The sequence below is a fragment of the Megascapheus bottae genome, unplaced genomic scaffold (assembly GCF_031878675.1).
Source record: "Megascapheus bottae isolate mThoBot1 unplaced genomic scaffold, mThoBot2.hap1 HAP1_SCAFFOLD_40, whole genome shotgun sequence".
In the NCBI taxonomy this organism is placed as follows: Eukaryota; Metazoa; Chordata; class Mammalia; order Rodentia; family Geomyidae; genus Megascapheus; species Megascapheus bottae.
Window position 1 is genome coordinate 6281076 of NW_028327715.1, and position 258210 is coordinate 6539285.

The 258210-nt window shown below is 41.2% G+C and overlaps 3 pseudogenes; all 3 read right to left on the reverse strand.

Annotated features, from left to right (window-relative positions):
- Positions 1-75702: 75702 nt before the first annotated feature.
- LOC150039447 (RWD domain-containing protein 3-like) lies at positions 75703-76650 on the reverse strand (annotated as a pseudogene).
- An 11191-nt stretch (positions 76651-87841) lies between these two features.
- Positions 87842-89502, reverse strand: LOC150039448 (proteasomal ubiquitin receptor ADRM1 pseudogene; annotated as a pseudogene).
- A 24423-nt stretch (positions 89503-113925) lies between these two features.
- LOC150039449 (piezo-type mechanosensitive ion channel component 2-like) lies at positions 113926-232178 on the reverse strand (annotated as a pseudogene).
- Between the last annotated feature and the right edge of the window lie 26032 nt (positions 232179-258210).

Below are 258210 nucleotides of genomic sequence, written 5' to 3' on the forward strand. Positions count from 1 at the left end.
CATTATCCCTAAGCTCCTTTTTGCTCAAAGCTAGCACTTGAGCCACAGTGCCTCTTCCGACCTTATCTGACTACGTGGTACTGAGGAATAGAATTCATTCATGCTAAGCAAGCACTATACCACTAAGTCACATTCTCAGCCCCCCACAACTAGTATCTTTTGACAATAGAAGAAACTCTTACATCCACTGGCTTTGAGCAGCAAGTCTAGCTCCTAGCATTTTGCGTCCTCAAACACACCAATTTTGTGTCTGTTCTTACACTCGGGCAGTTTGTTTTCCACTAAATGTCCTCTCTGTCTCTCTCTTTCTTTCGGTACTGGGGCTTGAACTCAGGGCCTTGAGTTTTCCCTTAGCATTTTTGCTCAAGTCTGGCAATCTACCACTTGAGCCACATCTCCATTTTTTGCTTATTTTTTTCCTGGTTAACAGATGAGTCTCCTGGATTTGTCTGCTGGCTTTGAGTTGGAATCCTCAGATGGCAGCCTTCTGTGTAATTAGGATTATAGGTATGAACCACTGGTTCATTGCTTAGATTTTGGGTTCCCCCTCACATAATAACTGTTCTCAGGAACAAGAACCCCTCCTCGATAAGATATAGCTGGATAAGTGAAAGGATCTAATCAGGCATAAGGGATCCCCTCTATGAATTCAATATATTGTCAGTGGAGCTTATCTTCTAGGTGGGGAGGGGTGACCCTACAGGAAGCCTCGATTAAGTGTGTATGAGAAAGGAAGAAAAGAGCGACAGGTGCAGATGCTCAAGTGTCACTTGTGACAGCAGGACACTAAGAGGACAAGAGGGAAGGAAGAGTCCTGCTGTCTCAGGCAGGTGCACCCAGAGCACACTGTCTTCTCGTGCCAGGATACAGGTGGAAAAGCTTTCTGACATTCCTAGCTGTCTGTCACCTGGCAGTTTGTTTCAGGTTGAGTGTTGCTTTGGAAGCGGAGGAGCTGAGCATTGCAGACTGTCTGGGGAAGGAAAGGTGGAGTCTCTGTAGCCTGTCTGGATTGCAGGAAATTGAGGTGAAATGAGGAGCGAGCTGAGAAGAGGAGGACAGACACAGGAAACCCAGGTGCCCATGTCTGCAGCAATGCTGGCTTGTGCTGCCCTCCTTCTGCAGCAAAGCTTTGGCACTTTGCAGAAGAACCACAGGAAGTACACAGGAAACGGGGTATGGGAGGGTTTTCCCACAGTCAGGTTTCACATATTTCCTGTTCTTCATTGTAAAGCAACACATGTTTGTTATGGAAAATAATGAACTACAGATAAAAAAATCAAACTCATGTACCTATAAACCCACCATTCAGAAGTAAACACAGCAATTGATGACTTTTGTCTTTTTCTCTTTCTGTCTAGGTACTTTCATGCTATGGCTATAAATTTTGACTTAATTATTATCCTTAGTATTACTGGATTAATTAAGTTATCAAGCTGGACCTGGAGTTTGAAACTCAGAGCCTGGGCACTTTCTTTGAACATTTTTGCTCAAGGCTAGTGCTCTACCACTTGAACCACAGCTCCACTTTCAGGGTTTTATGATTTGTTTTTTATGGTTTTCTTTTTGCAGATTAATTGGAGATAAGAATCTCAGATTTGTCTGCTAGAATTGGCTTTGAACCTTGATCCCCAGATTTCAGCCTCCTGGGAAGCTAGGATTATTAGCAAGAACCACTGGTGCCTAGCTGTCAGGACCTTTGTCAACTTAAAGTTATGGGATACCCCAAGGGTTTATTTTGGCTATGTAGCTTGTATCAAATCAATTATATCAGTTAGGAGTTAGAAGTGAGAAATTGCAATGCATTTTTTATTAATTGGTTCAAACAACAGATCCACACATTAGTTATAAATATGAAAATATGCAAAAATAATTGCATTTGTAATGAACACTTGGCAAGAAGGGTGGCACTTTGGTATGTCATTGTAACTTTTTTTAATATCCGGCTTGGCAGAAGATGGCTGGGTCCTCATTTCCAAGTACAATCAATAGAATAAAGTTTGAATGTCCAACAACCATTTTCAGGGGCCTCATTTGATCTGTTGTGGTAACCCTGTCAGGTTGCCTCTGGAAAAGCCTACCATATGGTCATGCAGGAAAGGGAGCAAATACCCCACTTACTGTGTATTATTATGAAAATAGTTTTGGCATCACAGACACCCCTGAAAGGGCCATAGGGACCTGCATGAGTCCTATCTCTGATCTACACTTTGGCACTTTGCCTGAAATGCTGGCATCCAGATGCTATTTTTCCCCCCAGATGAATCTTTGCAGTTTGTTTTAGCCTTTGCCTTGGCCTCTGCACAATGGCAGACCTGCTGTTATAGTGCCTGGCCTTATTGGATCCATAGGCTCTTGTATTCTGGTGATCTGCTGCTCACCCTGCCAGTTGGGAAATAGGAAAGGAAGAAGAAGGGATTGTGAATGGTGAATTAAAAGCCGAGTTTGAATCCTAAATTCATGTGGATTTTTGTGTTCATGGCAAACCCACTTCCCTTCAAGAGATCATTCTTGTCCTTGTTTGGAGTAGGGCTTTTGGGCCCAGTTTGCTTTGAAAGATGATAACAAAATTTAAAAAAGTGATGATCCTAAGCCTCATGTATTCTTCTATGTAGTCTTTCCCCTATGGGATCTCTCTTTGTTTCTCTCTCTCTCTCTCTCTCTCTCTCTCTCTCTCTCTCTCTCTCTCTCTCTCTCTCTCTCTCTCTCTCTCTGCCTCTCTGTCTCTCTCTCTTTATCTCTCTCTGTGTCTCTCTGTGTCTCCCTGTCTCTCTGTCTCTCTCTCTGTGTGTCTCTCTGTCTCTCTGTCTCTGTCTCTGTCTCTGTCTCTTTCTCTCTCTTTTGGTGTCAGTCCTGGGGCTTGAACTCAGGGCCTGGCTGCTATCCCTGCACTTATTTGCTCAAAGATAGAGCTCTGCCATTTGAGCCACAGCTCCACTGTTGGCTGTTTTGATGGTAGATTTTTCTGCCAGGGCTGGCTTTGAACGTTGATCCTCAGATCTCAGGCTCTTGAGTAGGTAGGATTATGGAGATGAGCCACTAGTGCCTGGTTTGTCCCATGGGACTTTTTGAAAGGTGTTCCCCCATGGAAGAACATGACTATCACAGTCACTCCCCACAGTGAGTGAGTAGCTTCCAAATTCTACCGTTCACCTGCTTCATGTAAAGCAACTTACACTTGCATTAAAAAGCTAACATAAAGTCATTAAAATAGAAACATAAAGAAAACCAAAAATCATCCAAGTACATATTATGGTCTTTACCGCTGGGGATTATCCCTGATGACATTAGAATGATGATCACTTTGTCCTATGCATCTAGTTCACGATTTATCATTGCCACATACTTTCTTCTTTTTAAAACACGTTTATTTAAGTAGTTGCGCAAAGGAGTTTCAATTGGAGATGCCAATCTGGGAGTACAATGCATCTTGATATTGTTTTCCTCCCATTGTTCTTTATCATCTCTCTCAACCCTACCCATCTCCTTAATTCACATGGCTCAGTTTTACATAAATGAACTATTATGACTGCATTCTCCCACCTTTTCTCTCTTTGTTCATCTGACTTTAAAAAATGTCCTAGCTTCATTATGCTAATCTGTAAGTTAGTTATTCTAAAGAGTTACACCATTGAAAGCCTCCACTGTGTGGGCCATACGTCAGTGAACACATTTGTGTGTCTATGCATGTGATCCTGTATGTGTTTTCACATATATTTAGATTTAGATGTTACTACCACAGATGAGAGAAAATACATGTCCTGACCCTCTCTAACGTTTTCTTCTTAAATATCATCTTATTATGTGACTCCTTATTACTGGGTACAGTTTGGTCCCTTTATTCTGGCATTTAAGACTATTTCCAGATGGTCTTTGGTTTTTGACAATCCCCTCATTTGTCCTTTCTCATATTGCCTCTCCCTAAGCAAACCATGAGCATTATTTCCCTGGATATTCAACCTGCACATTGAATATATTTTGTGGGGATGGGAAATTAGCACTTACTTTATAATATTCAGAATGTATGTGAAAATGGAACCACACAACTGCAGGGGCTGGATGGGATTAGGAGAGATGAGAGTGAACTATGGAAGGGATGTTTAGGTCAGCGTGCATTGTACTCATCAACTGACGTGTTAAATTCAAATATCTTTGTACGATTGCAGATAATAAAAAAACGTTTTAAAGAAATTAGGACTTATATGTTCCCACTTAACTGATTACTATATAATCATTATGATTCTGACCCACAGTCACTTCTGAATCCTTACCCTATTCCTGAGATGTTTGTGTATCCCTCTGTCCTGTGGTTTCACAGACATCACCCAGACTATAGATAGTGCTTTGATCACTGCCTTCCATCTGCATGCTCCTTATTAACTGCCTTCAGAAGGTCCCCATCTATTGCACACTGACTTGGTTGAGACTGGGCATGTCAGGTCAGATGCTGTGTGTTTTCTGCATCCTTCAGTATGCGCACATTGTTGGTTATCTGAGTGTCTTATAGATTGCGTACCACTAAGGTGTGGGTGATGCAGGACTAATTAATCCCACTTGTGTATCTGGCAGGGCTAGTTCTGCTCTGGCCTGTGATACTTGGGTCAGACAGGATTCTAGACCACAAGATGTCAGTGTTGTCTCAGCTACAAAGGATGTGACTAGACTTCACTCCTACATCCAGCCTTGCTTCATGCTGGCAAAGAAGGGCTGGGTGCTTCCAGAAATGTTGAGTTAGACATATACTCTCCTTGCTGCTGTTGGATCCAGAAAGAATTGAAGTGTAGGGGGGAAGATAGAATTCCATCAAGAAGAAGAAAGCACCCAGATAGGGGTGAGCCAAGTGAGAGCTCCCAGGCACCTTCCATGTGGGAACTGGGTTAGTAAAGTTGGAAGCTACTTATTATCCTGCTACATGTCCCGTTAAAGTGCTCTGTAGGGTCATAAAAAGGCAGTTCAGTGGGTTGGGCCAAGCCAGATTTTTTTTTTAATGTGATGCTTGTGTATGTGTATCACCTTTTGTCCTAACTTCAAGTCCAGCAGCCAGCAGAGAATTCAGCCCACTGAATCTGATTCTGGTCATGATTTTCCATAGGAGAAAGAAGCAGTTTATCTTTCTTTGTTGCCTTCCCTTCTTTTTTCTTTCCCTCTTCCCTTCGTTCCTTCATTCCTTCCTTCCCTCCCCTCTTTTTTCTTTCCCTCCCTCCCTCATTTCCTTCCTTCCTTTCTTTCTTTCCTTCCCTCCTTCCTTTCCTTCTTTTTCTCTTTCCTTCCCTCCCTCCCTTCCTTCTTTCCTCCCTTCTTTTCTTTTTTCGTTCTTATGCCAATATTAGCTTTTTTAAAAAAATTAATTTTAACGACAAGGTGATATATAGAATGGTTACAGTTACATACATAAGGTAGTAACTACATTTTGTATTGAATATTGTTGCCACCTCCCTTGCTTTTTCTCCCATTTTCCCTCCTTCCCTTCAAAGATCTTTTCCAACATATTGACTTGTGAGCATTGTGGTTGCATTGGTTATTATTCAAGGATGGTGTTCTGTTTCTTGAACCATGCCTCTACTTTTGACTTTTCCCAGATTTATTGGAGATAAGGACCTCCCAGGCTTTTCTGTGTAGGCTGGCTTCCAACTCTGATCCTCACATCTCTGCATCCTGAGAAGTTAGGATTGCAAGTGTGTATCACCAACATCAGGCAACAACATGCTTTCTTCAGGATGCACATGGACCATTATCCTTAGCTGTGACTTCCATTTGAATGGAGTGCCAGCCTGCAAATCTGTGGATTTCCTGTTTCTGAATGCCAGAGCTTTGGAATTTTTACCCTTCAGCAAGGAATATCAGAATGGGTCAGGAAACCATTTAGCCTTTGCTTCTGTCCTGGCTCAGCCCTGTAACAGCTTGTAAGCTCATGTGGGCCACATGTTTCTTTTGGTCTTGAAGCCTTTGAGTATCCTTCCCTCCTTCCAGTCTCCCCGCCCTTCCCTCCCTCCCTGCCCTCCCCGCCCAACTGGTTCTCTCAATTAGCAATGAGCTACCTGCTTTGGAAAGGGAAACCTTGTATCAGCTTCCATGATCTGTGATTACAAAGCTGCTCACACAAACTATCAGTAACTATTTTAATGGCAAAAAGTAGCTTAAGGGTTTTCATTGCTGTTTTTTTTTCTATTTATTAACTAGTAGGTAAAATTGGGTTTACTCTCCAAAACTCCAAAAACTAATTTTCTTGAATGCCAAAATGATCCCAGCATATCTGTTTGTTTTCCTCGAATTTATTCTTAGCAAAGATTTTTCTGGCTTGCATGTTCTCTGTGAGTCCTTCTGACTCTTATGAATTCTAGAGTGTGTGTTTTCCAGAAAGCTTAGCACTTAGAGGTCTCACAAATCCTGTAATTTTGTACAGGCACTTCTAGAAATACCATCTTTGTAATAAAATCCAAGTTGATTATATTATTTAACATTTTCTAAACACATCACAGATGACTTGTTTTTTTAAAATTAAAATTGAGAAGAGAAAGAAATCCATGTGCTTTTTTTTTCTTTTTGTTTTTGTTTTAATTGAGAAGATGTTAGGCTCTGGGAGCTTCCTAAGTAAGTGTCTCATTTGAAAATGTTGAAAAACATCAATGCAAAAATCAATGCAATGTGACAGTAATGAAAAGATGAATAGTGATTTGAAACAGCCCTTTACCTCCGAGTCTGTGTTTCACTGATACATAGAAAGCATCCACAGCTTTGCCTAGCCATCAAGTTCAGGTTGGGAATGGAAATGGACAGCAGCCACATGTGAGATTGCCACTGTCACGTGGGATTTCCAGTTGTTCACCAAGTGTTTCAAATGTGTGCTACTACCAAAGTCCTATCCATTTATTCAGGTTCCCATCACTCTGAGTGGGCCTAGCTGACTCTAGAAAGAGGTAAATGCAAGGAACTTGCATGAGGATTGAGTAAAGACCATAGCTCATCACAGTTACATGTCCCTTGATTCCTTACAAGAGCTCCAGTTGTTTCAACCCATCTCTTCCCCTATCAGTTATGAAGGACAAGTTATATGTAATCGTTTGCATTTTACAGAAGGAGACACTGGGACCCCAGAGACATCCAGGGGGTTGCTCATATTCACATAGGTGACAAGAATAGTAAGCAGACGATCCAGGATTTGCACCTAGTACAGGCTCTAGAGGCCATGGACTGACAACTCTGCTGAGTACTATGACTTGATGGTGTCTGAAGAAAGAATCCCCCACTGCTTCCTACACTTGGATTCTATGCTTGGCCTCTGAGGAGTAGAGACTTCTCAGAAGCAGGGAAACAGATGGATTTCTGTTTGTTTTATTTCTATGTTGGTGGAGGAGCTGTGTTATGCCCATCACTGGTCAAAGATGTCTGTCTAAGCATTTGTTTATGGCTGGTGGGCCTGCCCTTGTTGCATTTTCCTCTAACCTATTTTTCCTCCCTTGGTTAATCTTACAGAACACAGAAGGAAAGCTATATTTTAGAGTGGTGTGTGTGTATGTCTGTCTGTGTGCTTGTGTTGGAGTGTATCAGGAAAGGCCACAAAATGAGATGACATTTAGTTTAACCTACAGGGATGAACTTGAGAAAAAATATGTCTGGATTAGAGGGTAGGGTTGATAAGGGACATGTTGTACTACCAAATGGAGCAAATATTACAGAGCTAGGAGAGAGCGAAATGGTTACATAAGTATTAGTAATTCAGTGTCAAACATGGTATCCAAAAATATATACTGAGCATGTGTCAAAGATTGATGTAACACATTGAAGAAGGGGAACAAGCTTAAAGGCAAAACTGATTGCAGGGAGGAAATAAGAGCCTGAAATCTACTTTCAAGGAGAGAAGGAATGCAGAAAGGTAATTATGTTAGAGATTAAGATCGTATCTAACAATAAAACTATAACGTTTGCTTATCTTTTGGATTGTACAAATTCATTCTACCAAATACAAACCATTTGCAATTTATCAGTATTCTAAAGTTAACATTTATTTAGACAAAACCATAGTATTACTGAATAGTAAATAGTGAATTAAAATTCCCTTGGAACATAAGGAGGGCTTGTTAGAGAGTATGAGAGTGTGAGATTGAGAGGCATTAGAAGACCTTTTCCTTGTTTCTACTACCGACCTACATTTTTCTAAATATCAAAAGGCTGGAACTAGGGATAAGTAGGTAGACATGGATGGCTTTCTCTGCTATGGTAAGAAATGTAAATTTAATCCTGGTGTAAATTGCTGACTGTATTGACCAAGGAAGTGACACCATTCATCTATGCATCCATCCATCCATCCATCCATCTATCCATCCACCCATACATACACCCAACCCTCTATCATCCATCCACCTATCCATTAACATATCTATAAGTCATGTTTCTACCTCTCAACTCATTTACACACCCATCTACATACTCACACATTTTCCTTCCTTTCTCCTTCTTCCTCTTCATCCACTCACCTGCCCACCTGCCTACTTATGATGCACTTATGTTCTCATTCATCCACCTACCTATCCAATGCATTGGGTTTTTGCCAGTCCTGGGCTTTAGCTCAGGGCCTGAGCACTGTCCTTGGACTTTCTCAAGACTAGAGCTCTGTGGCTAACCTGTTGGAAGTTCTGTTGTGTGGGACCTGGATTAGAATTCAGGAAAGAAGTAAGGAGAAAGACTGCCACACCTCTTTCTAGAGGTGATGATGGAGTTAAACCACAGGGCTCACATGACTGTAGCAATGGTTCTCATTTTCAAAGTGTCACCTTGGCAGCTGACATGGAAACCTGGAGAAGAGAAGGGGCTAGAACTAAGGGAATACTGATAAGTTAGGAAAGAAGTTGAATGATGTGTGGAAGTTAAAGTAATTTAGATGTTGCTCCTAAACAAGGCATTTGTTATCAGGGAGAGGCATCATCTCACAGAGTTCACCCACAGACAGGAACATTCAACTCTCAGCAAGGCCCCTGGAGGGCGCTCCAGGGAGGTTGGGTCAGTTTCATACATGAGGCTATGGGTTGTTCTAGGTTTCTCCTGCATCAGTCAAACGTTAATCTCAATTTGATAGGGATGCCTCTTGTGATGGTTCTACAAAAGGTGATAGTGGTTCCTAAATGTGTTGAATAACTTGGGGATGATTTTAAGAGGAGAAAAGTAATCAGCTATTTTCAAATACACTCCTTTACAGAGCTGAGATTCCCATTGCCAATAAAAAGTAGAATACTTATTTTCACTTAATCCTGTTTGGAGGGCAAAAGCCTACAGGGCTCATTCATGCAGCTTCTCAGGAAACTCCAAGCTTCCAGCTTTCTTTGTGGTTGGTATTTTCTCCAACACTGCTCTTATGTGAGGAAACAGCATTTTTCCATTCCAGGCTCAAAACGGTATGCAGTCATGAGCTTACTGACTTAGTATTTATGCAGGAATAAAAATGCTAGGACTTGGAGAACGTAGAAGAGCCAGATGAGGTCTCATTAACTCTAATATGTAACAAGGAAAATGTGATTGTATTTCCAAGTTCTATTCTCTCTGGGTAATTATGCACAGTGTTATATTTTTGAAGATCAAAGGGTGACTCTGGATCTGCTTTGCAAATGAGTTAGTGCACTTTGCAAGTCAACTCCCGCAGTCTCTGCTGTATGAGATGGGGCAGGTGTGCTGGGTTATCACCCAGCAAACATACTGAGATGGCCAGGACAGACTTAAAGCAAATCAGTACGGCATGTTAGAAAACAGGAACGAGGGATATAACCATTGAGATTTTTCAGGAAATTTTAGTTTGGAAGCTGTTCTCTTCCATGAAGTTAGGGCTGTCAACAACCCTAATCCTCTACCCTGATGTTGCAGCCAAGAGAAGAAGGTGTTCTGTCACATAGATACTCGCAGAATTATTTGGAAGGAAGTGTTGGTCCCGAAATCCCAATAATTGCTTGCATCTGTCACTAACAAATGGAAAATGGAAATAGCTCAAGAAATAGACTTAAACTTGCTGAAGTTACTGCTTGCAAGGCTAAACCCAAAGTAATTTTAGACACAGAATATGAAGATTCTTTGCAATATCGACCTGGCTAGAGAAGAGAGACCAATTCACCATAAATTAGTGAGAAGTGTCTATGGGCTATATGTATATGCGTGGAGGGGGGTGCATGTGAAAGTGTATTTCTTGTGGTTTAAGCTTGCCAGATACATTTCAAAGACAGGTATTATTATGTTTATTCGATCAATAAGGAATCTGATACTCAAAGAAATTAACCAAATAAAGCAAAAGACTAAGAACACAAGCAAAGCAGGAATATTTCTTGGTTTCTCCTGCCATATACCATTGTGGACATCAGCATTTACCAGTGTTTATTTTTTCTTGAACTGTGCTTTTAAATGTGTTACTTAATTTGTGGTATTCCACGAGATGTTATCAAGTGTCTTGCAAAGTCATCTTCTGTGTGCAAAGAAATTGTTTAAACATGATTTTTCAGCCAGGTGCTTCTGGCTTATGTCTCTCTTCCTAAATACTCAGGAGGCAGAGATCTAAGAATTGTTAGTTGAAGCTAGTCAGAGAAGGAAAGTCTGATAATCAAACTCTTTTTCTCCAAGTAACCAGCAAAACACCATTGGAAGGGTCACCGTGGCTCAATGTTAGCCTTGAGTTAAGTGTTCGAGTTTAAGCGCCAGTACCAGAACATACAAAACAAACTATCCTTCAATATAGAACCTTAGAAACCCTTTAAAAGGCTCATATGTGTGCTAAACAAAAGACAGTTTTACCTATGTCCTCAATGTATTTGTTTTTGCTATCCCATTTTGTAGTGAAAGACTCTCAGCTCTCTGTTGACTGTTCTCTCCATAGATTGTTTCCCTTCTTCTAGGGACCTGTATATGCAGTTTCTTCTTGAACACATCTTTTGCAGGACTCTCTACATGTTTGTCATTCAGAACATGGTTGGCAGTGCATGCTGAGTGGATTGTAAGAGGGCAGAGATGATGAGCCTGGCAGCTGCTACAAGGGAAGAGGATGTGCAATCTGAACAAAGGATAGGGCTTCCGAGAGAAAATGATGAGCTAGGGAGAGATCCAGGTAAAGAGGCCTTCAGAGGCCCACTGGGAAACAGAAAACTTGCAGTATAGTCTTGGAAACATGCGAGTGAGTGGAGCTGACACTGGTAGGTCAAGACTGTGCTTTGTCTTTCAGGTATCATTTTCTAAGTTCTTTGAGGAAACTCCATAGTGGTTGCACTAATTTTCACTCCTCCTAGCAATGTGCAAGTGCACTTTCCTCCACATCCTCACTAGCATTTGTTGTGGTTGTTTTCTTGATGATTGCCATTCTGACTGGGATGGAATGGGGTTTGAGTATAGTTTTGATTTGTACTTCCTTTCTAGCTAAGTATGTTAAACATGTCAACGCTTTTCCAACAAGTTGTGCTTTTGAGAACTGCTTTGGAGCTATAACTATTGCCATGATGTTCATTTCACTAATCCATAAACATGGGAACTCTTTCCATCTTCTGTTATCTCCTTCAGTTCCCCTTTCCAAGGCTTCTTAGGTTTTATTGTAGAGGTCTTTCAACTCTTTGGTTAAATTCATCCTTGGTTATTTATTTTTTGGGGGAGGGGCAACAGTGAATGGATTTTTTGCCAGTCTTGGGGCTTGAACTCAAGGACTGGGCACTGTCCTGGGACACTTTTTTGCTCAAGGCTAGTCCTCTGCCACTTGAGCCACAGCACCACTTCCAGCTTTTTCTGAGTACCGAGGAATCAAACCCAGGGCTTTGTGCATGGTAGGCTAGCACTCTACCACTAGGCTAAGCTCCTGGCCCTGGAATTTTTTTTATTGGTTTATTTCTCAGTCTGTTCATTGTTTATATACAAAAGCAATTAATTTTGTTAGTTCATTTTCTATCTTGCTATGTTGCCAAAAGTTGAGATGTAGGTACTTTTTGGTAGAATATTTATACATCTCTCAATCTACTCCTTGGCATGTATTTGAAGAAATATATGTCCAATATATATGATAAATGAGCCAACATAGCCCTTATTTATTGTAGGCCTATTCAAAATAGCTAAATTTTCAAAACAACCTAAGTTCCCAACAGCTGATGAATGGCCAAAGAAACTATCTCTCTCTCCCTCCCTCTCTCTCTCTCTCTCTCTCTCTCTCTCTCTCTCTCTCTCTCTCTCACACACACACACACACACACACACACACACACACACTCAAAGAATTTTCTTTGTCATAAAGAAAATGGATGGAACTGAGGATTTTAATGTTGAAAGAGATAAGCCAAGTTTGAAATGCCAAATATTACATGTTTTTGTTCATTTGTGGAATATAGCCCCAAAACAATGGTGATAGTATCATCACCATCAACGACAACATTAAGATAATAATAACAATGTATGAGACTGTAAAAGGGAGATTTCTTGGGGAGGATCAGAAGGGTTAGGGAAAGAAAAATACTGAAGGATAGAGAGAATTGAAGTGCCCGTTCTATTATATCAATATCATCTATGTAGTTATACATATATATCTTATAACAAAACATAGTTGGGAAAGTGAGAGAGGAGAGAAAGGAGAATGGAATTGGAAAGAAGGGCTTGAAATTACTCAAACCTCTCTGTAGTCATGTATGGAAACATGATGATGAAACCTTGTTAAAAACAATTCGTAATATAATGAAACCTGTTATTAATGTATGTTAATTCAAAATAAAAATGGAATGGTTTGAGGCAGCTGTAAATCTGTCAGTAGGAAGTGAGGTTTAAGTTTTGTAATGTAGAAATATTTTTTTTGCCAGTTTTGGGTCTTGAACTCAGGACCTAGACACTGTCCTTGGGCTTTCTCAAGGCTAATGCTCTACCACTTGAGCCACAGCACCACCTCCAGCTTTTTCTGTATACGTGATACTGATTAAACAAACCCAGGGTTTCATGCATGCTAGGCAAGCACTCTACCATTAGGCCATGCTACCAGCCCAAGGTAAAAACAATTCCGAAAATTAGTTATACAATAATGTGAATGTAATCAACACTACTGAAGTATATGTTTAAAAATTATTAGAATAGTAACTGGAAAGTTTTATGTGTATTTTGCCAAAATGGAAAACATAAAGAGCACCTGTGAGCCCCTGCTGGTCCTTCCACACTAGTGAATGCCTAGCAAAAGTACAGATAAATCAGCTGGGGATTTGCAGGCAAGTACCATGATGTGTGTTCAAATCCTGGTTCAGGTCTTTGCTCAGGTCTTTGCTCAGAACCATTGAGAGGGTTAAGTGATTAAATTCAGGTAAGCCCATCATGTTTCCCTGGCCATTGAGGGACGCAAAGCACATCCCTAAGCATTGCTTCCTTAGTATGAAGCTTGCCAACACTTTCATCTACCAGAGACTCTGCTCTGCCCCCTTGGCTCTATTCCTTCCGTGTCTCCCAGCTCATTTCCTTCCCCACTTACTTCCTTTCTCATTTTGTGCTCTAGGCTTGGGAAACCTTGTTTCCTCTTAATTGGGGCTTGCTGTTCTGATAAATAATTGTTGTCTGGAGGTGGAATCTAAGTTCAGAAGATGGTTGTCCAAGGCAGTTATGCCTTTGGAATTTACTGTTTGCAGGTCCCACACTCTAGTTAACATGTTTATGTATGCATGCATATGACTCTTTATATATTTACCGATAGACTCATAATTTAGATCTAACTTCAACATATCGGAGAAAAATGTGTCATTTGCCTTTCCCAGACTGATTTACTTTACTTAACATAATTTTTTTCAGGTCCAATTATGTCCCTGCCCCAACTATTTTTAAGGTCCAACTATTTCCTGATGGATGAGTAATCCATTGTGTGTGTATGTGTGTTTATAGTCATATATATATGTGAACATAAGTGTGCAAATACATATGTACGTATCATCATAAATGTGCAAATGTCTTTATCCTGATGTGTAATCTTTTGGATAAATGTCCATGAATGATATCACTGAAATAAATACTAAAGGGCTAGAACACAAATTGTGTATAGGGATGAGATGAAGGGTATGGTATAAAATGAATAGACAGAAGGAAGGTGGACGTACGCTTTCCATGATATTTAATGTACATATGGGAAAGTAGAACTAGGGAGATTGAGATAATGGGTGTGGTTGGGAGAAGAATGACAAAAGGGTGACATCGATCAAGATATATTACACTCAGAAACTCACATGTTGAATTGAAATCCCTTTGCACAGCTACTTAAGAATAAATAAATAAAGATGGAATAGAATGATGGATGAAAAGAGCAGCTTCCTGTGCCGAAGGGCACAGTCTCCTGGTGGTTTTCTCACCAAGGGTTGAAGAGCAACCTAAAGTACCCCTAAGGTACTTTAGAGACGAGCGGCTGAGAACTGGGGAATGGTGGCTATGTATCCTGGTAGAACTATTTTGTTTTATAGCAGTCAATTTTGCTAAACATACTTCAGGAGGAATTGTAACTCCAGTATAATAAAACTATAGGTAGCATTACATTAGGGAATTATTTTTTTAAGTGTGTGTGTGTGTGTGTGTGTGTGTGTGTGCATTTGCCATTTAAATTATTGTAAATCTATTGTCTTTCAAAATGTTTATTAAAATTGTTATGTATTTCTTTTTTTTTTAATTGCCATTACCTTGCTTCATGTTCTCTGCCTGCTACAATCGGACAAGAGAGCAAGCTGAAAGTATAAAATGGCTGTTAGCTTTAGAATTCTAGACAGATGATTTTAATATATCTGAATGAACACTGGGTTATTTAAGAACACTGCTATGGTAGTATCCTTGGAGAATACTGTGCTTTAAAAGAACAGAATGACTGAATTTTGAAGATTTATTATTTTCCTTCTGATTCATAAGTGTAATAGATGTTCATTTTAAAAGTAGAAATACAGAGAACAGCTATCGAAATTAAACTATGGCATAGTTTCTAAGTCAGTCTTTTTCTCTCTCGTTCTCATAAACCAACAAGTCATTAGACAATAAACGTGAGTTGTCCACTGAACATTCTGTTTTGAAGGATGTCTTACCTCATCCCATAATATTCCATTTATAATTTTAGTAGTTATTTCATCCACATAGGTTTACAATAGATTGTAGAATCAAATCCTTATGGACGTGTACTCCTGAAGCTGATTCTTTAGGTTGCTGGTAAGTGTCTGTGTGTCAGAAGTAGGGCATGAACTCAGTACCTGAGAACTAATCACTTGTTTTTCTCTCGATGTTGGTGCTCTATCACTTGAGTCTCATCTCCACTTACGGTTTAGAGTTTCATGAATTTTCCTTTCCAGGCTGGCTTCTACCTGTTATCCTAAGATGGCAGCTTTCTTAGGTGTGAGCCATCAGTGCCTGGCTTGATAATTATTTTCGAAGTTATAAATAACACTGTGATAAGAATCGTTGTAGAAATGTCTCCATGCATGCCTCTTAATTATTTCTTCAGAATCATTTCCTAATGAGCATGCAAAGAACATGATCTAAAGAATGAGTGCTGAAGGTCTTTTACTATCCTTTGGGTGTATTTTTAGGTTTATAGGCATATTATAACGATTGCAATGGAAGGAAACCATGCGACCTATGTTTCTCTGGCTCTGGATTATTTCACTTAATATGTTGTTGGGTTTTTTTTGCAAGTCTTTCCATTTCCTTACAAATGGGGCAGCAGCATCACCTTTTTGATGGAAGAATACAATCCCATTACAGATGTATACTACCTTTTCTTGATCCTTTTGGCCGCTGAATGACAAAAATTATACTTAATGTGATAAACAGGACTCTACACAGTGAATGGAGGATATTCTTAGGAAAGGATCACAATAGCTCAATAGCAATGTGCGTATGACAATACAGAATGATGCTTATTGAAATGCATTCCAAGCAATGGAAATGAAGGATTTTTATTTTACTTTTTGTGCTGTTTTTCTTTTTTCTGTTTTTCTCCTTTTGTCACTGTTTTTGATTTCTGCACCTTTTGTCTTTTATGTAAGTTTATCTGATTTTGGAAGGGAAGAGGAAGCACAGAAATCATGGGCCAATGGGCGAATTAATTCAGCAGTGAGAGACTATACAACTTGAGTAGAGGAGGATGGAGAGTGAAAAACAAAAACTGTGAGAAAATGAGGGAGAGGTTGACACTGTTCAAAAAAGAAATGTACTCAATACCTGACATAGGTAACTATAAGCCATTTGTACATATTTTCAATAAAAATTAAAAATAAAGAGTGCCGAATGAATCTAGGGTTCTGCATGCTTCTGCAGATTGACAGCTCCTGTTTGCCTTTCTCATCTGGCCCTTCTTCTGTGCTTCACTAACCTGGATCCCAAACAAAGAGAAGCAAAGCAAAAGCCGGCAAATGAACTTGGCCCATTTGATGGGTGTATTGCTATCTCATTATTGTCTTATGCTTTATTTCTTTGATTTCACATGAACATAACTCTATTATGTAGTGTTTATTTTCCACTAATTTCTTATTTTTAACTTGGCTTATCTATTCCATGTTTACATATCAACTTTATTGTCCAGAAAGATGTAGCCAAGTCTCTCTCTCATTTGATGTAAAATTAACTTATATTTTTCTTTTTTTTAATTGTCTTCATTTTTGTTCATGGTGCTTTTAGATGTCCAGAAGTTTAAAAATCTGGAGTAGTAAAAGTGACTTCTTATTTTCGATTTGTTTTCCCCTTTGTTTTTATGATTACAAAGATCTTTTCTCTCTTGAGATCTAATAGCTAATCAATTAGATGACTAGAAAGCAGAATGTTGGGCACATATAGTCCTAAAACTCAATGTATATATGACAATGTATGTGACAGTAAAGCCAGGAACTGAGGGAATCGGCACAATTGGGAAAGATGGAGAATGATAGAAGTGATGACACTGATCACGATGCATTTATTCATAAGTCAACACATTACCTTGAAACCTCTTTGTATTTAAAGCAAATAAAAATGAATTTAATAAAAAAGTCACTTATTTCATTTTCATCGCTGGTAGGTTAGCTTCTTAGTTTATCTCATTAATTGTTTGGAGTTTATTTTAGTTTATAGTATGAAATGAGGACCTGATTTGTTAATTTTAAATGTTTAAACAATGACTTCACTATTATTTATTAAATAAAATTCATATTTTTCTCTGCTTTCAAATGACTTTCTTCTCTTCTTAATAGTATGCTCTATGGCATACGATTAATTCTTTAGTAATGCCTTTGCTAGACAGATTAGTTATGATAGTTTAAAAATTACTTTCTTCTTTGTTACAAAAATATATTTTGTAAGCTCCTCAGGAATCACATTAAATTTTCGATTAGTATTTTATCAAAATACAAAATAATTGCATGTCTTTATGACCCCTTATTAACTTTCTGTTGTTTATCCTTTTATTTTTCAAAGAAGAATAATTTTCTTCACATACTTGATTAATTGAATATTATAGGTTTATTCATTGTTGCCATCATGTATAAAATTTCATCCACATTGAATTATTTTTTTCTTGTGTAAATCACTTATTTATCTTGTAATTAATTATCCAGCTTATTGATGCTCTCTTGCTCATTCTATATATTTTTTATTTTCTTAAATAATGAATTTTATAAATATATTCATATTTATATGTTATGTATAGCATCTATCTATGATACTTTTGTTTTTTCTTATTTTGTTGATTAGAAATTCCCAAATAACATCCTAATAAACTCAACCTTGACAGGCATTATTTCATTGCTCCCAAATTTAATGGAAATGCTTCTAAAATTAATTATGAGGAAAATGTCTAGAATTGGCTTGAGACATATGATTCTTGACACATCAAAGGCAGGCTTTAAACTTTGGTATTATTAAGGAGGTTTTCCTCTTCCTCATGAATAGGTGAAGATTTAATCAGATGTTTTTATCTACTCTGTGGAAATGGTAATGAAATACATGTTTTTCCTCCAAGTTCTGAAGAACTCTAAACTGGAAAGTAACTGGTGGTTGGCCATGTTTAATTGTTATGATATTTAATCCAAATGCATTTACATATGCAACTTGTTTTGTTTTGAATTTTCTCTCCCTTCCCTCCCTGTTTCTCCCCCTTTTCTTTCTCATCTGAAAGTAAGAGGTTGCAGTTTTGTCAATTCTATGATATTCAGTTCAAGTGCAGTAATACATGTAACTTGTTTTAAAATTTCATTTCTTCCTCCTCTCCCCCTTTCCCTCTTCTCCTCTTTGTTCTTTTCCTCTTTCATCCTTTTTCTTTTTCTTCATTTAATACTATGGTTTAAACTCAGGGCCTTAAGTTTTGTGGGTCAGGCACTGTACCACTTGAGCCATGGCCCCAGACATTGCTCATTTTTTTATGACAGTTATTGAAGCCCCACAATTTTATGAAACAGAGAGACTGTATTCATAGCTTTACAGCTTAGACATAAGCTGTAGATCCTGGGTAATTTTGATCACCTGTCACATGGAGTTTCCTGTGAAATCCCATTTGTGAAATTCAGGTAAGGAAATATACTAACATAGTTGATGCCAGAAGGGTCTTTGAGGCAGAATCTTTTCATTCTGGGAAGGAGAGTGATGGCTAGTATTTCACGGATGAGTTAGTTAATCTTATAGCAAAATGTTTCAAAGATTTGTCAAACTTGTAGATAAGTAAAACACATTTTTTTCTCCTTCACAAAGATAAGCAATCCAAATTTGATATTTTCTTCTTCCTCTTCCAAGCAGACATTTTCCAAGACACAAACACACTTAATCTGTCCCTGGAAGGAAAGGTAATATTTGAACAATAAGTGAGAATCTGCTTTTTGATGGAAATATGTGCTCAGAAAAGAACATTTTGAAAATAGATGTCTGAAATGTGTCAATCCTACATGATTTTACTATTGAAAATAATACATATCACCTATAATATTTTCATGCGTGCATACCCAAAGCCCCTGGAATAAAAAAGTCTAATTTATCTTAAAACTGTTCAGAGAACTTTGTTGATTTTGAGCTTATTTCGTTAAACAAATCAGAACACTTATTTGTCATAAGTAACTGACAGCTGGGATGCAGTAGATTTACTAACAGAACTGCAGCAAACACCCACGACTTTTTGCATATTGGGTTCGGAACATGCAGCTAGGAATGCAGCTCTTCAGGCTTTTGTAAGTAGCATGTTGGTTCTGGAATCCATTGAAACTACATATTGACAGACACTGAACACAGATCCTGAGTCTTGGAATGGTTTCACGGACATTTTTAAATTGGGATGTATTTAGCCCATTGCCTTCTCAAGGTGATTTTCTTCCAATGCAAGACCTCAGAAGACACTGATAAATCCTGTTATCTTTTCAACACCTGTCAGCCATTACCAGAGCCACCCTTGAAACACAGCCAGAGAACCACTCACTTACACTAATTTATAGCTTTATGTATTTCATTTATTGTCATTTTTTGGTGGGGGGTGGTCATAGAGCTTGAACTCTGGCCTGGGCGCTGTCCCGAGCTCTTTAGCTTAAGGCTACTGCCCTACCCCTGGGCCAGCATGCTGTCCCTGGGCTCTTCAGCTCAAGGCTACCACCCTACTCTAGAGCCACAGCCCCACTTCCCATTTTCTAGTGATTAATTGGAGATAAGAGTCTCTCAGCTTTGTATTGTCCAGGCTGGCTTTGAACTGTGATCCTCAGATCTCAGCCTCCTGAGTAGCTAGGATTATAGGTGTGAACCACCAGGCCCAGTTCATTTGTTGTCTTTTAAAGGCTAGGGACAGTAAAGATTTAATATAAGGTAATATATACACTATATAGGGTTTTTATTTTTGTCCAGGCCAGTTTGTTGTACAATACTCCCATTTCTACTTCCTACCATAGCTTGTGTGACACGTGTGTCCCTTTATAGCCAACTTTTCCTGTTGAGATGGGGAATCCCATGATCCATTTCCTTAAGCTGGTCTGGAACTATTGTCTTTCCAATCTCAGCCTTCAATATAGCTAGGATGAAAGGCACATATTACAGTGTCCAGCTACTGGTTGAGAAGAGGACTGAGTATCTCATAATATTTTTTTGCCCAAGTTGGTTCAAACTGCAACCCTTTTGAGTAGATAGAATTCCAGGCATTTGTCCCTGGCATCTGGCTATCGTGGCTGTATTTAAGCCTGCTGATTTTGCTTGATTACAGTTATTTGTTATGTTACATAGTTGACAAGCTCTTTTCTTTGACTGTTAGAATATCTTTATAGACAACATCTTTACCAAAGTAATCTTATTTGGGGTAAATTTTCTCAAAACACATTATATGCATGCATAAAAAGATCACACTGAAAACCTTTGTGCAGTTTATATGTGCTAATAAAAAGAAAGAAATCCCTTCTGCTCAGTTTAATGATTTTGGTTGGCTTGGAGTCTACGACAGAGGCATTATATTTGAACAAACATCCTGTCTCTATTTTTACTGACTATTTTGCCTTTGTTTAATATGTGTGTTTTTTTTTAAATTGTCTCTGTGTTATACCTTGTTTTTATTCTTAGAGCTTGTAGTTGCATTTCTTCTTTGTTTGGTCTTTATTTTAATAAATTAACTGAGTTATACTTATTATTAATTGTCTTTTCAGTATCAGTTTTTCATCTTTTCTTTTTTGCTTTGCCAAATCCTCAGTCTTCTGAGACCTCTCTCTTCCTTACTGACTTTATCTTATGCATTATATTCAAATATTCACTGCTACAAGTTCATATTTTACAGTCAGGTATTGGTGACTCCTGCCTGTTATACTAGCTACGGGGAAGCTGAGTTTGAGATGGAGAGAACTGAGGTTAGAGGCTAGCTAAGGGTTGAGAGAGCTGAATGTAGTAGCAAGCAAAACTAACATAGTTTCATCACACACAACTGTGTGCCCCGACAACAAGAAAGATCCCTAACTCAAAAATAATTAGCAACTGTGTGTACTGGCTCATGCCTACCATCCTAGCTATTTAGGAGACTGAGATTTGAGGGCTGAGGTTTTGAAACCATCCTGGGCAGATGAATGCAGGAGATTATCTCCAATTAACCAGCAAAAAGTCAGAAGTGGAGATGTAAGTCAAATGGTAGAGTACCAATCTTGAATGAAAAAGTAAGCAAGATCTTGGCATGAAGCCCAAAGTTTAAATCTCAATACTGGTACAAACGAAGTAAAACAAGAGAGAGAGAAAAAAAAGATAGGACTGGAGATGTGGCTCAGTGGTAATAATACTTGCTAACAAATTGAGGATTATTTTTCAGACCTTAGTACTGTTCTTCCCAAGTTTATTATTAGTTGTGTGAACTTTTCTTGTCATTTACATAATAAAATTTGGCATTTCTTTGGTCCCTATTTACACCAATCATTCAGGCAAGTCTTTACATGGAGAATCTCATTGTTAACGCCATTAAAAAAAATCTCAGTTCATTTACTTCTGAATTTCTTTGTTTCATTTCTATTTAGATTAGTCCCAATATATTTAAAACCATCCTTCTGTCAAACATATATCAATCATCTGGCAGTGTTTGAAGGAAAAATCTGAGTCTAGCTTGATATTTTATTCATTTCAAACACAATCAGCTTTCCTGTTTTCATGTTGATGTAATTCCTTCTCTATCTTTGGAATTTTGAAAGTCACCAGGGCATAGTTAGGTATCATTCCTTGTCATTAATTACATTTGATTCTTGGAGAGCAATGTTACTCCAAGATACCAGAAGAGGTTGCTTCTGTCTAGAAATATTTTCTTTTATTATGGCTCTGATATACGTCTTCTCCCAGTGTCTTATGACTCCTGTCAGGTACATTGCTTAGGTCTATGCGGTTCCTCATTCCACGACATCTATAATTTTCATCTTTTTGTTTCTTTTGTTCTCTTCAGGAAAGGAAAGGCTTCGGAGACCGATCTCTTCTTTATTGGCCTTCCTTTTTGTATTAAATAAAATATAGCCAGGTTCCCGTAGCTCATGTCTGTAATCTTAGATACTCAGGAGGCTGAGATCTTGAGGATGATGGTTAAAAGCCAACTCGAGCAGGAAAGCCCTGGAAACTCATCTCCAAAAACCTACTAAAGCAACATAAAAGCCAGAAGGATGGCTTTGGCTCAAGTTGTAGAGTGTTAACCTTGAGCAAAAGCAGCTCAGGGACAGCACCTAGACCCTGAGTTCAAGTCCCAGGACTGTCACAGACACAAAACCATTTGTCAACCTTTCTTTATTTTCCCCCTTAACCAGATTCCTATTCCTTTTATCTCTTGATTTACAGATCCATGCTTATTTTAACTGAAAAACTAAAATCTGTTTTCAAAAGGTATTTTTCTAGAGTGCTGACACATTTCCTTTTCTGAACTCTGGAAGCTGTGTGCTCTTATTTTGATGGGGTGCTTGTATTATTTGTCATTCTCTCCGTGGTCTAGGGAATGGTCTTGTTGGAGATCTTAGTTCCCTTCTCAAAAAAAAAAAAAAAGAAGAAGACAATCCGCTAGTCTTAGATGAGTCCCTTGGGAAGACAGAACATGGTTAATCAGATGGAATTCTCAGGGCTTTTGAAACTAAAGCCAGTGATGCTAAGACCTGAGCCAGCAGAGGATGGATGCTCTGTATCGGTCAAGGGTGGTTCCCTGGAGTGAAAGCAAAGATGTGGGGTGGAAGAGAGGCTTCCTGCATGTCCCACAAGGGGCAGGGGCAATGCTGTATCATACTTCCACCTCTGGGGTGTGCTGCACCTGGACTCATCCTATGTGGGGACTTCATGTATCTCATGATGCCTCGTCCCTTCATTCCTGGCTCACTTCTCTAGTCTTTCTTTCAACTCTGGGATTTCAGGTCAATATATTTTCACTTAAATGGAATCAATTTCTCTAGCATTATGTAAATAAGACTCTATCGGATACATCCTACATTCTACTCTTTTGATATCTAGGTTTAGGAATTTTTGGTTCCTTTCTAGCCCTATCTTCCATCCACCTGCTAAGTCTAAATTCCAACTTTTGCTTAAGACAATCACAATCCTTTATATTCGGTGCACCAAGACCCCTGATCATTAGCACATATTTTTGTATCATCTTCAATGCTTTCTTGTTTAGAAAAGGAGTGGTCTGTTCAGGTCTGATGTTTTCTCTTTAGCCAGCGAGTCAATGTCCTTTGATTAATTTGCCTTGATTGATTGTGCTGTTATTAAAATCATCTCAGATTTTAACCTATCGGATGGCCAATAGTCACAGTCTTTAGCCATATTGTTGGGGTTTACAAATCAAGCATTACATGCAGATATGATGGAAGAAAAAAAAAGATCATTTTTATTTATTTGGTCTTTATGATCAAATTATCAAATTGTAATCAAATGATCTCTGTTTGATTGCAAACAAGGTCCTCCTGACCAAGAATATGAATAACAATTTAGATTGGCATATGGAAAAATAGGAATGAAAAAGGAGGGTGCAATGGAGGTTGGGCAGGCAGAGCCATTCTTCATCTTCTGTGAGGTAGTAGCCAATTTTCTACACATCTGGACGATATTTATCTAAATCACAACTTCAATTTCTGTCAAAATTTTATAAATGCATTTATATTGTATATTTGTAGGAATAGTTAATATAAAGGTAGAAGAGAGCATTAAATGTCTCAAGCTTTCTATTGGCACAATCTGTTCATTGCTGAGAGAAAATGTAAGCACAGGGAAAGCCTGCTACTTCTAGCACTGAAAAACAGCTTATAACACTGTCTTATAGCAGAGTATGAAAGCTTTTATTAGCGAGGCACTGACAGGTGGAAAAATAAAATTGCATCTCTACCTTACTCTTTATACCCAAATAAAAAATCCCAGATACATTGAATACTAAAACTTAAACAATAGAAATAAAGAAAAGTCCTCAAAGGAAATACAAAAGGAAACTTTTAGAGTCTTAAAATAGGAAAAATAATTGAAAGGACTTCACAAAGTTTAGAAATCTTAAGGGAAAAGATGATAAATGTGACTTATAAAATTGAATCATTCCTGATAATAAAAGCACTTCTAAACATGGCTAGGAAACAAATGGAAAACTAAAAAGAAAAATTACAACACAAATGACAGAAGTCCCATCCAACAGAATATGAAGACACCTTATAAATACATAATATGGATATTACTTCTCCAGTGGGCAAAGGACATGAAAGATAGCTTATAAACATGTAAAAATGTAGGAAATATTGCTCCACTTATTATAACAAATATAAATTAAAGCAATGAATTGTCCACTTGTGTAGTCACAAGATACAATAGTATTTGAATTAATACTGAAGTTTATTTATTTATTAATAATTTGTTTTTGCTGGTACTGGGGTTTGAACTCGGGGCCTGAGTCACACTTCCATTTTAATTTTTGGTGGTTAATTGGAATAAGAGGGTCACCGACTTTTCTGCCCAACTGGCTTTGTATCTTTATCCTCAAGTCCGAGCATGCTGATCTGAGTAGCTAGGATTGTAGATATGAACCACTAGTTTCTACTTTTAAGTTGTTTATTTTTCTCAAAGTATTGAGACAAGCAATAATCACTGTATTGTAGTTTCATCTCAGAAGATGATGTAACTTTACTCCCTCACCCGTGGGGCACACAGAGACCCTGGGGACAAGCATTAGGGCATCTATGGGTTACTGTAGTACTCTTTTAGGCTCTTGTATTCAAGGTAGCCTAAGAACTTCATGACAAGTTTCCAGTTTCCCCAGACCTGGAGTATTCCCACTCTGTTGCCAAAATGGCACAGTATTCTACATTCCACATTTATATCTCTACTTTCTGAAAAAACTGGGGCTGTCAAATCCTGGCTTAGCCCAGGTCTGAGGCTAGCCCTTTTCTTCCCAAAAGTGTCATCAATGGGCAAAGGGCCAAAATCACCACAGGGCGGTGTGTGGGAGGGGAGAGTCTGCCACAGAGGTGTCTCACTTACACATTATCGATGACACTACATGTGCATCCACAAGCATCTAAGGAAATCGGGTCTGCTAAGGCAAGTGAAGAAATTACCAGATAGACATTTTAAAATGAGAGTACGTCAATACCCAGAGATTGGAACAGTCTCAGAACTCTATTATGTAGGGGAAAAAAAACAAAAAAGAAATATTGTGCAACAATGGGAGAAGGGAATACATATGGCTGGTCAGCATGTGTTGGCATAACTTGTTTCTGAGAATATTACTAAGAATATAATAACCCTGTTTAGTTATATTTTGTGCTTACTTGGGCCATGATCCTTCCAATTTCTGCCTTTGAATTGCACTGACATACTACTTTAGTGGGAGAATGGGAAGTAGAAAAAGATTCACCTTTTAATTTATGATTCTCCATACAGTATTGGTAGATTTTTTGAAGTTATGTGTATATATTAAGTATTTAAAGAATAAAACATAATAAATATATACACTGGGGAAACAGTCATGGGTTTAGAGTTATTACAGCTGTCTAGGAAAAAAAATCTCAGTTTTTCTTTGAAAGAAATAAAATATTTAACTTATTTAAAACAGAAAGAGGAATCGTAAAACTTTTTTGTCAAAAAATATAGAATAATTTGGCTTCCATCAAATTGAATTATCATGAAGATATTGGACACCAGAATTATACAATGGAAACACTACTGCTTGATTATTTTTAATGGATTTAAATGTGAAGTCAATAGACATTTTCCCAGTTCCTTTCCTCAATACACATTTTCTATAGTACACATTACTACCTGGCCAGGAGTTCTGGAATACTATTGAGTCCATTACTCCATAATATGGTGTAGTTTGATCCCTTGGCCATGTGCGGGTATGGGGGGAAGGGGGACGGAGACTGTTACCAAATATAGAATTTCTTTTCCTTAACCTGGTCTTGTTCCTTGGTTTTTCACCATTTCAGAATGTCCTACCTCATTAATTCTGTATCCTCTGCCTGACCTTTTGATTTTTGCCTTGTAAACATCTCTGGCAACTTTTCACTTCTCTTTAATGCAATTTCTTTAAGATCTGTCTCTACCATTCTGTATCTTTTCTTTGTCATCCATTTCCTGTACTTCATTAAAATAGGCTTTGGAAGCCCTTCCCTCCCTCTGACCCCCTATATCACTGTGGATTAGAAACATTAGGTAATTCCTTTGAAGATAATGTCTAGCCCCCATGTGAGGTTGAAGAGATTTCATACTCTTTTCCTTAGCTTCATTTCATCCTCCCTCAACACATACACCTTGCTACTTTTAACCTTTTGGTTACAGGTGAAACAATCTAGAGGTGCCATGCTGTAGTCAGGATGGAGTTTGATTGGAGGGTTCATTGCATTTCTTTGACACTTCCTCAGTCAGATACATCACATTTCTCTATCCTCAGTAGGTTTCCAATACAGGCTCCAGAAACTGGGCATGTGTAAATTACTTCAGACTGAAACAACAAACTTGCAAAGCCCATTCTGACACTTTCATCCCCTCTTGCCACTGTCACTCAGAACCCTACCTAAGTCCCTTCACCCCTGCCCCCAGCATGGCATGCCTCATCTTCTGACTCCCCTTATGTCACCATGTTGCCCTTCTTTAACTTTTCATTAAAGTTGATCTGTTTTGTTAAGGTTGTTTTCTGCTCTTTCTGTATTCTAATACCCTCAGGACTCAGTTTCCTAACATCCCTGGCAATGTTGGTCCCATTTTGTCTTGATAGTGCTGAGGAAGGAAGTACAACCCCAGGGAAGAGTGCTTGGGCTGCATCCCTGGGCTGCAGGTGGTCAGAACCCTCACCCCACCATCTCACCCTATGCTTTCCCACACAACATTCCCCCCACTATGGACTTGAAACCAGAGTGTGTTTCCCCAGGCTCAATTCCAGTGGTTCCATGTGTCAGATCCAGGTACAAACCCTAATATATCAAACAAAGAAATGAGTGGTGGTGAAGGACAGAGAAAGGAAGTTTATTAAGAGGCCTATACACAGTGTGGGAAGAAACACAGTAAACAATTTGGCTCAGCTTTGAGGTGTAGGCATGAGTTTTAGCTTTAAATAGAGAAAGCATTGTGGCAGAGGGTGACAGCTATACACATTTAAGCAGTTCTAGTCCCAATGTGTCTTGATTCGTGTTCATTATCTTTTTTTTTACCACTTCTATCTATCATGTAAAGGGAATAGTAGGTCAGGTTAAACAAGGTCTTATTGCCTGTTAGAGGGTCAGTCCCAAGGAGGCTCTGCTACCTTTCCCTTGGGCATAGTTTTGAAATAAGGATGTTGGTTCTAGCCAGTGCCAGCTTGGCCACATGGTAGATAGGGAATTGGATTTAACTGGTGCCATCTTGTTTTCATGGTGGAGAAAGGGGAAAGTCCCACCTCCCAATTAATGGACATGCCTGAATTAAAGTAATGGCAGGAACTTAAACAATAGGTTACTGGACCTGTTAGTGTTGTGTCTGGAGCTTGAGAGACTTAAATTTCCTGTGACCCTGCCCCCTGATTCTGACAAGCTCAGACACCATTAAGCCATGCCTATGTCAATGTCTCCTGTCTGCTGTCCCCTGGCTCTCTTCTGGTCACCATGGCTTCCCACTTCAGCGCTCGAGTGGAGTTGATCTGGTATTGTTTATTCTGCTCTCTCAGTTTTCTAAAAGTGTTCAGTGTATTAGAGGGGCTGCAGAACTTTTAGACAGGAGTCTACCTGCAGATGCCAGCTTTCTAATGAAGATTCCCAATCTGACCTCTCAAAATGTGGCTTCTCTGATTCTCATGATTAAAATTTACCTTACAACAGTTTCCTATCATTCTTGCAAAGATGGTATCTCATTATAAGGATGTCTTTGGAGAACTTCTGCCCTCTCTGGCTACCAAGGTAGTTGCAAAGTAACTCCAAGAGGAAAGTAGGTAGCTATAAAGTGGAGGCAGAAATGGCAAGCTTTTATTTTGCTTTTACTCAATTCATGGGCTCAAGTAAAAGGACTCAGAGCTTTCATTATTTTTTTTGGCAGCAAAAGCAATTTCTAAATACATATAACAGTCCCCCCCTTTTTTTGCTTTAATGAAGTCTTCTAAATAACTCTTTACCCAAATACACATAAATATGGGGAGTGCCTATTTTCCAAATAATTGGTACATGTCATTATTTACACTTACCTCTGTCTTACCGAAAACATTAGTTGACAAGTCTATCTGAACTAATGAAATACTTCTGGTATTTCTATGTTTTCTACTTTGCTCTGTTACCATATAATGCAGAAGAGAAAGGATCAGAAGAGAAAGGAAGAAAATCTACTCCCCCATTCCTATCCTCCACCCAGAATATTATCTGCAGGCCTCACCTTCTTATTGTCCCCTTGGTTCTAAGGGTAAACTTACTTGGTACTTTTGAGGCTGGAGGCAGATTTGACCCACTGGGGACCTCTGATATCTAATCCCTATGTGCTGAGGACAATCAACACTCCCAGCTCAGAGGACCTGAAGTAGGAGAGGTAGCGACAAGCATGCTTGCAAAGGAGCAAGATCCTCCTGGGAGGTGCTGAGCGCCCCAGAAGCTTTCAGAGCTGCTCCAGAATTCCCTTCATCGAGAACTGATATCTATCAAAGTCACATTCAGCTGCAATGAATTAGGCTTTAGAGAGAAGCATTTTCCCCTCATCCTTCATGGAAATGATTTAAAGATGAAAGTGCAGGCAGTTTAGGTATTGCCTTTGTGTGACCGTCCTGCAACCATGGTCATCAAGGCTCCTCCCGGAGGCAAAAATCTTTCCTAGAATGGGTTCTCTGAAGTTGTGTGGAATTTAGGTACTTATGTGTCCTAAGGCCTCAGGCACCCCGTTGTCATTAAAATTATCACACGTGGGAGGCTGAGGATGATGACAGAAATGGGACTGTAAACACACACCCAGTTGTTGTCCTAAGCAGCAGATCCTGCTGGAGAGAGCTGAGGGACTGAGTGATATTGTCTTCTACAATGGCTCATGGATTCCAGAGAGGTTGGAATGGAAGAGTAGGTGGCACTGGTAATGAGCACTGACCCAAGTAGTTGGGTAGAACCAAAGGATGTTGGGTCAGTGAGGATCACAGTAGGTATGGAGGCCAGGCCCTAGGAATAGCAAGTTCAAGTCTCAGTGCTTCTCTGTCCTCCCAGCATGCTCTTTGCTCATATCTGGTCTGCCTTTTGTGTGCTTATCTTCCACTGATGGGCAAAAATTCCCAGGGCAGAACTTTGAAAGTTCACTGGGGCTCTGACTGTGGACTCTGGCCTTTTAGTTTGGGCTCAAAACAATGGCCCAATGACTGACACTCAGAATTCTTTTAGTACAGGTTAAACAACTGAAAGTGGTCACAGCAATGGTCCACCCACCAACTTTCTTGGTGCTGCCATTGTACCCAAGGCCTAGGCCAGAGTCCCAGGGGGCATTGCTTCCACGCCCCTATTCTTTTCTACATTGAATTTGTCACTAGCTTCAGTTGTCCTAAAATATATCTATGGAAGCCATTACAGCCCCAGCTCAAGTTCTCCTAGTTTAGACTCACGGACAGCTCTACCAGCACCCTAGTGATGCTACCTCCCTAAGAACTCATCCTCTGAAAGCCCAAAGAACTAATTCTAAAAAGTGATACTAGAATTTGAGCCAAAGCCCTGGTTCCAGAAGTCTCAGCACAACAGGGCCTTTCCTGGAAAGCCCAGCAATGATCTAAAGGTGCTGAAGGGGTGAAAATAATTCAGTTCACAAGGTGAACACATTGGGCAGAACAGGGGCTGAAAGACCTGAAGATGAGATTTTTTTAAAGTGCATACAACAGTCTTGATGTTATGTAGTAAGGAGAAACAAAGGGCTGAATTAGGGGGTTCCTTGGTAGTAGTCCAGCTCACCCTGATCAGATTACTGGTTGGGTAGATTATTGCATACAGGATAGGATCACAAGAATTCCCCGCCCCCAAGGCAAGATTTTGTTGATATGAAGGAGGTCTTTCTGGGGATGGGGGTGAGATTTAATCTTTTATGTTAAGATGTTCATCAGTCACACTTGTTGCTCTCAGGATCAAGATGACCTCGAAGAGTAAAGATCCAGGGGAAACCAGAAGTAGCAAAGCAAAATGAGATGGCATCAGAAACAAAGTGGTCCAGGTACAGATGTCTCATGCCTATAATCCAAGCTACTCAGGAGGCTGAAATCTGAGAATCATGCTTTGAAATTAGCTTATGCAGATAAGTCTGAGAGGTTTATCTTCATGGTTGTTGTTTATAATGTACTATGTGAAGTTATTTCTTTTCTCTTTTGCTCCCCTTATGGTTTATCTCATGTTGTCACTGCATCTAACTTGGGTACCTGGTATATTGTATCTACATTTATTTGTTCATTTGAAATAGGGAAGGAAAAACAAGATGATTGGGAGGGGGTGATGGGAGGGAATGTAGAAGAAAAACATGGGAAAGGGTGTCAATGTCCAAGAAGTAATGTATCCACTACCTGATGAATGTAACTGTCACTCTTCTATACATCACCACAGCAATAAAATAAAATTAGAAAAAATAAATTCTTATCTAATTAACCAGTCAAAAGCCCAGAAATGTATATGCGGCTCAGTTGATAGAGCACCAGCTTTGAGCAACAACAACAAATAAGACAATTTAGAAGAAAATCCTGATTTCAAACCCCAGTACAACCCGATCTCTGTCCTCCTCACACACACACAAAGAAAAAAATGGAGTCAGGTCAGTGACTCAGCCTGCCTTCCAAACTCAAGTCTCTGTTTGGACTCAAACAGAGTCCAAACTCTGTTTCTAAAAATCGCTGTGCTGTTTCAACATCTCACTGGGTGGTGAGGATTGAAGTGGCTAAACCTATCCATGTCTGGGTAAGGAATATTTTCTGAGTGTCAATGCTTCTCTGGACTTCACTGGACCTCAGTGAGAGGCACACATGTGTGTCCCATGCTTGGGCATGGTGTACTTGAATCTCAGAAGAATCATTGAGCTGTTTGAATCTGAGAAAGTCCAGATCGATGTAAATGGGTTTTATGTCTGTGCAGCACGTGTCTCTGAAAATGGCTATGTTAGATTTGTGTGTACTAAGGTGTGTTCACTCCTGGGTGCTTGTGTGTGAGTTTGTGCTTTTGTGTGTAGGTGTGTTGATGTCCATGGGTGATCCTGTGGATTCTCTATCCTTTGTTGTTTCTCTGATCTTTTTCTCTCTGGGAGGGTGAGTGATTTCTGTCGGTAGAGAATGTTCCAATAAGGAACACTGTGAAAGAAATCATTTCACACTCCCCATAATGCAGATCATGTGCTCTGTTCTTGGCAAGTGAGTGGTTGCTGAGTTACTGCAAGTCAGCTCCTTTCTTCTCCTGCGATGATGCATCGACTGCTTGCTGGATGTTTTTTTTTCCCCCTCCTTTAAATACAAGCGAGTTTCTTTTCCTTTTTGTGCATCCTCCTCTAAGCTTGGGAGCACAGCACTGGACAGGGCACCATCTTTCTCTGAGATTTACTATATCTGGCAGAACTTGGGGAGGGCAGCCAAGATGGGGAGGGCTGAGTGTACCCTAGCTCTCTAAGGAGAGATGAGGCATTCTCTAGAATTTGGAGGCAGAGAGCAGCTCTTCTTTATTGCTATGGCTCTTCTGGCTTTAAGACCATTTGTAACAGAGCAGAAAGCTTTATAGGGAAGTATTTATTTGGAAAGAACTGGCTGAGAGGAAGTAAGGAGGGAATGAGTTCAAGCCAGATAAGTCTGGACTCTGAGAAATAGCTAGTTAAGAGAACCAGGGCCAGCAGATCAGAGCCTCATTCTCAGGTCTGTAGTTTTCTTGAGCGACTCCTCACCCTGGAGTCATCCTTAGAGGAGAAGAGCAGAACTTGTGTTCCATACCCTTTCTGTTCTCCTTCCTCACCACTCATTGTCTCTGGGCCTTTTTAATGGTCACTCTGAAAGCTCACTAGGAAAGCTCCTCACACATGCTATGTCAGGCAATGAAGCCCTGGGCACGGCTTTGCCCACCTGGCACTGTGGAAATGAGAAGGAAGCAAGACAGCATGTGGCTTTCCATTACACAGAATATCAGCCACAGAGCAGCGAATGTTAACTCTCAGTCTCCTGACACCCCAGCGAGTGTCCTTTCCATCACACAAAGGTCGTTTGGGATGACTTTTAGGTGTCAGATGACTTTTATTTAAAACCAGAAAATAACTTCCCCTTATGGGACCATACAGTGAAGTGGAAAGTCATGTAACGAGTCAGGAAAAGAGCCTAGCGACAGTGCAATAGAGGACTTTCATCTGGAAGGAATGTTTGTGCCTTTGAAGAGGCAGTTACAGGAAGGTTTGATGTGGGCCAGATATGGAGAGTTCTGAGAATGAACGGCACAGTGGCCAACTTAGATAGTCAGTTCAGTTCACTTCAACCATCGTTTACTCAAGACCCTTTGGAGGCCCAGGGCTGGGAAGGTGCCAGACATACAGAGAAGGAGAAGGCTGTGTCTTCAGGGAGCTCAAAAACAGATGGGGTGGGGGAGTCAGAAAACAACAAAAAAAATTACTCCTAATGAAATGTACAGTCATGTCCCAGCCATTTGGGCTGGAGATGTAACTCAGTAGTAGAGCATTGCACAAGGCCTCAAATTTGATGCTCAGTTGTATAAACAAGCAAACTCTCCCAACCCTGAAAAAAAGCTCAGATGTCAGTTTCTGAAGGTTGCTAAGGGAACAGAAAAGGAGATGTACTCCATCTGCTAGGACCCGAGCAATACACAGATGCAAGTGCAATGCACTGTGTACGACGAATTATATGGTTGGTCCAGGTAGAGCTATGCTTGCAAGATGGGTGGGCAGGTACAAGGATGAGAACAATTTTTTGAAATCCAGATGATATGAGCCCTTAAGCATTCTGGAAATGTTTAATGGGAATGAGATATGGATCAGATTTGTATTTGATATCTTCTTCTGGGACTATAAGCAGGAGAGAGTTCTGAAGAATAAATCAAAAGTAGAAGATCCATAGGGAGGTTGTGGAAATACAGGGAAGAGAGGCCAAGGGTTGTAAATGAGGTAGATGATGGAGAAAGAAAATGGACTAAATTATGTGTGTGTGTGTGTGTGTGTGTGTGCGCACAAACATGTGTGTGCACTGGTCCTGCAGATTGAACTTAGGGCCTGGGCAGTATCCTTGAGCTATTTTGCTTAGGGCTCTACCACTTAAGTCACAGCTCCCCTCTTAACTTTTTTGTTAAGTGGAGATCAGAGTGTCATAAACTTGTCTGCCCTGGTTGGCTTCAAATTGCAATCCTCAGATCTCAGCCTCCTGAATAGCTAGGGTTATAGGCACGAGCCACCAGCACTCTGTTTTAGAACTTCTTGATGAGCAGAGAAATAACCTAGAAGTGAAATGGTAAAAGTGAAGTGGGGTGGGAATGAGGACTAAGATGAGACAAATATGCTGATTTATAAAGTGTACTTCAACTAGACATCTATTACTCTGTCTAGGCAGCAGAGCCGTGAAGGGTACAGGAGGAAAAGGAGAGAGAGAGAGAGAGAGAGAGAGAGAGAGAGAGAGAGAGAGAGACAGAGAGACAGAGAGACAGAGAGACAGAGAGAGAGACAGAGAGAGACAGAGAGAGACAGAGAGAGAAGCATCTGAAAATTAAGAGGTAGATAGGTAGATGGTCGGGTCGGGAGGGGGGCATTGGGTTTTGGACAGGAAGAGGATGTTTGCAGGTTAAAGAAGCTAGATTTTGAGCGGGGTACCAATAACACACCTGTAACCCTAGCTACTTAGGAGGCTGAGATCTGAGGATCATGGTATGAAGCCAGTTGGGGCAGAAAGTCTGCGAGATACTTTATCTCTAACAAACTGCCAAAAAGCTAGAAGTAGATCTGTAGATCAGGTGGTAGAGGGCTAGCCTTGAGCTAAAGCTCAAAAGTACCAAGGCTTTGAGTTAAAGACAACAACAGCAACAGAAAGGCTAGATGTTAAGAAAAGTTACACGTCTAGTCACCATTTCTTAATGGAGAAGGAAACAAAGATTTATGCAAGGTATGGTCAGGGCTTAAATAAGCAAACGTGAGATTAATTAGAAAAATATGGATTAGAAATTAGTGAGAATGAATGGGGGCACTCACTACAGATAAGGGCTACCCAGCAGAGCCAAGAATCCAATGAGAATACTTAGGTTTAATTGGAAGTGATGGAATCTTTTCGGTGTTGCAAAGTTTTCTTTAGTAGTGTTCAATTTCCCAGTACAGGACTCTAGTAGATGCATTATTAGAATACTAAACAAAAATTGGGAGTGTGTGTGTATGTGTGTGTGTGTGTGTGTGTGTGTGTGTGTGTGTGAGAGAGAGAGAGAGACAGAGAGAGAGAGAGAGAGAGAGAGACAGAGAGAGAGAAAGAGAGAGACAGAGACAAAGAGAGACAGAGAGAGAGAGAGAGAGAGAGAGAGAGAGAGAGAGAGAGAGAGAGAGAGAGAGAGAGAGAGAGAGGAGACAAAACCGAGAGAGCCAATACTGAGTACCGAGGTTTGAACTCAGGGATTTACACTCTCATTTTGACTTTTTAGTTTGAACCCTTGAACTATGCCTCCAATCTAGCATTTTTTGCTGGTTAATTAGTTATAGATTCTGTTAGATTTTTCTGCCCTGGCTTAATTTGAATGGAAATTTTTAGGTCTCAACTTCCTGATGAGCTAGAATTACCGACATGAACCACCAGAGCCAGCTTTTAAACTGGGATTCTGATGGATAGTGATAATAACACTGATACATTTATAGAATGCATATTATAGGTAGGGTATATAGATCTGAACTGTTGATGTGTTTGATTTTGTTTGACATTCTTAGCTACTCTAGGAGGTTGGAATTAATACTAGAGTAACTTAACAGATAAGGAAACTAGGACCCAGGTGAGCAAAATTACATATATTATGTGTACTGCACATAGGGTTGTAAACCAAATCATTTCTCTAATTCCAGAGGAGGAAGATGGTTCAGGGAGTTAATGATGAGATTAATGTTGCATTGGGAGGAAAACAGGGCTACAGAATCCTGGTAAACTGGAAGAAAATTAAGGGTATCAGGGTCTCATAAGTTTCTGAGGTCAAATGTTTCACGGGTATGAAAAGGAAGGCTGGAAGAACGATTGGCTATGGAGGTCAGAGAGCAATACTGGAGTTGAGGAGGTCAAGAAATATAATGATAGTGTGCTGATGAAATGAAGATGTTGAACTATCTTAAAATGTTGGAAGTGAAAGGCAATAAATTAATAATGGGCATACAGGGGGCTGAGGTTAACTATGCTGGATCCTTGAATTATGAATTGGAAGTTATTTTTCAAGCATTGCTACTCTCCTGATTATTTCTACTTCTTAAAAGCCACCTACTTCACCTAGTCCAGTTTTTCCCAAGGTGCCATATCTATCTTCTTCCAAGGAGTCAGGGAAGGAATTATCAATGATCACCACCTTTTCCTCCTGGGCTTGGAGATCCAAAGAAGCCACAAACACATGTGACACAGGTTGGGTTCTGAATCATTACTACTTTACTGTTTTGAGCTGGTTGTTTCATAGATTTTCACTCAGGAAATTAAGAGAGAGAGAGAGAGAGAGAGAGAGAGAGAGAGAGAGAGAGAGAGAGAGAGAGAGAGAGAGAGAGAGAGAGAGAGAGTGTGTGTGTGTGTGTGTGTGTGTGCGCACATGCAGCACTGGGCTGGTTTTAAACTTCAGTCTTCTGCTCTCTGCCTCTTGAGCAGCAGACATGAGCCACAAGAGCTCAGATACATGTTTAGTTCTTAAATACATATCCTGGATTGTGTCAGTGGTGGAGATACAATGAGAGGCCTGGAGGTCTGTGTTTCCCTCTATATTGAGCTACAGAAGTGACCCTGAGAGGCAGAGAATCTCTGGGAACTACTACATGAAAGGCAAAGAGCTGGGCCTGTAAGTTACAGTAGAAAGATCACTGTGCCCACAAATGACCTGGAAATGGAAGGAAAGAAAGGCTTTGGGAAATCTTTGACAGTCCTCCTATCTCTGAGGGAAACTTTTAGATTGTTTTTTATGACTTTTGTAGAGCTACCATGCCTGTGATTTATTCCCAAGGCTGTGCTGAGGCTAAAAGAACACTGTGTATACAACCCAAAGTAATTTCAAACCAATTTACCTTCTGTGCTTGTCCCTCTGTAACCCAGGGAAGTGACAGCCTGCTCTTTGGTAATGCTTTTAAATTGTCCTTTTCTTCCCCCCCTCACATCGCCTCTTCTTTGCAACTGTTCCCCACAACTTTGTACTCAAAAGTTTCCTGAATGAGCCCACAACTTTCAGCTTCTTATCCCCAGTTTCTATCCTTTTCTTGTTCTTTCACCAACACATACGACTGTGTAACTGACCTTGGAGTCAGAGATACACCAAGTTTGCAAATTAGTCTTATAAGTTGCTCAGTGAACTGAGGGTGGGAACATATTCGTGCACATACAGATATGTTACTAATTTTACTCCATGACCTTCTACCAAAGCAGTATCATAGGACTATAGAGATGAATGGCATAGAAAGCCCTTTGCAGATTTTTGTTGCTTATATCATCATTGCCTATCCTTAGTGCTTGGCTGTCTTTGAGAATATTGGCACTTGGGGAACCTCTAGGTACCTAAGTTTGCTCACATTGAGGGGTCTTATAAACTCCTGAAACCATCCGCTTCCCTCCAAAACCAATCAGAATCCCAAAGAGAGCAGGAAAGGGATCCTGGTAATCTTATGCGAGTCCCTCTCCTTCTGACTGCCATGAACACACAGCTCCCAGTATCATCTCATGCCCACTGGCGGCAAGCCAGGGGACAAGTATACAGTGACTTTGGGGTTTTCTTTGAGGCCCTGTTTATCTCAGGAGAAGGAATGGAACAGACTGCGTTCTTCAGTCAGCACCAGTTGAGGACCAGCTGCCAGTCTTACCTGTTTGAGCTCTATTTCTTTGGTATCAAACTGAAGTTGTCTTATTTTTTGTACTTATTTATTTAAATTAACAAGTAATGATTATATATATATATAGGAGATAGAGTGATATTGATATAGACATATTTGTGATGATCCACTCAGAATATGTGACTTAGCAGTTATGGTAAACATTTATTGATCTTCAAATTGTTGTGCAAGGGGATTGTGGTTTAACATGTCCATTTGGGCATACAGTACACCATAATCTCAGTCACCCCTTCCATCATTCCCTCCCCCCCCTCAAGAAGGAAAACTTCATGGCAAAGAAGGTAGAAGATAAAGCAGAGATTGATGGTTTTAACTGTATTCTTTTTTGTTTGTTTTTCTCTTTTGGTACTGGATCAAACTCAGGAAGTTGCACTTATAAGTTCTGTTTTAGCAGGACTTAGGGCGACCAGCTGTGATTTATTTATTAATTCACAGTGGCCCCATTAGCTAGGAGAAAGTTTTTCCTTTCCTCTCCCTTTCCCTCCCTTTCCCCTTCTTTTCTCTCCCTTTCTTCTCCCTTCTCTTTCACCCCTCCTTTCTCTCTTCATTCCTTCCCCTTTCCTTTTCTTCTATCTCTCCCTTTCTTTCCCTTCCCTCTCTGGCCTCCTTCCCTCCCTCCAGACTTCCCTCTCTTTCTTCTTTCTTTCTTTGCTTAAGAGAAAGTCCTTAGTCCTTAGCTTTTCTTCCCATTAGAGCAAAGCCTCATACTTTGGGCATTTGTCAATACTGGCTTGGTGGACACTTGTAGGTGTCAGTCAGAGCTTAATAAGATCTGTAAACATGCACCTCCAGCAGCATCACACTTGGAAACTTCTTGCCTAAGTGAAAGCTAAACAGCTTTTAATTATATATCACCTCTCAAGGACCATTTAAGAACCCAGCCAGTGTTTACAAGCGGATTTGAAATTTTCTCAGTAAAGGAATTAATTCTGTTACTTCTCAGTGCCTGGAAAAGCAAACAAGAGAAAAGTAAGGCTGATTATTTGTTCAGTGATATGGGTATTGGGGGGGCCTCTGTCTCACGTCAGGCACCTTTAGAATTATATCCAGTTAGAAACACAAATGTTAGACTATATTTGATTGGAGTCTGACACCCAAAAGAAAAAAGAAAGTGTGTTTACATTGTGGAAGAGAGAAACAAGTTTCTCTACCTTTTTTGGTTCATCTGGATCTTCAGTTGATGGGATAATGTCCTTCCCCATTAGAAAGGCTCTTCCATACTCAGTCAAATAAACTACAAGCTAATATCCTCCAGAGATATTATCGTAGTCAGGCCCAAACAGTCCAACTATTCTAAATGAAGTGTCCAATTTTTGGCTTTACCTTTCAGCAGAAGAGCTGACTTAGAATCTACCTAAGAGCTGACTGAGAATCTTTAAACATTTGTGAATGTTTAAAGCCACTGTGGGGAATTAACAATATTCTACCTACTATATTAATTCAATTAACACTCAAAATTGACTATCACAATGAAATATTTTACCTGTTTTGTTCAATAGCAATCCTTTGGAATAGGATGTTTTGCTGTTTTAACACTTCTCAGTTCAGATGGGTGGCATCTACAGCATGCAGCCAACTTGTTAAAGATCATAACTGTAGACTAGCATTTCTAAATTCAAATCCTAGCTAGGGTCCTGTAAGTTACTTCATTTCTTTGGACTATAGCATGCCCAGATTATTATTGTTTTTTTATTGTTGAGATAATGTATAGAGGGATTACAGTTATATTCATCAGGTAGTAGGTACATTGCTTCTCACACATTGATATCCATCCCTTCTCATGTTTTTGTCCCCATTTCCCTCACCGCCTCCCAATCATCTTGTTTACCACATCCTTTTCCTATTTCAAATAAAGAAATAAATGTATATACAATATACAAGGTAACAAAATCAGATACAAGTAGCAATATGAGATTAAAGGGCAAAAAAAGAGAAGAGAAATAACATAGTACATTAAGAACAACAATCACACAATATAAAGCTCCTGTTTCCATATCCAAGAGATCCTTTCATTTAGTCTCATCCTATATGACCTCATGTACCTAGGTTTTGAGCTACTATAATCCTCTGCTAGGAGAGTCTTAAGTTTGTACTAATTATTACAAATGAGGGAAACCACTGAGCCTATGTTCCTTTAGGTCTGAGCATGCCCAGATTATTTAGCCAACTGTCTTTGGGAGTGTCTATGAGGGTGTTTCTGGGTGAAGTGAACATTACTTAAGGGTAAGCCTAAGGCAAACAGACTGCTGTGGGGAGAGAGTACAACATTATTCAAGCCATTGAAGGTCTGAAGAGAACACTTCACTGACAGAGTTCTCTATCATTGAGCAAGAACATGAGTCTTCTGTTGCTTGAGACTTAGATTCAGACGAGAACATAGGCATTCCTCTCTATTGCATCTTAGACCTTTCAATTCCAATTGAAGTTATAACATTGATTTTCCCAAATCTCCATCTTGCAGACTATAGATACTTGGACTTTTCGGTTGTGATCATTGTTTCAGCTTATTCCCTGGTGTGTGTGTGTGTGTGTGTGTGTGTGTGTGTGTGTGTGTGTGTGTGTGTATGTGTGTGTGTGTGTTTATTCCCCATAGACTGTGGTATTGATCACCAAATCTGTCATGGAAATACCAGTTGGTGGATGGTGGATTCCATCTCCATCCATAAACATACTGGAGGGGTGGCATTCTGGGTTCACTTTTTTTCGGGGGGGAGTGAATGATCCAAGTAATAAGGTGCCATCTAGGAGCCAGAAGCAAAAAGGACCCAGAAATCTAGAAACTTGGAAATGTCAGAAATAAATCTAAAAAACAGAAGGAAGTTATCTGCCTTGGAGAAGTTGAAAAAATTAATTTTGCAGCAAGCACCAGTGGCTCAGATCTTAATCCTTGTTACTTAAGAGGTGGAGATCCAGAGAATCATAGCTTGAAGCCAGTCTAGGCAGAAAAGTCTCTGAGACTTCATCTGTAATTAACTGGAAAAATGCTGGACTAGAGATATGGCTTAAATGGCCAGCCATGAACAAAAGTGCAAGACCCTGAGTTCAAGCCCTGGCAATGACACTCAAAACAAATTTATTTGTAAGACTGTGGCTGAGCTTTGTTGTTTTGCTAACCTGGATTAGCTTAAGGTATGTTCCCTGAAGTTATTAAGGAGGCTGCAATTTCAGTGGTGCTTTTGTTACTAAAGCTATGATTAATAGTTGGCTCCTGGATGCCTCCTACCTGGTTCCTTGTTTCCAGTCTTCCCTTTCTCTGCAGTGGGCTACACATAAGGAAAATCTGATTATGGATGTTAGCTCTTGGCTTATTATACATTTCATATATTTTGTGCTGTCCTGTTCCAGTTCCCAGAAATCCATTCAAGAACCTAATTTTTCTCTTTCGCTTATCTTCCTAGCCATCTCTCTCCATGTTCCAGATCTCTGTTACATTGTTACATATATGGCATTGTATATTTTCTGTACCAGTGTTCTTGCTTTCATATCTATATCTTTGTATATGGTGCTCTCTTGGCCTGCAAGTCGTGACCCAGCTCATTCCACCACTCAGTTCTACTCAGAATTTCTGTCATACTACTCATCTTCTTACACATTAATCGCTTGTTTAAATGTTTGTATCTTGGAAGTCTTTCTGTCTTCTAAGGACACATCAATGAGTTTAGTTGGGGATACGTTTCAGAAAAATTTTCTCCAATTCATTAGTTTACCTAGGTTCTATGAAGACTATCATAGAGACTTAGAGCCTAGGTGAAATCTGATGACTCTGAGCTTTCTATCTTGCTCAAATTGTGATATCCAACTGTCCCATGCTCAGTCAACTTAGGCTCCCCAACCCATTTGGGGAAAGCAATTTATTTGTGTGTATTCAGAGAAAGGCTGCTTGCTCAAAGATGTTCTCCAATAGAAGACACAATTAAATTGCAATGAATAAGTAAATTATAGCATGTCAGTGTGTTGGAATTTAAGCACTCTTAAAAACCATTATTACAATGACAGTGAAATGGCCTGAAAGAGGGAAGACTCAGCCCTTTTTATGAACCCCCAAAGCTAAAATCCACTTCCACAAACACTTTGCTTCTATTCATTCACTTAAAAATCATTTATCGAGTACTTACAATATACAAGGTCCTGGTAACGACCAGAGCAGGATGACTGAGTTTATCGCAAACATTTTTCAAGGGAAATGGAAGATAAGAGGAAATCATTCCTCACATGACATTTGATTTAGATAACCCTACTTACTAATCTTCCCTTAAAAAAATCCACTATTTCTTCCCTTAAAAAAATTACTCTTCAATGTTTTCTCGACCTTCTGACCTTCTTTTCTTTAATAGACTATTGTTGGGAGCCAGAGTGGAATCAAACTGTACCTTGATTTGCATCAGACAATGGCTTTATTGTCTTATTGTTTTCTGGCCTTATTCTGTTTAAATGACCTGAGATTTACCATATGAATGTAACACCTGGATGTTCCCTGGGTCTCAAGAAGGGAAGAGGCTGGAGTGGAAAATAAACGCGGCAGTCTTTACCTGGACTGCAGACATCCCGGACCCGGTGTGTCTGTCTCTCTTCTGTTTCTTCCTAGTCCTTGCCCCCTATTTCAGGAACCCCAATCTGTGAACCCTGGTTTGCTGCCGGCTGGCCCTGGCAGACTATTACTCTATTAATCAAATTTTCACTACTGTGACACAATACCAATCACTTTAGAGGAAGGAAAGTTTACTTTGGATCATGACTTCAGTTCATGCTGGGTCGTCATTGCTATGTTGGGCCTGTGGCCTCACAGTGCAGCTGGTGTGAGTGCATAGGGAAGGAATTCTGCTAGCCTTACAGTCACAAAGATGCAAGGAGGAAGGAAAAGGAGCTGTCATTTCAATATCCCCTTCTCACTCCAAATGATTTCACATCCTTCTAGTAGACTCTAGGTCTTAAGTGTTTCACTACCTCCATAATGTTACCCTGGGGACCAAACCTTCAACACAAGGGGACAGAAGATTTACCTCACTCCCCTTTCAAATCTCCCAAGTCCTTAGGTCCCTACATGTCTTACATGAGCAAATGGAGCTATTTATTTCTATTATTCTCTGTTCCTGCAGTTTCAGAAGGTCATAACCATCATTACATGCAGCAAACAAAAGGGTCTTGTAGGCTTTGATTTTGTTAGAGAATGGAGGGATTGGACATAACATGTTACATTTCCTGTCACAAAATTACACTGGGGGATGACTCCTAAGTAGACACCTTGGCTATCTTGGGTCTTAGTTTGCTCCAAACTCAGCCTGGAGATAAAAGTCCAACCACTAAAGGCATCTTGTAGCTGCTTCCCCTTCCCCACCCCTGCCCTGGAACAGGCAAAGAATTCTTTCCTCATGAGTTTGCAGGAGAGTCAGAAGTTGGTATCAGTGGTACTGATAAGGGTCTTTAGATGAATTTATACAAGAACATGGGCTTATCGCTATTCTATCCTTGTTATAGCCAGGAAGGAGTTTCTGGAAGAGGGGATAGAGTAGGTGGGAAGGGAGGAGGGAGGGAGAGAGAGAGAGAGAGAGAGAGAGAGAGAGAGAGAGAGAGAGTCAGCTGGACTAGTTCTAGGTACAGCCCAATGGTATTTAAATAATTCATATACTTAAAATAACAAAATAAATATTTTATGGGTTTTTAAATTTTAGCAGTAAGCTGAACCCTTGAAACTCACAGATTAAAAGCTAGACTTTAGTCACAAATACCATTGCATAGTAAAAGATTGCTATTAGTGGACAAACCTAATTACCAGTTTACATAGTTTCATGCAGAGGGGTCTTGAAAATCAAGTAGGACAGCCTGGCCTGGCTAAAGGGAATACAGGGGAGGGGGCACAGGGACCTCTTTCTTTCTTTTATGAGGCTTCTGTGTTCTCTAAACAATCTCTTGATTTGGGGGCTCTTCTTGTCTCTGTCATGAGAAATCCCAGCTCATTCTTGAGACCATTTTGGGTTGGGTAATTCTCAGACACTATGTCAATAGATTTCTGTTGGAGGATAATTATAAAGTAGAACAATAAGATTGGTAGGGGCTACATAAATTTTCTGTTTGTCTCCACTTCCCAGGAGAATTTCAAAGATGATGTAAAATACTCAGAGCAGTGTGAGCAGAATATTTCCTCTAAATGATTGCTTATTCTCATTCTATTGGTTTTTGAAATATAATGCTCATTGATTTTGGGGGGTACAATTATAGCAGTAATGTATGTCTATTATATAAAATTTGGAAAATGTGAAAAGGCATAAAGAGAGATAGAGAGAGCATGTATAAATGATCACACAATAATAACCCCTGTCATCTTTTTGCAGGGGAGAAGAGAGAAATGGGGGTAAAGAGGAAAAGGAAGAGTAAGAGAGAGGGAGAAAAGGAGAGGGAGATAGAGAGGAGAAGTAGAAGCCTGCTTTCTATCCTTACCTCTTTCTTCTCTGATCAGCTATCCTTTGGTTGCTTTGTTGGCCACATTTAAAGTTTCCAGTGAGGTACTCTCTTCTAGAACTTGTATGTGTCACCTGTATCTATGTCTTGACCAGGACACATTTTAATTGCAAAGATTTCTCTTTCCTTATCACATAAGATGTGTCAAACTTGAGCTTTTCAAGTACTGATCCTGGAGATTGATGAATTCAAATTGAGACAGTTTCTCAACCTTGGCACAAAGGGCATTGTAGATTAGATAATTCATGATCTTTTTTCTTTATTTTCTTTTTGCACTAGTTCTGGGGCTTGAACTCAGGGCCCAGGCATTTTCCTTTACCTTTCATTCAGGGTTGGCACTCAACCACTTAAGTCATAGTTCCATTTCTGGCTTTTCGGTGGTTAACTGGAGATCAAATTCTTATGGACTTCCCCACTTGGGAAGGCTTTGAACTCTGATCCTCAGATCTCAGCCTCCTGAGTAGCTAGGATTACAGGCTGATAACTATGTTTTTGTAGGGGTTTCTTCTCATGTTGTGAGGTGTTTAGTAGCATTTTCCTTCCTTATTACCTAATTGTGACTGCCTAAACTACTAGACACTACTAAATATCCTTTAAGCATGCAGGAAGAATTACCTCTGATTGAGAATCACTAGCTTGTATACCTAAAAATTGGGTAGACCTGAGTTTTAGATTCATAATTGGTCATGGTTGAGGTAATAAAATTCCATTTGAATGGAATTTCTAAAAAACATTTTTTTTCACAAAGCATAATGAAAAGCTAGGCACTACTAGCTCATGACTGTAATTCCAGCTAGTCAGGAGGCTGAGATCTGAGGATCTAAGTTCAAAACTAGCTCATGCTGTAAAGACCCTGAGATTCTTATCTCCAATTAACTGCCAAAAAATGGAATTGGAGTTGTGGCTCAAGTAATAGCATACTAGATTTGAGCATAAAAGCTCAAGAACAGAGACTAGGCCCCGAGTTCAAGCCCCAGGACTAGAAAAAAAGAAAGACAGACCAAAGTAAAAAAGGGGCATATAATGAAGATGAATGAGATATGAATGTAGAAGCCTCAGATCAGGAATTAGTGGAGCATGGCAACTTTAGGTATTTTTAATCAGAAAGATAAGGAATACAGGGAATGAGGAGCCCACAGCATGGTGGGCTGGGCTGGGCAGGGGAATCAAGGTCAGGGATTTCTGAGAATCTGTAAATTAGGTTTGTGGAGAAGCTTTCGAGGAGATGAGAAGGCTGCAGAAATCCCAGAGGATTTGCTGCTGCTAATCTCAACAGCTTGTAGCAGCACCGTGAGTCATTGTTAGAAGAAACAACCTGGAGGACACAGGCACATCTACATATTTGCCATCTGCTGACACCTGTAAGCTTGTCAGTAACTACAAAATACTACCTGCTCCTCCTCCTCTGTTGGCCAGATCTCAAATGAGTGCCTGGACAGTAGCTGGACTCTTCCACAGACCTGCTGGCTGGGACATCTTAGAAAAGTGGCTTTCAGTCATTCAGCCTCACAGAACCGGATGTTGCTGGAGCTAGGACTATGATGAGATTTTCAGCAGATACTGTGATAGTCCACAGGGTCATCCATTTACATCTCCTCCTTTGGGCACTAGATTATAAGGAGTATTTTTATTCCAAGGATGCTATGTTAATCCATTGTCCTTAAGATTGATCTGTTAAATTGATCTAGTGAATTAACTGGGAAGCCTACAGAGTGGGAGAAGATCTTCACCAACCAAACAACGGACAAAGACCTCATATCTAAAATATATCAACAACTCAAAAAATTGAATCACTCCAAAACTAATCTTCAAAGTAACAACCATCCCATTAAAAAATGGGCCAAAGACTTAAAGAGAGTCTTCTCTGAAGAAGAAACAAAAATGGCCTATAGACACATGAAGAAATGCTCCATATCTCTGGTCATAAAAGAAATGCAAATCAAAACAACTCTAAGATTCTACCTCACTCCAGTTAGAATGGCCAGGATCAGGAAAACGAATAATAACAGATGCTGGAGGGGATGTGGCCAGGAGGGATCACTACTACACTGTTGGTGGGAGTCCAACCACTATGGAAAGCAGTGTGGCAGTGCCTCAAAAGGCTAAACTTAGAACTCCCCTATGACCCAGCAATTCCACTACTTGGCATTTACTCAACCATCCAGAATCTAGGGCATACTTAATCCACTAGCACAACAATATTCATTGCAGCACTATTCACCATAGCAAAGATATGGAACCAACCTAGATGTCCCTCAGTTGATGAATGGATCAACAAGTTGTGGTATTTGTACACAATGGAATTCTATGCTGCTGTCAGAAAGAATGACATCACCCCATTTGTTAGGAAATGGAAAGACTTAGAAAAAATCGTATTAAGTGAAGTAAGCCAGACTCAAAGGAACTTAGGCTCAATGGTTACCCTCATTCATCATAATCAGTAGAAACCTTGGGCTCTACTAGCAGAGATCTGCAATAGAGCAAAATCTTGATACATAAGGCCATATAGTATGAAGCTAATTGAAAGGACCTCCAGGATATTGAAACAAAAGCCATATAATGAATGATTGTTGTCCTTAATGTACTATGTTATCTCTCATCTCCTTTGCTGTCCCTTGGTTATCTCATATTGTTATAGTATCTCACTTTGTTATCTGATATATTGAATTTATTTATATTTGGTTATTTGAAATTTGATAGGGAAGGGGGGAAAACCAAGACGGGTGGGTGGTGGGGGGGGAGGGAAATGGGTACCAAGACATGTGAAAGGGTATCAATGTATGTGAATTAATGCACCTTCTATATGGCAAATATCATGTAACCCTTTTACTAATTACAATAAAAAAATTATAAAAAAAGATTGATCTGTTGACTACCATGTCTTGTATATTGTGAAGGGATAATGGAGGCCACATCTAGAGCATGTGAAACAGAGCTGAAATAATCTGGCACTTGAAAACCACAAAGCTTTCCTTGAGTAAAGATATACAAAAGTTCCTACTCCATCTATATACTCTTTATTTGATGATATCTCACAAGGTTGCTCTCCTGATACCCATCGTTTCCAAAGTTCAAGTCTTCCTTTTATTGTGAAAAATAAGCTCCTTAAACTTTGAAAGCACGATATCCATACTGTTTTATATATATGCATATTTCAGATCATATTTTAAAAGCTTTACATTACTGAGTCATGTGGATTTAACATTTGTGCATGAATCTCTGTCCCTTGCTTTAGTGAATTATTTTGGATTGGTTTCTAGATGTGAGTTACTCATCGTAAACTCCAAGTAATTGTTTCACCCAATGTTTGCCATGATTAACTAGCAGCATATGAGACTGCCAACTTCCTGCCGTTTTTCAAACACTGAGATCAAATTGTTTATGCTTGAACAAAATAAAACAAAACAAAAAGACTGTTGTTTTATGGCTGGTAATATTTTTTTTTGGTTGTTGTAGTGCTTTTCATTTCTCTGGTTTTACTAGTAAGTTGTTTGTGTGATTTTTTAAAAAAATGTCCTATTATGTTTTTAAAAATCATTTTTTATTGTGAGGGCAACATAAGCTAAAGCACAAAATTCAAAATAAACCACAAGAAATATGTTAATTTGTTTATTTCATATAGGGAAGGGAAGGGAAAAAACAAGATGATTGGAAGGGATGGGGGGAAGGAAAGTGGGAGAAAAACATGGGAAAGGGTATCATTGTTCAAGAAGTAATGTACCCACTGCCTGTCAAATGTTACTATAACATCACACCAACAATAAAATACAATTAAATAAATCAACAAACCCCAAAGTCTTTCTAGCCATTAGTCACTTCCAACAGCTATAAACAGCTGTTTATTTTTGTTGTTGTGCATATACATAAGATCAAAGTAAGTCTGGATATGTTAATGGATAGAAAATTATGAATCTTATGTTTTAAAAATCAGAGTTACAGAACTTTCTATATATTATCACATACAATATTTTTCGTATACTATTATTCTGTTTGTTCATACCCTTTTATTTACCTGGTCCATTGTTGACTGACATTTTAGGTTATTATTATTTTTTGCCAGATTTGGGGCTTGGACTCAGGACCTGAGCACTGTCCTTGGGCATTCCTCAAAGATAGCACTCTTTTACCCCATGAGCCACAGCACCACTTCTGGCTTTTTCTGTGTATATGGTACCAAGGAATTGAACCTAGGACTTTGTGCAGGTTAGGCAAGCACTCTACCACTAGACCACTCTCCTGGCTTTAGGTTATTTTTGTGCATCTTCTACACAAAAATATCCCAATGAGCCAAAATAAGCCTTAGATCCTAGTTGATTGGTCTCGGGTATTTGTAGTAGGACTAAAAGTTGACTAATGTAACTGCTTATATGTTTAAATATTAATAGGTATACACACCATTACATATAATTTAAATTGCAAGTTCACTGGATTTGTTATTGGAGGACAACGATTACATGTGGCTTCCCTGAGGCATACAGGATGGCCAAGAACTTGTTCTAATGTCAATGCCTATAAGAGCTAATTTTGTATAAACATGACGGGGCTACACAGTGCCCAGATTAAACACTATTTCTGAAAGGATCTTTGAATGACAATGTTTCTGGATCAAACTAGCACTCATGCTCTATAATCTACATTGTCCCCTGAAGTATGGGTTAGTGATATCCAATTTGTTGAGGTCTTAAGTAAAATAAAAATGGAGCAAGAGATATGTGACTATAATCCTAGCTATTCAGAAAGTAGAGATTTGAAGGATTATGATTCACTGAACAAAATTTGTGTGAGATCGCATCTCAAGTAATAGTTGGATGGTTTTGAATGGCGGCGCATATATGTCATTCCAGCGAGGGAGGAAACTGAGATTGGAAGGATTGTGGCTCCAGGCCAGCCCAGGTCAAATGTTCATGAGACTCCATTTCAGCAGAAAAAAGTTGAACATAGTGACTCACATGTGTCATCCTCGCTATGGTAGAAAGCATAAATAGGAACATTGCATTCAAAGTTTTACCAGACAATTAAAAAATAAACATTTTATCTCAAAAAGAAGCACAGCATAAAAGACTGGAAGTCTAGCTCAAGTGGTTGAATTCCTGCCTTAGCAATCCCTAAGTTCAAACTCCAGTACCATCATCACCAAACAAACAACAAATCACAAATCACAAAGAGCAAGGGGGAATTCATCTTTTTCCTGGCTTAGGGTTAAGCTGGGATGTTGTACCCCATCTTTTCCTGCTCTTAGATTAAGATTGACTGCATCAGCCTCCCTTGTGCTCAGATCTTCAGACTCAGAATAGATTATACCACTGACTTTCTCTAGTTTATAGTGGTGAGATTTCTTAGCCTCTCGTATCAAATCTCCCCCATCCCTCCCCCAAAATAAACCTCTTCATCTATATCTCCTGTTGGTTCTGATTCTCTGAGAAACCCAGATCAATATTCATATGTAATCATGCCAATTATCAGCTAGCACTATACTAAGAACTTAGTATGTAGAAAATTGTTACTACAACTATATTCATTTAGGTGCCTTTGGTAGCATCTCCATTTGAAGAAACAGAGGCATAAAATTAAAAGAAAACATGCTTTTCTCAAGGACACTGAATGACAGTGAGAGTGTGTGTGTAAGGAGGAGCTAGAATCTAAATCAGGCTGTGTAAACACCAGAGCCTCACTAGTGTGGCAGCTGCTATGCCACTATGCAGCTTAAGTTCATTCTCACAAGCACGAGCTCCACATCTTTGTCCACTTTATTTGATAGTTAAGGCAATGGCCCTGTATTTGGGTGACTCAATGTTAAGGGCACATGGTCATTTTGAGATGTCCTAAAGATGCATTAAAAAAAAAAACAACAACCAACTTTGACCTTTGACCCTTTCTTATAATGCTTTAATGTCTTTAATTTTTTGAGGTAGAAAAACCACATGATCTTGTAATCTATGTATGTTGCTCATTTGATTTCTTCTATTAGTCTGTATTGATTTCTTATTTTAGTGAATTGACCTAGACTTCCAGAACTCCACCTTTTAATTTTGATTATTTTCCTTCACATTGTAATGGATATGTAGTCCAGGGCATGTATGCTTGATGTTGGCTGATATTCCTGTACAGCAATTCATGACATTAGTAAGGGACTTGTCTCTTCTCATTTACTAAGAGTTCTTAGAAAGAAACCTTTGATTTTGTTAAACACACTTTTATTGAGGGAGATCACCTGTAAATATTCTTGCTTATTATTACATTAATTGATTGCATATGTTTTGCTTGTCTACTAATGAGTACTGGAATTCCTCAAAAGAGTGACTTAATAAAAAGTGACACTAAGTGGTGCTGTGGCTCAAGGGGTAGAGTGCTAGCCTTGAGGAAAACACAAGAACAGTGCTCAGGCCCTGAGTTCAAGCTCCAGGACTGGCAAAATAAAAGAGAGAGAGAGAAAAAAAACACCATTTATTTGGTTCTTGAATATGCAACTTGACCAGGCTTAAGTAGGGAGATGGAGCTGGAGAGAAGGGTAGGGGGTAAAAAATGTGGGCTTGGGAAATGGAGAACAGGTGTGGGGGTGGGTAGTTTCTGCAGAGCAATAAGCCTTGGGAAAGGAACAGCCTGGCTCTTGGAGATGCAATGAGAGCCTGTGGAAACAGCAGCTACCACTCATGGGGAGCCAAAGAAGCCTGGGCGCCTGAAACAACAGAGTGATTGTTCACGAGGGGGAGGCTGATGTGGACCAGTCTAAGGCAAGAATGGATTTAGACTACACAAAAGTCGAAGTCACCTATGACATTCTTGATGCTTGATAGGGCAGACTCAGCCTTAAGAAGGATCACACTTGAAAATCCCCTCTGAAGTCAACACCATGTATGCTCCAGAAACTCAGCACCAGGCAGCAGGACGTTTTTTTGTTTTTTGAAGATTTGGACTGTGAAGAATAATCACATAAATGAATACATAAATAAACAAAAGTCACAGAGTTGGGATGCTTGCCAGAGAAAGCTTCTGAGAATCTCCCTATCTCCTCTCCAACCTCCAAGGATAAACTCTCCAATGTAATAGTGTTCTGTTCAAGTGGCAGATCTTCTGAATTCAATCCTTAAATTCCTGAGCTGTGACTCTGAGCCAGTTATTAAATCAGTCTTATACCTCAGTTTCCTCATTTAGAGTGGACAAAAATAATTCCTAGTGATAGGAATCCATAGCTATGTATGTGTATGTATGTCATCCATCATGTCTCCTCATATGTAATGCAGTCCTATAGATATCTTCACAACCATCTCTTTACCTGCTTCAAACCTCGGTTTCCCTAGTTCATTTTGTGTAACTTTCTGCCCCAACCACTGGAAAGCACAGTTCTTTTTTTTAGTTTACTTCTCATTGTAATTGTGTGATTTTCCCCTTTCTTCCTCCCTCCATCTCTTTCCTTCCCTTCTTCCATCCTTCCTTTCTTTTTGTTTCCCTTCTTGCCAGTATTTGAACTTGAACTCAGGGCCTGAATTCTGTCCCTTAGGGTTTCACTCTAGGCTAGTACTCTACCACTTAAGCCATTTTTCCACTTGTGACTTTTGGTAGTTATTTGGTGATAAATGTCTCAAGGACTTTCCTGCCTGGGCTAACTGTAAACAACAATCCTCCCATCGCAGCCTCATGAGTTGCTAGGATTATAGACATGAGCCACCAGAGACCAGCTGCCCTGGTACATATTTTTTTCCTTGTTTCTATACTGAAATTAAATTCACACTTCATGTCATTTAAACAATCCCATGTTGGCCCCTTATTCTTTAGTCCAGGCTGCCTTTCACTCTTGTTTGACATTCTTTCAGCTGGCACGCACCAGGCCAGCTTTTCATTGGTTGGTAAGTCACAAAGTCATTTGGACTTTTCTACCCAGGCTGGCTTTGAACTACGATTCTCCAAGTCAACTTCCTGTGCAGTAAGATTGCATATTATAGGTCTGAACCTCTGGCACCCAGCTAGCTAGAATTGTTCCTTTTTGCCTATCTTTCTTTCTTATTTATTTATTTATTTATTTATTTATAGAATACTTAGCTTTTTTGGATGCATAGTAGTATTTGTTAGACCAAATATGTCACAGTCTCTTTCTACATCTGCATCTCATTTGATCTCTATGACAACCAGTTCAGCTAGTGCTTTTATTGATAGTCTACAGTTGGAGAAATTGAAGCATAGAAAGGTCAAGTGAATCTCCCAAAATTATACAACTTGTACATGCAGAGGTGATATTTTGAGACTAGGTCTCTCTTTCCAAAGCTCAGATTTTAAGGTATTGAAAGCATCAAGCAGCTTCAAATGTCCCCCTGAGTGACAGTTGTCTCCTACCCTCTCTGCCACCTAGTCTCTCGCAGCTGTTGGCACACAGGAAGTACAGAATGGTAATATTGAGTGCATTTGGTCAGAGTGCTTTGCAATCACAATAAAGATATATTTTCTTAGATTTTGTATATTTAACATTTATTAATCACAGAGAATTCTATTAAGTATATTTTCTTTTTTTTTCAATTATTGATCCTCTGGAAGTAGGGACCCTTAATAAACTCGAGAACAGACATATTGCTTCTGGTGGTGTTAGGTAACTCCTGAAGATAATAGCAACTGAGCATTCCTTTCACTGCAGACCGATCAACACCAAGGTTATATAGCCTCAAAAGCCTTTTCTAACTTACATAAAACCAAAATGTTCTTGACCTAAGTCTTCTCAGGGCCTGGTACCAGGAAACAAATAACTTCCAGATAGTCCAAACCCAGTGGCATTATTCTAGCACAGTATCCCTGAATTATTTAGTCTGCCCTGCCTTGCCTTCTCTGTGGAAACCCAATAAAGGCTTAGACCACTGCACTTTACTCTAGCATCTGCCCCTTGACAACTGCCTTGAACTAGGCATGCCCCACTCAGGACTTGTGTCTCCTATTAGCATTTTCCTTCCAGTCTCCCTATGACCTAACAACCAGCCCTACCATTTCATATTCACTGAGGACATTCTTACAAGAAAGGGAGGAAAAGTGAAAGGGAAGGGAGAAGGGGGAATGGGAAGAAAGAGGAGAGAAGGGAAAGGAAGGGAAGGAAATGTAAAGAATAGAAAGCACAGAGAAATTTGGAAGGACAGAGACGGGAAGGAAAGGGTTGATATGTTTGCAAGGGAAGGGAAGTTGGAAAGGAAAGAGAAGGGAAGGGAAGATAGGGAAGCAATAGAAGGAAGAATCCAGTGGTGTGGTCTCAGTGAACTCCTTAGTTGATTCCATAGGGACTTGTGAAGATGGATCAAACCTTCAGAACTGTGCCCGGTAGGGGAGACAGAAATATGCTCTCATGTCACCATGTGCATTGATTATTAGATGTGGTCTATCCTAGGAAGGAGCCTTCCTTCATCTGCCTAACCCCTTGAAGAAGTTGACGAACAAGGACATCTGGACAGTTCTCGAAGTTGGAGGAGCAAGTCTTTAAGTCTTGAGACTCTACCTCTCTGGTATGCAGCTAGTTCTCTACTCCACCCACCCTTGCACATGCCAGTGTTTCAGGTGTATCTGACCTGCTGCTGCTGCTCATCCTTATGAGACCAGGAGGATGAAATTTTAAACAACAGGAGCCCTTAAGGCCTTGCATGTTTGGGGTTCTCTTTCTGATTTGGGTGCTCAACCCTCATGTAGTTTTCTCCTCCTGCCTGGCGGGGGTGGGGCTGCTGTGAGTCTTGACTCAAATGGCTGGCTTTTCATATTCCGATGAGGAGATCCTCTCAGAATCTGGCTACCACCAGTCTGCTCATGGCTATTGTCCTTTATCTTCTCCAGGCCTACAGGACACTACTGTATTCCAGAGGGTGGCCGTTCATGACCAGGGCCCATAGACACTTGTGCTGAGCCAAAGCCTGGCTCCTCCCTGTGAGAGGGATATCAGAGCTGCCTGAATATGCAGAAAAGCAAGTTTTTCCACTACTGTCAGAGGCACCTACAGGAGGAAGTGTGAGAAAGAGGGAGGGGACCAGATGTGTAGAGTATCTTTTCTTCTAAACCATCCAGTCTCTGCCATTTTCTCACAGTGAAGAAAGCACACCCCGCTTCAAATTGCTCTCATCCCAATGATGGATAACCTAAGCCCTAGGAGTGAGACCAGCAATAATGTTACAGGGAAAGGCCAAATTGCTTCTGGGTTAAATGATGAGGGTCAGGTGGGCCTCGGTGGGCCTTTGGAGGCTTGCTTACAGCAGCCAAAAGAACATGGGAATCCAGTCCCTAAGGACACTAAGTAGTCTAGAGCAAGCCAGCTCAGCTTTCAAGGGCAGAAAGCTGTGACATCAGAATCCAACAGGATTCAGATGAGATTGAGGGAAGCAACTGAATAGTAAGGAGGCTGGCGCGAGATGTGGAGTCTGACTCCAGCAACTGGCTTCAGCTATCCCTGGGGACACATCCATAATTCCGGTGGCAATGGGATCGATGGCCTTCAGTGGCACTGTCAAGGGGGAACACAACACTACCCTCTGCCTTAGGAAGTGACCTTCCTCCTGTAACCTCATCACTCACGCCAGGAGCTACCCATGCTGCAGTCATTAGAAAGACTCAGAGGTCTTCAGCTCTCCAAGGTGGGAGGCTAAGCATGTACATTGATTTGTTTGAGGGAATTTATAGAATATTTTCATCCCAGAGACATGCAAACCTGTAAAGAGGTGAATAATGATCTATGCGAATCCATTGCTGGTTTTTAGTCGTTAACCACACAATGGCAAAGCTTGTTTCTTATCCACTCGCACATATTATCCCCTTAAGCATATCCTGCCTCTCTTCATAATATTAGCTTATTGCATTGCTAAAGAAATAATTTTAAAACTTTAAAAAAAATTACCTGCAATCAGTTATATTTGGTTTCACCAAGTAGCCAGTGAGTGGCTCAATGTATTTCCATCATTTTATAAATGTGTGTGTATGGGTTTAAATAGGTTTCTTTTTCAAAAGACTTATTTAAATTTGCAGATATTAATTATACAAGGGATTTCCTTAGTATAACGTTTCCATACATGCACATAATGAGCTCCAATCAAATCCAGATCTTCCATCTTTCCATTCCAACACCCTCTCTTCTCAAAACAATTTGAACAGGTTTCAATGTTCTATTTCCATACATGAATATAAATCACCTCAGCCATATTCATCCTTACTCACCTGTTCCAGTAATCATCTCCTCTCCCACACATCTTGCTTTACTTTCCTATTGCTCATTTCTTTAATAGATGTTAATTTTTTGAAAGAGTTTTAGCATGATATTTCACATGTGCACATATTCAGATTTAACCGGATCAACTTTCCCCTCTTTCCTTTTACACTTTTATTATTCAATAGCTTTCCATGACTTTTCTTATGCTATCTTTACACATATTCTAATATCATTCATTCTCAATCACTCTTTCCTTCCCCCCACCCCCACTCCCTTTTGTCTTCCAAAAATGTCCTAAAATTACAATCATTGAATCAGGATCCAAACAAAGTTAAGTATAATTTCATTATAGACTGGATCTTTAGCAGAAGATGCCAGTTATACTGATGAGGGCCTCCCTGGATTTATGTCCAGTGGAATTTACAGGAAGTTATGAGCATTTATAAGCACTGGCTTTGGAGTCAAGCTATATGAACCAAAGCCTGGTTATATCTCTAAGACTTGTCCTTTGCCCACCAGCTTAACTCACAAGGTTCTTGTGATTGTTTAGGGAGAGTTAACATACATTACTTAGCACAAAGGTCAGTTTAAAAGTAAGAAACAATTTTGTATATAACAGCAGCAGCAACCGCCACAACAAAAATAGTAATGAAGAAGATGACATTTAATTTAAATCTTTAAGTATTCAGTGTATTGCAAAATACAGACCGCTAATGTGTATGCTCAGACAGACTAAATAGCCTTATTTGACTATCATCTGATTCAGCAGTTCCACTTGTAGATATGTATGTGTCCACATGGAATCAGTATATTGGAAAGCTGGCATGTTGGACAAATGGTAGATGGAGCATCAACGGGTGGGGTTGTCAGGAGATGAGACTGAAGAGGAGAACTGTGGCCAAATCTACTCTAGTCACAGTCTTGTGAACAGAACTAGAGTGAGGACTTAGTCTTGCAGCATTGGGTTTGCAAAGGATTGTGGGAGAGTGGATATATTTGGGTCTCAATGACAATGGTGTGGAGGGGCGGGCTTGGGGAAGGGGACCTGAGCATGAAGTCATGGGAGGAGTTTTGTAAGGATCTAGTGATTCCCTGGATAACCATTTAGTATGAGGATAGAGAAGAGACATTTGGAAAACATTAAATATTTGCTGTGCAGCAGAGAGGGAGAATGTAAGAAGCACTCCAGAATGCCTGGCTTGGCTATCAGGTAAAACCGGATGGTGCTAATTGAGGTTTTCCATGTAGGAGGTTTCAATGATTGAGGATAATGAATTCTGCTTGTGATGTGTGTGATCAAAGCTGTCTGCAGGACACCCAGGGAAGACTCTGCTCCTACTTTATATCCACAAATGCATGAGGAATCACTTAGAGGGAAAACTGAGAAGGGCTAAAGCTTGTACCTGTTATATCTCCTCTGCTTACTCCTCCCCTGATAGAAAAGCTGCTATCACACTTGTACTGAAAAGATTACAGGAGGACTGATGGCCTTTTCAAAAGGTCAAATCATAAATGCAGTGTTGATGACAAGTGAATAAAATTCAGATTCATTTATTTAAAAAGTATCTGCTCACCAGGGAATGCAGTTTTGACAGAGACAAAAGACCCTGCATTCTTTTTTAACACAATACAATTCTCTTCCCGCCTTCCTCCTTCCTTCCCTCCTTCCCTCCCTCCCTCTCTCCTTCCCTTCCTTTCTCTCTCGCTCTTTCCTTCCTTCCTTCCTTCCTTCCTTCTTTCCTTCCTTCCTCCTCGCCTTCCTTTCTTCCCTCCCTACCTCCCTTCTTCCTTTTCCTTCCTTTCTTTCCTGGAATTTGAAATCAAGGCCTTGTGCTTGCCCAGCAAGGACACTTTCACTTGAACCATGCCTTCAGCTCTTTTACGTTAATTTTCAAATAAGGTCTTGTACTTTTCCCCCAGTACTGGTCTATTAAGATGAACCATAGTTAGCCATAGGCCTTATGTTAATACAGATGCAATCACTGACAATGATAGTTGAGCTACATAAATGTTCTGCTGAATTCTTTTCCAAAGGCCATTTAGGAAGCAGGGGATTAGAGGTCTGTTCTTCCCAGTACTTCCATACAAAGCACAGTTCAAGGCAGGGGATGTGTTGCCGGCTGTGAGGTGTGTAGAGAAGGATACCATAACATATTTTCCTTTTTCTGACAGCCTCTCTGGGATCTCCCGAGGGGTTCATAGCTTTGTGTTTCATATCAGTCCACACTTGACTTTTTGTGTCTTGCTTCTGTTTTGGCGGTTGGGAATGGCTGTCAGCTGACACTTCTCTGGCTATTTATGAGGTTTTCCTAACATCAACCTTGCCTGCTCCTTTTGGAATGAATGAAGGATCTCCTCAGTAAGAACACCAACTGCACAGCTCATGTGTGACGCTAAGGTTTTGTCAAGAAATAATGGCTCTGGATGTTGTGCTTGGAATTTAAGGATGGTGCAGTGCCTCAGGCTGGAAGGGTGGTGGGACTGTTTCTACTCTGCTATGGCTGAAGTTCAGATCTGAATGCATAGCACTATGGGTAAGTGTCCCGGTAGGATAGTAACACCTATTCTACAGGGAACCTGTGAGCTGACTCATAGTCGTCAGTATCCCTGTGTCTTCCTCTCCTTTTTGGTTTCAGGGTGGGACTCCCTGAGCTGGCACAGAATTTCTTCTGAAGCATCAGATGAGTGGCTTTTCTTAAAGCTAAGCCTCTATTTTCCTGAGTCTCTACCAATTGTGTAGTGCTGAAGTCTAAAAGCTTTTTGAGTGCCAGTTTGGGGCATTTAGCTGTACTTTCTGTCCTTTGCAAACAGCAATGGAAGCAGAGTGTACTTTAAGGACAAAGGGGCAAGAAATCCTTTGAGACTTGAAGGCCTTTCAAGTGCTGAGATGGGTGCCAGGCAGAGTTAGCCCCGTGAGTTAAGAGTCCTCATGTGCCTGGGTGGTTCTTATACTAAGGACCTCACGTTGCTCAGGCTCCTTCCTGTCTTACCAGCTGCTGCCAGTGGCCCAAATGTGTCTTTACACTCTGTACCAGCCATCCTCCTTTTTCTAGGCCCAGCTTGAGCAGCCTGTATTAGGTCTAGAGTGTAAGCCCTTAGAGAACAGGGCTCATCTCGTTTCTTCGCTTCTGTGACTCAACCCCTAGAAGAAAAAGTGGTCTGGCACCTGTCACTTTAGTGAGTCTTTTGCAGTGTAATTCTCAATGCCTAAATCATGGGAATTTGCAGTGGTAAACTGCTCTATTATTGTTTTTATTCTTAGCATTGGTTGCGAGCTTGAGGAAGTGTCCAGCTTCAGATTTGGACTCAGTGTGGTATTAGAAAGATTGTGAAGTCCTTTCTTTTCTTTCTTTCTTTTAAAATATATTTCCTCAACTTTAAAACCCTAAAAAAGGAAATTAAAGCAGAACTAAGGAAATGGAAAAACCTCCCATGATCCTGGATTGGAAGAATCAACATTGTGAAAATGACAACCTTGCCAAGAACTATCTACAAATTCAACGCAATACTCATCAATATCCCAATGGCATTCTTTAAAGAAATAGAAGAGGCAATCCAAAATTTCATATGGAATAATAAAAGACCCCGTATAGCAAAAACCCTTCTTAGCAGAAAGAACAGCGCCGGAGGAATTTCAATTCCAAACTTTAGACTCTATTACAGAGCACAGGAACAGGCCTGAAGACCAATGGAATAGAACTGAGGACCCAGATATTAAACCACAGACCTATGGCCACCTAATCTTTGACAAGGGAGCCAAAAAAATAGAATGGAAGAAACACAGCCTCTTCAACAAGTTGTGCTGGCAGAACTGGTTAGGCACCTGCAGAAAACTAAAATTGGATCCTTCTTTGTCACCTATACTAGAATTAACTCCAAATGGATCAAAGACCTGGAGGTAAAAGCTGACACACTGAAAATTTTACAGGAAGGAATAGGAGATACACTAGGCCTCCTTGGCACAGGTCAAAACTTTCTTAATAAGGACCAAGAATCACAACAAATCAGAGAAAGGCTGGATAAGTGGGACTGTATTAAACTGCAGAGCTTTTGTATGGCAAAGGACATAGCTAGTAAATTAATTAGGAAGCCTACAGAGTGGGAGAAAATCTTCACCAAACAAACAACGGACAAAGGCCTCATATCTAAAATATATCAACAACTGAAAAAATTGAATCACTCCAAAACTAACCTCCAAAGTAACAACCATCCCATTAAAAAATGGGCCAAAGACTTAAAGAGAGTCTTCTCTGAAGGAGAAACAAAAATGGCCTATAGACACATGAAGAAATGCTCCACATCTCTGGTCATAAAAGAAATGCAAATCAAAACAACTCTAAGATTCCACCTCACTCCAGTTAGAATGGCCAGCATCAGGAAAACGAATAATAACAGATGCTGGAGGGGATGTGGCCAGGAGGGATCAATACTACACTGTTGGTGGGAGTGCAAACTCATTCAACCACTATGGAAAGCAGTGTGGCAGTGCCTCAAAAGGCTAAACATAGAACTCCCCTATGACCCAGCAATTCCACTACTTGGCATTTACCCAACCATCCAGAAACAAGGACATACTAAATCCACTAGCACAACAATGTTCATTGCAGCACTATTCACCATACCAAAGATATGGAACCAACCTAGATGCCCCTCAGTTGATGAGTGGATCAACAAGTTGTGGTATTTGTACACAGTGGAATTCTATGCTGCTGTCAGAAAGAATGACATCACCCCAATTTTTAGGAAATGGAAAGACTTAGAAAAAATCATATTAAGTGAAGTAAGCCAGACTCAAGGGAACTTAGGCTCAATGGTCTCCCTCATTGGTCATAATCAGTAGAAACCTTGGGCTCTACTAGCAGAGATCTGCAATAGAGCAAAATCTTGATACATAAGGCCATATAATGTGAAGCTAATTGAAAGGACCTCCAGGATATCGAAACAAAAGCCATATAATGAATGATTGTTGTCCTTAATGTACTATGTTGTCTCTCATCTCCTTTGCTGTCCCTTGGTTATCTCATATTGTTATAGTATCTCACTTTGTTATCTGATATATTGAATTTATTTGTATTTGGATATTTGAAATTTGATAGGGAAGGGGGGAAAACCAAGACGGGTGGGGGGCGTAGGGGGGAAATGGGTACCAAGACATGTGAAAGGGTATCAATGTATGTGAGTTAATGCACCTTCTATCTGGCAAATATCATGTAACCCTTTTACTAATTACAATAAAAAAAAGAAAAAAAAGATTAAAAAGAAAACAGTTGAGACCTGGGCATGTGGGCCCATGTCTATAATCTTAACTACCTGGGAAGCTGAGTGTAGAGGCTCTCAGTCAGAGGCCAGCGGGCCAAAAGGAGGCCCTATATGAATTATAATCTAAACTCAAAAGGACTGAGAGTATGGTTCAGGTGTTAGAGCACCTGAAATTGTAAGAAAACAGGAGAGCCTGAGTTCAATCCTTTGTGCTGATAAATAAATAGATATATAAATAAAAAAGCACAAAAGTAAATAAATGTAGGGAACAGGAATGCTTGCTGATCAAGAGTGATAAATGAAGAAATGGTCCCTGAAGTCCAGGAAAACATTGGTCTTAGGACGCTGGTGATTGAACAGAGCTGCGGGCTCGCCCTACTTCAAACAAATCAATAACGCAGAAACACCAATGTTTATTCGAAGCAGGAAACCAATACACATGAACAAAACTGTGAAAAGTGAAATGTAGGTTATAATGTATAATAAAATAAGCTATACAGGCCTCACTGAGAAAGTAACATTACCAAAGAGAGATTAGGAAGAAATAAGAAAAAGAATTAGGTGAGTGGAAGGAGATAGCATGAAAACCAGCATAGAGACTGGTAAGAGGCTGAAAACTAAAAGGTATAGAGAGATGAAGAGGAACCTTTGAATATGAGACCTCTGAGTCCAAGAGGTCTGTGGGCAGGACCACAGCTATTTGTCACACAGATATTTGGACACTTGCTTTGAACATGAATGAAATGGTGTCATTGAGGGGCTGATGGGGCTTAGGTGTGACACTGGGTAACAACTTAATGTTTCATTTTACCCTCAGAGCCCAATGACAGAGCTTTCATTCATTCTGACTTACAGTGAGCAAAACCAAGGTTAAGAGGCACACTCAGGCAGCAGGGCTTGCAAATGGCAAAGAAAGAATTTCAAGCACTAGTTCCTTAGTTGTCCTTTCTGTATTAGAAAAAAGATAGAAATATACAGACTATGACTTCCCCAACCTACCCAAAGGAGAAGACCTAGGGACACACACAGACAGAGACAGACAGACAGACAGACAGACAGACAGACAGACAGACAGACAGACACACACACACACACACACACACACACACACACACACACACACACACACACGGATGCCACTGTAAAAGCTGTTCAATTAGAAGGTTTCCTTACAAATTGCTACCTGCATGAGGCCTATTGGCAATTAAAAATTAATTATCCCTTAAATGGGTATGTCGCCACCTTCTGGGCTGAGATGCACATGGAATCATCATCTCCTGTAAGAAAGGACAGCCAGCTATTCTGGTGCGTGTTTACTTGTACATGATGCTCTGTGTTCAAACAAGATGGCTCAGACCTGTGCTAATCCATTATTATCAGTTAATTGAATCTGTCACTGCTCATTTACCTGGACATCTTTGATGGAGTCTACAAACAACCCTTCACAATCAAGATCTCCATAGAGTAGATTCATAGTTGAATAGCTTCCTTTGAAGCCACTCATAGTGGGAAAGAGATGCCCAGGTTTTGTATTTCATGTGGGGAAACAAACAAGAAATCTTGCCAACACAAGCAAACAATCTGGATGTACTCATTTCTTTTGCTCTTAATTGGAAAACTGTATCACAAGGACTTTGTATTCACTTCTGTAATGAAGGATCAGAATACTATAGACATATAGGAAGTATGGATTCAAGGCACAAGCAAGTCAGGAAACTGGACAGTAACTAGCCTGTCCTCCAAAATGAGGGTGTTCAAGGCCAAAGCCAAAGCCATGTCTCCTGATCATATACACAGCAGCTGACAAAAAAGGTCATAGGGAAGTAGGCATAGAAAATAGTGTCCAGTGATTTGAAATGGGACATCTCTCATATAGAAGATAAGACATGGGAAGAAGAGAGACAGAGAGGAAGGAATGGAATGAGGAGGAAGAAGAAAAAAAGGGGGAATAAGGAAAATAGAGGAAGAAAAGAAAAGGAAGGAGAGAGGGAGGCAGGAAGGGAGGAAAGAAGGGAGGGAAGAATGAAGAATGGGAGGAAGTTAGCAAGAGAGGATTATTCTAGGAATCCTATGTACTACTCCAGCCCCCAACTCAAGCAGCTAGTCAGATCATTCTGGGTATGGTAATGCACATCTCTAATCCTAGATACTAAGAACACACAGTCTGATTGTATTTCAGACCAACTCTTGGGAACAAAACTTCAAAAGATCCCATTTTAACTAATAAAAATCTGGAGTCAGTGGTGAGCACCTGCCATCCCAGCTATTTGGAAAGCAAGTAAAGCATAAACAAAAAAGTATATTTAAGAAAAATGAAAGAAGCAAAAGGGACTGGTAGTGTTACTGAAGTGGTAAAACACCTACCTAACAATAACAAGGCTTTTCATTCAATCTTTAGAATGAGAAAGACAGACAGAGAGATAATAGAGACAGAGAGATGAAGGGAAGGAGGGAGGGAGGGAGGAAGGAAGGAAGGAAGGAAGAAAGGGAGGGAGGGAGGGAGGGAGAGAGGGAAGAAGGACAGAAAGAAAGAAAGAAAGAAAGAAAGAAAGAAAGAAAGAAAGAAAGAAAGAAAGAAAGAAAGAAAGAAAGGAAGGAAGGAAGGAAGGAAGGAAGAAAGTGCAGATGGGCTTTATCCACTTGGATCCCAACTATTCACCCCAACCTAGATGGAAAATAAAATATGGAAAGAGAAAATACTTGCAGACTTACCACAAAAATGCAAATCAAATTCTCTCACTATTCTTTGTTTCTACAAATATTTACTTGGTTTTTGCTCTGGACCAGACACTGGGGAAAAGAGTAATAAATAAAATATTCCCGTGGAGCATACAAACTATTTGGAGAAGATATAATAAACCAGAAAACATTTTGTCACATGGCCATAAGAGGTACTAAAAATAAACCAGGATAATGAAGAAAGATCTTTTATTTGAGCAGGGAAACCGTGAAGGCTTGCTTGATGAGGGAACATTTGACCAGACATATAAAGTGAAAAAGTCATACATCATGGTGAGAAAAGGATCAGAAGAAAGGACCCATGCAAAGGCCATGAGGTTCTATTGTGCTCAGCACTGCTCCACCCAAACAAGGGTATCAGAGGCCCAAGAGAAGTGACCCAGCTATGCAGATTTCAGGCTATCTAGGCAGCAAAGTCTAGGAATAAAATTGTTCTTCATGTACTTTGTATAGAGCATACTCCAGGAAAAAAAACAGAGTTGAACAAAGGAAGAACTGAAATCATGAAAAGTTCTCAAAAGGGAATCAGCCAATCCTATAGAGAGCTTTAGGTTGGAATGGTGGGGGAGGGGTGGAGAATGAACTCATGGCCTGGGCACTTTTCCATAGCTTTTGCCCCACAACAACAACAACAACAACAACAACAACACCAAGTAGCCAAAGAATGATCTTCTGAGCAATCCAAAATTCTATATAGAACAATAAAAGACCCTGTATAGCAAAAACAATTCTTAGCAGAAAGAACAGCGCAGGAGGAATTTCAACACCAAACTTTAGACACTATTACAGAGCTATGGTAACCAAAACAGCATGATACTGGCACAAGAACAAGCCCAAGGATGAATGGAATAGAACTAAGGACCCAGATATTAAATCACAGACCTAAGGCTAACTAATCTTTGAAAAGGGAGCCAATAAAATAGAATGGAAGAAAGTCTCTTCAACAAATGGTGCTGGCAGAACAGGTTAAGCACCTGCAGAAAGCTAAAGTTGGATCCTTCTATGTCACTTTGCACCAGGGTTAATTCCAAATGGATCAAAGACTGAGATAAAAGCAGATACCCTAAAAACTTTATAAGAAGGAATAGGAGATACACTAGACCTCCTTGGCAAAGGTTGAAAATTTCTTAATAAAGACCTAGAAACACAACATATGAAAGAAAGCTTGGATAAATGGGACTGCATTAAACTGCAGAACTTCTGTATGGCAGAGGACATAGCTAGCAAGTTAAATAGAAAGCACACCAAATGGGAGAAGATCTTCAATAACTATACAATAGACAAAGGCCTCATAGCTAAAATATATCAACAGCTAAAAAAATTGAATCACTCAAAAACTAATCTTCAAAGAAACATCCATCCCATTAAAAGATGGGCCAAATACTTAAAGAGACACTTCTCTGTGGAAGAAATAAGAATGGCCTATAGACACATGAAGAAATGCTCGACATCTCTGGCCATAAAAGAAATGCAAAGCAAAACAACTCTGAGATTCCACCTCACTCCAGTTAGAATGGCCATGATCAAGAAATCTAATGACAACAGATGCTGGAGGGGATGTGGCCAGGAGGGATCACTACTACACTGTTGGTGGGAGTGTAAACTCATTCAACCACTTTGGAAAGCTGTATGGCAGTTCCTCAAAAGACCAAACCTAGAGCTCCCCTATGACCCAGCAATTCCAGTACTTGGCATTTAACCAATTGTAAATATTAGCACATACTAAAGCCACTAGCACAATGATGTTCATTGCAGGACTATTTACTATAGCAAAGATATGCAACCAACGCAGATGCCCCTCAGTAGATGATTTGATCAAGAAGATGTGGTAATCATACACAATGGAATTCCATGCTGCCATCAGAAAGAATGTCTTTGCCTATTTGTAAGGAAGTGGAAAGATTTGAAAAAAATCATATTAAGTGAAGTAAGCCAGACCCAAAGGAACATAGACTCAATGGTTTTCCTCATTTGTAATAATTGGTTCAAACCTTGGACTCTCCTAGCAGAGGATTACAATAGCTCAAAACCTAGATACATAAGGCCATATAGGATGAGGCTAAATGAAAGGACTTCCAGGATATGGAATCAAGAGCCATATAATGTGTGATTGTGTTCTTAATGTCCTAGGTTATTTCTCACCTCTTTTTTTGTCCCTTGGTTAATCTCATATTGTTACTGTATCTGATTTTGTTACCTTGTCATTGTGTATCCATTTATTTGTTTATTTGAAATAGGAAAGGGGGAAAACAAGATGAGGAGAGGGGTCAGGGGAGGGAAATGTGGACAAAAACATGAGAAGGGATATCAGTGTGTGAAAAGTAATGCACCTTCTATCTGACAAATGAGACTGTAACCCTTCTATTAATTAGAATTTAAAGTTTATAAGGCCTAGATTCAAGATGCAAGGAAGCATGGAATGTTTCCAAGAAATGAACCAGGAGTCTTGTGATAGATGGAATGCAGGGAAAACTGTGATGACTCAGAACTTCACGCAGAAGATGAACAGGCCCCACGGGCACTGGCTGGGGAGGATTTCACATGCTCTTGGGCGGTCGGCCGCAGTGTGAAATTCTTACACACTCTCATTCCACTGATTCTGAATCCTCTGAGATAACCAGACATGGTGTGTAAAACAGGTGCTGCCCTAAACACGGTGTAGGTGAGCAGCATGGCCAAAACTCATGGAGGGGAACCCTGGCCCTGTGATGTGCCTGAACTCCAGTCCCTAGGGACTGGAAGAAAGGCTATCTCAAGAACATGGTGAACCTCAGGGGCTCCCTGGTCGGAATATAAGCGTCAGCAAATACGATTATAATGAGAGAGCTACTTCATGGAGTGACAACAGGAAGATACTGGATGTGGGAAGATGTGTTTCTTGGTCTCACTTTCTAGAGGCCAACTGAAGGCCTTGGGGTAAACTCTGGAGGCCACAATTGTGTGAGGGAAGCCAGAAAGGTGCATGTAAAACTGTGCACCTGGGAGCCAAGAGAGGGGCCTAGGAGTAGACTGGCTCCCTAGCCAGCACGAAGCCCTAGGTTTGATTCTTCAGTACCACCTAAACAAAACAAGCTGGAAATATTTCTGTGGCTCAAGTGGTAGAGCACTGGACTGGAGAAAGCCCAAGGACAGTGCTTAGGGCCTGAATTCAAGCCCCAGGATCTGCAAACAAAAATTCTTTAATATAAATAAATGAAAGGACTGGGAGTTTGGCCTAATGGTATAGTGCTTGCTTAGCATGCACGGACAACCCGGGTTTGATTCCTCGGTACCACATACATAGAAAAGGCTAGAAGTGTTGCTGTGGCTCAAGTGGTAGAGCTCCAGCCTTGAGAAAGTCCAAGGTCAGACATCAGGCCCTGAGTTCAAATCCAGGACTGGCAAAAAAAATTGAAAAAGAAACTGCACCTGTCCAACTATAGCAAGTCCCACACTCTCCCCAAACTAGACCAGAGTTGGATGGGGCTGGGACTGCAGGAGCAGACTCCACCCATTCTGCCTGGATCTCCCGAAGTCAGCTGGAGCATGAAGATCTGACCAGCCGCCTGCAGGCTTCTCAGCAACGCAGCTTAGACCTAGAGATGGCCTTGTCTGCCCTCACCACCACGCAGAAGGACATTGAGCAGAAGAACAGACAGCTCATCCAAGACCTGGGTGATGTGAAGCTGCAGCTCGAGGAAAAGAGCAGAAGCTGTGACAACCTGCAGGAGCTGAATGCAGACTTACAGGGGAAGCTGGTCGTGCTCCAGACCCAGAAGTCCAACATGAAATTGAAAATAGAAAAATTCCAACGAGTGCTAGAGGAGCGGGCAGTGCTGAAAAGAAGAATAGAAAATGTGCAAAGTGTGGTGAGTGCATTGAGGTTGGAGAAGGACAAGATTGCGGAGGACCTGAGGGTGGAGAGGTCCACGTGGACGGAGAAGGTGCGGCGGCTCTCACAGGAGATGAACCAACTCACAGACGAGCACGAGGAAGACCTGTGGCAGATGGTGGATCTAGAGAACAAGCTGGCAGAAATGGAGAACAAGCTGGCAGAGGCACAGCCCCTTGCAGGACCATCTCAGGCTGACTTAAAGAACCTGGAGCAACAACTTCAATTCCAGGTTCAGGAAAACCAAAGCCTCAGTCTCCAGAACCTGGAGCAACAGGAACGGCTGCTGATACTGCAGTGGGCGACAAGGCTCAGTCCAACATCTTTGAGACCCAGAAATGCACAGACCTGCAAACGAGAGAGCTGAAAGAGCAGCTGGAGCAGCTGCAGGAAGCTTTCCATAGGCTGCGCACTGAGAAGGACCAGCTCACCAGCCTCCTGACCTCAGAGCAAAAGGAGAATGAACACCTTCTGGAGAAGCTGGAGCAGCGAGAGATGGAATTAGGAGAATGGAAAGAGGTGGCTGAAGGAAGTTTTCAAACAGCCCAGAGTCTTCAGGAGCTCAATGCTCAGTACCTGGCCCAGCTGCAGGAACTCAAAACCACCTGTGAAGAGAACATGGCCTCCATTCAGCAGCTGAGTGCAGAGAAGGAGGAGCTGCAACAGCACCTGCTGAGGCACGCCCAGCTGCTGGAGCAGCAGCAGCAGCAGGACCTGACCCTGACCCAAGAGTTGCAGGACACTCTCCAATGTCTGGAAGCCACTACACAAGAGAAGGAGCAACTCCAGGCCCAGCTGAGCTTCCTGGCTTTCCAGGAAGGTAAAGAAGGGGACAAGGAAGAAGCAAGGGCTGAGGAGGCAACTCCAGCCGCCGTGACCATCCCAGAGGCTGTGGACATCACACTAGTCATGAAGGCCTTTTACCCGAAAGCAAAATCAGTTGCTGAGGTGACAAAAGTGAAACTCAGCCAACAGCTGCAGGAGCAGCAGGCCACTGCCAGTGCCTGGCCAACTTGGCAGCCCAGTGCCAGACCAAGCTGGAGCAGCAGGCCCTGTTTCCCAAGAGCAGGAACCATGGTCCCTCAGGGGACAGGAAGCAGGACACGCGGGTGTCTAAGAAGATGAGAATGTGCTCCCTCCAGGCCCTGCCTGACAAAGTGGAGCACCAGAGTCCAGCAGGGGACCTCCAGCACCGGTGTGCCCAGCTGTCCAAACACATCAGCACCCTCGACGACTCCATAATGCTGTACAAAGAACAGATGGAAGTCCTGGACCAACTCTATAAGGAGAAAGATGAGTGTGTCATGGAACTCTCCCAGGAGAAGATGCAGAAGAAGGAGGAGCTGCAGGAACTTCTGGTGCTCCTTGTGGTTGAAGGCACACAGTGCCAGGACCAGACGCCTGCAGACCCTGAGACCCCTGCTGCTGAGGTCACTTCACACCTGCCAAGCCCCTCAAACATTGAAGACAGCAAGGAGCAGAAAATCTTTGCAGATGCCCAACTCAAAGACAGTGTGCAGCCTGCCCAGGTAGAGGCAGGGGGGCCTTGTCCCCGAAAGGCCTCCACCCCAGAGCCCACTGTGATGCTGATGCCTGATACCCAACCCCCTGAAGAGCTTTCTGGCCAGGGCAATGAGCAATCCCGACCCTCTCCTTTCTTCTCCAGGCTGAGGAAAATGATGTGCTGGCGATAGTGTTTCTTTAAAGACTTGTTAGCCACCATGGCAATCGTTTAGGCCTGCACCTAATGGGTGATGACTGGACTTCAACCTCAGGCCAGATAGGACAGAGACTGTGGGAGGTGGCCCTAACTCTAAGTCATCTAAACAGCCACTGGTTGCCGGGGAAGGAGGGCCCATGATATAGTTTTCACAAATAATCAATTTTTACAAAGAAAAATAAAATGTTATATTTACTGAATCCATCATGTTCCTTTTTTATATAAATGACTAAACACAATGTATTCTGTGAACATTTGGGGAGTAATATTTTCAACATGTATACAAATAAAACTTTAGTTTACAAGTAAAAAAAAATCAATCTTTAGTTCCCAGGATGGCTTTGAACTGCAATCCTCAGTTCTCAGCCTCCTGAGTAGCTAGACTCCATGCCCTGCTCAACAATTAAAATTTCAAAAACAAGAAAAATAACTCTTTGGCTTCAGAATAGACTGTTGAGGTTCAGGGTACAGTTGGAAGGTTACAAATAGCACCTGCTGGGTGCCACAGGCTCACACCTGCAATCCTAGCTACAGGAGGCTAAGATATGAGGATCACAATTTGAAGCCACCCCAGGTAGCAAAGTTAATTGGAAACTCATTTCCAACCAACTACCAATAAAGCTGTAAGTGGAACCATGGCTCAAGTGGTAGAGTGCTAGCCTTAAGCAAAAAAAGGTCAGAGACAGAGCCTAAGTCCTGAGTTAAAGCCTTAGTAACAATTCAAGAGAAAGGAAGCATGGAAGCAAGGAAGTGAGAGAGAGAGAGGGAAAGAAAGAAAAGGAAGAAAAAGAAAAAGTGAGGAAAAGCACATACTGTGCACAAGAGACACAGAGAGAGGGTGGGAGTGAGAAATAGAGGGAAATAGAAAGAGAGGGAGAGAAAGGGAGAGAACATTACCAGTACAGGTAACCAAAATTGCAAACGAGAAAACAAAACAAAACAACAACAACAACAAATCAATGCCATGGTAATGAAGAAGCACTGCTTTCAACACACACACACACACACACACACACACACACACACACACACACACACAAATAAAGATGGAGGAGGAAGCAGACAGCTTATCTAAACCAAGAGGACACCAGGAGAAACCCCAGTCACATCTGGAAAAACAAGAAAAGCTCTTTGATTCAGACAAATCAAAGATTCAAAGAAACTTCTTGTATGCTGGGATGAGTAGAATGCAGAGCATTAGTTTCTTTGAAGGTTTCCAGACAGCTTGGATCATAGATCATGGTGGAGTTCAGGAAAGGTGAGGTTCACCAAGTAGTTGATAAGTAAATAAATAAGACCGCATGAAGCAGCCAGCTGCTGGCAGCTCAATCCTGCAATCTTAGTATTCAGGAGGTTGAGATCTGAGAATCCAGATTCAAAGTCAGCCCTGACAGAAAGGTTTATGGAACTCTTATCTCCAAATAACTACCAAAAAGGCAGAAGTAGAGCCATGGCACAAGCAGAGGGCTAGCCTTAAGCAGTGCCCAGCCCTGAGTTCAAACCCCAGCATAAGGAAAACAAACAAACAGATATGGAACATTGTTACATGGGGAGCAGTGAGTGGCTCCTGATGTAGGGTACATCACAGCAAGCCAGGGAGAAGGAAAAATGTCAAAGGCCAAGCACATTAATACAAGGCAGACATTGTGGCTCACTGAGTTTTCCAGGGGAGACTCTCACCCCTTCGAGAAAGAGATCTATGAATTTTGAAGAGGATTTCATAGACCAGCACCACTCACATATAAGGCATTCCTCTATGAGAGGGGTAGTCATAAGGCCGCATTCTTCCTTTTAGAAAACTTGTACTGAGATTTCAACTAAGGGCCTTACATTCTTGCTCAGATTTTTGCTTAAGATTGGCACTCTACCGCTTGAGACACACTTCTTCCAATCCCTTCTCCTCTTATTCCCACTCAAAGTCTACATGAATGTCAGATATTAGTATGCAGTGCTTATGCATAGAATCCACTTTCTCTTCTGTGGAAAAAGCCAGAGTCCCCACACTGAAGCTCTCCTCATGACAGGAAAAGCTGGAAGAACAGTTGCCAACAGAGGAGCCTCTATTATCATAGCCTAAGGACTCAAGCATTAGACTAGGCACAGAGACTGGATGGAATATGTTAAAAACCTTTTTTTTTTTAAATCTCATATCCTCCAGTCATGAAAGATAGGCTACAAGTTTCTTCCTATTCCTTCATTGGGCAATAAAAATCGAAGTAATCACCACAAGCAAAAAGGCATATAGCAGATCACACAAACTTTTCCCTTGTTACAACCACAATAACTTCCAAGGATGAACAAAGAGTGCCATCAACACATTTAATCTATTCCATTCTTTTTTTTCTAAATAATTTCTTTTTTTAAATCTTTAAATTTTTTCATATATTTTTATTGTAATTAATAGAAGGGTTACATTATATTTGCCAGATAGAAGGTCCATTAATTCACCTCCATTGATACCCTTTCTCATGTCTTGGTCCCCATTTCGCTCCCCCCCCTACCTGCACCCCTCATCTTGTTCTACTCCATTCTTGAGAAAAGGCGATATCCCTATCTAGTGGTACTATATGACTCTGGCTGCACAAAGGAATTTTTCCTCATACGTTCCTAACAATAAAAATATGTAGCCTTTTAAAAAAAAAAAACTGGAGACAGAATGAGAGACTGCAGTTCGAGGCCCACTGGATTCCATTGATTTTCTATTCAAGGTTCACATCAAGATCATGCTCCCCATATTGGGAAGGACATCTTATTTACTTATAACTTCTGTCCAAAGGCTAATACGCTCTTTTATTTGTTTTAATTATCTTTATGTAGTTTTACAAAGGGGTTTCAATTCAGCAGGTCATTTTATGAGTACGATGCACCTTGATCAGTATCATTCCTTTCATCATTCTTACCCATCTCTCTCAACTCCATGCATCCTCTTAATTTCCTAGTTCCATACATTAAATATTATGACTATATCTGCTATGCCCCCTCTGCATTTGGCTCACCCTTTCCCTTGACCTCATCCCCCAAAACTCAAATTCCAGCTTCCTGACAAACGTTTCCATAGACTTAAGTTAAGTTGTTCAAAGGACTTACATTGGAATTATCTCATGCATGATAACATATACAGGGTTTTGTGCATTTATACAGAAGCAAACTGACTACAGAAACATATATTTCTGGGAGAGATCCAAAGGTGCAACTCCTCTGAACAACTGAAGTGCTCTTTATCAGAGTGAGTATCAGGAAGAAGAAACATGTTTTATGGAGGGGAAGGGAAAGGATGAGCACACAAATGGAGGAAATATTAAAAAATGCAGTCATTATATTTGATATACATTATGTAAAAATGTGAACTATGTAATTTGAGGGTAGGGGGAGTGATTTTTACCAAAAGGAATTATACTCATGACTTATGGAATTGTAAACACTTTGTACAACTACTTAGTAATGACGAATAAACAAAAGAAACTAACAGAGAACAAACTCAAAATGAGAATGAGCAGAGAACAAGGGGTTTTGTTAGTAACTATAACTAGACTAATCTCGAAAGAAAATACATCATCCAAGAAAATATTCAACAACTTAAGTCACAGGCTACATTAATAAAGAATAAAAAGGAAGAGTTAAAAAGAACTTCTCATATGCAAAAAGAACTTAATATTACCAAATTTCAACTAAGTTGTTGCATGAAAACTTTTCTCAGTGTCTTAAAATGATAATCTTAATGGTTAAAACAAGAATGTTTGTACTACACCATTAAAAACATGGCACACCCAACAACAAAAAGAGAATAGAAGAAAGGGAAAACATCCAGGAAGATATAAGACAGTTTATAGAATGCATTATTTATACCATGTCTAGAGAGAAGAAATTCATAGATAGGGAAGGTCATGCTTTATAAAGGAAGACATTAGAGCAAACACAAAACATAACCACCACAGCCAAGAGCAAGGACTATGCAACACAGCACAAAGTATGTATCAGCTTCATCTCATATCCCCTTGCTGAAAGATTTACAACACCCAAATATCCAATGGTTAAACCACTACTCCACCAATATTCCACCATGTTAGAACACTTCCCCAAGGAACTTTTCTACAAACAACTTTTCTGCAAACACATTTAGAGTGATATAAACAAAATCTTTCCCCAGGGTACTTTATCCAGTCTTCATGACATCACATGTGAGTTAACATATAAATTGGGATTCTAACACACCCAGTGTTATGAGAAATCTACATTTTTCACTTTCATGCTTCACTATATTATGTGTGTGGAGAAAAGAATGTCCCAAAGTGTTAATGTTTAAATTGTCCCCCCTCAAAATTTAAATTTTAGAAAATGAATCCCCTAGTTCATATGTGAAGTGTATTTGGAGATGATTAGATTTGGAGTAGGACATGAGAATAGGGACCCTATGATGTCATCAGTGTCTCTTTAAAAAAAGAGATACCTGAGCAAATGTACATCATAGGATACTCTCAACATGTTGTAATGCAGCAAGATAGCTGCTCACCAGGTGTACCATGCTTTTGGGCTTTCAACACAGCTGAATAAATTATTTTAGTGGGAATTAAATTTGGATTGGAGTTTCCTCACAAAAACTAAACATCAAAGCCAGGCATCTTGGCTCATGCCTATAATCCCAGCTACTCAGGAGCCTGAGATCTGAGGAGCAAGGTTCAAAGCCACCATGGCACTAAAGAACATGAGACTCTTATCTCCAATTCTGACATGGCTATACCACTCCTGGCCACCTACCCAGAACATAACAAGTAAGGCTATGGTAAAGACAAAAAAAAACACTCATTACCCTTGCCACACTATTCACAGTAGCCAAATTATGGAAACATCCCAGATGCCCATCAACAGATGAATGGATAAATAAAATACGATCTCTCTCCTTCTCTCTCTCTAAATGTATGTATGTATGTATGTATGTATGTATGTATGTATGTATGTATATACATATATGCACATACAGACAATGGAATTTTATTCATCTATTAAAAATAGTAAGATTATGTCATTTGCAGGGAAATAGATGGACCTAGAATAAACCATACTAAGTGAGGTATGTTAAGCTTAGAGGGTCAAATTATTTATGTTTTTTTCTTATATGTAGAAGCCAGATCTAAAATATAACTGAACATGATAAACTATACAGGACTCTAGTACTCACAAAGGATACCCTTAGAGGAGGAACCCAAAAGTGTAACTTCTCTGAACAGTTAAAATTCTATTTACCAAAAAGAAAAAAAAATCTGTGGCTATTTTGTGATAATAATAAAAATCAGACTCAAGTAAATAATAAAGTTACAACATAGTTTAACATAATTACTCTAGGGTATGCTAGCATAGCAGATATGTTTTGTTTTGTTGAAACATTAGATGGGCACTGGGAGTGTGGCCTAGGGGTAGAGTGCTTGCTTAGTATGCATGAAGCCCTGGGTTCAATTCCTTGGTACTACATACATAGAAGAAGCTGCAAGTGGTGCTGTGGCTTAAGTGATAGAGCGCTCACCTTGATAAAGCACAAGGACAGTTCCCAGGCCCTGAGTGCAAGCCCCAGTACTGACAAAATATTAGATGGCTCTAGAATATAAAATTATGAAAGCAAAAAAGATAGATATCTCACTTTAAATCTAAAGAAAAAAGGTAAAACAACAGAAAACAATGTAAACACAGACAAACAAAACAGGGAACATTAAAATACAAAACAAAACCTGGTTCTCTGGGAAGAGGAATTCAAGAGACAAATACCTGTTGAACTAATCAAGGCAAAAGACAAAAGACATAAATCAATAAAATTAGAAAGAAGAAAGGAAAAAAAGACATCTATATACCAGATTTTTTTTTAAGTTTTAAGTGAATAACCTACACACTTGTTAAATAATGCCACCAAAAAAATCCAGTGGAAAGGATAATTTCCCTTTAGACCATTAAATGTAAAAACTGACATAATAAGTAAAAAAATCTAATGGGCTACAAAATTATAGATAAATTGGCCTAGTGATAGAGTGCTTTGCCTAGCATGCACGAACACTCGGGTTTGTTTCCTCAGCACCACATACAGAGAAATAAGCTAGAAGTGGTGTTGTGGCTCAAGGGTAGAGCTCTAGCCTTGAGAAAAGTCCAAGGACAGTGCTCAGGCCCTCAGTTCAAGCCCCATAACTGGCCAAAAAAAAAAAAAGAATTCTGATGTCTGGACACACACTCCTCTGAAGAAAACATCATTGAGAACCATGATTAATTTCACAAGCTCTCAAAGCTCACAGTAGGTTTAATGAGCACAGTTGGACACTTATGGAGAGCTATATCTGCTGATTTGGTCAGATTTGGAATTTGGGTTGGTTGTTAGTTTTTGTTTGGTTTGGATAGGAGACAGTGAAGAAAAATTGCCACGTGGTGGTAGCAGAGGACAAGAAAGTAGCAGGGCTCTAACTACATCGAAAGGCAAATAATTGAATTCTTTCTCCATGTTCCAGACTGTCTCTAGAATCAAAGAAACAACGATTTCAAAGCCCCTAGCCATAGCACTTAGTGAATTACTTCTCTAAGCCATTCTTCAGGGCTTATCTGATGTTGACGTTCTTCCTTTGTCTGGTAGTCCTGGTGTTTGATGTGGTGAATGATGTGGGTTTCGAATCTACTGAGCACTGGTGACTCAGAGCTGTAATCCCAGCTACTCAGGAGCTGAGATCTGAGGATCATGGTTCAAAACTAGCCCAGGCAGGAAAGTCTACAAATAGGGCCTCATGCTCTCTTGGCTTGCTTGCTTTGTTGACACTCTAATACTTGAACCATATATCCTAATTTTTTTTAACAATTTAAAAACTGCATAGTTCCAAACAGTCTATTTAAAGCAAAGGCTCAGGTAACAATATCCAAAGAGAAATGTACAATTATCTGAGTTATGTTACATTAACCCTCTGTACATCACTTCTACAATAACAATAAAATATATTAAAAGTAAATTTTGAAAAAGAACATAGGAAGCACAGATCTACTTCACAGAGTTAAATAAAGACACTGTAAAAAATTTCTAAAAGTTTAAAAAATAAAACAAAGGCTTTTTTAGCCATATAATGAGTGATTGTTGTCCTTAATGTACTATGCTATCTCTCATCTCTTTTGCTGTCCCTTGGTTATCTCATATTGTTACAGTATCTCACTTTGTTATCTGATATATTGGATATAGTTGTATTTGGTTATTTGAAACTGGATAGGGAAGGGGGAAAAACAAGATGAGGGGTGGGATGAGGGGGGGGGAGGGAAATGGGGACCAAGACATAAGAAAGGGTATCAATGTATGGGAATTAATGCACCTTCTATCTGGCGCATATAATGTAACCCTTCTATTAATTACAATAAAAATATATGAAAAAAACCAAAGGCTTTTTTGCTTTCATCTCTTTATCTTCTAAATAAAGTTCCATCTATTAAGCCCAGTTTTCCCTGGCAAAAATTAGGACATGGAAGGTATTTTCCTGCGTATATTCTATGAAACACAGCTTTTGTCCCAGAAATGAGAAAGACTGTACTTGAGAGAAATCTTAACATTGCCTCCTTAGAATTCTTTCAATAGCCCCTCCACCAAGCCAGGGCAACAACAAAACCCTGCTGTTTGATCCAGACTCCTGTCATTCATTTTATTTCACCAGCCCAAGCTCGAATTCGGAGAAAAGCTTCTGAAGTCCTGCAGCTTCAAATTCCTTTTGTAAGTCATCCCACACTCAATATTCTTTGACTTCAAATGCCAGAAACCTTGTGTGTTCTATCTGTACTTTTGTTTCCAATAGTACACTAATCATTTTCTCTTTGCATTTCTTTCCACTTGAGTCCACATCGACTTTGGAGGTTTTCTGCAGCATCAGGTACTCCTTGATGTTGCTTCTGTGTCCTTGCAGTAAAATCAGTATTACTTTACCCATGAACACCAGTCTTCCTGTGAGCCTTAAATCAGAAGCCCATTTCTGCACAGTTCTGATGTATTTAGTCTTTGCTCTCATAGGATCTAGATGCAAAAGAGCCAGCCACAATCCATCATCCATGGTCAGGCTGACTGCAAAAGCATCCTGGCTGCTGCCCTTTCTGGGTTCTGGCTGGTTGAGGATATGCCGGAGATTCTGCTGACGCCAGAGGACCAGCTCATGACCCATAGGTTCTGACAGGAGGGTATCTGCTTGCTCGAGTAGCATGTCTTTCCCAGTCTCACACTGGGCCCTGGTCAGGAGTTCAGAGTTAATTGAGATCCTGGGCAGGCACAAGGGGTAGGTGGCAGGTAACTGGAATACCGACTCTCAGGGTATATCCACATCTCCAAGTCCTTCAGCCTTTGTGTGGATTCTGAACACAGTCCCATCTGTTTCAAGGCCTCAGGGAAGGGGCCCAGGTCTCGGGCGCCAGGGCCAGGGGGGAAGGAGCGCGGGGCGGCCCCCCCCCCCCCCCGGCCAGGCCGCGGGTAGAACAGTGGAGGCTGACAGCCTCGGGGTCTTCACCTGAGCGGCTCAACACCTCCCACTCATGGAGCCCGCAGAAAATCGCCGCCAAAGCCTCGAGCTCCTCGCTCACCAGCGCCACCATGTCCGCTTCCGGCGGCCGCCGTCACCAGGCCGGGAGCAGCGTGGCCTCACGGCCACTCATATATCCTAATTTTTGCTGGCTATTTCATTAATGTTTGAACTCAGGGCCTCATGCTCTCTTGACTTGCTTGCTTTGCTGACACTCTAATACTTGAGCCATATATCCTAATTTTTGCTGGCTATTTTGGAGACAAACTCACAGAACTTTCTGCCTGACCTTGAATCTCTCATCCTCCATATCCCAGCCTCCTGCTTAGTAGATTATCACATGAACCACAGCATGGGACTTCCTAATTCCACTATTTGATGGGGAATGGCAAGTTACTAGTAGAGTGAGAAAAATCGTAGAAAATACTGTGGACTCCACTTAAATTTTATTGAGTCAGTACAGCATTCTGTGATGTTTTCCCAATGTTTTATGCCCAAATCAGAAATTAATTCACTTTTGAAAAATACATACTAAATTCTTGATATGAGCTGTACATTTCACTAAGTCATGGATATGTAAAGATTAATAGGACAATATTCTATTCCCCAAAATCCTCAGTGCCTCCTATGAGAACAAATATGAAGTTGCATGGCTTAGGAATAATTGGGCTGAGCAGGATTTACAGCAACTATGAGACTTAGAGTCTGGGTTTAAGTTGCCTGGGTGCAAATCCCTGCTTTGTTACTCACTTCTGCCTAGTACTTGGTAAGTTCTTGAAACTTTTCTTTCCATTATTGTGTGATACATGGCACTTGTAATAGATTTACCTCATTGGCTGTTGTAAGCTATAGCATATTACGTGACTGGTTAAATACTGCCTGATCCATAGAGAGGAAACACTTGACAAATATTAGCCGTTAATAGGGTTATTAATACTATCATATGCATTGAGTGCTTATGGCATCATGATGGGTGAAAGAAGACAGAAAATAAGCCATACTATATCAACACAATGAAGTACAGAAAAACATCACAAGTGAAATATTCTACTGGAAAAAATCCATCAATGATAAATGAAACATTGGATTAGAAAATCCTATAACATCTTTTCTTTCTATTCAAAAACCAAGATTTCCCCATGAAAATGATTGGTGTGGCCAGGAGTGTGGACTATTAGTAGAGTACTTGCCTAGCATGCACGAAGGCCCCAGTTTTGATTCCTTGTACCACCTACACAGACAGTCATAATAGCCCAGCACAGTGGCTCACAGCTGTAATACCATCCACTCAGGAGGCTGAGATCTAAGGACTGCAGATAAAAGCAAGCCCGGGCAATAAAGTCCATGAGACTCTTATCTCCAGTTAACAACTAGAAAATCAGAAATGGTGCTGAGGCTCAAGCGGTAGGGTGATAGCCTGGAGCTGAAAAAGAGCTCAGGGGCAATGCCCAGGCCCAGACTTCAAGTCTAATGACACACCACAAAAGAAGGAAAGAAAGAAGGAAAGAAGGAAAGAAAAAAGAAAGAAAGAAAGAGAGAGAGAGAGAGAGAGAGAGAGAGAAAGAGAGAGAGAGAGAGAGAGAAGAAAAAGAAAATCTCTAAGTGGTGTTGTGGTTCAAGTGGTAGAGCTCTAGCCTTAAGAAAACCCAAGGACAGTACACAGGCCCTGAGTTCAAGCTCCAGCCTCCTGAGTAGCTAGGATTGGAGCAGCAGCCACCAGCACCTGGCTATATATGTGTTTTTAAAAACTAGAAACTCGGCTGGGTGTTTGGCTTAGTGGTAGAGTGCTTGCCTAACATGCATGAAGACCCGGATTCGATTCCTCTTGTACCACATACATAAGAAAAAGCCAGAAGTGGTGCTGTGGCTCAAGTGTTTGAATGCTAGACTTGAGGAAAAAGCCCAAGGGCAGTGCTCAGGCCCTGAGTTCAAGACCTAGGACTGGCAAAAAAAAAAACTAGAAAATCTTAGCTGCTACCACACATTTCCTGCTAAAAGAAAAATCAAATGTTAAAGATATATAGTTTCTGGACTTCCAATTCCCTGTAAGCCAATCATTATTGATCTGCATTCTCCTCTGCTCTTTTTAATGCCATGGACCTACTGTTATAGTCGAACAAGAGGGAAGAGAGAAACAGTATGAAACTTAAGGGCATGTCATCGTCAGAATTACTAATGCACAGTTGTTAATCACTGGGGACCCTTTTAACATCACAGGTAACCTTCTATACAGTTCCATTTATCACTCGGGTTCTAATGTATTTGCCAAACACATGAATATTTAAACATCTAAAACTATGGCATCAACAGAAAATGTGACAGATTTACAGTCAGAGTTTTTCCTTTGGGTTTCTCATCACTGTGTACCTGGGTTACACAATACAAAGAAAATCTCACTTCACCTGGAGAGTCAGCTGTCTGTTACAAAATAGTTGAGACAATCCACTGAAAAGAAGAAAAGGTTTACATTGCCTCATCCAAACATATCTCTTGTCTATATTGTTTTGAGCAATGTATATCAACAGGAACATGTGATAGAAGAGGAGGCCTGTGTAACTCACTGGCTGGGGGGTGGGGAGAGAGACAGAGAGAGACAGAGAGAGAGGGGGGGAGAGGGAGAGAGGGCACACAGAGACTATCATCCCCACTATGCCATTTAAGGGCATGCTCACAGTGACGTAATTTCCTCCCTTCCTCCTAAAATACCCCAGTACTGAGGATTGGTAGAGGAACATGCCCAAGGTCCTGAGTTCAGTACCTGGAAGGTGAAGAAAGCAAAGGAAAAACTTAGTTGCAAGTGTGATTGTACAGGTCTGTTATACCAGCACTTGGGAGGCAGAGCATACAAGATCTAGGACCTAGCTACATGTTTAGAATGTTTGATTTCATCTCATCTCTCAGATCATCTCTATAATGTATGAGATATGATTAGCTTCGTTTTATAGAGGAAACTTGAGGTTCACAAATAATTAAATGTCTTCTCTGAGTCCCAGGGGACGGATCATGGATCTGGCCTTTCAGGAAAATCAAACCTATGCTGTGAGCTCCAGGAGTTGTGGTCAGAGACAGATGAGCAGTGTACTTGGAGATCACATGGTGCTTTCTGAGAGGGCTAAGCAGGTGATCCCAGCATGGAGAAGGCAAGATGGCATCATGGGATACCAGTCATCTCCAGTGCTTCATCCCCAGAGAAAGCTGACCAGAATGTCTACAGGCCTCTCACAGAGGAGTCCACCACACCAGACCTTTCCTTCTTCCCTCTTTTGTTTGCGTGAGTGAGTGAGTGTGTGTGTGTGTGTGTGTGTGTGTGTGTGTGTGTGTGTGAGAGAGAGAGAGAGAGAGAGAGAGAGAGAGAGAGAGAGAGAGAGAGAGAGAGAGAGAGAGAGTTCTGTGCTCACAGCAGGTACTCTCCCACTTAAGTTATGACTCCAGTCCAGCATTTTGCTGATGAATTGGAGATGGACCCTCAAACTTTCCTGTCTAAATTGACATTCAGGTTCCGTTCACACCATCATCAGTGGCTAGGGTTATGAATGATTCCTTTTAATAGGAGAGCAATATCATACCTCGGTGGCATTGGGGTTTGGGAAACTACAGAAATTAGTGCTCAAGCAGATGACCCGACAACCATTCAGTGCAATGATGAAGAACAGCACAGGACACCTCTAGGCCAGCTTGCCACACCGTTAATCTCAGCCACAGTAACCCAACCTAAGAGGTGAACTGGACTTTCTCACATGGTCCAAGTGAGCTCACAGGAAGGCAGAGAAAGCACAAAGTGAAATTGGAGGTGAGGAGGGCTGGTGAAAGTACATACCACTGTCAGGCCCTCACACTGGTATCAACAATCGCTGGAGGCTTACAAGGGAAATCCTAGCTACTGAGGAGGCTGATACCTCAGGATCATGGCTCAAGACAGCCCAGGCAGGAAAGTCTAAATGTAACCACCAACAACTCGGAAGTAGAGACACAACTCAAGTGAGAAGGGCCAACTCTGAGATAAGTAAGAGCCAGTAGCTGTGAGTTCAAGTCCCAGTACTGACAGCAAAAGAGAAAGGGAGGAGTCAGAGAGTAAGAGCGAGAAAAAGAGAGGAGGGAGACAAGAGAGAGGGAGGGAGGGAAGTAGGGCAGAAGGAAGGAAGGAAAGAAGGAAGGAAGGAAGGAAGGGAGGAAGGGAGGGAGGGAAGAATGGAGGAAGCAACAGGAACTATTTTGTAAGTTTTAAAAAGTGGAAAAAATTAATATTTAAAAGCCAAAACTGGAGGGCAGGAGATTCATTCCATTTCCTCCTATGAGGAGCAGTTTGGGATTCGGAACGGTTCCTGAGAAATCAACATGTCTCTTCCAACAACGTAATGTTGGAGCTTCCCAAATGAGAGAGGTATGGTGAACCTGTTCAAATTTCCTACCTAATTAGTGAAACACGTCACAGACAGTATAAATTCAGTATTGTTGAGAACTGGACACTCATGTTTACTGTGGCACTGTTATAACAGTAAAGATTTATGTGGCCACTCAAGTTTCTGTCAACAGATGAACGGAGGCAGGAAAAAATACACACACACACACACACACACACACACACACACACACACACACACACACAATGGAGTATTGTTCAGTCATCTATGAGAATAAAAGTGTGTTAGTTCCAAGAAAATGAGAGGAAGTGGACATCAGAAAAGCCAAGGAAAATGTGTCAGACTTGTGACCACCACATGTTTTCTCTTACATTTGGAGTCTAGACCCATATGTACAAGTAATCAAACATCCAAATAAAAAAGGCCTAAGCAGAGGGAAGGATAGGAAGGTGTATAGGCACCATGATGAGAATGTGAATAAGCACACAGTTCTCTTGTGCACGGGTGGAAATATCATAATAAAATCCATTATTTGGTGAGTTAGAATTGTGGCCTAGTGGTGGAGTGCTTGCCTAGCATGCACGAAGACCCAGGAGTAGAGCTAGAGAGTGGTAGAGCTCTAGCCTGGGTGCCTCCTTGGACACATTTTGCTCAAGGCTAGTGATCTGCCACTTGAGCCACAGGGGCACTTCACACATGGACATCTCTCCCTACTCCATCACTGAGCCAAGACATATAGAGTTCCCATTCTGTCTTGGATGGTGCCTAATTTACATTCCTTTTTTTTTTGCCAGTCCTGGGCTTGAACTCAGGGCCTGGGCACTATCCTTGGGCTTTCTCAAGGCCTACCCTTGAGCCACAATACCACTTCCAGCTTTTTCTGTGTATGTGGTGCTAAGGAATAGAACACATGAGTTTGTGCATGGGAGGCAAGCACTCTACCATTAGGCCATGCTCCAGGTCCCTTACATTCAGTTTTATTGAGCAATTCAAATGCATGCCCCTGTTGAAGTTGAATGTTAGCTATAGGTTTTGGGCAGCCTCCACAGCCCCTCCCCCTTTTTCCTTTGTAGCAGGAAGGATCCTTTGCCTTCTGACACATCCCATTTCATCTATTTCCTCATTTTATTGAAATCTGTTCTTCCCTATGCTAATCACACTCCTGTTTATCTATGGGTTTTCCAATGCATGAATTTTTTCACATCCAAAAGTCCGAATGTAAGCAAGCTGCTAGGAAATTTTCACTCAGAATCCAACGGTTGGTCTTGAAAATGAACAAGTATGGAATTTATCTCTAAGAGGCAGTCAGTGGTTGGTGAGGCCCACAGCTGGACATAGGCAAGGTGAAAGGCAGGTGTTAGATTTCATCCTCATCCTACTCAGAGTAGTGAGTAACTAAAAATTTGTGGGAGGGCTGGGAATTGGGCCTAGTGGTAGAGTGCTTGCCTAGCATGAAGGAAGACCGGTGTTTGATTCCTCAGTACCACACACATAGGAAAAAGCTGGAAGAGGTGCTGAGGCTCAAGTGGTAGAGCTCTAGCCTTGAGAAAAGTCCAAGGTCAGGGCTCAAGTCCTAACCTCCAGGACTGCCAAAAAATAGAAAAAAAATATGGGAGCTTTAAATTACGTATAACTCAGCATGAGAACATTCACCTTGCATCTACAGGCTCCACAATTGATCCTCAGCACCATACAAAAAGAAATAATTAAAGAAATAAAATTTATGAATTTTCTGGAGTTTTTAGTACTATTTTTAGACTATAGTTGACTTTGAACAACTCAAAAAGACAGCCCACAAATACAGTAAGAATTATGATATTTTCTCTCCCCCATCTCCTCCCTCTCTCTCTATATCTCACTTGCTGGCTCAGTTGTGTGTATGTGCATGTATTTTACACTCTGGCTGTGTTGTCCAGACTGTTTGAAACAGCTAGGCTCAACTGATATTCCCATCTCAGGTTTCCAAGGTTTCTGGGACAATTAAAATGTACCACCATACCCCGCTCAGAACTAGACTATTAAAAATCACTCTCTCTTGTATAACTACAGGGGAATTTTATGAGAATAGGCAAATTCATTGTCACAATTTAAAACACTATCTGTAATACCACCATTTTTTTCTTCTTCTAAAGTGTTGCTCTTCTTTATAAGAAAGTTCTGGCTAAATTTTCTCTCTCTCTATCTGAATCTTAAGTTTGAAGGAGAAGCAAATCTATCATCATATTGAAATTAATATAGGGAATACATCACCAGCCATCAATTTCTCCTGAAGCTGAGATCTGAGGATCATGGTTCAAAGCCAACCCACATGAGAAAGTCCATAAGACCCTTATCTCCAATTAACCACTAGAAAACTGGAGTTGGAACTGTGCTTCAAAGTGATAGAGCACAAGCCTTGAGCAAAAGAGCTCAAGACAGTGCCCAGACCTTGAGTTCAAGCCCCACAACAAGACACAAAACACAGACACAGACACAGACACAGACACAGACACAGACACACACACACACACACGAAAACTTGCTTCTAGGGTAGGTTGAGGGAGGCTCTACCTGTAAGGTAGAGGTCTAAACTGTATACCACATGCAGCTGAAGGAGCATGGACTCTGCCCACAGGAAGGGCTCACTGACCTGTCCTTAATGATTCAAAGCCTCCCTGAATCCCCCCAATCGAATTCCTTGTATACTTGTACCACATTTGGAAGGGACTGGGTGTCCTATAAGCTCAGTAATTGTCTTAATTGTGTTCTGTTCCTCTGGAAAGGTGGGATGAGAAAGACAGATGCAACACTTCTGTTCTAATCATTGAAGCTACCCAGTGATATTTTATCCTTCAAAACAGATCTTCCTCTACCAGATCACTGAAGAGTCTTGCCACGTCATTAGATTGCTATCTTTGGTTGAGAAGAAATACTGTGGTGTGTGGATGTAGAAACTGCAGATGGGCTAACCAGGAAGCATGAAGCAGATGGGGCTAAGATCCAGCAGAGGCCCCTTGATCTCTACAAGCTGGGTTGTGATGCATTGTGACAGGAAATCAGGCCCAGTTGCTCGTACCCGTAGGTAATAGTGGTGGCATTACTTGAGGTGGCGGGGGCCGTCTGTCTGTGGATGGTTTGGGTGGCATATTTGGACAAGTAGCAAAGTGGGAGCTTGGATGATGAGAAGTAGATTGTTGGTGAAATGAAGCTTTCATTTGGGAACCCAAAACCTTAATTTCTTTTTTTTCTTGTAATTAGTAAAAGGGTTACATGATATTTGCCAGATAGAAGGTGCATTAATTCACATACATTGATACCCTTTCACATGTCTTGGTACTCATTTCCCTCCCCCCCACACCCCCCACCCGTCTTGGTTTTCCCCCCTTCCCTATCAAATTTCAAATATCCAAATACAAATAAATTCAATATATCAGATAACAAAGTGAGATACTATACCAATATGAGATAACCAAGGGACAGCAAAGGAGATGAGAGACAACATAGTACATTAAGGACAACAATCATTCATTATATGGCTTTTGCAAAACCTTAATTTCTTAAACCTTGAGCTACATACTCTGCTTGAACTGTATGCCTTTTCCGGTTGATTTTTACTGAAGCTTATGGTACTGAAAAGTGAACTTAGTCACATGGCCTACTGTACTAGACACCTGAAAATCTACAGCAGACTTGAATTCTTTTTTGTATCATTTAGAAGACTTTTTCTTTTCTTTTCCTTTTTTCTTTTTTGCCAGGCCTGGGGCTTGAACTGAGATCTGAGGATTGCAGTTTGAAATTAGTCTCTGCAAGCAAGTAAATGAGACTTGTTTTTAGTTTTTGTGCTAGTCCAGGGGCTTGAACTCATGGCCTACTCTCTGTATCTGAGCTTCTTTTGCTCAAAGCTAACACTCTACCATTTGAACCACAGCACCACTTCTGGCTTCTTTTGAATATTGTATTGGAGAGAAGAGTGGCATAGACTTTTCTGCCCTAACTGGCTTTGAACTGTGAGCCTCAGATCTCAGCATCCTGAGTAGCTAGAATGACAGGCCATGAGCCAGTAGCACCTGGCAGTCCATGAAACGCTTATCTGCAATTAAATACCAAAAAGCCAGAAGTGGAGCCAGATATGGCTCAAGGTGTGGCTAGTTCTAAAGCATTAGCCTTGAGAAGTAAATTAAAAGCTCAAGAAAGCACCTAGACCTTGAGGTCAACCCAGGACCAAGACACACACAAACACACACACACACACACACACACACACACACACACACACACACACACGTTGTTTCCTATACATTAAAATTGCAGTTCTTTAGATTCCTATGTTATAAGGCCCAGTGGAAGTCTCCCTGCCTTTTTCTTTTACTATAACAGCCTCCAGTGTCTATTTGATGTTTATGTGAAACCAGTGGCTATAAATTAGACAGCTTAGAACAACGGAACCAAAATAAAATAATCTCAAGTTATTAAAGATATTTATAACAAAATTTAAATACACATAAGACTGCTTAAACAATTTTCCATCTATCACTTTGGGTTTACTCTGAAAAACACCCGTTCCTGCTCAGTATTTAACTCAGGCAGATGGACTCTGAACAAAGGCTTATCCAATTTCCCTGAAACAGATGCAGTCATATCAGTTTTCCTTGACACAAAATGTGACAAGCTACTGCCTTCACTTCTCTTGGTTGTGCGGCAGGCCTGGGCACTGTCCTTGGGCTTTCTCAAGGCTACAGCTCTACCACTTGAGACACAGCACCACTTCCTGCTTTTCTGTATGTATGAGGTACTAAGGAATCGAACCCTGGTCTTCCTGCATGCTTAGGCAAGCACTCTACCAGTAGGCCAAACTCCTAGCCCTGCCTTCAGTTTTATCCATGGAGAAATAGATTCAGATGTAAGAACTGGACTAAAATAGGTCCTTCCAAGAATGGGAGGTAAATGAAGGAAATGAGAGAGAGAGAGAGAGAGAGAGAGAGAGAGAGAGAGAGAGAGAGAGAGAGAGAGAGAGAGAGAGAGAGAGAGAGAGAGAGAAATGCTCTTCCTCCAGGGACCAGTGCTAGAAGGTTCTGGGACATATCTCAGAGTTGATCCATTAGAGGAGTAAGGAAGCTGGGATATTTTATTCACTAGCTCATATTCATTATTGTTTAAGGGCTGTCTGGAGCTTTAGTGCCTAAGGGACTTCCAGATTGCCCCTTACATAGGCTGAGCATGCTACTATAGGCAAAAAAAATGTCCACAGGCAAAAAGTGACAGTAATTTGCAGAAAGAAGCCATCTGTGCATAGGGAAATGACAAATGATGAAGACATGTGGAGGGTTGGCAAACGTGTTGGTTCACAAATAACTCAATTAGAGCATTCCTGTGAGAGGGTGCAAGAGCAGTGACTCTCCATGCAAGGGTCATGTGTGGAGTGAAGCACTAGTTACTCAGTTAAGTTAAAATCAGCTGGATTGAGGCATTATAATGACTGTATTGCTAGCTACCTGGGAGGTGGACTTTGGGAGAATGGTAGCTTGCAGCTATTCTGAGTATGTAGGTTTATGAGACCTCTTCTTTAATACATAGCTGACTGTGGAGACTTCTGCCTATCATCTTAGCACACGAGGCTAAGATGGAGAGGTTTGTGATTCTAGGACACGCTAGGCACAAAAATTCCCTAAACTCAACAGAAAGGTCAGGGAGGCCACTGGCCTGAGATTCTTATCCCAGTTACAATGGAAAAACTAAAACAGGTAGTCATGGTCTGACCCAGATTTAAAAAAAAAATGACTAGTGAAACAAATGCCTGGGGAAGTGGCTCAGTAATAGAAAGCATGCCTGGTAGGCAATTAAACTTTAAGCTCAAAGTCTAGTACAGCCAACTTATTTATATATACATGTATGTGTGTGTACATATGTGGTGTACATATGTATTGAAAGACAATCTACCACTCAGTTGCACCTTGCTTTAAAAACTGGGCCAGGAGCATGGCCTTGTGGTAGAGTGCATGCCTAGCATGCACGAATCTCTGGGTTTGATTCCTCACTACCACATGCATAGAAAAGACAAAAGTGGTACTATGATTCAAGTGGTCGAGTGCTGGCCTTGAGAAAGCCCAAGGATAGCACCCAGGCCCTGAATTTAAGCCCCAACACTCACACAAAGATAAATCAATAAATGACTTCACAAAGCACTATAGCCTTAAATCCTTTTTTACATTGTTTACTACGTATCTATGAACCACTTATGGCCAAGTTAATGATGAAAAGACTTCTTTTTCTCAGTGGAAATATTGTATTGGTTCTTCACATTCATTAAGCATCTTCCTGGTCATGTTCAGTGAACAAAAAATGAAAGAAGAATGTGGTATGCCTGATGATCACAGATTAAAAGACACAGTAAAGGGGCCAAGAGTTTGGCCTAGTGGTAGAGTGCTTGCCTAGCATGCACGAAGACCTCAGTACCACATACGTAGAAAAAAGCCAGAATTGGTGCTGAGGCTCATGTGGTAGAGCCCTAGCCTTGAGAAAGTCCAAGGACAATGATCAGGTCATGAGTTCAATCCCTGGACTGGCCAAAAAAAGAAAAAAAAAGACACAGCCTGGTGCTGGTGTCTCATGCCTGTAACACCAGCTAGTCCAGTCTGAGGATTCGGTTTACAGCCATCCCAGGCAGGAAAGTTCAGGGGACTCTGACCTCCAATCAAATACTCAGAAAAGGCCAAAAATGGCACTGTGGCTCAAGTGGTAGACTAGGAGCCTTGAGCAAAGGAAGCCCAGGGACGGTACCCAGACCTTGAATTCAAGCCCCATGACTGATGAGAAAATAAGCAATAAATAAATAAATGACACAGTAAAAAAAACAAATACACGTGATTCTGTGTTTACTTTTCATTAAAACATCAAGCAGAAATGAAAGAGATTGCTAATCATTACCTAAAGCATTTTACAAGGTAGGATTTTTAATACATTCCTATAAGGTTAATGAAAGGAATTCTAAAATCTAATAAAAGTTGGTACTCTTGGAGTTTATTAACTAGATCATTCAACCTGGTATCATATAAAGTCTCTCTTTTACTTTAACATAGGAGGTTATTAGCATTATATCATTTCTCTTGTCCACATCCTGATTTTTGTTAGTTCTATTTCTATTCAGTTAAGATATAACAATTTACATTCTTGTATTTGTCCTAATTTTCTTTCTTTTTTTTCAGGTAAAAGAAAGGACTTTTATTGGTGAGTTGGAACAGGAAAAGGTATGCAATAAATCACAAATGCCACTACAAGAGTCACGTGACTAAGAATTCAAATTCCTTAAAAGACAGTAAATAACTTAATCTAGACTCATATCTTCCTCTTCATCTTTCTTGTCTTTTGCGTCGCCCTCCTTCTGCTCAGATTTGGCATTGTTCTGCACAGCTTTGGCAAATGCTTCCACATAGCCCTTGTTGGCAGCCTTCACGGCCTCCGCGGGCAGGCCAAACTGGCCCATGAGGGGGCCCAGCTGCCCCGAGGCCAAGGCTGCACTGAAGGTTCCCAGGGCCTGCTGGAACTGGGGCGAGGTCAGCGTGTTCTGGATCTCGTCCGCGGTCTGGGGCAGCGACTCACCCGAGGGTAAGTAGGGCAGGAGGCGCTCCTGGACATCGGCGTTGGCCAGAATGGGGGCAATGATCTCTGGGGTCAGCACGCGGGCCAGGTCCACTTGCTGGCCGCCAGCTGTCCCAGCCGGCACGTTCATGGTAGCCAAAATGCTCTGCAGGTCGCTCAGCTGGATGGGCTGGGTCGGACTGGCTGCCTTACCCGTTCCATTACTTGAACTGGGCGTGGGGCTCGGGCGGGTGGCCGAGGCAGCAGCTGGGGCAGAAGGGGCTGGGAGGGCACGGGCAGAGGAGGTGGTGGAGGATGGGGTGACAGCTGCCGACTGGCTCCAGAGCTGGAGGAAGAACTGCTCGCTGGAGGCCCGCCGCTACCTACAAGACTGGCCAGGCCTGGCCCTGTGAGGGCCCTGAGCCCACCCAGTCCTCCAAGGCTAGCCGGTCGGATGCGCTGCAGGAGTTGGCGGTGACTCATGTTTCCAGCAGGCTCTGCAGGCCACCCTCACCACCCAGGGCCGGAGCTCATGGCCACCGCTCCCGCTGGCCCCCAGTGCCCCAGAATCGGGGGTTATTCAGATACTCATTGACTTTCCGGCAGTGCTCCTCGTCCTGGTCAGTCTTGGGCTCCTGCATCCAGAAGAAGAGCCTTTTGGACCCAGCTTTGAACTTGAGCACGTAGACCCTCCCACTGGGGCACTGGGCCACCCGCTTGAACTCGCAGTCGTCAGGGAAGATGATCAGGTCGTCCTCCACGGTCCCCGACGTCCTGTCCTTCCAGCAGAAGTGGAGGAGCGAGTCATCTGTCTGCTGGATGGACAGGAGCCCTTTCCGCTTGTCCGGGGTCACCGTGGTCCCCTTCAGGGTCATCTTCCCTGCCCAGAACTCCACGAGGTACTTGCTGGAGGACCCGCGCGAGCCTGGCACCAGGCTCGGGAACAGGGCGCCCGACGTCGTCATCCTGGTTGCGCCTACGCTTGACCGAGAGGCACGGTCCGGGCTCGCTCTTCCCCTTCCTAATTTTCAGAATTACATGATTAAATCCACATGCTCATTCCAGAATGGCCTATTGATTGACATTCATCCCAACATGCAACTCAGCCCAGAAGTTTACTCTCAAGTTATTGTATATGTTGAGGGAGGCTAAAAGTAAATCCAATAATACACAATGAAATATAAAATTACCAGACTGCCATTGCATAAAACTTTGAGCAAAAGGGAATGAAGTTGAAAAGTGTTACAAGAAACCAAACCACTCTGACAAGTCCATTGTCTCATATGAGAGGGAAAAAAAATCCTTTGCTAGAGAATTATCTTCACCAATGATCTAAAGTTTTTCTCTTTTAATATGTACCTTGATGAGAGGGGAGTGGGAAACAGGGACAAAAACATAAGAAGGAGAAGAAATGCACCCACACCTGACGAATGTAACTGTAACCCCTGTATACATTACCCCAACAATAAATGTTTTTAAAATGTACCTTGATGATTAAAAATTAGATGCCCATTCTCAAGTTAAGAAAATAAACCAGGATAAGAGAATATGAAAAAAAAAGTTACTAGGAAGGGGCCGGAGTGTGGCCTAGTGGTAGAGTGCTTGCCTAGCATGCAGGAAGACACAGGTTCAATTCCTTGCTACCACATACATAGAATAAAGCCAGAAGTGGTGCTGAGGCTCAAGTGGCTCGAGCCTTGAGAAAGTCCAAGGACAGTGCTTAGACCCAGAGCACTGGCCAAAAAAAACAAAAATAAAAAAGTTACTAGGAAGCATACTCGGAGTGTCACAGTGGACACACTAATCAGATCAGGGTGATAGGAAGAAGGGTAAAAGAAAGCATCCCCAATAAACTTAAAGCCAGACTCTGCAGTTCAAGTGTAACTTGAAAAAGGAGCCAGACTTCTTAGACAGAGAAACAAAAACTCCAGTAGAACCTGTTAACCAGTGAATATTGTTTACCTATGAGACAGATCACAGGCAAAAACCCAACAAGAATCTCACAAAACACTGGACCACAGCACTCCTCTCTTAACCACAATGACCCAACATTTGTTGCCCTGGCTACAGAACTCCACTGCCTAGTGAGGAGCAGACAAACAGGGTATTCACACAGAAACAAAGGGACGAAGGACAGAACACAGGAGTTTGCCAGGTCTACAGAGGCAGAGCAGGTTTTTATACAGACTTTAAAAATGAAGCTATAACTGATAGAGGAGCTATGTATTAGAAGGCAGGAAAGACAATTTATCTGAAGGAAACCACAGGCACTCATATCAAGGTTAGTGAAAATAACACATGGAATGGTTTTTGGTCACACTAGGCCAGCTGGCTACTTGCACCCACTACCTGACGAATGTAACTGTAACCCCTCTATACATTACCACAACAATAAATTTTTTCATGTACCTTGATGATTAAAAATTAGATGCCCATTCTCAAATTAAGAAAATAAACCAGGATAAAAGGATATGAAAAAAAAAGTTACTAGGAAGGGGCCGGAGTGTGGCCTAGTGGTAGAGTGCTTGCCTAGCATGCAGAAAGACACAGGTTCAATTCCTTGGCTTCTCAGAAATTAGTCCTTTTTTTTGTTGCCTGGCTGTGGAGGAAAAGGATCTCCTTGAATTGGTGTCTGGGTACAGAAGATTCTTCTGTACTAGAGATATAGAATTGAGAGCAAGGAGGAGGAGGGGAAGGTGAGCTGTAGAGCCCATGTCTATTTCCCATAGTTTTATTTGCTCTCTTACCTTTCTAATAACCCTGGCTAAGTTGTCTTCTTGGACCAAAAAAGATACCTGACCACCATCTACCTTCAGCTACATGCCTTTTCTCCTCATCTTTATTAAATAGAGAAAAAAATTCACCCTCACTTTTCATATGCTCCACTGTATTTTCACAAGGTAGTTAAGTGTTGCTGTCTCCCCCTGCCACTCCCCAACTGCATAACCATGATTCAGGGTTTTCTTCCCTTCCAAACATCTGCTTGTTTCTCTCTAGGAAGTCTACTGACTGTCTACTTTTATGAAGGCAGAGCCCGCATCCCTGTTTTCAGAGCTGATTTCCATAGGTCAGGTTATTTAGGGGCTGCAGGAGTTGAGGTGAGATCAGCACTGCCACCTGGTGGTGAGAGATAAGATTCCAGCCCCCCCCCCCTTTTTTTTGTGGGTCATGGGGCTTGATCTGGCCTGGGCACTGTCCCCGAGCTCTTCAGCTCAAAGCTACCACCCTACCCTTGAGCCAAGTCTCACTTCCATTTTTCTAGATGTTAATTGGAGATAAGTGTCTCAGGTTCTTTTGTGCCCAGGCTGACTTTGAACCTTAATCCTCAGATCTCAGCCTCCTGAGTAGCTAGGATTACAGGCATGAGCCACTGCACCTACACCAGCCTTTTCTGAGGGTGAGGGAGAGGAGTGTGAGGAAAAAGTAGTCTTTTCTGTCAAACTGAAATGCTTTTGTATTGTATATTGATATTTTTGGTATTATTTGCTTTTTTAAAATATATTTTTATTGTAATTAATAGAAGGGTTACATGATATTTGCCAGATAAATGGTGCATTAATTCCCACACATTGAAACCCTTTCACATGTCATGGTCCCCATTTCCCTTCCCCCCTCTATTATTTGCTTTTTAAAGACTTATTTCTGTGCTGTGTATGACCAGCAGCCATGTGAGGAATGCAAATCTTGTGCCGAAGGAGTTGAAAGAGTGAAATTGCAATTATCAGCTGTGCTGCTGTGACCCACTCGCCAAATTAGGGAGATAAATATTTATCGAAGGAATTCAAAGAATAAAACTGCAACTGCCAAGTGTGTTGCTTGTTAGAGAAATCTTTATCAATGGAATTAAGTCCCCTCCCCCCCACTTTTTTTTTGGCCAGTCCTGGGCTTGAGCTCAGGGCCTGAACCTGTTTTTGGACTTTCTCAAGGCTAGAGTTCTACCACTTGAGCCACAGCACCATATCTAGCTTTTTTCTATGTATGTGGTACCGAGGAATTGAACCCTGGTCTTTGTGCATGCTAGGCAAGCACTCTATCACTAGGCCAAACACACGTGACCCTCCCCTTTTTTTTCTGTGGGTCACGTGGCTTGAACTGTGCCTGGGAACTGTCCCTGAGCTCTTTTCAGCTCAAGGCTTCCACCCTCCCCCTGGGTCTGGGTGGGAGGTGTCCCTGAGCTCTTCAGCTCAAGGCTACCATCCTACCCTTGAACCAAGCACCACTTGTTTTCTAGAGGTTAGTTGGAAATAAGAGTCTCAGGTCCTTTTGTGCCTGGGGTGGCTTTGAACCTTGATTCTCAGATCTCAGCCTCCAGAGTAGCTAGGATTACAGGTGTCAGCCATGTGCCCCAGACCTCCCCCTTTTAAATGGGAGCTTTCTGCTGACTTCATCAACCTCTCTCACTGTGTCTGTCAGCCACTCTGTTCCCAGTTCTGCTTTCAGCCAGCTGTGATGAAAAAAAAAATTGTAAACCTTTTAAAAAAACAATCTAACGTTGGTAATCAGTTATATTTAGAATGTGAGCCTAACTCCTTGACAAGGGACAGTTTGGACTGGGATAAAAACCTACTAAACTGCTCTGCCCAGTGTGCCTGCTTAGCTCTGGGTAGAGTGAGGCATTGCACCCTTTTGAGCAAAAGTAAATTGCTTGACAAAATTTGTATCACTTGTGTGTCTATTCATTCCTGACACTGGAGATTTGTACTTTTTTTGTTGTTGTTTTTGCCAGTCCTGGGGCTTGAACTCCCGGGTTTGGGCACTGAACTTGGACTTTCTCAAGGCTAGCACTCTACCATTTGAGACACAGCACCACCTTCTTGGCTTTGTATGTGGTACTAAGGAATCAAACTTTGTGCGTGCTAGGCAAGCACTCTAGCACTAGACCATGCTCCCCTCCTTCCCAGAGTTTCTAACAGGAGGGAGGAAAGGCCAGGAGCTGAGGCAATCTTGCACATCTGTTCACTTTTGAGCACTAAGTGGCAAGCAAGAGGGACAGGGCCCAGGCTCAGAAACAGTCTTTCCTGTCCAGTCTTGTTTCTATATTCAGGAAAATCCTTCCTAATGTTGGACCAAAGTCAACTCTAGTAATCAAAGAAATACAGCTGCATTTAGATCTTTCAGGAAATACTAGCTTTCTAAAATAAAAATTAACATGTCAGTTAATTATCGAAAAAAAAGTTACTAGGAAGCAACTCGGAGTTCACAGTGGACACACTAATCAGATCAGGGTGATAGGAAGAAGGGTAAAAGAAAGCATCCCCAATAAACTTAAAACCAGACTCTGCAGTTCAAGTGTAACTTGAAAAAGGAGCCAGACTTCTTGGACAGAGAAACAAAAACTCCAGTAGAACCTGTTAACCAGTGAATATTGTTTACCTACGAGACAGATCACAGGCAAAAACCCAACAAGAATCTCACAAAACACTGGACCACAGCACTCCTCTCTTAACCACAATGACCCAACATTTGTTGCCCTGGCTACAGAACTCCACTGCCTAGTGAGGAGCAGACAAACAGGGTATTCACACAGAAACAAAGGGACGAAGGACAGAACACAGGAGTTTGCCAGGTCTACAGAGGCAGAGCAGAAGGTTTTTATACAGACTTTAAAAATGAAGCTATAACTGATAGAGGAGCTATGTATTAGAAGGCAGGAAAGACAATGTATCTGAAGGAAACCACAGGCACTCATATCAAGGTTAGTGAAAATAGCACATGGAATGGTTTTTGGTCACACTAGGCCAGCTGGCTACTTGTTGATATCTTCTCTTGGGAAGAAACTATCAAAATCAGGAATCCAGAGCTAAGAATCATGAATCTGACTCTCCTAGTGTAAGAATTGTAGGCGGCGGGTCCTTCTTTCTGTCTGTCTTTGCCCTGCAATACTGAACCTCAGCTACTGCTGAGGAAAGACTTCACAGAGTTACTGGAGCATTTACCCAGCATCCACCGCAGGCCAGGCCGCATGTGAGGCCTGCCCCAGCCACAGGTTGCAAACCTGCAAGCCACCTGCCTTCCAAATCATAGAGAGTGTGTGCATCTATGTCATTCTCAATACTCAGGGCAGCCCTTTTCCATCACCCACCTAACACCTAAAGATAAGTTACACAGAATGCATTCCCAATGATGAGGAGTTAGGAAATCATTCCTTCACTAGTCTGTATGAAATTGATATTAATTATCATCATTCAATTATAATAAACACTGCAGTGAAGTAAACTCTAGTCGTCGTCGTAGATACTTACCAATAGCTGCTTAATTTCATCCCCCACCATCCTCTCCAAATGGGTACAAGAGTAGAATTTCATTATGCTGTGAAAGAGAAATGTAAATCAAATAAACACACACATGAAGAAAATGAAACTGTCCTTAGAAATTTTGTTTCAAGGCAAGGCTGAAGCAAATCCCCCATTAGCCCCAACACCAGCAGCTGATGCAGATCAAGCAGAGGCTCCCATGAGCAATGTGGCAGAGACCTGTGGGCCAGAGGTAAAGGCTGCAGAAGAAGGAAGATTTGCATCAGATGTGAGTCCTTTGCTGGAGGAAGAGGCAGCTTGCCTCCTTGCTGCAGAGGAAGAGCCTGAGCGATCTGTTCAGGAACTTGTGCCACCCATTGAGGATGAAGCCCCCAGGCCATCTGTACCCCTGGAAATGGACGGCAAAGGTCTCAGGAAGGCAAAAATCACGACCATGACCTGTCAATCTCTGAGGACTCCAGTTCTCCACTGGAGTGCTGTGGAGCTTGAGCCAGCTGAATCCCTGGGGGCTAGAGAGGCAGACATGGCACCTGAAAGAGACCCAGCTCCCTGGGAGTCCCTGGCAGTGGGGGATTTTCAGGTGTCCTCCAGGGTGTCATCCCGGATTTCCTTCTTGAAGTTAAATGAGGACATGAGCACAGCACATTTGCTGGAGTGGCTGCCTGACCAGAAGGCCAAACAGTTCTCACTCATGGCTGTGGTGAGTAGCTTGGCAGCCCTGGGCATGCAGTCTTTCCCTCTCCCCTCTACTGCCCACACCCACCATTTCCCTGTGCAGAGAACATTTCTACTGCACATCCCAGCCTTGTGGGTGCAAAACCCAGGACCAGGTCTGGGTTCACCAAGTCAAACCATCTTGATTTCTTCAGGGACAATTGCAACCACAGAGTGTCCAGGGATCCTGATGGCTCAGGGAGTAACAAGGACAAGCACACAGAAGCCCAGTTCCCTTGGTCTCTCCACTCGCCTTTGAATTCTTAACCCTCACTGGGGGCCTGGTGGCTGTTGAGATCCCATGGCACTCAGCATCTGCCACAGGGTGGAAACAAATGCCTGTGGCCTGCAGACAGAAAGGAGGGCTGGTGGAGAAAGGCAAATGTGCCCTACCTGGGACATGCAGGCCAAGGCACCTCATGATTGGCAGAATGAAATTGGTCCTGCCCTGCCCTCCTCTCTAGGCCCTCATGCTATTCTTAGGGACACACATAGGCCAGGGGCTCTCAGAGGTGCAGGAAGGAGCATGGAGATACACCTAGACATGCAGCTCTGCTTCCTGAGACCCAGTGCCTAGCCCTGCCTCCCATCCCAGGCAGAGCCTCAGGAGGCCTCAGGCAGAGTCCCACTGACCATTTGTTTTCCCTTTCCAGAGGCTCTTGAAAGAGCTCAGACTTTATCATTGTTTGAGCTACGTGAATTCCAACCTGGATAAGGAGTGTCAGGAGCTCCTGGCACCTACAATGCTGGCCATTTTACAACATTGTCATCAAATCGCAAGCTGTGGCATTACAATGTCCTTGTTGGACCACAGTGCTGAGGCAGCAGACAGGGCAGAGGTCTTGGAGCACTGGATGGAGGTGGCTTTGGTATGCTGCAGGAGGGGCCTGGGACCCTTCTTCCCTTTCCCATCCCGACCAGCAGGCTGCCTGCTCACTCACAGCTGCTTCCTGAGTCCACAAACCCCTCCTCAGGCTCGGCCCAGGTTCCAGCCATGTGCCCTCCTGCTCTGCTTCCACTAGGACGGAGTCATCTCCTCAGGCTCCCTAGCATTCATTCCAGTAATCAAGGTGGAGATGTAAGATCAAAGCAGGACCCCGGGGGCTGCTCCACAGCTCAACTCACACATTCCTCATCTCTAGAAATGCCACCATCTCAAAAATATCATCTCCGTATGTGCCATCTTATCTGCCCTACAGAGCAATGCCCTGCAAGGCCTGAAGCAAACATGGAGAGCTGCGCAGAAAATACAAGGCAACATGCCAATGAGCAGATAAGAGCGCAGAAAGAGCATCAAGTCCCATGCCAGTGCTACACATAGGTTTCTTAGGCTATTAAAAATTCTCTTTGCAGGGCTGGGAGTTTGGCTTAGTGGTAGAGTGCTTGTCTGGCATGTAGGAAGACACGGGTTCCATTCCTCACTACCACATACATTTCAAAAAGCCGGATGTGGTGCTTTGGCTCAGGTGGCTGAGCAATAGCCTTGAGCAACATCCTGACTGCATCACCCCCCGGGTGATGGGCCTCCCTGATGTCTGAGAGTCAGGGGTAGGGACCTGGATGGTAGGTTACTGGACCTGTCAGTCTTGTGTCTTCAACTTGGGACTCTCTAGGTTCCTGTGACCTTGTCCTCTGACCTGAACCTGATTCATGATCAGACAGCCCAGAAGCCATTAAACCAGGCCTCATGTACAGTACCCCATCTCCTGGCTCTCCTCAAATCATCAAGGTGTCCCACTTCAGCTCTCTACTGGATTGATGGACGTTGTTGCTATTGGTTTTCTGCTCTTTCTTTCCTTTTTACTCTTTTTTTTTAGTAGGTTGATATTATAACATTTATTCAAATAATGCTATGGGTTAATAGAAACAGCAAAGAACCAAAGAATTAAAATGCAAGCTATGTAAAATCCCAACTAAAACCCAAAAGTGTCTAATGTATTCATTCATTAGCTAACTAAAAGCCCAAGAAAGACAAGACACCCGATATAATAAAGTACTGCAAAACAATTGGCAATTTTCAGTTATCAAAATTGTGGATTTTGCATTTGTATCCTTTTCTCAATCAAGAAAAAAATTCTTTTTGAATGTTATATAACATACATATAAAACAAGATAGAAAAATACATTATAAACTTGTAACAATGGCTGTAAATACATTATCTTACATGTTTCTCATAGGCAATAGGTTGGTTATGGTACATACATAGCATGAAATTACTAAGATAATAAAAATAGACAAAAAATACATGTCAGCTGTATGGTAACATACAAGCGACACTCCCATCTACCCACACTAAAAAAATTACATAATACCGTCAGAAACAGTCTTAAAAACTACATACTTTAATAAGAAATAAATTCAATAAACAATGATAATACTGAGAACCAAGGCATTCAGAGATTTCAAAAGTCATGCTTTTTTTCAGTTGATCCAAAATTTTGTCAACTAAGTTTTCAAAAGTTTGTTCAGAGCCAACATCACTCATAAATGTCACACATTTATTGTTTCATACATTTACTTTCTTCCCCATAAAAGACCTTTGATAAACATCTAAAATGTCCAGGTATAACACAGTTGAGGTGAAACTGAATCAAATACTGGTACTATTTTGTTACTATCACCTCAAGTGTTTGAGTGTCGCAAATTTATTTAACCAACCAAACAAAATAAAAACCAAAATGGCACAGCATATGTTGTAAATAAATCAAAACAACTATATGTGTAACAGAAAGACAAAGCCGTGGCACATTAAACCAAAGCTAGCTGAGTTCGAAGCAATGTCTATCGCATAGTAAATAAACTGAAAATGGTTCCAAGTGAGACAAGATGATAGAGGTCACCTTGAAGGTGCCCACTAGGCTTCCTGCTGACCTTGACTGTGGAGCTGAGAAGGTACAGAAGAGGGTCGAGCTGATGAGCTAAGAGTCCACCGTCACTTGAGATTTGCCACATCTGGTACTGAGCGGTTCATGGTTATTTACTCAAGTGTTTAGATGAAGGCTTTGCACACAAATCACTTCAACTACAAAGTGGTTTGAACTTCACAAGAAACTGGAAGCTCAAACTGAAATTCAGTTCCATATTTCTATGCACAATGATGCTAGTTTTTCACATTCTTTGAAAGTTTAAAAAACAGGGAAGGGCAAAAATGTGTGTGTAGGGGTGACTACTAAGCCAGCAAAGTGATGGACAAGTTATCTGGTAGGAGATAAAGACTGATTAAATGTGGATCACTTAGAAACATTTTCAGAATGAAAATGGCAAAAGATCATTTCTGTGACGAAGTCTGCTAGGTAGACTATTATCTCCAATTAATAAGAGGAAAAAAAAGAATCCCAGATATCCCCTCTTCTCTGAAGAAAATAAAGCTCTAATTTTGCCTGTAAAATGATGTGCAGATCTCACATAATTTTTCTCTTAGAATCCTCTGGGCTAATAGTACAGACTATAATAACCCAAAGTACTCAATTACGATTTTTAAAAGAATGACATTTTAAAACTTACTAGTCAAACCTAAGGAAAGGTATGAATTTTTTTCACAGTATCAGATTTGGCAAATTTGCATCCAGGTAACGTGGCACAAATCGTAGAATTCAAAGCATCAACTCTCACCTTCCCTCCTATCTTCGTTCACATACTGGGCGACTGAGTAGCATGCATTCACTTTTACTCTGAGGGAGGAGCTGATCTTACAAGACACTTGACTAAATGACCATGAAGGAAAATAAGGCACTTTCTTTTCTTTAGACTTATTCCAATACTTAAAAAATAAAAAAGAAAGACAAAAAGGCTCTTTTGGTCTTTTGTTTCTTGACAAAAAAATTAGTTAATGAAATAAAGGGTTTCTTTGTTCTTTTTTCTTTTTTTAATAACACTTGAAAGTATAAAATGCTACATTTCCAAAAATACATATATTTTTTTTCTCCACCAGCACCCTTGTATAGTAAAAGTATCTACTTTTGTTCATTTGTTTCAATGCACTACACTTTATCTACAATTTCATTACATGTATACAGCAAATAGGCAAGCATGGCTTTTACATCCTTAATGATTTTTTTTTCTATACAGGGAAGTTTAAAAAAAATATTTGAACAGTTTGCCCAGTAATGTGACACATAATGCATGTACCTTGTTCTCAAATATTTTTTAAGGAGGTGTAAGATAATGGTTCAATAATTTTAACTCAATCATCTTTTTAAAAATAGTGTTGCAGTTTTGTTGTTTGTATTACTTTTCAAAACTCGATAAATTTTTGTCCCATGGCACAATTTCTTCTAATACTTCAAATTTAGGCAGGCAATATAAAAAAAGGCTGCAACTCTGCCCCCTTGCAGGGCATGGTAGTGACTCAACAGCACCTCAAGTTTTGACTACTGTGTGAAACCACTTCACCAATGACAACCCTGAGCAAAGGTTCATGCATGATGCACCACCACACAGAACATTCAGAGAGCATTGACTTGGACACAAGAAGACAAAGAAGCTGTCAGGCCACAGGGCCACAGGGCGTGCTTGGAGGGCCTGAGGGGCCAGGCGGTTGGGATGGCCTGGGGGCCGGGGCAGGGAGGGCTCTGCAGGCTTGGAGCCAGGCTTCTTCCCTGGAGGGCTCGGGGTGGGGCGGGGCGGGGTGGGGCGTCCGCTGAGGCCCGGGCACCCGGGGTCGGGCACCCGGGGACCGGGGTCGGGCACCCAGGGACCGGGGTCGTCCCCCGTCCTCAGCAGCTCCCCACCCCCTCCCCGGCCCCGGGCCCCGGCCCTGCCTCCCCCCCCCACGCCTCCCATGAAAACCCAGCTGCGCGTCCCCCGTGGAGGGCGGCGCCCATGTCGGCTCTGGGGAGCATGGGGGTCAGGGACAGCCAGGCAGGCATGGAGCCCAGCGCGGGCGCGGGGCCTGCAGCTGGCATCCCTGGAGCCATGCCCTGCAAGAGCACCAAGTGGCTGCAGGAGGAGCTGGAGGTGCGCAGCGTGGCCTTGCTATTGCCCTTTGGTTAATCTCTTATTGTTACATTATCCCACTTTGGTACCTGGTGAATTATAAAGATGTTTACTCGTTTCTTTGAAATAGGAGGGGAAAAATGAGGTGAGGAGGTGTGGGAGGGAAATGGGGACAAAAACATAAGAAAGGATATCAGTGTGTGAGAAGTAAAGCACCTTCCATCTGGCGAATATCACTGTAACCCCTCTATACAATGAAATAAAAATAAATATAAAATAAAAAATACGTTTTCCTAAAGAACAAAGCATAAAAATCTACATCATATAAGGTATGGTGGGACAACACTGAAGTAAGTCAGTCTATATCAATGGAACACCAAGTCTCCCTCATTTGTAATAATCAGTAGAAACCTTGGGCTCTCCTAGCAGAGATTTACCATAGAACAAAATCTAGAGACATTAGACCAAATAGTATGACACTAAATGCAAGGACCTCCAGGAGAAGGAAACAAAAGCCATATAATGAGTGACTGTTATCCTTAATGTACTATGTTATCTCTCATCTCTTTTGCCATCCCTTGGTTATCTCATATTGTTACAATATTTCACCTTGTTATTTGATATATTTTATATGTGCTTAATTGGATAGGGAAGGAGGGAAGTCAAGATAAGCGGGGGGAGAGTGGGAGGGAAATGGGGACCATGTCATAAGGAAGGGTATCCATGTTTGTGAAGTTATGTACCGTCTATCTGGTGAATATAATGTAACCCTTCTATTAATCACAATAAAAAATAAAAAAATAGCCTGTATCTGTCGATTAAGTCCATTTGGTTCATAGTGCCATTCAATTCTGATGTTTCTTGGTTCATGTTTTGAGTCCAGGAGTGGTCTGGGTATCCTGCCTGTTGGAGACTGAGGCATCACCACACCCAACTAACACTAGGTTGGACTCCATCTGCACTAGCAAATGCAGTGCTGTTTGCTTCATTAGTTTAGATGCACCAACATGAGAGCTACATGTGTAAAAATTGTTAACACTTCTTAAGAGATCATTTTCTTTATTAATCTGAAATGATGTTCCCATGTTTCTTTCAGTTTGTCTCTTGTAATTTTCATATTCCTTGTGTGTATGTTCAGTGCTTGAAATATAGAGTATCTAGTCTTTGTTTTTTCTGATCTTGTCTGATTGGGATCCTGAAGGCCTCCTGTAGACATCTCAATGGAAAACTCACTTCACCTGGAGAGTCAGATACCTGTCCCCAAACAATTGAGAACACCCACTGAAAAGGAAAAACGGTTTATATTGCCTCATGGTTCGGGTCAATGTATCTGTTGGCTATATTGCTTTGTGCACAGTACATCAAGATAGCACCATGTAGTTGAAGAGGAGGCCTATGGTATATTTTATATACTTTACTTGTTTAATTGAAATAGAGAAGGAATGGGGAAACACAAATGATTGAGTAGAGGTTGCGGGAAGAAAAATGAGAAAACAACATAGGAAGGGGAATCAGTGTTCAAGAAGTTATGTACCCAATGTGTGAAGAATGTAACTGTAATCCCCCATCCATCTCCCTGACATTAGAATACAATTAAAAGGGGAGGCCTAAGTACCTCACAGGGTCTGGAAGAGATACGGAGAGAGGGAGGGAGGGAGAGAGAGAGAGAGAGAGAGAGAGAGAGAGAGAGAGAGAGAGAGAGAGAGAGAGAGAGAGAGAGAGACAGAGACAGAGACAGAGACAGAGACAGACAGAGAGAGAGAGAGAGAGAGAGAGAGCGACAGACAGACAAAGAGAGAGAGAGAGACAGAGAGAGTGACAGATAGAGAGAGACAGAGACAGAGACAGAGACAGAGAAAGACAGAAACAGAGACACAAGACCCCCTCATCCCAATATCCCATTTAAGGACACACTCACAGTGACCTAATTTCTTCCCTCACTCCTCAATTACCCCAGTACTGAGGACCAGTGGAAGAACATAGACCTGAGTTCAAACATCTAAGAAAGCACTGGAAAAACTTGATGCCATGTGTTCATGGGCTATATCAGGTCCGTCATGGACGTAGAGAGGAAAAGTATTCCAGACCTGACCAGGCTCATGACAAGCAGCAGAGAGGAGAATCCTAGGGAGTGGAATGGCATCATCACTGCTTGCATTTTCCTCGGCAGGCCACGCGAAGGTCTATGACATAGAGTCCACGAAAGGACCTTCAGATATTGGCCTGTCAGGAAGGTCACGACAACAACAGTGGGTCCAGCAGTTGAAAGGAAAAGGAGATGTGATACACAACAGTGAAAATTCATGATAGAAACCAGGCGCCAATGAGGAACCACTGTACTAATAGCTTCTCAGGGGCTGGGATGTGGAGACTGAGGTTCCAAGCCGTCTCCAGAAGAAAAGTTCCTGACACTCAAAGGTCAAAAGTAGAAGAGTGGCTGAAGTGATAGAGTACCAGCCTGGAGCAAAGAAGCTCAAGGACATTGCCCAAAACCAGAATGTAAGCCTCACAACTGGCACCAGGAAAGAACACAAACATTAACCACTTCATATCTGTCTTCCAAGCTCCATTGGAGGCATAAATAGGAGCATCCCAGTCCAGAGGTCAGTGTGGATGAGGGGACATGAAGGGACAGGTGTCAAGGAATATCATAGGGCCTGGAAATGACATCACCTTTCCAAGCTGAAATACAGTGTCCCCTAACCCACTGCTGATAGCCACACACTTGGACGAAATCAAATTTTCCTAACTCCATCAGACAGACAGGATTCAGCCAGGCCTCCATCTCAGGGCCCTGTGAGGACGGTCTTGTGGTTGTACACTGAGAGACTCTGTCAGTGGCCAGAACATACTGGGCTGAGCCTCAGTGCTTTTCTGTTTGCAGCTTGGGACGTGGTGGAGTTTAGCCCTGAGGCCTGTCCACCGGGCATCCCATAGAATCTTACATGACTCCTCTCCTTACCATTGCCCTGTTCTATCTCTTTGAAGTCACCAGCTTAGGACATTGGAAATTGTGGTTAAAGGGATACAGGACTGGGCACCAGGAGGCACAGAGCCCATCTGTATCTCCTCTAAGGTGGTGTGGCTGCTGCACCCAGGGCTACCTGGGGAGAGTAGTATTGAACAGTGGCTGAAACTCTGAATGGATGAGGTCATGCTCAGGACTAGCAAGTGGTGGGAAAAGGGGTCATCTGGGGAGGGTGTGTCAGAAGGAAGGGCTCAACTGAAGGGCCCTGCACAGATGACCTCACTTCCTTCACAGTGGAACTTAGAACCTTGGTATCCCGGCAGCCACAGTCAACACAAGCCCCCAACTGCTCACTTGTGTGGCTAACAGACGTTCAGGAGATGTTTGCCAGATTTTTCTCAAATGGGAGAGGCTCGGGCCTCATGGAAGAGGACAGAGGGTGCCTGGCCCACGTCTGTCCAAACAAGGCCAGGCCTGGCCGTGGACACTTCTGGAGATGCTGTTACTGGACCCAACAGGTGACATGGGGAGGTTCAGGGCAGTGAGAGTCTGGGTAGCTGAACATATGTAAATTTCCTGGTCATTAACGGCTCTCCTCTCCCTATGTGTGTGTGTGTGTCTGTGCTTGTGTGTATGTGTGGTTAATACTTCTTTAAGTAATTCACCTGACCCTATGTTCGCATATTCCACATGCCTTTTTCTTTTAGCATAGAGCTGTTAAGTATGCTTTGTCAATAGTCATGTGCATGCGTACTAAATGAATGACAAACAAAAATTAGAGATGTGTACTCATATTCGTTGACTCTCTGGCTAATCCACACTCGTGTAAACATGTGATGACACACTACTCAGGATGAAACATAAGGAGTATGCTTGGTCTCAAAAGGGAAGGCCAGGTGAAAGTCATCCTAAGGGAACACAAACATTGCCAGGGGCTAAGTTCTTTTTGCTAGAGTCCCTCAGCTTTCCTGTCTCAGGTTAGTACTATACCGCATGAGACACACGTTCCTATGGTACCACGTGGATACTTGGACCTTTACCTCTCACAGAATTTCCTCCATAGGCTGCCTTTGAATCTCCTTGACATCTCAGACTCCAGAGTAGCTAGAGTGCAGGCATAAGCCGCTACCACTGAGCCTGTTACTTTCTTTTTTTTAAAATTAATTTATTTATTATACATTCATTCATTTACTTACTTATCCTGACACCCAAAGTACGTATTTTTATATTTTTATTGTAATTAATAAAAGGGTTACATGATATTTGCCAGATAGAAGGTGCATTAATTCACATACATTGATACCCTTTCACATGTCTAGGTACCCACTACCCTCCCCCCCCCCCCCCGTCTTGGTTTTCTCCCTTTCCCTATCAAATTTCAAATAACCAAATACAAATAAATTCAATATATCAGAAAACAAAGTGAGATACTGTAACAATATGAGATACCCAAGGGACAGCAAAGGAGATGAGAGATAACAGAGTACATTAAGGACAACAATCATTCATTATATGAGCGTGTTTCTTTCATCTTAGAAAAGGAATGAATCAAAGCAAGGCAGGACAGATGATTTTTGGATTGTTAGTTTGCTTGTTTTTGTTATGCATTGAACTCGAGACCTTATTCTTAAGATAGACAACCCCATGAGCCTGTAAACCTTAATCACTGTTCTTTTTTCAATAAGTGGACTCCTCGTTAGTACATGATTGAGTATGGAGGACACTCAATGGGATAGGAGTACCTTGCTCCAATCCTCCTTATGAATGGTGGTCATCCCATAGGCATGAGGTTCAAGAGACCCGTGGTCACCCACCCACACAGGACTGCAGCCTCTCAGAAAATGTCACTGGAATTGCAGAGAACATACACTGGACTTACAACACATGGTATTCCATTTAAATGCACAGGGCTGGGAATGTGGCCTAGGGGTAGACTGCTTGCCAGGCATGCACAAATCCCTAGGTTCAACTCCACAGTACAACAGAAACAGGAAAACCTGCAAAGAGGTGCTGAGAAACAAGAGGTAGAGCCTTGGCCAGAATCTCTAGGAAACACTAAACCCCAAATAACTACTCCAAAAAAGCAGGCAGTGACCCTGTGGCTCAAATGCTAGAGCTCTAGCCATAGGAAAAAGTAAAGTTTAAGGACAGCTCCCAAGCATGTATTTAAAGATATCCAGACTGGTAAAAGAAAAGCAAAATTAGATTTGGCAATTCAGTCTAGGCTTCTGACAATTACTTACATATAGCCATAGAAGAGAGAGATGCACAAATATATAAGTATATATAAGTGTGTGTGTATGTGTGTGTGTGTGTGTGTGTGTGTGTGTGTGTGTGTGTGTGTGAGTGTTCTCAAGAAACTCAAGGGTATGATGTAACATAGTGGAGATAGAAAGCAGCTGCTCTATGTAGTCAAGAGTTCCAGCATCCCTAGATCTAATGACTCTCCTCAGTGTGTAGGTCTTCCACTGTTAAAGAAGCTTCATTCTTGGACACATGTTCCATGTCTGATGATGACTTCTATGCAGTCCAATAATTGCTAGAAAAGTGATTTCACTGCAGAAAATGGACAAACATATTTCTGAATTCAAATAATGCCAATGGGGCTAATAGGCCTCAAAGGAGTATGTCACCAGATGACCATGAAACTCACATTCAAGAAGCTGCACACAGAACATTCTCCAACAATGATCCACTGTTAGGATACACAAATAGCCTAAAAGAATACCAAACATGCACATCATTCCTCATATCTGGCTGAATGTGGGGTTTCTATGAGGTTACACCATAAAATAGACTTCTGATTCAAATCAGTAGAAAGAGATAATGAAGGACACTGCATATTAATGAAGGGAATGATCTAAGGGGAAAACACTCAAGAAGAGGTAAATATTGATGCACAAACCAATGAATCAACTATTATACTTTAAAACAGTGTCCTGAGGCTACCCAAAGACAATGGATCCGTTCAACAATAGATGTTAACAATCTACTCTCAGCAAAGTAAATGTTAACCCAACTAAATCATCTGTGAAGACCAGGCTGAAACATCTGACAAAACAATTACCCCATATACTAATCTGTTTGCCATATATATATAAATATAAATAGACAGGTATATATACGTACTCAGAAACATATCTCTATGAACGACACTGTATAGAAAAACATTTTTTTCTTGTGGGGTTTTGCTGATTCTGTTTTCTTATTTCTTTCTGTACACTTGTTTTGAGTCTATCTTGGGTAGGAACATAGAACTCAGGACAAAAGTGTGAAAATGTTCATCACTGATGTTCAATAGACATTGTACTGAAAGAAATCTAGACAAGTCACATGTAGAAGCAGAAGAAGGAAACTGATAGTTTGCGGAAGGAATGACACTGGACCAAAGGAAAAGAACTCAATACATATCCTATGTAACTGTAACCATTCTACACATCTGTGAAAATAATGTAACTTCTTTACATAGGGATAAAAATCACAGTGAGAGCCTGGTTGGTGCTGGTGGGAGGCTGAGATCAGAGGATCACGGTGCCTGTGTAGAAAAGTCCCCATGAAATGTTCCTCACACATAGCCACTGGGGCTTAAAGCTGTAGTACTCTAGCTTTAGGCAAAAAGAGCTCTAGAACAAGATCCAGGTCCTGAGTACAAATTCCTAAAGACAGGAAGGACAAGGTTGGAGACCTTGACAATACCCAGGTGCTCATGGGATGCAAGCTATGTGACCGCAGCTGGGAGAGCCTGAGGGCTGCATGGGGTCCTCTGCAAGCTGGAGGAAGGAGGGGTCCAGTCCTCCACCTCACTCCTGAGGGCAGATGTCCATTCAGCCTCTCAGGCCCCTGCCAAACTCTCTAGGAATAAGTGGGAGAATGTGGGGGGAGCGATGAAGACACCAGGAAGCCAGCAGAAGCACACGTGTGTCCAGGAGCAGGTTAGAAAAGAGGTCCCTGTGGCTGGAGAGACATGACACAACACACTTCCCAGACCAGGAAGTGGCCGCACAGGTCCATACTGAAATACAGTGTTCCCCAAACCCACTGCTGACTGCCACAAAATGAGGAAGTCACACTTCCCTTGAGACCACACTCAGCCAAGCTCTACCCAGGTGTCAATCCTCCGGTCCCAGTAAGGAAGGGGTTGTGCCCTGTCTAGACAACAACTGTGTATCAGGGACAGAGCACCTTGGCCTGAGCCTCCGTGATTTTCTACTTGCAGCATGGCAACTGGTGAGACTTGACCCTGAAGCCTGACCACTGGGGAATCCATAGCATCTCTCAGGAATCTTCATCTTAAGGTTTCCCTTTCGTGTCTTAGAAGACAAGTGAGGAGCAGAGTGGGACTTGAGAGAAAAGGGGTTTAAGGTTGGGTCCCGTGAGGCTAAGAACCCAATTGTGTCTCCTCCATGGTGGTGTCTACTCCACACAGATCTACCCCGGGACCATAGAATTGAGGTGCTGGGGTAACACTGGACAGCTATGTCCTGCTCGGAGCCAGCACAAGGATAGAGAAGGGGACCTTTGGAGAGGGTGTGTCAGAAGGAAGGGGTCAATTGAAGGGACCTCCACAAATGACCTCATTGCCTTCACAATGGAACTTAGAACCTTGGTATCCCAGCACCCACAGTCAACACAAACCCCCCACAACTCACTTGTGTGGCTAGCAGACGTTCAGGAGATGTTTGCCAGTTTTTCCTCAAATGGGAGAGTCTCAGGCCCCATGGAAGAGCGCAGAGGGTGCCTGGCACACGTGTGTGCAAACAAGGCCAGTCCTGGCAGTGAAAACTTCTGGGTCATTGGACCCCACAGGTGACATGGAGGCCCAGGCCAGTAAGTGGCTGGAAAGCCCACCACATCTAAGTCTCCAGTCATTACCAGCTCATTTGTATGTGTGTGTGTGTGTGTGTGTGTGAGTGTGTGTGTGTGTGTCTGTGTCTGTGTGTGTGTGTGTGTGTATGTGAGAGATGGGGGGGCGAGGCAGACAGAAAGACAGACACAGACACAGAGAGAGGCATACAGACAGACAGAAAGACATGGAGCCAGAAGGACTGACAGAGAGTTACAAGAGAGTAAGACAGAGAGACCGAGAGAGTCAGGGAGAGAGATACAGAGACAAAGACAGCAAGACATACATAGAGAGAATAGGAACTCATTTTAATGTAATTCCCTAGACTGTATGTCACAGTCCTCTTTGGTTCCCTAGTTTCAGCTTAAACTATTCCCCTGGTCCCACTCCAGGATGAAGCTCCAAGCCAGGACGAGGGCTGCAGGGCAGGCACCCTGGAGCAGCTGGTGGAACACTTGGTGCCTGCCCAGCTGACCGGGGAACACTTCTTCATCCCCACCTTCCTCTCCACTTACCGAAAATTCACCAGCACCGAACACGTCCTGGACCTGCTCTTCCAAACGTGAGTACCAACTGCAAGGGCAGTGGACTCTTTTTCTCCACGGGACCCTGGGAATGACCTGCACAACTCTCAGGGCTACTCTGATCCTGTGGAGTGGGGGTGGGCAGAGAAGCATCTTAGGTTATGCCAGGGCCATGGGAAATGCCTTGTGTGCTCCCCGGTAGTGTAGGCTCAGTCCTGTGACCTTCTTCCTCAGGACACAGCTTTCTGCCTCCAAGCTCTGAGCCCTCAGACAAAGCAGACTTTCCCTGTTTGGAGAATGATTCCTCAACTACACATAGAGCAGGGATAGCTGAAGGCAGAGTGAGAGACCCTCGGCCCACAGGATTCTCAAGGGAGAAAAGGCTTGTCCCTTTCCATTGCACATAGGTTGAAGCCCCTCCGGGTCTGGACATGTTTGTAGGGAGAAAGCACAAATAAGCCGCACTGTTGCAAGCCGGATAAAACACAGGAAGAGACAGCCAGTAACTGTGCAATTCCTCCACAGGTTCAGTAGAGGTGAGGCCTTCAAGGACTCCTCTACACAGGATGAAATCCTGCCTTTCTCCAGCCAGGATGGCATGCCACAGGACAAACTCAGAAAGTGAGTGGACTTTGCTCTCAAAGGAGGGCATCTGTGTGCACAGTGGAGCCAGGTTTGAGTGTAGCATGGTGGGCGAGCTCAGGATCCCAGAGATCTTGACGTCCTCACCACAGGGTTGAAGTGTGGCATATGTATGCAGGAGGAGGTTGACCCATGACCGACAGTGCTGTTGGGAGAGCTGAGCCCTGTGCCAACCCATCCTCTCCACAGTCCCTGATGCCCAGCCTTGCCTGCCCTCACCATGGCCTCGCAAACAGGATTAGAGCATTGATGTCATGTTTTAGGACTTCTGCTGACCCTAGGAAGGCTGGAGGAGTAGAAGGCCTGGCTGGGTCACCAAGAGAACAGTGAGGTGGGGAGATAGCCCACGTGTGGCTCTTGGAACGGAGGCAGCAGAGTCACCAGTGGATGTGCACCAGCAGCCAGTTCATGCCAGGCATACAACAGACCCCACGGAGACTCCATGCAGTGGGGAGGGACTAGAGAGCTGCAGGAGTATGGGGAGCTCCCTGGAGAGGGGAAAATTGCTCCTCCCATGATTGGGGGCTCGCTCCCTGGAATTCCCTTCAATCCTTCCTTGGTTCCTGAGCACTGTCACTACCTCCACCACCAAAGAAGCTTGGCTTGGGGAGATACTGATGTCCATGTTTCAAATGAGTGCTGAGAGTGTCTGGGGTAGCCGCTGGCCAGGTTTCTGACTCTGCTGCCCCCCATCTGCCCCTAGTGCCCTCTCTTCTATCCTGGACCTGTGGCTGGACGAGTACTGGGAGGACTTCTGCCAGCCTGCACACTTTGCCTGCCTCAAGCAGTTGCTGGCTCACCTGAAGAGGCACATGACTGGATCATATGTGGAGAACCGTGCACAACTGCTCCTGGCTCAGATGGAGGCCAGAGAGCCCAGCCAGACACAGCCTGATGGTGTGGAAACTGGGTGGGAAGGCAGAGGAAAGAGGCGGGAAGAATGTGGACCATCAGAGGGTGGAGAAGGCTCTAATAAAGGCCTTGTGCCAGGAAGAAGAAACACGCTGGAACATAGAGACTGTGCAGAGAAGTTGAAAATGAGGATGGGTAGAGGGATCCAGGTTGGGAAGTCAAAGGGAAGAGGGTCTTTATTCTCTTTTCAAACACTCAGGACAAATCCTCATGGAGAGGGCCTTGTCTTCTCCTGCAGCTCTAGCATTAGCCCAGTGTTTGTCTAAGAGGGCAGCATTGAGCCCCAAGCTCTGGCGTGCAGCCTAATTGCAGGAACATTACCAGGGTTAGACCAACACCCAAAGTCAGCCTTGACTCTACTGTACCATGAGATGGGAGCAGCAGCATCAGGTGTGGGTGGCAGCCATGTGTTCCCGGGACTCTGAGGCTATGTCACATGCAGTACCAGCCTCCTTTGCTCTGCTGACTGGGAGCCAGTTTGAAACTTGGCCTCATGGTAGACTCCCAAGGGACCCTGGAATCCATATCCTGGGAACCACCAACCTGGCCCACAGCTTGGGTGGGATCCCTTAATTTATGGAGAATCAAAATAGGACCCGGCATGCTTTCCTCACAGGATCTTCCTGTCCTTCTTCAGGGAGCACAGGGGAGGGACTGAACAAGGAGAAGAATGAGGTCTTAGATTTCCCTCCCCTGTTGGTGGCTGAGCAGCTCACCAGGATGGACTCGGTGAGGCCCTGGGCAGCACAGGGTGGACCGGGCTTCCTTCTCTGCATGGCTGCTTTCTCATCCTTCTCCTTCCCCTAGAGCCCAAGCTTTCATCCAGCCTGAGCTTCACTTTGGTTCACGCTTCCTAGCAACACTCTTTAAATGCAGACACTAAAGTGTATATGACACCTCTGTGTCCCAGGAGCTATGCGTGGAGAGGTGCAGCCAGAATCGCAGCTCCTCGGCACTTGGCAGGGACCACATGAGCTCAAGCAATCATGAGGATTCTGGTGTGTGTGCCAGAGCCTAGTGCAGAAAACAGAAAGTGCTACAGAAGCAGCATCAGTGGATATGAACCAAAGGACAGGCATGGGGTGACTTGGGGAGGGCAGAAATTCGGCCTAGGCCAAGGAGGAAGAGTCACATTGCACAGCAGACCCTGACATGAGGTAGGGACACTCAGGTGGCCTCCAGGGTTGCGAAGTGGCATGACATCCCTACAAACCCATGCCCAAGCCTCAGAGACCCCTACACAGCCAGAGTTCTCAGCCCAACTACGGGACCCAATCTGGGGCTGGGCACTATGCTGTGTGCCAGGCAATGAGACACTCCTTCCTTTGGCAGGAGCTGTTCCTGAAGGTGGTGCCCCACCACTGCCTGCATTCTGCCATTTCCCAGAAGGACAGACACGACATGGAGAACTTGGCCCCCACCATCCGGGCCACCTTCACACAGTTTGACCAGGTGTTCTCCTGCGTGCTCACCACCTGCGTAGGGGACCACAGCATGCAGCCCTGCTCCAGGGCAAGGGTGCTAGAGCACTGGATCTCAGTGGCCAAGGTAAGACACAGCTGCTGCCTAGAGACTCTCCCTTCAGGGTCTTATATTCTGAGGTGTTCCAATGTGCTCAGAGCCCTGTGTGGACTCCAGGCCCTCCTGCCCAGGGCCATCTTGTCTGGACTCCCACATACCACACATGCAATGGTGCTCACTCCTTCCTCATACTCACGACTCAGGGGCAACTTCACCCAGGCCTGGTCAGCCCTCTCTCCCCTCTGAAGCCCTGTAAGCAGCTCCCCAGAATCCTTGTAGTGACCCTGGCTTAGCCCAGCCAGCAAGGCATCAGGTGGCAGCAGTAGCATGCAAGGCTCACACACCCTTCCCCTGCAGGTGCGGGGATCGACGCCCCTGTCCAGCAGGGAAGAACGACCACCACATGAGGATCCTTCTTGTATCACGCTTTATTGAAGAGCAACTTGCTTGAGGGGAGAGCTGAAGCGGAGGGGCCCTGGGCAGCGAAAGCAGCGGTTTTTATAGCCCTAAGGGACACTGGGCTCTTTCTCATTGGCTGCCCTGTTGCCAAGGCAACTTTAATGCTCGGAATTGGTCAGACCGTGGCTGTTATATAACGGTTATATATAACTGATGAGGTTATATAACGGTTTTGAACGGTGGCGGCCGCTTTGGCTCCCCACATGTAGGAATGCAGAGTCCTCAGGAACTTCTCCTCCCTCCATGCCATCCTCTCTGCTCTGCACAGCAGAGCCATCCAGCGCCTGGACAGCACATGGCAAGAGGTCTCCAGGTGGGTCCTTCTCTCCACAGAAGCTGTGCACACACAGGGACTAGCCAGCTTCACCACCAGCCCCAGAGCCAAGCCTGTATGACCTGGGCTGCTAGCCAGGAAAACAGGGACAGTGCCTGCATTATGCCTGTTCATGCACCGGCAAATGTTCAGTGCAATGTCTCACTGAAGCTGGACAGAGACCCAGAGGAGCTGTCCAGGATTTCTGTGGTAATTCTACATTTCTGTCCAAAGGAAATCCAAGCACAGTTGTCTAATACAACTGGGCTGGACTCCACTGGGACATGAAGAAGAAATTGCTTCCAGCTCCTGGGTCCTTGGGAGCTTCATACAATCATTTGAAAACCTCCTGTTCAGGCAACTTGCAGTCCTGGCTCTAAAACAAAACCAAGCCTGTCTCCCTTCTCTCTCACTTTCCCATTTGTCACTTCTCTCTGTCCCTCCTACAGAGACAGCATGCAGATTTACGAGAAATTGTCAGAGATCGTTTCTCCTTCGTGCTCTTACTTCCGGACCAAAGTGCTACTCTTTCAGGTAGAGAGAAAGGGGTCAGAAAGAACAGGGCTAAGAAGGCAAAAGTGGGATCCAGTTCCAAAAAGAAATGCTTTCCCTTTATTTTTTCTCTCCATTCTGGATCTTGAACTCAGGGCATGGCTGTTGTCCACCGTTTTTAATACTCAGTGCTCTTCATTTTCAGTCCCAAGCCCACTCCACATTTGGAGTTGATTGTAATTCACAGACTCAGTGTCTGTGGATTGAACTGGGATCCTCCGATCTCAGGCTCTTGAGTACCTGGTATGTAAGTCAGCTGCACTGCTCAGGAGTGAGTTGTTCTGCCATGGGATATTTCAGAGCTGTCCTTAGAGCCAAACAGACATAGCACACACTTGGTTTGGATCTTAACACTCAGAGCCAGGATGTCTACCTGAAGGAACTGGGTCTCTCTGTTCTCCCTAGAGCAGATGCTGCTCACCGCCATACAAACACAGAGAAGGACTAGACAGGGGAACTGAAGGTGGCTGGGGGTTTTCTTGACAAGGGAGGCCAGGCACTGCTCACTAAGTCCTGAAATCTCAGCTGGACATAACTGCGAGCCCTAACCTTGACACTCAACCATGAAACCCCGCAAGTGAACTAGTCGCTCCGATAGAGACACCCACACAAATCAAGAAAGGAAAAGATGTATCTACCTCTACATTCCAACATACTGAGCTCCTTCACACACGATTCCAGAAGCCTCAGTGGGAAGGGCTACAGACTGGACTCCTCAATGCCTTGACCCACTTGTCCACTACAGTATATCTTGGGAACTCCCCACCCAGATGCATAGAGAAAGATTTCTGCCAGGACACAGACACATAGGGAAGAGCTTTGTGGGAAAGAAACTTTCTCATGATTCAGAGCCCCTCCCCTAGGTGAGGAAATCCAGAATTTTTTTTTTAGGAAGTTAGCTGAAAGTCCATAATCCTAGATGGGGCTGGGGAATGATGCACGGAAATGCAGTAACTACCTCTGAATACTCCATGAAACAACAACAGAGAAGCTACTATTGGGGTCCATGAGCTCTTGTATCATTTTCTGCTTACTGGGAGGGCTGATGGTCCACAAAGAATTGGAGTTTCCTTCCAATTCTGCTACCGTTATGTCTTCTTTTTCATAATTCTCCAGAAATTGCATAGCGCCCTGTATGTGCACAAATGCACATGCATAAATTAATTAGAAACATAATGCTTATAAAGAAAACAATTACTCCTCCCTGTGATAGCACAGAGATTTCTTGATAGGAAAGGATTATTTATGATACACAGATGCTACGTCCCATTTTGCTCTCAGGGATGGCAGCTGTCAATCAGCTGGCTGAACCCCAGTGATGTACCCCCACAGAAATGCTCCAGTTAAGCAATAATGGATATCCAGGTAGGGTTTTTTTTTATTACTGTCATTGTGTCTCTTCTCTTCTTAGACAGAAATTTATGAAGTCAGAGATAGTTTTCAAGATTTTCACCTAGAACATCTTGGCTGTCTTTTACTAGTTCCAAAATTCGTTTTGATAGGGTGTAGTATGATGATGGTAATTTTATACAATTTAACTGGAGATAAGAATTTGTCTACCCTGGCTGCCTCAGAGTAGCTAGGATTGCAGACCTGAGCCACCAATGCCCGGGCCTAAACATGACTTACAGAACTCATTTTCATGATGCCAGTGACTCACTCCTGTAATCCTAGCACTCTGCCACTTAAGCCACAGCACCACTTCTGCCTTTTTCTGTGTATGTGGTACCAAGGAATCCAACCCAGGGCTTCATGCATGGTAGGCAAGCACTCTGCCACTAGGCCACACTTTCAGTTTGTTTTAGTCTGGGTAGCTGTCATAGGCTTTGTGATGATGATGACTTTTTTTTTTGCCAGTCCTGTGGCTTGAGCCCAGGGCCTGAGCATTGTCCTTGGGCTTTCTCAAGGCTAGCACTCTACCACTTGAGCCACAGCACCACTTGTGGCTTTTTCTATGTATGTGGGGTGCTGAGAAATCCAACCCGGGTCTTCGAGCATGCTAGGCAAGCACTCTTACCACTAGGCCAAACTCCTAGCCACTGATGATTTCTTTTTATTTTGGTCCTGGGCGTGCTACTGGGTGTTGTAGTACCCAGGCTAGCACTCTATCACTTGAGCCATAGCTCCACTTCTGTCTTTTTTTGGTGGTTAGCCAGAGATTAGAGCCTCTCAGACAACTGGACGTGGTGGCACATGCCTGTAATCCTAGCTACTCAGGAGGCTGAGATCTGAGGATTGTGGTTGAAAGCTATGCCAGGCACTAAAGTCCATGAGACTCTTATCTCCAATTAACCACCGGAAACCTGGAAGTGGCTTGTGGCTCAAGGGGTAGGGCAGTAGGCTTGAGCTGAAGAGCTGAGGGACAGTGCCCAGGCTCTCAGTTCAAGCCCCGCAAAGAAAAAAAAAAAAAGAGTGTCACAGGCTTTCCTGCCTGTGAGCTGGTTTTAAACCACAATTCTCAAATTTTAGCCTTTTGAATAGCTATGATTATAAGTGTGAACATCCCGGCACCTGGTTCAACCTTTTACAAAAGAAGTTGACTAGAAAGTCTTCATGAGTATGTAAATAGAGCAAAGAATGGAAGCTCTTTCTCCCGCCATGTCCAGGGAAGAGGACCAGTGATAAACTAATAGAATGCTCATGATCTCACCCATCCACCAACCCTCAAACCCAACTATCTCTGTTATTAAGCAAATAACAGACATGTGCTTTCTCCTAATTTGAATTATTTTCTGAGGATAGATTCTCAGCATAATAGACATGCCAAAGAGCCATATCTACTGTAGCTTAAAAGTTAAAAAAAAGGCTCAAAAGCTATTGAACTCACATTAAACTATTGTTAATTTAAATTATGTCTATCACCATTTATGCCTGATAACAAGCCATGGCAAAGTATTAAGCAATTTAAAGTCCTGGGCTCACGTAAAGCAAGGTCTTCTCAGAGATCTACTGCAAGTATTTACTTACGGTGTCCTTAGAGAAAGCTCTTATGAATTTATTAAACTTTTGCTGGTCCATCACTTTCAGTTGGCTTTGCTGAGCACTCATTGTGAAAATAGGCTGGAAAACAAAGGCACACAGGCTATAAGCATTGCTGACACTTCTCTGTCCCCTATGTTAGAAGAAATACATTTGCACAGTACAACCATCTAGCATCCTGAGGTAGCTGGCCTCAGAGATCATTCTCTGTGTCTTTCTCTTGGTAGTCTGGGGTTTAACCTGGGGCCACTTGAAGGATACTCCCCAGCTTTGTTTGCTCTAGGTGATGTTTTTGATAGGGTTTTGCATTTTTGCCCAGGAATGGCCTCAGACCAGGATCCTCCTTTCCTATGCCTCTTGCCTAGCTAGGATTACAAACACCTGCCACCACACTCATCTTATTTATTGAGATGGGGGATCTTGCTAACTTCCCAGACTGGCATCAAACCACTCTGTGTGTGTGTGTGTGTGTGTGTGAGGGGGTGGGGAAGGAGAGGGGGAGAGGGAGAAAGAGGGGAGACAGAGAGAAAGAGGAGGGAGGGGTGAGAGAGAAAGAATATATTGGTCGAAGGGTATAGACAAGGTTCCTTAGCTTTTTTGCTTGAGGCTGTTACGTGACCACTTGAGCTACAGCTCCACTTCTAGCTTTTTAGTGGTTAATTGGAGATAGTTTCATAGTTTCTCACTTCCTGCCCACCCTGGCTTCCAACTATGATCTTCAGAGCTCAGCCTCTTCAGTTGCTAAGTTGTGAGCCACAGTACCTAGCTCAAGTCACTCTCTTCCACCTACTGAATATTTGGAATTAAAAATCAGAGCCATCTTGCAAGGGCCAGATATAATGTTTATGCAGCGATTGTTTGTGTGTTCAAACCAGATGGCTGGTGGTACTAGGGTTCAAATCCAAGGCCTTATGCATGCGAGGCAATGAACTGATTTTTTTTTTCTCCATCTCTTGCGTGAACTTCACACAGTGTTGGCTAAATAGTCAATACCAGGACAGGATATTGGAACTGCCAGCCATCGCTAACTATTCTTGAAGGTGTTGCTGAGAGAATGCAGCCTTAAGAAAGGCTCTGGAAGGTAGGTTAGACCTAGGTTACCTGATATCCTCCCAGGGTGATGGTAACCGAGACATCCAGAGGCTGGTTAATAACTCCAGCGACAGATTTAATCAAGGACATGAAGAGCAGCGGGAACCAGACAATGCAGATGAGCAAGACAATGATCATACCGCCCATGCCATATTTTACCACTTTCTTCTTCTTCTGGCCCCGGGGCTGAGGGTATCTCTGCAAGAGAAGGATTCCAAGAGGCCTGGGCACACATGCTGGGAGAGGTGCAGTGAGAGTTCACAGGACTGATTCTTTTCTACTTACACTGACATGGGGATGGCAACCTTGTCCCAACCTTAGAGCAAAGTTGAGAAGTGGAGTGACGCTGTGTCAAGCTTACAACATGTCCTCTGGTCCACAGAGTGCTGCCAAAGAATCCTGAAGGGGGGCTCACACCTGTAATCTTAGCCACTCAGGAGTCTCAGAGCTGAGGGTTATGGGTAGAAGCCAGCCTGGGCAGAAAAGTCCATGAGACACTTGTCTCTGTTTAACTGTCACAAAAGCCAGAAGTGGAGCATGACTCAAGAGGTAGAGTGCTAGCTTTGAGCATAAAAAAATCTCAAGCACAGTGCTGAGGCCCTGAGTTCAAGCCCCAGGACTGGCAAAAAGAAAAAAAAAAGTATCCTGAAAAGTTGTGTGTTTTGTTTGTGAGTGTGGGTCACACATCCTGCAGACTAAATTGAATGTTTTTAAGGCATTATGTATGGAAAAGAAATTTTAAATTCCTGAATACTTAAAACCAGCGTCTTGAAGTCAGCCTTCCCTGCATAGAGGATAGAAAGACTTTTAAATGGCATTCCTGAAGCTGGTGCTAGAGGCTCTGCTTATAATCCTCACTTCTCAGGAGGCTCAGATCTGCGGATCATGATTTGAAGCCATCCAGGGCAGAAAAGTTCCTGATACTCTTATCTCTAATTAACCAGCAAATAAAACCAACCAACCAAACAAAACGCAAAACTAGGGCAGGGAGTTTGGCCTAGTGTTAGAGTGCTTACCTAGCATGCACAAAGACCTGGTTTCGATTCCTCGGTACCATATACATAGAAAAAAACCAGAAGTGATGCAGTGGCTCAATTTGTAGAGCTCTAGCCTTGAGAAAGTCCAACAACAGTGCTCAGGCCCTGAGCTCAAGTCCAGGACTGGCAAACCCCCCACTCCCAAAACCAAAAAACTAGACTGGAGGTGTGGCTCAAGAAGTACAGTGCTAGCCATGAGGGGAAATGTTGAACAAGGGCCTCCAGCTCTCAATTCAAACTCCAATACCTACACATACACAAAAATTGAATTCCTGATGTATGAGGGCCTGGGTTCCCCTGGGTAAGAGTGGAGAAGTGAGAGGAGTGCAGGAGTGTGATGGGCAGGAGGAGGAGTCTGCACGCTGCACCCATAAGGCAGGAGGTCATTCCACTGGATTTGAAGCAGGCAGTAAGATTCCACTAAGTGCTGTGGGCAGTGAGAGGGGAAGCTCTGCTCCTTAGGCGCAAAAGTGCTCCAGATCCACCCCTGCATTCCTGCGGAAAACTTTCTCCTTTGTTCTCTCCGAGTCCCTCCACCTCCAGTACCCGGACTGAACTTGTGCTTGCTAGACACATATTCTGTCCATCCACACACTACTTTTTTTTTTTTTTTGCCAGTCCTGGGGCTTGAACTTAGGGTCTGAGCACTGTTCTTGAACACTTTTTGCTCAAGGCTAGCGCTCTTCCACGTGAGCCACAGCACCACTTCTGGCCTTTTCTGTGTATGTGGTATTGAGGAATTGTTAAGGGGAGCAGGGAGTGTAGAGGGGAGCAGGGACTGGTGCCACCCAGAATGCCTAAGAGTTCCCCTGCCCCATTGTGGAAGGTCGACAATGGTACAGCCCAGCCACCTTGACCTCCCCACCCCCCCCCCAATGAGGAGGGATATCTGGTACAGCCCAGTCGCCTTTGCACTTCTAGGGAGGGGCAACCTTGACCTTCTCCCCACCCCCATGAGGAGGGATATCAGCTTGGGTGGGGGTGGGCCCCTTTTGTGTGGAGACCTTCCCAATTTGCAACTCCAACTAAGGTGATAGGTAAATGCAAACACTGGGCTGTAACCCTATTGGCTACCTGCGTGTGGCTGGAGCTGGCTATGGTCCCTCTGTGTATGTAACTATCCCATTGGCCACCTGTGTGGCCAGGTTCCACCACATGGGTTTTGCCCTTAAAAACCCTGCGTGAGAGCCGCTCAGGGTCACAGTGTCAGCTCCCGAGTCTGCACTGTGTCCCTGGCTGGTCAGTTCACCATCTATTTCTCCAATAAATTCACCTTTTTATATGAGACTGTCTCTGTGTGGTGGACTCTGGTGGGACGTGGAATCCCCACCTGGAGGGATGTGGAATCCCCTCCTCTTGACCCCATAACAGAATCAAACCCAGGCTTTGTGCATGCTAGACAAGCACACTACTACTAGGCTATGCTCCTGGTCCCCCGATACCTTTTATTTTTAGTTTTGGTTTTTGTTTTCTTAATTAACTTTATCTGGGCTGGCCGGACACCAAGATCCTCCAACCTCTTCCTCTTTAGTAGTTGAGATTACAGATGCACACAAATTCTAATATTCTAATTTAGAGCTTCACAAATAAAACTAGAGTTCAGTATTTTAATATTGAATTAACTGATAAATTAATTAGTTGATTAATATCTATCAAATATGGTGTGTGAGTTTGTGTGTGTGTGTGTGTATACACAAATGAGCTGATTTGATTTTCCACTATTCAGTCAATGAAGCAAGTTGAGGGCACTCCTGTCAGTACACCATAATAACTCTGCATTGTGAAGGAATCTGTGAGATCAAGAAAAATGTGTCTCTCTTGCCCTTCCTTCCTTTCTTTCTTTTCTTTCTTCATTCTTTTCTCCCCTTTCTACCTCCCTCCCCCTCCCTTCCTTCCTCTCTTTCTCTCTCCCTGTCTCATTTCCTTCCTTTTTCTCTGTCTCACTTTCTCTCTCTCTCTGTTTTTCTGTCTTTGCCTCTCTCTCTCTCTTTCTGTCTCTCTCTCTTTCTCTCTGATGGTACTGGGACTGGAACTTGTTCCAGCATTCTGCTACTTGATTTAAGCCCCCAGCAAAGCAGATGTGTCTTATCTCTGTCATGGACAGCTGTGGTCTGTTCTGCTAAAGTGGGCCCTAGTCCTCAGCTATCTCAATAGCCGCTGGAGCTAGCTCTTGTTCCTCCCTGCTGTGCTCCCTGGGTGGTTCAGGATGAACTCTGGATCTATCTCCAGGCAGGTGGCCACTTTTCTAAGGGATTGCCATTTTCTTCTCTGAACTACTCAGTCATCCCTTTCCTAGGCACTTAGCTCTTTACTACAGGCCAGTGGGGAAACTCAGTTCAGCAGCCCTGCTCTGTTACATTTCCCACCAGCTTCCTGGAGCGCTCTGGGAAGCAGCTGTAAGGAAATCATTGTGGAATCTGCCCAGGAATAAGTGGCCTGCATGAGTGGGCGTGTGCCTTTCTGGAAATTGTTCTTGTTCATCAACTGTATTATACTGTGTTTGTAGGAAATCAACCTATCAAATATACTGAGTGGAACAGCTCACACCTGTAATCTTAGCCACTCGAAGAATATTGTGATTGAAGCCAACACAGGCAAAAACTTTGCATGCTTGCATGCCCCTGTTGTAAGGACCCGACCGAAAAATAGCAAAGGCACAAGAGGATTGGAGTGTGGTTCAAGTAGTAAACACCTGCCTAGCAAACTCAGGCCCCTGAGTCAAAGCACCAGTACAAAAAATACAAAAAGGAACACCTGAGTGGGAATTTGTGTCATTAGAGACTTTTTGTCTTGTCATTATTCCCCGAACAATACGGTCAGCCCTGTATTTGCTTAGCATTTGCATTCTTAGGCTTTATGAGTAATCTAGGGATGACAAAGTACACAGATTATCCTTGGTATATACACATACACTACAACATCATTTTATGTAAGAAACTTAGGCATCTGGCAGACCTGAAAGAAGAAAAAGTCTCCCATGGATTCCCAATGAACATGACCATTGAAAGAGAAACCAGTTTTTGAACTAAGCGTTGTTAGCGGAGATACACAACTGATCATTTATCTGTGGAAAAATGACTTCCAGGGCTGAAGTTCTGTTTGAATCTGGAATGCCCCTTGGTGGTCTGTGTGCTAAATTCTTCCTGCTCCTGGAAGGGGCTGGGTCTTAGGGGGAAGACCTTGGTGGAGGACTGTGGGATTTTGATGTTTTTCTCTTTCTACTTCCCAGTCACCATGTGCTGAACACAGGACTTTGCTACATGGCTCCTGCCTTGGCGAACTGTGCTGCCCAGTGCCCAAAGTAATAAGAACAAGTGGTCAAGATAGCAAGTCACAAATCTTTCCTCTCTTTAAGCTGATATATCACAGGTGCTTTGTTATGGTGTGAGTGATCTAACACTTGAGAGTGAGCCGAGTGCTGCCATGATATCTATCTGTGTGGCTGGTACATATCTTAGCAACCTACCCTTGAAGCAGCCAATTTAGTAACAGAGTGACTTTAATTGCCATCTTCTTTTCTTTTTATGGACCTTTTGATTACTCGTCTTAATTCTCTTTTCTGTTTAGCTTGTTGATTATCTCACAAATCAATTCTAGTTTGCATTCTTTCCATTATTTCAAGTTGCTGAAAACATCTATTCTCCTTAGAATAAAAATTATTTTTTTTCTCATATGTAATGATTTCTACCCTCAGTGCCTCTTTGGTATGGTGGCTCTTCGCTCCTGTGTTCTGGTTTACACACAGTTTGTGCTGCCTTGATCTCTAAGCTGACAGTATTGAGGGGTAACGAAGGCTTTACAAGGCATTTTGACTTTGTGAATGGATTGATGTCTGTTGGGAAAACAGGCTTGCTATCATAGGAGCTTAATTTCTTTCTTCTTCAACATAAGCCCGGCAGTTTCCCTGATTTTCTGTCATGCATGGATCAGTGGGAATTCATTAGTAGAAGCCAGAACTGGGAACCCAAACAACCTTCCTTTCTTTAAAAATCACCCAGTCTCAGGGTTTCTGTTAGAGCAGCAACAACAAAAATGAACCAAGTTGAGTACAATGGCTCACTCTTTATCATTCTAGCAACTTGGGGACTGCAGTTCTGGCTGTCCCAGGTATAAAGTGAAACTCTGTAAAAAAAAAAAAAACCAAAACATCAACATAAAGAGGGCTGCTAAGGCATATGGCTTAAGTGGTAGAGCAAGTACTCAGCAAGAAGGAAGCCTTGAGTTCAAATCCCAGTGCTTCCAACCTCCACCCCCCCAAACCCTCCCCCCCAAAACGTAGATCAAGGCATCCTGTTATTATGTCAGTTCCTTTGCTCCCTTAACGTAAGACCATGCCAAGACAATTTCGAGCACCTGCATTAGTGCTATCTCTTTTGCTCTACTAGCCTCATAAACACAGAGGCTTCAGCATGATGGGCCTATGTCTGGAATGTGAAAAAAGCACCAGAAACTCAAAGTACACAAGAGAATTTATGTAGATCGGGGGAGACAGTTCCAAAGAATAATGTTTTTTGCATGCCAATAATGGGACTTGAACTCAAGACCTTGCATGATGTCCCTTAGCTTTTTTTTTTGGTGGGTCATAGGGCTTGAACTTGGCCTAGGTGCTCATGTCCCTGAGCTCTTCAGCTCAAGGCTACCAACCTACCCTGAGCTAAGCCCCATTTCCCATTTTCTAGAGGTTAACTGGAGATAAGAGTCTCATATCCTCCTGTGCCTGGGCTGGCTTTTAATCTTGATCCTCAGATCTCAGCCTCCTGAGCAGCTAGGATTACAGGCCTGGGTCACCACACCTGGCCCTTAACTTTTTCACTAAAGTGAGCCACAGCTCCACTTTTGGCTTTCTTTTCTGTTGATTGTAGTTTATTGGAGATTAAGAATCTCACAGTCTTTCCTGCTCAGGCTGGCTTAGAACTAGGATTACAGGTGTGATTCTGGGTATTTTTATTGCTATTACACAAGAGGTTCTTACTTTATATGCTACCTAAACTTTTGAAAAATCCAACAAATCTCATCTGTATTTGAATATTTAACACAGTGGAATAAAGAAATACTTACACTTGAATTTCTTTTGTATAAAGAGGTTCATTCCCTAGCTGTCCTGAAAGAAGGTGAACATGAGCTCCGGCCATCTTCCACACTCCATAGCCTCTGCCTCAGAGAGCACTGTGACAATAACTTTAGTATACTGCACCCAGAGGCAGAAAATATTTGAATGCTATTGCTGACACCGGCAAAAGTAAGATCAAAACCTCCAACTCCAGTGAGTTGCAAATCAATGCACAATTATTTATAGGCCATGACCATTTTTGCCTCTGCCTGCATTCATTTGGCCATAAAACTCCCACCAGCTATATGATCCTTGTAAGCAATCTGCTTTACAAGTGAAACAAATGAGAAGGAGGCACTTTTATGGGCTTCTTACCTTTTCTGATTCCCGCCAGCACTTCAGGATGAAAATGTGGGCATAGATGTCCTCCACACAAATCCAGCTGGAGAGGCTCAAGGTTGTATCTGTCCATACCCAATCCATCACTGCCCTCAGCTCAGTCAGGAATGGAACCAGGCGGAACCTGCCAGAAACCACCTCTGGTCAGAGAAGTCTTTATGTGGTGGCCCCATTATCTACCTCACCTCAAGAATGCATGCACTTCCTTTGTTTAAACCTAACGGCTGAAGACAAACTCTCAAGGTGACTCTCCCAGGAAAATCAAACTTGCATTATGAGCTCAATATGTACATTAGTATTTTTCATTCTTATCATGTTCTCTGGTAATTATATAATCAATTACTATTTCTATTTGTTTGCATGCATGCATGCATGCATGCATGCAGGGGTGTGTGGTGTGTGTGTGTCTCATGGATTTTCTGCACAGGCTAGAATCAAACCATGATCTCCAGCTTTCAGTTTCTTGAGTAGCTAGGTGTGATCCCCAGCATCTGGCTGGGTTCCATTTTTAATGACATATTTTCATTCACATTTATTTGTTTATGATTATCTGTTGGCCATAGGGTTACTGAACTATGTGTTACTTCCTGATGGATGTAGTAGTAAAGACAATACATCTGGTAAGAGAAGATGAGGGCAAAAGGGAAATGTCAGGGGGGATAGGACATGCCACTGGGAGGCGAGGGCAGGAGGAATCTCTGTGGGAGGACCAGTCGCCTCTGTCTTAGCCTCCTTTGCATGTTGTAGCTTGGCCTAGGCTCCTCTAGGCATGGGGGAAGATTCAGATTTAAGAAGGGCACAGACCTTCTCCCAGCCTGGGGAACTAGAGACTGTTCTAGAATTCTGATCACTGAGAAATTCCCACCTGGGCTCTTTTGGCTCCTAAAAGACATATGTACTAGGCCTAGGCCCAACCTAGAACTGAATGCTCAATGTGTTGTTGTTCACAAGAGCTGGATATCCCCCATTCCTCTTCTGGACTGGATAGCCAGTGCTTAGGTGTCTCATGTGTCTCATGTGTCTCATGTGGTAATGTGACTGACATCCAGGGCGATGGAGAGAAGATGCACTGAATCATGGCACTGAAGAACATACTACCCACAGCAAAGCATGCTGATAGCATTCAGATGTTTTGTTTTTTTTTTTTTGGTTGGTCATGGGGCTTGAACTCTGGGCCTGGGTTGTCCCTTAGCTCTTCAGCACAAGGCTACTGCCCTACCCCCTGAGCCACAGTGGCACTTCCGGTTTTCTGGAGATTAATTGGAGTTAAGAGTCTCATGGACTTTTTAGTGCCCAGGCTGGCTGTGAAGTGAGATCCTCAAATCTCAGCCTCCTGAGTAGCTAGCATCACAGATGTGAATCACTGCACCCTGCTCAGGTGGCTTTTGGTGGGATAAAAATCCCTCTTCAAATTCCCAAAGTGTTTTTAATGGTCTAGTCTATGCGCTCAGTTTATTAATATTTTAGGATCACACAGCCATTAGTATTATTATTATTATTGTTGTTGTTGTTGTTCCTGGAGCTTGATTTGGGCGCTGTCCCTGAGCTATTTTTGCCCAAGACTAATGCTCTGCCACTTGAGCCCACAGCTCCACTTCCAGCATGTATTTATTTATTTGTTTGTTTGTTTATTTATTTATTTATTTTGGTAGTTAATTGGCTTGAAGACTCAAGAACTTCTGTGTCCAGGCTGGTTTGGAACTGTGATCCTCTTATTTCAGTCTGCTGATTAGACAGGATTACAGGCATGAACTAGTGCCTGCCCATAACCCCATTTTCACCCCCAAGTATTTTCACAGTAATTAAGTAGGATACTGAAATAGAAAATCATATCATGTAGTTGATCCTAGAATAGCTTTCTTGGCAGGTGAGGGGCAATTACACTCAAAAGGCATTTCATGACTGCCATTTCTGCAGTTGCCTTCTTCCTTTCTATACAGAAAACAGCTGTCAGCCTACACTCCAACAGTGATAGTGACACACAGCTTCCTCACCCTTAAAACAAGAAGAGGTTGACATAATTGTAGCTCTTGGTGAGAAAGTTTCCCAGCACTCGTGTCGGGTACCCACAGCGGATTTGATAGGCTGACAGCCCGAAGTAAACACACTTCACAAAGTACCAAAGCTGGGCAACTAGGTTCTGGCTGAATTTCCTAAAATGTAAAAATATACAAAGTCATGAGAATATTTTGCTGCTTCAAAGAGATACAAGTTGCAATTTAAAATCAACAAATCTCATTTTTTGCCACTTAAAGCAATTCTAAGGAATTCTTCATACACAGCAGAGTGTGCCGAAGATAAAAGGTGGGGCAAGAGAATCAAATAATGGAACTTCCAATGTGCAGTTAGTTTCAAAAGCCATGATTACAGTCAATTGCTATTCAGTGCATCTATTAATAACTTATAAAAACACAAGTGATGTAACTACTTTAGTCTAGATTAAAAGCAATCATGATTGGCAGTTATATTTGGGGTCTAGGCATAGCACCTATTGTTCCATCTCTGCAAGGAGCAGAGGTAGGATAATTTTTTTTACAGTCCTGGGACTTGAACTCAGGGCCTAGGCACTGTTCTTGAGCTTTCTCAAGGTTAGGGCTCTACCACTTGAGCCACAGCACCACTTCCTGCTTTTACTATGGATGTGATACAGAGGAATAGAACCCAGGGCTTTGTGCATACTGGGCAAGTACTCTACCACTAGGACCCAGGATAATCTTGATCTAGGCTAGTCCTGGGCAAAAATGTGAGCGCTTATCTGAAAAATAACTAATAAATAAATAAATAAAGGGAGTGTGGATTTGCACTCAGTTTAGAAGAGATCCCAAACTTTTGCGTCTCATTTCCTTCTGTCTCTGCTCATAAAGATCTCACCTCTCAGTCACACTAGGTAAGATGAAGAACATCCAGAAGTGGATCCCAAACACAAGGATGACCTGGAAAATGACCTTGCCTAGCACAGTCTTCCTGAGGTAGAGTGCTCGGTCCACCACCATGGTTCCAAACTGAATGAGCACCATTACCAGAAATGGCCCAGGGACCTGGTCTTCCGACAGTGAAGAGGTAATGTCTGCAGCCGCCGAATGTTTCTGGGAAGAGACATGAGGTTTAGGCCTGAGTGGTACTGCCCAGTAAATGATGGGCATTCAGAGGCCTTTGCTCAAACTTACCCCAAAGGCCCAAAAGCCAAAGACAATGATGATGAAATCTACAGTGTCAGCCAAGAACATTAGCACATACACGTCAGTCACAGTGCTGTAGTCTGGGTGAATGAGGTCATACAAGAACTGTCTGATGGGTACATAAATTTGCAGAGTCCTGCAAGTCAGAAAATAACACATACTTGCTTCAGAAGGAGGAGGAGGATGAGGAGAGAATAATTAGCCCCTATGATCAATAGATCATTCTGTTCTCAGTCTCAGGATAATCTTTCTGGAGACAGATCCTTATAGGAGGGCAGATAGGATTTTTTTTTTGCCAAGACAGGTATGATCTCTGAAGATGATACTGTACATCTCTTCCCTTGCTTGTGGCACAAAAGAGGATTCTGAGCCTTGGAAAGTGGGTTGGGGGTACATCTCACCTCTGGTTGTAAAAAATCAGTAAAGCCACTTCCCCAGCTCTGTGACTAACTTCTGGTATACTCACTTCTTTATTGTAAATGCCTTTGCTTTGATTAAATGCTCTTGAAGTTTTTCCATGTAAAGTTCCCTTTTGCTTTTTTGTTTAATGCTCAAAACACTGCTTCCTTTCTGGCTGCTATTCCGGGTGCTTGTACTGCCTAAAAGCAACAAAGAATGGAGAGAAATCACAAGATGCTGGGTGAGGGGTGAGTCAGACCTGTCACTCACAGTATCGGGGCAGCCCATGGAGCCCACATGCTTAATGGTTGGAGGGCACTTGGGCAGATGGCTTCACGAACTAGTGTCTAGTAGGCTGTCTTCTCAACTCTGCGTCACTGAACAACATCTTTGGGGTTTAGCTCTGAAATCGCTGCTCAAGGATTTTCTAGGGACACACTGGAAGAACAGCCTTGAATGTGCTCAACAATCCTGGTAGAACCTATGGCCCATCCCTGTTTTCATGCCTCGACTTCACTAAGGGTATAATGACAAAAATGAGGTCTGCCAGTGTCTGTCTGCCTCAGAAGCAGGTTCTGAGGACAAACATCCCCAAGCATTTGGCAATTTCCAAATAAATACTAGTTTCCACAAATATGAAGGCCTAGTTACTCAGTTACTCTAAGAGTAGCAACTGTAGGACAAATCTACTTTCTCTTTCTTTTTTCTTTTTCATCAGTCATGGGGCTTGAACTCTGGGCCTAGGCATTGTTCCTGAGCTCTTCAGCTCAAGGCTAGGGCTCTACCACTTGAGTCAAAGCACCACTTCCAGTTTTCGGTTTGATCAGATCTCAGCCTCCTGAGTAGTTAGGATTACAGGCGTGAGCCCGGAACAAATCTACTTTCTGATCACACTGGCTGTTTAGCAAGTAGTAAGTCATTTAGGAATTAACTAGGTAGTTTTGTGAAAAGCCCCCACTGGCTAAATTAAAATCCACTTTTCAAAGGACTTAGTTCTCTGAATACCATTCCAGCAGAATATTTATGCATCCCGAACAAATCATATGTTTGACATTTTCTCGCTAGCAATGTTCTGAAGTTGTCAGTCCTGCAAGGAGTCAGATATTTAGAGCAAAGAAACCATACCAGCAGAGGCAAGACTTAGACTTGTGTTACAATATCCATCTCTTGATAACAGCTAATTAGTAATGTCACTTCCTATGACCCACAGGTTCCAGCAAGATGAGCTCAGCCTGACGCCATGTGGCAGATACCTCTTTTGGACCTATTTGAAGAGAAGCTGGATCCTGGGGAGATCTGGGTGTTGCTGCTGGAACGTTTTCTGCGGAAGGCCGTAGGCTGCTCTGGGAATGTCACGTGCACAGACTCCACGGACGCTGCGAGGTTGATGGACTTGAGTGAATCTGAAGAGTCTCTTCTGCCATGTCTGAGAGAGAGCTCATCATCCGATTCCTCCTTGTCTGTGCCACTATCAACAATGTCATCTTCATCCCACAGGCCATGACACTGAGGAGACAGAAAGTGACAAGGGAAGTGACCATTTCCAGTGGGGGAGCTGGCATTCTGTCGTACAGTATTAAACCCAGTGAACCAAGGGAGAGAAGTGTACAGAAGCTGGACGATGGTCCCAGGAAAAGAGAGAGGGCTGGCAGCAAGCAGTCTGATGGATTGATAGAGAAGATCAAGAAAGCTCTGGCAGCTGGAATAAAGATGAAATAATTGCTTGGACAAAAGCGTTTTCCAGAACACGTCTTTGTGTTCATAGCTAGCATTGGGAGTGTTGCAATGAGGTAGCCCTGAGAATTCCCCTGCACTCCAAATCCACCAGCACCCCTGTTTCCCATAGTGGTCCTATCCCTCCTACAGCCTCACAGTGAGAAGTGACCGCTGGCTCACATCAGGGAGATTCAGGAACAAAGCAAATATTCTCAAATATGAGGCAAATATCCTACTCAAATATGATGCTCTCTGCAAGAGCCTGGTGTTTACTTAATGGAAATGGAATGAGGAGCTGATGAAGAGAGGAAAAATGGCAGAACAAGAGGCGGAGAGCCTGGGGATCTCCCCGGAGCCAAAGGCTGCCTGCATGAAGCTATAGCATGTAGGACAGCCTTGCCCTGTGCATGAAGTACTCCAATGGGGTTGTCCTCTGACTGGGAGATCTGTCAGGCTTGGTCCTTCTTATGACTTATATTTAAGAGGCCAAGTGGTTGGAGATCAAGTCAGAAAATGATCAGTTCACCAAAAGACAATGTGTGTGTGTGTGTGTGTGTGTGTGTGTGTGTGTGTGTGTGTGTGTAAACTCCAAGCCTGTGCCCAAAAGGATCCTCGGAACTGATACACTAGTTGATAAAATACATTTAAAACACTTTATCAAAAGCTAACTTTCAAGTAACAGGAGGACATGAGTACAGAAAAATACTATGGGATAATTTGAATTTCATTAACATGGAATGGCACAATAAAGCTTTGTTTATGACAGTGTGTGAGAAGAAAGATCCCACACCACTCCTTAGCTCTGCCCTGCCGGGGGTCTTTCTGGAGTCACATGGTGAAGAGCACCCTCTACAGCAAACTGGCTGTACCAGCTGTGGTCTTTAGCCACCATGGATGGATTCACAAGAGAACCCCTATGGAAGCAGTAACACTAGGAGTAGGCACGCGGTGTAATGGGGATGAGAGGCCTTGTGATCCATTTCTGAGTGTTTCCTGAGTTTCTAGCTGAAGCAAGGTAGAGTTTGGTGTGTCGGCTAAGATCTCAGTACTTAGGAAGCTTCCACAAATGTGGAGTAATTATGATCAACCCAGGGTTGAAATACAGATCAACACCAGTTTCCCTTATGAACTATTTAGAGAAATGGGCACTACATAGATATAACTGTCATTTAAGGAGCAGATGAGCAGAGGCTACCCATGGACCCTTTAACCCCATCCTAAATCCCATTGTTCAAGCTTTCCAGGGAACCAGCACAAGGGCTGGGGCGTCACCATGAGCTGATGAACCATTAGCAACCAGTACCTTCAAGATGGAGCGATGAAAGAACAGGGCCAGGAGCTGAATGAGGTCGTAAAGCACGTAGCCCTCCTTCTTTTCCACTCCGATGATGTTTGGGGGATGGTAAGGTTTATCCTTGTACAATTCCACATTCTTATTCCAGGGGAAGAATCCAAATTGGAAGAAATACTTGACTACAATTGCCACCTACATATGGATGACAGAAATTCAAAGGAAATTCTTTAGGAATAGGTATGTAGGAGAAGCATGGACACAGAACTAGAGGAAAATATGCATTTCAGCGTTTTGATGGGGGGGATACCTACAATTATGTGAAATACCAGTATCACTAGACCTCATAACAAAAGCAGAGTCTCATGGTCACAGGTGTCATAAGTTGTAGACACAGGGAGACCATCATGTACTGTGTGTTGCTGTTTAGGCAAGTGTCATCTCATATTGAGGAAGTAGCTTTCATACTGATTTCCTTAAGTCTGACAGTTCTTATGGTTTTTTTTTTTGGCATGTGGTTCATATTCTAATGTCAACTTGGTTTCCATGTATGTCACCTTTCATGTGACAGAAGGTAGGTAGCTCAACTCCACCAAGAACATTTCTAGTTTTGAGATGAATGCTGCATAAGCAGTTCTTATCTTCCTTTTCATGCTATGGGTACCGCCCTTACTCATCCTTAGGTGAGAAAGGGGGTCTGAAAAAAAATCCCTCACAGAAAGAGGGGTAAGAAAACAGAGAGGTTTCCATCACTTATGATGGATTCATCACATCCCAAGAGATATAACAATGGGAATGTTCAAACAATGGCTATTTTTGGTAAGGCTGGATTAATATTTCAATGAGAATAATAGCTATGTCTTTGTCTTTATAACCTTTATTTTCTTTACAGGAAGAAGGTACATATTTCCAATGCTTTAAACAGTACTTGTGAGATGATTCTCTTTATATCTTGTTTTAATTGCCTGTTGAATGACTTGTAAGCCTATGGAATCTCTAGGCTCAAACTGGACGTCTAAGTCCTGTACCTTAAGACGCACGTGCAGTGCTGTTGACAGTATCCTTAGGTGCCTGGATGGAAACTCAGTCTTCTTCACAGACCTACCCATACTACTCATCACAGGAGCCTGGCACGAGGCTGCAAGGATTCCCTTGGGCTTTTTGGGACTTTACAATCATCTCTGGATTTCAAAGGACAGGCTAGAAAAACAGGTTGCTCTAGCCAAATAAGTACTCTCTAATAAGTACTTATCTGTGTCCTTTCTGTCATTTGGATTTTTTGTGTGCTTATTCGATTTTCTATTGGGATGTATGGAAAATATGTATGTTGTACTAAAGTATCTTCAAAATGATTTTTTGTGCTGTTTTGGGGCTTGAACTCAGGGCCTAGTGCTCTTTGTTAGTTCTCTTGCCCAAGGCACTCTACAACTTGAGCTACATTTCCACTTCAGGCACTTTTTGCTGGTTCACTGGAGATAAAAGTCAGATTTATCTGCCCAGGCTGGCTTTGAATCTCCATCCTCAGATCTCAGACTCTTTGAGTGGATAGGATTATGAGCATGAACATGAGCCCAATTTTCAAAGTATGTTCTCTCTCTCTCTCTCTGTCTCTCTCTCTCTTTTTGATGTCAGTCCTGGGGCTTGGGCATTGTTCATGAGCTTTTTGTGCTCTACCACTTTGAGCCACAGCTCCACTTACAGTTAGTTTGAGACAGGTTATCTTACAAGCTTTCCAGCCTTGGCTGGCTTTGAACCACAGTTCTCAGATCTCAACGGCCTGAGTTGCTAAGATTACAATCATAAGGCATCAATACCCAGTTCTCAAAGTATATTCTTGTCTTTTGTTATTGCAGTGTCTAATTGTTGAGTATTTGCTTGTGCCAGCACTCTGCCTTCGTTTACAAAAGACAGCTACTATCTCAGTGATTACTACTGTGCCGGTCACAACCAGGTATCAATACGTCCCACCATTCCACAACTGAGACACTCCAAGTCAATTATTTGATCTCACTCAAGCTGTCCCCTTGAAACAAAACAGCACTATCATTCACCACATGCGACGGGAACTATGAGGAGGTATATAAATATCAACACTAGGTAACTGCTGATGAAAACGACATGAGTCAAAGAAGGCTGGGTGGGTGACGGGCCTACCTCGATGTAGACAATAGCCATCATCCAGAACCTCCGGCTGGGTCTGGGGACAGACAGCATGGCCCAGAGGAAGATGAGAATGGGTAGCAGGAGAGTGATCACAGAGGCAGACACCATGTGGTTGAGGATGATCACAAAGTAGCACACATTTCCGAGCGGGCCACCAGAGTATTGTACATGGCATAGAACAGCAGCAAGAAGCGGGGCTGGCCCACATAGAATTTCTCTGATTCCTCCAGCTCATCATCATGGAACATCCTGTTACAGTGAACACCATCAGACTTTTGTCTCTGACTGTATTTCATTTAGCATGACCCTTCTTGTTGCATTCCCCCAGCCCCAGTCTTTGCCCTGACTTCCTAGTTCCCACTATTTTTTTTTAGTCAATTTTATCCAGTTTGAGAATCCCTTGTTGAAATGCTTGGGACTGGAAAGTGTTCCAGATTTCAGATCTTTTTTTTTTCCCTTCTTCAAAATTTAAGAGATTTGAGTTTCATAATGAAACATTTTGGGTTGGAAACTCAAATCTAAACATCAAGTTTATGTATCCTAATTATTGTATTCGAATAGCCAGGAGGCAATTTCAAAATTATTTTACCAAATTTTGTGCATGAAAAAAGTTTCATGGGATGAGTTGATCTACTTCGTATGCTTGGCATTTAAAGTATTTTGGATTTAAGATGTCCAGATTAGGATGTCTAGATCTCTTTGTGTGCCGATACTCAGGTTTGAACTCAAGACCTCCCATTCTCCCTTGGCTTTTTCACTGAAACTTGGTGGCTACCTCTTGAGCCAAACCTCTAGGCTAGCTTTTGGCTGGTAAACTGGAAATAAGAGTCTCATGGACTTTTCTGCCTGGACAGGCTTTCAAACACAATCCTCATATCTCAATCTCCTGATGAGATTAGAAGCAAGAACCACAAGAGTCCTCTCTAGACTTCCTTAGAGAGAAACACGGCTTCAAGGCCGTGACTCAGTGACTCGTGACTGTGACTCAGTCATGTAGGTACTAAAGAATAAGAAGTCCTAGAGTTGCTAGTGAGCTCTTGATGACTGGGGCTGAGCTGGGCCATTCATGAGGTCAGAAGATACGTGTTTGTGTAAAGAGCTGGGCCTGCTGCCTGGTCTTACTTGTTGAGCAGTAGCTCGCTGGCTGTCAGCTCATGAGTGAGGGGTGGTAAGATGCTGGATTCTAGCTTGTCTGTGCGGCTGTCATCAGGGCTAACCACCATGTGGTTCTTGGCTCCAGAATCGTCCTGTGAGGCAAAGGACAGGTGCTCAAAGCTGACAGCCTTGCTGTAAGAGGGAGGGGCCTCCACATCCCCATCGTCTGTGGAGAACTGGGGCAACTCTTCATCAGGAGTGAGGCCAACCTCCTCTGCCTCGGCATCAAACTCCACCACCACCACCACCTCCTCCTCTTCCTCCTCCTCTTCCTCTTCCTCCTGTTCCTCCTCCTCCGCCTCCTCTTCCACCTCTTCCTCCTCTTCCTCTTCCTCCTCTTCTTCCTGCTTCTCCTCCTCAGCTTCTCTGAGCTCAGGCTCTAAGCCCATGGCTTCCTCCTCCGCCTCCTCCACCTCCACTTCCTCGATGGTTTCCGTGGTCCCCTGGTGTGAGTACAGCATGGTGCACTGTGTAGGTTCACTGTTAGGAGAGAGGATGGGCACAGAGCACTCATCTTAGCGTGCATACTCCCCACGACTAGCCTGAACTCTCAAGACATGCCTCAGAACTCCCAAGAGAAAACATCAAGCAAGAGAGGAAAAGAAATACCCCATTTTCAAAAATGCATTCCATCTGCTTTGTTCCATCAGACTAATTCCTGGTCTGCAGAAACAGCACACACAGCAGCCTTTCTGATATAGAAGTGGACAGTGAGCACGGACCCCGTTCAAAACCGAAGCAAGTCACATTTCTCTCAAGATGCAAATTTCATCTATGTACAGAGGCTTATCTCTCTCTCTCTATATATATTTTTTTTTCAAACAAAGTTCACAGCCATGAGCTTTGGGGTTTATTTCTAAATCATCATCATCTAGTCAGCATAGCCTACCCATCAGCAGATGTCTCTGAAGAAGAGAGGAGTGGAGATGCAAAGAACAAGCCATGCTAGTGCCACACATTTTTTTTTTTTGCCAGTCCTGGGCTTGAGCTCAGGGCCTGAGCACTGTCCTTGGACTTTCTCAAGGCTAGAGCTCTACCACTTGAGGCTCAACACCACTTCCGGCTTTTTTCTATGTATGTGGTACCGAGGAATCGAACCCGGGTCTTCATGCATGCTAGGCAAGCACTTTAACCACTAGGCCAAACTCCCGGCCCCACATTTTTTTTTTAAATTAAGATATGTTCTACTCTCAGTCCTACGTAAAGGACCCACTCAGATCGACTGGGATGAGAGGAGTGATCGCCAGCTGAGCTGACCCAGTGATTACTGACCAACAGCTCCCATGAGCTGCAGTCATTTTTCTGGAAATCTTTACCTTCTCAGTATGGCTTCCCTCTCATGGCCCGCTATACTCTGGGATGTTGTCCTTTCTCTTCCAGGCTCCTAAAGGCATCTGTGTACTATTACTTATTGGTCTCTCTTTCAGAATTTCTCTACACGCTGTGGCCATGGTATACTTTCCCCTGTCTCCTCCCTTTCCTTTCCACCCTTTTTGTCCAGCTTTCCCTATCTGCATGCAGGAAAGGTTGGAACAGAAAACAGAGAAGCCATGCGAGGCCATTCCTGACATGAATATGTTGCTGTGTCCTTTCGTTGGAGGTGGAGGAAGCCTGAGGACTTCTCCCCACCTCCGAAGAGGACAGGATTATTTGGAGCCTGGTGGAGGGTGTATATAATTTGTTAGATTCTGAAGTATGCACTCGTGTCTACATGAAATACATGAGCAAGTAGGCCCTAGAAACATGGAGATCTTCAAATGTACAGATAAAATCTATTTTTATTGGTATGTACTCATGCCAATGAGTATGAATGAGCAGGGAAGAGCCCACATGGCATCTTGTGACAGAAGAACCAGGTCGAACCCTTAAACTTGCTCAGAGCTTTGGTCTTAAGAATGCACATCATGTAGACAGCTCCGGGAATGCAAGGCCTAACAAGAGATTCACTAGATACCTACCTCCTCTAGATATAGCTCTCTAACAAGCAGAGACATTGTCTCACTACCCCATGGATTTTCAGATTATAGGAGCAACCCTACCCAAGTTCTGACTTCCTAATGTTTGGGAGTCAAGGTAAGCAGAGTTCCTAAGGTTGGGGGGGGTATCACATGAGAGCCTGAAGGCTATGGGCTCCTTCAGAAGTCAGCAAGCTCCAACCAAACCCCCAGCCTACATCCTGCAGCATGCAGTGTTGTAGTGATCCCCACAGCTGCCAGAAATCAAAGTAAGCATCATCAAATTTGCCACCATGAGCTATCAGAGTTACATTTCTTTTAGACTGGGTTATTTTCATGTCAGGATAAGCACAATCTAGCTGGTATCCTTAAACACACTAATATATATATATATATATATAACACATATATTATCTATCTATCTATCTATACACGTGTGTGTGTGTGTGTGTGTGTGTGTGTGTGTGTGTGTGTGTGTGTGTGTGTGTGTGTGTATGTATGTGTGTGTCCTGAAGTTTGAATTCCGGACCTGGCACTGAGCACTTTTTTTTTTTTAAATCAGTGCTAGAGCTCTACCACTTGAGCTAGAGTTCCACTTCTGGCTCCTTTGGTAGTTAATTGGAGATGAGTCTCATAATCTTTCATGCTTGGGTGGGTTTTGATCCTCAGATCTCAGCCTCCTGAGAAGCTAGGATTACAGGCTGAACCATTGGCACCTACCCCTAAAATATTTTTTTTTTAAAATGTCTTGGCTTTGTTTACAGATAATTCATTTCTAAGTAGTTACCTTTGCAGGGGACAGGATTCAATAAAAACATAAGCTATTATATGTGGATGAACATTAAATGATGAAGTTCATCATAAACTGTTAAAAATGAGAGGGGTGGGCTAAAAAAAACCAGCAACGTGGTTGGGATGATTTTGATGAAAGTATCTTACATGCATGTTTAAATATCACAACGAAGCCTCTTTGTACAATTGATTCATATTAATAAATATTTACAAAGTCTTCATTGCAAACAAAACAAGTGGCAGCCTACAATGGAGATACATTCAAAATAATATTCTCTTAAAAAGGCAGTGGTAAAACATTCTGGCTCTTTTTTGTGTGTGGTGTGTGGTGCTGGAGTTTGATCTTGGGGCTTCTAGTTGATGGGCAGTCATCCAGCCTTGTTAAGCCATGTCCTCAGGCTTTTTGTTTCAGTTTTCTGGATAGGCCTCAAGGCGTGCTCAGGCTGCCCTGGACCACATCTTCCTGTCTGTACATCCCATCTAGCTAGGATGACAGGCACATACCACCAAGGACCAGTTTAATGGTTGAGATGGAGGCTCGCTCATGACCTTTTTAGCTAGGGTTGGCCTCCGATTGTGAACCATCTCATCTTTGCCTCTTGGGTTAGTTGGGATTATAGGTGTGACTTATTTGCCTGGGTATGACTTTTAGGTTAGCTACACACATAAGACATTGGCAGATTTATTCGGAATCAACTAAAAATGGCTATGCACGACAGCTTTTCAGGGTGTGTTCTTTTGTAGAGTATGTCTCCTTGGGTTAAATCCTAAGAAAAAGTTTCTATAATTCCTGAGGTTTCGCCATATGAAGGCTGCCAATAGAACCTGTAAATCAAGTATAGGTAGCATGCTTACACATGAGTATTTACAGTCAGAATTTTAAAGAATGCCCTGATAGACAAAACTGAAGTGGGGTTAGTGTCATGGACACTGGGGGACAGTCAGCCTCAGAAGGGGCTACAGTTCTGTTTTTGTTAGTCGTGCACATGCTTCCAAGGCAAGCTAAGAAAGAAACTCAGCATACATGATAAAACTTATCTCTGCAAAGACATCAAGGGGGAAGGGAACCAGATTTCAGAACAAAGCATGCACGAACGAGTTAAGCACCTTGATGCTAAACTGCCACTGTCAGCTGAAGAGGAAGACAAGTCCATGCTGAGCATTTTACGGAGGTTAGGCCGAGCACGCTCGCTTGTTTTAGGAACGGGGTCTTGTCCATCTAAGTCATCAAGGGTAGACTGCCTTGAGAACAGCATGGTGGCTTCGGTGTAGCAGCTAGCATCGCAAACAGTTATAGAAACACAGAGTTAAAAGACCACTGGTCCATCAGCTCACATATAATCAACCAACCTATACACTGCCAAGCAAATAACGCACAACACAATCAACACCACCACCAAACCTGACCACGCAGCCGCGAGGACCTGTTTAGCAGGCTAACAAAATAGAAGAAGGCTGGAATTAAAAAAAAATACATTGGCGATAATAAATTTTCAAATGACACTTTCTGGGTGGGCCAGGGAAACAGAATAATTATATGTTTCAGTCATTCTCTCAAAAGGTAGGTTTTCTATCATTATAAGATTGCAATGGAGTTGTTCTTTTGTTTTTGACCAAAAAAAATGAGATTTCTCTGGAAAGGGTAACACTAAGTTCACCGAGAACATTTATCAACCCAATTGCATAAACAAGAAAATTAATTTTGCATACAATTTGAATGAATTTCACTTTTCTTTTGAAAAAATTCACCAGAATGCTCTGGAATAATGCCACAAAACTGACTTTTCCCACCGTTTTCTGAATGATATTTGGTTAAGCCAAACAATGTACACAGAAAAGATACTGGTTTGACATATACCAAGATATCAACCAATATAAAAAGTCAGAGTACTAAAAGAAAATAATAAAGGAATCCTAGCAAAGCCAGGTTAGTGACAGGTCACTAGACCTGTCCCAGGAATGAAAGATCCGAGCCAGCTTCCACTGGAAGAATCTCTCCTGGGGAAGACACTGCTATTTTCTAGCATTATAACTTCATGGAGACCTTAGCATTGACCAATTTCTGCTGGAAAATTTGGAAGTTCTAAAGTATAAATTGAAAATGAGGCTCAGTCAGCACAAAAACTCACCTAGCTCCCAACAAAATGGACTTCTTGTATCTCCTCTTTTGTGAGTTTAAAATCAAAATACATTACAGACCAGACCAATTTTTAATGGTTACAGTTTCCTAGCATATTTGTTGACTTACTACTTTATAATTTGGGAGATATTTTGACAGTGTTTAACTCAAAGCAACCAATAATTTCCAATATCTCCAAACTCACAAGTTTGTTCTCTCTCTCTCTCTCTCTCTCTCTCTCTCTCTCTCTCTCTCTCTCTCTCTCTCTCTCTCTCTCTCTCTCTCATATGCTGTACTGAGGCTTGAACTCAGGACTTGTTGCCTCTTAGCTTTTTACTCAAAGCTGGTGATGTACCATATGAATTATAGCCTCATTTCTGGCTTTTTCATAGTTAATTGGAGATAAGAGCCTCATAAACTTTCTGCCAGGGTTGGCTTTGAATCATGATCATCATATCTCAGTCTCCTGAAAGGCTTGGATTATAGGCTTGAGCTACCAGTGTGTGGCGAACTCATAGGTTTTGATCATGAGTATAGTACCTAATTAAAAATCAATCTCATGACTTTATTTTTACCAGTTTACCCCTTTTTTTTCCTCCTCACTTTTGATGTGTATTCAGTTAATCTCCTTAGACAAGGTATAAATTTTAGAGTTAAGAACCACTAGTATACGAATCATGCAGGTTTTCTTTGTGAACTATTTCAGTTTTCTTTGTTCTCTCTCTGTATATATGCGTATCAAACTATTTGTTCAAGCAAGTCCAGGTAGGGTTTTCAGAAAGCTGAAGAAATCCTTATTTTTTTTTTTACAAAAATATTACACAATTTCACAATGATATGTGTCTTGCCTCTTTAACAAGGGGTTAATGCTACCATTACCATCAATGTACTAACTCATGAAAAAAAACTATTCCATTAATTTTCCTTTCCATTTAGATATCTTAGGGACAAAAACAATCCCTTTATTATAAAACAAGACAAAAATGTTAAAAACAGACATTTAAGAAAACATTATAAATCACATTAGAGACAACATACTTTCTTGAAGGAAAGATAACAATGGAATAACATAGTATGCATATATAGAATAAGATCCTTCATTGTGTAGAAGGAAATAATTTGAACTGAATATGATTTTATTTTTGCATAAATAAGGCAGAGCTACCCGAACCTTTTAAATTTGGCACCTGAAAAGCTATTGTTTGGGTTAGATTCTGTCCACCCTAGACATACACAGAAAAGCCTTGCTCAAAAACTGAGGGCAGGGCCGGGAGTTTGGCCTAGTGGTTAAAGTGCTTGCCTAGCATGCATGAAGACCCGGGTTCGATTCCTTGGTACCACATACATAGAAAAAAGCCAGAAGTGGTGCTGAGGCTCAAGTGGTAGAGCTCTAGTCTTGAGAAAGTCCAAGGACAGTGCTCAGGTCCTGAGCTCAAGCCCAGGACTGGCCAAAAAAAAAAAAAAAAAAAGAATGTCTTTGGGCCGGGAGTTTGGCCTAGTGGTAGAGTGCTTGCCTAGCATGCACGAAGACCCGGGTTCGATTCCTCGGTGCCACATACATAGAAAAAAAGCCAGAAATGGTGCTGAGGCTCAAGTGGAAGAGCTCTAACCTTGAGAAAATCCAAGGACAGTGCTTAGGCCCTGAGCTCAAGCCCACGACTGGCAAAAAAAACAAAACAAAACAAAAAACAAAAAAACTGAGGGCAGTACGCATTTTTAAATATGAAGCAAATGGATGGATGGGGTGAGTAAATGGACATGAGATTAGACAGACAGATGGAGGGATGGACTGGTAAGTGAGTAAAAGGTGGGTGGGTAGATGGATGAGTGGGTAGGTGATGGAACATTTCTCAGAAGATGTGTGCCTTTATTTATGAGAGGTTTTTGTTTATAAACAGGCTCTAAAGTGGATGAATATGGACCTTGTAGTTAGTACTCAACACAATCAGAATGTTCATTGCTCTACCATCCTGAACACTATACCTGTGCGTGTATGTGTGTTCACCTGCTCATGTTCACTCTGATTGTTGTTCTGTTCTGACTACAATGCTAGGGTCCAATCCCAGGGCCTCATACATACTTAGCATGCAAGAGCTACATCCTTAGCACTGATTGCTTGGTGAGATAAAATGTAATACATGAGAGTTTAGACAGAATGTGAGTTAAATGAATCTTAAGTTTTGGCATTAAAGCAAATTAAGGAGAGAACAGAGATTTCATTGAAGTACATTGATTTATAGATATAGAGACATGTTACTAAAAAATAAATTTAAGAAGACTGCTGGGCCTCCAGGAATGGAAACAAGAGGTTTTTCCCTTGTTGTTCCTTTTTTTATTTTTTTTGGCAGTCCTGGGCTTGAGCTCTGTGCCTGAGCACTGTCCTTGGACAGTGCTAGAGCTCTACCTCTTGAGCTTCAGCACCACTTCCAGTTTTTTTTTTTTTCCTATGTATGTGGTACCAAGGACTCGAATCCGGGTCTTCGTGCATGCTAGGCAAGCACTCCACCACTAGGCTAAATTCTCAGCCCCTGTTCCTTTTGCTTTCTTTTACTTGTCTTGTTTGTTTGTTTGTTTCTCTGTCTCTGGGAGGGTAAGCGGGGCCGGGGGGGGCACAGAAATAGACGGACAAAGGTGAACAAATAAAGCAATGATACTCACTAGACATTATGTTGAAAATGAACTAGACAACTTGTGGATGGGGGACAGGAGGGAAAAACTAGGAGAGAGAGCGAGAGAGAGTGAGGGAAAGAGTGACATTGTCCAAACAGAAATGTACTCATTTGTGTATGGTGTATTCATGTGTATATTTTCTGGAGGATGAGGGGGTAGAGAACTCAAAGGAAAAGGGGCGAAAGTGCAGCAGTGGAGTTCGCTGGATGCTGATGAAGGTGAACTATACAATTTGTGGGTAGAGATAGGAAGAAGGGACTGGGAGAGAGCAAGGTGAAATAAGACACTGCACAAAGGAAATGTACTCATTACTTGACTCATATAACTGCCATCTCTTTGAACATCACATTTATAATAACAATAAAGAGTAACTTTTTTTTCCAGACCTGGATCTTGAAGTCAGGGCCTGGGCACTGTCCCTAAGCTTCTTTTGTTCAAGGTTAGGACTCTACTACTTGAGCCACAGCACCACTTCTGGCTTTTTCTGTTTATGTGGTACTGAGGACTCAAATTCAGGACTTAATGGCCTGCTAGGCAAGCATTCTACCACTAGGCCACATTTCCAGCCTAAAGTAAAAAATTTAAAAAGTCATAGAGTGCTAGCCTTGAGGAAAAGAATTCAGGGACAGTGTCCAAGCACTGAGTTCAAGCCCCATATCCTACCCTCCCAAAAGATACTTGTTACCTGACTTATGTAACTGTAACCCCACTGAATATCATCTTTATAATAACAATAAAGAATACAAATTGGAATATATACTATTTTAAAACTTGAGTTTGTAGCCCAGACAAAAATGTGTACATATAACAGCAACAGATATATCTATAACAATTATCTTTCCATGCTAAAAAATATAAATCTATTTGCATCCATAGATAATTGTGGAGTAGAAAAAATAACAGGCTGAATCAGAGAAGCTAAAATATTGCAATTGAGTACTAGTTCAAAAACAAGTCCTTCAGGGTAAAAGGAACAATTATTTTTAAACCACTTCTCCCAGACATTTCGATTTTGATTTCCAGTTTCTATTTGGGGTTTTGGTTTTGACTGAATGGTCTCAATCCCCCTTTCCCCATTTCATCTGGAAATGGAGAAATGTCACCCTAGCCTTTAGCATCTTCCTTAGCCCTGAGATATAACTCGTGATGATAGTTCCAGTGTGCACTTTCTCATCTCAGCACGTACTAGAGGAGACAATGGAAGTGTCTCAGATTTTCCCAGGCTCACATCATGTATCTAGTGGGTTAGTCCCTTATCTATTTGTGTTTGGCTAGAATTGAGCCCAGGAACTGGCCTGGAATAGGTGATGTACAACAAAATTTATGAAAACAAAAGTAAACATACAGATATCCTCAGGGATAACATTCTGAGCTAGCAGAAGACTACGACGTGCAATTGTTTCAGTCAGCTAAGCATCCTAGGTCATACCCATTTTTCCTTCAAAGGCATTGCTCTGTAACTGCTCGGTAACTCCCTCTTGTCTTTGAAATATCTGGCTAGAGAAGCACATAGCATCTGGTAAGATGCTAAGGTACAGCTTGAGTGCTGCAGCAGAGCCTGCCTCTATCCGCATGGAGTCCAGCTGCATGGAGGTCAGTGCGTAGGTCTGCTGCAAAGTCCAGAGAAAATAGAAACAAGCTAATAGAACGAAAGCTTTTTTTGGAACCATTGTCAGCAGAAACATTTAAGGAAAGCAGTAGAAGGCAGAAAGGAGCAGGGTAGATTCTTGATGAAGCAAATGTTTTGGAGGCCTGACCCAAGAGTAATTTAGAGGTTGGGAAGGGGCTACTGTGCTTTACTTCAAGCTTGGAAATCTCACCACTGAGCCTGTGAATTGTACTCAACATCACCGCCTGCTTTTCATTAGAGGGTCTAGGGAACGAGGTTCTTTCAACACTGCAGTGTGGGAATACATCACCTGTAGGGCCAGGGGCACGAGGCACCTTTTTGACTTTCATTTTTCACCCATCCTCATCTCAGGTGTGATGCCACTGACTGCATTTACCTGGGGCCAAGAAAACCCACATTTTGGGAAGTGCAGTACCTGGAGATACTGTCATGGGAATCTAAGCTATCCATTCTGCAGGCTGCCTGTGCCTCCGAGGTGGCTCCCGGGTGCTCGTCAATGGTGTCCAGTCCTGACTCTCTGGAGAGGTTCATGATGTGGTTCTGGTAGTACATGTGGATGCTTTCCCGGGTTGGCACATTGCCCTGTGGAGAAAGGGGGGGTGTCACCATCATTCCTGGGGACCACTCTATACCAGATCAGCAATGCTCAGTACTTACACATAGCTGGCCTAAATACACCCTGTTAGGGAAGATGAGCATTAATGCCACTCAGTATCACTAGATAATTCTAAAGAGGAAGCCTTTGGTACATGGGTGATGATGTCTCGGTCATAGTGCTTTTCCAGAAACAGGCTACTATTTCTGAATAGAATTTATAAGCTGTTCATGACTATGGTATACTTTATTGTTGCTATACTCATCTGAATTTTTCCAAAGATTAATTGAAGTTCTTTATAGGCTACAGCAAAGTCTATATATCTGTGAACTCTGAGGAGGGGAGAAGGGAGAATGAATAATCTATGTGTAGAAGGTGCTCATGACCTGTAGGCAAGTTTTGTAGCTCATTATGTCTATACAACTATTCCAAAACCAAGAAGAAAGGAGTTGAAATGTTTGGCAACAAGCTCAAATAATCATGGCCACAGTATTACCTTCTTAATCTCTCTGGTCAGCATACACCTCTCAATCCTCAGCACAGTTGATATGTCAATGTGCTCCCTTGAAATGGAGTTAAGCCAGGTGGTGAAACTATCCACAGTTGCCAGGAACAGGACCCAGGTGAACTTCAGAATATTAAATATCCTCTTGATGATGTTATCTAGGAGAAACACAGTACCACAAGTGATTTTGGTGTCATGCAGGGCTGTACATTATTTTTTTTCCAGTCTTGGGACTTGATCTCAGGATCTGGGCACTGTCCTTGGGCTTTCTCAAGGCTAGCACTCTACCATTTGAGTCACAGCATCACTTCTGGCTTTTTCTGTGCATGTACTAAGGAATTGAACCCAGGGCTTTGTGCATGCTAGGTAAGCACTCTACCACTAGGCCACATCCCAGGCCATCCTCCTTTTTTCATGAAGAGTTCATTACATTGACAAAAGGCTATGTATATATAGGTATATACATATATATATATATATATTATAGGGTTGCTGTTGTTGTTGAATGCTCTAGCTTCACCCAAGTTGGGCTCGCCACAAAATTCTGCACCTGGGATTGATTTCTCCCACCAATCAAAGCTTTGGGAGTCCTGCTACAGGTGGGTTTTCATCCTATTCTGTGGCTGTGACTGGGGAATAAGGAGCTGTCACATGGTTGCACTGTTCAGAGTACAAACATATTCCCCAAGTATTGACAAAGCAAATAAGCCACCCCCAGCATGCTAAGAAATTTATATATGAGCTCTTGACTTCTGAGGAAAGTCTGAGATGTTTCCACAGCTATAGGGACCTTATTCTTTCAAGTATTAATTTTTTAAGAAGGAAGGAAATCTTGTCACTTACAACCACATGGATGAACATGAAGGACCTTAAATGAAATAAGTTGAATGCTGATAAATAAATGCTGAATGATCTCATTCACATATGGAACCTAAGCTAGTCAAGCTCACGGGGTAGAATTGAATCCTGGGAAAGGCGGAAATGGGAAAGGAATCAAGTAGCTCAAAGAGTACACACCTGTACTTACCCAGATTGGCCGTGTGGTACATATGCATCCGTAATTAGTAATAAAAAAATGCTGCAAAGTTACTAATGAGTAGACTGTATGTGCTCACACGAAAAGTTAACTCAAGCTGTGCACAGTGGCTCACGCCTGTAATCCTAGCTACTCAGGAGGCTGAGATCAGAGGATGCTAGTTCAAAGCTGGCCCTGAGCACTAAAGTCCCTGAGACTCTTATCTCCAATTAACCACTAGAAAATTGGAAGTGGGGCTGTGTCTCCAGGGTAGGACGATAGCCTTGAGCTGAAGAGCTCAGGGACAGCGCCCAGGCCCAGAGTACAAGCCTCATGACTGACAAATGAAAAAAAAAAGTTGAGTCTGGGGTGATGGTTAGAGTTACTTGTTGGACTGTAGCAATCACTTCAGTATACATAGGGTATGGAAATAGTATGTCGCATGCTTTAAATATGGAATCAAAATGAGGGAGGGTCTTCCAGGAGCTGCATTTTAGGAAGCTGGAAGAGAGTTTCCTTTGTTAGGCAAAGAAGGGAAATGAGGTCCTAGCAGATGCCACAGAAGAACAATTCTGAGGAAGAAGCCAAGAATGCTTAAATTTCTCTCCCCACCCCTGCTGCCTTAAAATGACCTTGGCCAATGCAAGTGGTGACAACCCAAGTGTAGTTGGGCCTACAGATGCTTCACGTAGACACAAAAGGGAATGTAAATTAGGGTTAAATTCACCAGTTTGCTTTAGCAGCTTCTTAAGTTTTGAGAACTTAGATTTTTCTACTATGTATAATTACTTCTTTCAAGTGGTATTTGTTATTGGCCATAAAACATTTGATCACTTTATTCCCTTTTTCATCACTTGTTCAACAATAATTTACAGTGTGTACTACAAGACAAATGTCCCCATTTTACCAGAAGTAGCAAAAATAAACACAATGATGACATTACAGTTTTGCTTTGCTAGAGGTGATGTTAAAGCAGACTCAAGAGCTGAGGTAGCAACAAGAATTAGAAATGGGAAGGAGAGGACTTTAAAAAAAATTAACTGGGGCCTGGAGTTTGGCCTAGTGGTAGAGTGCTTGCCCAGCATGCATAAATACCCACGTTCCTTAGTACCACATACATAGGGAAAAAAAAAAGCTGGAAGTGGTGCTGAGGCTCAAGTGATAGTGCTCTAGCTTTGAGAAAGTCCAAGGACAGTGTTCAGGCCCTGAGCTCAAGACCAGGACTGGCAATAAAAAAAATAACTTTTGAGTCCCAGAGCAGCAGAGGTAGTGATGAAGAACTCAGATTCTGGATTCAAACTGCTAGAATACAAACCTCAGCTGCAAACTGCTAGAATACAAACCTCAGCTGCATTTTTCTGTGCTGTGTAGTGATTCAAGTGGTAGAGCACATGCTGCCAAGTGATTAGCCCCAAGTTCAAATCCCAGTAAAACCACAAAAAGAAAGCACGTTTCTTTATGTCTCAGTTCCTTCTTCATTAAATGTGGGTAAGAGTTTTTGTTGTTGTTGTTGTTTTATTTAGTTTTGTCAGTTGTGGGACTTGAACTCTGGGCCTGGGTGCATCCCTGAGCTCTTTGGTTCAAGGTTAGCACTCTATACTATGAGCCACAATGCCACTTCAAGTTTTCTGGTGGTTAATTGGAGATAAGAGTCTCATAGACTTTTGTTCCCAGGCTCACTTTGAACTGTGATTCTCAGGTCTCAGCCTCCTGAGTAGCTAGGATTACCAGCATGAGTCATTGATACCCGGTCAATTTTAAAGGAGTTAAACAAGTTACTATGGCAATAGAACTTGGAAAAGTGCCTGTCAAAGAAGATTGCAATTTGAAATGCTGGAAAAAGTTGTATAAAGCTTTATGTCACTAATATGATGCCTAGCTCTGCAAACATGCACATTCAATTATGTGGTAATGCAGCCTGGGAGTAATGGAAGTAAGGGTGCCTGAATTAGAAAATGGAGGCTTTGGAAGCTTAGTATTTGCCTGAGGAGTAGGAGACAATCTTGGGACAATCCTGTCTGTTAAGTACTGTGTGCAGTCGTTTTGAAGCTCAAGATGGAGAGATTTACATGTTTTCTGCCCTACTCAGCATATTCATTCATAGATTTTTTTTTGTTTTCTGTGTGTGTGTGTGTGTGTGTGTGTGTGTGTGTGTGTGTGTGTGTGTGTGTGTGTGTTTGGTCAATTGTGGAACTTGACCTCTGAGCCCTGGGTGCTATCCCTGAGTTCTTCAGCTCAAGGCTAGTGCTCTACCACTTGAGCCACAGCACCACTTTTGGATTTTTCTGTGTATGAAACCCAGGGCTTCATGCATGCTAGGCAAACATTCTACCCATAGGCCACACTCCCAGCCCAGATTTTGTTTTTGCGTTTATTCTTTCCATCCTGGATGGAGAAACCATCCTCCCTGGCAGAGAACTACCAGAGTGGTGTTGTGACTGCACCAAAGCTGAGCACAACAGGCTTCTACCCATCTCTATTTCTTAGGATCCGGAGCAAGTCACTCTTACGAGGTTTTGGTTCTCCTCTCAAAAGGAATGGGTTGCTCTGAAGCTTCTGGGGCATTTAGATTCTCCCTAGTCCTATTCATCAGACATTCACTTTCTTCTTTCTGCATTTACTCTATCATTTATAGTATATGTTAGCTAGAAGAGAGAATAGTGAATGCTACTAACATAAAGAAATGATTAATTTGTCAGGTTATAGATGTGTTAATTACTCTGATATCGTCATCACACTTTTATAAATATGTATCTAAATATCACACTGTGCCACATAAATAGATATGGTTATTGTGATCAATGAGAAAAGCAAACTTAAAAAGATTATGCAAAGAAAAGGAAACAGAAAAGTTAATAGCCAGTGTGTGTGTGTGTGTGTGTGTGTGTGTGTGTGTGTGTGTGTGTGTGTGTGTGTCTTAATTCTACTGCTTTCTGTGAGGCATAGCACTTGTTTCTGAAACGCCTTTTATAAGTACTTACAGGAAAAGTTTTATAAACAGACAGCATTTTTACTCAGTGGTGCAGAGGTCAGCTCTGCTCTCAGAATCACTGCTCAGTCTTAAGAGAGATGAGTTGCTGGAGCTCGCTGATTATTTTGCTTCAGTCCAGAAACTCGGGGATTTACTCCAGGTAGGGCAGCCTTCCATTCTCTGCCATCTGGCCAAGAATCAGCTTCAAATTTCTTTATCTTTGCCTTTACTTTCTTACCTGGTCCATCAGATTTCTTCTTGACTGGTTCATCTTCACGATCTTCCCATTCCACTGGGCCTGTCAAGTGAGTTCAACAAAGATGAAATCGCTATGATATACAAACCCTTAGCCTAATTTTGATTATGTTCTAAAAAACTATGTGCCAGTGATTGTTTATAGAGATTCCCTTCTTGAGCACTTGTTTGTTAAACATGCCATTTGAAATATGATGTAAAAATCAATGTTAATAAATTCTTTAATAAAGAAGATGAAATTGATTCCTTTTACACCAGTACAATGCTGGTACTACTGTTATTGTTAATCTTGGTAAGCTTCTCTGCCCCTCTCTGCCATTTTTAATATTTTTCTCTTAGTAATTCTCTCCTCTGGTCATCACCTTGAGATTTCAGGAAGGACACCAACAATTCGTAAACATCTTGGGACAATAGCAGAAGCTGTCTCTCAGACAACTGAAGCCTTCTTATTGTGACCGGACACTACCCAACATCCTGGGAAACAAACCAACCATTAACCTGAGCACACCTTTGGCCAGGATCATTTAATCACATGTCTGGCCCCATCTTCCCTAACATGCATACAAATACCCCAGGGGCAATTTCAGTGTCACTTGGCTTCCTTAGCCTTCCTTTTTCTTTTTCTTTTCTTTTTTTTTTTTGCCAGTCCTGGGCTTGAGCTCAGGAACTGAGCACTGTCCTTGGACTTTCTCAAGGCTAGAGCTCTACCACTTGAGCCTCAGCACCACTTCCGGCTTTTTTCTATGTATGTGGTACAGAGGAATCGAACCCGGGTCTTTGTGCATGCTCGGCAAGCACTCTACCACTAGGCCAAACTCCCCACCCCAACCTTCTTTTTCTGTAAACCATCAAACTCCTCTCTGTAATCCGAGTGTAGAGACAGGAATAGATGGTCCAGTCCACTTTGACTGGAAATTCTGAACTGGGGCTTTTCGCCCAAAACTCCATTTTCAAACATTTTTAAAAAGCAGTGATGTCTTTGGAATACAGAGGTACAGGAAATGCATTTTTCTTGACCTAACACATGTAGGGATATACGTAGACTTCCCACGTTTGAGAACGTGCTCTGTTAGAAGTGTATGTTCTTAACTTTTGCTATACTTTTAACACACATGCATGCACATACATGAACATGTATGTGCGCTACATACACACATATACACAAAACAAAGGATATCTACTCTCACTCGTTCAATGTGGATAAAAAAACTAGACATAATCTTTTTGTTCACAAAAAAAGATTGTCTAGATACAATCTTTTTGAAATAATGGAAATAATTATGCATGTATATATTATGGAGCCTTTTGAACTATTAAAATGACATAGTTTCACAGTCAGAACATTGTTTTGATGTATTGTTCGTGAAAATTCAGTAATTTGTGCAGTATCAACTCATTTTTGAAAAACTAATAAAGAAAGTATATGCATGTGGGGAAGTGAGGATTTGTGGGCATAGAGGCCGGGCCCCAAGGCATGGGTTGGGGCGGATTGTGCCCTGCTTTATTACCACTTGTGTACTACTTTCAAGTGTGCATCAACTTTATCGTTTCAAACAAATGAAGTACCTTAAAATGAATGCTGCCAGATGATATCAGGGAGAAGAAAGGTTAAAAGAAAGAAGGGTTTGGGGTTGAAGAAATTTTTACTTTTCACCTTTTCTCTTTCACTACTTTTTAATTGCATAAGGAATGAATGATCACACTCCCTTTGTAAAGCATAAAGCTAGAGGAGATGAGGCTAAGGCTCCCTCACTCACAAGGGTTATGTTATCCATAAAACAAGTGCAGAATTCTTTGTGATATTTCTCTTGCATTTAGACACTGTTTTCTGCACCCATGAAAGTGCAAAGTATGGTCTGTGGTTTTTTTTGTTTGTTTGTTTCATGAATCATTGCATTAGGTAAATGCCATTTCCAGAGTGATATTTTTCACTTAAAAATATGTCAAGAAACTAGTGAACAGTGTTCTGTAATTCATTGGTAACACAATATACACATTTTTCTTCTTTCTAGAGACACATGAAGAACATTTCCAAATTGCTGTTTTTAACAAATAATATTTGATAGATATGATTTTTCCCAATGGATAGTCTTAAATATGTGATTCACAGATACAAATTTTGCTGAAGTCAAGGCACATATCTGAGAATGGGACTGATTCATTCTCCATAATGCTCACTAGGTTCTTCCATATAAACTCCTTCCTAACACTTCTCCACGTGTGAGCACATATCATCAACTCCCGAACCGTGACACATGAAATGCTCAGGCTCTTGCAAATCCAGTAGGTAAGCAACAATGTTCAAAACAACATAAACAACACTGAAAGTCACTACGTGACGTTTCGTTTGTTTCTTGTATTACTATTGAAGCCGATCACCTTTGTAACACCTTTGTTTACAGGTCTGTGAATTATTTTGTATGTATTCCTTTACTGGGTTAATAAAATCAACATCTGTTGATTGTAGGCATTCTTAACATATCCTGAAGACTAATCTTTTTGGTCAGATAGCTTTTTATTTTTTTTTTTGCCAGTCCTGGGCTTGAGCTCAGGGCCTGAGCACTGTCCTTGGATTTTCTCAAGGTTAGAGCTCTTCCACTTGAGCCTCAGCATCATTTCTGGCTTTTTTTCTATGTATGTGGCACCGAGGAATCGAACCCGGGTCTTTGTGCATGCTAGACAAGCACTCTACCACTAGGCCAAACTCCTGGCCCTGGTCAGATAGCTTTTAATGGCTATTTTTATTTCATCTTAAAGCAAATGTATTTTTTTTTTGCCAGTCCTGGGCTTGAGCTCAGGGCTTGAGCACTGTCCTTGGACTTTCCAAGGCTAGAACTCTACCACTTGAGCCTCAGCACCACTTCCAGCTTTTTCTATGTATGTGGTACCAAGCAATCGAACCCGGGTCTTCGTGCATGCTAGGCAAGCACTTTAACCACTAGGCCAAACTCCCGGCCCCAGCAAATGTATTATTATTTCTAACATTCAGAGTGTCTGAAGCAAGCCAGATTTGGGATGTTAGTATTCTTAGAGAGGAACACTTATTTTAAGGCTCTGCTTTTACTGAGTCCCATCTTGGGAGGCTATGGCAGCTCAAGTGCGCATGTGTATATGTGTATATGCACACATACACAGACACAGAAACACATATGCTGATACTGGACTTACTCAGAACCTGGGTGCTATCGTCTAGATTTTTCAACTCAAGGCTGGTGCTCTGCCACTTGAGCCACACCTTCTGGATTTTTGATAGTTAAGTGGAGATGATTTTTGTTAGTGAGTTTCATGGACTTTTTTTTCTCATGGACTTTTCTGTCCTACTGGTTTCAAACCAAGATCCTCAGATCTCAGCTGAGTAGCTAGGATTATAGGCAAGTAGTACCTGTTTACTTGCTGTTTTGAATGGAAATGACTAAGTTTTGTCTTTTTTGTTGACTATTCACAAAAAAGCACTCCTTAACTTAATCGTCAGGCATTGTCTTGTATCTCTTTTTGATAATTTAATGTCATCTAAAAAGTTTATCTTTCTAGTTTCTTCAGGTTAATTTTGATCTTTTCTCCCCATTTTATTGTTTTTCATTTTGTTGTTTTTGTTTTGGTCCCGGGGCTTGAACTCAGGACCTGGGTAGTCCCTGAGCTTTTTTGTTCAAAGCTAGAGACACTAGAGACACAGGTCTATTTCTTTCTCTCTCTCTCTCTCTCTCCTCTCTCTCTCTCTCTCTCTCTCTCTCTCTCTCTCTCTCTCTCTCTCTCTCTCTCTCTCTCTCTCTCCCTCCCTCCCTCCCTCCCCCTCTCTCCCTTCCCCTCTCTCCCTTCCTCTCCCTCCCTCCCCCCCATCTGTCTCTGTGTATCTATGTGTGTTTAATTCAAAGCCTGCTTAGGCTGGCTTTGAGACATGATTCTTAGATTCTTAGATCTCAGCTCCTGAGTAGTAAGGATTTCACAAATTAATGGTCAGCTATGAGAAATTAAGGACAATAAAGCTCTCTGTCCATCCCCTATAGAGCTCAAAGAACAGGCCATGAGACTCTTCTTTGTGTGCTTTCCCTCTCCTTGAGGCCACAGGAATGGACATACTAGTTGTAAACCACGCCCTGTTCAGCACTCACCCTCCCCAGATCCTTTAAGCCTCCGCTTTAGTTCTTCTCTTTCAGACTTCTTTTTCTCTTTCCGCCTCTGCCGCAGTGCTGTTTTAGGATCTGTGATCCCGGCTTGATAAACAAACTGAGAGAAGAAATTTCAATTATGTTCTGACCTTCTACTAATCTGAAATGAAAGAAGACCTACACCATACTTTCTAGCTTTAAGAAATACTACTTTTTCTCCCAGTGTAAACTAAACATCCCTCTCCCACCTGTATATGTTGAGCTGATCGTGGCTGTTATGTTATTATTTTTTTAATCATGAGATATACATGAAAACAGATACCATGGGAATGTATTTTGTTTGGTGTCACAAATGATCCTGACATAAACTTTTAGTATATACAAACCGTCAGGTCTCCCAGATACCTTGCCACTTATTTTGCTCAATTATGGATATTCTCTTTGCACTACACAACATGAAATAAACAGAATGTCTCACTCAGCTTATTAGTTTTTCCATTCAAAAACCAACATCTTCTTTACTTTGAGAATAAAGGTTTTCACATTCGATACTCTCCTTGGTGAGTAATAGCTATTACCAGCAAGTTGAAAATGAGTTTTGTGGATTGATTAGTCTCTTGGGAGGAGAAATATTGTGGCATTGCCATTAGTTAGTTATTCCAGGACAGTATGGAAAGAAAACTGTGGTGCTTGGGTTGCAATCAAGAGCAGAAGACAGTTGCATCAATATCTCAGGACAAGTAGTCAGGAAAGAGGGTGTTCTGTACAGCCCACCCACCAAGGCATGCAGAAGAAACAAAAGAAAACAGGACACACAAACAAGCCAAGCACTCATGCCACATGCATTTCAAACACCTGGGTCTCAGGGAAGCTGGCTTTTCCATTATAATGATGAGATTGAAGAAATATTCTCAGGTTCTTATGACTTAGACACTATCATTTTGCCCTATGCTAGTAACATGGTTGAAACCTTTGAAAAACACAGGAAAGCCAACAACTGGCATTGTGATATCAGTAGAAGACAGACTGAACTTTTTCCATAGACAGAAGTAAAGAGGTCATAAGGGAATTAGAAATTTCTCACTAGTAGAAATCTAAATTGTATGGGAAGGCTACTCAAATTACCCAAATAGTATTTCTGGATAATCAAGCCAGGAAGCAAACAATTATTCTACTTCATGTGAAAAATGTATGGAAATGAAAAGATAAACTGTGATGTGAAGGAATATAGAAAGGAAGTTATGGCAGAAGTTTACTGAACATGTTAGTTGGGAATTCTATCAAGGATATCTCTCAGGTTTAAGACTTTTAAAACGCAAACTTGTTTCAGCACAGTAACAGTTGTGTTGAAAGGATGTGAATGATTATACATAAAACATTTGCAGGTTTTACTTATCTCTTTAGAAGCGTATATTTCTAGGAGATAGATAGGAAAATAAGTTTTTTTTTTAATCCAGAGCAGTTTCAGAATGAAGTAACTTTGGTTAAACTGAAAACTCATTTCTGTTACATTATTGACTAACTCTTTAGATCATTATTACAACTCTTATTTTTAGAAATAAAAACTGAAAAAGTTTGTTTCTACATGTCATTTAAAAAAATTATTGTAAAGGGATGAGCAGAGGGCTTACAGTTACGTAAGTGGGGTAATGAGTCCATTTCTTTTTGAACAGTTGCTTCCCCTCCCTCATTCTCTCCCAGTTTTTCCCTCTTTCCCCTTCCCCTACAAACTGTAGATTTCATTTCCAACATAGTTTCTAGTGTCACTGCTGAATTAGTGCACTTTTTTGTACTACCAGGTTTGTAGTTCCCCTTTACCTCCTCAAGAATTGAAACAAGAGTTTTTTTTTATTATTCTATTTGGAAGTTTATTGTTATTTTCTGTTGTTTCCCCTTTTGTCACGGTTTTACTTTCTGGACCCTTTGTCTTGTATGTAAGTTCATCAGCAGATAATTTTCCTAAATGGTTTTTTTTTTAAATAAAACAGCCTGGCTATCAAAAAATTGCAGGCTTAAGAACATCTGGTGATATTTCCTTTAAACCAAGGCCATTGTAATGTTTTCAAATCCTCGAAATAGAAAACAAGAACGTAATTAGGATTTGTGAACATAATAGACACACAAGTTGGAGGAAATCTTTTGCTCTGAAGAAGAGCCAGTAACTGTGAGGGAGAGGGGAATTCCAGGGAGGATGGTTTAAGGATAGAGTTACAGGGAAAGTCCGGTTAACATCTTGACATTTGATTTCTGAGGGCCTGAAACCTTCCGATATGGTCTCCCTGAGGTGAATATTTAGATTTAGAGAATGCAGAAGAAGTGATCTAGAGGGAGCAGTTAATACCTTATTTCTAGGAAACCTTTCTTCAGGTTAGCAATTTGAAAAGCAACTATGTTACAGTTCCAGGAGCTTTTGAAGGTTAGGTTTTGCTGTTGTCTGACTATTTTCAAAGACTGATAAACAGAGGCAGGGAAGGGTTCCAATCTTTAGTTGAGTGACATTTACTGAACTTCCTAATTATTACCTGGCAAGTTCATCTGGAGAGCTAGAGTGGGGATGAAGGACATCAAGAGGTTTTACGGGGAGTCAGATGGTGCCAGGGGGAGCCAGGTTCTCATAACGCTACCTGAGAGCTTCAAGATTCATGAATATGTGAAAGCAACTACTATGTGTGCCCCTGATTTCAGTTTAATTTTTTGCCAGTCCTGGGGCATGAACTCAGGGCCTAGGCACTGTCCTAGAGCATTCTCAAGGCAAGCACTCTACCACTTGAACCACAGAACCACTTCCAACCTTTTCTGTGTAATAGTTTCAAGGAATCAAACCCATGCTAGGCTAGCACTCTACTGCTAGGTCACACTCTTGGCTCTAATTTAAATTATTTTTTGGTGGGTCATAGGGCTTGCACTCGGCCTGGGCACTGCCCCTGAGCTCTTCAGCTCAAGGCTACCACCCTACACTTGAGCCTGCCCCACTTGGAGGTTAATTGGAGATGAGTCTCAGGTCCTTTTGTGCCCAGGCTGGCTTTGAACCTTGATCCTCAGATCTCAGCCTCCTGAGTAGCTAAGATTACAGACATGAGGCACAGTGTCTGGCTTCTAGTTTAAATTTTTATCCTAAATGATTTCATCTTAAATCTTATCCATTTTCTTGGGGGGGAAGTATTCATTTTCACTGAAAAATGATGAAGCAAAAATACATTTATTCTTTAAAACTTTAGTCTTTACATTTATTCTTTAAAACTTTAGTCTTTACATTTATTCTTTAAAACTTTAGTCTTTACAGAAATTGGTGATATTTCCTAGTTTGTCTTTTAATACAAATGTGATCAGCACCTTCTTTATCAAAATCATCATTCTTTAGATGATTGTCTTAGTACTAAGAAAGGGGATAGTTATGCGGAACCTTCTCATTTTAAACTGTGGCTTAGAGAATCCTAGAAGTGGTTTCAGGAGGGAAAAGGAGGCCCACAGGAACCAAAGCAATGACTTTTCAATTGTGGCCCATCTCTGGGGTTTAAATCCGGAAGGGCTGGATGTGGCCACTCCTGAATCAGATCAGCCATTTCAAGATGCGAGGTGCACTGGTCTGTGTCTCTCATCTCTTGCTTAACACACAGGAGCATAAAGATTGAAAGTTTTTAGAAGAAACTCTTTTGGAGTTTTCAGAGGATAAGTATCTGATAAAATTGGAAGCAGAGTTATATATGTTATTTTTTTATTTTCAATAATTAAGTGACTAGTTCAGGAAGCTGAATAACTTCTATTGTGCATCAATCAGATGAATCAACAGTTTTTTTTAACACTTTATTCCAAGGTGCATGGATATTAGGGCTATTGAGACTGTTCCTAGCTGAGCAATCTACAGTCAAGAAATACTGAACTCAAGACCTGGACAGTCAGTGCCAATTAGGGAAGATGGAGAGCAATCAGAAGCCAGGAAGGAGTTGGAACCAAAGGAGTCTTTTATTAGGTTACTCATGTTTTTTTTTAACCAGCTTTCTGAGAAAAATTATTATGTTTTACTTATCAGAATTGATGCATGCAATCAGAGGTGACCCTTTAAAAATGAGTTGTAACTTACGTGAAACTATGAGAAGAGAAAGTAGATTTGGATCTGCATTTTTTCTTTCTATTTTTTCAGTAGTCTTTGAGGTCCAATAAGAAATCTGGCTTCTATGAAGTCTTTTTGGAAAGCTTTCCTAATATTTCACAATCTTAGAATTCCTTCACTGCATGATCTATAGAACAGAGAAAATGCAGATCCCGGGATGTTTTTCTAAAGTTCTACAGAGCAGAGAATTACACACTACATGTCAGTAAAATAAGAAATACCATTGCAGCTCTGATTAAATATTGAAGAATAGTTTTGGGAAGTTTTATGACAGACTTTGGCAAGGCTAAAATGGCTGAGGCAAACTTCCCAATAGCTCTCTACAAAGAAGGACAAAGCAAGAGTAATTAGTAGAAAACAAAACCCCAAACACTAACAATTTAATATATGATGTCTTATGAGTTTGTCTCTAATAATTAAGAGCGATGATATCCAAATGTGCCAGCCCTAGAAACTAGAATAAAATGTGTTCCACTTGTCAATTAGGAATAAGAAATGAAGTCAGTCATGGTATGTGATCCATACAGAATGAAGATGATCCAGATTCTTTTCTTTGCTGTTTGCTGAGAAGCGCTTACAACAAAACTCAATATAAGAAAAATAAACATGTTGGGTCAGTAGTATTTGGCAGGGCAGCTGCATACATGCACACAAACATGAAACATACACCAAGAAACACACAGGGAAGAGTAGAGACAGGGAGGCGGTGTCGGGTCAAGGAGTTTCCAGGAAGCATCTAGTTCTCCATCGTCGTGGGGAAGGCATATTGGTGCAAGCTGTCTATTTACAAAGGCCTGGCCAGCAAGCTGATATTGATTTTAACCACCCCGTGGCTTGGTGAATTGGATTCTAGGTGTCCCGTACTCTTAAGAAATGGGAACGAACTGTTCTGGTGCGTGGCCCACTGGAAAGAGAAATATATCACAAGTTTTCATCTCCCACGTGATCTCTGTTGAGGAGCCTGGTCTTCAGTAAGCAAGGACTAAGGGCTCCGTAACTGTTTAGCTGATCAACAGGAGCTGAGTTCTGCTGCAAAGCTCAGAAGTGCACTGAAATATTGCCTCAATACATTCTCAAATCTTCAGCACTATAAGTGAAACTGAATTTCATAATCAGCTCCTTCCCATATTGAATTGGGAAGTCCATTCAAAGAATTAAAAGCAAGGCCAAGGATATCTCTTCACCTACTCTTGCAACAACAACAAAACAAAGGGCACCTGGGGAACATATTTTACTGTGTAGGAACATGTTTTGATGACAGGGAATGAAGACTTGCCTGAACACTTGCAAATGCTGCAGTTTAATTAGAAATCAACAATCTCAGATGTCAATATGCATCATCCGAGAGGCGGGACTTGTACATACATCAGATGTAACCATTAAAGGAGTTCCAGCTATCCAAGGTCATCACTTCTCCGACCCCACCATTACCTGGAACGCTGACTTCCTTGGAGGCTCCTCATCTTCCTTCTTTAATTCTTCCTCTTCTTCTTCTTCACTATCCGTCTCAAACAAATAATAATCTCCACTCCTGACCACTATGTGAAACAAAATATTTACTTATTTCTTGGAAGGGACAGGAGACAATGGGGGCTTATTAATGAAATGCCCCTTCAAGATGTGCAAATGGTCACCCAAAACAAAACAAGGACCACAGTAAGAGACATTAGATGGGAGGAAGGTACAGGAGATGACAAGAGCCTGTCCAGGTTAGGGCTGCCTGGTATGGATCTGACTGAGTACATAGAGTATGTGGCTTTGTTTGGGCCAAATAAGAAGAATGGAATTATCCACTCTGGGTTTTTTCCCCCCTTGGTTGGAAGTTTTACCTGGCTGAATCTACTGAACTGAGCAACAACCAGTTTTGTTACCGAGATGGGAAACTAATTGATAATGATTATTTCATAATTCCATGATTTGGATCATTTAGACCAGGCCAGAGTGAATGGAAGACCAGACATCTGTTATAGGTAAGCCAACTGGGTTGACTCAGGACCCAGATCAGTGCCACCAACCTTCTACTTCACTTTACACTTTGTAGACCTGGCTTCTCCACATCACATGTAAGACAACATATATGACAAGACGCTTGAGAGAGTTAAAACAACAACAACATCAACGACAACAACACCACCACGAGGAGAAAATGACTAGGTAACATTTAAAATGAAAATGGAAACAATGACAACAACAGAAATACTACCACCGTGTCAGCTGCTCTACCTATAGCTAGGGGACCAACAGGGATGGCAGAAATGGTCCACAGAGAATTAGCTCTGTCAGGATCCTGGTCAACAAGCCATACCCTGGAGCCTAAGGGAATTCAAGAAAGAATTCTACTGACCGTAAGCTTTAAAGCACAGTGTGCACTGTCTCTGCCTAGCCTCATGCTTTCCCTACAAGAAAATGGTGCCTGTGTCGAGTTGGGAGCAGAGAGAGTGGGGATTGTCCAGAGATTTAAAGATTCAAAAACCCCAATCACAATCAGTTTGCTAGGGATTATGTTTACTAGAGAAAGGATTCCCAGTATGTACATTTCTTATGCTACAAGAACTGTACCACCACTACAGGAAAACATTCATATTTTCAAATCATATTTGGGTTTCCAAAGCTGAGGCATCCATCTTTTAGGTGAGAAAATGTGATAGTTGAAGTAATCTTTTGGCCTTACGTCTCATAAGGTAATGGAAAACCTTGGCTTGTTTAAAATTAGTTGCTTGGCTGTCACTACACATGGTCAAAAGTCCAATGATTTTGCCCATGATTTCAGATGACTCAGAAGCCTCCATTTCATGAAGATACAGAGTGAATGAATTGGGCCTTATATCCTTGAACAGAAACACTGTAATTTGTTATTGTGATTCTGAAGAACAAACCAGGCCCAGAGTACTGGGTCCAGGCCTGAGGAAATAAATGCAATATAACATAAGGTAAGAATAAGCAAGAACAAATCAAAGTTGTAGCATTACATTTGACATAGAAGAAGACCATGAAAGTAATGCCTTCGTGTAAGCCAAGAGACTCACAGGAGAGTGACATGGACTACTGTCACATGGTCATTCAGGAGAAACAGATTATCATAGGATGGAACATTTTACCCTCATTATAGACATCGAAATCAATCCATAGCTAAGTGTATTCAATCATACCTTCTTCTGTAGCCTTTATGCATATCCATGAGCTCAAGTGATTTTCACCTCAAGTACTGGCTTTTACCATTAAAAATATAAACAATTTGTCATACAACCAAGTGCTATTAGCACACTAAGACAAAAAGGAAATGTTCTTTTAAAGGTCTCATGACTTTTATAAAATATCATTATAACAAAGCTTAAAAATAAAGAGAATGCTTTCTCATGTTACATCTGCTGGTAGTAAATGGAAAGCTCCTCCAGGTTTGTTAGTTCATATGGAGGGCCAGCTGCTCACCCAGGAACACACACACACACACACACACACACACACACACACACACACACACACACACACACACGTGTATTGCATGGATGGAAATGTCATCACTGACTCCTTTAGTGGGGCATTAATTTTTAAATCTCACCACTTGCATCCTGAGAAACTTTGCCCTTTATTTCACATGATTAATGATAAAACAAGGCTTGTCATTAATTTAAGTAGTACAGAATTGATATGGGTATGGAAGGTATCATTGAATAGCAATAATGCAATCCCATGTGTGTACAAAGGTATGGAACTAGAGGCTTAGGTACCTGCAAACCATGCTAAAATCTTCACTACTGACCATGGCAACATGGTAACACCACTGACAGACTTATATTAATATTGCAACCATAATAGTCCTTAGTTTGAAAGCCCAACCCTGCCATTCAACAGATCAGAATAAGGGCTTTAAAAAAATTCTTCCAGATCTAAAGGTGAGTTCTGGAACCCATTAAAGACCATAAAAAGTAGAATATGTTTTTCTTTCTTGTGTTCTTCTCAAGCTTGTAAAAGAAAATGTAGTTTGCAGAGAAAATTTAACAGCACAGCTCAGAATGATTCCAAACCATGAATTACACACATTTCTGCATTATTGCACCATCAAGTACTGTAACAAGGCACATTTAGTTTTAATACCAGTCTTCATGAATTTGATATAATGAGGGTGAAATGAGTCATAAAATCTAACATTAATAACCTTCACAGGAAATTCTTTAAACTATTATCAACTTGTAAGGTGATTACCAAAGACCATATCCAATTTCTTTGAAAATATAATGTTTAGATGCAAAAAGGAGGGACAACCAAAGTGATTTACCTCAGCTGAAAAGACAAAGCGTTCAATAGGACATGGTTTTGAAATGGATAGGTCTCACTAACTAGCAGAGGTATTTTAAAAACAGAAAAGTAAGCACAGTTTACTTGTGACTTGACAGGAACAGGCAGTTCTCTCAGTCTGTTACCATAATGGTAGCTGACTATTGTGCCAATAAACAGTAAATGGAAAAATTACACTTGTTTTCAACTTGTTAGTCTTTTGACCTGGGCAGAAAATTAAATAAAACTCTTTAGAACTCACTTTTCATCATAATGTTAAAATTCAATATTGAGGATTAAATTTTATTCTATCTAGATATACTAAGCCATATTTCAAATATTTTTTTCATTATCCTACTTGCTGATTGTGGAAAATGACTACTGGGAGAAGAGAGGTCCAAACCAGATCTAGGTGATACCAAAATTAGGTAAGGGAAAGATTAGCACTGATTTGATTTTCTACTAAGAGGGTCTTTCCCACCGCTGCATGAGGTCATGCGCTTTGGTGACATTCCTTGTCTGATGAGACTAGCTAGCCACAATTACAGAGATGTGGCATATGATAAAAAAAAGACTGAAGACATGGCAAATAATTTTTAAAATAATGATTATTCAATATTCTAATATAGTTAAGGAGGGTTTACATTAATTTGGGTCATTCCATTACAAAGCCCTGGCCAACAGTGCCGATTTCTATGCTAAGCAGAACGAATATACCCAGTGAACTCTGTAGTTCATAGTTCATTTTTACAATCAGAAAGGAAATTCACTATATTCTATGTGGCTATCTGGTTATGATTTTCTGTTTTTTGTTGTGAATTGATCAATTCTGAGTGGCAGGTGGTTGTGAGGCTGTGCCACATGCTGGCTGTGTGGTGCAGTTTTATAGCCATTTTGAGACTGGACAGGAGGTGAAGTGAGAAGGTAAATGCTTTCATTGCGAGTCATCCCTCAACTCTATACTTAGTATACTGCCAAAACATAGAATACCAATAAAAATATAAGCTTTTGGAATGAGGGAACAGAAGACTCATGACATCTATATCCAGTTCTTTTTTTACTGGATTTCTAATCTCAGAATTTAATAAAGGCTTTTAATACATGAGAATTTTTACTTAAAATTCTTAATTTTTATTGTAATGTATAGAGGGGTTATAGTTATATTCACCTGATAGTAGGTGCATTACTTCTCACGCATTGATACCCCTTCTCATGTTTTTGTCCCCATATGTCTAGTTTCTTAAAGAAAGGGTTACAGACTCTTTGAATGTAGTGATAAGTTTTCAATCAGTACTAGCGGAGCACAAACTCATTGTGATGATGATTGTGTGTGTGTGTGTGTGTGTGTGTGTGTGTGTGTGTGTGTGTGCGCGCGCGCGTGTGCTCTGGTCTTGGAACTTGAGCCCAGGGCCTGGATACTGTCCATAAGCTTCTATTGCTCAATGTTAGCATTTGATTACTTGAGCGAGAGCTCTACTTCCAGATTTTTTTTGTGGAGGAAGTTTATTGGAGCTAAGAATCTCATGGACGTTCCTGCCCAGGCTGGCTTTGAACCATGATCCTCAGATTTCAGCCTTCTGACTTGCTAGGATTACAGGCATGGGTAAGTGGCACTTGGCTGCAAACTCATTCTTAGTTATTAAACAGATACCAGAAGAACTCTGGACCTCCAAATTAGAGAGAATTATAATCATTTCTTTGCTTTCCGAGCCTATAAATTGCACTCAAGAGTCTGTAAGCCTAAATGTTGAGCTTTCTTCAGCCAACTGTATTAGGTGGTTATTATTTTCTTATCTATTCATATATTATCTCTAGAAGAATAGATCTATAGAGCCTATAGACCCATCGATGCTGCAATTTTCCTACACTCTTAATTCCCTGTCAAGTCACAAGGGTTAAACCATGCATAGGACACACAGGTCATGGGGAGAGCCTGAATTCTGGTCAAGGATATAAGGGTAGAGTCAGTGAGATTGGAAGAGTATTGAGAAACCTACTGGAAGCATGGTCAACCCAAGGCCGCCACCACTGCTTTTTTTTGCCCTTGGCTTTCTGTTTGTCTGCTTCTCCTAAAATAAAATATGTCCAAACATTAATTCTTATAAAGTGAGCAAACAAAATTTGAAACCACGTTTTAATAACTCAATTGTCAAATCTAGGTCAGTTGCGAAAGTACATCAGAGGTCAGGAAAAGAACTATATATACTAAGGCTGAAAAGTGTATGTGTATTTTCACAAATTATTTTACTGGCAAATGGTTCAGTAAAATAATTTATTAAAATGCATACATTGTAATGGCCAGAAAGTTCATGGTGATTATTTTAAGGCATGGTTGAAACAAGGTGATGAACAGATGCTATATATTGGAAATATATCATGCATTATTGTTTGATTCCCTTCAAACAGATAAACATGCAAGTTTTGATAAGATTAAAAAACTCATAAATCTTAAAGCTTGAGCTGAATAGACTAAATATCTAATTAGATGTAATAGATTATATTGCTATAAATATATACTTCATGACAGCTCTCACTGGAACAGGTAATAATTGATACTTTAGTTATCAATACTCAGGTGCCACATAGAATATGCATGCATATTTAATTTACATAAAATTTATAGAAATCAATGGCAGCCTAGCTGGAATAGCTCCCCTCAATAAACACATTTCGCAAAACCATGCCAACTTCTTTAGCAGCATGTCTCTTATAAGATAAAGCTAAGGCTACTTGTAATATTATTCATTCATGACAGAGAAATGAAACAAATAGAAAGACCCCATCCACAGTGGGAAAGTAAAACTTGCAAAGTTAAAAATAAAATACATTGGTAAAATTGGCAAAAAGAAAAGTGCCTCAATATCATGCTTCTTGACCACATCAAGGTAATTGAACAGGAAGAAAATATCTCCACGTACTTTCATCATCTTCTTCAGAGAGTTTTTGGATGTCCTGGCCTTCCCCTGACTCCTGGGTTAAGCTCAGCATCCTCTCCTTACCCTTTTTGTACTTCTGTTGCCTGGCCTTGATGCGATCCATTCTATAAAATAAAGCGAAATTAGTAGTGCTGGGAACACATGCAGGTATTTTAGGGCCAATGGACATAAATAAATAAAATCACAAACAATGTAGTCAACTTCAAGAATTGTGATGAGATTCATTATTAATAAGCAATGTGTGTTGTGTGTAATGCATATAACCATATATTGTATATTATATAATATATAGTATACAATAGATACTATATACTGTATAGTATTATATAATATATATTACATATTAACTACCTACATATTACACATATACAATATATAGTATATACATTATATATATTACATGTAATTCATGTGGCTACTTCATGCTTCACAGATGCTAGACTCAGGATGACCCATAAAGGTTAAGGTTTAGCATAGAATTTTTTTGGCCAGTCCTGGGGTCTGAACTCAGGGCCTGAGCACTATTCTTGAGCTTTCTCAAGGCTAGTGCTGTGCCGCTTGAGCAGCAGCACTACTTCTAGCTTTTTCTGTGTATGTGGTACTGAGGAAGGGAACCCTGGGCTTCATGTAAGCACTCTACCACTAGGCCACGCTCCTGGCCTGGCCTGTGTATTCACCCTTTGTATCACAGCCAGTGTGAACATACCATATCAGGAAGGACAAGTTATTTATTTCTCAAGTTTTGAATTTTTAAACAAGTGGAAAAATTCATCAGGATGTATTACTTCTATTATGAGAAGTGAGAAACACCATCTAAATGTGGGTTGAAATTTGTTATAACAACTGTTGCACCATAATGCATTCGCATTATTTTTTGGCGCATTACTTGCACCTTTGTGAAAAGAATCATGCTATGGAATGATTTAATTTATACAAGGATATATCTTTGGTTATGAGAAGGAAAGTGAGATATGAGTTCAGCATGATATGGAGCTATTCTTGTAAACTAAAAGAACATTCCTGCTGAGCTGATTATTGAGCACTTCCATTTTCTTGGCCATCCACTTCTGTAGCCACCAACTTTCAGACCTGCCCCCAAACAAATAAGTGGTACCACTCTTTAGAAGTTCCATTCATTATTGAAAATTTTATCCGGAGAACATTCTTTTCAACAGAATTCTTGACTCTCCTGAAAGGGTCAGACTATCTATCCTTTGAGCTGTCCAGAAGGGTACAGTGGGAAGAGTGTTTGCATCAAATTCAGGGAAAGATGAGTCTCACTTCTAGAAACTTCTCTAGTTAGCATGGACTCTTAAATGGGCCAATATCAGGTTGCCCATCGGTTATGATTTCAACAGATGCTTCCAAAGCTGACCCCACTTCACTTTCTCAATTCACAGCTGCAATGAACACTGCAGTGCTTGGCACTGGGGAAGACCCTGATTCATTCATTAGCTAGTTAATCTTTTTTTTGTTTTTAATTCAGAAAAGTAGAACTATGAGACCTAATTTATGAGACTTTAAATGGCCTGTTCAGGGATCTTAAGTTAAACAACTGTAACAGGTCTTTTTCAAGGTGTTCGCTTTTCCATCTTGGAGCGAGCCATATTTCTGTTCCTTTACAGCCTAGCAGGTATCAGTGATTTTCTCTGACAGAGGAGTGAGTATATGGAACATTGACACAAGTAGATTTTTCATGGATTTGAAAAACCTGAGACTCAGCTGATAGTTGTACATAATGGAAAAGTGAAGAATGAGAGAGAATCAAGACGTCCTTACTGTCTCTTCAGCTGATCCATAGACTTTTTCTCTTCCTCAATTCTTGCTTTCACAGCTTTCACGATTGTGGCCTGAAAGAGTTCAGCCCTTCTATAAAGGGAGACAGAAGACAAAACGAGTTAGTATTCCTGCCTTTTCTATTTTACTCTGAAAATGATCACTTATGGGTTAGAAGGCCTGGCTTCCCATTGTTGTTGGCTGACTGAAGTTTCCTGGCTGGAGGTTACCAACCCCCTTCTAGAAGCCTTTTCCTGGTAGATAAACAAGAAAATGTTCCTGGGAGCAAGTGAGCTGCTCACTAGTCTGGGAGATCAGTGAAGAGAAAATAGTATTTTCCAAAGAGCAGTCAGTCTCTTTGAAGGCATGCCAGAAACCATGCCTAAGCATTATACACTTGACCTTGTAAGAGTGGTACCACAAGTAGGATTGCTGGGTCAGATGATTGTTCTATTTTGAGCTTTTTGAGGAACCTCCATACTGTTCTCCATAAAGCTGACATTAATTTACATTCCCACCAACTGTACATAAGGATCCACTTCTCACTCTATCCTTATCACTATATATAACATATATATATATATAATTATTTTTTTAATCTCTAAACTAGTGCTAATTTTTTTGTAGCGATTCCATGGTTTTTATGATTCTTCTTGTAAACTTAATTTTATTGTCAGGGTGATGTACAAAGGGGTTACAGTTACATACGTAAGTTAGTGAGTACACTTCTTCTCAAACACTATTTTTTCTCTTATGTTTTGCTCCCATTTTCCCTCCCCAACAATACAATTATTCACAATATATACTTTTACATAAAGTAGATTATATATAAATTGTTAATTTGAATTATATATATGTTTATATTGTGGTGTCCATTCTAATGAGGTAAAGTGAAATAACTCTGGTTTGATTTGCATTTTGTTGATTATCAGTGATGGTTAGTATTTCTTTATATACTTGTTGGATAACGTTTTTCCTTTCCTTTTCTCCCTCCCTCCCTCCCTCCTTCTTTTTCTATTCCTCCCTTGCCTCTTTTCTCTCTCCCTTGCTCCCTCCCTTTCCTTTCTCCTTCCCTCCCACCTGCCCTCTCTACTTTTCTCCCTTCCAAACTAAGGTTTTGTGCATGTACTCTAAGTTACACCACAGCCACCATTTGTATATTTTCATTTGAGAAATTCCTGTTACTGCTGGAGGCCAGCATGGACTGCTTCCCGTGAGGAGTGTGTATATAGGGACTCAATTATACTTATGTACCACTTACACATGTCCTAAGTTTTGATAAAGTGTCACATTGTACTACCATGTCTATCTGAGATCCCCAAAGTCTTATTTGTAATTTTTTTTGCCCTGATTTTCCTAGAAGAAGTTTCTTAATTTCCCGTGGGCTTTCCCAACAAGTTAAAACAGAAAAATATAGGGAAGCATTCCTTTTTGTATGTTTCCTAAGAAAATCAACCATGGAATCCCATCGTGCCCGACCAACCTGGAGGCCAGGATCTGAGAGGCTTTGATGTCTGCTACAAAGTGCAGGAAATAGTAGCTCATGAAGACTCGCCTCTGCAGCAGAAGGAAGGCAAAGCAGATGCTGTCCCAGATAATCCCCGCCTCTCCACTGGGCAACTTACAGGACGAGTCCTCGTTAGCTGTGGGAGTGCAGCAGGGGCAATACAGAAATTAACTCCACTCCCACCGCTACTGTGGAAATCTGTGCTTTCCACAGTCCTACGAGTCACGCAGGCACAAGAGCAGCACTCTGCTATCTGGTCTCCCCACGAGCATTTGAGCTCCAATGTCCACATGGACTCACAAGGTGACCCCATCGTGAGCTCTTGACCCTGAGGCACAAGGAAGCCCCCGGAACATTTCTTTCTTCAGGAATCTCCAAAAAGGTTCATGGAAAAATAATGTCCTAATGATAGAGGAAATGCACTGACACAAAAGACAATATCTATTCTAGGACAGAGTTCTCTACCCAACCTGACACTGAGTACAGGATGGGGTGATTGAAGGAGGGATGGCAGGTAGCACATTTTGTCAGGTGGATGGCTTGTGTGCAGTCTGATTCAGCCTGACTGGACACCATTGTTCAGAAGAACGTCATGTTGGCATGCACATGAGCATCTGCACACCACAACAGACCATGTGTGATGTATCCTGGGTGTTCGGTGCAAGAAGCAGATGGCAGAAAGAAGTCAACTCCAGGAACCTCTGGGGGTCCTTCCAATGATTTTTCTAAATATGAAGAAGCTCCCTGAGATTCAACAGGAAAGAAGGCCTGGAAGTCTGACTTACTTTGAGGGCCCAAGATATTTCTCGATTTTTACCTCTACACCTCTTTCATCTATATTTGTATGTATGTATGCATGTATATATGTATGAATGTATGCATATATGTATGTATGTGCTATGTACTTACCATCTACCAGTTCTTGAGTCATGAGTCACATCTCCAGCCCATTTGTTTGTTTTTGAGATTAAGTTCTTGCTCACTTCCAATTCTCCATTCTCCTGTCTCTGCCTCTTAAGTAGCTGGGATTTGTAGGCATTTTCCAACATGTCTGTTTTCAAAGTTCTAACTGGAACAACTGTAATTTTGGATAGACATCTGGAATGCTTACTAACCACATCTCAGAAAGCATATGGAGTTACTACTGCATTGCATCCAATCCCCAAATCCTTTGGGGCTTTGGGAGTTTCTAGAAAATGGTCCAGGGACTCTGGGAATGGGGGCTCCTCATACTATGAACAGTCTGTACACAATGCATTGCAGTTCTATAGCTTTTATTTAGGGAGAAATTGAGCTCCAATTTCACATCTTTAATGAATGTACTTAGGCCCTGTTTTTAAAATGAGAACATCTCTGCCTCGCATACTTACGCATTTTATAGCCTTTGACTGTACAGGCCAGGCTAAAGGCTTGGATCAACCAGCAACAATTTTGTACCAGTGTCCCAATGTATCCACATGCTCCTATCTGAAAAACAAATGGGGAGGTCAATTCTCCATCACGGGATCCAAAAAGAAAGTTTGGTTTCTTCTGACCCCAGCATGTGCAGGAATTGACAAAGACCCAGTGACAATGATTACAGAGGGCTGTCCATACCTAAACTAAAAGTCCAGTTACCATGGAGGCTTACTTTAGCTGCTCAGAGAGCAATGTAAATTCTAGAAATTATACCTAATGAATGAAAGGAAAGTCTCCAATGTGATGCTTCTGCAAAAACACTTCTTTTCAAGGAAGAAATTCTCAGCTATTTTGGAAGAAACAAACTCTGAGAATGGATACTCATTGAAATCTAGGACTCTGATTTTGGTACACTTCCTTTCTCACAGGTCTAACAATTAAATCTATGCTGTCCCTCAAGGAGAGCATTCCAGACCTAAGCTGCAGGGTGGAGTTGAAGGAAGGAATGGTAAGCAGGGCTTGGCTTTTGTACCTGTTGGCTGTTTCTGGGATTCAACCAACCTTGGCTAGCAAATATGTGAAAAATCACTGATGGCTCCTTATTGAATCTGCGAAGGTTTCTGTTTGTCATTATTCCTTAAATAATGTAGACAAACAACTACTTGCATATCATTCATGGGTGTCCAAGAAGGACATGGGTGTCTAGTCTTCAGGGGAGACCAAGGAAGTCTTTTGGGGCTTATTTGGCTAATTCTATGGATAAAGGAATCTTTTATTGTTATTACTGTTGCTGATGATGACTAGTAAATATCTGTTTTAAAAAATGAATGTATCAAGGCAGTTATGTTAAGTTCCCTGGGAGGTGAATTTTAAATAAGCATTAACTACTGCTGGCCAACACATACAGGTGATGATGATTCACTGTGTGTATAGCTGGGATCCTGTGAGTACTAATCCTTAGACCTCGCTCCTAAAGCGGAGGCTATTTAGCCAGGAATCCCAGACATATTTGTGTGCTACCAAGCTTTTGTTCCTTGTAAGTATCAACTTAAAAGATGGGTTCCAGCCAGGATCAGGTGGCTCATATCTGTAATGCTAGCTCATCAGGAGGCAGAGATCTGATGATGGCCATTCAAAGCCAGAGTAGTCAGAACAGTCTGTGAGACATTTATCTCCAACTGATTTTGCCCTCAATTGATTTGTTTGGCCTTATAGTGGATATCTTTGCTTGATTTGAGTGTTCACTGGTTTTTGACTGACTTTGATTGTGTTCACATCTGATTTGTTTTCTACTTTGTTATGCACCTGTGTAGGTTTTGGCCATGGAAACCATGTATTAGTTCAACACAGTTAGGCAGGGCTTTGAGATTGGAGAGCCTGTAGTATCCACTAGTGCTACAATACAAACTCCAAAGTTGGGCTTTTACATGGGGGGCTTCTGTGTTCTCAGGACTGGATCCATCATACAACAAGGTGAGATCTAGGCTAACTTTTATATTTGTTTTGTTCTTAAAATGTGGCAATCGTTCTCACAGATGATTTTATTGCCATAATTTTGTTTTTGCCAGTCCTGGGGCTTGAACTCAGGAGCACTGTCCTTGGGCTTTCTCAAGGCTAAAACTCTACCACTTGAGCCACTTCTGGCTTTTTCTATGTATGTGCAACTGAGGAATCAAACCCTGGTCTTTGTGCATGCTAGGTAAGCACTCTACAACTAGGCCAAATTCCCAACCTCTATTGCCATAATTTTAAAACAGGTATATCTTCCTCTTTAGAAAGTTGGTTCCTTAAGGGTTACAAACTGAGTCCTATTTATCTCTAGCTCTTCACTCAGCAAAGAAGACTATGACAATGGACAGATGAACAAATAGGTGGATGGATGGGTTAGCTTAAACCCCTCATCACGAGCTTGGCTCCAGCGTGGAATGGCTTGTTTTCCTGTCTATACCTTCTTTTTCGATTCTCAATACTTTCCAAGTGTAAATTAATGTGAATGGGGTAAAGTGCTGACCTGCCCAAAGCTGCCTCTACCATCAACTAGACAATTCATCTTTCAACAGACGCGAGGCAAAATAAATTATTCAAGTATTTATGACTGCATATGCTTGGCCCTCCTAGACCCCTAAACACAATGCTATACATTATATATCATCTCCCAACTCAAGTCTGCAATAGCTTTTTGCAATTGAATGGTGGATGATCTCATCCCTAAATCCCTAAGTGGGAAAGAAGCAGTGGATCATTACATCATTGCTTTTCTAACTCAGTACCAGTTCCAGCTGTAAGAACCAGGCACAGAGTTGAGAAGCAGCTGAAGCAGCATGAACTCCCTCTGCCTGAGCCATGCTAGAATCAGGATATGAAGGCAGAAGAAGACGGAGCTACGAATACACTTGCTATTGATAGATGGCTTGACTTGGCATGTTTTTTCTTAGGTTTTGCTACTCTTCCATGAGACTGTAGGAACTGACAGTGCCTTTAACTTTGTATCCAGGGTTCTGGATAAGAATATTCTGGGTAAATATTTCAAGGAAAACTAGTTTTGTACTAGAAGGAGACTTTGTCAAAAGAAAAGAAATTAAGGCCCAGATTTAGCAAACTGGCTAGCTTTAATATCTCTTTGGTCCCACATGATAATGTCAAGAATGATTAGATATACCAGGTATCCAGAACAAAGAGGAATGTTAACTCTTCTGTCTTATTTTCATGTATAAGTACCACTGAGTACTTATACTTACACCACTGAGTACTCTGTGTGTGTTTGTATATTTGCATCCAATTTGTGTATGTTGCCTTCTCTTTTGCTCTGCTTCCTTAATAAACTTGTCTCTGCTTCAATGTGTCCAGAAATTCTCCTCAGTGACAACACCACAAGTCTGATACCCAGGTTGGAGACAGTTGTGGACTTTGTCCTCTGGGGATCTCTTTGGTCCAACATAATGCTATTGATGAGCTCATGAAAGGTTCTTAACCAAATATTGGCAGCACCAAATAACTGAAGGGGTGCCCTTGGGGTCTAGAAGATCAGTGCAATAGAATGATCAGTACTATAGAATTACAACTGGGCACTGTAATTCATTTGTCATGGTAAAGAAAGGACACAGGTATTCACTGGCAGAGCAAACAAGATGTCTCTACTCATCTGGATGTCTCTGCTTAGAAGCCATCACAATGTTGAATTCTCTCTAATGTCTACCACACCCAGATATGTAAGATATTTTCTTTTGCCAGTCTTGGGACTTGAACTCAGGGCCTGAGCACTGTCCTTGAGTTTTCCCAAGGCTAGTGCTCTATAACTTGAGCCACACCACCACTTCTGGCTTTTTCTTTTTATGTGGTGCTAAGGAATCGAACCCAGGGCTTTATGCACGCTAGACAAGCACTCTACCACGGACACACTCCCAGTCCCTCTTCATCATTCCCTACCCCACATAACAGTCTATAAAACTGCTCAGTTTATTACACATTCCTATGACTCTTTTTATGGAAGAGCATTTTATTTTCAAATACTATGAGGATTCTGTAAGTCTGATTCAGGTTACTAGAGTCACTTCAAAACCATGCAGTGAGTGATGACAAATTGTTCCTCAAGAAGGATAGGATTAATTAGTGAAATACATTTTAGAATTCATTCCTTTGAATACAGATCCCTTTGAAGTATGGCCTTCAAGGAGTGAAAAATGAGTAGAAAGAATTTGGCCTAATCTGGTTCAATAAAAAAAGGAGTGAACCATCATTTGGATCCTAAATGTTCAGCAGGCTTTTAACAAGGTCATGTGAGAGGCACGAGGATTGTTTACTCTTACATGGAAACCACAAGTGTGTTATATAGGAGAGGGTTCCACTTACTGACAGGATATTTTTCATTGTAATCACAAACACGTTGTATGCAATCAGCCAGTCCCAGTAACGCAGGATGCTCTTGATGGGTTTCAGGAGCAGATCGCCTCCAAAGAGCAGGAAATAGAAACAGGCCACCAAGTAGCCCATGCAAAAGATGCTGATCCTAGTTGTTCCCGTAATGAAGATGATGGTGAGGACGAACCAGAAGAGGTAGCTAAAGATGATCACTTTGGACATGTCCAAGTAAGATCTGGCAGGGGGAGGGGGGAAACAACCTCCAAACAGTCAAAAGACAACAACATAACAAGCAAGAAGCAAGGTCAAGAATGCCACTGTATGAAGGGGGGAAATTCATCCTTGATATTGGAATAGTTGAGAAACCATACTATGATCCCTGCATCCATCTTTCCTTTCCCACTGGCCTGGTGTACAGGAAACCCTGGCATAAGTAGTAATATACAAACATGAATTGGGGAAACCCTGTGTGAATGAATGCTTATCATTTTCTTTTAGTCAAATTTCTCGCAAATAGCTTCTTTTTAAGTAGTGTTCTAGAGAGATCTGAAGCAGAGGAGCCATCTGTATGCAATGCTCATGTCTGGGTGACTTGAGGAGACGAAGCCATTGTTACCTGCAGTGAATAAAATCTGGCACGGGGTTGTGTTGGCTGAATGAAGCTGCATCTAGGTTCATGCAAATTTCCACATTGTCCCCAGCCATGATTCGTACTGCAGCCTTATTTTCATCCTCAAAAATCTGCCGTTGCAAGGAGGCACACAGGAGCAGCATGAAGTCATCTGGCAAGACAAAGGGAGGTGACTACCATATCACCTCCTGTTCTGAGGTCCAGTGTCACAAGCAGCATGAACTAGCCACCAACACCTGTGGGAAAGTGCATCCCCAAAGTTCGCACCCTAGGCTTTCAGGGTCTAGTAAAAGTCATTACTTGCCAGTGTGCCAGAGGAAAGATAGAACACACAGGCTGGGCCTCCCCAAGAGAAAGCCTGGGATTTGTTTGCACATTGCTTTATACCAGTGTGAGGTGTTCACTACTAGGCTTCTAGTTGTAGAGAATTTTTCCTGAGACAGTGTGGATTTGCATTAATTTCCCATTAGGATTTTCTTTCTTTCTTTCTTTTTTTGGTACTGAGGCTCAACTTGGAGCCAAGGTCTTTTCTTTTGGGTTTGTTTAGTCAACACTGGTACTCCACCACCTTAGCCACACCTCCACTACTAGCTTTTTGCTGGTTAATGGGAGATAAGAGTCTCACAGACTTTTCTGCCTCGGCTGACTTTGAACTGAAGCTCTTATATCTCAGCCTCTTGAATGGCTAGGATTGGAAATATTAGCTATGCATGCCAGGATTCTTCCTAGTTTTGAGAAAGCTACTGGAGCACTTTTCTTCCTCATATTCTTTTTTTTCTTTTCCCAGTCCTGGGACTTGAACTCAGGCCTGGATACTGTTCCTGAACTTCTTTTGCTCAATGCTAGCACTTTGCCACTTGAGCCATTGCACACTTCTGGGTTTTACTGGGTATATGATACTGAGGAATTGAACCCAGGCCTTCATGCATGCTAGGCAAGTGCCACATTCCCAGCCTGGACCTTCCCCATATTCTTTCTTATCTTTTACATGTGATAGATGTGACATTCTTGTGCCATTCCCTGTGCATTAGTACCCACATGATATTCCTTGAGCTTAGATACACTAAAGGGGGCAGAGAGAAAGACAGGCAGAAGAATATCTAAGAGCTGCCTGGCACAGACCCCAAGGCCAGGTCACCAGAGCCAAGTCATAGGTTGCTTTGTTGGTCCTAAAATCCTGAAATATTTAGGGCAATCAAGTACTCTGTATTGTCTGACACTCCCTACTCTGTGTGTGTGTTTGGGGGAAGGGAAAGAAACTGCTCCAATCCTTTATTTACTGGCTTCTTTCAAAGGCTTTGACCTGTTCATTCCTGCCTGAAAGCCTCTTTCTTGCCACTACAGCCTTGTTTTTCATTTTGGCCTGCCTGATAGTGGCATCTTGAAACCTGATCACAACTCAATCTGAGAGGCCTCCCTCTCTACTACCTTCAAAAAGATGGGTTATGCAGATACCTGTGACTAAGGAGGGAACATATTGGAAAGGGAGTTATACAAGTGAATGTGGGACTTCAACGTTGATTTATTAATATTTGCAAATGTAATAGAGCAAGTAGGAACCATTAATGACTTGCAATATTAATGAATAAAACAACCCTTTACATGATTGTGAAGTTCAGGGAAAGAAGCAAAAGCACTAATGCCTACCATGGGAAGAATAATGAGCCAATGTAAACTCGCGTATGAATGTCATGAACCCTGTGGTGGAAACACTTACAGACCAGAAACACAGGGTTGGGTCGCACAATGAAATCAGGGAAGTACAGCCATTTGATAATGTTGTCGTTGAAGTTGGCACCCTTGAATCGCCATGAATAATCTGTTGGGGGGAGGGCCGAGATAAACAGCAAACATCAATTCTCCAGTGGCCATTGATAATGACTTTTGCTAAAAGCCGGGGGACGGGGCTCACCTCGGCAGGGGGCAGGTGGGATGCCAATGCAGATGAAGTACTGGAAGGTGATGATACAGGCCAGGAAGCAGCAGTACTTGGGCCAGACCTCAGCGATGGCTTTTCTTCTGCGTCGATACAAGACGGCAATCAGCTAGCAGGCATGAATCATGGCATAGAAATCCATTCGCTGACCGATTACATTCACTGACATTAGGAAACAGGTCTGTGTAAGGGTGATAAGATGCAAGAGAGATCGGCTTTACAGGGAAGGGGTTGTGGGCCAGTGCACCTGCTGGGGTAGAGACCTACAGTGCTCAGGCTGTCTCTACTGAGTGGGAAGATAGACTATGCCATTGTCACAATAACCACCTCATACTAAAGAGATAGCCTTACCACAATCATGTCAGGTTATAGCATTCATTGTGGCTGCAGTTTGAACTTGCATAAAAATAGTGTAAAAACAAAAGGTCAGTATTATAATTTTGAAGGTGCAGATACTGGGGGATGAAATACAGGGCATCAGGTCACGCTCTTGGTTAGATTTGAGCTCAAGGCTGGTGGTCCACAACTTGGGATACACCTCCTCTTCTGACTTTTGGTGATTAATTGGAGATAAGAATCTCAGGAACTTTCCTACCTGGGCTGGTTTTGAACTGCAATCCTCAGATCTCAGCCTCCTGAGTAGCTAGGTTTACAGGAATGAGCCACCAGTACCCAGCAATTAAAATTTTATTCCTTATATGGAACTATTATGATAACTGGTCTCCATATAGTTGGATGGTTCTAGAGAGGCCTCTGTTGCAGTTGGAGAAATGGCTTTTGAGTGTGGAAAATTCCCAGCCACGCTAACCAGTAGTAGCAGCAGCAGCAGCAGCAACAGCAGCAGCATCTGTATATCCCAAGAGGATCAAACTTCCTGGCTAAAGATAGATAGTGAGGCTCTGGTGACCAGCTAGCCAAAGATGCTACTTGACTTTTCATGGTAAATAGAAATAAATCACCTTGGTATGAAAACTTACCTCCAGGCCAAATTTGTAGAAGAAGTAGTTTATGAAGTATTTGGCACAATTGATAAGCCCATCATCTAGGTGAAGTCTTGTAATGTCATGAAAGATAGTTTTAGACACAGGGGCTGTGAGCTTGTTCCGACCTCGATAGTACTCTTGATGGCGGTAGATGGTGACTTCAAAGGCCAGAATAGCTAACATCAGAAGATTATTCTACAAATCATAAGAAGGAAAACAAAAACAGGGTAGACCAAATGCTTTACAATTCATTAGTTTTAAGCAATCCCCATCACTGTACTTAATTCTGGATATCTAAAAGGACATTTTTATAATATCCTACTAGTAATTCATGGTAGGATTGAATGGAAGACTGATTCTCCCTGTCTTATTTGTTGTGGAGTCATCTCCATTGAGGACTCAGGCTGGGTGCCCCAGGAACAGGAGGTAAAATCTCTGTACATCACACTGGTCACTCCTATTTACTTGCTAAGTACACTCCATATGCTAAGGAAGCAGAGTGCCTGCCTATTGGAAGAAGGCAGTCTGACCTTATAGGAAGTGTAAGTGCAATGATAGCAGGGAGATATCCTGGGATTACACTATGCTGGAGAAGTGGGGTGCCAGCTAGAGGGAACGCTTTAATATCACTGATATCCGACCCCAGAAAGAATGCTCATGAGGGTAAGATTGTAGTTCTTATAACGATAATGATGGAAATAATTAACATGCAGGGAAATAGCTGACAGATATTAGTATAATTGCTATTTTCAAATATTAATGTATTTTATCCTTCCAAGAGCGACTTTTAACACTATCTACCATGTAAGGAAAAACTGGAAATTGCACAGCATGTGCAAACCAGAAGTGGTGCTGTGACTCAAGTGGTAGAGCACTAGCCTGAGAAATCTCAAGGACAGTGCTCAGGCCCTGATAGAAAAAGCTAAACAAAAGCACCCTTACCCTGAGTTCAGTACTTGCAAAAATCACACACACACACACACACACACACACACACACACACACACACCCCTAACTGCCAAGTATATGGTTTTATTTTATATGAATGGCTAGTATAATATGACCATGACTGCTTAAATTATCTGTCAAAGTAAAATGTGAAAAATTATGTTCTTCTGTTTGTACTATGTTTCTATGAGTATTTGTTATCAAAGTTTTTTCAGAGATATGTATTTTATTGTTTCTAGCTATAATATATACCCTTTAAAAATATAGAGACAATTTAAAAATTTCTTGCAATGGAATGCTAGTTTCTTGTAAACTATAGCATTTCCTTTTCAGACAATTTTTCTTCTTTGTTTCTGGCCAAGTTAACATTATGCTTTTTAAAAGATTTGCAATTTATTTTGGATATATTTTAGTTCTGATGTTTCCATCAAACTTGCTCTTTATATTGTGAGCTCCTTAACATATTTTATCTAACCAACATGAGACTGCTTGGACAACTTCCCTTCAGCGTATAAGATGAGTACTGATTTTAATATCCACTTGTTTGCAGCCAAGGTGACTCTCAAAACCATGGAAGAAGATGCAGTGATGACCACACAGGACACTGAGACTGTCCTGGGAGAGGACTGCAAATTGTAACTGTGCAGTTATAGGCTAGGCACAGGAGACGCATTACCCTCAGGTAGACGAGCAAAGGAGAAGACTTCCGCAGGCCAACCCATTCTGTTGGGTCCACAGGAGCACTGTAGAGCAGAGATTTGTTTAGATCTTGAAGGGGGATATTGGTTTGATTTTCATTTGGCTAAAAAGGAGAGAGAAGGTAGAGTCAGTTTGCCAAGTGGACATGGGCAGGCTTTTCTCCCTCAGCTCTGGGCATGGTAGATTTGGGAGCTCATTTCAAGGGGGATCTAAACTCCAAAGTAGATGCAGGTCCAGGCTAACAGAGCCAGACTGTACAACTTCGCCTACAATCTAGGCTGCATGTGCTGAATGGGGAGTGGTGGGGGTAGACTCTAAGTATCTGCCTTGCTTCCCTAACGGACATTCAGGGAGGTCTCCCATCCTCAAAGCTCACCAAGGAGCAGTTGACAGAAAAGTTCTCAGGTTTAATGGTTTGTAGCTGGTACAACATTTTGCAGATGATGATCACACACGTCCACACAGTGCAGACACTTGAGGCCACACGGCGCAGCTTGGCATATGGCAGAGCAAAAGCCCAAGATATCAAAAATACATAGTTGAACAGAGACACCTGGAAACATAAAATCAGAAATGGGGACAAAAAGATATGATATGAAATAACATCAAAGGCAAGACAACTTGACTTCTCCAGTTGAACGTGTTGCTTGTGTTCTTGGCATGCACAGGGACATGAGGGAATGAGTGAATTATGGTCTGGAGGATACTACATTTTATATGGAAGACAGATAAGACATAGGATAATTTAATAGCTATAAAACAACAGCAATAGCTAGGTTACAGATGTATGTGAGTTTCTGTGAGAGCATTTACAAGGGATCGTTGGTCTGATGAGTGGGTTCACAAAGAGCAGAACCAGGTGAATGGGGTGAGTACTGAATGTGAGAGGTGGGTAGTAAATTCCAGTCAGCTATGCAGAAGCAAAGGCAAGAAAGTATGGAAACAAATGATGAGAAAAGATGACTACAGACCATGGGGAATTAAGAGTTGGAAGTATAAAATGCCACAGTAGACTGGGCACTAGGATTATAGGCTCATACCTATAATTTTAGCTACTCAGGAGGCTGAGGTCTGAGGATCATGGGCAGGAAAGTCTGTGAGACTTTTATCTCCAATTAACCACCAAAAAGGTAGAAGTGGAGCTGGGGTTCAAGTGGTAAAGCAGCAGCTTTGAAGCAAGAAAAGCTAAGGAGCAGTGCCTAGGCCTTAAGTTCAAGACTCAGTACTGGCACATAAAAGAACAGAAAAAAATGAACTGAAGTAAAATAAAGTAAAATGCCACAATGAGGGAAGATAGAGACATAATCAGAAGTCAAATTTCAACGTATCTCGCATGAGCCATGCAATGGCACATGAACTCATTCTGCAGCAAACAGAGAGGCTTAAAGGACCTGTTGACAAAGAGTTTGAAAGTAAGGTATGATCTCTAGCTTCCTTAGATAAATGTGATGGAAAAATAGAGGATGTGATATTGGTCAGACTTGAGGTCAGAGACCAGTTACCCTGGGATTTGCAGGGGCTAAGGATGTGAGTCACAGTTGGAAGGAAGCATTAAGGCAGTTGCACTGGACTTAAATGGAACATGAGATGAGATGGACTTAAGTGGAACATGAGCTGGATTTGTCGCTGAATCACTTGATGGAAGCAGGTTGGAGACTTGGAGGGAAAGGTGTAAGACATTACCTCAGGTTTCTTCATGGCAAACTGAATCGATGCTAGAATCATTGCTAAGATAGAAAACGCTGAGGGGGTGGGGCACAGGATTTCGGAAGGAGAACAATAAAGTCAACTCAAATATATTGGCTTTTAGCTGCAAATGAGGTTATGTATCAAGGAGATATTCCCCCATGTCTAATGACTTTCCTTTCCATTAATAGTACAGAAGCACCTCTGTTGTATTCAGTCATGGAATATGTTGAATATTCTTAAAATAATGCCTTAGGAGCTGGTTCCTGTGATCCTAACTATTCAAGAGGCTGAGATCTGAGGACTGTGGTTTAAAGTCAGCCTGAACAGGACAATCTGTGAGTCTCTTATCTCCAATGAACCACCAAAAGGCTGGAAGTAGAGCTGTGGCTCAAGTAGTAGAACATTAGTCTTGAGTGCAGAAGCTAAAGGACAGTGCCTACCAAGAGTCCAAGTTCTAGTACTGGCACAGAAAAAAATGCCCTAGAAACATTTAATGCTACAAGAAGAAAATAACAGCGTGAATTTACTATAAAGTCAAACATGTATCAAGTCCAGAGCTCTATGGGCTATACGAGGGAAGGTTAAAAGAGTAGGCTTGGCTGGGAGCATGGTCTAGTGGTAGAGTGCTTGCCTAGCATGCACAAAGCCTGGGCTCAATTCCTTGGTACCACATACACAGAAAAAGGCAGAAGTGGTGCTGCAACTCCAGTAGCTCAAGGATAGTACCTAGGCCCTGAATTCAAGCCCCAGGACTGGCACACACACAAAAAAGACATTAGACCTAAATTGAGACCGGAAGTGTAAGCACAAGATAGATGGGGAGAAGACAAGGCAGGTCCAAGGCCTTATAGTTAAGAGAGAACATACGAGGGACACACACTGATAGGTAAATGGTGTGTGTGCTGGAAAGGCAGTGTGAGTGTTTGTGTGGGGGGAACTGTGTGTGTGTGTGTGTGTGTGTGTGTATGTGTGTGTGTGTGTTGGGACTTTGGATTGAACTCAGGGCCTGGATACTTGAACACTGTCCCTTAGCTTTTTCACTCAAGGCTGTCACTGTGCCGCTTTTATCTTTTGGTGATTTATTGAAGACTCTTATGAACTTTCCTCTTTGGCTTGGTTTTGAACATTGATCCTCAAATCTCAGCTTCCTTGAGTACCTAAGATTATAAACCTGATGCCTGGCTCCAGAGGACTTTAAAACCCACTCATGCTCTTGAGTTTATGAATAATAAGGGGCCAGAGCATGGCCTACTGGTAGAGTGCTTGCCTAGCATGCACAAAGCCCTAGATTCCATTCCTCTGTACCACATGCACAAAAAAAAAATAGCCAGAAATGGTGCTGTGGCTCAAGTTGTGGCTCAATATTAGCCTTGAGAAAGCATAAGGACAGTACCGCCTAGGCCCTGAATTGAAGCCCCAGTATTAGAAAAAATAATCTAAAAAGAAGGAATAATAAGGTTAAATGAAGTGTTTCACACCATGCATTTGTGAGCACTGGAGGGAAAGAGAGGGGGGGGAGAGGAAGAAGGAGGAAGGAGGGGTAGAGGGAGGGACATGACAGGGACAGAGGTAGAGGTGGGGGGAACTCTATGGTGATGTTATAAGTAAGAGACTGTCACAATCCCATTTACTCTCTGGGAAGATTGGTTGAATAATGCAAAACATGTTGCATAAAAAAAAGATAATGACGGACGTGGCTTGAGCTTCTTTAACAACTGATTGGAGGAACACAAGAAGTGAGATCAAGTGCAGTTGTCACATAGGTACAGGCCTGAGCCACCAGTGGCCAATTTAGTTAAACTTTTTAAGGACTGCAGATAGCGATTACCTGGCTTAGTTGCTAGCAGATAGTTTGAATTGTGAGCATCTCAAAAATAAAATTAAAATAAAATATGCAAACATTATACAAAAACCACTTGTTAAAATAGGGACTCAATAAAACCTCAGTTCAGAGAAAGTTAATTTTCCATAGCAAAAGTGAAACAATTGCTGACAGAATGGTAATTTTTCTTTACGGACAAGAAAACAGAGGCTTTATACAAATGGATCAGATACTTAGTGGCTTGTCTCAAAGAACAAAAAAAAAATCCACTGTGACTAGATCAAAATAAGAAAGTAGGGCATCACAACCAAGCCATTTAGGACCTAAGCCACCCGATTTTCTCTCCAGTCTTTCTGTCTTCTGAGTTCCTTGTGTCTTCTGAATGTCAAAGGTCATGCACCTAGCTGTGATGTTCTAATACAATAGGCACGGAATGAAAAGCACCAAGGAGAGATGGAGAAGGAAACAGATGGATGGGCCATTGTGATTGATTCTATTCTGTCTGATAATACAACAAACTTTCACTTGCCTCTTTCACAGTAACCCAGATAATGTAGGAGGAGACGATTTTGATGATGTGCAACTCCAAGATCCACCACATGAACACCTGCAGCTTGTGAAAATACTCCAGGAATTTTAAGAAGAGCACAGTGAGGCGATCAATCACCAGGTGCCATTTGTTTCTTAGATCTGCAAGACAGTAAGGTCACCCAAGAGCATGAGGACTGTCTGTATTATTCATTAATGCATGTCTTATAACTTTCAAAGAGGCTGCAAAATAGTTGTAGTGGTGAGATTCAAGAGAATCTGCAGAGATGAGGATCTGAAAGCCCCAAGGCATTCTGATCACATGGACATCGTAAACTGAGATCAGAGACAATGTCACTGTAACCACACTTCCGCAATACTGATGTAAAGAAGCATTTGGAGGAAATAATGATTCCCTAGTTCCCTGGGAATTCTAAGTATCCCAAGCTCTCTGTCAATGCCATGTTTCTTGTTAAAATGATGGTGTCAGAAGTCACGAGCTAAAGCTCTCCTTCTTCTCTGAGAGGACATACCTGTCTGTAATCTTCAAGAAGTGGGTGCAGCCTGCGCACCCCTTTTCCAAATGAAAAAATGACTGGATGGCCCAGTCCACAGATTCAGGAAATGTGATCAAATGCAGAGTCTAACCATTTTTGTTTTCATTTTATCATGACAGTTTATTCTTTCCACCTTGGGGTAGACACACAGGATATGCTTCTCTCTAGAACTGTGCTGGCTTACTCTGACTGAAAGCTGCAACAGGTTTACTTTGGCCTGTCATATCCACATCATGGATTATTCCATTATGTTTGTAGACAGAAGTTCACACTCTCTACCTGGCACCATAAGTAAATTTAACATTATTGTACATAGTTCTGAATATTTAGTAAGGTTGCAGTTGTGAAAAATGCTTATTTATAACATGACACAGAAACCGGTCAATGGAAAGTTCTGGGTACATGATTGGGTGGTGTACATAGTTATTACATGTGATGATGTGTGAATGTAAACGTGCCACTAGGAAAGTTCAACCTCCCTGAAGTCAACAGAGGAAGATCTGAGTCTGAATCCCTCACACTGGGGTGCAGGTGGTGTTCAGCTATGTGGGGATGTCTCTGGTCCTTTCCTGCCTTCTGAGATGAACGGGAGCAGTGACTAGGTTTGCTGGAGGAACTTGTCTCTGAGAGGAATCTTCCTCCTTATGCGCTTTGTAATTTCTATTTTTATACAGAAGAAAAGACCATTAAAAACAAGGGCAGCAGGCTGGGTACCGGTGCTCACATGAAAGCTGAAACCAGAGGATTATGGTTCAAAGACAACTCAGGCAGAAAAATTCCATGAGACTCTTATCTCCTATGAACCACCAAAAGCCAGAAGTGGAGCTTTGGCTCAAGGGGTAGAGTGCTAGCCTTGAGTTAAAAAAGCTCAGGGTTGGGCTGGGAGTTGGGCCTAGTGGTAAGAGTTCTTGCCTAGCATACACGAAAACCCGAGTTCAATTCCTGGGTACCACATACATAGAAAAAGCCAGAAGTAGTGCTGAGGCTCAAGTGGTAGAGCTCTGGCCTTAAGAAAGCTCAAGGACAGTATTCAGGCCCTAAACTCAAGCCCCAGGGCTGGCACCAAAACAAATAAGCTCAGGGTCAGTAACCAGGCCCTGATTTTAAGCCCCAGGGTCAGCACAAAACAAAAAGCAAAGGTGCTACCTCAGTGTTCTGCCTCTGAGATGGCATTTTGCTTCCTCTTATATGCCCTGGATACTGTGGCACAGATGAGTGGCTCTGTCCTTTGCATACTCTGTCAGGGAACATTTCCTGATTACTAAGGCCATTTGATCCCCATCGTATCCTGTTAAAATATTTTTATTTTAAGTCTACAAATAAAGGGGAAGAAACCCCTTGACATCAGAGTAGGCAGAGAAAATGCCTAGGTAACATCTTTAGAAGCTGCCTTAAAATGATCAGTGGTGGGACTGATTGCACATTTTCTTCATTCTTAGTTCCTCTATCCCAGGAAAATCCTTGACAGACTTCCTCAAGAAAATGTATAAAGCTGAGACCGGCACCTGCACAGGGGCTGCTGTATCCTCTATAGGGGATGGTGACATATGTCCTTCTGGTCCCTTGTGGTCTCCAAACCAAAGCCCTGCCTGCTGGTCTGGATTTAGTAACAGCCATTTCCTCTTTTCTCAGTCAGATTAGAAGGAAATAATTGGAACAGTTGAACCAAGAATATTATAGCAATCAAATCCAACCAAATATATATCTGCCAAAATCCAGGAAAACTCCTGCTTTTATTTCTCCAACTCACATACAGATCCTATGGAGCAGGTCAATGATTCAATCAGTCAGAACAAATGCTAGGAGTGAGATAGTTACCTGATGTTTCTTCCTCCTCTTCTGACTCCTCTTCGTCATCCTCTGATGCCTCACTGTCTTTCTCAAGCTCACCCTTCTTGGCCTTTTCAGAGTATCCCTCTAGTTTCTCCTCCCCGGGCTCCACCAGCTTTGGTATCACAGGTTTTTCCAGGCTAGAGGTGAGGTTTAGCATGGCCAGATCTGGGAGGCTTCCTTCAGGATGGGCCAATCTGTTTGGCAGAGAACAACAGAGTCAGAAGAAGAGGACCATGAGAGAGAAGAGCAAGGGGCAAGTCAAAGGAGGATAAATGAAATGAGAATCAGTACACGTACAAAGACCTTGCAAGGTGGGGTGTTAGCATCTTGCCATGTTTGGTTGGTTTGTTTTAAGTTCTTTTGAAAAACAAACTCTCAAGTCAAGGTTTTAGTAACTTTTCATATTCAAGTTCCAGTGACTAATCAGGAATGAGAGCTATTGACACCTAAACTTGACATTTCCCCCCCCCCCAGAGGAGGCAATGGTCAGAGTTTAGGATGTAGAAGCATGAAATGGCACATGTAGAGCAAGCATTTCATGACTTCACGGGGGGACTTACTCATTTTGGTGGATTGGTAATTTTTTCTTGATGCTGCTCAAAGTAATTGAAATAGAGAGGGAAAAAAAGGAGATGAGAACAGAAGAATTATAAGGAGAGTCAGAGATCATACATCATGCGACACATCACCCACTATTGCATTCCTGTATGCCTCTTGCAGGAACGGCCTAATGCCAAGTGCATGGCGGGATGGCATGAGTAGCGAGCTTTGGCTAGGACCCTAGGCTCAGCGACGGATCTGAGTGGATAGGACTGCGGGTTTGTAAGGAGGAGAACACAGAGACTCCTGTGCCTTTTAGGAACACAACCAACCATCTTGTAAAAAGCAGGAAGGTTTCCTTTTTCAAATTCTTTAACAATGTGTGTTCTCAATCAACCTTGGCAGTAGCGAACCCCATGCTACCAGCTTCAAATACCAGTGCAACAGAAGCAAAATGCTCTCAGGAGTTGGGATGGATCGGCACCAAATCATGCCTGAGGGTCACTGATGGCAGCTATGCTGGTGGCAGCAGTGGCAGAAATGGGGAAGGAACCTTAGCCTCAGTAAGAAGGAAGTTCTCACTGAGTGCAGACAGCCACTCTGACCCTACAGTATCTCTCATAAGGTAAATGACAAGTACAATTCTTCTCTTCCATGTTGGGGTGTGTGTGTGTGTGTGTGTGTGTGTGTGTGTGTGTGTGTGTGTGTGTGTGTGTGTGTGTGCTGATCCTAAGGGCTTGGGTGCTACCTCTGAGATTATTTTTGCTCAATGATGGTACTCTACCACTTGAGCCATAGCTCCACTTTTGGCTTTTTTTGGTGCTTCACTGAGGATAAGAGTCATATGAAAGTTCCTGCCCTGTGTGGCTTTGAACCCTGATCCTCAGATCTCAGCTTCCTAAGTAGGTAGGATTCTAGGCGTGAGTCACCGGAGCCTGGCCTAGTTCTTTTTTAAACCTGTGTCATTAGGCTGTTTTTCTATGTCCTAAATGCAATTGGATGTGGCCACAGCCATCTATCTCTTCACTTCAAGCAGTGTCAGATTATACTGTGTGAGAAGACACTGTCTGTCATTAGAACCAAGATTTTATGACCACCTCAGACTGCATTTTAAAGTCTGTATCATACAGACAAGAAGACAACATGTTAATAATCACCATTAGTTATGGAACAAAAAACCATTAGCCACAAAAGGCTGCTTATGGTTCAGGATTTACCTGAACCATAGAGCAAAATGTCCCCATACTGCTGAGCGTTGGGCAGAGAGGTCAGTCATTAAATGGAGGAACCAAAGGAAGACCTGGAACAAGCCCTTCGGAAGATCTGCAATTCTTTCTAGAAACTTGTAATCCCCTACGAGACAGGTGGGGCTGAAGATGGAAGAGTTCTGAAATTTCACCACTCATGCTGCTCACTGTACTCTGACACAATCCTTATAAGGAAATGGGCCAGGCAACACCTAGGATGCTTTGGAAAAAGCGATTGAACCTTGAAAGTTGTAACAGGTGGCAGAGAAAAAGGGGAAAATGTATATGGGACTGTTACATTCTAGCATAGGAGTTTGCTGGCTATCTGGGAACTCTGGTGAATGGTATTTTGCATGGGATATTCATAGAATTGATGTGTCTGAAACATGTAGACATGAAAAAGTTTTAAATACATGATTGAATAATAATGCTTTTAAAATAATCAGTGTGAGTTTTTCTTAATATCTGTTGATCTATCTATCTATCTATCTATCTATCTATCTATCTATCTATCTATCTATCTCTATTTTACCATACTTTTATGGAGGAAATAAAAAAAGAATGTTGAAAGTATGGGGTTTTGGAGTTAGAAAGGCAGACTGAAGGCTGGGTGTCAATGGCTCACAATTATAATCTTAGCTACTCATAAAACAGATCTGAGGACCACAGTTCAGAATATCCCATGAGGCTAGTATCTCTGAATAATTAGCAAAAAGCCAGAAGGAGTACTGTGACTCAAGTGGTAGACTGTGACTCAAGTGGTAGACACCGGCCTTGAATGAAAAAGCTAAGCGAGAACATGAAGCTCTAAGTCCAAGCTCCAGTACTGGAACAACAGCAAAAACAAGTTGAAGCCCAATGAGATCATTTCCTACTGTGTGAAATGGCCAACTATTTAACATGCCTTGTAAGTCTCTGTTTGCTGGTCTGTAAAAGCTGGAAATGGCTGTGCCTACTTCATGTGATATATAGAAAACAAAGAAACTTCTGTAAGTATGTAGTGACATTAAACCATCTTTGAGATTTTCTTATACTGAGTTTTAATAACTCTCTAATATAAGGCAGAATTAGAAATAATGTTCTTACAAGGGACCACTCAACAATGGACATGAGAGAAGATGCTAAACGGTATAATTCGCTCCTCAGCCCATTCTTTGGCAGTTTGTGTACTTAAAAGAAACCTTCAGAACACATTCTGATACTTCTTCCTGGGAATGTTGGAGACAACAGTCTTATTGTTTATTCACACTGTTGGGTATGGCTTCTGAAAACTCTATATACTGGGAGGCAGACTTCCTTCATTATGGATGTGTCATGCGCATCCACAGAGGGTGAACAGGTTCTAGTCTGCTACACAGATCAGCTGACCCAGAAAACTATGAACTCAGCCTTTCTTCCCCTTAGTAAATAATCATAAAAAATCTTGACATTTTTCTCCCTCAAAATCAATGTTAAAAGCACATTCTGGTGAATGAATACATCCTCAAAATGTCAGGCTAAGGAACTGAGAATGCTATTTTTTGGGGGGGGGCAGTTCTGGGGCTTGAACTCAGGGCCTGTGCACTGTCCTTGGGCTTTCTCAAGGCTAGTGCTTTACCACTGGAGCCACAGCACCACTTCTGGCTTTTTCTGTGAAATACTTACAATTCTTCACTGATCATTTTGTGTTACTTATTTATAATTCAGAGGAAAGTTTTTTTGTTGTAGGACTCCAGATAGACACATGGATGGGCCCACTGTAGTCTGGGAGAATCTCCTTTCTTCCCTCATATGAAATGATTCCACCTGCCTGTCTCTGTGAGGAATTCACAGTCTTCTCTTTACATTTACTTCATGTTTACAGATCCTTTTGTGGCCTTGCCTTTATATTGGTTTAGGCTCTAAGCTCTTACTGCGTGTTTCATAGGTAAACTGTTTCTCCTTTCCAATTCTAAGAGATGTTATCTATCTGTTCATTTATTCCTCCACTCTCCCCTTCATGCCCTCAATCTATGCATCTCTCCCTTTGTACCCACATCATTTTATTTTCAGTATGTGTTGTGGGCATTCTCTCCTTGAAGAAGGAATTCTAGTCTAGCTTTAGCCAGTTCCTTGGCCAAGACAGTGCTGATTTTGGTACTCACTGTGATCCACTGAGTGTCAAGTTTGACATTCTACGCTCTGGGGACACAATCTTCTTTGAAACAGAAGAAACAAATTTTACTTTCGAATGATGACTCAATTTTGAAAAACCATCTGTTAAGCTACTTTCTGTATGAAAATGTTGTCATTATAAAACTCCTTAGTTTATATTCTATTCTGTATGTGTGTGTGTGTGTGTGCATGCATACGTGTGTGTGCATGCATGCACACACATGCTGGGTCTTGAACTCAGGGCTTGGACACTGTCCCTGAGCTTTCTTGCTTGAGTCTGGCATTCTACTCTTTGAGACACAATTGTACATCTGGCTTTTTTTTTGGCCAGTCCTGGGCTTGAGCTCAGGGCCTGAGCACTGTCCTTGGACTTTCTCAAGGCTAGAGCTCTACCACTTAAGCCTCAGCACCACTTCCGGCTTTTTTTTTTTTGTATGTATGTGGTACCGAGGAATCGAACCCAGGTCTTTGTGCATGCTAGGCAAGCACTTTAACCACTAGGCCAAACTCCCGGCCCCCACATCTGGCTTTTTTTTTGCTGGTTTGTTGGAGATAAGAGTCTCATAAACTTTTCTGCCCAGGCTGGATTTGAACTGAGATCCTCAGATCTCAGACTCCTGAGTAGCTCGGATCAAAGGCATGAGGCATTAGTGTTTGGCTTTTATTCATTTCAAATTATTTGAAATTGGAATATATGAAATGTAAATTGTATTCACTCTTTTCATTAGACAAATTTGTAGTTTATGGTATCAATTAACAGTTAAAGTGAAATATCTTCCATTATTTTAGTGTATGACCTCAGTAATATTTAAAGTAGAATATTTGTAAGGTTTAGGATAATTGATTTTCTAGAATCTATAATTAATTTTAGGGGATTGTATTCACACAGAATCAACTGATTTGTGAATTTAATATTGTTTCTTACATGCGAATGGTAGTGATTCCTTCACAAATACCTACTACACAAGACTGTACGGATTAGGTTTTGCTTCTGAAAGCTAAAATATTCTAATTCACACTGATTATTATATTAAGTAAGTTTGATTTCCTGCACCTTTCACATTATTAGGGCTTTATCAAGATGGCTCACAGTTCTCAACATGCTCTATTACTCTACATCTTGTAAAATATTGTCTAAGTATTAATCCACCAGTATGCTGAATTGTAGGTCGAATTCTTCTTTTAATTTGTAAATTACCCTTCTAAAGATATTTTTTTCTCCTCATAAAACAACAGTAACAAAGTAACTTGTGAGTGTATGCACACTTCATAAGGAGACACCTCTCATTTTAAGGTTCTTGTAGGTCCTACTCAAATTTGGACATACTATACACATCACATTTAAGAAGAATACATTGTGAAAAGAGGGACCCTTGGTTTGTTTGATGTGTCCTCAGCGGCATCGTCTCTGACATCTTTTATATTAAACTTTCCTCTATAAAGGAGAAATTGAATTGAGAAGATCATGGTAAAGTCTGAGTATTCCAAGATTTTAACTATTTTGGTTGATGTTGATACTTGATGGCAGCCATGTCTTAACTGAGTAAAACTAAATGTTAAGAGGCACAGAGAAAGAGAGGGTCATTCCTTTGGCTTGGAGAGGTAGGGTTTATGGAGATGCTCAAGATTTCTGACTGGTGTCTCTTACATCTTATTTCTCTACTTAGCAGCTAAAAGCCACAGGCAGAATTTTCTCTCTGATGCCGTCCAGAACTCTGGGCCCTGACAGACCCCAGGGCCAGGGAAGTTTCATTCTATTTTCCCCTACACCTTCTCCAGGACTGCATCCATTCATTCATTTTGCCTCCTTGGGTTTGCCAGACCTAGTTATCTGCATTAGGATTTTTCTCAAAGAGAAACTTTTGTTGTTTTGGTGCCAGTACTGGGGCTTGATCTCAGAGCCTCTTACTCTTGCTTGGCTTTTTCACTTAAGGCTGACTAGAAGGTCTACTATTTGAACCACAGCTCCACTTACCCTAAGAAAAACATGAATTCAATAGAAAACCAAAACCTGGTTTGTTACTCAAGTTTATTGTAAAATGTATATTTCTCTTAACTAAAAACTAACTTTACTACTGATATGGAATTTTTGAGAGTGAAAAATTTCATTGACATGCTTAATGGAGTAAGAATAGGATTGGGAGTTTAACCTAGTGATAGAGTGCTTGCCTAGCATGCATAAAGACCTGGGTTTGATTCCTTGGTACCTCATACATAGAAAAGCCAAAAGTGGTGCTGTGGCTCAAGTGGTAGAGTACTAGCTTCGGAGAAAGCCCTAGGACAGTGCTCAGGCTCTGAGTTTAAGCCCCAGGAACGGCAAAAATATAGTTTGAGGATACAGAACCTTAAAGATCTTTGCTCAGTTCTTGTGGGACATTTTGTGGGCACCTTGCACTTACAAAGCTCACTTTTGTAATGGGTGAATACTCAGTGCGGGTTTTCTCTCTCCAAGTCATTGGTCCTCATCTGAAAGGAGGACCTCATTCCAGTGCTGCAGACTTATGATGAAAACTACTGGCTAGGAAATATCCTTCTTGCCAAGCACCACTGGCTCATGCCTATAATCCTAGTTATTCAGGAGGCTGAGATCTGAGAATCACAATTCAAAGCCAGCCTGGGCACAAAAATCCATGAGACTCTTCAATTAACTACCAGAAAACAATAAGTGGTGCTGTAGTTCAAGTGGTAGAGCACTAGCCTTGAGCTGAAGACCTCAGGGACAGTGCCCAGGCCCAGAGTTCAAGCCCCAGAACAGACAAAAAAAAATCTTTCTTCAAATCTGTGTTGATCTTGCAACTAGAGATACAGTTGAAATTTTGATGTCTGTCAACCACACATTGGTGTGAATATCAACCAAGAAGTAAGGCTAGGAGAGAGTGACTTGTGAATACCTTAGATCATTCAGGCCTGAGGAGCTTATGCAAGCGAGATAAGCCAAGCAGGTGATGGAGGTCTGAAAGGCAGAGTGTCAGGACAGCCCCAGTGACAAAGTGCCATAGGAATTCAGATGAAGGGCAGATGACTTTTAGCAAGATGTTGGCATTTATGAGAGCCTGTGTGTGTGTGTGTGTGTGTGTGTGTGTGTGTGTGTGTGTGTGTGTGTAGGAGGTGGTTCTTGAGCTGAGCTCTTCAGTAGATATGCTCAAGAATGAGACGGACTCTCAGGTAAGCCTTGAACGGATTCTACCACAAGATAATAAAGTCAATGAAATGTTAAGTTAGGACTGAGAGTAACTGCTGAGCACCAGCAGACCCTCAGCAACCTCCACAACCACCTGGCAGTGCCATTTGGCATAGCACCCAAATAGCTTGGTTTGCAGAATACCTCCACAAGCATACCTGGAAGCCACTGTCCACTACCTGGTGGCATTTTCTTTTTAAATTTATAAAGCAGGAAAGAGTTTGAACATACCAAGAGACATTTTCAAGCAAGAGAGAAAACATCAAAGTACCCACCTATTTATTATTAGATACACACGGCCATTGACTTTGGCATGGCTGCGAGGTGAGACAAAAGCACAAGAAGGCAATGGGAGATGGGAGGGAGAGAGAAGAAGACAGTTAGACAGAGACAGTGATGTAGGCCATATTTTAGGCTTCCTATCACCAGATGTGTCGTCATCTACACAGGGTGTGCAGCCTGGAAAGAGCGTAGGCAACAAGAATCTACAGAAACAGGAAATCAGACACATGCAGGAAACATGCTTAATAATAATGTGGCCCCCTTTTCCCTTCTCTTTTACCTCCCAAATATTTTCATTGCCCTACTATTCCTAGTTTTTTATTATTATTTAATAATCTTTTTGTGTCTGTTGTGGGGCTTGAACTCTGGGCTTGGACACTATCCCTGAGCTCCAGCTCAAGGTTGGTGCTCTACTACTTGAGTCATACTGTCACTTCCAGGTTTTGTTTTGTTTTTGTGATGGTTAGTTGGAGAGAAGAGTCTCACGGACTTTTGTGCTGGGACTGGCTTTGAGCTGCAATTCTCAGATCTCAGCCTCCTGAGTAGCTAGGATTATAGGCATGAGCCACAGGCAGCCAACTTATCCTTCAGTATAGAGAAAAGTTCCAATGTAACATGCCAATTTGTGAGTACAAACTGCCTGTTGATCAATATCATCCCTTTGGTCATCTTCCCCACCACTCCCAACCCCACATAGCCTCAGTTTACCTAGTTTCATGGCAACTCATGTGCTTTAAACATTATCCTAGCATTCGCCCACCCTTCTCTCCATTGTCTTTCCCTCTCCCCTTGACCTTACCCCGTTCATTACACTTGTTCCAGTTTTTTTTTTTTTTTACTTTTGGGTAAACTACAAGTTAGTAGTTCAAAGGAGTTACACCAAAGGCCTCTCCCCACATACACCATATTGTAGTTAATGTGTTGGTATAAACATGACCTTTTATATGCTTACATATATATTTATAATATAGATCTAACTTCTATACATGAGAGAAAATGTGTCCTATTCTTATACCTTCCAGTTCACACAATGCAGCTAAACACTAGCAATGTTTAAATATTTTAATGTAATCTTTTTTTTTGTGGGTCATGGGGCTTGAACTCGGCCTTGACACTATCTCTGAGTCTTCAGCTCAAGGCTACCGTGTTATCCTTGAGCCAAGCCCCACTTCCCGTTTTCTAGAGGTTAATTGGAGATAAGAGCCTCAGGTCCTTTTGTACCCAGGCTGGCTTTGAACCTTGAACCTCAGATCTCAGCCTCCTGAATAGTTAGGATTACAGGCATGAGCCACCGTGCCTGGCTTTAATGAAATCTTATGAAAAATAACTATTGGCTCCTTTATAAGAATTACAAAGAAGTCTACAAAGTAATTATAGTGGACACATTTTCCTTCAGATCTTCAAAAGCTGATGTTGGAGAAAGAAGTTGTTTTGTTTCTGTATGTGTAATGATATTTTCTGACATGAACAATTGATAAAGAATTCTTAGTAAATTATTATTAAATAATGACAAATTTGTTATAATGAACATATTATTTTATATAATATACTATTACAATATAGAAGTGAGATTAATTTGAATTATAATAGTTCCATCTTATGTATATCATAGAACATTTTCATAATACTAACTTTACACACAGAAGTGGCATCTGTCTGTACTACATGTATGAACACATAAACAATAAACAGACAGGAGAAACAATAGTGACAGAAACAATAGTGTGACAGTTTAATAACTACAATTAGTCCTAATTCCAGATTTGTGGCATTTGTTTTTGGTAAATCATCCGAAAGGAGATAAGCACAGGAAAAGCAAAACCAGGCAGCCAGTCCCAACTTGGAAAATGTCTTTTTCTTTATTATTAATTCAATCACTGATTAAGAGTTCAATTAAAATATACTGTGATATAAAGCATTATTAGCTAGAAAAACACAATAAGGAAGAGTTTCTAAAAGGTAGGATATAAATTTTATGTGTAAAGTTAACTTTCGAGGACTTTGACATTGAAATTTTGCAGGAAATTTCAAAGGACAAAACATATCCTATGTGAGTTTTAAAATTTTCTCCCAGGTTCAAGGGAAGTGTTTTTCTACTGCTTTGAAAGAGGAAGCACATGTGCTTCAATTTTTTTTCAGGTAACTGGGTTTATATACCACCATCTCTTCTTTACAATTTCTTGTAAATTTCACTATTAGGGAGTGATCTTGGAGTAATCACAGAGAGCAAAGGAGATAACAATCTGAAATTGCCCCCAGGTTCTTCAGGTCTGTTCTTTTTCTTGTCTGTGAGAGGGTAAGTGCCACAAAGTGAACAGACAACATTAATGTGGGACAATTCTCCTTACCCAGAATCTGCATAATTGGGAAAGGCAGTGCAGAACAGACTCAAAGGCAATTCTGGAACACGTTCAGCTCTTATATGTAAACGACGTCCAAAACCTGTGATATGGTTAGGCTGATCCTAAAATAGGTAGACTTTTCTGAATAAATTGTGGCCTATAGCTCTATTTTATTAATGAAGGCAACGAAAGCCCCTGAATACTGGAAAGAACTTTGAAAGACAAGAAAATTCATGTGGAAGAAAAAGAAAGGATTTAGGAAAAAAAGTATTTTCAAAAGTCTTATTAGTAATGATCAATAATTACATTTCTTTCACAAATATAAATATGTTCTGCTAATTAGAAATATTGTTGGGTGATGCTAAGGTCTGAACACAGGGCACTGAACTTTCAAGGTAGGCAACACTTGAGCTCCTAAAATATTTTTATTCATTATTGAATATGATGTCTGAGAAATGCTGACAGTTATAGTTAACTAGAGCGCATACATGGCTGATACGCACATGTATCAAGATAATATTAAAAGTGATCAAATAATAATTTTTTAATGGACAACTCACTTTTTCTAGATAGCCACAGTCTTTATAAACTCAAACTTAAGGTGATTTCCATTATCAGCAAGCACAGGTTTCTAAAACACTTAAGATTTCCCAATGCCTGGTTATAGTTACAAAGATTGGAGTAAATGTATGGAAGCCTGATCATTTAGCCCCTTCCGCACACAGGCAAGATGGCTAAGAACCACACTGACTGGCATCTCACCATGCTATTGCCTGGTGGTCACTTGGAGAGTCTACTCAGAATGAAAACTAAGTATGATATTAAACTAAACCAATACAGAAAGCAAACCTACAGTATCACAAAGTATATTTCATTATCAAATAGCAGTATTTCAGAGTTACCTGTAATTTCAGTTCTTCCTGGAACAGAAAACTGAGAATGAGAGATTTAGTCTACTTCATGATGTAATCGTGTGATCAATTATTTCCTTAGAAATTAAAGAATTAAATTTCCAATCATTTGTGCTTTTATACTAGTGTCAGTTTTTCTTTTTTTTGCTCTATTAGTTTCATGTAGCAAGTATTTTTCTAAGAACTCAATCATAGACTAAGTATGGGACAGAACAAAATTGCTCAGCATTAAAATCAAGAGAATGATTATAATTTTCCCATGATAGCAAAGGAGGATTTGTGATAACCCATTATAGTTTCAGTAAACATAGAGAAGCCATATCCTGTCTATTACTTCTAAATAATTTATATTCATTGACGAAGAGAAAGCCACAGTAAACAGTTAAAAGAAGACATTGTCTTTATTTCCTCTTCTTAGATACTTTCTTGATTGCTAGCAGACTGCAGTTTCTCTGCTTTTGGCTAAGGTTCACCCTTTCTAGAATTTAAAAATCATATTCTTGTGGTGTTTTTTTATACGTAGTTAGCAAAATGCAAAACTCACTCCTGAATTATGCTATGAATGTCCTAAAAACATATAACCAGTGTACACACAAAATACCCACCGCCAGACTGGGTGCTGCTGGTGGTTCATGACCTAAGGATCATGGTTCCAAACCAGCACAGGAAGAAAAGTCCATGACATTCCTAACTCTAATTAACCAACAAAGAACTGAAAATAGAGGTAAATAGAGGTGTGGCTCAAGTGGTAGTAACAGCCTTGAGCAAAAAAAGTTGAGAATTCAAGGCCCTAAGTTCAAGTTCAAGCTGCAGTACCAGCATGCATGCATGTGTGCATTTGCAAACACACACACACACACACACACACACACACACACACACACACTGAATCGGCAATGATTTTTTTTTTTTGCTAGTCCTGGGGCTTGAACTTAGGGTCTGGGTGCTGTCCTTGGACACTTTTTGCTCAAGGCTAGCACTATTCTGGCTCTTTCTGTATATGTGGTACAAAGGAATCGAACTCAGGGCTTCATACATGCTAGGTGAGCACTCTACCTTCTGGCCCCATCAATGGATTTTAGAATTATGATCAAAGCTCTTGTGAATCTACTTATGGGATTAGAGAACACTCTACATGAATCAGTTGTAATTCATTCCAAACTATTTCAGAAAGTGTTATCAAATAGTCTGTATTCTTTCTGTGTTACTTTCTCTGTCTCTCTGTCTCTCTCTGTCTCTGTCTCTGTCTCTCTCTCCTTCTCCCCGTCCCTCCCTCCCTCTCTGCATGAAATAGAACACTAGATTCACAAAAGCTTGTTAACAGAGCTTAACTTCCTGATAACAAGAGTTAAGTACTTCACTGGCTCACCTGTAGATGGTGTTGTCTTCCTTGCTGGGGATGGCCTTGAGGTCTGTGAGTTCAAGGAAGCAGTCATGGAAATAGTGAAGGTGTAAAATGCACACCAGCAGAAAGGAGGTGGGGATGAATATGCGAGTGAATAATTCAGCCACAGTAAACTGCTTTAAGCCAAGATCCTCAAGCCTGTTGAAAACAAGACAAAAAGCAAGATGATTTCTTGGACAATGCAGGCACTGTCAGGTGCTCTCTCATCACCCTCATTCTTGGTATCCTTCTTGAACACCACCCTGAGTTAGTTTTTATTTTCACTAATCCAAGCCAATTGCTTTTACCATGGACATAAACAACCTTGACACTGCCAAGTTCAATGGCTATCTATCTTCCTCTTGTCCCTGAAATAATCCTTGTCAAGATATTACTACACATTCCTGGCTTTCTTTTCCATTACCATATTCTCCTTTCCTTCTCTCTTTACCTCCCTTCCTCCTTCCCCCCACCCTGCCCCGTCTCTCTGTACCTCTAGACACTGAAATATCCCCAGGACTCACTTTGGGATCACTTCTCCACTTGTCTTTTTCTCCTGGTGCTCTCACTATGTCCCAGGGATTAATCCACCATCCTAATACAAAGACATAAATGCCTTTTCCTGTGAGCTCTCATCCCCACATTGCTAATGAAAACTAGCTGTTCCAAGGTAACTTCATACTTAGTGTTCTGAAAACTGTTCATGCTCTCCCTCTTTTCCTTAGAGAAGTTTCTCTTTATGTTCCTATTTCTATGCTGGTTTTCTCTGCATCAGTAAACAATATACCCATCTGCCCTGCACGAAGTTCAGAACTCAGGAAACCATGATTCCTTCCCATCTTAACACATTCCTCTGCATTTGCTTTAACATTCTCTAACCAGCCAGTGTTGCAATCTATCTGTCTTTGCCCTGATCTGGTCAGAGAGAATTCCCCTTGTTTCTCATAGCTGTTATATAAGATGTAGTCTCATTTTTATTTACTACACCTCAAGTTTTCTCAATTAGTCAGCGATCTTTAAGTCCTTGGAAATGTCCAAATGAGATTTCCCCACTGTCCCTTTCCTTTCCTCTCAACAGGCAAAACTTCTGTGAGTTCCTCACATGTATCAGGCCACATTCAGTCTTGTCACAGAACATTTGAATCTGGTACTGGTTCCTTCAGGAGTTCTCTTCTGTACCTGAAACCCACCCCGACTTTTCCCAATACAAGTTGTTTCTTAACCTTCAAGGAGAGTTAAAAGGACACCTGTTTAGAAGACAATTGAAACCACAATTTATAGTTTCCCCTACCATTCCATCAGCCTGCACTTTTCCTGCACAGACTCACCACAATTTGAAATAAACTTGGAGAGAGTAAGTGGTTGGTAGACCTCATAAGACTTAGATTTTCTTGTTTCCTATTGTATCCCCAGGATGAGTATTCAATAAAATTTGTAAATAAACATGGCAGATGTGTTTATTTAGCTACATGACATTTTTTTTTGTTCTTGTTGCCAGTGTGTACCAGTTCTGGGGCTTGAACTCAGGTGCTGCATCTTAGTTTTTTTGCTCAAAGCCAGTGCTCTACCACTTTCTTGAAATAGGGCTGAAAAACATTAATTTGTCAGCCAATATTTGTGGAATATCTACTACATTTTAAGCTTTAAAAGAAGAAAAACAAAGAAAAAAGAGTTCATATCCCAGTATGTATAAGCTCCCCAAATCATCCTGTTTTATTAGAATCCATTAGGTGCTGTAAGCAACATATTCTCAGACTATTCAACTGGCTTAGCTGCTTCTCATTCCATCCTGCACCAAAATCACGTACTTTTCTTTTTTCAATCTGGTCATATTTTGCCACAGGCCCGGGAAGTTTTCAAATTGATATGTATATATAAAGATAAGCACCAACATAGTATAGATCACCACTGACATCCAAAAATATTTCAGGATTTTTCTCCACCATTCATAGTGCACCTGAGAATCACAAAAGACAAAGAAGACAAACATGCTATTGGAAAACTCACCACATTTTTACATCATTTAACTAAAACAAGTGATCCTATAGAAAAATGTTGGAAAATAGTCCGATTTTTAAAATTCTTTAAGGCGTTCATCTTTAAGTGGGTGGATCTTCGTTAGACTTGGGGTTATACTAGCTATTGTGAACAGTTGCTAAGCAACTTCAGTGTTCTCCTCAGTAAGTAGATACTTTGCAGAGCTGTTATGCAGACACTAAAGCAGGGTACAGGTGGCTCATACCTATAATCCTACTCAGGAGGATGAAATTTGAGGCTCACACTTCAAAGCCAACTTCAGGCAGGAACATCTTATGAGACCCTAGGACTTTTATCTCCAAGTATCTGTATCTATCTACATCTATCAAAAAGCCCGAAGTGGAGCCTTTGCTCAAGTGGTCTAGTGCATGGGTAATGAAGTTAAGAGACGTTGCCCAGGGCCTGAGTTCAAGCCCCAAGATGAGCACAAATATAAAATGAGAACAGTAAGATGATACTTAGAAGGTTTCTAGCACATTATCTCATCTTTTGATGGCACTCAGCTAATACTATGTTATGGTGGTTGTTACTGGTCAAGGAAACTGCATCAGTTCTGAAATCCAATATGGGGTTTTAGTAATAACAATGTAAAATAATCATACAGGAGTCTTTATCATAAGCTATGGATAGTCATTAGAGATTGTTTAGCATATACTTTTTATTTTATTTTTGTTGTAATTAATAGAAGGGTTACATTACCTTCACCAGATAGAAGGTACATTGCTTTACAAACATTGATACCCCTTCTCATGTTTTTGTCCCCATTTCCCTCCCTCCACCCTTCCCCTCATCTTGTTTTCCCCTTCCCTATCCTATTTCAAATAAATAAACATATATACAATATACCAGATAACAAGATAGGACACTGTAACAATATGAGATAACCAAGGGACAACAAAAGAAATGAGAAATAACATAGTACATTAAGAACAACAATCACATTATACAGCTCTTGTTTCCATATCCTGGAGGTCCTTTCATTTAGCCTCATCCTATATGGCCTTATGTATCTAGGGTTTGTCCTCCTGTAGACCTCTGCTAGGAGTGTTCAAGGACATATTAAATCCACTAGCACAACGATGTTCACTGTAGCACTATTTACCACAGCAAAGATATGGAACCAACCTAGATGCCCCTCAATTGATAAGTGGATCAACAAGATGTGGTATTTACACACAATAGAATTCTATGCTGCCATCAGAAAAAAATGACATCACCCCATTTGTAAGCATATACTTTTAAAAAAGTGTTCAAAATCTGGGTGCCAAAGGCTCACACCTGTAATCCTACTCAAGAGACTGGCCACTAAGGGTCACAGCTCAAAGCCAGCCCAGGCAGGAAAGCCCATGAGACTCCTCTCTAATTACCCACCAAAAAGCTGGAAGAATTGACTAGAATCCATATAGGTGTTGTAACTGGTATATACTCAAACCATTCAACTAGGGTGGCTGTGGCATCCGTTTTAAGCAAAAAGACTGAAGGACAGAGCCTAGGCCCGGAGTTCAAACCCTGGTACTTGCGCATACACACACACACACACACACACACACACACACACACACACACACACTAAAACAATGTTAAAGATTATTATTGATTTTTGAGAGCTTTTATATCTCTGTCCTATATACTCTGGTTTATTTTTGTGGCTTTATTTGGTTTGTTGGTTCCTGCAAGAATATTTTACTGTTACTATTTTATTATTTTATTTATAATATTTTATTATTACTATCATTGGATTTCTTCTAGATCAGTTAAAACTGTGTGTACAAACACCAAATCATTTTAATATTATCTTTTTACAAATTGTAGTTAAGAAAATACTTACGCACTTAATGTACACATGCATGCAAATGTGTACACACACATACACACATGTATTAGTAGTTTTCTTGACATCAAGCTTTGAAATAATAGCTAACCAGGGAATCCTCTATTGTTTAAGATGATCTTAACATTGCTTTTAATGTATTATATATTCAAAAATATAATCTAGCTATACAAATTTCTTTCTTTCTTCTCTCTTTCTTTCTTTCTTTCTTTCTTTCTTTCTTTCTTTCTTTCTTTCTTATTTTCTTTCTTTCTTTCCTTCCTTCCTTCTTTCTTTCTTTCTTTCTTTCTTTCTTTCTTTCTTTCTTTCTTTCTTTCTTTCTTTCTTTCATTTTTTGCCAGTCCTATGTTTGAGCTCAGGGCCTGTGCACTGTCCTTGGACTTTCTCAAGGCTAGAGCTCTACCACTTGAGCCTCAGCACCACTTCTGGCTTTTTCTTATGTATGTGGTACCGAGGAATCGAACCTGGGGCTTTGTGCATGCTAGGCAAGCACTCAGCCACTAGGCCAAACTCCCAGCCCAGATTTCTTCTTTAAATTAAGACTTTATGATAAATTAATGAACTTTTTCTGATCTAAGTATCTAAAAGTTTATAGTTGAGAATGAATTGACAGTAGTCACCTCCCATTTTAGGATTTTGAAGACAATGCTTGAATTTTTTTAAGTTGTGATTAATAGGGTTACAGTTATATTTGCCAGATAGAGTGTGTGTTAGTTCACATACATTGATACCTCTTTTAATGTTTTTTTGTTTTTGTCGATTATGGGGCTTGAACTCTAGGCCTGGGTGTTGTCCCTGAGCTCTTCAGCTCAAGGCTACCGGCCCACAGCACTACTCCCAGTTTTCTAGAGTCTCATGGTCTTTAGGGCCCAGGCTGGCTTTGATCTATGATACTAAGATCTCAGCCTCCTGAGTAGCTAGGATTACAGGCATGTGCCACCACACCTGGATAATTCTTGAATTTTATTAGTCATTCTCTACGATATGTTCATAGAATTATAAACCCTTAAAAATATTGGAAAATGGCTGAGATTGTGGCTTAGTGGTAGCATGCCCAAGCCCTGTCATGGATTCTTCAGTATTGCATAAATAGAAAAAGCCAGAACTGGAGCTGTGGCTCAAGTGCTGGAATGCTAGCCTGGAGCAAAAACAGCTCAGGGACGGTGTCCAGGTCCTGAGTTCAAGCCCTAGGACTGGCAATACAAACACACACACACACACACACACACACACACACAGATGAACATGCATGCACACACATGCATATATATTTGTGCATATGTATATATATATCGGCAAAGAAAGTTCATAGATAAAAACCATTGAAAACTGGAGAGCAATCTTTACCTACCTGGTATAAGGCCACACAGAACAGGAAGAGCACCATGTAGATGATTTTGTACATTACTATTTTCCCCTCGAAGCTGACGAAGAAGAACATGCCCCCGCAGACATAGATCCAATACTTGATGAACATGGCTATCACCAGATTGCCTAGCACTTTCATGATGTCCTGGTCATCCTCCTCCTCTTCCTCTTCCTCCTCCCTCATTTTCTCTTGCTTCTCTTCCTTTATTTCCTCATCTTCCTCCTTCTCCCTGGGTTCTCCTTCCACTTGTATATCTTGAAGTTCTTCATCTTCAAAATAGAAAACAGTGCCATTACCACTCTGATTTGTCTGACAGATACTGCATTTTGGCTCTATAATGTACATGGGACACAAATGCATGTATTTTTTTTTAGTTTAAAAATGAGATTTATTGAGAAAATAGTTCCATGGTATGCAAATGTGATACTTATGTCATCAAACACCACAAAATGCATGTATTTTATGAGTTAGTATACAACTTGGGTGATTTTAGACTAGTCTAAGACACAAAGCAAGATTGACACTGAATTCATAGCCTTCCTGAAATGTAGTTAAAAGAAAATAACTTTGGTAATATTTTATACTAATCTCTTTCTAGAATTTTTCTTCAATTTGTTATTTCATAGATTTAGAATCTACAAAATAAATATATAATGATAATGTAAGTGAAAATAACTATCAGTTTTAAATTCTCATTCTTTCATGGCTCTATACAATCTAAGCAGTACTTGACTGTAATTAATCCTAACAACCTTAATCTTAATGTATGCCTGTAAGTATCTAAAACTACAAATAAAGCTATCATTTAGCTTAAATCATGTATGAGGAATTATCACAAATTAATTTTATGCATTGGAATTAAGATGCTTCATCTTGTTTTGAAATATGTTAATACTCAGGACTTAATCCCTGGGTCACCAAATCTATCTAATTTAAATAATCCATTCAAGAAACTCAGTAGATTCTCAGAGTAAGATGTGTGAAAATGAAGGATTAGATTATTTATCTTACATGAACCATTCTTTACCAAAATTAATTGGCTAACTGATCTGCTGAGTAGATATTCAATCCTATGAAGGCAAGATTTGACTCTCCACGATATATTTTGTTACTGTGTGACTTAATATACAGCTATATGCTCAGAGATAATCTCATTAAGGTTACTAGCCAGGTTTTTGAGAGTAACCTGTCCAAAACTGAATGCTTCTTTTTTAATTTTATTGTTGGGATAATGTATAGAAGGGTTACAGTTACATTCATCAGGTAGTAGGTGCGTTATTTCTGTCACATTGGTACCCCTTCTCATGTTTTTGACCCCATTTCCCTCCCCCTAATCATCGCATTTTCTCCCTGCCCTTCCCTATTTCAAATCCCTTCCCTATTTCAAATAAACATATATACAATATACCCAGTAACAAAGTCATATACAGTTACAACACAGAATGCCTCTTGACCTCATAATGTTTCCAGTCCTCTAAATATCAATATTATCACTAATGATAAGTCCACAGAGTTGGGGAGCAAACTGTTCCCTTTTACCTATTTATCATTAAAAGCATAGAGATGCTGATCAGCTAACTTACTTCTCCTTTCCCGTCCTCCTTTCCTCCCTTTCTTTAGTGATATTTTGTTTTTAGAAAAGAAGAGGATTTTAATTAAGCATATTTAAGTCAGTTCTTGGGTTCCATTTCTCACTGAAATTATGCCATGAGACTATCACATTAAACAAAGTAAACCACATTCAAAAAATAAAAATGACATTAGTTTTTCATATGCCCTTGAAGAAATCATTACATTTTTCTGCCTCTCAGTTGCTTCTTCTTTTGGCCATGTCTTTTGTGAACATACAATTGGGAATTGTAAAATTGCCCTGTGGAGTCTTACAGTGTTAAAATCATGGGTTCTATCCTAACATCAAATTTTATAAAACTTTAAAGAACTAAGATTAAAGGCTAAAGTCTCTACTACTGTTATTTGTGGCTTCAAGTTCACAATCAACTTTAACTCCATCTAAAGTCCAGGGTGTTTTTTGTTTGTTTGGTTGGTTTTGTTTTTGCCAGTCCTGGGGCTTGAGCTCAGGACCTCAGCACTGTCCTTGGACTTTCTTAAGGCTAGTGCTCTACCACTTGAGCCTCAGCACTACTTCCGGCTTTTCTGTGTTTATGGTACCGAAGAATTGAACGTGGGTCTTTGTGCATGCTAGGCAAGCACTCTACCACTAGGCCAAAATCCCAGCCCCTCAGAGTATATTTTTTTTCAGGTGTATTTGGAGCTCTTTGTAATTCTGCTCAGCATAGAAATTTGTACTCCAATACTCCCCAGAGGGCTTACCTTTCTCTTCAAGCTCCTCACTTCCAATCTTGACTTCAGACCAAAGAGCTTCCTTTTCCTGAAGGGCCTTTTGCTCTGTGAGGTGCTGTCTCAGAAGCAGCCAAAAGGTAATAGTGAAAAGAATCTGAAATCAGAGTGAGAAAAATAACTCAGTACCATCTGCAGTACAAACACATCCTCTATAGGGTAATGGAAGCACCATATATTATTAGCCTTTTAATTTAAAATCAAATCACTGCCTCCACTAGGTTTCCAACACAAAGGAATTGATTTTCCCACCTTTGATGTGCGTATGTGTGTGTGGGGGGGTTGCAGGATAGAAGCACATGGGCACTGCATATTGTTCCAGGAAGATGAATATATCAATATCAGTAACCACGTTCCTCCATGATCCCTGTCCTTGATTTTCTCCTCAGTGGGATGTCACTATGATTAGGAAAGGAGGATGTGTTTCATGTGTAACACTCCTCTAATTCTGAGGAGTTCTAGAGATATCAAAACATTTTCATTCTAGAAAATAGAACCCCAGATTGTTTCCCTTCAATCTTCCTGCACAGAAAGAAGAGTCTTAAGTGTCTAACCATTTTTTTTGCCAGCCCTTGTGCTTGAACTCAAGGATTAGGCACTGTTCTTGAGCTTTCTCAAGGCTAGCATTCTATCACTTGTGCCACAGCACCATTTCTAGCTTTTATTGATATATGTGTACTAAAGAATCAAACCCAGGGCTTCATGCATGGTAGACAAGCACTCAACTACTAGGCTACATTCCAAGCTCTAGTGTCTAAACTTTTGATTAACATTTCTCTAAGGGCTAGGGGAAAAGGTTACATTTTTAGAGAATGTAATATCTGATATCTAATAGCATTTTCTGTTGATAACGGCATTACAATGCAATTCATACATCACATGGTTTGTTCATTTAAAAACACTCACGAGCTGAATACAAAGAGGAAAAAATGCAAAGGCTGCAAAATGTATCTTAGAGTGCTTAGAAAACTGGATATCCACATGCATATTCCTCATCTTGTACTAATTTTAACCAAATGGATCAAGGACCTTAATGTACATCTGAAACTGTGAAGCAGAAAGAATGGGGAAAGCACTGGAGCATTTAGGCAGGAGCAGTAACTTCCTGATTATAACTCTAAATAGCTCAACAAATAAGAGCTAGGCTTGACATATGAGATTGCACCACATTAAAAAGCTTTAGTACAGCAAAGGAAATAGGTACTATGGTAACTCAGCTATACACCTGAAAAAGAATTAATAACCAGAATTTACAAGGAATTCAAAAATATCTCAAAGAATCAACAGTACAATTAAAGGCAAATGATTTGAACAAACACTTCCCAAAAGGTGTACAACTGGTCCATAAATACATGAAGATATGCTTATTATCCTTAGCAGTCAGTGAAATGTAAATCAAAATGGCTTTCCTTACTTCATTCAGAATGGCCATTCTAAAGATCACAAGTAGCAACAAGTATTTGTGAGGTTGCAGGGAGAAAGGAAATCTTATAAGCTGTAAGCTATGGTCACATATACTAACATGGAAATCAAAAGGAGGTTCCTCAAAAAGAAAAGTAACAATAGAATGTCCTTATGATCCAGTGACAGCACTCTTGGACATTTATCTGTAGGAATGTAAATGAAGAAATAAAGGCGCCTGCACAGGCATGTGCACTGCAGAATTATTCACAATAGCCAAGCTTTGGAAATAGCCCAGATGCTTTTAAGACTGATTCATCAACCTAGAAAATTCTCTTATTCTCTCTCCCTCTCTCTCTCTCTCTCTCTCTCTCTCTCTCTCTCTCTCTCTCTCTCTCTCTTCATCCTATCTATGAGTATTATATACGATGATATATGATGTGTACATATATAATGAGTATATAATGGATATATAATAGAGTATTCTTTATAATGTAATATATATGTAATATGCATATGAATGTACTATTATTTAGCCATAAAGAACAATGGAATTATGTCATTTGCAGGAAAATGAATGTGTATGGAGACCATATTAAATGAATTAAGCAAAGTCCAGAAGGGCACACAGAGCACACATGCTTTCTTTTATATGAGAACTATATATAAAATGCAAACATAGATGTAAATACATACAGGAAGGTATGTGATCAATATGTTTAAAGTACTGTTTCTGTATGTGTGAAAACACATGGTGAAATCTCTTTGAATAACTGTAATAAAACTGATTATTAGAAAGGTGAAACATGTCCTGTTTGGAGTATGGATCCTAATGGAAAGGGGAGGAGAAAAATGACCCAGATCCTTAAGGTACATGTTTGAAAATGAAAAAAATGAAGATTTCTGAGACTGGGAAGTGGGAGTGGGGAGAAGGGAGAGTGGCAAAAGAGTGGTTAACTCTGAATCAAGGTACATTGTATGCATATATAGAGGGAACTCCCCCTTGTACAAACAAAGCTATAAACAAGTCCTGCTATAAATATTTATCATGCTATAAATAAGGGCTTCTCGATCCATGTCCAGGATCTCATGAAGTGAAGATCTAGAATGCTTGCACTTCTGAAACTTCGGCACTAAATTCTGAAAGTCGGCATGAATTGACTAAAGCTGGGACAAATGCAGAAAGCTTAGCAGAAGGCAGCAGCAGATCTCGATTTTCTCTGGGGAAGATGAGTATAATCCAGACATATAGAATCAAGAGTTCTTATTAGCATCTATTAGTTGTATGATGAATGATTCATGGTGATATCTAAACACATGCACACAAAGTACTCTGTTCAAATTCCCTCCTTCCACCGCCTTCTTGCATCCCCTTGGCCTTTCCTAAAACAACTTTAACAGGTTTCATTGTTCTAGTTGCATTTTGTATATACAGTAATTGACCCTATGCACCCTCTTTTACTCTCTCCATTGTCCCACTCATACTAGTACCAGACCACTTCCAACATGGTATCTTTTACTTTCCTGTCATTCAGTTTTTTAATTTAGTGTATAAATCATTGTGCAGAGGGTTTCACTGTAGAATTTGATGTAAGCATTTATAATAATTGAATCATACTAACTTGCATTATTCTTTTCCTAGCCTCCCTCCCCTCCTATTTTACAACAATTTGCAGTGAGATTGTATTGTCTACATACATAGACAACATTATTTGTCCTCTATCATTCTTTCCCCTTCCTCTTCTCTTCATCCTCATAAATAGTCCCACAGTAATATTTGTACATATTATACTTGATATATTTATATGTATACACATACACAATACACATGTAATTAATTATACACATGATTATATGATATGTAATGCATAATAATATATATACACACATATGCCTGTTAGATCTAGATTCCACAGAAAAATGGAAACATGAAATATTTGTGCTTGAACCAAACATGGTAATCTCTAATTCCATCTATTTTCCTGAAAATGTCTTGTGATTAGGATTTGCTGCTTACTTCATACTTTTGAAAAACTTAGTTCTAGGTTGAAATCAAATTTATTATAAAATACAGAACCTTAGTTTTGAGTTGGCACCCATTTCTTTTTGCCAGTCCTGGGGCTTGAACTCAGGGTCTGGGCACTGACCTTGAGCTTTCTCCTGGTTAGCACTCTACCATTTGAGCCACAGAAACATTTCTGACATATTTTTGTGAGTGTGGTACCAAGGAATCAAACCCAGGACCTCCTGCATAGTAGGCAAATACTCTACTACTAGGCCACATTCCTGGGCCTGGCACCCATTAAAAAAATTATTGTCAGGGTAATGTCAGGGTTACAGTTACATTTGCCAGGTAGTAGGTGCATTACTTCTCACACATTGATACCCCTTCTCATGTTCTTGTCCCCATTTCCCTCCCCCACCCCTTCCAAATCATCTTGTTTTCCCCCTTCTCTTTCCAACTTCAAATAAATAAATAAACATATATACAATATACGAGGTACATATCTAAAATATATCAACAACTCAAAAAATTGAATCACTCCAAAACTAATCTCCAAAGTAACAACCATCCCATTAAAAAATGGGCCAAAGACTTAAAGAGAGTCTTCTCTGAAGAAGAAACAAAAATGGCCTATAGACACATGAAGAAATGCTCAACATCTCTGGTCATAAAAGAAATGTAAATCAAAACAACTCTAAGATTCCACCTCACTCCAGTTAGAATGGCCAGGATCAGGAAAACGAATAATAACAGATGCTGGAGGGGATGTGGCCAGGAGGGATCACTACTACACTGTTGGTGGGAGTGCAAATTCGTTCAACCACTATGGAAAGCAGTGTGGCAGTTCCTCAAAAGACTAAACATAGAATTCCCCTATGACCCAGCAATTCCACTACTTGGCATTTACCCAACCATCCAGAAAAAAGGGCATACTAAATCCACTAGCACAACAATGTTCATTGCAGCACTATTCACCATAGCAAAGATATGGAACCAACCTAGATGTCCCTCAGTTGATGAGTGGATCAACAAGTTGTGGTATTTGTACACAGTGGAATTCTATGCTGCTGTCAGAAAGAATGACATCACCCCATTTGTTAGGAAATGGAAAGACGTAGAAAAAATCCTATTAAGTGAAGTCAGCCAGACTCAAAGGAACTTAGGCTCAATGGTTTCCCTCATTTGTCATAATCAGTAGAAACCTTGGGCTCTACTAGCAGAGATCTGCAATAGAGCAAAATCTTGATACATAAGGCCATATAGTATGAAGCTAATTGAAAGGACCTTCAGGATATTGAAACAAAAGCCATATAACGAATGATTGTTGTCCTTAATGTACTATGTTATCTCTCATCTCCTTCGCTGTCTCTTGGGTATCTCATATTGTTACAGTATCTCACTTTGTTATCTGATATATTGAATTTATTTGTATTTGGTTATTTGAAATTTGATAGGGAAGGGGGGAAAACCAAGACGGGTGGGGAGGGTGGGGGAAGGATAATGGGACCAAGACATGTGAAAGGGTATCAATGTATGTGAATTAATGCACCTTCTATCTGGCAAATATCATGTAACCCTTTTATTAATTACAATAAAAATATTAAAAAAAACAATATATGAGGTAGCAAAGTCAGATACAGTAACAATATGAGATTAACCAAAGGGCAACAAAAGAGAAGAGAAATAGCATATTACATTGAGAACAACAATCACACGAGAGAAAGCTCTTGTTTCCATATCCTAGAGTTCCTTTCACTTAGTCTCATCCTATATGACCTTATGTACCTAGGTTTTGAGCTATTGTAATCCTCTGCTAGGAGAGTCTTAGATGTGTACTAATTATTAAAAATGAGGGAAACCATTGAACCTGTGTTCCTTTGGGTCTGGCTTACTTTGCTTAATATGATTTTTTCCCAAGTCTTTCCATTTCCTTACAAGTGGGGCAATGTCATTTTTTTCTGATGGCTGCATAGAATTCCATTGTGTATAAGTACCACATCTTGTTGATCCAATCATCTACTGAGGGGCATCTGGGTTGGTTCCATTATCTTTGCTGTGGTAAACAGTGCTGCAGTGAACATCGTTGTGTTAGTGGCTTTAATATGTCCTTGTTTCTGGGCTTTTGGGTAAATGCCAAGGTGTGGGATTGCTGGTCATAGGAGAGCTCTATGTTTAGTCTTCTGAGGAATCGCCATACTGCTTTCCATAGTGGTTGAACCAGTTTACACCCCCACCAACAGTGTAGTAGGGATACCTTCTGCTGGCACCCATTTGTTAACATCTGATACTCTGGATCATGTTAAAGTTCACACAACCAAGGAAGACAAAATTTGAATTTCTTTAAGTTTTTTCCTTATGGAAAAAGATATACTAGTTGAATATGAGTGGGAGCTTGTTCCCACTGCATTTAAGGGAAAGAGAGGGAGAGTGAAAGAAAAGACCTTGATAGGCACTTGTGAGCAACAGTGTTATGAGGGAGTTTTGGCATGGAGTTTAGCTCAGAAAGAAAGTGGGGTTTATGATGAATGAATGATAGCATTTTCACAGTCCACAAAAACAGCACAGAGAGCCACCTGCTAGGATTTTTTTCTCAATAGCCCTCCTTTATATAACCTATGGTGTAGTACTAAGTATCCCACCATATAGGATGGAATTGTTGCTCCCAGAAAAAATTAATTTCAGTGATGTTAATGAGTGTCTCTATTTTTCTCACTAAATTTCTTCTCTATCATGGTGGGGAGAATGTTTGAAGCTTTTTCCTTTTGCATATTAGATTGCTTTGATTGTCTTAAAGAAAAATCATGTACAAAAATCAAATATGCATTTAAAATATATCACTTTGCTAACTAAACAGGCAGTAAGTTAGGACACAATCTTCTCAAATAAAAATTTTAAAATATCTTAATAAAATGAACGAGCAATGGAATAGATTATGATTTTGTCAGCACAAAAATAAAGCTATCATAATTTCTCTGATATTTTTTAGCATATACTTAGGGGCAATGCTGATATTTCATATCCATTTCAAAATATCCATAATAAAAATTTACTAATAAACAAACTTATAATCAAATTCATAAATAAATTGACAATCAACCAATAATCCCTTGGTATATTTTACATCGTATTTAAAAAAATTCTATTTTGGAGCTGGACGTGGTGGCTCATGCCTGTAATCCTAGCTACTCAGGAGGCTGAGGATCTGAGGATCACAATTCAAAGCCAGCCTGGGCACAAAAGGACCCGAGACTCTTATCTCCAATTAACCTCTAGAAAATGAGAAGTGGGGCTCAAGGTCAGGGTGGTAGCCTTGAGCTGAAGAGCTCAGGGACAAAGCCCAGGCCCAGGGGTAGGGTGGTAACCTTGAGCTGAAGAGCTCAAGGACAGCACTCAAGACAAGTTCAAGCCCCACTACCCACAAAAAAAAAGAATTCTATTTTGGGCTGAGACTTTGGACTAATTGTAGAGTTCTTGCCTAGCATGCACAAAGCCCTGAGTTTGATTCCTTGGTACCACATACATAGAAAAAGGCAGGAAGTGGAGTTGTGGCTTGAGTGGCAGAGCTCTAGCCTTGTGAAAGCCCAAGGACAGTGCTCAGGCCCTGAGTTCAAGCTCCAGGACTGGCAAAATAAAATTTCTATTTCTATTCATTTTTCTACATTTGTTGACATTGCAATTTACACATCTAATTGCTACTAAACTATTTTGAACTATACCATTGTACACTAGTATAAAAATAATTCATGCTATAATTCTTTGAGAGGAAAGAATTACCATTTTTAGTAAAAGTCAAAAGCATGGTATAATACACATCCATGCTTAGATGAAAGAGACATTTGAGCAATATGAATTATTCCTCACAGCCTCACATCTGTTCATTTGTGAAAATCAATATGTATTTAGAACCTAGTCTTTCAAAGTTTCCCTGGATAAGATTATGATGATGATTACTTTTTTTTGGTTATTGTTACGGTTTTTCTGTTTGTCTCTAGGTTTCTTGTTTTCCTAACAACATACCTTTGAGGCAAGTTCTCCTGGTTCTTTCTTTTCTAGAAATCCAGGTACCTTTTTAATTTCAGGAAGTTCAAAACTCCATATATACTGTAACACCAACAGCAGATTTCCATAAACAACCATAAATGGGGAGCTGATCATGGCATATTTTCTTCTGTTTCGAATCATCCAAAGAGTACATGACCAAATCAACAGCACGAAAGTCAGCCAGCTGTGGTAGGTGATGCTCCAAGCCTCCAGGGAGAAATATCAAGGAAAACACCGTCACAGACTAGTTGATGTACTTCCCACTTATATTATGTTCAGTTATCTAATAGACAAACCTTGAATAACAAGTTAACTAGGGAAAGGACAGGGTTCTAAAGGAAATGGAGAGAGACCCCAGACTTGTGGAACAGGGAACGGAAAAGAGATGAGGTTTGTTGAGGAGGACACCGGCTTTTTGCTTCCTGTAGCTAGTGGAGTTTAAGGCCCTCTCACCTCAAGTCTCTTTGTCTCCACCCCACTTTGAAATATTAAAACAACTGCAGAGCCTGGTAACTCATACCCATAATCCTAGCTACTCAAGAGACTGAGATCGGAGGATCACTGAAGGGAGCCTAGACAGGGAAGTCTGTGAGGTTCTTATCTCCAACTAACCACCAAAAATCCAGAAGTGAAGCTATGGCTCAAGTGGTAGAGTGCCAGCATTGATAGACAAAGCTAAGTGACAATGTCAAGGCCCCGAGTTAAAGTCCCACAGCCAGCACAAAACAAAGCAAACAATAACAAAGAACAAACATAGAAAAATGCAAGTGACTTTTCCCCAAACAGTTTGGATCCAGCAATTATTTATAAATAGTGAATGTGAGCTATTTCTGGGCTAAGAAACAGAAGCTTTGAGAATCACAAGGTTATGTGGGTAAACAGGATGGACAGATAAATGGGGCAGAAATGAATCAATTAATAGATGGACATAAATTCAACATTTAGCTTGCACACATGCAAACATACATACACAGGCCAAGTTAATAAAGGTGATTAGGGCCAGGAGTTTGGCCTAGTGGTAGAGTGCTTGCTTAACATGTACAAAGACCCAGGTTAAATTTCTTAGTACTACATACATAGAAAAAAGCCGGAAGTGATGCTGAAGTTCAAGTGGTAGAGCTCTAGCCTTGAGAAAGTCCAAGGACAGTGTTCAGGCCCTGAGCTCAAGCCCAGGACTGGCAAAAAAAAGGTGATTGCCAGTGGTTCACACCAGTAATCTTAACTACCTACCCAGTGGGCTGAGATCTGAGGATTAAGATTTGAAGCTAGCCCAAGCAGGAAAGCCCTGGAGCCACTTATCTCCAAGTAACCAGCAAAATGCTTAAAGTGGAGCTGTGGCTCAGGTCACAGCAGCCTTGAGTGGAAAAAGCTAAGTGACAGTACCCATGCCCCAAGTTCAAGTCCCAGGACTCACATACACACACACACACACACACACACACACACACACACACACACACACACACACATACACACATATATACAAATTAAAACCTGCTGCATGAATCCTGTGAACTAGGAAATCTGTTATCTATTACTGTAGTTTTGACTACCATATTATTTTAGGAAAAGGCCTTTAAAACATTTTGCAGCTATGTTGAAGGCTTAGTGAGATGAGACACAATTTTGAATATTATATCAAGAAACAGTTATAAATTCCAGAACATTTTAATAGTCTGCTTTATGTAGTGGGCAGAAATGAGGTAAATGAACCCAGCATGGCACTACGAATATTTTTTTTCAGCAAATTGCAAATTTTCCCTAAAGCAGAACTAGCTTTTAAAGCAATAAGTTATTTAAAATTATTGGATAAATTACATGGTAATTATCCTGGAAATTAAACTGCTTATATTGTTAAAAACTGATAACCATAAAGGTCCAAACTATTTCCCTCAAAGTATTATATTTTATAAACAATATATATCAAAATTTAGGATATACTTAGAGTATTTACATAAAAAGAACACACTGAGTGGATTTATCTTCATTAATATATATTAATATATTAAAATTATTATATTAATAAATATATTAATATATTAAATGAACTTATCCCATTAGGAAAGGAAAGATACATTTGTCACTTTCTTTGTATCATTCAGGAAAAAAGAATCTTCAAAAAGCTGTGATTGCAGCAGATATTTTCCTCCCTCACATTGTTCTTTTTGGCAGGGTGAGGGTAGCAACAGAACAATGAATAATGAGGATTTTCAGGGAAATTTAATGCAATCTACCTTTGGGTTGTGGTAGTTAAGAAGTTGAGTGTGAGCTGTGGTTTCCTACCTTTGATTTCAGAGCTGTCAGATAAGTTGGCACACTCATACCATGAATTTTTGAAGAAATATAAAATCATTGTAAGGAGGCTTGGGTTCCTAAGCCTTCTGCTTTCATAAAATGCCTGTTGCAGTATGGACAGCCTTTCCGAGGACAGGCTCCTCCACCAGCCAGGATTATGTCCTTTGTTGGGTGGGGCTGCAACTGGGACTTCTCCACACCTGACACTTTTGGTCACTGGCTAGCACTCTACCAACTGAGCCACACCTCAAACATCATGGCTTGGTCACTTGTGGCCACCTTTTTTTCTTTTTCTTTGCTTCCTTTCTTTTTTTGGGGGGGGTTATTGGGACTGGAGATATGACACCTGGACTTTAACTCAGTACCTGATGCTTTTACTCACTGGCTAATGCTCTACTAACTGAGCCAAACACAACAGATCATGTCTTTCTTTTTTCTTCTTCTTTTTTTTTCTTTTGCCTGTCCTGGGGCTTGAACTCAGGGCCTAAGCATTGTCCTTGGACTTTCTCAAGGCTAGAGCTCTACCACTTGAGTCACAGTACCACTTCTGGCTTTTTTCTGTGTATGTGGTACTGAATCGAACCTCTACATGCATGCTATGCAAGCACTGTATCACTAGGCCACACTCCCAACCCCAAAGTTCATGTCTTGAATGAAAAATCATGCTGGTTTTAGTACAGATTTTCTTTTCTATTACGTAAAAAAGATATTGTATTCAATCTATTTTTTCAAACTCTAAAGAGAAAAATAAGTGTATGGTGCTAAATAAGAATTATAAATTAAATTCATACTACCTACATAGAACAATTCTTATTTTGAACTCAAACCACCATATACTTATTTGTGTAAGTAATCAGAGTGCAGACTTAATTCTATTTAACTAACAGAGTTGGAGCTGGGGGCTGGTGGCTCATGCTACAGATGAGGCTAAGATCTGTGCTTTGCAGTTTAAAGCTAGTCCAGGCTTACCTCAAATTAACCACCAAAAAGCTGAAAGTAGAGATGTGGCTAAAGTGGTTAAGTGCTAGCTTTGACTCCAAAAGCTCAGGGACAGTGCACAGGCCCTGAGTTCAAGACCCAATACTGGCACACAAACACACACACACACACACACACACACACACACACACACACACACACACCAAATAGAGTTGGGGATCCTGAGGTGAGCTCTTTTTATTTCAGGAACTTTTTCCCAGCTCCTTTCCCAGATGATAGTGTCTTTTCTAGAATCTGTAGCCAAGTCATACATAGCTTCATTTCAGAAATTGTCGGGACTGACTGCCTGGCTAAGTTATATCTACATTTTTTCCCCTGAGTTAAAGTATTTTCATTTTGTATCACCAAGCTGTCCCTGGAATCTCATCATTGGCAACAGAATTTAGAAGAGCTATGCTATAAATAAAAGTATTATGTTTTTCAAAAATAAATCAGATCTCCCAAGAATTTGTATTTAGGAAAGGGAAACATTAGAACTTTCTTTATCTTCTAAGAGTCAAAGAACTATCATCAGAGCTGTAATTTGGAAACAGAAGTAAGCAGAAACAGTAGAAATAGAGAGCTCACAGTTGGATCCATGATAGTTTGACGCTTGTCTTGGTATCTTTGGAAGTAATACAAGAAGCTTATGTCAAATGTGAACATCATTCATACCTTCTATACCCCAATATGTGCTCTTGGCCTTAAGTTGGCAAACTAGAAGACAATGTGACTTGATAAGCTAATTGGAGAAAAAATATATTAATATTTAAAAAGAAAATGAGTTGAAGAGCACATTACTTTGTAGTCCGTAGCACAAAAATCCCATGAAAAATAAAAATAGCCCACCATTGTCTGCCAAGCCATGGACAAGAGTGAGTTCCTTATGCTGGTTGTTAGATGCCAGTAGGTTCTGCAGCCACGGGGGCCTGTGCACCATTTTTCCGTGCTGTGTTGGGTGATGCTCATATCTACCAGGTAATGGGGGCAGATATACCTACCATCATAGCGATGAGGGCACAAATATAACTTTGTTTCATGATAAATTGGAACACAGAGACCATGGCATGAACTTTGACACTTCTTTTTTCCTCCTGGCTCCTTTCTTCTTCAAATTCTTCTTTGTCTTCTTCTTCTTCTTCTTCTTCTTCTTCTTCTTCTTCTTCTTCTTCTTCTTCTTCTTCTTCTTCTTCTTCTTTCTTTTCTAGACAGACACATACCTTATATAACTATTCATGCAAATGTGTGATATCTGTACAAATGGCCCAGGCAATGTAGAATGGTCTGGTTGGGGCATAGCCTGAAAATACAGATTTTAGGAGGAAGTGGCAATGAATCATGGCCCCAGAAGTCAAATAGAAGCACCCACTTCTGCTTGATGAGGGTCACAGTATACAGCACCCTGAAATTTCCATTTGAGAGAGTGTGACGGCATCCTCTAACATGATCTTCAAAGCTCCACCTGCTGGGATTCATATTTTCAGAGCAGCCTTCTATGAGTGTGATGGAGCTTCTAAAGTAAAACCCAATATGTAGGAGGACAAGAGAAAGCCAGTTAGCCTTGACAGAGAAAAGGGATGAGTGTTGACCATAGTATATTCTTCAAGGGTTCCAGAATTCCAATTTCTATATCACATGACGTTTTCTCCTATTTGGACTTAAAAAAAAACAAATGACAATAACAAGTGGACTCACCACTCTTCCCCAAACTACAAAAATAGTCCAGTGGTAAGCTATTTGCTATTTGCTTTGCTGTGCCAAAGGAAAGGAGAGGGTGTGTGAGAGACATCCCTTCTGGATCTTTGATGTCTCCTACCTAGAATGCTACCTATTGAGGGAAAAGTGCAAGTTCGTTCTCTCTCTCTCTCTCTCTCTCTCTCTCTCTCTCTCTCTCTCTCTCTCTCTCTCTCTCTGTGTGTGTGTGTGTGTGTGTGTGCGTGCTAGTACTGAAGCTAGAGCTGAGTAGAACTGAGGGCCTTTTTTTTTTTTACCATCGGAGCCATGCCCAAATTTCTGGTTTTGCTGGTTAAATAGAAAGAAAAGTCTCCTGGAGATTTCTGCCCAGGCTGGCTTCCAACACTCAGATCTCAGTCTCGCTAGAATTATAGGCATGAGCTACCAGAAATCCCTCCCCCTCTTTTTTTTGTTGTTTTTTTATGGTCAAAAATGACTGTCTTAAAATGTTTTTATACATTGTCAAGAAATTACTGATATAGGGCCGGGAGTTTGGCCTAGTGGTTAAAGTGTTTGCCTAGCATGCACGAAGACCCGGGTTCGATTCCTCGGTACCACATATATAGAAAAAAGCCAGAAGTGGTGCTGAGGCTCAAGTGGTAGAGCTCTAGCCTTGAGAAAGTCCAAGGACAGTGCTCAGGCCCTGAGCTCAAGCCCAGGACTGGCAAAAAAAAAAGAAATTACTGATATCATTGAAACAGCAACAAATAGAAATATTAGTATACAACTAGCTAACTAGGTGAATCTGCATACATTCATGTAGGTTTCATGTTGTTAAAAAGTTAACTTGTTGGGGCCAGGAGTTTGGCCTAATGGTAGAGTGCTTGCCTAGCATGTACAAAGAGCCAGGTTTGATTCCTTGCTGCCACATACACAGAAAAAAGCCGGAAGTGGTGCTGTGGCTCAAGTGATAGAGCTCTAGCCTTGAGGAAGTCCAGGGTCAATGCTCAGGCTCTGAGCTCAGGCCCAGGATTGGCAAAAAATGTTAACATGTCACCTGTAATCCTAACTACTCAGGAGGGTAAGATTTGAGGACAAAGGGTTGAAGCCAGATCAGGCAGATAAATTCAAGAGACTCATTTCAAATTAACCATCACAGAAGCTAGATGTGGAGGTATATGTAGCTCTGATAGAGAATTGGCTTTGAGTAGAAAAGAAAAAGGACAGCACACAGGTCTTGAGTTCAAGTCCCAGTACCAACACCAAACAAACAAATATAGATAAATGACTAAATAAAAGCAGTGTAGGTATTAAATATAGGCACAAATTAAGGAAATGAGCTTAGCTTTACTGGCCTGAGACCTAAAGAACATTTGCATACCTGTACTCCTAAAGAATCACATAAGCAACAAACAGGAAAGATGCAGTGTGTCTTGAATGAGAGGGAAATGGAGCCCTGGGTAAGTTCTCCTCCTCCGCAGGTACTTTACCTGAGGACTCTGATGTCTCCCACCGGTACTGGGGGGTGGAGTATAGATCGGTCTTGGCAGGGCCATTCTCTATGGGTAGACTGGGATGGATGGTATGATAGTCCACAGGATTGCCATTCACTGTCACCAGCAGGCCCTAGAAAGGAAGCCAGCAAACAGGACACCTGAGCCAAGAGCTGTGGGCTGCCTGCATGTCATAAACCCCGCCCCATGCTCACAAATATTCCAGTGATGAAGAAGTAAATAGAAGCTGAACAATTTAGGCAATTATCCAAATATTCTAATAGTGACTCTGATAATTCTCCCTAAAATTATGAGGGTTATTATTATTATTATTATTATTATTATTATTTACCAATACCAGGTTTGAACTAAGGACATAGAGCTTGCATTTCTGGTGCTCTACCACTTGAGCCATGCCTCAAGCCTAGATTTTTGTGCTGGATGTTTTGGAAATGGAGTCTCATGAATTTTTCTGCACAGGCTGGCTTCAAACTTTGGTCTTCTAGATCTCAGCCTCCCAAGTAACCAGAAGAAAAGGTATGTGCACCAGGCCTGTCCCTTTAATTCTGATCTCTCCTGAATGACAGTAATAAGATGCAGGCCTGGCCTTGCAGCACCTCTATTATGCATTGCACACTCTGCCTTACTGTGGTGTGATCTTGGGGGAAAGGACCGTAGTGATGTTTATACTTTCTTTAGCCTTAGCTTTCTGCACTCCTACTTATCTCTGTGCCCTTGAGGTCCACCAGACCATCCTGGCCCTCCATCCCAACTCCCATCCCCAATACTGGGGCTTGAACTCAGGGCTTGGACACTGTTCCTCTTTCGTTCAAGGCTAGTACTCTACCACTTGAGCTATAGCTCCACTTGTGGCTTTCTGATGGTTACTTGGAGACAGAAGTCTCATGGATGTTCCTGTTCTGTTTGGCTTTGACCTTGGATCCCTAGATCTCAGCCTCCTAAATAGCCAGGATTATAGACATGCAAATATTCCTTAGGTCTCAGGCTAGACTCTGTCTGGGATTTCTGCCTAACTGCAAGGTCTGGTCTACTGACTGCAGATACTTGGGATTTTCCCTAGTTTCTCTGGCATTATGTATTTTGATTTTAACATATACATAAGTAAATGCGCATGCAAGACTTTCTTTTTAAATTTTGTACTTATTAGTAGAGTCAGTACAAAATACATAAAACAGCCATATGTATTCTGTATGTTATACTCAGTGATAAATGAAGTATCACTTCTGCAAATAAAGTAATGGAAAAGCTTTGGCAATCTAGATTGTTAAATCAGACTCATAGGTGTTCCTTTTGTTTGTCATTTTCAAGTCACTTACATAAGCATAAATGGTAAGTCTAAGAATATACTAACATCAGATGGTTTGTAGTCATCTTGAGTCATGGATAAAAGCTGCAAAAAGCAATGCAAAACAGTATGTTATTAGGTAAGCAAAGAGCATTTTGAAGGTTTCTATACATCTATAAACTACTATCCATGCACCCACGCCAGCTGACTCCATGCTACGGTTCATTCTGCCATGCAAATGCAAAGGGTTCAATAACACCAGTTACATTTCACTGAAATCACTTCCCAGCATCTGAAGTTACCTTCAGTTATCACAGCAAATAAGCACCATAAGCCACATAGTTATCATGCTGCTGCACTGTCCAAGAACTTAATTCTATAGGATAAGCATTTTACTTTTATGTTCCCAGATATCTATCAGATAGGAGAAAGATTCCTAAGGCACTCACTTTTCAAGGTATAAAGGTTTCTTACTAGGATGAATGATTTATACTGAAGTCTGGGATATATTGATGTGTGTGTGTGTGTGTGTGTGTGTGTGTGTGTGTGTGTGTGTGTGTGCACCAGTCCTAGGGCTTGACCTCAAGGTCTCATGCTTGCAGTTGGCCTTTTCACTCAGAGATGGCACTCTACCATTTGTGCAACTCTTCTATTCCTAGCTTTCTTGCCAGTTAATTGGAGATAAGAGTCTCTTGGAATTGTCTGCCTGGGCTAGCTTCAAACTACAATCCTCAGATCTCAACCTCCTGAGTAGCTAACAATATAGAAATGAACCAGCATCACTTGACTTGAGATTGTTTTATAATTTACATATTGTTGACAACAAAAAATTCTTATATGACTGTGCTTCTTTTAAACTCTTTTAATAACAGGTGGTTTGGGATTCCCTAAAGTCATAATCAACACAGAAGGTATTTCTGCAACATTTTGCAGACAAGACTCATTTGCATTCTTAAAAATCACTCAGGGTCCTAAAGAGTCTTTTGTTAGGAGATGACCTACCACACCAGAAAACTAAAAGAGAGGCATTTAAAAATAAGTTAGTAATTCATTAAAAATAATCCTATTGTCATGTATTGATGATTTATGCCTGTAATCCTAGCTACTCAGGAAGGCTAAGATATGAAGAATATGGTTGGAAGTCAGTTGGAGCAGAAGAGTTTATGAGACTCTCATCTGCAATTAATCGCTGAAAAGCTGCAAATGATGCTGTGGCCAAGTGGTAGAGCAACAGCTTTGAGTGCAAACACTAAAAGACAGAATCCAGACCCTAAGTTCAAGCCTCAGTGTCGGTGCACATCCACATGCAGACATGTATGCTCGCATACGTGCACGTACACACACACACACACACACACACACACACACACACACAAAATCCTATTATATGTTATAAAAAATTAATCCCACGTATATTCTTAAAAAACCCAACTACTGGCATTGCTTTATGCTTTTACATATTTTCTTAGGCTTACACAAGGCAAACAATCTGTGCTATGATCTACTACAACACACCATTTTGATAATAAATGTGAAGCATGAGTGGTTTCAAAGAGAATGCTGTTAGAGATGGGAGGATATGTTAATCTTCTATCCAGACCATTTTGCTACGTCAAGAAACTCTACTAATGGTAGCGTTGTGAAGGGGAGATGCAGGTAGAATTGGAGATTCTACTGGAGCAGTTCCCATGATCCGTTAGAGTAAAATCTCCTGATCTCTTTTGTACCTTGAATGAATCTTTTACCTGTACCTTGTGCTCTCCGGTTGTTGGTTGGCTGAGCTACACAGACACCAGTGTTGACTGACACTTTTCATTACATAATATTTATTTTCATTTCTTCATTCATTTAGTTTGAGAGCATTGGGGTTTGAACTTAGGGCCTTGGACTTGCGAGGCAGGTGCTCTACCCTCTAAGCCATGCTTCTAGCCCTTTTTTGCTACTGTTTCTGAGCAGTTTCACATTTATTCCAGGCTGACCTGCATGATGATCACTTGTTTCCCATTTCCCATATAACTGTGGCAAGAGGGGCGGTCACCTTGCCCAGCTTTAACAATATTTTTTGTCAGTCCTGGGGCTTGAACTCAGGGCCTGAGCACTGCCCTTGTGTTTTCTCAAGGCTAGTGCTCTACCACTTGAGCCATAGCACTATTTCTGGCTTTTTCTACGTATGTGCTACTGAGCAATTGAATCTGAGTCTTTGTGCATGCTAGGAAAGCACTCTATCAGTAGCCAAACTCCTGGCCCATGCCCAGCTTTTATCGTTTAAGAGAGAGTCTCTTAAAGTTCTGCCTAACCTAGTCTTAAATCATAATCCTGATCTCAGGCTCTCGGGTGGTTAGGATTGCAGGCATAAGCCACCTTGCCTAATAACCCTATTATGTAATACTCTAATGACACATTAATATTTAGATATCATACAACATTAAACATGTACATTTGTTTACCAAACCATCATAAAAAGAGTTCATCAGAAGTTTTTAAATGTTAGGAAGTTTCCAGAGTCTCAATGATTTCTAAAATTCTGAGTAGACTCAAATGTTTAAACTTTATAATTTCATTAAGTACTAATCATCACTTTCCTTAAATTAATGGACTTGTTTCTTTTATTTTCAAATAATGATTGCTAAATAACCAGACTGGAAGAACTACATTTCTATCAACTGATCCTATAAGAAAAGTAGCTCTAGGCCTCAGTCTGCCTGGCCTCTTCTGTAGACAGCTGACACCAGTATGCTGTGTGGATATCTTTTGGTCACATCGAATATTCAAGGCATATCCTGTCCTTCCAACCTGACATGGAAGAAAAGCTGACAGTCATTAGCCACTACACGGATTGTGAGAAGTTCATTGCTTGACAATTTTCATTTTGTGGCAAGGCCTGCTACACTGCTAAGTTCCATGGCATGCATGATTCTCTGGGGTTACAAGCTTGCACTGTACCTGCTGTCCTGAAGGAGCTAGCAGAGGTTACACAATGTGTCTGTGTATCAGCCACAGAAAACATACAATAACAATGTGCTAGAAAGAATGGGGTCCACTTCTAAAGGACACATTACACAGGTACCATGGTACCATGGCTGAGGCAGGGAGTGAGTTATGTGTCTGTAATGGTAGAGGAGGACATGACTGACCCACCTTAGATTTGTCTGTTTGTCTGTCTGTCTATATGTCATCTATCTATTGTACTGATAACAAGGGCTTGAACTCTGGGGCCTTGCACTCTCAATCGGCTTTTTCACTCAGGCTAGTACTCTACTTCTGGATTTTTGGTGGTTAGAGATAAGTTTCAAAAGTTTCCTGCCTGGGCTAGCTTTGACTCACAATTCTCAGATCTCTGCAGTAGCTAGAATTACAGGCATAAGCCACCAGGTTCCTCTATTTTAAAAGTACACGTATGAACCTGAGTATTGCCACAGCCATGTGAGTCACATGCTCTGATGCCATTGTGGATTTTCTGGGGCAGGGGGTTTTTCAGGTCTTTATGATGTATGGAATCATTAACTGCATGGACAGGACAGAAACAGTTATGTGGGCCTGAGCGGTTCAGCAAGATTGTTCTTATGAGGAAGCAGGTTTTCTTTTGCTTTCTGTGCATTCTTGGCAGTGAAGGGTTCCACTTATGACCACTACTTTGTGGTTAGAGTTGGTTAGCCCAACTGTGATTTATGATGCTCAGGCATCCCAGTTTTACTCACTATGGCCTTTGAATCCTCAGGCAAAGATTTCATCCCTTCTTTTTCCCCTTCCCCTTCCCCTTCCCCTTCCCCTTCCCCTTCCCTTCCCTTCCCTTCCCCTCCCCTCATTTCCCCTCCCCTCCCCTCCTTTCCCCTCCCCTCTCCTCTGTAGTGGGTTTTGCACTCAAAGCCTTGCACTTGTTAGCTTGATGCTTGACCACCTGAGCCATGCTTAAAGCCCTTTGGCTTTAGTTAATTTTTGAGAAGATCTTAAGTTAAAAAATTAATACACAGAGGGATTACAATGACAAGAGTCAGGTAATGAGTACATTTCCTTTCATACAGCATCTTCGGTTCCCTCAGTCTCCCCTCGTCCCTCCTTCCCACCTCCACTCATGAACTGTCTAGTTCACTTATATCAGTGTCTAGTGAGCGCCACTGCTGCATTTTTCACCCCTTTGTCCCCTTGAGTTCTCTACCCTCTTCCTACTCACCTGATGATATACACATGAATATACCTTCCATAAAGAAAAGAAGACAAACCCATCAAAAATAGAAATAGAGAGAGAGAAAGAGAGGGAGGGAGGGAGGGAGGGAGCGCCATTACTCCTTTACATTTGTCTCCTCTTCTGGTCTCACTATGTGTATCTAGAACCCTGCATAATTTGTCATATCCCAGTGTATTTTAGACATAACTTGAACTTATCAGAGAGAACATGTGCGGCTGTGGTTTCTTCTTCTTTTATTGTTTTTGCATTTTGGGGGGCATCAACTCATCTATTCTAGGGCATCAGGTCCCTTTCCATATCTTGGCTATTGTGAATAGTGTGGTAAGGAACATGGCTGTGCAGTCTCCTTTTCAGATCCTGACTCATGCTGCTCGGCTTAGATGTCCAGAGGTGGTTTGGCTGGGTCATAGGGAAGATTTATGTCTAGTTTTTTAATTAAAGAATTTATTAACATTTATTTTTACATCATATTTCAAATGATGTGTTTAACAAACAAGTATTCAAGAAGGAAATCTCTATATACAATCACTGGCACGTAGATTTTAGAACATAGTTAAAATTAAGCTGAGGGTTTGTATGTCATAGATACATATTAACCTATGTAATAAAACATTACATCTGGCCTGGAGTTTAGCCTAGTGGTAGAGTGCTTGCCTAGCATGCACGAGGACCCGGGTTCAATTCCTTGTTACCACATATATAGAAAAAAGCCAGAAGTGGTGCTGAGGCTCAAGTGGTAGAGCTCTAGCCTTGAGAAAGTCCAAGGACAGTGCTCAGGCCCTGAGTTCATGGCCCAGGACTGACAAAAAACCCCATTATGTCTATAGAGTCATAAGTTTTTATATCTATGTAGTTGTGTTTATATTTCCAGTACCATGTCTATAGCATTGGGTATGCAAATATTGAGTCATCATTCTTGTACTGTTTGGATCTAATAGACACATATTAAGGATACCATGCACCTTTTGTTCCTTAGGTCTTGACTTATCTTATTCAACATGATTCTATGTCTAGTTTTTTGGAGGAACCTCCAGAAAGCTTTCCAGAGTGGTTGTACTAGTTTACATTCTCACCAACAGTGCAATAGGTTCCCTTTTCCACACCCATATCCTTGCCAACATTTGTTGTTTGAATTCACATTGGCCAATTTAACTGAGGTGAGATGGAGCCTCAGAGTTGTTTTTATTTGTAATTCCTATACAGTCAGGGATGATTAGCATTTCTTCATGTGTTTCTTTGCCATTCTTACCTCTTCTGAAAAGTCTCTCCTTAGTTCCCTTGCCCATTTACTGATTGGTTTATTAGGTCTGGGAAGAGTTATTTTCTTGAGCTTCTGGCATATATTGGATATTAGACTGACATATTATTGGTGAAGATCTTCTCTCACTCTGTTGACTGTCTTTCTAGTTTAATAACTAGTCTTTAACCATGCAGAAAATATTTATATTGGCAACTCTATCCTCTATCTGTTGTGCCCTGGGACTCTTTTCAAGAAGTTCTAATGTTTCTCTTTTTCTCTCTTGTTAGTGATTTTGAAGTTTTGGGTCTGACATCGAGTGTTTTTTTTTGGGGGGGGGTTGGTCATGGGGCTTGAACTCTGGGCCTGGACATTGCCCCTGAGCTCTTCAGTTCAAGGTTACTGCCCTACCCCTTGAGGCACAGTGCTGCCTCTTGTTTTCTGATGGGAAAATGGAGATAAGAGTCTCCTGGACTTTCATGCCTGGGTTGGCTTTGAAGTGTGATTCAGCGATCTCAGCCTCCTGAGCAGCTAGGATTACAGGCATGAACCACCAGTGCCCGTCCCGATGTGGAGTCTTTGCTCCACTTTAAATTGATATTGGTGCATGGTGACAAGCAAGGATCCATTTTTGTTTTCTGCATACAGATGCCTACTTTTCCGCACACTAATTGTTGAGGAGGCTATTATTTTTCTACTGTATGTCTTTGGCTCCCTTATCAAATATCAGATAACTATAAGTATATGGTTTTATTTTCCGATTTTTCACCCAGGGCAGGCATTTTCCTACCCCAGTCTTCCTACCTATGCATTCAGTAGGATTACAGGCGTACATACCAGACCCAGCTAGATTTTAAGTATAGTTGTAGTCTCGAGAATATTATTCACCTCAGAGCTCTATAGGCCTCACTGGACAGGTTGGGCTACCCTTGGTTCTATCTATTATTTAATGGACTAAATGTGACAGCCTGAAACGTGGGGTGATGTAATCAAAGGGATTCCATAAACTGTCAAGTGTCACATCCCTCTCAATGTAGGACAGCCATGCTGGTGCCAGGGCTGAGTATCTTAGATAAACTCACCAATTACCATGTGAATCTTTGAATGGACTCCTGTGTTCTCTATGCCGGGAGCCCCTTGCTGATACCAGTAAGAATGCTAAGAGGACTTGTCCTCACAGCACTGCACGAGGCCATGTGAACACACAGGCTGGCCAGTGAATGATCAAGAAGGTAGAAAACACTGTTGTTACAGATGATGCAGACCTTGCAGGCCTTAGGACAATCCCAGTGTGAGGCCTTCACACAGTGATGGGTCCAGGTTCTGTTCAGCAAGACCTTGGTTCTCCCCTAAGTGGTTGTTGATTACTATGGAAGGGGCTCAACAGAGCAAACTCACTTGCCGAATGTATTTCAACTCTGATTTTCTTCTGGTGTCCACAGATTCCTTGCTTATTTGTTAATTTATGTTGGTGCTGAGATTTGAGCTTACTTGGCTTGCTTCCTCAGGCTGGTGCTCTATCATTTTAGCAATGCCTCCAACTTGGCTTTTTGCTGCTTAATTGGACATAAGGGACTCAGAGATTTTTCTGCCTGAGATGCCTTCAAGAAGAAATCCTCTGGATCTCGGCCTGCTAAGTAACTAGGATTAGAAGTGTGACTCATCCACTCTTGTTTTGCTTGTTTAAGTATGGTTTACTTCAAATATGAGATGTAGATATATTAAGAAGATTAATTTAAGGACTAAGAGGCTTCAGTTGAAGCAAGACCATACAGAATCACATTTGTTCAGGATTTCATTGGACAAGTCATTCCTATATTGTGACACCTAGCTGTGTAAATCAAACTGCGCCCTCATGTTAACAGCAGGGACACGTCAGCAGCTTGACAAAGCGCATACTCAACAGTAAAATACCAACATAGCAGCAGAAACTATTGATGGAGTACGTGGCTCCTGGGCTTACTTTTCTCTCATCAGTTGGATAATGGGCTGCATACCACAGGCCCCGCCTCCTTTCTGCTGTATTCTGATTAGAGCTGCAAGCCAGGGCTTGGTCCTCTTCCTTTGTCTTGTCAACCTGTACCTGAAACACAGAACCACAAGAACAGCTCTGCCTCCCAAAGCTCATCTGTGAGCAGGCAGCAGGGGATACCACGAGTGTGGGGTTTTTTTTATTACATATTGTCCAGTACTTGAGATAGACCCATATATGATAGCATATGACTTATGTTAAATATTTGTAGTGTCTCTCAGTACATTCTAAACAGAACTAGAAAATAATTACACAAATCATTTAGTTTAAAAACATTTTATGTGGGGTGTGTGTGTGTGTGTGTGTGTGTGTCTGTCTGTCTGTCTGTCTGTCTGTCTGTCTGTCTTGCTACTGAGGCTTGACCTCAAGTCCTTGGCCGGTTGAGCACTAGTGCGTGAGTACTACTTCCACTTCCAGCTTTTTGCCAGTTAACTGGAAATAAAAGTCGCTCTAATCTTTCTTCTTGGATTGGCAGAAAAATCAGATCCTTTGACCAGAACCTCCTAAGTAGCTAGGACACAGGAGTGAGACATCAGTGCCTAGCAGTGTTCCCTAGACTTTCGCCTGAACCACTCACATTCGGTGGCCTGTATTTTTTTCATTGAATGTACTAAGGTATCTGGGATCAGGATGTAATCAGCCTCTTCTATTTTCACATTACCTCAGCAAAAAAGTCCTACTTCCAGTCTACTTAGAATACAGATGAACTGAAATACTGATGCTGATGTGATGTCTGTGTTTCATGGACAGCTAGAGGTCTCTGCTTGTAACAAAGCTGTGGCCAGTGTGACTGCAGCCCAGATTGCTTTCCTGGTTCTCTCTGCTTGCCCTTGTTTCCTGGAAACCCCAGGTCTGGGATACCAGGCTATCACACAGACCTGGAGGGAGCAAAAGGATCTCACCAAACTACTGCTTTATCTGATGCCCAGAGAGAGCCAAAGACTCCGAGAACTATTCCTTACTTCCTTGGTTTCTGCCATGTATAAAACATTATTTAGAAGTAATTCAATCGTGTGTGTCAATTCTGTGTACATATTAGTCTATAGATACACATCAGTATCTACGTTCGTTGGTATGTTTGTGGAGGAAGCAAACATAATGAAAATGTTAAAAACATTTTTTTTTACCAAGAATAGGATATTTTATGAGAATTCGAGCACATGGCAATCCAAGGTGACCTTGCTGCTATTAAATGCTCTCTATGGTGGCCTCAAGGGAGATGACCCATCATCAAGGATGTAATCTATCCTTGCTAGTCGCCTTTGCCCTGCATGCCTGTTCATGCACTAGGAGAAATAACACGGAGAGGGAAAGCACATCCCTGTTTCTAGTGGCACACTGCCAAGCCTGGGTTGGGACATGCTTTTCTCTTGTAGGATGTGCCAATTTAACAACTGCAGGCCTTGTCTGTTGAGGTCATGCTATTTTAACACCTATATTATCATGAGACACAGCAAGGCCCCTGACTGAAGACTGGATTTGTGGATCTGGTACAGCATACGGTGTGAAGCCAAGTAAAAGTAGGAAATGAATCCAGGCTGGAAATGATACCCAAGGAGAGATTGGATTCAGCCAAGTACTGATGTGAGTAGCACCCTGGCAGTTGATGGGGGAAAAGCACAGTCCTCTCTGTAGTATCAACTTTCTCCCTTTACATGCCATTGATGCACCTCTGAGCTCCTCACAGTCATTTAGGAGAAGGAATAGAAGACTGAGCTGTTTACTACCGAAAGAGGAGAAGTTTCCCCTCAAAAACCCCAAGTCCTTGTTGCCAATACTGTAGGCAGGGAGCTTCCTTACCCCTCTGCCTCACAGCTAGGCAAGGCACCCCCAAAGCTGGCCTTGCACTACAGGGTCCTCAGGGGATGAGAGCTCTGGACAAGATTTGGAAACTCCAATCATTGTAGTAATAGAGGTTGCACGGTCTCTCAAGACTAAGTTTTGCTGTCAAATTAGGCTATAAGCTGGTTTGTATCATTTAGTGTGAGATTTTAGAAAATACCTGTCACACCTTTCTTTCCTTGTTTGTAAAACAAACCTAATACATTTCAGAGGAATTTAGCATACTGAGATAATGTATATAAACAACACGACACTTGGAGCGTACCAAGGGCTCAGTCCAAATGAACCTACTCTCCTGCTCACCATCCACCACTCATAGTGCACACAGGGGTGAAAGAAATCTGCTCTTTCACACTCAGTCCGCTTTGCAACTTTGTGTATTGATTGCTGTGTGTGTGTGTGTGTGTGTGTGAACTCAGGGCCTGGGCTCCGTCCTTTAGCTTTTTTTTTTTCTTTTTAGTTCAAGGCTGGCACTCTGCCACTTGAGCCACAGTTTGACTTCTGGCTTTTTGTAGCTTAATGGGAGACAAGAATCTCACATGTTCTTTCTGCCCAGGGTGGATTCGAACCATGATCCTCATATCTCAGTCTCCTGAGTTGCTAGGATTAGAATTAGAAGCATGAGGGCCAGGAGTTTGGCCTAGTGGTAGAGTGCTTGCCTAGCATGCACGAAGACCCGGGTTCAATTCCTCGGTGCCACATACATAGAAAAAAGCCAGAAGTGGTGCTGTGGCTCAAGTGGTAGAGCCCTAGCCTTGAGAAAACCCAAGGACAGTGCTCAGGCCCTGAGTTCAAGGCCCAGGATTGGCAAAACAAAAAAGAATTAGAAGCATGAGCTACCAGAGTGTAGCTTTCCTTGGCAGAATTATGATACCACCACCAGAACGTGCGCATCAGGAGGGACTAGAGTATTGACTAGTCAGTGGGCTAGAGGGATGCAACTCTTTACCCAGAGATTTAAGGTTACTTTGCAGACAAGATCACAGAGAGTGTTTGGGCCTTACAAGGGGTTCCTGTAGCCAGATGCGGATCAGTGTGGCCAGCGTGTAGTACATCACCAGCAGCAGGATGGGGTTGGCATGGTGATACCAGGACAGGTCAGGGTTCACTATGATCTTCCACGTGCTGGAGCAGTCTGTTTGGATCACTGACTTGATACCAAACAACCTGTGAGCAAATAAAGAGAAGGCCTGAAAGCTGCTACAAACTCTATGATTCATGATAGCCCCAATCTATAACTATATACAGATATTTGCAATATGTATATAATATATACATCCTTGTCACATGTAAACATATATCCAACATTAACATCCACACTAACCAAATGAGCTCTATAGTGATTCAGAAATTCAGCACCGGAGGCTCATGCCTATAATCCTAGCTACTCAGCAGGCTGAGATTGGACAATCACAATTCAATGTAAGCCTGAGCAGGAAAGCCGGTGAAACTCTCCAATTAACTAATGGTCAAAGAGCAGGAAGTGGCTCGAGTGAGAGTTCCTGCCTTGAGAAGAAAAGCCAAGGGACAGCACTCAGGCCCTGAGTTCAAGGCTCAGTACTAGCATAAAAACTTCACAAAATTAGCTTCTACTAGTTTTTTTTTAAATAAAGAAATTTATATTTTGTTCACCACCAGCTCCATTATGAAAGTGCCAAGTATGTGGTAACATGTTACCAAGTCCAACTAAATGAACAAATATTTTGTTTCTGGCTGGACTTAGCATTAGCTGTTCAGCTAGTGTTGATATTATGGGGCAAATATTGAAGTTGGACATAGTTCTACAAATGAACCACAAAAGGCAAATATTATATGGTAAAATTTCTATGATATATTGCTGTTAAATTTTATTTATGGGAAAATTGATTTTTTCCCCAAAGCTTTGTCCCTCATCATTTTGAAAGATGAGTTTATGAGATTTGTTAAACTTTGAAAGGATTTCTTTTTAATGCTAGTAGACTATTTCTAATTACATAGTAGAGAACTGTATAAAATATGATTGGTGTATAAAATGTGTAAATTTGTAAAATGTGATGAATTTAGAAATTTATTTGCTTATATTCCTGCCTACTTTGGAGGCAGAGAGCTGAGGATCAAGGTTTAAAGCCAGTCTGGGCAGAAAAGTCTGTGAGACTTTTTTTTTTTCATCTCCAATTAACCACCAAAAAGTTGAAAGTGGTGCTGTGGCTCAAGTGGTAGACTGCCAGTTTAAGCAATAAAAGTTAAGGAGAAGGAGGAGCCCTGAGTTTAAACTTTATAACAAGTATATATACATAGAAACACACACACACACACACACATGCTAAATAAACACATTTCACAAAGATTTTTCATTGTTGCTTGTAAATTGAACTCTATACCTTCTGAACTGGTTTTAACATTTCTATACAAACATTGAAGAACCTACATTTTGTACTACAAGATGTGGACCTAAGAAACATGTCAAGAAGCTGTAGAATTGTCCTCTACAAAGATTACTCTCTCTGTGTTTCTCTTTGTATCTCTGTTTCTGCATCTTTGCTTCTGTCTCTCTCTGTCTCTCTCTCTCAAGAGACTATATACTGTAGAAAGAATCTGTATTTAAGCAGAGGAATTTATACTTGGACTCTCATATTGTTTGTGTTGTTACAATTCGAGGTCCCTTCAGTATATAACTGTTAGGTTTACTTTGTTATTTACTTTCTAGGGTGTGTTGCATTTAGAAAGAACAGTGATTCTCATGTCAACCCTTACAAACTCCCTCCCACGGCCTGTTGACCACATGATGTGATGGCTAGCCTGAGGGGAGAAGGAGAGCCAGGAGGTATTTTCCCAGTGAATGTGGAAGGGGGGGCACAGGAACATGTTGTCAGGAAGAAAGTGTGATCTGGGGCAGTTAGTAGATGAGTAGATGAGAGGGGAGAAATGAGAAATGTTGAGGGATTGGTGTTTTTTTTTTCATCCCATGAGCCTGAGCAGGGGAAAAGACTCAAAGGCTGGAGATAGATGGAAAATGGTTTTCACTGTGTATTAACAAACCTTATTCTATGTTGACAATATCCACATGATTGCTAAAATGTTTACAGTGGTACAAGTCTGGCATTCAAACTGTTTTAATAAAAATGGAGTCAGCCTTCTTATTTATGAATCCACACTCATGGATCCAACCAATATAAAATTTTCAGACAAAACTGTGTCTCTACTGAACATGTACAAACTTGTATTCTATAATAAATACCTACATAAGACAGGCTAACATTTATCTATGAACCATCTATCTCCTATTAGTTATAAGAAATAATCTAGGGATGATTTCAAGTGGGACATTACATGCAAACATCAGGTCATTTTTATAACAGGAACTTGAGTATCCATATATTCATATTCACACTGCCTCCTGGAACTATCCTTCTGCGCCTCCAGAGGGACAACTGTACCTGTAATTTTTTTAAATTTATTTTTTATTGTTATTATAAAGATGATATACAGAGGCGTTAAAGTTACATAAGTCAGGTAGTGAGTATGTTTCTTATATCTGTAATGAAAACCCTTCTCCAATCACCAAAGTCTTTGAATAACTATCTGAATCTCTTTATAAAAATGTCTCTTGGAAGCTAGGCAATGGTGACCCATGCTTGTAATCCTAGCTAGTCAGGTGGCTGAACTCTGAGGATTAGGGTTCAAAGGCAGCCTTGGCAGGAAAGTGTGTGAGACTCTTACCTGCAATTAACCAGAAAAAATCTGGAAGTGGAGCTGTGGCTCAAGTGGTAGAGTGCTGGCTTTGAGCAAAAAACAAAACTCAGGGAGCATGCCCAAGCCCTGAGTTCAATCTCTAGGACCAGCACAAATTTAAGAAAAAAAGGGAGGGGCTCTTTTTGCCTCAGGAGTGTATAATGACAAAACTGAAAATAATCTGTATGTTGCTTATTTGGAAACAAAAAATACATCTTTGTTTCTGCTTTTGTAATATTCATTTCATCTGTTTGATCTGAGGTCCAGGTGTTTTTTTTTGGGGGGGGAGGGGTGTTTTTACCAGCCCTGGAGCTTGAACTCAGGGTCTGATCACTGTCCTTGGGCTTTCTCAAGGCTAGAGCTCTACCAGTTGAGCCACAGCACCACTTCTGGCTTTTCTATGTATGTGGTGCCAAGGAATTGAACCTGGGTCTTTGTGCATGCTAGGCAAGCACTCTACCACTAGGCCAAACTCCTGGTCCCGTGGGGTCCAGTTTTATGGATAGTTTATGTGAGAATCTTTGATAATTGGCTTCCTATCTCTGATTATCCTCCCCCTAGGACAGATGCTCACAAGCTCAATTTCTGAGCTTTGGGAACTTGTGGACCTCTAAAGACACCTCCACTCCACTGCGCTCTTCCTTTGCCATTTCCCTCCTCTGAAACAGTCATGATGGTTGACAGCAGAAGCAATGATGAAATGGCAAGACATTTGTTTCTTCTTATATGCGTTGGCAGATTTACACTGCCTCCCCCTGTTTCTAGCTTTGGCCCAGACTACATTTGCCTGGCCTCTCCACAGGATCCCAGGCCATTTATAAGACATGTGCAATACTGAAATCAACCCACACTTACAGGTAATTTTAACTGTAGTAAAATATGTGTAACATTGAAATGGACCACTTTAATCATTTTAACTGTGTAGTTCAGTGGTATGTTCAGTATTCCAATATCCAGAACTTTTTCAGTTTTGCAACACTGAAACTGCAACCCCTTGCTTAAACATTTCCCAACCCAATCTCCCCATCCCTGTAAACCATCCTTGTACTAATGGGTCTCTATGAACTCAGCTGGGTATCTTACAAACCATACCTTACATAAGTGGGATCTTACAGTATTGGTGTCTTGGTAGCTAGCTGAGGTCATAGTTCATCTATGTCACAGCAAGTATCAGAATTTCCCTTTGTTTAAGGCTGAATATTATTCAGTTGCATGCATATGCCATGTACTGGTATCTGTTTAGTTAAATCATTGTTATGATATCATTGATATAAATTTTTTTAATACAGGGTCTCACCATGTTGCTTCAGCCAGCCTTGGGCATGTGATCCTCCTATTTCGGCCCACAAATAGCAAAACTACAGATGTGCAATGCAGTGCTCAACATAGCACTTCTACTTTTACTCAGGAATAATGGTCCTGGGAATACACATGTACAAATATCTCCCCAATATTTTGCTTTCAATTCTTTTAACCAGGATTTGCTGACTTATACCGTGATTATAATTTTACTTTTTGAGGAATCACCATACTGTTTTCCATAGTGGCTCTACCTGTTTACGTCCTATCAGAAAAACTAGTTTCCAATATCTGCACACCCTTGCAAACCCTGCCAACATTTGTAACTTTATTTTTTTTAAGGGTAACTATCCTCAAGAGTGCAAAATGAGACACCTTTTCTCCTTGAGTGCTCAGAGCCCTTTTCACCCTGGCCCTCTGAAGTGAGCATTGGCTATCTAAAAGCATTAGGTTGATTAAAGTCTAAGGTAAATGCTTAATCTTGTCCTGCCACCAGGAAATAGGCTCCTTCCTGTTATTATAAAGTACTATACAAAGATAACATCTTTTTACTTTTTTTAGTTTTCCAGTCCTGGGGCTTGGAGGGACTTGGTGATATCCTGGAGATCTTTTTGCTTAAGGCTAGTATTCTACCACAACTCAACTTTCAGCTTTTTTGGTGGTATACTAGAGATAAAAATTTCATGGATTGTCCCACCAGAGCTGGTTTAAATCTTGATCCATAGATCTCAGCCTTCCCAGTAAGTAGGATTATCAGGATGACCCATAGGCGAGTTCTGGGTAACCAGAAGAAGAAAGAAATGGAAGGGCAGTGCGGGAGAGGTGGATGTGTCTTAGGAAATCTGAGTGCTGGGATATAGGCAGTAAGGAAAAGCAGACTTGGAAGACACACAAGAGACTTGTTGCTTGATGCTCAGCTTTGCAAAGTCGGGGAAAAGTTCTGGTGTTGTCATACTTCTAGTGCACACACTCAAGTTTACTTTGTTTTTCCTTTGGTCAGTTACTGTGTTTGGAACTCTGGACCCACCAGCTCTCACTCAGCTTGCTTATTCAGCTGTGCTCTGCTATTTAAGTCGAGCCTCCATCCTTGCTTTTTAGTGGTTCTTTTGGAGACAGAGAATCATTTTTTCTGCTTGAGCTGGCTTTGAACCATGGTACTCCAGGTTTTAGCCTCCAAAGTAAAATGGAAACATGTATTCCATTTTAAAAGTTAAAAAAATGAGGAGGATTCAGGTGGCATATATTCTCTATTTAATAGTTTGATTTATAAACAAGTATCTTCCATTGATTTACTTTAGGATGGTTCTCCCAATAAACTTGAAAATATCCGAGGCTTAAGTGTAGTGGGAAGAATGGGAGTGGGAAGAATGGTTTCCATGTGACCTTGAATTAGACACTCCACTATTTTATACTTCAAATTTCTCATTTGGAAAACAAGTAAAATGCAACTTTTGTTTTTCCAGTTTGTTTCAAACTCACTATGTTGCTGAGGCTGGCCTTGAACTTGAGATTTGTGAGTCTGTGGCTCCCATGTGCTGGGATTATAGGTATAGGGCACCACAGTTGGCCATACATAACAAATGGTGAGGGTTAGGTGTATGATATGACTAAAGCTTTAGAAAGGCTCATGACACTTCAAACTAGAATTCTTTTTTTTTCCCCAGTGTTGGGGATTGAACTCAGGGCCTGGGCACTGTCCTTGAGTTTTCTCAAGGCTAGTACTGTACCACTTGAGCTACAGCACTATTTCCAGCTTTTTCTGTGAGGAATTGGACCCAGGGCTTTGTACATGCAAGCACGCTACCACAAGGCCAAACTCCCGGTCCTCAAACTAGAATTCTGAGAAGTGATTTGGAAATGTCTTATGTAAAATTATTTTAGACTGCAAGCAAGTTTCTTAGTAGTATATATTAACTTTTGTGTCTCTTTGTGTAGTTTTCTTTGCATAATTAAAAAATTATCTTTACTTGTACAAAGAGATTTCAAGTCAGCATGTCAACTTGTGAGCACAATGCATTTCGATCTGTATCACTCCATCTATCATTCTCCCCATCTCTCCCCAACCCCACCCATCCCCTCAATTTTTTCTAGTTCATTTTCACATATATACACTGAATATTATGACTGCATTCGCCTACCCTTCCTCTTTTCATCTGCCTACTCCGTAATCCTCACAAGCACATCGGTGACAACTATATTAGTACATAATAGTTACAAACCTAATCATAATGTATGTGTTTTAAGCGCATATAATAGTTGTATGTAAATGATGACATTTGTGCATATTTTATGCACCTTTGTAATATACTCATTTGAACTTATGAGCATTTCATTGCACTAAAAAAGACCCCACAGACTCAGAGGGAATGAGAATGTTAAAAGAGATGACATCGATCAAGAAGCTGTATTCATAAACTGCTCTGTTGAATGGAAACTCCTTTATATAGCAACATAAAGATAGTAAAAATTGATTAACATTAACCCCCGCAGACTAAGAATCTAGAACCAGGGGGAATTTACAAGAGGAGAAAGATATATTTCTCATTAACTTGAATGACTTCTGAAAAGAAAAATAAATATTGTAGATAGTACTAAGATCTACAAGATCTTAATATTTTCAAAATTGTGGATTCCCAACTCCAGTTTTCTCTACCAGAGCTTTGCAAGCCTTAGGTTTTATGCACAATTTTGATATATATTTTTGCCTGTGTGCACACATGTGAATTTAGGCCTTTTCTGGACATGTGCAGTAGTTGCACAAAGATGATAATTTTAAATGAACATATGGCAGAATGTTTGAATCAGATTTGATATAGTTGTGTACATTATGGAATACTGTGCACCTGTTAAAAATAACAGACCATCTATATATCAATATATCTATATCTAGAATACATCAGGATATGTTTTAACTATTTAGACATTAAAAATAATTCTAGAGTTGTAAGAAGTTGAAAATATAGTAAGAATATGGGATTCCCTATACCCACTCTCTCCTGTTGCATTACCACAGCAGATTTGTCACAACCAACAAGCCAGTAGTGAGGAGTCACTTTTAATTACAGTCCACACTGCATTTGGGTTTCTACTTAAGCCCTTTATTTATCTCTCTTAGAATCCATCTGGGGTACTGAATTACAATAAACCAACAGGGAACATTTATTCATCTAGTTGCTTACTTTTGTCATTATGGATGTAGTACAAATTGATATAGCTTTATTTTGTTGCTTAACTCATTCCAGCTAGAAACATTAAAACATCTTTCAGTTTGTGCTTATGTTCCTTTGCTAAGCCCATAGTTTCCTTCCTTTTTCTTCCCCTCCCCTCCTCTCCCCTCCTCTCCCCTCCCTTCCCCTCCCCTCCCCTCCTCTCTGCTCTCCTCCCCTCACTTCCCCACTCCTCCCTTCCCCTCCCCTCCCCTAGCCTCTCTTCTCCTCTCCTTTTCTCTTCTCTTCTTTTCCCTTCCCTACCTGCTTTCCTCCCCTCTTTTATTAAAGTTGGGCTCAGGGCCTCTCAAGTTCTCTAATGCTTGAACTCTGGCCCAATTTCACACTTTCCTACTTTCTAGCACTACAAGCTGCTTCAGCTCTGTCCACATATTCCCTGACCCCACCTTAGGCAGTCATGCTTTAGTGAAGAGTGGTTTTGAGTTGTGAGTGGAAAAGTTGTCTGTGTACAGCCCTCCCCTCCCCTGCCCTTCTCCCTGGCCTGCCTCTCTGCTTGTGCCTTTCCTTGCAAGGCGAGCCATTCAGGCTTCTCTCTACAGGTCCTGGAGATTCACACCTGCCACAGAAGAGACAAAGGAAAGGTTTTCTGTTCCTATTAGCACAGCATATTTAGGCATGGAGATTCTTTTAAATTCTGCTTGTTGACTAAATCTTATTTTGTATAAAATTGGGTTTAACAGGCACCATTTTGGCAATGTGGAAAATTAAAAACAAAACAAAACAAAACAAAAACTCTTGGAGTGGGAGACCTATCTCCCAGGTGTGCCTGAATTCCAAGAGGCGGGGCAGGGATGTAGATAATAGGTTAGTGAACCTTTCTAGACCTATACCATGAACTCAGGAGACTCTTTGCCTCCTGACCAAGGCCCTGTTTAGGCTCCAAGTAGCTCAGCTGCCATTTTGCACTATGCCTTTCCTTAGTTTACCATGGTGTGCCATTCAGGTCTCCAGTAGAGTTGATCTGGTTTGTTGATATTATGTTTCTGCTCTTTCTTTACTAGCTTCATGGCTTAGTTTCCTAACAGTATTAAGTATATTTGGAAAAAAAACATATTCAAGTATTTAAAGCTCACAAAGATGTCTACACATATTCTGTTTTAAGATTTGTCGGTCTTGGTAACCTGAAAAATTTTGTTTGTTGCCCAAAGTGTTTGTTTTTTAAGTTTTTCATTTTCTAATTGACCACGTGGTTCCATCATGTTGAGGTTTAAAGTGATGTCATTTTTGCTGCTGAAATTCCAGAGAATTCAAATGACCGATTTTCTTTTTTTACAAAACTCTAAGCACCTCTTAAAACTTGTGCATAAGTGTGTGTGTGTGTGTGTGTGTGTGTGTGTGAACATATTCAGAATATGTAACTGTCACCATGGTACAAAATTATTTGCTTTATGACTACAAGCTAATGTAAACCCTGTGTTAAAGGAGTCGATTATCAAATGTGCTGCTTGTTAAATGGGAAACTGTTATCAATAAAAGCTGTAATGTGAGCCACAGTCTGACAAACTACTCTGTCTCTACAGCCTAACTGTGGTAGGAGTCACAGTTAATTGCCTTGGGGCAGGTCAAAGGGAAAAAAAGAGGAAAGTTTTAAATATAAACCACAAAGAATCTCATCAGATTTGGGTGCAAGCAAATGTGTCTAAGAGTTAATTTAAAACACAAATTATGGAAAAAACCAATAAGTAAATGTAAAAAATGAGGAAAAGGGCCTTGGGAAAGGAAGTGAGAAGACAAAAATGTTTTCCTTTGGATAAAAAATGATTTGGAAAGTAAAAAATTGTCTTACAAATCTCAAAAGGTTCAAATATACTATTGAGTTAGTCAAGTTTTAATGTGTGCTTTCCAAGTGTGTATGCCATTGGTTTATTTCAAGTTTTTATTTTAAAGTGCTATATTCAGCTAAACAGATTTAAAATTTTCATTATATCCAATGAGTTTTACCCTCTGCAATGTTTAGCCAGACCCACAAGAAAAATAATAAACCTTATTCGTCAAGTCTAAAGTTATAGAAAAGCTCAACTTCTTATTTTAGTCTCCTTGTTGTAGCTTTTATTGAAAGTATATATATTTTTTTGTAGCAGATTCCTTTGATCTGAGGACTGCTAGAAGCCTGGTTCTTATCTCTAATTAACCAGCTAAATACTGGAAATGATGCTGTTGCTCAAAAGTAGCAGAGTGCTAGCCTGGATCAGAAGTGCTCAGGGACAGCAACCAGTCCTTGTGTTCAAATCTGGTGAAAGTAAGGCCAGCTGAGACGCACGATAGCAATGAGCACCTGAACTCCCAGGACAAAGCCAGTCTTGAAAACAAGGAACCCTGAAGAGGAGTATGAGGAGATGGTGTCACGTTCTAAATGGAGTCACTCCATTCTCATCCTTTGAAAATTAATCAGAGCAGGAGCTCAAGAGAAATAGTTAATAAGATTGCCCATCGAAGGTCCATGACTGGATAGCAACTTACATTCTTGCCATTTTTACCTGCTATTTGTATTTATAGTAAGTCTTAGACTGAGTACAGTTAGCCTTGGTGGCTTTCTGGGTCTCTATACATAGTCTATAATCCAGACATCTACAATCTGAACGTCTACCAAGGCTTCCTGTTGGACCCTTAACCACACCAATCCAACTCTAGTCTCAGACTGGTTATTCTCAACCAGTCCACTATGTTCTCCTTTACCTAAATGCCAAAAACCCCAGACATTCTCTTCCTGCCCCCAGTCCAGTAATATGGAAATTCCTCCTTCACTATAATGAGCCACAACTGGGTCCATGCTAACTTTTCTGTCTTGTGGCCAGGCTATGTTCTCTAGTATCATTGATGTTAACTGGTCCTGCCACCCTGTCAGCCTTTTGCCTGATCTCACCTTTACAAAAGTTTCTTTTGACAGGATAACAACCATTACTCAGGATACCACCTGGGAACAAGTCAAGGCCACCCTATTACTAAAGGCAAATAGGGGCTTCACTTGCACTGCCCTTCCCTGCCTAGTGCAGACCTAGACTCTAAAGACCCCAGCCCCATTGACTCCTTGATGCCCCCACACTAGCAGAAAGTGCCCCCGAAAAGTCCATGATGCCATTGCCTCTGATATCTTTAAATATTTCTGCTACCTCCTACTCAGGCTCCTGTGATCATAAGATAAAGTATCCCTATAGAATGGGGAGTCAGGTACCATGCTACGATCAAGAAGGCAATCTCAGGTCTTCGATAGCCTCTTTAGAGTATGAATCATACCCTTGCTTATGTATTCCTTGGGTCCACTAACAGCAAGTTTTTGCCTTCTACTAAAATATTGTCATGGAAAAGATGAAGACTTTTACCAACCTGTCAATTTTCTTGGATGGTACTCAATTGAACAACAAATCAGGGTCCCTTGAATACTTCGCCCATTGACAGTAGGAAGTAGCTCCAGAAGAAATGACCTCTGCCCATACTCCTTGACCTGTACCCTTACTTATTAAACAACAAAGGGGGGAATGTTAGCATGTTCTCTACCTCAGATCCTCAGCACCTCCCACTTCTCTTCCTGGGGCAGCTATGTCTCTTACCCCCAGCTGCCTCAGCAGAATACCTTCCACACAGACCAGAACTCCACCCTGCCTAGAACTCTCCCGGGATAGGTCCCCACACTCTGCATAGCTGTGCACACAGAGCACCTCCTACCTTTGGCCTCTATGTTGTATGGGTGCCCCTGAATAGGGAGAGGCACCATTTCTCCCTTTCCCATTGTGGAGGTGGCCTTGTTAACCAATGCTGGCAATAAGCTACTTTTCCTGGTTAAAAAATTCACTACCCAAGGTAAAGTTAGCACTGAATAACCCTAGACAAATTCTAACCAGTATGATGGCATTTAATAACCATAAAACTAGTCATAGCTATCATTGGGCTTCAACTTTAATCATCTGAGGCTGGATATTGAAATATTATTTGATATAAACTTGTTCCCATCTTCAAGTATTTGTAATAGTGGAAAAAAATCCCCAGTTTTTACATTTAATGTCGATGGTCTGTACAACCCACAAATGAAACTGGACAATGAAATTTTTCCAAAAAAGAACCTGAACCCCCTGCAGGGTTTTCTATTTTAACAAAATGGGTGGAAAGTTTGAGGCATTCTACTTGCCTGCTTAAGAAGTTCACCTTTTCCTTCCACTGATTCCTAAATGATGCTGGAGATACTTGGAGTAGAAGGCAATAATTATCACAGGGAAAATGAGTTCTGTGTGGATGGTGGAATTATTGTAGGGTGCAGGGGACCTGTAAGTCCAACAGGCCTCTTTTTTACATAGCTTATGCTCGTTTCCCAGCATCTGACAGGTACCTTTCCTAGAGAGGTCATCATTAGGCCTACTTGGTACAGGCAGTAAGAGTAGCAAGAACATTTGGTGCTGGCAGTAAATAATCTACCTCCCCCCACCCAACTTTACCTTGAAATGGCACTCCATTGGGGCAGTTCGAAACCATATAAGGTAACAGGATCCCTTAAATTGACCTTCAGGCGAGTCTCCCAATGAGAGTCCTAACTGAGGGCTTTAACCAAACTAACAGTAGTCAAGAAGCTTTCCACAACTTCCCTGGCACCTTAATTCTCATTTCTGAATAAATTTTGCTTCTGCTCCAACTTTCCCTCTCTCATAATTCTTTATTTGGCAAAATCAAAAGGAACCCAATACAATACCACCACCTCTCCAAAGACTGTCCCTACAGAGCCTCTGCTCTCTTGCTCCTCACTTTCCAGAGTGGAGGTCTGGCCCTCACATTCCTGGGGATGTTCATGTTTTTGCCACCCTGTTCCTGTTGAGTTGAGCTGAACACACCCATGTGTAGCTAAGAGTTACCAGCATTCTCTAACATCTAAGATCAGAGTTTATATTATAGTTTCTATCTCTTCACTTCACAAAGAGCATGTGACTCAGCCTTTCCAAAGTGGAATTTTCAGATTTCCTGCAGAAGCCTAGAAATGCCAGTTCTAGGTCCCTATACCAGAATGTCTATGGTCTGAACCTGGGTGGAGACCAGGGAAAAGCAATTTTCAAACTTTCCCTCTGGGCCCCACCCACTGATTGAAAAGAACAGATAGTCTTAATGCTAGATGCCAAACTGTGCTGGACAAATACAATATAAACAGAGGTGGAAGCATCTTTGTTCCCTCCAGATTATTTCTTTCACATGGAGAATTAAAGGAAGGAAGAGTTCCTAGAAGGGCTACTACTCTATGCAAACAGATGACTGAAGAAGCAACGAGGGTCATTGTTTTTAATTTTTATTGTTTTGTGTAGTTGTTATATAGAACTGTTACAGTTATACAGATCTACAGTTACCTAAGTCAGTACAATCTTTTTAAACTATTTTCCCCTTCCATTGCTCTCTCCCATTCTTTCCCTCCCATTCTCACTCAGGATATATCCAGTTTAATTTTTGCATAGTGTCTGGTGAGTATCACTGTTGTATTTGTTCATCCTTCTTCTACAATTCATGTACTCCCCCTTACCCTCCCAAATACAAAGAAAGTAACAAACAATACAAAAGAAAAAAAATCAAAAATGGCAGCAATGGCATCTAAAGAGTATCTCTTGTTTCCTTCTTTGGAGTTCATTTCATAGAATATTGTTTAATATATTATCTGTCCATAGCTATTAAGCCTTGTCTCACTACTCCTATGCATGGCTTCCTATGGCTAATGACAGGGTCCAATATAATTTATCATATCGTGTTTTTATTTGTTTGTTTTGGTCATTCAGTGTGTTTACCTGTAGTAAAGGCACATTCTAGTTACAACAAATGAGGGAAATCAAGAAGCCTATGTTTTTTTGGTTCTGGCTTACTTTGCTTAATGTAATATTTTTCAAGTCCTTCCATTTCCTTACAAGTGGTCCACTATCATTCTTTCTAATGGGTGAGTAGAATTCCATTATATATATGCATATATATGTGTGTGTATATATGTATATATATCACATGTTCTTGATCTATTCATTCACTGAGGGACATTTAAGTTGATTTTGTATCTAGGCTATGATAAACGGTGCTACAATAAACATAGTTGTGCTGATGGTTTTAGTTTGGCCTCATTTGTGTTCCGTTGGATAAATGCCCAGGAGTGGGATTGCTGGATCACAGTCTTTTGGGAACCTCCATGCTATTTTCCAGAGTGGCTCAACAAAGTTACATTCCCACCAACAGTGTAAAATGGTTCCTTTTTGGCCACATCCCCACCAGCATTTGTTATTGTTCGTTTTCCTGATAATGGCCATTCTAACTGGAGTGAGGTAGAATCTCACTGTTGTTTTGATTTCCATTTTTTATGGCCAGTGAAGTCTTCATGTGTCTATTAGTCATTCTTTTTTAATTCCTCTGAGAAGTCTCTCTTTAGATCTTTAGCCCATTTATTTGTTGGATTGTTGTGCTTTTCAGGGCTTACTTTTGGGGTGGGGGTTAATTTTTTAAGCTCTAAGTGAATTTTGGATATGAGGCCCTTGTCTGATGTACAGCTAGTGAAGATTTCTCCCATTCTGTGTGGGTTATAAAATCAACCCACAAATATTAGTGGTCTTTCTGTAGGCCACCAATGAGAGGAGTGATACTGAAATCAGGAAACTCCATTTGTAATAAATAACCTCAAAAAATAAAATACTTAGCAATTAACTTAACCAAACATAGAAAGGACCACTACTGTGAAAACTAAAATGTGTAGAAAACTGAAGTTATATGTCACCCTGCGCCCGAAGCAATTCCAGATCGATCAAAGACCTTGAGTTAAAGCAGGTATACCCTGAAAACTTTACAAGAAGGAATAGGAGATACACTAGGTCTGCTTGGCACAGGTCAATGTGGAGGGAGGACATGGAGAAATGACTGAGGGACAATGTAGAAGGATGCCTAAGGGAAGATATGGACGATGGCTGAGTGAGAACATGGAGGGATGACTAATGCAGAATGGAAAGAAATGGCTGAGCGACCATGTGGAAAGATGACTGGGAGAAGACTTGGCGTCTGGCTGTGGGAGGGTGTGGAGGGATCTATAAGGAAGGAAGAGAAAGAATGGCTGAGTGAGGAGTAGAGGACTCTAGGATGAAGTAGAGGCGTGGCCATGGAGGAGCTGAAGGATGCCAAAGGATGGCTGCTTTCCCTTCACAAGTGAACTGTCACCAGCAATTGTTAGAGGCTTGTCTCCCCAAAGCCTAAAGGAAGCATCAGAGTTCTGTGAGAGTATTTAGAGGTCTGCCTTTGAAGGATGACTGACTCATGAGGGGAAAAAGTCCTCCTGGTAATGACCAGTATCTCCTGAAGTGTCACTTTCCCTTCTCTACTGTATGTGGACACAACAGAGAGATAGTCTTATGGAAAGCCAGATGTGAAATCCCACCATACCCTGCAAACACTGCTGCAAACACTGCTTGGACAAGTCGGCCTCAGGAGCAGGGAGAAGCAGCTGTTTGCTCTAGTGAGCACCTCACAGTGCTGTTCCCAGCTGGGCTAAGCAGCTTTCTCAGACTGGAGGCCACAAGAATGACCTCTGCCTCTTAGGTAAGGAGGAAGAAGACAAGCAGAAAAGAAACAGACACTCTAGATTTAGAATATTGAGCAAGAAGCCACTCAAGCGTACTTGTTGTTCAGGACAAAATATATCTTCCTCTGAAGACAGTGACACCTTCCAGATACCTGCTCTTTATCTTTCTCGTAGTTTTTTTTTGTTTTCATTTCATTAAAGTATGCACATAATGTGGTGCTGGCAATTGCCCATGGTTAAACTTAGCTACATAATTAAACTCCTCACCCACTTCCCACATTGATCATTTTTATTCCTGGGAATTCTCACTAAAATGAAATCTGCCTTAACAGGATCTCAGCAAACGCTCCACTGCTGCTAGGTGCTGGCAACTAATACCAGTAATCCTACTACTCAGGAGGCTGAGATCTAAGGATCACAAATCAAAGCTAGCCTAGCTAGGAAAGTCCATGAGGCTGTCCTGTCTAATTAACCACTGAAAAAGCCATAAATGGAGGTGTAGCTCAACTGGTAGAATGCTACCCTTGAGTGAAAAAGCTAAGGGACAACATCCAGGTCCCAAGTTCAAGTCCCAGTACTGAAACAAACTAAAATGCTCCATTGCTAAGAAGTTTAAAACATTCTCTTGTTTTGTAGTGTAACTAATGTAAGAAAGTGACATAAACAACTGCAAATAAATCATTGTCATTTATGCTCCATTTATCCTATTGGAATTTATAAGGCAACTTTTACTTTTGTAATTAGTTTGTGATGGTTCTCCCCATCACTGGATTGCACTAATCAACATCACAAAAGTAAGTAAAAAATCGTCTGCAAGACGTCATTTCTCTCTGGACACACTTCTCCCTTTTCCACATTTTAGATTCATGGCAGGTAATAACTTTTTCTTTGCATTGGTTATTGCTGAAGTTTTTTTTTTACACTAAATCTTAGTAAAGAGTAGTAACAAAAGCAAACAATCCCATTATTCCAAGCTTTCTGGTGACTTGTTTTAAGGCTTGCAGATCTATATGAAATCATACATGGTTTTGAGCCGAAAAGAATCTTAGCCATCACTGGCCTCTTCTGCCTGGTTTTCACATCTGCTTGAAGCCCTCTGTTATTTTTGTTTAGACAAACCATGGCCTGTTCAAGGACACCGATTATATTGAACAAAAAAGCTAGAACTATAAATTAGACTGCTTGAAAACTATTTCCTGCTGACCCATTGCTAATTCATTACTCTGTTGTTAATTACTAGATTGTGATGGGATGTATCATTTTAAGATACTTTGCTGTGTCCTGTGAGTTAACTAAAAGTCCCTCAACTTTGTATTTGTGTCCCTTGATCTGAGTTATACTTTACTGCAGTCAACTGTGCAATCTCCATGGGTCCAGGAAAGCCCCAAAACAATTTGGTGTAAGAAGCAAAGTACCCCACAAACAAGTAATGCTTTTTTATTATTATCTTAAAGAAAACATCCCCAAATTCAGGAGACTATTTTATTCCTGTTCTGTTCTGGCAATAAAGTGTCAATAATTTTTCAGAACTCCTCCAATGGTCAGGACTGAGCTAATAGGCAACAAAGCCGCTCCTTCAATTTGCCACTCTGTTAACTCTGCTTATTTCTCATCTCTTGCATCCTTATTTAATTTAAAGCCAATATCTATACCTCTGAACTCAGCCAAAGATGTACTGAAGTGTTGTCTTCCCACGAGTGCAGACAATCTCCCATCTCAGCCCTTTATCTCTTTATTTGGCACATAGGGACAAACCTAACTTGGAACTTCTGGATTTGGAGATTGGGGTTTAAAAACTGGGTCTCCGCTTCATGCATATAAAGTAATATCTCATAATCTGGCACAAAATAGTTGTTCTAGACTTTCTGTTTATTATCAGTGTGATTGTTAAAGATGATTCATGCATGAACTTGGCTTATGACAGGGATGAAACTTACTGGAGTTACCTTTGTCTTTCTGAGACTAACTTACTTTACTTAGCATAATTTTTTTTCTTGGTCCATCTCTTCATCTATAAATGACATAATATTATTGCTGTTGCAATTTTCCAAGACTAGCACATAGAGAGACTTTGGGTTCAGCAATCTTTGATGAGAGAAGAGAATTTCCCTCTGGGTGAAGCAGAATGTCTTGAGGATCTTTTTGATCATTCAGATCTGGTTGCTTCAGGGAGCACCATCACCCTTCAAAAGCTGGAGTGATTGCTAAGGGAATAGACAGTGAGTAGGACAGACCATCGTCACTGCCTGGCACAAGGCTTTGCCTCTACAGTCCTGGGGCCATCAGGGCTATTGAAAAAAAGAGTCAAAATCTCTTCCCAATTCCAAGTTTTATAGTGCAACCCAAAGGGTCTAGATTCCAATGGCTGGGCAGTGGGGTGAGGGGAAGAGAGCCCAGTAGGATTAATGTGCACACAAGAGGAATACGTACAGGCTGTCAGTTATCTACAGAAAGCAATTTCTGTATTTCCAACTACTGTACAATTTCTCCTCCATGTTAGACGCATTTCTCTGTGGGAACAAGACTTAATTCTAAGAACTCTTTCCAGCAAGATCACTCTAGTTCTCATGGCATCCCACCAATCTCAGTGTAACACAGCCAATTATAAATTAGTTTTTTTCTTTTTTTTCAATTTTGGCTTCTAACTCCTCCCTTCCCCATCTCCCTGCATGGATTATGTCATAGGGAAAACAGCCAATGTTTAACTATGCTTTTCATTACTTTCTTACTCTGGCTTTAAACATGTTTCCATGCCAAAAACTATGGATACTTATTTTTTTCTCTGTGTGAGAAACTGTAATCTGTCAAATTTTACACTATGCTGTTTTTTCAGACTTGGGAAAACTTTGCATTGAGTCTCCTGGGCTCTGCATCATGCCTTTGAAGTTTCTAGGGGCATATGTATGTCTCAGGGATTTGCCAATTGGCAGTTATTGTGTTTTATGCTAGATTTGCAGAATACTGCTTTGTACAGCATCCAGTCCAAAGGACAACTTTGTACCTAGTACAGGAGGTATTGTATGCACAACTGTGATTTCAGTGGACAAGTTAGACCATTTAGTAATGTCTTCTGCTACAGTCACTCTTTTGTTGTTGTCTGATCTTTCATTTATTTTTCAAATTTTGTGTTCATTATTATTAAGTAGCTGTACACGAGGGTTATAATTCAACATGTCACTTTAGAAGCACAATGTATTTTGATCAGTGCCACTCCTTTCATTACGCTCCTCCATCCTTCCCAAACCCACTCTCAGTTTTCCTAGTTTCATGGGATCCAGATTGATTATTATGACTGAATTCTCCCCCTTCATTCTTTTCATTCATTACCATCTCCCTTTACCTCTCCACACATATGTTCAGTATCAGATTCCTGGTATTTGATTTCGTTACACTGACAGTTAGTTATTTAAGGCGTTACATCATTTGAATTCTCCAATACAAATACCATAACTCAGTTAATACAGTAGTATGCATGTGCCTATGACCTTGTATCTGTTTAATTATATATTTATAAACTGGGAATAGACGGTAATTTTTTATCAACCTACTAAACACATTTTAAGAAGTTCACAGCAAGTGTGAAAAGACAAGAAAAAGAAGGCATCCAAATGGAAACCAATGAAGGTAAACAGTATTTGTGGGTAACATACTTTCTTTAGAAAACAATGTGGAACCTACAAAACAAGAAAGACCCCCTACCAACCTTCTAGAGTGAAAATTCTGGAGGACAGTGGCGAGGAGGTTCCTCATTCTAATGGCCTTTTGAGCTGTATGGACTCCAGAAGATGTAAGCTTAAGAAACAAAATGAGAATGCAGGGGCCAAATATTATACCACAAGTATTACACCAGATAGGGGTCCCAGAAAAGGTAGCTGTCAATACAACCAGGACTGGTACCTTCCTATGAAAGTTATCCTTGTTGGGCGGGGGCCTTCCTCCAGCTTTGTGGATTAATTTGTGGATCTTAATTTGGACTTGTTCTGATCTGTTAACCCAAAACAACAGTCTTCCTTTAGTAACACACACACACAGACACACACAGACACACAGACACACACACACACACACACACACACACACAACCATGAGCTATGTAAAATTATTGACTCCCTTCTATTGTGTAGCACTACTATTTGTCCCTAGTACATAAAAATATGCTTGTTGTTTATATTTTTATCTTCTAACCTTCCATAACTGTATAACCTAATAAATCTAGGGTGAAACATAAACTAGGAATCTAAATGTCTTGACATACTTAAAGAACTGCATTTTATTTAAACATATCCCCATTAAAAATTACAGTTATAGGGCTGGGAGTGTGGCCTAACAGTAGAGTGCTTGCCTAACACGCACGAAGCCCAGGGTTGATTCCTTGGTATCACATACACAGAAAAAACTGGAAGTGGTGCTGTGGCTCAAGTGGTAGAGCATTAACCCTTATAAAGTGAGAAAGCTCAAGGATAGTGCCCAAGCCCTGAGTTTAAGACTCAGGACTGGCAAAAAGAAAAAAGAAATATATAAGGTAATACTCTGATAAATAGTCAATTTTGAAGGAATATTCTGAAATGACATCATAAGCAAAATACTCTATACAATTTCTAGAAAAAATCAAATTTGTGAATTAGAGTTTGGAAATGATTTCTTAAATGCCACATTGAAAGAATGATTGATAAAATAACAATTTGGCCATGTAGCCATTATCAAAATGAGAGTATTGCTCTAGCACAGCCACCATTAGGTGAAACACTTCCCAGACTGGGGAGATCATAGCAAAATAATGACTTGGCAAATAACAGGAATCCCAGTTGTTTCCTCCAAACTCAATACCAAGAAAACAAACAGATCTAACTTTTGTAGTGGCAAATATTTTGATAGGCTTCATCTAAAGAAATACGATTATGTAATCAGCTCCTGGATTCTCAGCCTTTTGCATCATTAGGGAAAAGCAAATGAAACCCAGGAGAAATTGTCAGTACACACTTGTTAAAATGCCTAGAATTCACTTTACCACAAGTGAATGAGAATGCAAGGGAGATGGAACTCTTGGTTAACCACAGGTGAGTATCAGTCACTAGACCAGGCTCAGTGAAGTACCTCATGCCTCCATGTTTGGCATTCTGCATGCTTCTGTTTCTATGAGATCCTAAAAATCTCAAGTCATCTAGTTACAGAAAGCAGACCAGTGGTTACTGGTTTATAGAGGGAGGCAAGATGAGCAATGGAGAAATCCCATAAAGCCACAAGGAAATCTTTAGATCAGACGGGTAAGTGTGCGTTATGTGTGCCTCATTGACTGTGGCAACGGTGTTGCCAGTGTTTCTGTCAAAATGTAGGAAAATGTACCCTTCAGTTGTATCCAGTTGATTTCCTATCAACTATATCTCATGAAAGCTTTTAAGAAAACACCAAGCTAATGTGATCAATAATGAATAACTAGCAAGTTTATGGAAACATTTGCCAAAAGTCTCTTAGCAGAAAGTTTCTTCAGAGGAGAGAAAATGAAAGCATCTTAGGCTTAATGCTCAAAGAAAATCTTTTATTACTGAGTCATGGTTACTTGGAACTAACAAGCAGAAGTTACTGCACAAATGACATTCACAATTTCAACAATCCCAGCAGTCATCAGACAATATGTCTCTGTATATTTATCCTTAAAATATCTTAGGAAGCAGCCCAATTGGCTTATCTACAATCAAACTGAAAAATTAATGAGGTGTTGCTGCAATCAGTTAAACTCCAGAACTCAGATGAAGGAAGATCTTAACTTTCACAAACAAGATGATCCCACATTCTGTTAAAGTCTGATAGTTAAATAATTGTTTGGTTCTAAAATACTCTTTCTCAAACAATCTCTTTAGAGTTAATTTTTCATATACTGGCCTGGATCCTGAAATTGTTCATCTGGAGAAATCAGCCAACTCCATACCCAATAGGTCTGGCTTGCTAGGCTGCCTGCTAATGTATTTCAAAATGGATGTAAATGACTGAGTGCCTAGGCCTTCCTGTGGCAATATGCAAAGGCTGGGTGGCTTCTAAGGTGTCAGTAACCTGGTAAAGGGATTGTCATAAATATTCAAGGAAGATAGTAGAAACATTATAAATTGGGTCTTTTGTTTCATGGAGAGTATAGTTATTAAATGAACCTGCTTAGGATGCATTTTATAACTTTTGTAAATCTGAGAGTTTCCTCACACAAAAAATGGGTTTAAAAATTAATATGTGGGTGCAGGTAGCCAACTTGTGTAATGCAGCTACTCAGGAGACTGAGATTGGAGGATCATGGCTAAAGCCAGCCTGGCATGAAAGTCCATGAGACTCTTATTAACTACCAAAAAGCTGGACATAAAGCTTTGGCTGAAGTGGAAGAGGGCTGCCTAGAGTAAAATTGCTCACGGACACGACAGTGAGTTCAAGCCTCAGTACTAGCACCAAAAAAAAATAAAAGCAAAGTTAACCTGGTTCTAGACACTGGTGGCTTGTGTCTGTAATCTTAGCTACTCAGGAGTCTGAGATCTGAGGATCATGGTTCAAAACTTGAGTAAGTATGGGCCGGGAGTTTGACCTACTAATAGAGTGCTTGCCTAGCATGCATGAAGACCTGGGTTTGATTCCTCGGTACCACATACACAGAAAAAGTGCTGGAAGTGGTGCTGTGGCTCAAGTGGTAGAGCTCTAGCCTTGAGAAAAGTTCAAGGACAGTGCTCACGCCCTGAGTTCAAGTCCCACGACTGGCCAAAAAAAAAAAACAAACAACTAGCCTAGGTAGGAATAATTTATGAGATTCTTTTATCCAATTAAACATCAAAAAGAAAAAGCCTTAAGTGGACCCATGGTTCAAGTTTTAGAGGACCATCCTTTAGCACAAAAACTCTGGGAACATGCTCAGGCCCTGAGTTCAAGCCCCAGAAGACACACACACATGCACATGTGGGTATTATTGGAGAGAATTAAAACAAATGTCACCAACAAAAGCCTCATACAAAATAACTGACACAAAAGTGATAGCAATTTCTAAGTTAGATAATTGCACTCAAACTTAAATTGCCTGAAGCCCAAATAGGTGATATATTCTTTTACATATTATGATTAAATTTCTAGTCAAATGCCAAACACTTTGCACTCAGGATAACTTGTTTAACAAACTTAAAGCTCCAAACACCTTTTTACAGTTTTTACTGTCTATAAGCACTATTTCATAAACATTAAATCACTTAATATGGAATTCATAGAAAAGCTACTCTTACATTTAATCCCATTTATGTATGGGCATACATACATACTTAGAACTTCAACTTAATGTTGGTAAACGACTGAATTATGTTTTCTAGAAATAATACTAAGAAAAACATTAAAAATAATCAAACTAAATCTAGAATTAAAAACTAAGAATAATGGAATTAAGTTTTCCCAGATACAGGACTAAGAGAGATTAATTTTGGATCAGTGATAAAAAGATAATAGTAAACGCTAAGAAAAGGTACAAAGTAAAAGAGGCTTGCTTTGTTGTGTTTGCGTTCGGTTGTCTGAAGCCATGAATGCTATGTAAGTTGGAACTCCATCAGAATTGAAGAACATATTATATATTAACTTTCACAGAGGGAAATTTAATAAAAAAATCACACCATGAAGAGTTTATATACACACTCCAGTGGCAGAAGGAAAATGAACTCAACATTTTTCGGTTATATCCTACAAGTAGGCACTGAGAAACCCTGTGTTATTTATCCCACCCACTGCCCAGCACAGCACATCACTCTGCAGCCCCGTGGCTTCCCCTGCCAGCCATGCAGGCCCCAGATTAGAAAAGAACTCCGGGTGTCCCAAGAAGAATATACTGATTATGATCTCAAATCTATTTTGTCAAATATCAAATCTATTTATTCTTTAACTATACTGACTGTAGCCAACAGTGCTAGCTTTGAGCAAAAGAAGCTCAGGGACAGTGCTTAGGTCCTCTGTTCAAGCCCCAGGACTGGCAATAATAATAATAATAATAATAATAATAATAATAATTTTTTTTCTTTTGTGGAGACAAGGTCTGGCCAAACTAACCTCAAATTCATGATCCCACTGCATCTACTCCCCAGTGCTGGGATTACAGAAATAGCTATCATGCTTGGTTTAAACCATTACTAACTTCTCTGTCCTTGGACTTTCTCAAGGCTAGAGCTCTACCACTTGAGCCACAGTATCACTTCCGGCTTTTTCTATGTATATGGTACCGAGGAATTGAACCCAGGGCTTCATGAATGGTAGGCAAGCCCTCTACCACTAGGCCAAACTCCTATCCTCTAATTTCTTTTTTTTAAGCTAAAACAAAATATTAGCTAGCCCCACCCCTAAGGAATCACACTCCTTCTCCATGCACCTTGTTTAGTTTCTTAACTGAACTTGATGGTGAGTAACCAGGGGCTGGGACACCGAGCACGGGAGTGGGATCCAGTGAGTACGGACACATCAGATCCTTTGGAACACTGACATCTCACATTCTGTTTATGTCCACATAGCTAAAATACTAGAAAACGTGGTGAGAAAACAAGGTTGATCCAAGAGTTCCCCAGTGTCCAATGTGGGGTCATCCTGTTAAATCCTGGGTGTTCAGAAGCCCGTAAGGACCACTGGCAGAATTCAGGCCTAGCTAGGTGGCCATACACCAAAAACAGTCTCTGGACACCGTTCAGCAAGTGATAGGTGTTTGCTGAGAAGGGATTGCCTCTACCAGGAGGACTTTTGTTCTGCACAGCAGAAGGGGAAAGTTCCAGAAAGAAGGGCCCAGGCAATATTTTGAGGAAAGAAAACAGTGAGATGAGTAAGCAAGCAGGAAAGGACCGTTCTAGTGAAGGGAGGGGTGCTGGGCTGGGGTCTTCATTGTGCATGCAGGGCCCTGACAGTGTAATGGAGATAAGGCTAGGATTATTTGAGGAGACATGTGTGTGAATCCTGAAAATGTCTGATGCCTTCAGTAGTCTGTGATTTTCATCAGCATGCACATACAAATGCATCCCTATGCCAGGCAGGCATGGTAATCAGGGTAATAATCTTGCCCACTTCCTAACTCCTTGATTTCCTGCTGGATTTATGCTGTGATCTTCCTCATGTCTCAGACATAGCAAGTGATTGCCACCTGCCAGACACTATCACCTCTTTCTCCATAGCCTAGTCTCTTTGCCATCAACCACCACGCTGTGCTCAGTGTGAAGTCACTCCATACCAAGCCAGCAGAATGAGGCCAGAGTATTTAAGCAGGATTTTGATATGTACAATGCTTAGGAATTAAGATTCAAGATTTCTGAGCTAGAGCATTTATTACTATTAATACGTGGGGACCATTTGACCCTTGATTGCAGGGTTAAGAAGAACTTGCAGGACAAAACAGGACTATTCTAGAGTACTCAAACATCCATGCAAACACCCTGTGGCTTGGTAAAAAGCAGCAGTTGTTGCATGCCCAAGGTAAGGTGTCATGGCTGGGCAGGATTTTGGTACCACACCATATATGTGGTTATGCATTTAGGGGTGACTGATCACAAGATGTGGTACATGTTCAAATGGACTCAGAGTCCAAGTACTGAAGTTGGAGAGATACCCTACACCAAGACCTTTATTTCTGCTCACCCAGAAACGACTATTATCACACAGATCACATAAATATATGAATGACATTGAACTTTAACATTCTTTGGTTCATTCTCGATCATAAAACTCGCTGTCACATAATGAGAAATGCCATTTGAGTTACTCCTTCAAGCCAGGATTTTGCTGGGTTAGTGGAGATGAAGTCTCAATACCTTTTCTGCCTGGCTTGGCTTTGAACCAAAATCCTCTGATGTTCCAAGCTTTGCTGTTTCTTTTGCTTACATCATTTTAATTCTGAAATAAACATAAACTTTTCCTTCATTACACATGATGTATTTTCTAATCATTGCGATTCATGGAAATAGCAAATAAAAAAGGGTAACAGGACAGCTATTGTATATTTACTTAATATGAGTGCTATTTTCATGAGAACAGTCTGAGAATCTTTCCCAGCACTTCCCATTTCTTCATTCTCCACTTCCAAAATTTAAGGTGAACAAAGCCACAGAATAACAAATTGAGAGTAAATAAACAAGTTCAGCCTTGGAGTGACGTTCCTTAAAATTTGGGGGTCAGAATAAAAGCTAGCCACTGAGTAAGAGAGACAATCTAAAATTACCTCTGCCTTACAGCATTATATATTATATGCAAAGTGTTCATCAGTAGGTCAGAGAAATAAATACATGGGTTCAGAGTATCTATCTATCTATCTATCTATCTATCTATCTATCTATCTATCTTCCTAAGAGTATCTATCTGTCTGTCTGTCTGTCTGTCTGTCTGTCTATCTATCTTCCTAAGAGTATCTATCTATCTATCTATCTATCTATCTATCTATCTATCTATCTACCTATCTTCCTACCTAGCATCCATTTTCGATCTACACTCTATCTCTATCCATCCATTGATTTCTATGGATCTATCATCTATGCAGCCAATACTGTTATTTGAATTCAGAGTTTCATGCCTGCTTAGCTTGCTCGGCTGGTGCTCTGCTATTTGAGCCAGGCCTCCAGCCCAACTTTTTGCTGGTCATATGTAGATGGAGTCTCAAGGATTTTTCTGCCGAGGATGGCTTCAAACAAAGATCCTCAGGATCCCATCCTCCTGTGTGAGTATTTGGCACCAGCTCTTCCACAGTATCTACGTTATGATGAAGAAAACGACGATCATTTATTTCTGCCTCCTGCCCTGCCCAGCACACTTACCTGCTTTGGATACGAAAAAGCAAATACAGGCTCACTGTATGCCAACACTGCTTTTAGACGAATACACTTCAGAATTACTTTAGGTATCATCTTTACAGGGAAACCAGTAAAAGGTATGCTGCCAAGCTATTAGAATTGGCTCTTAGTAGAGTCACCAGAGACTACAGAAGAGGGATCACTGCAGATATGTGTGTTCCCTCCATGGGAACTACACACTCATGACAGCAAAGTACACACTGGATTATTCACTTTACCTCCTGTCCCTTACCCAGCATACCGTCTTTGCAAGGACTCCATAGGACAGAAGTGGTTCAGTATTCCTAGATTACATAGCTGGACAGATCGTCTTCCAGGCAGGAACAGGTAAGGATCTATACCCAAATAAATGGACAAATCTGGACATTTAACTAGTTCTATTGCGTAAACACAATGTGGCATGATTACTCAGCTTGTTTGCTTGGCTGGCACCATACGATTTGAGCCATGATCTAGCACAGATTTTGCTGGTGAAATCATTCTTCCTTCATCTTTCCAAACAGAATATGTTTGTACTGCCTGCAGAAATTTTCCATGAAAATATATTAGCTAAGGCAAAATTTTAGTTTGCCATGTTTCTTAACAATACTTGCCAGAATGGCAGTTTTTTTTTAATATGACCTTTTTCTATTAGGTTATTTCCACTGGTATACATGCTCATTTTTTTCTATTAAGTACATTCATTTTGATATTTTATTTTTTGGATCTACTCCAAAAACTGTGAGCACTATTTTTTTTGTGGTTGTAATAAACTGAATTGTCTCAAATTTTGCAAGAATAATTTAACACTGGATAAGTGTCTTAATGTTCCCATAAGAACACTTGTCATAATAATGAAATTTGTTTTAGAAAGTGCATTCTTATCACTCCTATGTACAAAAATGGAAGAAGTTCACATACTTTCTTTCTTCTTTTTTTTTGGTGGGCTATGGGGCTTGAACTCAGCCTGGGCACAGTCCCTGAGCTCTTCAGCTCAAGGCTACCATCATTCCCCTGGGCCTGGACGTTGTCCCTGAGCTCTTCAGCTCAAGGCTACTGCTCTACCCTTGAGCCAATTTCCCCACTTCCAGTTTTCTAGGGGTTAATTGAAAAATAAGAGTCTCAAGTTCTTTTGTGTCGTGGCTGGCTTTGAACCTTGATCCTCAGATCTCAGACTCATGAGAAGCTAGGATTACAAGTGCCGGCACACATACTTTCTTTCTTGATCCAACATCACATCAAAGTTCTATGTCAACTTTGTTCTCTTCAACATGGTCTTAGCATCTTTTCTATATCTTCTTCTGAATAAAAGATGTGACAGAAAAAACTTCACCATGGTCTGGGTAAATGTGAAAGGAAACCTGTAATATTTTGGGATCACTGGGCTAAAGAAAAAGTCACCCTAGAAAGAAAGGAAATGTCAGATGTGTGACAAACTGGCCTGAGATTGCCACACATAGCACCCACATGATTGAAGCCATCCAAAGTCACCAAATGAACACCGACCTTGGGAACCTCGAGTTCCTCCAGCAGAGTCAAGCACCACCCAGCCCCAGAGAGCCTCTTCACACTAAGAGAGCAAAGGGTCAAGCAAAGGGTGCTTGCTCATCCTGAGTTTTATTTCATCTAGCTGGTCAAACCCCAGGGATGACTGCAGGGTAATGTGACTACACAATTCAACACATTGCAGCCTACCAGAAACATATTCTAGAAGAACAGTTCATGGCAGAGGAAAATAAATTCAGTACCACATTACAAAACATGGTGTACAGTAGAATTCAAACTCTGCTTTGGAAAATGTCCATATGTGCATAGGAAGAATAGAGATATTAAAATCAACAGTGTTTAGGTCTGGGAGGTGGAGTTACATCTTTTAAATAGTATTTTTCCTCCTCTTTCTTTTCTTTCTTTCCCCTTCCTTCCCTCCCCTCCCTCTCTCCCTTCTTTCCTTCTTCCTTTCCTGTTGATGTCCATAAACAGTTTCATTGAAACACATCTCTAATTATTCTTCAAATCTTGTCTTCACTGTTCTTGCACTTTGAAACACCTGTGACGGACTTATAGCCTTCGAAGTCTGAATCACTGGACTGAGAAAGTTTGCCTGATCTGCTTTAGGATGATTATAGTTGTTGTATTTCCCATTAGCTGCCCCTAGATGGCAGAAAAGATCCTAAGCTTCACACACACACACACACACACACACACACACACACACACACACACACACACACACACAACCTATTGCCCAAAAGAGAACTTGCAAATTTCCAATTAAGTTATCCTATAATAGTTGGTTCTTTCAATAGTACAAAACATATTTTCTATGTGTTTCACAAAACCACAAATAAAAAACTGCACTAAAATTTAGATCTATTCCTTCCTAAATATAATAAATATGATGCAATTTGTACTATTAAAGAAAGTCCTTACTTTAAATGTATTTATATATGCATTTATTCCTTCCTGCCTAATAAATATTATACAATATGCACCATTAAAGAGCCTCTCCACTTTTGCTGTATATATATAATGTGCTATTCTCATTACACTAAATATGACTTTTTGAGTTTTCAAGTCACCATTTACTTTAACTGAACTTAAATAGTATTCGAATTTGTTTGATTATCATTTGACAGCATTATATGGACATAACCACAAATTAGAATTTTTTTACAGGCAAATCTGACATAAAGCCCGCATACAAACTATATTGAGACCAGCTAAAAGAAGGATGTAAACTTGTATAGCTGAAAATGAACAATCCTGCTCTTTTCAAATATGGTCTCCTCATTTCTGAATAGGAAGACAAGATACACTGAACCGTTCAGTGATGGAGACCAGGAGTCTGGAACAATGTTTATTTCCACAGCCTTTCCTGACATTTTGATTCCTTTTCTGCAACTTTAAATTATGAACTTTTTGATAGACAGAAAAGGACAAATAGGACAATAGAAAACCCTCTACTGATGACCTAATGTAAATAATTTTGTGGTCTTTATCTTTCTTTTATGATCTGTCATAATTGTTGTTAAATCATTTAAATGTTGCAGACATCCCGAGGCTTCGTGAATAAGTGCCTAAGTAGTTTCTAGAGCATCAACATTTGCCTGTCCTGCCACTAAGTCACTTGAGAAACTTGCATACTACTTCCTAAAGTCCACTGAACATTGAAAACTCCTCTAACTTCCTAACATCTTTTAGTGATATAATATACTGGCATACTGTACATGTGTGTTGGTGTTGAATGTTGATATTGATTTCTCCTTTAAATTAGTGTAGTTCTTAGCACATTTTGTCTATAAATCTTTTTTTTGCCAGTTCTGGGGCTTGAACTCAGAGCCTGGGCACTGTCCTTGGACATTCTGCTCAAGGTTAATGCTCAACCATTTGAGTCACAGCAGCTCTTGTGGCTTTTTCTCTGTATGTGGTACTGAGGAATCAAACCCTTGTCTTTGTGCATGCTGGGCAAGCACTCTACCACTAGGCCACACTCCCTGCCACAATTTTGTTTTCTATATGTTCTGTATATATGTACCATAGACCCACATTCCCGTGGAGCCATTTTAGCTATGTCTATCCTTTGCATGTCCAATATAGTACAGGTTGAACCAAAAGGCTTGACACTATGTACCTCTGATGTTGAAAGGCTCAGAAAATCTGAAATATCAGGCCATCTCATTTTGGATAATGTTATTTATTTATTCATTTACCTATTCAAAGCTGGACCTAAGGCTTGAACTCAGGGCCTGGGTGCTATCCCTAGGCATTATCTCTTAGCTTTTTTGCTCAAAGCTATTGTCCTATTACTTGAGCCATAACAACATGTTCAGCTTTTTGGTGATTAATTGGATTTAAAAGTTTCACAGATT